Raw genomic sequence first — 288,358 nt, 5'->3', positions numbered from 1 at the left:
CTGTTGACACATTCTGGACTGTCTTGATGGATCTTTCAAATGAAAGCACTCTCTAAAGCAGGAATAAGGAGTATATTTGTTTCTAGGTATTATTGGATTGCAGTTGCCATCAGAGATATCCACAGAGTATAGTTAGAAAAGTCATAACAACATACATAAAAAACAGGTGGAGCTTCAATGGCACTGTTGTGGCTGCCATCTTGACCCCACTCTGTGATTGCCATTGTAGCCAATCAGCTTTTGATAATAGACAGGGATATGTGGATCAATGAAATTCTAATTAATTTTACTATTCATGTTAGTTGATCAGTACTTGGTTCATTTTGTTTTAGTTACTGGATATTTGGAAAAAAAAAGATTAAAAATAACTTTCCACAACATATTAACTCTCTACATATGTTTTCCTCAACTTAACCTATCTGAACATAAATTGTTCAAAACATGCTTTTAAGGTAAATGTTCTGATGTTCTTTATTTATTTTAAATGTTCTTTATTTATTTTATGCTTCTCTAGTTTTCCCCCCTGCCTATTTCCCTTTATAGATTAAGTGTATATTTTCAAGATAGGGGAAGGAAAAAACCCCCAAAACTCTGCAGTTGCGGCCAGAGGAACCACGTTGTGAATTCTTTTTTCTTTGGAAAAATATTTGTTAGTAAATTTATGTCAGATTGCTGCTCTTCCCTTAAAAATAACTATTTCTCTGTATTATGGTGTCTACTATAACAGGTACTAAGCTGATTCTTCTGCAACTGAGTTATTATAGTCTCCTTTTACTTTTATGTAGTACATTAGCTGGATCTTTTTTGGTTGTTTTACAGAACTGTTCCTTTGCACTTTCCTTAAACTTTTCTTAACCAGCCAGCAAGCCTATACTGTATAGCGCTTCCACACATACAACCTAAAGTATGGACCCGGTATGTAGATGACACCTTTGTCATAACAAAAAAAAGAACAACTAGAGAAGACACATGAAACTATCAACATCTTCAAAGGAATAAAATTCACTAGAGAAGAAGGAAACAGCAACACACTTTCCTTCCTGGATATCCACATTAGCAGAGGAAATGACTGCAAATTAGAAACACAAGTCTATTGGAAAACAACCCACACTAATCAAGTACTCCATTACCAAAGTAACAGCCCAACCTCCCACAAGAGGAGCTGTGCAAGAACATTATTCAAATGAGCACAAACGCATTGCAGCAACCCAGAACAGCAAAGAAGGAAACAGAACACCTATACAACATCTTCCAACAAAATGGATACCCATGCAACTTTATCAAAAAGTGTCTGACCACTCAACCTACTACAGCACAACCAACACAAGCTATGAAAAAGATAACACTGCCATATATCAGAAATGTCTCAGAAATAACTAACAGACTATTACAACCACATGGCATCTCTATAGCACACAAACCAACTAAAGCCCTCCAAAACACCTTAAGTAAACCAAAGGACCCTGTAGCCCAAGAAGAAAAAACAGGAGTCATCTACAACATACAGTGTAAGGACTGTAACAACCACTATGTAGAACAGACAGGCAATGGCTAGCAGAGTGCATCCATGAACACCAACTAGCAGTCAGAAGACATGATGAAAACTCCTTAATCTCACAACACATGGACAGACTCAACCATAGTTTCAACTGGGAAACTGTCAGCATCTTAGACCAAGTTCTATCCAAACATGGGAGGGAGTTCCTGGAAGCTTGGTATTCAGACAAGTCAGCCCTCAACAGGCACATAGAGATAAACAACATCTACACACTATTCAAAAGAGACAATAAAAAGGGAACAAAAAGATCAGAACAGACAAACAATCAAGGAGTAAACAATAACCCTAATCAAGGAACTACCAAGGAGAAAACCATATTCCCACCAACATTGACAGGGCAAGCTACTGTATATAAACAGGGAGCCAACCCCACTCCCTTCTAGCACTGAAGATGTTACCTAACTGGGTAATGAAACATCTGCAAGAAAGCAACCAAGTTCAGAGAATCCCAAGGACTTCACTCTATGGACCTTAAACATTTTTCTTTTCATCTTTCTCTCTTACTCCAGTCTTCTTTGAAATGAATTACTTAGCAATACAAAACAAAGAAACTGAAAAATGAAGAAAAAACAGGTGAAGGGGATTTGGAGAAAGATGAAGTTATATGATTGATTTCCTCGTAGGGAAGTGCTTGCTACCACATCTCACATCACTATCACTTGATGTTTCACAGCTGAGGGACGGAGCATGAATTACACCCAGTCTGGTGATGCCACTAAAAACACACTTGAGGGAACTGACTCCTCCCTCCACATAGTAATCTTTAGATGTACACCATGGGAATCACATTAATATCCCTTATTCTCCTGGCATGCCTGTCAGGAGTGCTGAGTTCCTCAATGTGATTAGAATTATAAATGTGTGGTGAACACTTCTAAATGGTGCAACTGAGGCTAGAGATGGGCTGCGTGGAGAGGTTGCTTTCTATGACATCTGGAACATGATGTTTAGCACATGCACCAAACCGGCATAGATACACTGCATTTATCAAATGGGGTTGCATCTGAGAGATGTCAAGTAAGCAGCATTTACTGAACTGTATTTAAAATAATGCAGTGTGGTTAACAAGACCTATATGAGCTTCGTCTACCACATTTTGCACATACAGAGAGCACAATTGACACACTGATGGTATGACAAACATAAAAACATAAGCCTGAAACTGACTCAATTAATTAAGGAAAATATTTCAATGGTCATTCCTATTAATTTATATCCAAGTTTGTTGATTCCTCAACACATTTATTTTGGGAGTAAACATACACTGATTGAGTGAGTGAGTAAACAATGCTTCTCATCTATCGCATAATCACTTCTTTAAGCATCTTACAGGGTTGCTTAAAAGATTAAAAGTTTCTAAAGTATCTTAAATCTCTAATTTCACAGCTTCCCCTGCAAATCAAAACAAATATACATATACAAAGCACTCTTTATTCTCAAATAAAGTATTTCTGGATTTGGAGAAGAGAAGGGAATAAGGCATTCATATATCTCTTCACGTTAAAGATGTATTCTCCAGTAGACTATATGAAACACCATGTTATCACTTTATATATTGATTTTTAATCATTCCCTTTCTTTGGAGAGATCATTAAAGTTGTAACTCCTGAATAAAATCAGCTGCTTGTAGAATGATCTACCCAGTAAAAATGTGTGTGTTTTGTAAGTCCTGAAGCACTATCCACTATAATGGCAACCCCAGTGAGCAGCAAAGGAGATCTTTGTTTATGATGGCAGCCATTTGGAATTTCCAGAACTTCAGAAATGGCCTATTTTGCAAAAATAAAATGGTTGTTATTTAGTGATCTTTCCCACAAAAAGGGTTTCATCTCACCCTTGAAATATAAAAACACCATACACAAATTTTGAGGCAATTTTGAGGTTGGGGATATAGTTGGGAAATGGTCTTTCCAGCTTAAATACTATTGTAGTATAAAAGGGAGCTTATACATTGATGGAGGGCCACAAGAGTTTCTGCTCAGTTGGAGGAGCCCTTTGTACATATTTCCTTCACATTGATGCCTAATGCATAGTTACCACAAACGTGTCCAGTGGTTACCTTGATGGCAGAATTTATGACTAGTGGGAACAATCTCACCCCATTCTCATGGGGTCACAGATGTGCATTGGAATACCCTCACACTAGAATTTTATTTTTATTCATTGAGAATACATTCTTTATGAAATAGGACTCTAGGGGTATCTAGTAGAAATACAAAAGCAATACTGTTTTTTTTTAGTTACATGCCATCAAGTCAGTGTTGACTCTTAGTGACCACATAGATAGGAAGAGAGAGTATGCACATATATTATCTCAGTCCTATCTGGATTAGCATCTATCTCCATCTCCATCTCCATCTCCATCTCTCTATCATCTATCTCTCTATCTCTCTATCTCTCTATCTCTCTATCTCTCTATCTCTCTATCTCTCTATCTATCTATCTATCTATCTATCTATCTATCTATCTATCTATCAATCAATCAATCAATCAATCAATCAATCAATCATCTATTTGGATTAGTCCTATCAGGATTAGCGTAAAAATACAGAGAAGTAGCGGGTGATGAGTGGGGGGGTATCTATTCAGATTTTTTTTTTCATTAGCAGCAGAAACTAAACAAAAACCTTTGAGGGAGCCATTTCACAATTTGGACAGAGAAAAAGATCCTCAACAACCTAGTATTAACTTTCATTGGAACACAGCACTCATACTATAATCATTGAAAAACCTTACCTACAAAAGGTTCTCAGCCGTACTGCAACATGCCAAGAATGAGGAACACCCCCCATCCCAACTGACTCTCCTTCAAGCAACCACATTTCTAAAAAGACAGGCTAAGAGCAATATAATTAAAGGGAGTCCCTACTGACAGGGAAGTGACATATTCAGTTCAAGGGAGCACCAGCATCAGAATGCATAGGCTTAGTTGGCTGTCAACTATATGTGCCCATCTGAAAAACTTTCGGTTACCAGATTTAGGCTGCAAAAACCCAGATGATTACCAGATGACAAGAAAGAGATTACTGAGTTTTCTAACTTTGTTTCCCTTCAGTGGCCATACAGATTTTTGCAGCTCAGATCGAATAGCTGCTCCCAAAGTAAGATTTGCCATGAGAAGAAGACTTATAAATTCTCCCTCCCATCTGGGATCAGCCTTGGGTTAGAATCTGAGAAAACGTAGCATCTGGATATTGTAGGGAGCCTGTTGCTCAGCATCTGTGGATTTTCTCTTGCTCTTTATTCTGTTACATTAATGCTCCAACTCAGACTGAACCTCCAGTATTTTTGTCTCTGTATGCTGGCTCATTGGGCACTCTAACGCAGACCATCAATGCCAAACCGAAATATATCTGAAGGAAGCAGAGTTGAAACAGCTATTTCCTTTACTTGATAGGCAACTATTGCTCCTAAAGCAGAGAACTTAAATGTAAGATCTGCAAATGGGTCTGAGAGTTATATCATTATGGCAATAACCATGTGTGTAAAAACATATTGAGATGTGTTCACTCATCCTTCCCTGTTTAACCGAGTTAAACCATTGCATATTAATCTGATATTTTTAAAAATCTATTTCAGTTATGTGTGTTTTTTAAAGTTATAATCACTTCTGAAAAGGAAAGAGATGTGGCAAGAAAAATCCAAAAATAATAACACCTTTTTCTGGCCAATCTACTGTGGCTAGGATCACAACGCTACTGATAAATCCTTCCATTTCCCTTCCTTCACTCCCATCTTCATGATAAGGACGTGTATCTAGGGACATGTGCTACAGGGAGGAAATCAATTACCTTAATGGCATCAGCAACACACAGGAACACATTACATTTTTCTTTCCTGATTAGCGGAAATCTAGAATCAGACCTGCAGAGTGGGTACTCAGGTTTAAGACTTGAAATACGTTTTATACAAGCTGTAACTATTAACCAATTAACACATAAGACTAATCACTTAACAAATTAATTCCCAAATATCTTATAGATTTTAAAATCTGATTTGAGTCCACTGTGTCTCTTGAGAAACAATAGATAGTAACAGGAAGATGCAAACTATTTTTATCAATATGTTGTTTCAAGCATCACACTTAACATGCTATTTGGCAGAAAGTAATGATATCTACTGCGTACGTTACAATTGTAATGCCTCATGTATTGATGTACTGCAATATTTTATTTTAAGAATACTTTGATCTTGTGTTATCTAAACAGTTTTCAGAAAACACCTTTCCCAACTTATTATAAACTTCCAAATTTGGAGCCTTTTATATGAGTTGGACTATAATTCTCCCTATTTAACCATGTTTGCTGAAAATTATGAAAGTTGTAGACTATTACATGTGGAGCCAAATTATGATTAGAGCTAAGCAAAGCATTTGGAAGAAGTGCTTTGTGAAGAATGTTAACACAAACCAAGATGTGTTAAAGCAGCCACATCTTTGGCCACCAGCATGCTAGGGATGCATACCCAGAAAATACTTCCACAGAGACCCACCAGCTAAGCATAGTGATCTTAATCGGTGTCTTTTCTTTAATCAAAGCGGTCAATTTAGCCATCTCAGCAAACTCTTATCATTTTCACGATCCAATCTTCCATTGTGGAAAATGTCAAATCTTTTCACTGTTGTGCATATAAAAGTTTCACTGCTCTTATCATAAAACAAAGTTCCATGAGTTTTTTTCAACTCTTTGTCAATCAGTCCCAAAAGAAATTTCTCTAGCTTCAGTTGCATATTTATCTTTAAAATCTTCTGAATTAATGTATATATTTGGATCCAATTTTTTTTAGCTTTTTTACATGTCCACCAAACATGATAAAAAGTCCCTTCTTGTTGTTCACATTCCCAACATAGATTCAAAGTACCTTTATACATTTTAGACAATTTTTCTGGTGACAAATACCAGTGATACATCATTTTATAAATATTTATTTATTTATTTATTTATTTATTACATTTGTATGCTGCTCATCTCCCCCAACGGGCGACTCTGGGTGGCTCACAATTAAAACCAAAAACCCATGAACAATTAAAAGTCATACCACATAAATAATTAAAATTAATTAATCAATTAAAAGTCAGACTGTAAAACAAACCCTATACATAAATACTAAAAACATTCAAGATGACTGGGGGGGGGGGGCAAAATCAATTGCCCCACAAGCCACTTCCACTGATGCGAGCCTCCATCCGGCTCCCAGGCCTTCTGGCATAGCCAGGATTTCATGCTTTTCCTGAAGGCCATGAGAGTGGGGGCACACCGTACCTTGGGAGGTAGGCTGTTCCACAGAGCAGTGGCCACCGCAGAAAAGGCCCTCTTCCTAGATCCCACCAGTCGAAATTCCTTGACTGGTGGGGTCTGCCACATGCCCCTTCTGCCAGACCAAGTGGGGCGAGCTGATATAACAGGGGTGAAACAGCTCTTCAGATAACCTGGTCCTGTGCCATGAAGGGCTTTAAAGGTAATAACCAACACCTTGAATTGGACCCAGAAGCAAACCAGCAACCAATGCAGCTCACGTAACAGCAGTGTTATATGTGCCCCCCTGGGGGCATTCAGAACTGTCCATGCCGCTGCATTCTGCACCAGCTGTAGCTTCCGGATACTCTTCAAGGGGAGCCCCATATAGAGCACATTGCAGTAATCCAACCGGGAGGTGACCAGGGCATGAGTGTCTGTGACTTAAAAATTCTCTTTAAGATTATAACATAATGTAAATTTCAATCCTTTCATCCACATATTCTCCCATTGTCCCATTTGTATGTTATAACCAAATTTTTTGGCCCATTTTATCATACATTCTTTCACTTGTTCTTCTATTTCATATCTCAATAAAAGTTTATACATTTTAGCAATAACATTTTTATGATTTGTACATAATTCTGTTTCAAATTCAGTCTTACAATATTCAGAACCAAAAGTCCTTTTATCTACTTTAAATCTTTCTAATAATTGTACATAGGAAAACCATTGACATGTGTATCTGTCTAACGTCAAATCATCTCTTGATTTCATTTTGAATTCTCCATGGGAAAATTCTAATATATCACCATAAATTAACCATTTATGTTTAGTTATCATTTATCTTCTATAATATGCTTTTTGTGGTGAAAGCTACAAAGGTATTTTCAGATACAATCTGGATTTATATTTATTCCATTTTCTCAATATGGCCCATCTAACAAACTGATTTTTAAATACATTAACTTTAGCTTTATCATACCATAAACAACCATGCCACCCAAACCTCAAAACATGTCCTTCTAAGCTCCAATAATCTGCTATTTCTCAGCATCACCCACTCTTTCATCCAAACTAAACAACAAGCTGCAAAGTATAGTTTCAAATCAGGTAAACCCAAGCCTCCTCTTTCTTTAGCATCTTGTTACACCTTATATTTGACTCATGATTTTTCCCTGCCACACAAATTTAGATACATCTTTCTGCCACTATTTAATTGGTACATCAGTTGTCAAAACAGGCATTGTCTGAAACAAAAATAACATTCTAGGCAAAACATTAATCTTAATCACAGAAATTCTCCCCAACAATGACAATTGTAATTTGTCCCATCTTAACATATCTTTTAAAAACTTAATTCCATGCCTTAACCTAATTATTTTGAAATAACATACAGTTCATATTTGTCAAAGTAACACCCACATATTTTACCTTTTTCTCAATCTTGAAACCCATTTTATTCTTCAATTCTGTTTGACCTTATGTCTTCATATTTTTTGTTAGCATCTTTGTCTTTTGTTTATTAATCTTAAAACCAGCTAATGCACCAAATTCTTTTCATTTTCTCATTAGCAATTCAATCCTCTTTAAAAGATCTTCCAAAATCAGCACCAGATCATCTGCAAAAGCTCTCAATTTAACCTTTTAATGTTTACACCCATTATCCTCTCATCTTGCCTTATATCTCTATTAAAAACTTCAAGAACCAACCTTGTTTTGGTCCTTTTTGTATCTCACAAGGTTTTGTTAGATCTCCATTAACAATAATTTGTGCTGTCTGTGAAGTATAATTTGATTTTACAGATTTTATAAAGTTCTCTCTAAAGTTCATAGCTTCCAAAACTGTAAATAAAAAAGGGCCAATTTACGTTATCAAAAGCTTTCTCTGCATCTAAAAAAATTAGTGTAGCTTGTTTTTCATTATGCCGTTCAAAGCATTCTATAATATCCATCAGCGTCAATATCCTGTCATTGTCTTTTAACTGTCTTTTAGGTAAAAATCCACATTTTTGTCTCCATTAATAATTTCTTGCAAAATAATTTTCAATCTGTCTGCTAAGTTTGTTGTAAACAACTTAAAATCATTATTCAATAATGATATTGGCCTATAATTTCTTGTTAAAGGTAGATCTTGCCCCTCTTTAGGTATTAATGCTATATTAGCCTCTTTCCAAGTCTCTGGCATTTTTCTGCCCTGTAGTATAGAATTAATCATATTTTGGAGGGGTTGTAGAAGTTCATCCTCAAAGTATTTCTAATGAGAACCTAGTAATCCATCTGGTCCTGGTACTTTTTCTGGTTTAATCTTTTTTATAGCTTTGGAAACTTCCCTTACTGTTTTATGTCCATTCATAATCTGTCTTTGATTCTCTGTAAGTCTTGGTAAGTGTTTTTAGGTATTCATCTATTTTTTCAAAAGAAATATCATGCATTCTATACAAGTTAGAATAATGCTGATAAAAAGTTTTTTTTATATAGCCACATTGTCTGTTAATACAGTATCTCCCTCTTGTACTTTCAAAATCAATTTCTTTTCTTTCTCTTTTCTTAATTTATATGCTAACCATTTCCCTGGTTTGTTCTCAAATTCAGACTTCTTTTGCTTTGCATAGTTCAACTTTATTTCCATTTCTCTTACTGTTAACATAGATAACTGTTGCTGTAAAAGTTTAATTTGATGGGAAATGCTTATTTTTTCTGGTGATTTCTTTAATTCTTCATCTTTTCTTTTTACCTCATCAAAAATAGCCTGCATTTTCTCTTGAGTCTTTTTAAAGTTCAGTATTATGTTGTATGAAGAAACCTCTAGTGAAAGCTTTACTTGTATCCCAAACCATTCTTAAGTCAGTTCCTTTATTTAAGTTATTTTCTATTAATTTCTTTTTCACAATCCTCCACTACTGATTCTTTCTGTAATAACATTTCATTTAATCTCCATCTAAAAGTGATAGGTTTCCTTTTAAAAATCAAACTCATGGGATTATGATCAGAGAAAGTCTTTGGTAGAATCTCAGCTTTAGAGATCTTAGTAGCCAAATTTTTTGAAGTCCAAATAATATCTATTCTTTAAAAAGATCTATGTCTTTCTGAAAAAAAAGTATATTCTCTAGCGTTGCCATTTTTCTGCCTCCATACATCCACTAGGGCTAAGTTATCCATCAAATCAAAAAGCCTCTGGCAATTTACCTTGAGTAATTTTAATATTCTTCTCTGATGTTCTATCTAACTGTGGAGAAATCATTCCATTCCAATCTCCCATCAAACACCAGTTTTCATAGGAAAAGCTTGTCAATTGCTCCATAAGTTGTTTATAAAAAGTTCTTTTACCCTTTATCCCTTTTTCCTAAATAATCCATATTTAGGCCAGTAATTTAGAAAAGTCAATGCATATATTACTTATATTACTTCTTATTTCTTTTGTCTTTATGGCAATCTTTCAGAAATGTGTGCACTTTTATATCACTTGGTTTTATTTATTCTAACTTTGCATGTAATGCTAAGATTCTTTAAGATGAAGGGCAACATATCCCCCATTGTTTCTCCCTGCCCCACCCGATCTAACAGGGAGGGCATGACCTGGGTCTCTTCCATCAGACAATGTCATCTTGTTGGACCCTTGAGTCATGCCTTCTCTGTGGCTGTGCCTGCCGTGTGAAACAGTATCCCCTCAAAGACAGCCCCAAACCTGTTAGCCTTCGGTAAGGCATTGAAGACCTGGTGGTTCCCCCAAGCATTTGGGCCAGAAAGTGAGCTCTGTTGGTGATGTGGCTTTTTGTCTGGGGATTAATAGTTTTAACTGGGGATCATGGGTTTACGTTATTATGATGGTCTTAATCTTTGTACGCCACCCAGAGTCAGTGCTGTGAGATGGGTGGCTCTATAAATGGTTTAAATAAATAAATATTAAATTCTAGTATCAGTCACAAAAACATCAAGAACAACAACAACAATTAACCCCTCTAGGCACGCCTGATAAGATACCTTGGGAATTTCCAGGGCTCAGCTTCCTAAAAGCACTACTTCAAGTGTTACATATGCAAAGACAAAGCAGCAGCTGCAAATCATACTCTTTTCTAGGTGTGGTGAATATTTTATCCCAGTCAGGGTATAGATGGGTAAAGATATGTCTAGCAGTGAGCTGTGAGAAAGAATATTATTTCATTATGGCTCCGTGTAAGATCATTCAGTACTTCCATTCCCTGGGAGGAAGATGGAAAGCAGAAGATAAATCCTCCTTGCTCAGGCTCTGAGAGGCATTTTTTCCACACTCAGATTAGAACTAAGCACAATATGGCTAGCCAAGGACCTCCAGTTCCTAATTTTGATCAACAGCAAAACATTTGCTCTGGAATCTAGAGACTTCAATCCCAGCTGGAACAGCAACCTTTCCCCTATAATTAATTTTTGTGTGCCGCAGTCCATTAGAGAAGAGAGTGACAGGCTCTAGATGCAGATTACTAGCTTGTGTATGGCCCAGAGGAACATTATGGTCTTAATTAAAGGTGGCACAATATGTCAATGGCAGTGGTGATTTCAGCATTTTTAATACAGCCAGCACCTCGCCACCTTAAGAGAATTCCAGTACCAGGTGACTGAATAATTGAAAGGCAGCTCGTGTTCTTGTGAGTTTTTCAGGACTGCTACTGGGAATACTTGATAATTTATGAAGGCTTACACCACCAAATTAATTACATTTTCCTCATCCCACATGTCTATTTTTTTTAATATGGGCTAGCTTTGAATTTTAAGTAACAATGTTGTACATGCCATCAGACCAGGCAGTGGTTCAGTAATAATGCCAACAAATCACTCATTGTTCCTCCAAAGTGTCATTTATCTTCACATCTCCATGCCTCACGGTGGTGTCAGCACTCTTCTTTTTTGGATGTTTCTGAAGTTTGGCATACCTAATTTTATGAGAAAATTATCTGGATGGGCATTTTATACATTTTTTGCAATAGTTTGTGAGAGTCCATTGTGATGTTACTATCAACATGGCCTTTCCTCTTTTTGAAACTTCCAGAGAACCGCCTTGAGAAACATGTTTGTTTCTCCAACTCATATTATAGTAATGGAGAGAAAATGTCAAAGGGCATTTAGTCCTCTGCAGGTCTTCATCCAATATATGTGAAGGCAAAAGTGTGTGTGTGGGGAATTGTGTTCAGAAGCCCCAGCTCCAATATATTCCACAAACATAAGGGGATGTAGAAGGATTTGTAAACACATTTGGCCAAATATGCTTACAAATCCTAGAGGTCAAGACCTCTGTCTGAATACTCAGTGAGAGAAGATCTGCAGAAGAGCCACACATGCAACAACTCTGAAAGCAGACCTTGCCACTGAAAAACATGCTAAACATAGGAAGATGTGCCCCAAGTTTCATTCATGTTGTTTCTGTGAACAGATACAATGACTGGACTGAACTATGCTAAGGTTGGAAAAATGAGAAATGGAGTGAATTTAAAGCTGACTGATCGGCCTCTCCATAGACCACTTGAAAAGTTATAGGAGAGGTGAAAATACTTTTTTTTTTAAATGATTTTTGCCTATTATTTAGCACAAACTTGCTGTAGTCAGGAGATTAACCCACTTCTTCCTCTAACTCAGTGTTTTTTAAACTTCGCAACTTTAGGATGTGTGGACTTCAATCCTTGGAATTCCCCAGCCAAAATGGTGGCTGGGGAATTCTAGGAGTTAATGTCTACACAACTTAAAGTTGCCAAGTTTGAAAAACACTGCTGTAACTCTACCAGGATTGTATTTCTTCCCAATCTAAACCCAGAGAAAAGAAATATTTGTAGGATGAGAGCTACCAGAACATAATAGAGACTGTGGTCTTTGAGGATCTTTTAAGGGAATAATATTATACTGCAATAGCAGTTTGATTAAAAGGGGTCACAAACACTACAATGAACAGAACAATAGAAGTCTTTCAAGGTTTATTTGCAAACCTATATGTTTTTAACATGTAAACAAGTCTACATTTGTTTGTATATATGAACGTTCAAATAGGAAAGCAACATAATTGATAGTAATCATGACTAATAAACTAATAGTTAACATTATGGCCAAAAGCTTCATCATTTGCACTTCCCTCCCTCTGATCCATGAGACAAGGTTCAAACTTCTAGTTCAAAGTGAGAAGTTTCAATGTTATGAAACTTCTTAATGTTTTTAACAATCTATCAACAAATTGATGGGTGTTGCTTTATTTGGAGGAATAGCCATTTTTCTAGCTTAATCATAGATAACTAAAAAATTCATTGCAAAGCAAAATGTTACTGTACAACATCTACTTGCAGATAAGTATAAAAAAATCACAGCAAGGCAAAAAATAGCATTACAATCTCTATTGGCACAAAGCTAGTTTTAAACTATCCATGTATTCGAAAAAGAAACCATTTTTAGCACTTATTCTCTTTAGCCTTTAGGGAAAAGGGAAAGTTAAGGTACATTTAAACATTTAGGGGTGGATAGCAAGAAAGGCAATGTTTCACCATGTGAAAAATCTTTCTTCTTTGTTAGCATCCTATCACATCATTACTTCCCATACATCGCTGTTTTTCTTTTCTGTACACAATAGATTCAAAAATATGAAAGTTGTGATATTAAATACAGACTTGCATGTTCTATACTGGCAATAAAACTGGATATACCAGTTTAGGATCTGTTTTTTTTTTTCTTTCTTTTTTTTAGAGTAACATAATATACTGGTGAAGCTCTCTGCTTTAAATCTCATTTCTACCATAAACCTAGGGTCAAATTACATTATATTATGCACATATTTTAGGTTAACAAATGTTAACAAATGTTTGTCATAAATAACAGACATCTGGAGGTCTTTTCCAAATTGGCATGATGTTGTGGGGAGTAGTTATTTGTTTCTTCTCTGTTCTGATTTCCTGAGGAAAATTCCCCTCAACAATGCTATTTGCTTCTAACTATACCATTTGTATGTTCAAGTGATAAAGTAACATGTAGTCCAGCCTGGGTGCTCTCCAGACATGTGGCCTTCAGTTCTTACAATAATCAGTTTCAGCCATGCTGGGTAAAGAATTCTGTGAGAAGAAATCTACAGAGCAGGAGGTTGTCCACAGTGGGAAAAACTGAAGTTGCTGGCAGACCTTGTGATGTTGCAGCTGTTAAGCTTCAGTTCTTGCACACTGTTGGATGCCGTAGTAAGATGAAGCTATTATAAAGGATTTCCTAGAAAAAATCTATGTGGTCACTATGAGTTGACACCAACTTGATGGCACATAATTTATGAAGGATTTTCCCAATGGTTATTTTATTAAATTATTTGATATGCTGTGAAAATGAAAAAAAATACTCATCATCATCATCATCATCATCCATCTGCTTTCTAGATTTGGAATATTTTATGTCAACTGATATCTTAAAGGTGGATGAACAGATGTTGCTGTTTTATTTACTCACAGGTTTCAAACAAGACACTCATGCACTTAATCCTAAATATGAAATGCCTGCCCAGGGGCCGAATGATACGGGGAGTCTTTTAATTGTATGTTACCCATAGGTAGAGCAATGGTGCCCAAGCTTCTTTTGGGGGATCCATCCAGTACTTGTGATTCAGGAGCTAGTGTGGGTCTGCAGTTGGTAGAAAGAGAATTGCCAGGTCCCCATCTGTTTGCCACAACAGCCCATAAAATATAGGACTCACTTAAATAATTTCCATATGCCTGGATATTTGTATGTTATCAACTTGCAATAGTACAGTTTTCATGTACTGAGGAATGGCTTAAATATGGTACTGATTAAACCCACCACACAGTGTACAACAGGAGGGGGGATTCACTTGCCCTCTCCATTATGATTCAGTTTTTCAGGCATGTAGCAGGAGAATGAAGTACTTCCCAAGTGGAATTCACAGTGTCCCAGAAACATGGAAAATGATGTCTGGTATTCTATAAGAGTCACCTATTCTGTAAGAATCACTGTCTTTGTATCTATATTTATACAAATATCTGTATAGAATATTAGCCGCTTTTGCCTAGCCAAAAAAAACACACAAGAAAATTGGATACTGCTCCCCGCCCCACACACACCAGGAGGTCAATTCTTACCCAAAATTTTGCACATGAATTAAATCCAAGGGCATCTGCAGGGATGGAGAGGTGTAAAAAAAGATCAGGATGTTGACACAGTTGAAACTCTTCCTCTTTTCTGTGAGTCACAGGAGTTTTGTGGTGGCCTGTATATAGCTTATCAGCATAACCATGCTTCTTATCCTGTGTACATTTCTGGCCACTGCACCTCAAAATAGTTAGTGCACATAAAAAGATAAACAAAACATAAAGCTGGAGAAACTCCTTTGCGAAGACATAATAGACCACTCTGATTTTTTTTAGAAGTACCAATACTGTTAAATAAAAATCCTGCAAGATAATTAAGTTCCATATATTTATCTTTTCTTAGGAGCATCTTAAATATCTCTAAGAAAGATTAGATATATTAAAAGATAATATATTATCAGCCTTAATTTGCATATGATGGTGAGTGACCAAGGTTATGGATACAATCAAACAGGTGGCATCTGTGAAAGATGAGAGATGTGAAAGCAGCAACTTTTATTTATTTATTTAGTTGTTAGTTGCTCTTCAGGGCAACAGTTTCTGAAAATCCAGAGATTAGTTATTGGCTGAAAATACGAAGCAGTCTGCTTGTTCCATATATGATGCTGGGAACATTTATATATAATTTCAATTTAAAGAATGCAGATTATTTTCTCTGGGACATCTGTCTACACACAGTGAAACTAAATGTATCTCTTATGTGCATATGACTGACATGAAGTAATGTGAAGTGACTGACATGATGTGAAGAAAAGAAGCATAAACTGGGAATCCTCAAGTTTAGTTGAAGACCCATTGTTCTAACCCAGCAGAGCAATGGAGACACTATCGCATATAATCATATATGTCCTTTATGCTGTGAAGAAATGGGGGAGGATTCAGACAAAGTTGAACCCTAGTCCCAATGTCCCTGAAGGCAGGGTTTTGTGGCTGGATTGGCAGCATCCTCTAAACATGGAAAATGTATGATCCAGAGAATGGATGTGTTGGAACAAGGACAAGACAGCCATCTATCTGGGATGCTATAATCTGGATTCCTACACTGAGTGGGGGTTGGCCCACATAACCTAAATGGCCCCTTCCAATTGTATTGTTTTAATTTCCTCTTTGAAATAGATCCAGGCTGGAAAAAGATTCAGTTAACAACAAACCATGATGGCATAAAAACGTTGTATGGTCCCCTTAGCATACGTCCCAAGTACCCAAAGAGCTACAGAACTCTGCTTGTTGAGACATAAATATTGCAGACTGTGCTTATGACTACTGAACACTTTAGACATACGTTTGTCCAGATGCAAGAAGCAACAAAGAGAAGAATCAAACTGAGTTAGTACAGTCATTTTCATGACCAAATAGGGTTGTCAGAAATTAAGAGAAGAAATATATCATAATTTAGCTAATAAAGATGGCGAGATGGAAGATTTTATTTAAATATAAGAAAATGTTCTCCAGATGAATTATGAGTAAGTTTCTCCAAAGAGAAAATGTCATTTGACTTCCGCCAAAACTTGTTATTTCATTTCTATTTTTTGCAATTGCTTAACAAATTGCTGAATGCATTGTAAATTGCACTTTATATGCAGCACGTGATTTATAATGGTCTCTGTATCTCCTTAATGATTACAAGGAGAACAACAGCCACACATAAAACCTTCTGCTATTGAGCATTTCTTCCAAATAAATCCAGCTCAGATGCTTGCTGCAGATAGGGAATTTAGTCTGAAAACTGACAATTTATAAATCACCCACTTTATTTAACAATGAGACAGAACATCTGCAATCCATATTTATTTCACATTAATAATCGTAAGGGTGCTGCTATATTAATTGCTGGTGGCATATGCACTTAATCTTGCTGAAAAAAACCCCACTCATACAGTCAAAGAGAGCATTTATCTCACATCCAGGAAATATTCCAGAAGGAAAGCTTCTTGAATGGCAGAAGGTATACAAAAACTAGTTGGGCTGTTCAAATAATCTTCACAAATGCATACTACTGCATTAAATACAATTGTGCTTAATGTTCTGATTTTTTTTTAAAAGTACGTTCAATGAACAACAGTACAGTAGTGTGCTTGTATGTTTATATTCTACAGAATAAATCCAGGTGTTTGCTAAAGAACAGAATAGGTATCTATATCTGTATTGATGTAATGCAGACAATAATAAGATTATTTAGATCAAAGATATATAAACTGTAGTCCCCACAAAGTTTTGGGTGCGGCCACAGGAGCCATAGCAAAAGTTGCCATTAAATTGCTACTTTTAACGTGGCAGAAGGGGAAATTATTAAAAACATTGAGAATAATACTGTTAACTGTATTTAATTTAACGCTAAATTTAGTTTACTTGTTAAGCTAATTAAATTTCCATTGAAATCAAATTTGGTTTTTGGGTTTGCTCCACCTACATTTAACTGTGTGGCCCTTGGGATACCCCTCAAAGCCAAGGGGGCTTCTCAGCCTTCCCAAAGTTGTATGCCCTAGGCTTCAAAGGACTTTCAAGATGTTTAATTAGTTTAATAGCAGGTGATCTAAGTAACCGAATAACTTGCAATCTAATGCAAAATAAACAATTTTAATGAAATTTGCAGAGTGATTTGGTGCGTGGGTGGGCTGCAGAAAATTAGAGTGTAGTTTATTGCTACTTTTCTTTTCCACATATGGAAAACACCAGGAGGGGGAGGGAGAAGCAAAAGAAGTTGAGTGACTGATAGTTCTAATCAGTGGAACTGTTTACCAGAGGCTCTCTAATTACTGTGTTTTGAGGGGAGGGATGTGGGTTTTGTATAATGCTTTGCTCCACAGTCTCTTTACTTCAACTGTGCAAGAACATTTGAAGAGTTTCCTGGAGCAAGTGATGATTTGTGTATGTGTGTGTGTGTGTGTGTGGGGGGCTTATACACTTAATTCTTCCTATCATCTCAATGAAGACTTCTTCAGGCACTCTGCACCTTTCGCTAAAACCCTTCATTCAAATCCCTTCAATCATACCTTTATTATCCTTTTAGGACAGAAGTGTGCAGTTCTGGGGGACAAAAACTCACTTGAATTTTGAGAAGAGTGGTGGGTGCTACTAGTTTAATTTAGATTTTGAGCAAAATTCTGTTCAAAGGTCTGCAGGGTCCGTCATAAAACAATGCCTAGAAATTACCAAGTCAAAAAGCTTTGAACAAAATTATTGGGAAAGAGGAACAAAATCCAAAGGGGAATAAAAAAGACTTCAGGGCAAATGCAGGCGTACTCTAACTGTTATGCTCCTACTTGCTTGCTTGCCTATTGAGTGACAGGATTATTTATTTAATGTTATTTTTATCCCACTCCTCCTCCCAAGGAAACTCAGATTGTTACACAAAGCAAAAACAATAAAGCAGGATTTTAAAGCTTAGACAAGCTTAACATAAAGAAAAAGCAGCATTCAAAGGTGTTCTAGTCTTAGAGCAATTATTACCTAGCAAAGGTAGTTGAACATGTTGGCGTTTGCATTTATCCCAACATGCATGGGGCTGAATGATTCCACCTGGGCAAGACAATCCCGAAGGTACCTAGGTGTAATGGTCTGTGGGAGTGACCTTAAGAGACAGGGGGAAGAGCCACGGCCAGGGGAACAGCTGGAGAAGGGGAACTTAGCCTGCAAACGGAATGTGGGCGTGGCAGATGTCTTAGGAGGGATCCTCCCTAGTTTCTTGGACTGTGAAGGCAAAGGGGGAAAAACACACTTTCAGACTTGCAAGATTCTGTTAATGTAACCTTACAGTAAAGGAGAACGAGTCCATCTGGTTGTGCTTCCTGTCTGCACTACCTTGCTAGGCTGACATCAGGAGACAAGCCATGTCACGGCTGGGGCAATTCTCGTTCACCCTAAGTCAGCTGCTGCATTCCAAACTAACTGCATTTTCCAAGGGATCTTCAAAGATAGACTGTGATGGAATGTATCTACGAGGAGGAGAGTGATGGGGGAGGTCAAGGCTATCAGGAGGGAGGGGGAGCATTCCAGGAGGGGAAAGAAGACAAGAGACAATATAGTCCGCAGGGAGAGTGTGGGAAGTGAAAGAGGTTCAGGAGAGCCACTCCCTAGAATCTCCCAGGGTATATCCACTAGTTGCTGTAGTATAGACTTAGTTTGGCAAGATTCTGTCTATAAGGTATAAGCAAATAATGGAACTTTACTTGACTGGACTGTTTCACCGTTGTTCTTGGGCTGGGCCTGACATAGACTCAGATAGAGTGCAATGCAGTGGTCTAGCCATGCAGTAATGAGAGCATGGCTTTCCCAGCTGAGATGGAACGTCTGCAGCCTGTGGCAAAAGAGATACCTCAGCCCAGGGAATGGGGGAAGCATGAGAAGAGACTCACAGCAACTCCTCCTTAATTATGCTAAGTATGAGTTGAATAGGAGAATCATTCTGAGAGCCTTTCAAGATTAGGTTAAACAACCCCACCAGCAATAAAGATCTTTCCAGAAACCTAAGTCACTCTTGTTTCCTGAGTTTGCAAGCCTCCCAGGGCTTGCCTCCTGCTGCTCTTCATGCATGGCTGGGGTAATCCTGGGACAAACCATGTTTTAAAGTGAAGCAGCAATATTCGGGGACTGGTATGCTTGAACAGGGCTGCCATCTAGGACAGGGTTCCTCAACTGTGGCAACTTTAAGACTTGCTGGCTGGGGAATTCTGGGAGTTGAAGTCCACCCGTCTTAAAGTTGCCACAGTTGAGGAACCCTGATCTAGGAGATGTAATAATCCAAGTGGCCACTCAAGGCAAAGAAGATTGAGAGTGTTTTTTCAGTGCTCCTATTGCAATGGGTAATCCTGGCTTGAATCTTCTGAAAGAGCTTTCTTTCTCTGCTGCCCCTCTGCCAGCCTCTTTCTACCTGTCTGTCATTTTTATGATGGGCTGAATAGGAGGTAGCTGAACTTTACTATCACTGCTTTCCTCCATTGCCATCGATAGAGCAGCTCTTGTAATATCCCACAGCTGCCACACAGATGGCTTTCCCAAGAGATGCTTGTTGAAAATATGTAATAGCAGGGTCTCAACTGAAGAATGAAACCTCACAGACATGGAGGCAACTATCCCCAGCTACCCAGCCTATTCTCTGGCCTCTGGAGATAGTTTGTTGCCAGGGAAGCCCCATTTGATTGTGAGCTTCCTCCTAAGCTCTAATTATTATTTTCAGTTGAGCCACTAAGAATGGCTCAAATCTGTGGGCAAATGGCAAGGCAGGTTTTGGTTCTCCTGACTCACTGGCTTGGAAGAAGATCTTTCATGGAAACTGTGGAAGAGAAAGCAGGGGATTACCTTTAGGCATTTTGGACAGAAGTCATGTCAGGAACACATGCTAAAGTATAACATCTTCAGAAAGATAATGGAACTGGGCCCACACAAAAAGAGGGGTACAAGTCCTTGCTTAACAATGGTAATTGGGACCGGGAACTCTGTCGCTAAGCAACATGGTCATAAAATGTGCCATCACATGATGGTGCTGACTTAACGACGGCAGTTCCGGCAGTCCCAGTTGCTGTTGTTAGGTGAATCCCATGTGGTTGCAGCATCCCATGGTCACGTGATTGCCTTTTGCAACCTCCTGCCAGTTTCTCCATTGACTTTGCGCATCAGAAACTTTCAGGGAAGGTTGCAAATTGCAGTTGCATGACCATGAGACATTGCAATGTCATAATTGCAAGCTAGTTGCCAAGCACCTGAAATGCAATCAGGACTCATCATGTAACGCTGAACAAGTGGTTGTTCAATGAGGACTACCTGTATCTGTATAGAAATCCATTGGTCTGCATGGAAAAGTAAATACTGCATGTCCAAAATTCTATCCTTTTTGAAAACAAACGCTGTTTTTCTCCATTATTTGGAGAAAATGATAATTATTGATCATTGCCTCAAGAAGACTGTTTTTATTTCTTGCTTTTTACCTAGACAGTTTTAAATCCTTCACAAGATATCAAAGGGCTTCTTTAAATAGCAACTGCAGCTCAATTGAGCAGGATGCTAAGAGAATTGTCTTTGATCTCTGTTTCAAATCAGGATCTGAACTTTATCCAGGATACAGTTGGATAAATGAAATCCATAATAGTAGACACTGTATACTGTATTCATAATTAAAGCTAGTCATATCTTATTGTTCCATTATCTGTAATATGTAGCTTGTGCCTCACCTTAAAATTTCTTTGTCCCTATGACTTCTTCCTAATATTATCATAAATCCAAATGCTGAAGACACGTCCATTGGTGCTGTCTCTTGAGCTTAGCATACAGAATAATTATTGCAAGCTCCTCTGGGTAGGTACACACTCAGTTCAGCTTCCGATAGTGTGAAGGTCAGAAGCTCAACATCATGTTGCATAATTGCACTCAAGTGGCAGTCATAGCGCATGAAAAGCCAAGGACAATGTAGCCTGGGTCACCTTATGTGTAAAAGAAACATTTCAGTAGGGCCAGAGTTCAGGTAGCTGATGCCTGACCTGTGAACAAACAATGAGGGGAATGCTTCCAGAAATGGAGCATTTAATCACCCTTAATAGGAATATAAAGGCATGCAAGCATTTTAACATTGTTTGTTTGAGTTTTTAATCACGCCTTCCCTCTAAAATGTGACTTTGGTTTTTCAAAGTAAAATAATTTATGGTATCGCATATTTGTAGATGTTTTAGATTTAAAGGCAGAAGAGCAAAATTTGTGGTTGCTCTTCCAGGCGCCTCAAGCCTCTTCAGGAAAAAGAAGCAAGAAGACATGGGGCTTGCCCGAGTCATTTTGCTGCTTTTGGGGGAGGACAAAATGGTGCCCCTCCCCTTCCATATAGAAAAGCCAAGAGGAGGACTAGCTGAATCTCAGGACTGGCACTGGGGCACATGGATCTGTTCTACAGAGGAGAACAGTGAAGGGTTTGGCTACTTCTTTCTGCCTAATAGTAGAGTTGGACACTGAACCATAGTAGCAGCAAAGCAGTTATGTGGCTCAGAGCACATATGAGTGGAAAGTTGAATGCATCTATAGCTATGTTTCAGATCAAATTGTGGTTCTTAAACCAACTCAGCAACTCCTCTAACAAGGTATGATAATTTCCCCTCTCCCCCTCCCCCCCTTTTTTAAAAAATATTTTGAAAGCAATTGTTAGGTAAAAATATGTTGGATGTGTCTTTCAGACAACCATTTTAGCAATGCAGGACTCTCTTTTCTCATCATTGTTAAAAAGAACTGTAAAAAGAATGTATCCTGAAATATTCACTTTCTGACGAATTACTGAACTTCTCTTCCACTTCTTCTATCTATATCTGGACGTTTTCCTCATATGTTTTTTCCCTTCTCTGTGAGAAGAGCCATTTTGGAGAATTGTGTTCATCTGTGTGTTTCTGGGAAATGTTAGCACAATGTAATTCTAATCCTAGATATGGGAATATTTAAAAAGGCCCTAAGGCCCAAACTATCAATATAGATTTAGATTATTAACATCAATTTATTTTCCCAAAAAGTTTATAGTAATTCAAAGAGAAGGCATGTGTTTGAATCAGGCCTATGGTGAATTAAAGAGGATTTTTTATGCCTTCCCTTCTATGTGAATTCTTAGCACAAAGTATACCTAGGGCATCTTTTAGGGTGGCACAAAATGTGCATATGTTCCCCTCTATAGCTAAAAACAGCTAGCAGGGCAAGATAATTTGCATCAGATGAGAAAAAAGGCTCTTTGAATCTCTCTTTTTCCAAGGAAAAAGTAACAGATTCTTGCATCTGTATAGCTTTGAATCTTGGCGGGATTTCCATAAAGGCTATCAAAAGATTGTTTTGTCATTAACCAACTACCGATTTGCATTCCATTGAACTGAAACAAATGTGTTCTCAGTTTTACATAGAGTAAGCTCCAGATATTCTTTGAACACTTGAGTATCTCTGAATCTGGTAGCTATATTTGACACTCAACAGTATTTGAAATCTGGCAGCTGAAACTAATAGGTCATAGGAAATAGGACACTGTCTATTCTGGTTTATTAATTATTATTAACTATTGGTTTGTCTAGGCCATGCTGTTTACTTGGATTGGATTGGCTGTCTGGCATTTCAGGCACATGTCTTCCAACTGTGTAATCATTTTAACTGCAGTTGTTTTAACTTTCTACCCCAGAATATACCAGACTCTCCTGCAGCTGAACATTATGGATAAAGATCAATAGTGATAGAAAAGCCACTTTGTAGAAACACTTCTCTCTGATTTAGTTATTTACAAAAGCATAATAAGCCTTTTCTTTTCTTTTCTTTTTTTTAAAGATTGATCCACACTGGTTCTTGTCAGTGCCATTCTACAAATATTTTGAACTGAAGAAAGAGCCGAAAGAGCCAAAAATATAGGCGAGCTTATAGGGAAGTTGGTGTTGAACAGAGGGAGGAAGATGCTGACTGAATTATGAGTGCTTATCTCAAACATATGGTTAACTAACTACCTCCAGGAATTTAAAATACAATCCTCTCATCTTTTTTAATTAATCAGATTTTACACTTGGGATTCTGTAACCATTTTCTTATCTTAGTCCCTTCGGACTTTTTAAGTAGAGGAAAAAGTCACATCTCTTTCTTCTCTTGATCCCCAGACATTGATCAGAAGGCAAAACAACAACACAAGGATATGTTTCCCTGAAAATATTGTTTACCCCCTTTGTGAATTCTTCTTTTTTTATGTTACTGATGTACTACAATAAAAACGGACTGCCATTTTTGCTCTAAGCCTTTTAGAGACATAAAGCGACTGCAACAATAGCTGCAAGAGCCCAGAGCGATATAAAATAAATTGTGGTTTAATTCAGTGGTTTTAAATTAACTGTAAGCTTGCTTTTATAATGCAAGGGGCATACACATAGTGTAACAATAAATGCACCAAAATCAACATGCAGAGACACATTATTTCGACCCTGGTGTATCACGTGACCAGAAACATTGAGAGAATAAGTTCTGCATCACACTGATAAGCTCCAGGTTCCACTGCTTGAGAAGTACTGTAAGGATATCTTTGTCTCCGATCCTTATTATCTGTATTGAACTATACCACAACTCTTATGTACAACGAAAAGCTCTCACGTCTATGGCTCTTTCTTTGCTCCGCCAACATGCAAGCACAATGCTTTCTGTTGCATTGTTTGAGCACAGAAGAGAAAGAGAGAGAAAATTGTTGGAGGTGATTAATGTTAGCACATGGTTACACAGAGGACATGCATCAATGAGGCGGTTTGCACAAGTTAATGCCAACAATATTCCTGCACCCTTTTTTCTTCTGCAATAGCAACCCCCCCCCCCAAAAATACAAAAAACAAAAACACCAGAGGAGGAAATATGTATCAAAACTGACTACAAGTTTTACAATGCCTCATTTTGTGAAAGTCCTGGGGAGGCAAAACATCCTGGGGTCAGTTGAAAGAGGCTTTCTGAAGGCATGGGGGGAAAAATAGCAGTACACATTCAGGAAGAAAGAATGACTCTCTGCAAAATTGAAGCCTTATTTTCCAAAATTGGGGAAATCTAGTTCAATCTAGTACAAGTATTTTCTACTGACGTTGTGTTTGAAACTTGCTTTTGGCAATCTCTTCTTTCACTCTGTTGCCGTTGAAGCTGAATCTGCTTCTTCTGCAGATCTATTTCCAGGTTCACTTCTGCTGGAAGGTCTCTCTGGAACCATATCGGATAAGAAGCATTGGGTAGTGTAATCTTTCACACCCTTTTTTGTTTGGCAACAGTCTTTATGTGCTGGAGCAACATTATAGTTCTTAAATGGGCAGGAAAATTCTGTTTTTCCTTCTTCTTGTTTGATTTTTATCCCACCTTAATTAAGATGCACACCGAAATACTAAAATAATAATGAAAAAGTTATGTTAGAAGATAAAACTCTTTCTTCCTATAGGCAAAGAGAAGACATGGGCGAAGAGCATAGGCTACAGGCACTGTCTTTCCTATCTGGCTGACAAAGAAGACTTGGAAAGTAAGTACTTGTACATCTTTAAGAAGCTACTCCTGCAAAGTGAGTGTTTATTTATTTCTGGGATTCCCATGCTCCTTCAGTCACAGGGCTCTAAGCACTTACAATCCATTGCAGTGCAATATTTTTGCAACACAGATAACAAGATACAATAAAAATATGAGAAGCAAATCAATATCTCAGTAAATATGCACTAGCCTAGCATTTATATCACAGCACTGTCCTCTCACTACTGAAGAGCAATGTCTTCTGTCCTTAATCCCAGAAGGGTTGGCAAAAAAGAATATCTTAACTGCTTTTTGGAATGCCTTCAGGAACAAGGCCATCTTGTTAACTAAGGGGGTTAAATGGTCTCTGAGTTATTCACCAATTCTCCATCATTCTTGGAATTTATTTATTATTAAGATTGTTTTTATATTGTATTTTAGTTGATTTTATCTCTTCTGTAAGCCGCCCAGAGTCACTTTCAATGAGATGGGTGGTGACAAATTTAATATATAAATAAATAAATAAATAAATAAACAGAGAAATCTTATTTCCAAGCCAGCCCCCCTCCACCCTCACACTTATGTTTCCTGGGAGTGTGCCTTTCCTGCTGGATCAGAGGCAAGCAAATTCTACTTGGAGTTACATGGAGATGATTTTAAGCCATAGAATACTTTATAACTGATAACCAGAACCTTGAATTGCACCCAGAAGCAAACCAGTAACCAATGCAGCTCCTGAGTCAAACATTGGATAAGTATACTTTGAATTAGTTGTAGCTTCTGAATAGACTTTAGGAACAGCCCCATATAGTGATAGTTGTTTCTGAGATGAGAACAGCACGAGTGATCGTTGTTAATGCTTCCTGTTCCAGGAAAGACCACAGCTGGTTTTCCTGGCCACAGTGTCCACCTTCTCTAACAAGAGTGAGAAGTCCAGAATAATGCCCAGAATGTGAACTTGCTCCTTTAGTGGAAGTGCAATCCTATCCAGATCCCAAATGGGAATTGTCCTGTAATCAGACAGCCTCTGACTCAGGAGCTCTTCTGTTTTGTTGGGATTAAGCATTAGCCTGTTTTTCCCCATTGAGACACTGAGAGCTTCCAAGCACCAGCTCAAGACTTTTACCACTTCTCCTGTTCAGACTGGTGTGGAATATTATACTGATCATACTTCACCCTATGCTTTCATCTTCCAGTGGCTATGTAAAGATGTTAAACAATATGGGAAAAGGATTGATCCTCAGAGACCCCATAATGAAATGCTCAAGAGCTTGTTCTTTTCTTCCTCACAGCCGCTGACTCAGGAAGGAAGAAAACCATTGCAAGACAGGACTTTCTACTTTGGCTTTCACACATGAACCCAGAGGACACCATGCTCAAGCAAATACTCCCCATATTTGAAGGCTGCAACAAATCATTGACAACAGCAATCTATGTGGTTTCCACCCCTTCTTCAGGTTTGAATCCTGATTGAAAAGAGTCCAGATAATCCATTTCACCCAGACCCCTCTGTTGCTGCCACCCTGCCACCTTCTCAATAATCTACCTAAGAAAGGGAGTCAAGTCTTCAGCAAGTGTCCAATGCCAAATGAATATGAGTTAATTTATTTGCAAAATGCTTCAGAAAAAGATCATAGTGGCCAACTATAGCTTCTTCCAGACCATCCTTCACAAAATGGTCTGGATCACTTTAAGATGTGTCTCTGAATGACATTCCATAGATACAATAAGGATAGAGAAGTACCAATCCTTTGCTGCCTTTACCACCATGGCATAGACTTGAATCTGGACTCATACCTGTGAATCACCTGAATCTGTGAATGCCTGCTTGAATTTGCACCTTGTTTTCTGCCAGCATCACTCTAGGCATCTCTTCTGTTGCATCATTTCCCAGAGCTCCTCAGTATACCCAGAACACCCCTGGATTGGCAAACAAGAATCAAGTCCTTGGGGTACTTCACAAGTCAATTTCTTCTCTTTTTGAGGCCCAGCGTGAAGCAGTGACAAACTACTAGCCTCTTTTCAACATTCTCCCCATAAAGAAGCAATATGAAGGGTGGTTTTGGAATGCAAAATGCTGGTTATCCCCTTTACAGTCCTTCATGGGGGTCAGGTTATTTGTGGAACTGCTGTGCTTCTCTGAAAAAATCCGATAATGTTGGCATGCTCCAGTTCCTCTCTCTTAAACAATGCCATCTTAGGGGATCCAGATGGTGTGGCTTCTCCGGCATTGTGTGTAAGAGTAAGGAGGACGATCTTGACAGAGAGAGGAAAGGTCCATTACCAGAGCAATGAGGAGCAAAACACGGCTTAAGTCCAAAACAAGAAGGTGTGTGTAAATGTCTGAGACAGATACTCCCTTAAGTCACATGGGTATCAGAAAGAGAGGAAGTAAAGCATCAGACTCGCAAGATTCTGTTACTATACTCCATCTTAATGAAAATAGTTTTAAAGTTCCATTGAGATGTTTCTTGGTCTGGTCTACATTGTGGGGACCTTGTGTCAACCTTGCCTGCTCTATGGAATAGTATTCTCCCTGAGATCTGGATAGCCCCAACCTTGCCTGCCTTTTATAAAGCCTTAGAGGCCTGGCTCTTCCTCCAGGCACAAGGTCAGGAGTATTTGGGTTCCCATCCAATGTAATTGTTTGTCTGTTGAGTAGACTTGGTGGAATGTTTGTATTGGTTTTACTATTTTTATATTTTATAATAGTTATTTTTGTTTTCTTGTTTTATTTGTATGCCACCCTGAGTTGTTTTGATAGGGCAGGTATAAAAATAATCTAAATAAATAAATGTTTGATAAGATTTTTTAAAAAATGCTTTAATCAAGGCTGTGCTAAAATCTGCCTTATAATTTCTCAAAGATTTTCTTCCCTTCCAAAAATCAAAGCATTCTGGTTTTGAAGGAAACCTGAGGATTTCTTTCAAATTTCTCTAGGTGTTTTTGAGCTTACTTTATCATTGGAAGTGGTGGAGGAACTGTTAATGCAGTTGTTTCCTGATATATTGTTTCTTCACACCCTAAAGGCCCCATGGTTGCCCATCCTGCCCTATCAAAAAAAAAAAAAAAAGCCCAGTGGAAGAATTTCTCCCCTGATGTTTTCCATTGGGATTTAATTTAAGTGGGAGAAGCCAGGAAGGCTGCAGATCACTGGAAGATAATTGAATAATGAAAGGAGAAACATTCACCCAGACATCTGGTCCAGCTTGTAACTAAGGATGTGCAAGGCACCACATTCCACCATAGAGAATGTCACCCCAGTTCTCTGATCCACCAAAAAAATGCAAAACCAAATTCTTTTTTGTCAAATGGAATGAGGAATGGTAGAAAATGAAGCAGGACATTTTTTTTCTGCAGAGAACTAAAAGTATATATGCTTCCCTGCTTCACTTGAAAGCTCTTTAAATGTGCAGGAATTCACATCTTTATTCTTGGCTTTGGCTTCTTTTGACATACAGGAACATAGGGAAATATCTTCTTTCAATCCAGACTACTTATCCATTTAGCCAATATTGTTAACACTGATTATCAGCAAATCTCAAGGGTTTCAACTGGATTCTGTCCCAGTTTTACATGGAGAAGTTAAAGATTAGAGGGCATCTTCTCCATGGATTCATAATGGCTCTACTGTTAAGCCATGGACCTACCAGTACATCAACCTATTAAAGTTACAAATCAGAAACATGATGTTTATCCATGTTCTTTGCAATATGGGTGACATCTGTCTCTGATTGTGATAGTTCCAAGTTGTCTTTCAGTGCTGATTGAAGATTGTTTTTTTCATCCAAGAATTTTAATGCCATCTTTCATCATATTTCTGATCCGGACTTGGGCATTTATTTTATCTGCGAATGTGTGGATGCCTCAACTTTTAAAACTTGCACTTAATTCTGTGTGTTTTATTTTCCTAGAATTGTTTTATTTTAAGGTGCAACAAAAACCTTTGGATCAATGGGTGATTAGTACCTGGCATGTGCTGAGAAGAGGCATTGTCAGACATCCTGAGGTCTCTTTTAATGAAGATTCAGGACTTCAAAACTTTGCAAACAGCATAGTGGAAATGACCTTTCCTAAACTAGCCATAATGCTACTGTGTAAAAAGAAAATACTGCTAAAGTAAATAAAGATATTTAGGATATTTTACCTAATATTTTACTAATATCCAGTTTAGATAGCATCATAACAGCTGAAGTTTCCTTTGTACAACCTTGTACAACTTTCTATGCACATATAGGAAATGGAGTGCTTGCACACCCACAAATTGAAGTCAAATTGTGTTCAGAAGCCTTCTTGATGTGGATTCCCATCAACCATAATTATAACATTATTTTGTACTTCCTCCCTTGCATGCAGGTTAAATCCCATTTTGTCAGTAGAGTATGAATCCTGGACTATTGGTTCATAGCCCCAGGCCATTCTAATTCTTGTGTCCTGAATCAATAAGTGGGTCTAACCTAAGACACTTTCACATTGTGATACCCAAGAAAACCAGACTTGTAGAATTAGGTTGGTGCTACAAAACTGGCCTATCATACTGTGATATGAAGACGGATCTTGAAAATTTAGTATTGTAAAAATTTGAACCTAGAAAGTTACTGTGACTGATATTTATTTAATATGGTTTTCCTATATTGTGAACTGATGAACCTACTCTCGCGAAGATCTTTTTCATGACAGTAATCCATAGAAGAAACCAGTTCTTGCTATAGTGATAGAAAAAGCCACTGGTATAATGTTTCATCCTAATTCTCTTTTCTCACCTCTGTGTTGGAGACTGGCTGGTGGAAAGGGTTGGGATAAAATTGGGATTCAAAGGCTGTCCTGATCATACTGTAAATCACTATGAACAAAAGCTCAAGACTTGGGAGATATCCCAAACAATGACTTTTGCCTAAAGATATTCATATTTTATTTTTCCTTTCTTTTTCAATCTTTCCTTGTCTCTTTGCTTCTGCTGTTGATATGCAAAACAATCATAAGCCAATCAATCTCTGTTTGAGTTTTTGCAAGTAAAATGAAATCTAAAGAAATCCAAAACTATATATAAAAAAAATTCCCCTCTCACCCCTATGGGTGGTACGTGTCCTCCTCAATCTCGGGTCCTCTACTAGAGGCCTGGGAGTTTGAGGGTTCTGCGCAGTATCTTAGCTGTTCCTAGCACTGCACTCTTCTGGACAGAGAGCTCTGATGTTGTTCCTGGGATCTGTTGGAGCCATTCTCCCAGCTTAGGGCTCACGGCCCCGAGTGCTCCTACCACCACTGGGACCACTTTGGCCTTGACTGCGCACATCCTCTCTAGTTCTTCCTTCAGGCCCTGGTCCTTCTCCAGCTTCTCATACTCCTTCTTCCTGAGGTTGACATCACTACCGCTGACTTCCTGACATCACTACCGCTGTCTTCTGGTCTTTGTCTACTACCACGATGTCTGGTTGATTGGCCAGTACCTGCTTGTCTGTCTGGACCTGGAAGTCCCACAGGATCTTAGCCCTGTTATTCTCCATGACCTTCTGTGGGGGGTCTAGCCCATACGCTGTGCAGATGTTCCGGTATACAATGCCAGCTACTTGGTTGTGCCGTTCAGTGTATGCTGTTCTTGCCTGCATCTTACACCCTGCCACTATGTGTTGGACTGTCTCTGAGGCCTCTTTGCACAATCTGCACCCTGGGTCCTGTCTAGTGTGGTAGACCCCTGGTTCTATGGATTTGGTGCATGTGTGTGTGTGTGTGTGTGTGTGTGTATCTCTATCTCTATCTCTATCTATCTCTATCTCTATCTCTATCTCTATCTCTATCTCTATCTCTATCTCTATCTCTATCTCTATCTCTATCTCTATCTCTATCTATCTCTATCTCTATCTCTATCTCTATCTCTAGGCTTATTTCATGCTCTTATTGACACATAATTTAGGAGCCACTGAATATTCTGTTGCCCAGCTGGTATAAAAGATTATTTATAAATGACATTTTTGCCCCATAGGTAAAACATGATTTCATACTATCTGAATTTTAAAAAAGAAATAGTCATTTTATATATTTAACAAAACTTTTCTCTCTGCAATAGCCCAAACATAATAATTACTATTTTCCTGTTCACTGTCAATTTGCCCTCCTGAGCCTTTTAAAAATCCTCTTTCTTTTAATCCAAGCCCATTGAGACATCTTGGCAGTGAATGTGAGCTACTGTGAGCAGACTTGCGGTAATTGATACAATTACAGCAAATTTCAGTTTCCTGAGGTGTGGGCTTTAGCCAGGGTAACCAGAAAATTATCTGTCTCAATGGCTATGGAAAATCCCCATCATGTGGTTGGAATAAAACAGGGCCAACTGGAATACATGTATTTTAATTTCAATGTTTTATTGTGTCCCCCCATCCCTTTGTGTGTGCATGACTACAGAATGTTTATTTCACTGGGGCTTTATTACTACCTAGTGATGGCTTTAGGTGTGGAAGTAGAATTAATAGATAATTGTGGAACAACAGATGGCAAGGGGTAATTCACCAAAATGAGGAACAAGCTACATCATTTGGGTAGTGCTGGACTGGGACCACCTTTATTTGGGAATTTTCCAACCTCACTTCCAAACTAGAGATTCTGAAATGTGCTCCAGATCATTGAAATATCTCTAGGTTGTTCAGAGCTTTCCACCAATAAGAATGTACTCTGGCTCTTATTATAAAGTGATCAAGTGATGCCCCCTTTCATTGTAGTTTCTGCCTCTAATCAGTTTTTATGTGCCTTGTGGCACATATTTGACAGACATGAGTTCCTAATTGTCCAGGGTGTTTGACTACAGATTGGCAGGCCTTTCTAGAATGCACTTGTATTTATGTATTGTTTGATTTCTGTTTATAGGATTTGTTTGCCTAGCAATGTCACCTCAAACAACTGGCTTAGAGATGGTGAAAAGAATTATTCCATTAAAAAAGGAGAGTGGTATTGAATAGGAATAATAGGAATAACTCAGAGTGCTTTTAGTAGCCACTTATTTTCATTAAGAATATAAACCTGGTTTCTCAAAAGGCACCCCCACTGACATAGGATATAGCATATGGAGAGAAGGTAAAAAAAGATAGAAGCGAAGGCAGAAAGCAGGGGGGTCTATAGGGTATGGTAAAGAAAAGTCAAGATGGCATGCAGAACAGTGGAATCAAAGCTCCGCCCATTTCTGTGTGGATTGCGTAATACCATTGTGGCTGCCATCTTAGACCTTTTTGATCATATCCTGCAGACACCCCCACAGAAATTTAAGATTGTCCTTAAAAACTTCCTCACTGGGATGTGGAAATAACTGTATTCTTGCTCCACTAGTATTTACACAACATGAAGCACGGAGATGCATTTTAGCCCTGGAATCAGCATTATTAGTACCCATCAGTACTACTGATACTTAAAATAATTAAAGAGGGCTCTTCTATGAAGTAGCCTCCCCCCTCATGCCACTAATTGCTTTTCTTTTCATGGGGGGGGGGTGTCTTTAAGGGCTTTTTTTTTTTTGAGCCCTCATTTGTTGATTCCCCCTCACACTTGAAACCTTCCCAGTTTGTCTACTGGTGCACTGGGGGGAGACAGTAGAATCCATGGTTTGCCTGTTACTTGGACTAGAAGGGGAAACTGCAGAACTCTTATAAAATTCACCTGCTTTTTTTTTTTTTTTTAAAGGAAGGAAAGTCCATCATTTTACTGGACCACTGGTTAACCTGATTTTGGTTTTTTAATAGATATCCAGCATTTCACTGATCCATCAGTGAAAGTGCCTCACTGGTCCTCTCTGACCATCTGTTTCTTGCCCTAACTGCTGGTTTACCTGTTGCAGTATGTATAGGTAAACTGGTGTTTCAGAGCACTTCTTATCAGAGATATAGAAGGAACCCACATAATGCCTGAGACCTACCTTGCAAAGCACAGCGTGGTTAAAGGTTTTTATGGCCACCTTCCCCACCTCAGACAGAAACATCTTGAACATACACATGGAGAGAAGCAACAAGACCAGAGGGAAGGAGTGTGCTTTTAGTTCCATGCAGTGAACTATTAAAACACAAAAGTTGCCTAGATCAAGTTTTTTCAGTACCCTAGGAGACAATTCATCTCACCATATAGATTTAAACTGAGTCAGAATAACCATGTTGTCAGACTCCTGCTCTTCACAATTGCCTGATGTAATACACATCCTCTTGTTCGAGAACACAGAGTCAAAATAGGAGCTGAAGTATTCTTTGATCTCTGTTAATAGTTTTGAATTTTTAAAATATCTTTGACACTTTTATTGAGCAGCTGGTATAATATTCTTTTCTCTTCCTTTTATTTTGAATATATCTGAAGGAACCCTTTTTGCTGTTCTCAGAATCCTTTTCCAAACTCAGCACATTCTGCGCTTTAGATATTCTGACACCCTCTCTACATTTCCAGACTGTACATGATTTCTTGGTCACCTGTTTTCCCCTTTCCCCCTACTATGTGTGTCCATTTTCTTTTCTGATCTTCACTGAGTTTTTTATGCAGCTTCTCCTTCTCCTTCTCCTTCTCCTTCTCCTTCTCCTTCTCCTTCTCCTTCTCCTTCTCCTTCCTTCCTTCCTTCCTTCCTTCCTTCCTTCCTTCCTTCCTTCCTTCCTTCCTTCCTTCCTTCCTTCCTTCCTTCCTTCCTTGTAGCTGTAATTAATCTCCCTTTTTGTTTGTAGGAATTCCCACCCAGCTAGAATCCCTTATTATCTTTGGCCATGCTAATCATTACTCTGGTTATAGTACATCACTTTCTTAAAGTCAAAAATAGACATTCAACTACACTCACTTTTAGCTTCTCTTAAAAATCAAGAATTCTGGTATTATTTAACCATAATCCCCCAGTGGCCCTGGTACTTCCACTCCATTGACCCACTCTCCTCTATTGATAGGTATCAATTTAGGGATAAGCAATCCTCTTGGGCTTCTTTGATTCTCTGAAGAACGAAGTTATAAGAATGAAGTCAAGAATTTTTGGATGGAGCATGTCTCCCAAAATATATGGCAATAATTAAATTGTAGAGTACAGAAGCAGCTTGGTTATACTGGTTGTGAAATGTGGGAGTACTGCTCCACCACATTTGGAGGTTAGAAAGTAGGGCTCTAAAGGCTATATAGATTAAAAACCTCCCGCAGTGTCTTCCGCACAAAGGGGCAGGACTTTTAACTGCTCAAGTACCTCACTTCACAAGGAGGAAGAAGCAAGAACCACTTGCTCAGGAATAGCCCTCTGTGTTACCCACAACTATTTATCACTGTTCTGTGTAGAAACTTTAAGGCATGATGTAGCTGTATAATATTTTTTTAAAATAAATATATTTGACAACCCTTTGACATAGAAAATACAATTTTCTCTGAGGTAAACAAAATGGAAGAATATGCAGAGCACCTAAGAACTTGAGATACCCATTAGAATAGCTTTAAAACTTTAGATGACATAAAGGTTAGCTATTTGTGCCCTGAAACATTTCCAGTTGGAATTAGTGCTCTGTATGTGAATATTTAGTATTCTGCTACTATTTCCCTGTCACCTGCCATCTTAGTCCCCTAAGCAACAAGTACAAAGAAGATAAATTGGGGGAAGATATTTCTTTGTTCCACTTCCAGGTGCAGAACAGCTGGCAAAGACCAAGGGATGCTGAAGCTGTGAGCTATAAATTTTGTTCATAAGAACTTTGGACACTTTTTCACATTCTGGCTCTTTCACATTAATAATCACCACTCTGAGGGCAATGGAAGCTCAGGTGTGTTCTGACACTTTGCATTCTGTCATCTTCCACATTCTCCCAGTTTGGAGTCATTACAGTGCTTTGAAAAATGATAGTTGAGAATCTCTCAGTCTCTAAAAACACTTGAGTATAAATGGAGCAGAACACTGTTGTGCTGATGCAGTTACAGTAATGCTACTGTTGCCTTCCCCCCCCCACCTCCAAATTCTTTCAGTCAAAGATATCCATATTATTGTAATAGCTAGCTGCAATTTTGACTCAGTCATACCTTTCGCTTGCAGCAGAAAAAAGGACAAGTTGTTTTTTTTTTTCATGGAGCAATTTGGAGACATGGAACTACGATTTCAGAAGAAGAAAATAAACAGTCATAATTGTTCCATTCCATCTAGGAACAATACACAAACCTAAGTGAGTATTCAAGAGTTCCTATCCTTTGAGAGCATTTTGAAAACTGATTTGCACATTGGTAGAATACAGTTTCCCTTACGTGCCCTTTATCGGGGCATTGAAATGCATAATGTGAGTCTTGGTGGGTGGCACCCTGCGGGCCAATTATGTCTGAGCTGAGAAGCTAAGCAGTGTTGCCTGGTTTGAATTGGATTCAAATCACCAGGGAGTTCCAGGGCTGTCGGCTTGCCTGGAAAGTTGAAAACAATATCTCAGAAGAAGGCAATGGCCAATCTTCTATACCAGTGTTTCTCAAACTTGGCAACTTTGCTGGCTGGGGAATTCTGGGAGTTGAAGTCCACACATCTTATAATTGCCAAGTTTGAGAAACACTGTCTATTGCATGGGAACTGTGTGTAAGTGTCCATGAAATAATAAGGAGCAAAGACTGACACAAAGGAGATTTGACCTTTCGCATACCCCAAAGCCCCAGCTTGCAGGGAGCTCTCAGAAACTTTTAAAAGTTTAGGTACAGCCTTGATGAACTCTCAAAGTTGTTCTCTAAAGATTGCAATTTTTAATCTGTCAGAAGGCGAAATGATTAACCTTGTGACTGGACAGTAGTCATGCTAACTATACTTAATATAAAAATAGAGTTACTGTAAATATAATGTTTAATAATAACGTAAAAATTAGTTTTGGCCTGGCCTCACCTGCTACTTTTTAAAAGATCAAATGCTGTCATTTAAGGAATCAAAGGACGCAAAGTTTTTGTTGCTCTTGATGAGGGCTAGAGACAAACCTGCCGGGTGCATGTTTGTTTATTTTTCTTGGCAATTTTCAGATTTATTCCAGGTTCAGCTACTTCTTGCTTTTATCCTTTCTTCATTGGGAGGCTGACTAAGAAACGTGGCTGAAATTACCCACTCTCACTTTACTGTTGAAGCGGCCTCAACGTCTTCAAAAGCTCTGTTCACATTTACATTTCTAATGTGGCAAAAGGGAGGATTTATTAAAACAGAATCATAGAAAGATAGAATTGGAAAGTCCATTTAGGCCATATTCCTCATTTAATGCAGAAGTTCTGATTAAAGTATCACTACAAATGTCTGTCCAACCATTAAAAAAGGGGGCTTTATCTTAGCACCTTCCTGTTTGGGGTGTATAATCCTCACTATCCAAAGTGCCCCATGGGTGTGTGTGTGTGTGTGTCAAAATGGTAGACACAACTCTATGATCCTGTCCCTTTTTTTACACATACAACACATGAAAAAGGAGGCAGGGCTTTGATTGCATAATCAGGGTCACTAGCTTGACTTTTTTGACTTTTGAATAGATGCCCCCTATTAATAGCTTAATAGTCATTGGGGTAAAATAAGATGCAGTAAGTTATTCTTATGCAGGAATCATCCAACAAGGACCAGTGCCAACAAGATCTTTTAATTAAAGACTGCTAAACACAGGTTTAAGAAGGTGGGCTCTGGTATATATTTGCCTGCCTGATTTGGATCTGCTTGGCCAGGCAAACCCAGATGGTTCTCCCAGGCTCCAAAGCCCTACTCAGTAGGAGCTGCCCTGGAACCTAGGAAGGCTGTGCTTCTGAGCTCTAAGGAGGCAGCCTGATAGAGGGGCTAAATTCAGCTAGTTATCAGCATGATTTGCCTACTGCTGCCAGCCATGGAAAGGATAGTTAGATGATTTTCAAGCAGATTCTTTAGTATCCCTGGCATTAAAAAAAAAAAAAAGATGGATAACATTCTTGGACATGCTGATCTAGTCTTCTAGTTGAGCAGCAGTGAAACAGGTAGCATGGATCTCCAAGATCAAATTTGAAGTGCTCTCAACACTATGCTGCTCTTCTGCCTTGGAAGAAGCAGGTTGTCTGTTGGTTCTTTTGGGTCATGATCAACAGCAGTATGAGAGTTAGTAGAGGGCAGCTACTCTATCTCCAGATCCCAGTTCCTGGATTGCTAACACAGCAGAGTGGGCAGATTGGGCCATCAATTAGTACTACCGCCTCTCACCTTTGTGCCAAGTCAAGAGCACTTTCCAGCACTGATTTCTGCCTCAGCTTCCCTATTATGCCACTGGTAGCTCCATGACCATCTCAAGAGAAATAGGGACTTTATAAAACTTTGGCTTCCGTGCACCTGTTACCTTATTCCTCTCTTGACCAGGAGACTGTCTTGAGCTGCCCATGTCCCCTTAACTCTCTCCCTTTTCCATCATGAGTCTTGGCAATGGAAGATTTTGGCAGAAGCAGGAGAGGTGGATGTGAATTGGGGGTTGAATTGATTTACCTATGATGTTCTAAAATGGGGTGCCATGCAAGGAAGCCTTGAATTTAAAATGAATGGGATCTCATTACAAAGGCATTACAACACCTTATTTGAGGAGCTAATTTTCTTGGTATAAGAAAATAGGCCTTATGGGGGAAACATTTTTGGGCAGTGGGGAGAAAGAAAAACAGCTGCAAATTGGAGAAGGTTGGGAGAAATTCTCTTTCTCTCCTCTTATTTTAAAATTAAAACTAAACATAGCACTGATAAAATGGGATGGGGAAATTCATTGAGGCAGGCAGCCTCTGTCTCCAAGCAGTAGAGCAAGTCCAAAACAGTTCTTTAAGCTGCAAGCTTAAGTAACTCTTGTTTTCTTCTCAGCACTACACCTCCAGATCACTATCCAGTTTAAACTAATAGCAGCTGGGATGTGCAACACTTCAAATTCAAAGGGATAGATAGCTTTGAAAAGTATGACAGTATGCATATTGATTATGTTGATTATGTGACACCAACTTGGTATTGACTCTTGATGACCACATAGCACTCTCTAAACCAAGCACACCTTTTCCAGAGATGCACTGTAGCTCTGGAGGGTAGCCACACTCCAGCCTGGGAAAAGATGCAGCTGCTTTAAGGAGCTGTCACAGAGAATACATGAGTTGGTCCCTCTTCAAAGCATGTCTTCTCCTCTGAATCTGAAGTTTAAAAAAGGCCTAATAAGGCTTCTCTTGTGCTAAACTGACTTGGTGGAAAAATCTTTTAAAATGGCATCTGAATCCCATTCCACTAAACAACAGGGCAATGAAAACACTGGAGCAGTCTATCAAAACAAGGCTGGTCAAAATGTTCTGAGAATGGAACAAAATCGGAGTCTTTTTTTGAGGTTGAAGCAAAATTCTTGGGTCACAGGTGTTTTGTTTCAAGCTCAAAATGTTTCAAGCTCAGAGTGTTTTGAACAACTCTAGCTATTACATATTCCTGTTTTTTTTACTTGTCATACGATATTGTTTAACTTGTTTGGCTACAACCCAAAATCAATGTATTTTCCTTAAAAATACCATATTTAAGGCAGTGGGATTATTACCGTCAGATCCCATACAGATGAATGCACTACAATGCACCGAGTTGAACTGTCTCCATGTACGTGTCTGAAGAATTCAACCTTTTCAAATTCTTATAAAAAAATGTCCTAACAGGCATTGTTTGGGCTACTTGGGAACTGGCATATGTCCAACACATTTTTTGCTTCTCGGAATTTTCGTCACAAAATTTTCAGGAGATTAAACGTATGAATAAACCTTTGAACAGCATTTTGAGAGAATATATGTATATACAGAGAGAAGAAGAAAAAGAGAGAGGGGACAGGTAGACAGATGGACAGAGGGGACAGGTAAATGTAGAAATAAAGTAATGCAGAGCTTCGAAGCAGCACTTCATTTCAATGAAAATTCCAGCAAAGCAAGGTCACAGAGTCAGTCACCCTTCCACAGCTTCTAAGAAGCAGAGCAGATCATCCGTGATCTTGATCAGGCAAAGTAGTATCTGTACTTATGCATTTAGAGAAGCCCCTTCTTTCTAAGCGATGCAGGGTATCCTTTTCACACATCCCCTGTGTGGAAATGGCACAATACTGTGAATATGAAATGCAGCACAGTTATGGGAAAAGTGCAAAGAAAGCTATTTGAATAATGTAGAAGTAAATCAGATGTGCACAAGCTGAAGTCCAGGGCCACGTGTGACCCCTGAATGCCTTCAGTGTGGTCCCCACTGATCATCCAAAAGATGTCACCAAATTGTAATGTTTAAGATATCAGAAGGAACCAGGATAGAATTATATCATACTTTAATTTAAATGTCAATCAAATCAAATTTTGCTGTCCTGGCCTTCATGGTTTTCAAATGCTGTGCCCAGCCTGCGTTTTATGGATTAAATGCATTCCTGGGCTTGAAAGAAGTTTCATAGTCCAGTTTTAATCTTTTAGGATTTTCAAAGGTGGCATTCAACATTTGAAAATATTCTCTGTAGCTAAATGGGACCTTCAGATTTAGTATCTGTATCACCAACTGAGATCTTGGGACATCTGGCAGCTTGGAATGCCCACTTGCTGGTTCCGTGAGCACCTTGTCAGAGACATGGTGGGAAATTTCAGTTGTAGCTCTCTGATACCTTCAGAGTGTTGCTGCTGTTACTAGGGAAGGGCAGGGGGCCTCCTCTGATGTTGGAGAAGACTTTCAGAAGGTTTCTGCCCAGGGCCCTTTTTAACCTCGAGCAACTCCTTTCAGATACTAAACATGCTCCTATAAATACACTTGGAGATTCATAGTATCAGCAACATTTAAGATCTTTGTTTTTCTACCAAAGAGATGGAGATGGAGATGGAGATGGAGATGAGGGGGAGAGAGAGAGAGAGAGAGAGAGAGAGAGAGAGAGAGAGAGAGAATGAGAGAGAGAGAGATCTGGCACTAGAAAGGGGGACAAAGGAATGTATGAATATCATAAGGGGGCAATTATCACATTTTGAAACTTCCTCAAATGTTGCTTGGTAAGAATCTTATTATAGTTGCCCCTCTTCATTTGTATCAACTTGCAAATATCCTATAATTATTCCATAATTTCCAACCTTTAGCTCCCATAATTACCTACCCTCCCTCCCAAATTCTTTCTCTCCACTGGTTGTTCTTCACCAGAAAAGAAAACTCTTCAGTGACAGAAGAAAGGGCACTGAGAGTAAGGAGGGAGCACAGTGGTGTAGAAGCCTGCAAAAAGAGGGCTGCTTTAATGAATATCAGAGAGGTACTGTGCTGGCACTCAGGCGAGGTCTAGAGCATTTCTTCAAAAGCACTTTTGAAGCATGCACAGTCCTACTAAATTTCACAAAGCCTATAATGTCAAGCCCTTCTTAGCTTTGGAAGCCAAGCTGCAACATTCTTACAAACTCTGCCAAAACTCAATCAAATTGTTGTAGGTATCCAATTTGATTCTACTCATCAAAGTGCTTCAGGAGTTCAATTTGTTAAGATGATGAAATGAAGCTTCATCAAATCAAGTCATCCCACTGAACAACTACATAGTCTTAGTATTAAGCTTCTTTTTAAAATAAGGTTTCTTCCTTGTTTTTCTGGTCCTTTTCCATCTGTATGACAGCTGTTCCAGAGACTGGGACTATATGTACCTCTCATATGTGCCAACTCTCTTCCTTTTATTCCTGCAGCTTAAATGTTTTTCCTGCTCCAGACAAAGGTGGTGAGCCTCAGCCTCTATTTGCTCACCTGCAGCCTTAGCAAAACTCCATTTCTTCCCACTTGTTGATGGGAACAAGACGCTCTTCAAAGCAGTGAGGTTAACAACAGGGTTTTTCACTGTGAACCTGTTTTAAGTCTGACAATATGCTAAGCTTAGCAGCTCAATCAAGATGCATTCAGAAAACTGGAACATGAATGTTACAAATTACTCTAGGCTTTTGTTTGAGATTCTTCATTTACATTTAAGGTATAAGGAAGCAACTGTGCACAAGCATGCACAGAAAAACAGAGCAATATAAATCAAAGTAATCATGATTAGCATAGTTAAAAAGGCTGCCTGAAGCTTCATGAATAGTTATAGCATTTCACTCACCCCATCCCCCTGAGAAGTTTTCAAACTTCTGATTCGAAAACAAAAGTTGGAGTCTTTTATGAAGTCTCACGTTGTGGGCAAATGTAGCCTAACCAAATATATGCTGGTGAAAGCAGAAATGTTCATGTCAACAAGTCCTGCAAAAGCTAAAGCGAAACTGTGTCAAACATTTTCAGTTAACAATGAGAAATTCATACCAGCATTTGCATCTCAACAAGGGCAAATTGCAACAAATATTCATAGCTATTAAGGCCAAATATGCCCTTACCAAATCTATTAAGCAAGAATATCCTCATATTTCAGCAATTCAAATCAAGTGGGTAAGCTGGCTCCTAACTGCCTATATACTATCACATAAAACACCAAAACACAATCAGGATTTGCGGTATTCTCCATTGTATCACATCACAACACAACACAACACAACAGGTAATATAGCATAACAAACGTAACGTGATAATGAAAGTCCCTTATAGTACTACTATATGTATTATACACACACACACACACACACACACACACGTATTATATGTAGTAATAACAACAAAATAATAAGAATAATAATTGATAAGAATAATAATTGATAAAAATGCCAAATGCAGTCTAAACATCTGGCTGGCTATTATGGTGACCAACCATAATAATAATAATGCTACTTAACCAGCTTCTTGAAATGCTTTTCCTGGTTGTTTGACACAGGAAAAATATCTTCCTGATAATATCATTTAAATTTGATAAAAATTAAATTTTATTTATTAATATTACCGACACTGAATATTGTTCATTCACATTTTTGATCAACCTAAACGATTGTAAACTTGAATCATAAATATTATGTGGTAACACAGAATTATCTTGGTTTAATTTAATTCAGTTATTTATCTGAAGTCTTTTTAATTCAGTCTTCAATTTAAAAAATAAAAGATTTTTAAAGCAGTTTGCAAAAATAGCCAATCCCCGTTTTCAGGCATGGAACCTAAAATACATAACTCTGTAGGGAAAGAATTGGATGGAAGGAAGGAAGAAAGGCAGAGTCCAATGAAGCCCAGGGCTGTGATAGGTTGGAATAGTCCTAAATTTGGGGGGGGGGGTCTGTTCAGATTTTATATGAATAAAGGCTTTGCATGCAACCCCCAGCCCACCAGGAAAACAGTATACCATTCATCTACTTATGAGAAAGGCAGAATTATTTTATAAAGGTTTCCTAATGCCTTGTCTTTGCATTTATATTCCAAATTACCTATTTCACTAGCCATATGTAGTCCAGTATCTTTTTAAGATTGCCTCTGAATCCATAAATGAGGTTTCCCAAGAGGAGTAAATAGGCTGTTTTACGTGCCAAGGGTTTGTATTGTTTTGTGGCAGGGTGAATTGCCCTGATGGACTGCAGTGGTTAAAGGTTTGTGGGTTTTTTCCCCCTGTGGACCAAAATCAGTCTCAGTCTCACGCAGACACCAAGAACCTTCATGCCTGATTAAAATTCCTGGATGCAGGCACTTCTGCCTTCTAGCTGTAAACATATAAAAGGGCAGAGACATGAGCTAATGGAGGAGAAGGAGGTTGTTGGTCACTGCTAGATTGTTTTGTGTGATGTGGACTGGTGATACCATGTGGGTCAAGGAGGAGGAAACTGCTGATGGAGAAGCAGCAGGAGCTGAGAGGGGTCCTGAGAGAGGGAGACTGCAGAGTGAAGTACATGGTGAAAGGGACTCTCGTTTTTGGACAACAGATTAGACATCAACTCAGACAGCTTGACCAAGATGTTGGAATCCAAGAAGCCCCCAAAAAATCATGTTTCCCTCTTCCTGTTCTCCCGAGGATAGAAGCAAGCCCAGAACCGAAAGTACAAAGGTGTGCAGACTGTGCAATCATAGCTGCCATCTTGACTGGTTTGACCCATGCTGCAGACATCCCTGTTGGCCATTGAGATTTAGCTCCAAGCATTCCAAGTTGCCCCATGGCAGCTACTTGGTTCTGGCAGCTTCTCACGTTCTCCATTTTTCCATGCCATGACCAGCATCTTTCTTTTTAATGGTGGCCTCAATTTTAAATGCTTGTGTTTGTTGAAACTCATAGAGTGAATGCTCTTTCGAGGGATGTTCTCAGCCCCATTGTTTTTGTTTTAATACTGTATCTCCTTTCAGGGACATGATCTTGGGGGTGGGGTTTGTGGGAAATTCTAGAGACCCTAAAAAATAAAGGCTTTGCATGCAAACCCCAACCCAGGGGATTATCTGTAGTAATAAAATTGAGTCAGAAATTTAAAACCTATTGTGCAATAATACAAAAAGAATTCTTACTGGACATTTCTACTTGAGATGGGATTAGACCCACATTTCTTGATTAAATGGTTAAAAGTTTTGTGAAATGTGGAGATAGAAAAAAGAAGGGTCTATGAGGGAAAAAAATGTTTGTTTTGTTTTTCAGAAGTAAACATCAGAAACAAAGAGCGGTGAGAGTAATGGACTTAGTGTTCAAGATATCTGGTTTGAATATGAACTTTTCGCAAAGGTGAACATTCTGCTGTTCAGAAAATAGTTTAAAAAATAAGGGCAATTATGGTAAATTATAAACAGGAGTGTAAATCTTTCATGGACATGGTCCATGGCTCAAACATCAGGAGCTTGGGAAAAGATTTAGCAAGTAAGATTTCTTTCCCAGGACATAAGGAAGTATCTGGTTTTGATTAAGAAAGTGACTGTCCAAAAGGGAGTGATTGGGATAATGTTAGTTTCTGAGTGAGGAAAGGTCTTCTGGAAAGAAAAAAAAAAACCCATTCTTTCTCTACTTTCCAGAAGGAAGGGAAAAAGTTGAAGCAAGAATTTGCGACCTCGCATATAAAATTGCTGTGTTATCAAGTGGTAATCGATGAGAGGGGCATAAAGGTTTTTTTATGCAAGGAAGGAAATCTTTTCCTGGAATTCTATTAACTTATAAAAAACAAAATACACTTAACAATGAAACGTAAAGCATATAAAAACCAACATCCCTGGAGTATGCTCAGACATTTCTTCTACTGATGTCCCATTTTTGCTGCAAGTTTATTACAACCTGAGAAGTAAACTTTGTTTCATTAGAGGAAGTCTCCATAGTAAAATTAGTGGGAAATTCATGCAATATTTTTAAAAGTACTTTGTCCTTTTAAAATTCACCAGTAGGCAACAATAATACCAACAACTTCATCAACAACAACAACCACAAAGCTGGCATCAGGGCATCTGCAGAAGGCTGTCAAATAAGTCACGATGGTGTCCAAGACCACACAAAGCCTAATCTCTTTTAACACGCATTGCACATGCATCAACATAAAGATGGGACGTGGCTTCAGTTGCTTGGTTGCAGCCGCCATCTTGATTTTTCTGCCTGTTGTGTAGACGCTCCTGGCTGACATGCTGCAAAGAAAGCACTAGTCTCTGTCACGAAGTTTATTTGTAGCAGTATCTTTGTGTGTGTGTATGTGTGTGTGTGGGAGTGCGCGCGTGCGCCTTCAAGTCAGTTTTGACTCCTGGCAACTACCTGGACAAGTCCCTGCAGTTTTCTTGGCAAAGGTTTTCAGAAGTGGTTTGCCATTGCCTCCTTCCTAGGGCTGAGAGAAAGTGACTGGCCCAAGGTCACCCAGCTGGCTTTGTGCCTAAAGAGGGACTAGAACTCACTGTTCTCCGCATTTCTAGCCTGATGCCTTGACCACTACCCAGACTGGCTCTTAGCAGTATCTTTAGGACCCACCAAGTCCTACCATTCTGGGGAAGGGGGCCATATGCTTCTTGGTAAATAGCTACTTTGTGATAAGCCATACTTACAATGACAGTCATTGCATGCCCTTAAAATTCTATTTTTTTTCCTCCAGCTACAAAAGTTTCTCACCCCTATCATAATCTTCCTATAACTAACAACTTGGATATCACAAACTGTAGTGATGGTCAACCATTCAGGAGATATGCTTGATATTGAATAATAGCATGTGTGTGTGTGTGTGTGTGTGTGTGTGTGTGTGTACATGTCTGTTGTGCCCATGAATCAGTCTTGACTCCTGGCAATTTTCTGAAAAACTCCACACTGTTTTCTTAGCAACATTTTTCAGAAGTGGCTTCCCATTGCCTGCTTCCTGGGGCTGAGAGAGAGTGACTGGCCCAAGGACACCCACCTGCTTTCATACCTAAGGTGGGACTAAATCTCTTGGTCTCCCAGTTTCTAGCCCAGTGCCCACTACTATACCAAACCGATTTTTAGTAGCAATGATAGCGAAATATAAAATATCAATATTTGATGCAACATACCTCTGGGTATCAGATGCGGAGGATAAACAGCAAGAGTTGTAGGGTTATTATGTAATTGCAACATCATTCCAGCACAGGGTTTGGCTTTTCTAAATGAAACATACTCCTTTTATAGCCTCCTTTTTGGTTTTCTATGTTATGCTTTATTTTTGTTCAATAAATCCTGACCTCTGCTGGCTTGAGTAAGATGCTGATATATACTAGAAAGAAAGGAAAACATAAGGTCGAATATCCCCACCTATTTATGTTAGCAGAGAGACTGTTGCTGTCTGCTCAAATGAGCTGAAAAACATCTTTCACCATTGGATTCTGTGTACTGTATAAAGTCTTCAGCAACCATCAAATATGTTATGGAAGAGAATTATTTGAATGATCTGATCTGGTCATGTGTGGTATCATTTCAGTGATGATACACAATTTCTCTTTCAGGAAAGTGGAATGGCTTTGAACTGTTTTATACCTCAGCTTCGTTCAGAGAATACTGTTCCACATAATCTGTAAAATTCTGCTTTGTACTAGGTGGGTGTATTTCCCCCTCAGGTCCTAAATCATGAGAAGGGGCCTTCTAATTTTCCTTCAGTATTTAATGTTCTTCTTCCAGTGAAATTCCCATAGTTGACTTCTCTTGCTGCATTCAAATTTTGCATCCATTTAATCATATGGTGCTTGACTTGTTTGGGTTTGGAGTCCTACTCCATCAGCAGTCTATAAATAAGACCCAGCATGGCACCCTGAAGCTGCTTCTCTCCTGGGTTCATGCTGCCTTGACTCTGTCCAGACTACCATATCCTCCCATTGGACAATGCCCTTCTGCTCTGCCTTCTCAACTTTCCATTCTGGAAGAGAAATTGCCAGTTTCTTTTCTGTGGTGGATTTTACTGGAGAGAGATAAACACACACACATCCATGTGAGAAGCAGATGTATTCCAGAATACAAGGGCAGAGGAATTGGCAGGGGAATATTAATTGGTCTAGCAAGGCTATCAGTGTGTGGAGGAGGGGAGGGCACCCACCAGCTTGACTGTTTTGACTCTCTATCTGCTGATACTTCTGTGGCCTTGGGAGTTCACATCGCTGCACATGCTTTAGCCTATTATTCCTTGAATGTTACATATTTTATAAATCCTTTAACTCATCTAATAAACCTTTATTATATACATCTTTCAATAAAATAAATAAAAATTAAAAATAATCCACAATGTAAACCTCTCTAGGATATCCTCTGTCACCTGTGGGCTGAATCCCAGCCCCTCCTGGAACTTTTGTGCAGCTGGGGGGTGGAGGTTGTTTCTGGAACTTAGAGACTGTTGACACTTCGTCTTGGGAATGGACACAGCTGAAAGCCTTGAAGGAAGCTGTGGTGTGCCTCCTCCGTAAGAGGCTCTCTCTGGGTCCAGCAGTATTAGACAACAGTTGCCCAGTCTTGAACCTTCCCTTTTGGGCAAAGTTATTGGGGAAAATCAACTCCAGAGCATTCTAGTGGAAATGGATTGTCTGGACCCTCTTCAGTCAGCGTTCAGGCCTGGACATGAACTGAGATTCCACTGATTGCACTTTATCAGGACCTGGATGGGGGAATTAGCCCTCTCAGCAACCTCTGTTACCACAATCATGGTATCCTTCTGGACCGTCTGCAAGGGTTGGGGATTGGGGCTTTAAGTTGCAATGGTTGTGCTCCTTCCTTAGTGGACAGTTCCAGTTAGTGGGCAACAGAGATTGGCCTGATGGCTACTCTCTTCTGGGATGCTGCAGAGGTCAGTTTCCTCCGTACTCCAATTTAACATTTGCATGAAGCCACTGGAGGAGGTCATCTGGAGATCAATATACTGATGATACCCAGCTTTATGTTGCTACTCCAGGCCAAACTGGTAATGCTGCTGAAGCCATGTCCCAGTGCCTGGAAGTTGTGAGGGTCTGGATGGGAGGGATAAAGTTACATTAAATCCTATCAGGACAGCATTACTGTTTGGCCACTGAGGTTCTATGTTCCACTTGGGTCTCTTGTTACAGTGGTAATACTTCAAAGGTGCTACCACTTGGGGTGTCCTTCTGGACTTGTGGCTCTTATCAGAAGAGCAAGTGAAGGTTCCAGCCATGAGGGTGTTTTCCAGGTTTGGCTGGTGCACCTGGTGTGGTCCTCCCTGGGGAGGGCGGATCTTGCTGCAGTGACTCATGCCCTCATCATCACCTGTTGTAATGTGGTCTACTGGTTACCAGTAGACTTCCAGGTGCAATTTAGCATGCTGGTGTTAACCTGTAAAACCCTACATGGCTTGGGAAACTGTTACCTGTAGAACAGCATTATTCCACTGGAATCAGTCCAACCAGTTCAACATATTTGGGAGAAAATACTAGTGGTGCCTCACTTTAGGGAGGTGAAGGGGGCCAAGGCCTGGTGGGCTGGCTTTTCAATGGCTGCACCAGGCCTTTGGAATGCCTTCTGGTGAACATCTGATTGGCTTCCACCCTGACTGCCTTTTGGTAGCTGTTCAAAGCAGAGTTCATTTGGGCCTTATTCCATCTTTTTTTTATTATAATTTGGCTTTGTTAACTTAATTTTATTCTAAGTTTTCATTGTTTTGTGGACTTTTTATTTGTGTACTTTTATTATAGATTGTTTCTTATGTATTTTAGCTTGTAAAGTACCAAGAATCCTTAGGGATTCAGCAGTCTGTTAGTGACATAAATAAATAAATGAAGTAAAAGAAACTTTGAGGTAGATTTTTTGGGCCTTTACTGAAATAAGCAACTGTAGTATTTTCTGTTATATTCTGTTTTTGGTTTCTGGATATGGCATTTTAAAAATCAATAAATATACCTGCATCAGGGAATCCGCTAGCATTGAATACATGGGGTTATTCCCACAATCATCAAATAAAGTAAGGGTTCATGTAAGATCTTGACTTATGTGCTTCTGACCGCCTCTGGGAGTCTCCTGAATAGGAGGTAATACGTGCTTTTCTCTCAACAACAGGATGGATTTTCATACACACACATACATGCACACACATTTGGAAAACATATCCCCAAACGTGTCAGAATCAGGAACAGGGGTGTGATTTGCAGGAAAAAAAACACGAACCATTTTGGCTCCTGCTTTTGCTGCACGCAAAACTGTGCATTTGGATTGCCCACCCCAGAATACAATCTGCTTCTCAAGCCCTAATGAGATTGCTCCAACAAGACATTAGTAACTGGTGCTGGAACTAAAACCTAGAAAAATAACTAAATAACGAGCAGAAATAATTAAGTCTGAAGCAGAAATTGACACTGAGTAATCCACCACTTAAAGTAGCTACCTCTCTTTAGCATTTCCCCACTAGTGACTTGTAGCATCTTAATACTATCACAGAGCCTCAACGGAAATGAGATAGCTCTCTTCCTCTGTGGCCCAAAGGTGCCTCACTAACCATTTTGGTAAGTCACATCCTTACAACCTCACCTTCCTCTCCTCTCCAGTTCATTGCAGAGGCAGTTTACATTCAAATTTGGAAGTTGTCCCTCTTCTCGTGGTAGGTTTTGCTGTATGAACAATGTATGGGGAACCTTCATGATGCTGCCGCTGCTGATGCAGTCAAAGCCCGGGTTCTGCTTAGCTACTATTGGCCAACTGAAACTGCTTCAAGGCGGTCTCCTCTTCTCCAGTCCCTCTCCTGGCCACTCCTTTGCAACACAATTCTGGTTTTGGCAGCAGAAAAGCCTGGCTCTTTCCAGGTGGGCTGCTCCCCACACCCAATAGTTGTGTCTCCCACTTTTCTTTCCAAGCCTGTGAGACCTTGCAACAGACTGTTAGGGCTTGGAGGGAAGGCAAGAGACATGAGGATGTGGGTGTGAGCATGGAGGAGCAGCTTCTTAACCACCAGGTCTCTGATCCTGCAGAAAAGTGGAAAAAGGGAAGTTGGGGAAGCACCCCCCCCCCCATGGTAAATCTCTCCCCCATGGATCAGGCATGCAATACCTGATCCACATGTGTGTATGCGCATTTTCTGACATATGCCCAGTAGGCCACTGTACTTCTGGAAGACCTTGGACACATGTCAAAAATGCCAACCCAGCACCTTCTAACCCATACCTCACTGCAGTTCCCAATCCACAGAGGAGGAGTGGATACATTCTGGGTGATAAAACAAGGGATTACCTAATCTGTGGGTGCTGGCGCTGGTAGGGTTGATGTGAAGAGAAGTTGGGGGGAGTGGGTCTTTAGCCAACAGTTTTCTACTCCCAGGTGGCAAGAGAAGCAGGGGAAAAGTCACATTTTAGCCAAAGCTACCCACACTCCCTGAGATTCATATGTTTTCCTTAAGTCAGGGATGCTGCAGATGGGGACAAAAAATCAAGATGGCAGCCTTAACCACATGATCAAAGCCCCACACCTTTTTAATGTGCACTGTGATGCACATAAGAAAGGGTAGAACTTTTGATTGTATAGTTGTGGCCACTATCTTGACTTTTTTTACCTTAAGTTATCCCACATTAAATGTGTGAGGACAGCACCACTAACTAGCCAAACTGCTCTGGAAGAATAAGAATCAGCAATGGGAACAAACAACATATTACCACATTTTTTGTGCTACTTTAACAACTGGAAGAAAGTACATTAACACTGCTGCCTGTCCTCATTACTGTTATTTTGTCACAACAATGGTTGGATGACTCTAAAAGTTGCCCTAAGTTGCTAATGACTTATCTAACCTTAGCATTGAGGGAGCTCAGAGTCTGCTTTCTAGGGGTAAGTGTGGGCCCAGTGTGTCTTTGAAACTTCATCTTGTTATCCCACTTCTCCCATTTCCATCTTCTCTCCTGGAGTCCTGCCCATCTCCTTTAAGTAAGAGAGGCTGTGTGTGATGCTCTCCAGTTGAGTTGTACCCACTAGGTGTTACTTCATGTAGTACTAACAGCAACCGCAGCAATAGTAGCAGTTTCCCACTGGCTCCTGCGCAGATTCAATCAGACCTCAAAAGATTCATGCATACTGCACCTGGCACCACTACTTGCCATGTGGTACCTACACACGTGTTCCTAGTCAGAACTTGCCTCACAGTTGAACTTTGTTCTCCTTGTCCTGCTCAGTTGGGATTGCTGCTCTTTTGCATTAGAAAGCAGTGCACCCAGGCAGATGTAAAATGCTCTCCAACACCTTTCACTCCCAGATGTTGGCCATGATTGTCTGCTGTTCAATCCCTGCTGGAAGCCTAGTGATTTTCCATAGTGGGATTTGTGGATGGGATAATTGTGTTCCAAACAGCCTGAATCACCTGGCCAGCTTGGAAAGTTGCAGGTGATCGCTTCCTCTTCCCACTGGATCTCAACATGACAGGAAAGAGCACCACATTCACCCACACTTCCCTCCTCCGTGCACCTTTAGAACACCCAAAACAGCCCAGTCCACTGTCATATATTTCATAGGGTTTGATTTTTTTCATAAGAATAAAAAGTTAACCTTGCTCCATGCCCATCTGACAAGCAGTACTTCAGTCAGGACTCTTCCATGAGATTCTGTTCTTGAAGAACAGGTTCACTTCAGGAGGAAGACTAAAGAGACAGTCATCCTATTTATCACCACTCAGCTTGTAAGATCAGAGGAACCGATAGTGAGGCAACCAGCAGCTTTATGCATATTTATTGACTGACTTGGGCATGTGGTAAACACTCTCCTGATAGTCCATGTTAAAGCCAATCAATCACCACTTAAATATATCTACTGTATATTCACCTTAGCCCTTCATTAGCATTCATTAGCAATTAATCAGCACAGCAGTAGCTCCTGAAAGTTCAACAATCCATAAGGTACATTTACATTAAAGATGAGCAAGTGAGCATGTTCTGTCTTGTCTTCCCTTTCAGGAATGAAAAACACTTACCGATAGACTGAGTAAATGCTGAAGTGATAACACTTTTTGGTTTATCTTCTGCTACACTGTAACTGTATGTTTCTAAGAAAGAAATAATTAAGATTCTTTCACAAAATATCCTTAAAAAGTCTTTTTTGGGACTACATGACAATCAGGGGTAACTGCAGGGTGTGGTAAAAAAAGTCACGATGGCTTCCACAATGGTGTGACAGAAGCTCCATCTCTTTTTCACACATAAAAAATAGGTAGAGCTTCAATCACATCACCATGATCGCCATATTGACTTTTTTTACCACATCCTGCAGACACCTCTGATAATAATTCTCCTTTGCTTTACATGACACTTAGGCATTGCTTCTGAGATCTCTTTGACAGATAATTTGTCCAAATACACATTCTACCAGGTCTTATGTCTACAAATCAGAACCATGCTGGCTGGGGAATTCTGGGAGTTGAAGGCCACACATCTTAAAGTTGCCGAGGTCGAGAAACACTGAACTAGATCACCTCTATCTACATACCTGTTCACATTCTCATTCTCTCCCCCTCCCATGCAGAAAGTGCTCTGTAACACTGAACAGCTGGTTTTGGGTGGCCTGAAGCTGAACCAAAATGCGTGTGTTTTGGAAGTTTTGGTGTGTAGCAAAATGTTCCAAGCAAAAGTGGCCGCATGAGGATGGGAAGGCATTGGGAAGACTGGGGTAGATAGGCTAGTGAGATCTGCCTCCCTGGAAGGCTCATCTTACTACTAAGACTGTTGCAATAAGGAACAAGTGCAAAGTTAGGTTTATGAATGACATCTGAGGAAAGCCTTGCGAAGACTGGGGGCAGGAAGGTCCATGGTATGCACTGTGCTGTGAGCTCCTGAGAGCAGAAGGGAAAGAGAGGGGGCAACAGCCACCAGCCTTGTCCCATTTGCTCCATAAAAATCACCCTGAGATCTCTCTGGAGTTTGTTCCATCAGAACCCTGACACAACCAAATTGTTCCTGATTTTGTTCCTGCCAAACTGATCAAAATCAGTTTGACAGAACTTCCAAAACATGATGCTTTCTCCTGGGTGCAAAGTAAGACATATTATCTGTTCTGTGCCCTCTTGCCCTCTGCCCCAACTTCTCAGTCCTCACATTGGAAAGGAGGAGATTGACATGTGCAGAGGGCAGTGACAGGACCACTTGATGTTGGCCTGGCCCTGATGGGACCCACATGGCGCAGAGCTGAAAAATAGAGTGTGTTTCTCTCTCATTCTCTCTCAGACTCTGCAGCAGGAGTGTTTACAGGGAGGGGTATCAGAAACCACAACCAAGTGATTGAAGCCCTGTCCTTTTTTTTTGGTGCATTAGGTAAAAAAGGGTGGGGCTTTGATTGCGTGGTTGTGGCACCGCCTTGATTTTTTTGACACTCCTGCTCAACAGCTCCCATTCCTGTCTCTCCAATGCCTTTTCCAGCATTCTGAGTGCTCAGGGAAGGAGAGAGCCAAGAGTGCACAGAGTCTGGGGCTCGGCCAGATGTAAGCGTGTAACAGTGACAACAGGCAGGGAACACCACAGTGGGCAGAGCACAAGGGGGGGGGCATCTGGAAAGGAGAAGGGCATCTGCTGAGGGGGATTCATTACTCTAGAGCCCAACGCAGCTGTCTACATTGCGACCCCTTAAAGTGGTCCTGACACCAAAGCTTCAGGTAAGAGTTCTGTAAAGCTTGAGAATTAGGCCCAACTTTCCATCTGACCTTGTATTGATAGCAAGAAACTAATTTGGAAGTCTTTCATTTCTTTATCTTAGTTACATCATTTTGGGTAAGGTTTTGATTTGTTGCAGGTCTAGCTTTCTGCAATGTATGGGACCAGGGATAATGACTCATCCTAGCTGGCTGCAGATTTGAAGAGATGACTGAAAAGCCTTGGAGAGTTTTGTCTTAGAATGGTAGAGCTCCTACATAATGTGCGCCTAGGTAAACTGAGGTTTGTAGTCTATGGATGCAATTAATTGCAGTCTGTTCTTTGGGAAATGTTGTGCCCTCTGAGTTAGATGCACTTTTTACTAGCTGTTACCCAATTTGCAACCCATCATGACTGAGTGGCAACAAATGCATGTGTGTGTGTGTGTGTGTGTGGCAATATTTTGTGTTCAGTTGCACTGTATTTGTGAATGTCTCTCCGTGTATGAACATAAAGATGAATGAAAATAACAGGCACTGCATCTTATATATGGTTCAGGAATGGTAATGGAGAATTAGTGCTACTAGGGCAGTTTAGAACTCTTAAAATCTGGAAAGCTTTTTACAGAGAGTATTTTTGCAGCATACACAAATAGGCAGATCTTTATAAGTACAAAAACAGTTACAAAACTGCCTTTGGGAGAGAAGTTGAGATGAGATGTAGACCAAATGAATTGTCATCTAAAACTGCAAAGTCACAAGTTCTGCCACAAAATCTTCTTAGTGATTCTTTCCAAGGTAGCTTCAGATCATAAAATGTTTCTTAGTTCAAATTCTATTTTTTAGTTAGAAATCTTGTACTTGAATGTGACAGATATAGCTACCTTTCACTTTGTCTTAATTAGCATTCACTAAAAATAACCAGTTTCATTTCAGACTGGACTGAAAACAATGGTTTTGAAGCCATTACAATTCCACAGAAATGCATTGCTTGAATTATTGTGTTTGTTTCAGAGGAATGGCTTACAAAAACACAAATGCGCTTTATTAAAAAACAGCCCCCTGGCCTTCAAAAGCATCCTTTGTAATAGACGAATGTCTTAAATTGAATTGCCTCCCTGGTGCTGATGGATCTGCAAGATGGATCTGTGAAAAAAGGTGTACTTATGTTGGGGAGGGGGAGGGACATTTTTGGAAGCAATTTCTCAAATAATTTAGTTTCTCTCAGAAATCTTGGCATTTTGACTTGCCTTGCCTTGCTGCTGCTGCTGCTTCTCCTTCTCCTTCTTCTATTTGAGTTTTATGCCACGTTTATTTTTGGCACACATAAACTAATGATCCTATTTTCCCCACAACAATGCTGTGAGGTGAGTTATGTGGAGAGAAAACAACTGGCCCAAAGTTACCAAGGCAGCTTGCACAACTCAGAGAGGACTAGAACTTCTGGTCTCCCAGATTCTAGCCCAGCACCTAAGCCACTGCACCAAAATGGCTTTTGGTTGATGGTAGCCATATGACCTACAGTTAAAAGGAGACCTGAAATAACAGAACAGAATTTGTCTGAACTGGGCTCAGGAATATGTTTGGTTGCTAGCAAATTCACAACCTAGCTGACTAGAATGAACATTTTCCTCTGTAAAATGAAGATCCCACTGCCTACTCTTTGCTCTGCAGCTTCATTTTGACAGGATGGCAGGCAATACTAAACACCCAGCCCATAAAATCTGTAACATCTGAGGGGAGCAATCTTAGGCTCCAGGGTTGTTCTCAGGAGTTTTCTCCTGATCCCTATTTATGGTATGGTATTGCATAGTCAATGTTCTCATCTCTTGCAAAAGAAATCCATCTTTTCTAATTTCCCCTTTTCATTTAAAAAGAAAGCCAAGATGGTAGATTTTGAAAAAACAAAAAACAGAACAAAAACACCCTACCACGACAAAGAGCCAACTCTTCACTATTTCTGGATTATTATTTTTTTTTAACAGAATGGCACCAGACAGGGTGGTGAAGGAAGCTCACTTCTATTGCCTGGGCAGACTCCACAAAAGACATACATGGGTTTTTCAACCCTATGGGCAGCCGTAACAGCAGAGCAGATTTTGGGGACATCTTAAACATTAGTACATAAAGGCATCTGTCAGAAAATCACACCCTTCTGATGCCTGTTTCTGACAGTCCCCCTGACATGGGGAAAATGATTTGCAAGGAAGATGCTCTGTTCAAGTCTTTATAGCCAAAGACTGTCAACACTTTACAAACCTGTGAATGTCAAAAGAACGGTATTGGGATCTGAAGCACTGTTATGGCACAAAGGTCTGTTCTACATTTTTGAAAAGAAGTCACCCTTTCCATTCTGTTCTGCCTCCGTTAGAAGAAATGGTCTTCTGGAAGAACAAAGGCAGTTAGGAAAGAGACTTCCCATATGCAGAGCAGAAACCTTATGAATTTGGATTCTGAGACCTTGTGAAAGGTGTTCCATTCATAGACTTCTGCTTGGAAAACAGGAGGGGAACAATTTTCACTCATTCTTCTTTCCCCCTGTAGTGTCCTAGAGCAGTGAATCCTGTTTTTTTTAATTTATGCAGACTATTACACTACCACCGAACTCTTTCAGAGATCACTATGTATGCCTGTGATGAGAAACGTGGTCCCCATGGATGCTCTGATGCATGCGATTCTTCTAGATTGCAGCTAGTAAAAATAGGTGAAACCTCTTGGATCACTAAACTTCACCAGACTTCAGTGTTTTTGCGTGGGTCCCATTGAATGCTGCTGCTTAATCAGTGGGCCCTGGAACATGACCACTCTATTCAGTTGTATATGTATTGGAACAGGATTGGGAAGAGCTAGATTCAACTCCACTCTCAGCACAATATCTTGGAAGGTTATAGTTGTATGAGACCTAGGTTCATGAAAAAAAATGCCTCTATAATAGAATGCATGGATTTAAAGGACAAAGACAGGCATATGTCTTGTTCAGAAGGGGGGTGATCTTGCTTCTGGTGAGGAGGGCAGGTTGTCCAGCATCAATAGGGCACTGAACCTCATATGTAGGGAATTGTAATCTAAAACATACAGATGGCCAACCCATGTGAAATAACCAAGCATGTATGTTGAATTGGCGGGTGCAGATACTAATGATGTTATATCAGCAGCTGGTTTGGGTTGGCTGATGGAACATTTAATATTTACTCACAAAGAATGGAAGAAGCCTAAACTGGCTTGTCCTTTGGCAAGCTCAGGACTCAGTTCTAGCACTTCACTGCAACCCAGCAAGACAGCAGAGGCTATACCTGTGATCAACTGAGCCCTTAAAAAGGTGGCTCAGTTATTGCTTTGGTCCATCCGTGATTGCTGCTGACCTGAGACTTAAAGAGCCTATGACTTTTCTTTTTAAGCCACATATTTCTGCTTGGCTGAGAAATGGCACAAGTGATGAAAAAGCCAGTCTCTGAGCTCCTTTATAATGGGGCTAGCATGACTTCTGAAAAGGAACTCAATAAAGGGAATGCTGAGATCCATTGCGCTCTGAGTCCTCTTCAAGGTCTTGCTGGCTCTTGACCCCAGGAGTTGGACAACAACTATACCATATGTGGAGATGCATTTGCATCTTTTATGTTAACTAAGTTTTTACATATTCAAATGCTGGATATAGGTTGCACCTCAGGGTGCTATTCATGAGTAATCCACTGGCACATTGTACTAACAGAGAACAAACCAAAGAGGCAAGCAGATGAAAAATGCTAGAGAAAAGGCAGAGGCTTAGAATGGACTGTACTACTATAACCAGGCCTTCTGGTTCCCTTGTAACTGGCTGCTTATCCTGCACTGTTAAATTCCGCCCCTCCCTGATTATTAATATTCTAACCAGCAAGTAGCTGCAGCCACAAACCTATAGTGGACTGAAAGATGGGGTAAAACAGTGCCTGAATTCCTCCTCTATGGCTTGAGCTGAGAGATATTGGCTCACCATACATCATATGAAAGGAATTGATTTGTAGATAAATGATAGCCCCCAGAGACATGGAATATCAGACTGGCACCTTGTAGTTCATTAAATTGATTACATTAAGAAATGCCCAAGAAAATAAAGTAAACTATAGTGTTTTTTTTTTAAATCCAATTAGTGCAGCAAAGCATAAGAAGCTAGGTCCTCTGGGGAGTGGGGGTGAAAGAAGTGAGGGGCTTACATTTGATGATTTGGACAGCTTGGAAAATAATTATAAGTATTAATATGGATGCTTAGAATGTAGATAACAGTTGACTAGGGAAAAAGAGATGCATAGACATGCCATTTATACCACTTTGAAAAACCATTGTTAGCCTCCTTTGAAAAATCTTAAGCTGTCAGGAATATTATTCATTGGGCTGGTTAATTGACTTAATCCCATGATTTGGACTCATGTATTTAATGCATCATTTTTGATTCTCTGTGCAGTCATGCTAAAGCGATTTATATTTGCCATCTCTAATTGTACAGACAATGTTCTCCTGGGCTTGTTCTCTGGGAAACATATTTCACTTTTTTAGATGATGCTGAACTGTGAGCCATGGTTTGAAGTTCTGACTTTTTCTTTCCTTGGTGGGTTTCCAAATAGTTCTTCTGATCCAGTAGGTCATTCTTCTAGCTCTCTACTTGCTGCTTCTGATAAACTGAAGCCAATGGTCTGTTGGCCTTTGATATTACTATGATCTGGAGGTTGAGTCATGGCAATTGGACTTCTTTTCTTTTGGTCTGATACGTTTCGCTGCTTGTCCAAGCAGCTTCTTCAGTCTAGAAAGTTGGTTTAATCATAAATGTCTTCCAGGGTGGCTGTGTTTCTCACTAACATGATGGACTGGATGAAGGGACAATAAGAGATGTGATTAGTAGAGTCTTTGGGATCACTCATCCCCAAGTGGGTTGTTAAGTGCTGCCTCCCTGGTGAACTTGTGAAGTGGTCTTGATCTTCCTGGGGACTGATGAAAGAGCAGCATGAAAAATGGGAGACAAGTTGTGTCGGAGGCCTCCACCTCTACTGAGGGAAGGATTTTCCACTTTGGCATAAATGGATTCCTTCACTCCTCTCTCAAACCACCTATCTTCTCTGTCCAAAATGTGAACATTATTGTCCTCAAATGAGTGCATATACCTTGGGTTAGTGAGTTTGAAAAACACAGGTATGTGGTGTTTTCCAAATATCCGTTTTATCTTCTCCGACACACCAGCTATGTATGGAATGACTAACACACTGAGACAGAGGCTTGTACGCCCTAAAGACTTAACACCAAAACATACGAAGAGCAATGTAGTATATGCAATCCAGTGCACTGAGGAGTGTTCAGAGCTCTACATTGGAGAAACCAAGCAGCTTTTACACAAGAGGATGGCCCAGCATAGGAGGAGCAACAACACAGGACCAGAATCAGCAGTTTACCTTCATCTAAAGGAAAAAGGACACTCATTTGAGGACAATAATGTTCACATTTTGGCCAGAGAAGATAGGTGGTTTGAGAGAGGAATGAAGGAATCCATTTATGCCAAAGTGGAAAATCCTTCCTTCAATAGAGGTGGAGGCCTCCGACACAACTTGTCTCCCATTTTTCATGCTGCTGTTTCATCAGTCCCCAGGAAGATCAAGACCACTTCACAAGTTCACCAGGGAGGCAGCACTTAACAACCCACTTGGGGATGAGTGAGGGATTAGGAGCAAGACATCCACATCCAAAGACTCTACTAATCACATCTCCTATTGTCCCTTCAACCAGCCCAGCATGTTAGTGAGAAACACAGCCACCCTGGAAGACATTTATGGGGTCCCCTCTAACCAACTTTCTAAACTGAAGAAGCTGCTTGGACAAGCAGCAAAACATATCAAACCAAAAGAAAAGAAGTCCAGTTGCCATGACTCAACCTCCAGATAATTCCACCTGGATGACTGAGAATCTTCATCAACATACTCTTCCCTATGACTTCTTGAACTCTTGGTCATATTTCTCTTTGCTATGCCAAACCCACTATCTACTGTAAAAGACTCACCACAGATGGAGAGGAACAGAAGAAGAAGAAGAAGAAGAAGAAGAAGAAGAAGAAGAAGAAGAAGAAGAAGAAGAAGAAGAAGAAGAAGAAGAAGAAGAAGAAGAAGAAGAAGAAGAAGAAGAAGAAGGAGGAGGAGGAGGAGGAGGAGGAGGAGGAGGAGGAGGAGGAGGAGGAGGAGGAGGAGGAGGAGAAGAAGAAGAAGAAGAAGAAGAAGAAGAAGAAGAAGAAGAAGAAGAAGAAGAAGAAGAAGAAGAAGAAGAAGAAGAAGAAGAATTTTTCTTCTTTTGCTAAGGAAAAAAAAAATGGAAAAATCAAACAAAAAAACCCACCCAGTTTTGTTTGCAAAATATTGAAACTTTTCTTTAAGCCTAAAAGTTCAGATGTAGAAAATCCTTGCAAGTCTCCAAAATGAGGGAGGGGGGAACAGAGCTGCCTACAGCTCTGTCAAATCAGCAACACTTTAAGATAAATATTTCTCCATTCAAATCTTTCTCTGTGGTTTGTACAACAATGAAGCTCCATCTCACTGTCCCCTAGAAGAGTCAGAAAGGCAATGAGGTCAAAGAGGAATATTTTTTGCCAGTGAAATATCACTGTAACTTTAGGTAACCACAACTGAATATTCAGAAAACACAAAGAGAAGCTTTCTGTTAAAAAAAAAAAAAAAAAACTCAACCAAAGAAAGCAGTTTGGTGAAGCTCAGTCTACATTTTAATAGAGATCAGTACCCAGGGATGAAATATAACATGTATGAAATTTAAGCACTTATTTCTGTTACTGGAAATGGCAGTGTAGGATGTACATTGTTTATCAAAGACTTATTTTCTATAAAACATTTTCTGTAAAATCTGGCCACACACCATCCTAAACCCATGAACCTAAACATGCATTCTTGTCCTTTTTTAAAAAAGGAAGGAAGAAAGGGGAAAACCTCAAGCTGCAAGGAGTTTAGGAAATGTCAGAAGTGACAGCAGAAAGGGCTTTGTGAGTCTAGCTGCCAGTACACTAGAAGAAAGCTTAGTTGGTACTTTATTTCCAGTGACAGTATTGATTGACCCTGAAAAAGACACTCTGCTTGTACTCAGAAACATTTTTTTCTTCAAACAAGAGAAGAAAAAAAACACACAACTGAAGGACATTAATAGGAACAAGAGAGGAACGGCTGTGAAGGTGTGGTGGTGAAGCAAGGAATCCCACAGATTTGTACAAAGAAAGTGAGAAAGAGAAGAAGACCAGAAAACTGTTGTGGGGCGGGGGGGGGGGGGGAGGAAAATGCCAGTATATTTGTTTATAAGATTTATATTCTGCCTTTCTTCCAAGAGCTCAAGGTGGCATGCAAATAAGTCTTCCTCCAATTCTTCCCAACACAACAAACTGTGAGGGAGGTTGGGCTGGGAGAGGGTGACTGGCCCCACATCACCCAACAATCTTCCATGGCTTGAACCTAGGTTCCCTGGTGCTAGTCCAACATTTTAACCATTATGCTATATTTGCTTAGTATATTGAATTCTCTGAAACTCTGGAAAAGAGAAAAAACTGCTCAAACATTATAAATCCTGGAACAGACTTCACCAAGTTGGAAGCCCTCAGAATGTCTAAACTTAAATTTCCCAGAATTCCCCAGCAAGCATGGGCATTATTAGGGCTATCAGATCTGGGCTGAAAATATCCAGATGACCACTAGATGGCAACAAAAAATACAAACAACTCTAAATGTTTCTTTCCATCCAATTCATCCACATTTTCAGATATCAGATTAGGTACAGTTAGTGTTATTGAGAATCTGGGGTTGAGGTTCACACACCAAAGGCACTCAGGTTGGCAAAGCTATAATAGAACATGACATCTGATGAAAAAAGAGGATGTCCTTCTAAGTATACATTGAGTATGGTTCCTTTATAACTGTAGCTATTCTGCAAGCATCTGAGATAAAGTTCACCAAGGAACCTCCTGAAATTGGGTGGAATACTAGCGTCCTATTAGATATAGATTATGGAAATAGTTTTTAAAAGGGAGGGGAGGGAATGTTAAAAGGAAAGAAAAAGGGAGAATCCTCTTGTTGCTCACTGCTCTCTTAAAAGTGTCCCGAAATACTTGGTTCATAGATTATGCTAAGTTCTGATTTCCTTAATTATGGTTTACTAAATTTAAACAAATAGGCTGGGCTCACATAATACGCTAAGGCATAAGCCACAGCTCGCATACCTCTGTGCCTGGGGAGGATCACACCACATATGAAGGTCAAACCTAAACCCTGTTGTGATTTAGAGCAGTGTGGAAGTCCAAGCAAAGTGGGGTGGCATTCCCAGAGGGACATAATTAAAGAGTTCAATTTTGGAAGGGAAGATTGGAAGGGCTTTAGATCCTATAGGCCTACAGTCTGTCCCAGCATATGTCCTATTCAACAAGACTCTTTTTTCTTTGTTGAAATTTCTGAGACACAGGTACAGATTTATTCTCTGAGACTGGTCTCTCTCTTTCTCTCTGATCCTGGAGGGAGGAATATGAAATATCATAAACTCCCCAAAGTCCAAAAAAACCCTTTGGATTGCAAATTAAATAGCCATGATTGGAATTTATAGGTCTGATTAGTAGGTGGTGGGGCCAATATTTTGCAGCAATAACATTCTGAATAATGTTGGAGGCAGAAGGAAAGATTAGGTGATTTGGATATGATCCCACAAAACTGCAGGGATGGAGTACAAACAAAACAAAACAAAACAAAACAAAACAAAACACCTCAGGATTAAAACAAATAAAATAAAAATAAATTGGATTGTGCCCAATGATATGTCATACTGAGGTAAGAAAGGCTGCCCCAACTGCAATACTGTTCCTTCATAACTCTTTGCATCTGGTCCGCCTAGGCAAGCAATTTTTGTGGGTTTTTAAAAGCAGTTCCTAACAGCAGAAGAACAATTGGAAATAGATTTAGGGGAACTTCTTCAATATTTCAGTATGGTTTATTGCTTTATTTATCTCCAGATTGATCAACTGATAAAATATTTTAGTACTGCCTCTGGGATGTGACAGATATAATTTCTAGTGACCCAAATGAATTAAGGGAAGTTTTAATTTGAGATTCTGAAGAGATATTTACAATATAACCATGGGCTGTTTTTTAACTATATTCATCTATCTATCTATCTATCTATCTATCTATCTATCTATCTATCTATCTATCTATCTATCTATCCATCCATCCATCCATCCATCCATCCATCCATCCATCCATCCATCCAACTCAGGACCTGAATACTGAATACAAACAGATTGGAAAGAGTCAGCATGAACTATAAATACCATCAATGATCCATTTTAAATAGTGGATCTCTTAGAAAGCAATAACAAATGTGAATGTACAAAGGATGCTTTACCTTTAATCTCTGAAGTTATTTCAGAAATAAAGAGCTAGATATTGTAATGAATTCTTAATAGTCTCATATTTCTAAATGTCAAGTTGTTCTTACAGAGATCTATTTCCAGATGGGCCCTTAATCTACTGATAAAACAATAAAATGAATCAAAGCATGGTTTCACTTATGTTTTAACATAGTCTTGGATGAAAGCCAACAACATCTGTTTGAAGCAAACATGCTTGGTGAATGGGCTCCCCTTTTCTCACAGTTATAGTCAGTGGTGTCTGCAGGTGTGGTCAAAAATGTCAAGATGGCAGCCATGACAGTGCAAAGTGCAAAGCTCTGCCTGCTTTTTATATTTGTTGCAAGTGACCATATCTTGCAGAAATACCTGGCCCTGGAAGATGAGGAATCTGAAGATTTGGGGACTCTTGGTGGGAGTGTGCAGCAGTTGAGATGAGAGGAAAGTCTTGCTAAGTGAAGTCCATTTGAAACATGAATGGAAAACTTTAGTAGTTGGAGCTTAGTTTTCTGCATATTTTATTGACATTTTCTTTCTAAAATGAGTGTTTGGCAGTAAGAGTGAATGTGATTTTATTTTAGAAAAAATAAAAAAGGGATGCTTCCACAGTTATTTGATCTTCAGGAGACCTTCAGGGGGTGGTTTGTGAGTCATCGGCCAATTTTAAATGGTTTGTCCATAGGAAAGAATCATAATTTTTCCCTGCCTGTTTAAATGTTTGCTGTTTTTTTTTAAAAGATGGAAGGGAAGCTTTACACATAAAGAGTGAGGAGAAGGAAGGAGCAGAAGAAGATTATGAAGGAGCATGAGGAAGTTAAAAGTCTGAAATCCTTTAAAAAAAGTCCCATGTAGCATCCAGGGCATGGATGTCCACAGGAGGATGGAAATTATGACATGTGCATCATGATAACATCACACGAGTGATGCAACCTAAAGATATCTATCAGACATCGTTACATCATTCTATAATAATGACATTTAACATACAAGAAAAAAAATGTAAAAGGGTATGGTGAAGCACTGTGATAAATTGAGGTACTTTTGAACTATAACTATATCCAATGAAACATTCAAAATGTAGTTTTGCCAGCTGTTGTAAGAACTTACACATTGTCTTGGTTTTGGAGTTATCTCATCCTCCCACTGAAAGGTGCCAAAGTTGGCCAATAGCAAGAATATAAATATCATAACACAATACAATAAAATATGATTGAAAACCACTAGACAAAGTCACTGAAAACTGATCCTGGGAGGCTTTTTCTAATCTTTCACTGTCTATGTCCATTTACTAATGTAAAAGGATGCGAAGTTAGCGGAAAATGTATGGGAATCTAGTATAAACCAAGCATCTAGAAAATGAATTGAAATAATTTGTGACCTTTACTCGTATATTTGTTTGTTCCTTATGATTTCTCTCTTAACATTTGGAGTACAAAACCGTAACACCTGAATAATAATATATATTACAATATTAAGAGAGGAACTCTACTTATTAAGTGTTCAATCTAAGTTGTATCTCATTAAAAAGTTTTGAGAGCAAATTAGGAGAGAAACTAAAATGAGGAGGACTTGGAGGGTTATTATCAGGAGGAGGGACACTGGGGATTTAATCACGAGAATTGGCTACTTTTTGTTGATTACTAAAAGCCACTTTTCTTTCAGTGGTAAATGGGAATAGTTGTGATACTGGATAAGGCTCTGCCGTGCTAATAACTGTTGGTAGGGTGAACTTTATGAACTTTAATTATTCTAAAGGGAAGGAAAAAAGTAATTCTTAAGGAAGTCATCCTTAAGGCAAGGAGGAGGGAAAAAATAGAATTTTAAGATAGAATGAAATGAAATGCCATTTACCCAGTGAGAACTGTGGAAGAATGATGCTTTTGCGAAAAACCATAATTGAAGTACTTAGTGATGACTGAAGTAGTTACACTCAAATAAATATGGAACAGCAATGACTTTGATGAGCTCCTCTCTCAGTAGTGACTATTTATATCCCATGAAATAAAAAGGGAGACCTGGAAGGAAGCAAAGGCAACTTGCTTTACAATGCAGCATTAATAATTAAGAATGACATTAGAACGAGAAAAGATTGCAGAGCATGGGAGCAGTGTATAATGATAATCTTGGCTCATCTTGAATGTCACTCAGATTTGTCACTGAAGTGCCGGTAACTTTCTTTGGGTTATTCTGAAGTTATTTAAATTGGCTAATCTATGCTAAACATTTTGTTATTTTTATTCATCCCAGTGCATGAATTTTTATAAGGCTGATAATAGGTCTCTATCTGTTTGGACAAAAGAATCATTCAAACAGTTGTCAGAAAACATTCATCGTGCTCCATTCAGCAACCTGGGAAGCAAAATCACTAAACAACTTGCCAGATATCAAGTTCCCTAGTGATAGGGAACTTCAGACCACAGAAAGTATTTCTTATAAAACTGGATTGTGTTTTTACAAAACTGGATCAGATACAGATTTGTGCTGGGTATGAGTCATAATTCTGACTTAAGTCCAAAGTAAATAGGATATGTACTCATCTTTCTCATCTCCTTTGTAATGGGGGGTGGGGGAGGGAGAATTTAATTTTCTTATTCTTCCCTTCTTGTTTTATTTCACAATGTAAATGATCTCCCTAAAGATGCTTGCATTCTATAGACTAGAGATGTGCTGAGACTATATAATCCACTTTGAGGGAACTCTAGAAATGACCATATCTGTCCTGGGAGGCTCTGGGGATAGTCCAGTGTGACTTGGTCCCCAGATTAGAAGATGATTAGAAAAAAATATTCTCCCACTAACATTTTGTAGTCTGAACCTAAAGTTAACAACATAGAGCACATAAATAACTATAATGGTGTGAAATATGCAGCACGTTAGACCATTATGAGGAAATTCAGCTCGGCTTACCTAAACTAAGTCTCCAGGATAAATGTCAATAGATTCCTTCAACTCATTCTAAGTCTTTTCATTTGTCTTTGTAGGCTGGCTTTGTATTAGAGAAACTTGCATTTAAAAACATATCAGGAATATCTGAAGTGCCTATCGTGGGAAATCTTATCTTAAAAACTATATACAGGAGGGAAAGTTTTGTAGTAAAGAACTATATAGTAGAGGGATTGTTTTTAATATATCTTGCTTTGAAATTAAACTCTAAAGTCAAACAAAATGCTACTTCCCATACATCCCTATGAATCATAACATTAGATAACATCAACTAGAAATCACCCACAATTTACCAAAGGAATTACTGCTGTAGCAAACCCTTGGATCACATTTGGCTAGGTTGGGCAATATGCAGCCATGAGAAATGGGATTTTTAGTCCTTTTTTTTAATATGGGGTAATTGGGGAGTTTTAGAGGTCCATAATGCTGAGAAAAGTGGAAGGAAAGAGAAAAGGAAGAAGCCAACGGCGAGTAGATGAATGTGGTTATGACAGTGATGGATGTCCCTTGGGAGACTTGAAAGACCAGGTTTGAAGACAAGCCATCCTCGAGAAGGTCTATCTCTAAGAGTTAACACCAGTGTGATGGCATGTGATGGTACTGGGGAGTTTCAGAGGCAAAATGGGTGCCGTAAGGTCTGCAGACATTTCATGCCCTATTAGCATGCCATTCAAACTCTGATACTCTGTCACCAAATCAGTATCTCCTTCTAGTATGTTCAGTTCTTAAAGTTGGAATGTTTTTATAAGAAAACTTTCTACAGTAACATAGGAGCAATGGGGAACATCTGTGGTGCAGATTATCAAGCAACAGGCATGGTTGGAAACATCAAAATACCTAACTTGAATTGACTAGGACTAAGCGGCATAAAATAAGCCTACTGTAAAATCTGTATATTAGAAATGAAAACATATGAGATGACTCCTTATCATACCAAACACTTGCATACTTGACATGATTTTGGCATGGATTACTTCAGTATGAAAAGTAGAATTGGCAATGTCATGTAGAGAGGCTTGTGATGGCAGTCCAGACTCTTAGAAGACTAACTAGATTTGCATTTTAGGATATTCTAGAAATGATGATGTACTTTGTAGTTGAGGATGGGACAGAATATTCTAATTTTACATGGCGTTTCAATAACTTTATGTGTTAAGCATTCAGAATGAGGCAGAGTAGAAATCTAAATAACTAACAGGCAGTTCTAATATTTCACTGGTGGATGGGGTGGGATAATTGCAAGATCCTTTATACCCAGGAAAATCGTATTTAGCTCTTAGAGTAATTTCAACTGTCTCTTGCAAATGAACAGTTCTGAATATTGCAAGGATGAATCTGTTCCTTCCCAGCTGCCTGCTGTGTGAGGTGAGATAGATAGAGGAAAGAGAAAAGAAAGATAAAGTGATGCTTAAAAAAAGGAAAGGGGGGTTGGGGTGGGGAGAAAGTGCTAGAAAGAAAATAAATGGGTGGCTTTGCTTCCTTCATCCTTGCCTACTAATGGCCCTCCATAAATTACTTCTGCAGGATTATGCCCTCAAAAGGAAAAAGTTTCTCCAGCCCTACTTTATTTTGACATATAATTATAACAATTTATCATCAAGAAGCATCACCAGGTTTATTTTCTGAATATAATGTAATATTCTCATTCTTGAGAAACTATGCTTGCCAACACAGAAGTAAGCAATCCACATTTAGATAAATGCATTTATAAATGGTTGCCCCTTGTAGATGGAATACTCCCCTCCTCAACTTTGATTCCTACATTCTATACTTACTAGTTAAAGCAAACTGATAGGAAAGCTGTACTTGCTTAACAACTGAATTTATTATGCTGAATTCCATTTCTTTCCTCAATGCACTCAAGGGGAAGTGATGCGTGTCCATCATACACATCCGTGAAATTCTGGTGCAAGTCCAGGCTGAAGAGTGAAATGATGCTAAAGGATGTTTCAGGTAAAGCCCCCTTCATGATTTTGCAAATCTGTACATATAAATATCGTGAGAGAAAATGGGTGAAATGATAATATTCAGAGAAGTTACTTTATTTAACAACATAAGAATAATATTACCCAAAACCTAGGAAATATATAGGACTGGGCAATAATTTTGTACAATTCCTGTGGAATAATTTTGTCATGAGCCAAATTTCCAAGAAACTCAATTGAAATTATTCATTTAAGGCCCCCCTTGGTTGCCCAAATAGAGGGGGTTGCATTTTTTTTTCAAGACAGGAAAATTACTTGGCCTTTGAATTGCATGTTGTTGGTGTTGATGATAAGGGGGTGCAGTTCAAAAGGGTGAGGCCAGGGCAAAGATAGATAGATAGATAGATAGATAGATAGATAGATAGATAGATAGATAGATAGATAGACAGACAGACAGACAGACAGACAGGCAGACAGAGAAATAAATACATAAATAACACATAGCTCATATATGAGTTCTATCCTCCTATTTAACAATTATCTTCCTTCGGTTACCTGAAACTTTATTTGGCTGTAGTTTAAACCAAGATTCACTTGTGAGTCAAGAAAAAGTGCATCCACGCTATCCAATTGACCCATTGCTGGAAAGGAGAGCCAACTGTTTCTGGAGGGCAGAAAAGGATGATGACGCCCTGAATTAATCTCCCGCTGTGTGGCTGTTTTGCTCAGTTCTACTTCCAAAGTACACATTTCCCTGTTATGTCGCCTCGAGCGCTCCTGTTGGTCTGAGATAGAACACTTCAGTTTATTGCAATCTGACTTCAGTGGTTCATTGTCTGCTTTGTAGAGGAAGAACCACTCCTTCAACTGAGCTTATCATGTACTCTAATAGTTTCTATATCTCTCTTTACCACCACTGCTGAAAGAGCACAGTGGTTAAGATCTTTACTTAACATAGAGAAGTTTGCCAGTTCAAAACCTAACAGATTTTTTAAAAATTGTGTGAGATAGGTGGCCACACAAGTTCTTTAAACAAACAAACAAACAAACAAACAAACAAACAGACAAACATCTTCCTTTTCTTAAGTAGCCCAGGGATTGACTGTTTTACCTTTTTCCAGTTACCCAAATGGCAAAATTGTAAATTCCTGGACATTTTTTTTAAAAAAAGCCCTAGGGGAATACTTGCTACTTGAGAAAGGAACAATCATAATAAAAGAAAAATGTTTCTCCTACTTTTCAAACTGGCAACCTTCTGTGTGCAAAGCAGAAATTTTATACACTATGTTATTTCAACAATGCTGGTAGAGGGAGGTATAGAAACTATTAGAATTGAACAAGGTGCAAAGAAGGGAATTTTATTTTAAGCTGCCTATTGTGCTCTCACGTATATGCATTCTGATGGTTTAACTTTGCATATATTATTTCAATTTCAAGCCTGCTATCTGGATTGAATACCTTGCAAGCCATAGCCAACATGTCTCAGTCCATTCAGGATTTTCTTAAATCAGCTTAGGATCAAGCCAACATAATCACAAGATAGGAGCAGCTTAAATGATAAATGCAGATATGCTTTTAGTAGAATGGAATAGTAATGGAAGAACATTTTCTTGAAGTTATACTAGAGGAGATAGAAGTGACAAATATGGTCTATTTCTATGCTCACACAAAATGCTGTGATGACCTGTCAGGTGCCTGCTTAGGGTTTCCTATTTTACTTTTCTCCTACCCAAGCATTCCAATCAGTTTTAGACACCTGGGTTTATCTGCCTTTTACATTTTCCAAAGTGTCCAATAAAGCATTGAAATGCCAGCTGCAATCCACCATCATCTTTGGGTAAGACCATTACGTAGTACTTTGTCCCCGCTCTTTCAAACCTGGAACCCCAATCTTCTTCTTCAGGATCTGTTTATTACATTTGACTATTTCTGGATTATATATTACATGTCTGCCCTTTGTTTACCTGATACAGTCTGGAATTTACACAGTGCACTAAGCCATAATTAGAGGAGACCATGGGGATGCAAAGTGGGGCATGAAATCACACAAATGCAGCTTGCTTGCCTGAGTCATACATAACTGTGTGGTTTGTGCAATGATGCCATGATAAACACATCAAAGGTGTTGGATTAAGATGGGAGAGTCCCATGTTCTTGTCCGCTCTCAGTGTTGGAAGCTCTCTGGACAGGTTTGAGCCAGTATTTCTCAGCTAAATCCAACTCACAGGGTTGTTATGGGGGAAAAATTGGGCGGATTACTATGTACACTGCATTTTGGTCCTGGAGGAGAGATGGGATATAAGCCTAATAAATAATAAATAATGTATGTTGTATATTATATTTTATAATAAATAATAAAGTTAATAAATTCATTTATAAATGATCATGGCTTTGTAACAGATATGTGGCTGACCATCATGAGGTTCATTTGGCTTAGTGCAGTGTTGTCCAAACTTGGCCACTTTAAGATGAGTGGACTTCAACTCCCAGAATTCCCCAGCCAGCCATGCTTGCTGGGGAATTCTGGGAGTTGAAGTCCACTCATGTTAAAGTGGCCAAGTTTGGACAACACTGGCTTAGTGTATTGCATATACCCCAAATAATGTTGAGGTATCAAGCATGTTTTATGGCTTTGTGTTTGCATGTGGCTTATTCATGAAACCATGGATAAGTGAATTGATTTGGCTTGAAGCATAAACACAGTGATTTTGTGTCCAGGTGCCCCACGGGTAAGTTTGCAAAATGAAGAACACAAATATACAAAAAGATGATGTTTTTTGATTTCCTTTCTCAAGTTTTTTGTGAAGGCTGGTCCCTGTTCTGTAAGGTATTGGTCCTGCATTGGATTTTAACAGCATAACGACTAACAGTTGCATCTCGGATGACAGAAGCTCAGCTTTATACATCATTCAGTTGGCAAAATCAGCAGAGCTTCCGTTCCTTAATGGTGTCATTTTGACTGAATGCTATTAACAGATTACCTCTGCCTAGGGCAATGGAGCATGTGCAAAAGAAAGATAACCTTGTGTTCATAATTTAATATTAACTGTTTTCTCCATAATACTTCTTTCCAGTACATTAACAATAAACCAATGTGGCCTTGTCCCCGCGGTCGTATTCTTGAATTAAAAAAAAAAAAAAGGGAGGGGGGACATTACACGATAGAAAATTCCTGAAGATTTTCCAGTGAAATATTACAAATCACTCAATGGTTCTTGTCAGTGGTGGGGGTAGGGAAATCAACTGGCTTAGATTCAATCAAATTTAATTCCTCCAATTTAGCTTTACCACACTTCAAAGGGTGCTCTTATGAATTGTCTTGGTGGAAAAAAAATTAACAGTAATTTCCTCTTATACCGAAAGCTCTCAGTTGTGTTTAACATAGTGAGATCAAGAAACGATTTTTTAAAGGCGAATACTCTGACACAGTTTGATATAAAAGTCTAAGCCATTTACACAAAACTCTTTATGGAATTTTCATCCTATTCCGTTCCCGGGAGCTAAATTTATATGGTGCCATAGCTATCATAGCACGAGAGTATTAGCTTTCTCACTCCGTGAGCAGTTCCGTGCAGTCGGAGGGCCCTATCGCTTGCTACCACTCACATACATGAGCATTACGGGTTTATCTCATCTTCTATAGTGAGTACTTGGCCCAATTCATTCCTGTAGGCTACTTTACTAATAACCTATTTCTTATCAGGGCCTCTCCACCTCAGCTTGTGATCAAAGAACCAATTAATGGAATGGAGAAAGGTGAAGCATTCAAATAATAGGGACAGCTGTTTTTCTCTGTTAGAGAAAATCCATTTGTATTGTTATCGCCTGCTCCAAGTTCCACAGCCCCTGCTTAATTCAGGGGCTGTCTCATTCTGCTGATGACTAAAAAAGAGAGGAAGTCACAATGAACTCCAACGAGAACTATGGAAAATATCACTGTATTTCAACTGGGCCCTGCTGCTATCACCTTGAAAGTGAAACAAAACAGCAACAACAAGAAGCAGATAAGAAGAAGGAATGTCCAATAAAGACTATGCCATTTTTTTGTCATTTTCAAACTTGCATTCTTTCATCACCTTTTCCTCAGTGCTTCCATCTGATGCCCATGCACTCTTCCGCTTAGCTGTCAAAATCAGAGAAACAGACACAGATGGCATCTTGAGTTCTACATCAATTGAAAAGTAATTATATGAGGGAAATAATCATAACTGGCCAGCATCAATAATGTTTGGGCATAGAGAGAAGCTTTTAAGTATTTGCTGCCACTCAGAACTAATTGACAAGTTGGCTTTTTCCACTGATCCATTTTAGGATCAAGTTAATAAAATAATAGTAATAATAACAACAACAACAACAATAATTTAAATATTTTATTTATTAAATGTATATGCCACCCAACTCTCAGGGACTCTGAGTGGTTTACAAATGGTTAAAAACATATCAAAGGAAGTAAAAGTATAAGGGGAAGAGAATGATCCTGAATATAGGTCCTTCCTAACATGTGCTTTCCTATTCACAGTTCCATAGACTGATGTAAAAACCTCTGTATTGTATAGATGGATGTGTGTGTGTGTGTGTGTGTGTGTGTGTGTGTGTGTGCCTTCGAGTCAGTGTTGACTCCTGGTGACTCCCTGGACAAGTCGCTGCAGTTTTCTTGGCCAAGTTTTTCAGAAGTGGTTTGCCATTGCCTTCTTCCTAGGGCTGAGAGAGAGTGACTGGCCCAAGGGCACCCAGCTGGCTTTGTACCTAAAGTAGGACTAGAACTCACAGTGCCCCTGTTTCTAGCCTGACGCCTTAACCACTACCCTAAACTGGCTCTAATGTATTAATTGCATTGTATGGATATATTAATAAAATTGAGAGGAGGGCTTCTGTAAACCCTAGCCTTTTAAATATTAAGAAATGGGGCTTGGCAAATGAGTCTTGTGAATTGGTTATTAATTCAGTAAGGCCAATGGTCTGGCTATCCGTAGTACATCTAGGCATTAATGCTTTCTGGGGTTACACTTCTTAGTAAGTGCATGGTTTTTACAGTTGTCTGACCACTGGGACCTATCCGTATATTTCCCTTGCCCTGCTGGTGCAGCCTTCTGCAGGTACCTTCTGTTGATCCTTTTGCTCTCCTTCTGAGATTGCTTGATCCACATCCTCCCTGGCCATAGAACTGAGCCCAAATGATCATTTGCTCTCAGGCTTCCCTTCATCCTGCCTTTTGCAAAAGACAATGGCCATTGCTTTGTGTGGGAAAAGAGAAGAAATCCCTCCTTTAAAATGGTGGCTGAATAAAAACAGTGTGCATCATAATGAAAGTGCACAAAGGAGCAGTGTATGTTGTGAACAGAACTCCCCTGCTGATTGCACACAGCGAGGCTACTGGTGGTGTGGAATCACGGAATCTGTATTAGATGGGAGAAGTCAAGATGCATAATTCATTTGCTTGTAAGAGCATACATAAGAGATAAAAAAGACCATATGGAAACAAAAGATAAGTCGTATTAAAATGTATTCAGAACACTCTCAGGCCTAAATTCACTTCTGAAGTATCAGATATGTACTGCCTACTTTTCAAATGTAGTACTTATTTTAATGAATATGCCTTGGGAATGCTTAGTAAAATTGAGTCCCCAGATATTCGCTAGCATTCCATGAGAAACATTTATTGTGCTTTCCTCTTGTTGAAGGATGCCAAGCAGTACAGTGAAAAAGAAGCTTGAACCTCAAGAATATACTTAGCTGTCCAGTTCTGCTTTCCATGAGGTATAGTAAAAAGTAGGGAAACAAGACACATTTTGAAAAACAAAATTAAGGGCTTTCTGCCTGCATTAAAGTTATATTTCTGCCTCACGTGTGCCGTAAATGCTATACAAATGAGATTGGAAGCAGGCAAGGTGGACCAAGAGAACGAGCAGTGTCCACTGAATGGATTGGGACAGGCAGAGCTGAAGAGGCAACAAGCAAGCAACCTGGATTGGATTGGGGCCATTAAAGAGGAGTTGCAAGGAATCAAGTGGAGACAAGACAAGGAGAGTGGAAATTGCTCTATGAGGCTTTTGCAAGGCAACTAAGTTGTTGAAGTGTGTGAATATGTTCAGATTTTAAAATGTGTCAGCTCTGTTTAAAGAGGTGCCTTTAAACTATTGGGAGAGAATGAGAAGGCATTTTCTGAGCAAGCCTCACAGGACTGATGGGTGGTGGTGCCCGAGAAGGATTCATTCCCATTGAGTTCCATAGCTACTCTGGGGTAAAATTATTGTTGGGGGTTTATGTAACTATGTGAATCTGCCGATAGATCTGTAAGGTTACTATCTGATGCACTAAAATAGAAATGTTCCAAACCAGTTCCAAATGCAAGAAACAAATTAGTTTCTCCATTCCTGGAGTATCTTTTGGGTCTTATTGGATATGTGGAGATGGGACAAATGCCCCTTAAGACCACCTGCTGACTAGAGAGCTATCAGCAGACTTGGCTGAAGGATTTCCATACAGGAATTAGAAAAGGAATCAGGAACAGTTTCCCAAATTTGGGAGTAGCCCCTGACTAATAAATGAAACCAGGCAAAAGGGCCTTATTGATAAGAGTACAGGAGGAGAAATAAGCATCTCTAGAGTCAGACACTCCTGTGATGTACTGGTGCACACCAGACACTCTCTGTATGATGAAGCCCATACATTCCTCTGTATCAGTATTCCCCAACAGGAAGCTATAATCCACATGTGTCAGATTTCATAATCCTGTAACCATAATGTATAACCTCTCCTATGGTCTAGGAGATTATGGAAATTCAGCACATTTGTAGGGCATCAGGATGGGGAAGATTGACCTATGTCATGCTTTATAATTGGGGTGTCTGCAGGGTGGGGTGGAGTGTCAAGAAAGTTAAGATGACCTAAATTTCTCCAGGAAACTGAGTTTTCCAATAATTCCCCCGAGAGTGGGATTTTCCTTTTAACTGTAACATCATTACTCAAATGGGATGAGTTCCCTCCTACTGTCTTTCTTTTGGATTCAGTGGAAGTATGGGAAGGCAGGGAGGTCACAAACTACTGGAGAGAGGATTGTATAATGAATGGCAGGATGTTCATCCTCCCATACCTTGGTCTCCTTAGAACTAAATAAGTGTAAAAAGACCATTCTCCTCCCATGATATTCTTCTGAATTTCTTTTCTTCTGTAAAAAGAATGAGAACTGAAAGAAAAAGTGCAGAATTTCTCTGCCCTGTAGTGACATCTCTTTCTAGGTATGTTTTTAGGATCTGTGGAAGTTACTTCTACAGACCAGCTGCACTAGGGATCCATTTAGCAAACAGTACAAGATTCCAGGCATCAGAGCTGGAAATGACTTCACTGAGAATCATTGCTTAACAGGAATAACTGCTTCTGGCAAACCATTTCACAGGAATCAAGCGTGAGAGAAGGAGACCTGACTTTACCCATTTTTGACTAGTCAATCTAAGTTTTAGTTATGGGCCAGCCAGGGACTGACTGCTTGGTCAAAAGTTGATCAAATCCAACCAAAAACCCAGACATTTGCTTTAACTGAAATGCATCTCAGGTTGAGCCATGGAATTGCTGCCAATAGGGAAAAGAGGGAGACCTGACAATTAGCAATATGGAAGATGATTAAGATGGGGTGGGGCGAGAATTTAAATCTTTCTGCTGTCAATTTGTAGTGCATCCTTGCTCTTCCTCAATGGTCCACCCTGAAATAAAAATAGGATATCCAATTAAAGTTCTTCCCCATAAGGTGTCATTTGCTAATATTTGTCCTCTGTCTCATTCTGAAAATGGGGAATTCCACCTAGGAATATGGGGGAAAAGAAAGAATAAAATCATAAAGCACATTAAAAGGTGCAAAAAATGATGAAGATTACAGTATGAAGCTCCTCTCCCTCTCTGGAAGGCAAAACACACATTAAGTAGGAAAGCAACTTAAACAATTTTGTCTGCACTTGTCACTGGCATATCTGTTTTAGAGAGGCTGTAGTAAATTTTGCTATAATCCTTTAAGTTAGTCTCACTGGGTTCCTTCTAGTTTCTGTTGGTTTCACCTGGGAGACCTGGGAATTAATAGACAGATTGCTTGACTCTTATCTTTTGGACTAGGAAAATTGGAAGTAAAGCTATTTCAGTGACATCACTGAAAGTATATTACTGGAGAACTTTAATGGCAAAGAACACAGTTTTTCCCTTTAGGAAGTTAACACATTTTTATTTGTAGATTTGCCATTTAAAAATATCACATACAGGCTGGGTTCACACAAACTATTAGGCTAGGCTAAATTGAGGTTGGGTAGCTTGTAGCTCATCATGTTTTGTGAGCAAGGCCATCAGTCAACCCTTAGTATGGTTTATGGAATCTGTTGTGGTTTAACAAAACAGCAGTACTTTTCATTAACCTGGGTTTAGAGCATTATGTGAAACCAGCCAGAGAGATCAAGAGGTTGCTGTGATGCAATTGCATGGAAGAAAAGACCTGGCTTTATGCAACCCCAATGATGCTTGCAATTTCTAAACAGATTCCCATATGTATAATGACTGGAAAATAATAAGGACGTGATTTCATCTCCCTATTAAGCAGCAGCTGTTACTTAGCAGTCTGCTGGATCTGACATAACTTAATCTCTTGCCCTTCATTTATTGAACTGATCTGGTGGGTGCAATTGGAGAAAAGTAAATGTGAACTAAAAATAAGTGAACATGAGGGATGAATCATAGGTGAGCGGAATTGGGTGAAACTGGATCATACCTTGATATGAATAAAAATAAACATGTCACGTTACAGAATGAAGATGGTGTACAATGTTGGTTGCTTCTAACACCAGTAGATTCACTGTGACTGCTATATGATGTGGGTTGTCCGTTGCTCAATGATAGATGTTTAATGCCACATTTTAAAGTCTATAGTGGAATGAAAATAGGAAGCCTTACTTTAAATTAGACCATTGGTCCATTTAATCCAGTATTGTCAACATTAATTGGTAAAGGTTATCCAAGGTTTTTGTAAGCTCTGTGGCCTTTTCCCCAAATGAATTCCTAAATATGATGTAGAAATGTTAATAAGGTATATGAAAATAGTTGTTGATGATGATGATGATGGTGATGATGATGAAGACTACAAACCATTGTTCTGGGAAAGAATAAGGAGGAAGATTTATTTGCCTTTGCTGGGTTACAATGGTTTAAAAATATGTTACTATCATGTTAGAAGCAATATTTAAGCATCATAGAGGGGTTATGACTTACACATTTTTCTTGTAACATCCCCATGCGACGTAGCTTTGTTTGTTCAAGCGGCAGTTAACATATACTTGGTTAGCTTGGCCACAGCTCTGCATCCTCCCCTCACATTAATGCTTAACATCTATGCTTTGTTCAAAGTGTTCTAGTCTTGTAAGGGAGTCAGTTTCCCAGCTAAGGTCACTAAATGCAATGCATTTTTAAGTGCAGCCAATCTGAGCCTTTCACTTAAGAGACTCAGAACATCAGTTCACGGTAGCATAGCTCAGAAATAATTTATACAATCAATTAAAGAACATTATCAAGGGATGATTTGACAACTGTTGCCATGCCAACCAGCATGGCAGATAGCATTTCAACGTTCAAAGGCTGCACCTGGTGATAGACGTAGCAGATTTTGAGGGCTCTGGCAGAATCACGGATGCCCAAAGGTGTGGCAGAGACGTGATTTAAAAGCCTGATGTGATGCCTTTTTCGTGGTGAAAGGGTGTTGATAACATGTTGTTCACTCCCTCATTCCAAATTCTGTCATTTTTCATTCCTAGATGAAATCTTGAAGTGAGAATGCACTTTGCAGGCTGAGAAAATATGATAGCAAAATGGTTGATGCTCATTTGCAGTCTGAGATAATTAAAAAAAAAAGTGTGTGCCAGTGTGTTTATGAAAAGCCTGTTAATCAGCCACAACTTCACCATCCTTAATGGGTGCATCTTCTACACTTCCAATTATTAGGAATTCCAGTGTGCAAAAGGCTTTGCCTGCATTTAAATGTGAGCTTAGGGACTACAATAAGAAGCCCAAGGAAAGGGTTAGCATAACTGGTATCTGAAGCCTGATTTACTGATCCATTTGGTTTCATCTCCCCATGTTTTTCCACCTGTAATTTAAAGTGCTGGTCTTTACCTGCAGACTCTAAGCATCTAAGCCAAGATACAGTAAAGGCTGCCTCATTCCATATCATTCTCCCACACACTGCATTTGCCAAGAGAAATGTGGAGTTTCATCCAATCAGCTTCTGAAGCATTAAGGTGGGTCCACATCAGGGCCTTTGACATAGCAGTACTCAGATGGCAAAACATATTTATCTATTTTTAAAAATCTCCCTTGTTTCTAACTGATGACCATATAACTGCTTTTTTAATGGTATTTGTTATGTCAATAAGTTTTAGTAGGTTTGAAAACAGCCTTGAATTTATCTGTAAAGAAACCAGGGTAGCTAAATATCCTAAATAAATAAACAAACAATATCATAATTTTTGGATTGGCATATAACTTTTTGCCTGCTTTTCTGCTCTTCTCCTCTGATATTGTTAAAGAAGTGTTATTATTTTAAATAGGAAATGTTGTCATGCTAAGTGTTTCCATATGATGAATAACCCATCTAATTTGAAAATGAAAAAAAGAAAGAAAAGAGCTGTTTAGTTAAGGAATAAGCAGATTTTTGTTAAGAAGGGTCCATATAATTCTTGCTTAGAAGGTTTGGATGTGATTGCTGAATCCAACTGCCTTTACTAGATAAATTGAAATGCTAGATGTAATTATCCTAAATAATGGATGCTAGTCAGTTTCACAGTGCTTGGAGTTGGGCCTGTGGCTCTTGCATCTGTGGGATATGGAGCCAAGTGGTTCTCCAACGACTGTGCAAAGCACACCGGAAACTTCTGCTCCTGAACTATTCTCCAAATGCTATAGGAAAGGACACATCTCTCATACCTGGTGAAGGAAGAGGCAGAGGAAGGCACCATCTGATCCTAAGGTCAGATTATTCCCATCTCCACTACTGGACCACTTCTGAACAACTGCCTTTTGAAAGAGAAGCAGGAAGGGCAGTACATAAGCAAGCGCTCCAGCCATTCCTGGATCCGTAGCATCCCCCAAGATTCACATAAGACCAGCTGCTTTGCGAGAATGAGGATCATTGGGAAAGTGAATGAAAATGTACCATCACACAACTGTTTGTAGGTCAGCTGGAGAAACCCATCAATGAACATGGAATATTAACTGGACTTGTAAAAAGCGCCTTGGAAGTGTAGTTGTCCACAAGTTGATTAGCAGTGTGACACAAATTAAAAAAGGCCAAACACATCAGTAGAAGATGAGTCATGGGTAGTTATTAATTGCATTCCATTCTGGTCATACCTCTTCTAGAGGACTGTGCCTAGTTTTAAGTGCCACATTTTAAGAACAATTCAGGCAAGTGTAGCACAGGCTCAAGAGAAGTGAAATGAAGATGGTCAGGAAACGTTATAAGGAAAGACTGAAGGAACTGAGTATGTTTAGCATAGAGAAAATATGACAGGGAAGGGATATAATAAGGTTCTTCAAATACCTGAAAGGATGGAAAAGGCCATGAATTGTTCATCTCAGAGTGCAGCACACAGAATAATGGATGTACAGTAATCTATAAGGAGACAGATTTCAGTTGAAAATTAGGAAAACTTCCTCAAGTAAGAGCATTTTGACAGTTGAATCAATTACCTTGGGTGGGCTTCCCATCAATAGAGGTGTTCAAGCAAAGACAGGCCACCTCTCTGTTGAGAATGCTGTAATTGGGATTCCTGGAATGAGTAATGTCAGGCAGTTGGGGATGATCGGACTTAGTGACCTAAAAGATCCTTTAGGGGTTTCAAGAAAAGTGAAAACTCACTAGGAGGGCACAGGGGCATTTGATGCCAACACTTAGGCCAGCTGAGGCTTTTTTGTTAGGCTGTATTTGACTGTTTTGACAGTCCCTGTCAATGATATTAAACACTGTATCATCTAATTGCCCAAATGCTCTTAATATATTTTTTGCTGTAATGGTTACTTTTAGCCAACACATAAAACAAAATATAGCACTCTTGCATTACATGAACAAATGAATCTTCTGTGCATCAGTGGGATCTGGAAGGGATGGATTTCTCTCAGACAACCAACTTTCCCTCAGTGTACTGTACCTTCCCCCCCTCCCCCAACAAAGGGCTTCCAAATCACTCCTGCAAAAGTCTGGAGTGGAAGTATTTTGCATCTCTTTGGATACAAGGAGATCTAGCCTATCTCCGGATTACTACAGCCCAGATCCGGTAGATCTATCATGCTGTCTTAAGAATACAGCTGGGAAGTTTCCTATAAACAATCCCATACAGCTGGAGGGCAGAATGTTTTTCAGCAAGCATATCATTTCTTCCCTGAACTCTCTACCCATTGTTGGACATCTTTGGCTTCTTGAAAGAAGAGTTTTTCACTGAAACTAGCTTTGGACAATACACTAAGTTATAGATAGATACAGAAGTAGAGGTGAAGGTAGAAGTAGAGCTGGAGATAGAGATAGAGATAGGGATATTCAGGATAAAAAAAAAATCATCATGACTTATTTTCCTAAGACGTTCTGGCATTGATATTTGAAATGCAAGTAGGAACAAGATCTGATTTTATGGTGTGTTTAAAAGTCAGCTGGAGATACCAGTCTATCATGGGTCAATGTAGTTTTAATGTGCAGTAGTAGCAAAAGCAAACCTCCATTTCCTATGTTATTACTTAGAGATACAAGAAAATTATTTTCAAATTACTATAACTTATTACCTTTGGGACTGTCTTCATGTAGAATCAGTCTGATCTACACAATCTAGGGGGGAGAAAATACTTTGAGTACACAACCTGAAAGTAATCTGGGCCTACAGACTGATTTTCTCAGTAGTAGAACATCCATCTTCCTCTGGAACAGCTTGTCCCAGGGTTGTCCTTAGGAGGGTCAAAAAAGTTAAGTTGTAATACATGTGAAAAAATGGCTGGGGCTTCAATCACATAGTCATGGCTGACATCTTGACCTTTCTGACCTCCCCTCACTGCAGACACCCCTAGCTTGTCCCCTGAAGTTAGGTGCACCCATACCCTGATGATGTTTTGGAAGATGACAAAAACACTCCCTTTTTAGAGACATACAGACTTGTTTATTGGCTCCTATGAAATAAAGTCCATTTTCTGATTGCTGTATAAACAATCTATTCTTTATATAGTATATAGGGATAAAAAGCAAATCTGAATTCTGATGAAATTCAAGCAATATGTGCAAAACAGTGCATACAAATAAAAACCTCAGGGAAAAATCATCTCTAAAATTCATTCAAGTTTAAAGAAAAACTGGGAACTGCCATAGTTTTGTGTTATAGAAAAAGGTATTCTGTTAATAACATTCATCCTGAAAATGGTGTGGGGGAAGGTTAGTTTTCTCAGTCCATCTTTTTTTACATCTGGTAACTTATATTTGAGGGGGACGCGGTGGTGCAGCGGCTTAATGATGCTGAAAGTTGCTGGCCAGAAATGGTCGATGCTTCAGTGGTTCGAGTCCAGCCTTCGTGCTAAACAGGGTGAGCTCCTGTTTCCTCCCCAGTTCCTGTCAACCCAACAGGTCAAAAACTCACGTGAGTAGATAAATGGGTACTCTCACTCCAGTGGGAGGAAAAATGCTGGCGGCGCCTTGCAAAAAGGAGTTGGGAGCAGTTGCCGGTAAGCGCAAAAAACCGCGCGTGCCCAAAAAGGGTGCGAAGCAACGGAAACCCCGCCTCCTGCACTCGCCAGCTGGGCTCTGCTCTAGGAAGGAGGCTCTGGCAAACCACTTCCGAAAAACACTTGCCTTGAAAACTGCAAGGACTCGTCCAAGCAGTCACTGCAGGGTCAGTAATGACTGAGCGCAGACAAAAAAAAACCAACAACAACAACTTATATTTGAAAGGTAGAAAAAGTGGAGGAGTATGACATTATCTGAGAAAAGAAGCTATCTGCTTGTTCAAAACAAAGCATCATTCTGCCTTCAAAAATTAAGTGAGCTTTCTCTACTAATATTGCTCAAACTTAAGGAAAATAGTACTGAGCTTCATTTGACAATAAAATACCATAACTAAGCCCAGGGAAAGGGTTTGCATATGGCCCAAAAGAAAGAGGCAAATCGTGTTTGGAATAAAAATGTTGGCAGGATGTCTAAAAGTTTTATAAAATTCTAAAAATAACACTTTTGCCATCACAACTTCAAGAAACAAAAAACAGATTATTGGAACTCTGGTTCCCTTGCTACATTATTTTGCAACTAGATAGGTTTCAGTTTTTTGATGAAATGAATCTGCATTGACATCCATGTAATTCCGATCATATATTTGGACATTTCAGATATTCTAATTTTATCAGTTTGGGTAAATATTGGCTAAATTAGTCAAAATACAAGGACCTATTTTGCCTATACTTAAGACCATAACTGTAGGAATGATCTTTTTAATGGATTCATTTTCTACCTGAATAGAAGCACTGATCAATCTGATCAATTCAAATACAAGCTGCATTTTGGATATTGTTTGAATGCATATAGAAAAGGGGAGGGGCTTGCATTGTGCGGTGCTCTCCACCATCTTGCTAATCCCCCCTCCGGATACAAGAAGCAGCCCCTAAGATGCAACTCAGCATGAAGCCCAGGCCCAGCCTGGCCCTGCAGCTTGGCACAAAGCCGCAGCTGCCCCAGCCCAGCCCAGCCCAGCCCAGCCCAGTTCTGCCTCAGCCCAGCCTCAGCCGCAGACTTCACCACCCTGCACTCCGAGGCCCCTGCTGACCTTCACTGTCTTCCTGCTCCCACGGCTGACGAGGAGTGCCCACCCTGGCCCTTCGTGAGGCAGCTGCTGGACACATGAGGCGATCTTCCCCAGGTCTTGGGAGGAAACTGCTGTGCACAACCTGGGAAAGAAACCTTATGTGGCCAGCAGCTGCCCCGCAAGGGGCCAGGCCGGGCATGCTTGGTCAGCAGTGGGAGCAAGAAGATGGTGAAGGTCAGCTGGGGCGGTGAAGCACAGGGTGGCAGGGGCCCAAAAGGGCATAGATGGGGGGGAGGAGAGATTGGTGGGTGGGGGGGAGTTGAAGCACCCCTGTAGTCATAAGTGTGGGCGGGTTGCCAAGTGCCTGATTTTGATCATGTGACCATGGGAGTGCTACAATGGCTATAAGTTTGGGGCATGGTTTAAGTCCCTTCATTCAGCACTGCCATAACTTCAAATGGTTGCTGAATGAAAGATCATAAGTTGAGGACTATCTGTACATAGATGACAACTGTCCTGGCTGTGTCACAACAGCCACAACTTTGGGTGGGTCTCTCACCTGGGGGAAAAAGAACAGAAAACCAATACAACTCTGGAAAAATTGGAAAAAATCAGAACCATGAGAAAAACCATGGATTTTTCTCATGGTTCTGATTCTGGTTACTATGTCTCTAAAGCCTGTGATTTCTTCTGTGTTTTCTGGAGATGTACACACATACATTCTGTATTGAATGTCAGTGACTATTATCCCAGTCCTGTAAAAATTTTCCAGTTAGCATTGTCTTTTTTTCCCCCAATTGCTTCTTCCCACATTAAAACAGTTTATCAAAGTGTAATTAACATTCTATGTGGGAAGATCAAGGATTAACATTAAATTTGTAAGCCCTAACTGCAAGCAAGGAGAAATATAGAAATATATAGCATATAAAAAAATAAGGTTTTTGATAGCCTGGAGATATTTATGATAATGAATTCAACCCATTCCTCTGGGAACAGACATCTTGAACATCTGAAAGGGAGGGGAAAAAAGAAAAAGAAAAGGATCAAATACTAAAGTGTTTTGCATTCTATTATGCCAGTGTTGTCCAAACTTGGCCACTTTAAGATGAGTGGACTTCAACTCCCAGAATTCCCCAGCCAGCATATGAGCAAGATGCATGATTATGAGAAAGATACTCAGAACTCAGAGTTCAGATAACACATTTTACAGGGTAAAGTACACTTGCTTGTCTCTGCCAACATAAGTTACATACAAGCAAGAAGACTCAGTAATGTAAAAATACAAGAAAGCATTCTGATGTTCAGCAAAATATTCCAGCCACACTATTTCAAAAGACAAGGCAACTTCCCAAGATCTCAAAAGATCCCTTTTGGCAAAGAAAGAAAATCAGGAGTCTAGTAGCACCTTTTCCCACTAACCAATGTTATTAAAAAGGATAAGCTTTCATGAACTGCAACTCATTTCATCAGATGTGTAAAGTGAAGATCTGATGAAGAGGGCTGCAGCTCATGAAAGTTTATGCCTTTTAATAATGTTTGCTAGTTAAGGAGGTTGCTACCAGGCTCCTAATTTTTTAGGAGACTAACAAGACTCTTCTCCTACAAGATCCCACTTGGAAACTCATGAAACGTTGGCATTCTTGCCTGAAACTGCTTGACTTGTAAACCACTCTATTTTTAGAAAAAATCTTGTGGTTCTACAGGCACCACCTAGGGAGCACCATGAATTCTAAGCCATCTTTGAGGTGACACATTGTCAACCCTCTCGTTAGCCAATTGCATCTAGTTTAGTCTTAATAAGCCTAGCCTTTAAAACATCCAACTGAGTAATGAAGAAACACATGGCTAAATGATAGCACTTCAGATCATAGGAGAAATGTGTTCAGATATTTGAAAAAGATGATCTGTGAAGAAGAAATCAAAACATAATAAAGAAGATACAGATGTCCAACAGGAAAGTGTTATCTGAACCTCACCTTCACTCTCAAGTGACATCATCCCTGAACAGCTTTATCACACATTTGGGCAGTAGAGAAAAAGACAACAAATTTAGAGACGATTTTCATCACCTTTTCTGTATGAGATCGGTACCTGATGCCCTCCTAAACCTAGTGCATAAAATGCTCTATGACTACTTTTATGCATATACAGTATATTAAGGATAGTCATTGGTACTTTTTTGTTTATTTTGAGACCTGCTACCTCAGTGTGATTTTATTTTTCTTTCCCCACATTGCATTTATTTTTATTTGATATTGCAGTCTTAATATGAGAAGTTCTTTGGAAACTTTTTTTGACTATAGAGCAGCATTTTGAAAAAGAAATAACTTTGATGCTTTGACTTCATTTATTTATTCATTTTATTTATTCAGTTTCTGTGGCTGCCTATCTCAAACAAGTGACTCTGGGTGGCAAACAATCATAAAATCAATTAAAGCCAAATACAAACACAACACAATATACACACACACACACACACACACACAATATATATATATATATCAGCCGAGAAAAATCATGACCATAGATGTTAATATAACCAGGAAACAGGGACTTTACTAATCATCTAATTTTTAATCAATGCTCCCACTTGCCTATTAATATATTTTTGCACACTGTGATGGAAAAAATGACTGAAAAACTTCAAGGCAGTCTATAGTGTACCTATTACATTATGAAAAAAGAAATGTTGTGGAATTATTTTCACATATTTTACTGGAGTTCACGGAATTTCCTTTCCTGAGTGGCAATAGAGGATTTTGTCATTATATTACTGAGGTATGGTAGTAGTATTGTTTTTATTTCATCATAAAGCATTTATGGACTGCCAGTACATGTTCATGTATTATATGATAAGGCTTTATTTTTATGAATGGAACTTCCAGCTACTCTAATAGGATACCCTATTGGTATTTTTAAAAATAAGATTAAGTCTTGTCCTTATGTAAGAAAACACACAGGTAAGGATAGCATTTCTGAATATGCAGCAACTTTTCATACAATTATGGTATTCTTGCTTTGTGATCTATCCACAGATGACTTTGCTTAAAAAAAAAAAAAGATTAAGCAGAGAGGATCTTCATATTCTCTCTCCCAGTATAATTCAACTGTAACTTGACTTTTCCTTTTAAGTTTAGAATAGTAAATATTTCTTATTGATATTCAATATAAACGGTATTTTAAGCCAAATGGACATGATTTTAAGTGTGGTGCAAGTTTTATTTGGGTCTTCCATTCTGAAAGAGAGAGAGGGGGGAGAGAGAGAGGGAGAGGGAGAGGGAGAGAGAGAGAGAGAAAGAAAGAGAATGTGTGTGTAAAATAACTATTTCCATATGTGAATTGACTGGTGCTTCAAGATAGGTTGGAAAATGGGTTTCCCCCTTTGTATCTCATCTTTTGCATGCTTTTCTTCTTCTCTTGTCCTTTCAGTTGACTTTAAGATTTGATGAGAGCAATAAGCCTTAAAGCAACATGGTCAGTAGTGACACATTCACCTATCTTGCCATCTCTTACTACAGAGTTTCATGAAAGAGTAGGATTAAAAAAAAAGTAGTCTGGAAGGTAGGAAAAATCCATTCAACATATGGGATTTATACATTAAAAACATTTAGATTAGAAGGCTTCTGAGACGGGTTCCATTTGTTAGCACTTCACATCTGTTGTCTTGAGATAGCATCTCTTTTGGTCAAATAAAATGGTTAGCACAAGAAAGGTAAATTATTAAAAAATTGTGTTCTTCAGAACAGAGTTTTATGTGGTTTCCCACTCCCCTAGAAAGTAAATCTATCATTCTGAGAGTTTTAGGGTTCCTTTAATCTTCAGGGCATTATTTCTGAGAATAATGGTCAAGGCCATTAATACCACAGCAACTCAAAGCCAAGTTGGTTGGAAAACCGCTAGATTGGATTTGCAAAACAAAAAATAAGAAAGGAGGCCTTTACTAAAAATACTTTAGCTATCTGCCTTGATGCTTTTGGGAAGAAAGATGAAATGACTCAGATAAATATCTTTTTGCAGAGGAGTGATTCCACTGAATAGACTTTGACTATCTCAGAGTTCTTCTGGTATGTGATGTTACAGTTTTGGAAATGTGAGCTAAACAAGGCCAAGGAATATCTGTGCATCATTTCTTGACACTTGTGAAGGTGTCAAATTTGCAATTAAGAGATAAACAAGACCTAGGAGGACCAGTATAATAATTGAACTAGGGAAGGAGGGGGGGGGAGAGAGAGAGCGAGAGCGAGAACAGTATACAATCAGGTTGGCTAGGTAGTAAGAAATCAGAAGCCTCAAAGAGTGGATAAACTTATGTGTTAGAACGATTTACATTTTTTATTCACTGCAATGTGTTTGAAAGGACTGAAGTCCATTTGAACCAATATGAAACCAGACTGCTGGTATTTAGTATCAAAAGACCCCTAAGAGAAAACATGTAGCATCAGTGTATTCAGTTTGAGATGAAATTCTTCCTACAAAATGAAGATTAAATTGATTTTAATTATCAAGCCACTGACAGGGTAAATTAGGCAATATTTGTATGATGAGACCTGATAGCCAAAGTAGGCCCGAAGGCCAATGTGCAAAACTGCAAAAGCTGGAGCTATTTGGAGAGGGGAACCACAGATAGATGTACCTGCATCTAAGGCTAGTAGCTACCAGACCAAGATGGGAGAGTTGAAGTGGTTGGAAACATTTATTGCATAAAAGAATCCTGGTAAATATAAGATAATCAGCATATTATCTTTACCTTTAGGTATATATTCTGTAAGAATTACAAGGAAGTGTAATTAAGAGGAACAAATTTCATAGCAGGGATTTTTATAAAGCATTAAATTATTAATTATAAAAATATTCCAAAATAAAAACAAAAAGGAATTAACCTTTGGCAAAGAAATGCAAACAGAAAAATAGTGATAAAAAAGAACAAGAATTAACTACCTCTTATGATCCTGTGGGCTTTGGTGATAGCCTGGGTGCTCTCCCTCAAAAAGCTAAAAACTCTTGCAAAACTTTGGATTTCAAGACATCCTGCAAGAGCTTGCTGCAATCTTGTGCTATCTGGATGCTGAGATATTGCCTCTTGGGGATTTGGTGGGTGCTGAATCCATCAACCCCTGCATCTGAAACAGAAAACTACTAAAGGAGAGCCAGAAAGGCTGAATGAATAACTTGCATCTATCTGACTTCACTGCAGAAAATGTTGATGTCTAAGCTTGAACTGTTAGGAAGGGACTCTACGAGAATAGAAGTGTAAAAGATGAGGTTCTGACCGTATCAACAAGTTAAAAATCAGTAAACTAACAATTCCCAATAATATCATTTAAAACATTTAGAGAACTCCAATGCTGAAATTGCTTCTAACAAGCAGGTTGAAGATTAAGCCTTGCTGAAGAACAATCAGTACAAATGAAAATCCCATAAACCTTTGAGATTGTTTAAGCATGTCAACAAACATCTGGATGGAAATGATGCAGCAGAGGGAGTGTGCTCCAATGTACAAAAGCTTTTGACAAATTTCTCCTTAGCAATGCCTTTGCAGTCTCAGGATAAGTGCACTGGGCCATCATCTTTCAAGGTCCAATGAACACTAGCTTGTTGGTGGATTATTTTAAAGGAAACACATACAAATACAATCTCTAATTTACACTGTGATAACATCCGGATACTCATTCATTTACACAGCCACTGTTTTAATTTTCTGATTTTAAGCAATCAAGTTTGAACATTTCTGAGGGCATCTGCTTGTGTATACTTGCTTATCTATTTTTATTCAGTTTAGCACATTTCTTACTGAGGAAAAAGGTTTAAGATGGGAATTGAGGACTATGACTCAGATGTCAACATCTCATGGAAGGAACTGTGCAACATTTCGTGCAACAAAATCTATGAAGTTTCTAGTTTTGTTATCAACATCCTTCCACACCCACAGGAACATATGGTCCTTCTGTTTGTGCAAATAAGCAACTATTGCTTAAAGTAGATGTTTCTACTAACACTGTGTCTAATTACAAAAAACAAACGCATGCATGTATGATCTCTGTTAACTGCCTTTCTCATCAAGCTTTTCTCTGCATTCTGGTTAATCCAAGGCAGCCTTTTTGCTGAAGATCAAGCAGCTGGATAATAGAGAGTACCCTCTCTAATCTAAACCTGGTTCAGGGTGCAAATGGAGAGTAATACTAGAGGCCAACGGTCTGTTCTATATGTGACTTGGCTGTATTGTGTTTGAGAATACATAGGCATTAGATTGAAAACTGTCCCATATTTAGATTTTCCTTGTAATTAGAATGGTCAGGAAAATACAGGTAGTCCTTGCTTAATGATCACAATGGACCAGCAACTCCATCGGTAAGCGACGTGGTCGTTAAGTGAGATATCACATGACCACAACTTGTGATTTTACTGCCAGCTTCTCCATTGTTTCTGCTTGTCGGAAGCTGGAAGTGAAGTGTGCAAATGGCAATCATGTGATCGCAGGAAGCTGAGACGGTCATAAACGCCTGCCAGTTGTGAAGTGTCCGAATTTTGATTACGTGACCGCGGGAATGCTGCGATGGTTGTAGGTATGAGGACTAGTCATACAGTTACTTTTTCAGCAGTCGTAACTTTGAATGGTTGCTAACTACCTGTAATGGCTGTGTATTTGATCTCAGAATAATACAGTTTCTTCAAACTACTGCAACCAGCCTGTGTTTGTTGGGATGGGTTTTCACCTTATGTTAAACCATGGTTTAACTATGATTTATTAAAGCCACAATTTATTGCGGTCCTATATGACACTAAGCTGTAGCTCAGGGGTTACAGTCTTCAATGGCTGTATTAATACAACACACTTAGGCAAAACCAAAACCCAATTCTATTTTGGTTTGATGTGTCAACTAGTTATGTGTGCATATTATATGTGTATATATCTTTGAATCTCCTTATCTAGATGTCTATTTCCTTTGGGTAAATAGGAATTCTTTAACTTTTTCCAGTCTTTAGCTATTTTTGTTTAACACTGTGTGTTACATTCAGAGATGGAAAATACAAACTCACTTTTGTGAAAATGCAACAAAACTGCATGAGTCATAGCTTCAAAACCTAACCTGACTTACTATGGACCTTGGATTCCTCCCCATCCCCACCCCATATGTACCTGCACAGGTATCTTGCTTTGTGGAATACAGTGCTCAATATTGTTACTCAAGATTAGGATACCAGCTGAATACTTCATATATTCATGCAGTTTCATAAGTTCCATGTCAGTAAAGAAGAACAAAACCCATTTGAACTGAAAAACTGGTGAGTGATTAAGGTTTTAGAATAAATTTACCTTGTTTGCCAGTGCAAAAGGATGAATTGTTTGCTTTTGCTGCTCTGCCTCTGAATCACACTATATGGTTTATTTACATAGATAAATTAGTTTAACTACAACAGTAGGCAATATTTAACAACTAATTGGCCTTTACTTATATTAGGAAAGTTGAAGGAATCCCTATTGGACTGTGCAAAAATCATTTGGTTTTGTATGTGAGCTTCTACAACTGCTTGCAGACAAATCTGGTATATCCTGAGTAAAAAGCCATTTGATATTTTTTTAAAAGAGTTATTTCCTTGCAAAGGAAGTACAACTCGTGTGTTTTTGTTTTTAAAGACAAAGACTGAAGGAACAGCAACATCCTCTACAGTTAATAACAATATTCTGAAAATCAGGAGAGGTCTAGGATCACCTTTTCTGACTCACCAATTTTATTAAAAGACATGAGCTTTTGTGAGCTAAACTAACCCAGCTCTTCACCTACAATCTCTAAGAGGTATTCTGGTGACTTATTTGGTATTAAATGTAATCATAAGGCACTTTTTAAACAGGCTCCCAAAGAGCAAATGTGCACATGCCTGCTGGGTTCATATTAGGAGTTCACTCAAATAGGGCCGTGGGGACCTATCTGGAAGAGAGTAACTTTCTGAACGCTTGTGATCTCAGTGTATGGCTGTTTCTTCTCCTAACTCCTTTCAGAGGAGCAAAGAAAAATCATGGAAAGAATGGAAAAGTATGGATTTTAACATTTTTTTATTACACAGTAAAGAATACAACAATACCTGAATCATACTTTAAAGATTCACAGGTTGACAGACCATACATTACAGTCCAACTAAAGGAAAAAAAAAAAGGATTAACAGGAAACCACAGTTCAGACATAGTAGACTTAAAAGCTCAAGAGAATGTTGACAAAAGCATGATGCCTATTCTCCCTCCCTCCACCCCCCACCCCAGTGTTAGTCTACCATTAACTTGTGGTACATGTCTGAATTAAGTATTGCACAACAACTTTTTTTTCTTTTTTCACAATAATGTCGCAGAACCCAAAACAAAAATTCAAAATAAACACAAAACAAAAAGAAAACCAAAGTACTTTAAAAAAACAAACAAACAAAAAAAAAACTGCATTTCAACAGTCTCCAATTTATTTATTTTGTCCTGTCCCTTGAGCAGTTCAGACAACATGGAGTCAACGTTTTCCCCCTAAATGTTTTCCAGACGTTGGCATGCTTTGCATATAATCCAGCCTTGTACATTTCAAATCCCCAAGACATGCACCTAGATACACACACGCGCGCACACACATACAAACAGGCATACGCACCCCCCACCCCGCACACAACTTTTTTTTAAAAAGTAAGGATAACAGAAGGTTTTTAAAAAGAAGAGACTGGCAGCCCCTGCCACACACACAAACACACAGTTCCGTGACGGAGAAAAAGAGGAAGAGGAGAGGAAGAGACAGAGATAAGAGGACGCCCTAGTTCTATTAGCGACCACCATTCAGATCTAACCCAATGAAGTTAACTTTGTTTTAAAATGTGTTAGTCCTACAAATTATACTCTCACATAGCCTGTATAATAAGTGACAAGCAAAAAAGGAAAGTAACAAAAGGTTTTTTTTCTTTCTCTTCTTTAGGTTTATGAGGTCTGCATTGTTACCAAGAAGTGATATGGTTTGCAGCTGTATGAGCTTTACTTTTGGTATCCTGGTTCTTCGGTGCCCATTTGGTTTGACTAGACTAGACCAGTTTTTGTTAGCTACTGGTGCAATATACATGCTGTCAGAGGTAGAGTGAAACTTTTTGCCACTGAGGAGACTGTAGCAAAACAGGAGGAGAGGAGGAAGAGGAGGAGATAGAGCTCAGAGTTAGGGGGTAATCTCTCTCTTTTTTTTGTATTTGTATTTTTTTTTTTCACTCCGGGTGCCCTGAATTATAAAGTAATGAGACATACTGTACTAATCCCTCTTTCACACACTTATGTTCAAGAGCAACAGTGCTGTTCACATACATCATAGCTTCTAGAGACATAGAGATTATTATGAGATAACACCATATATATACGTGTGTATATGTGTGTGCATGTATCGATATATACACCTCCATACATACACATACATATATGTTTTGGATTATTAAACCCTTCATTGCCTAGAGCACAGAATAGCTCCAGAGGTACGGACTGTCCAGTGTCGCAAGCAGAATATGAACCAAAAGGGATCTGAATGAATTTGGGAGCACCATGGTCAAACAGAACCTGTTTGAAAAATTAGTTATGTGCTTTTGATTTCCACGTAAGGCAAGACAGCTGGTAAGCATCCATTCTGCTGCTATGTAAGAGCCAGGTTTCTTAACAGTGAGGCAACATAGCTCCACGGCCCACCAACAAGGCATACGTTGTCTCTATGGATGCTTGATATTTGTAGCTTCTCCAGTTTCCAGCACTGTGCTTCAGCATAAATTTGGACATCTGGTAGAGGTTGCCCTCCTTGCTCCCAACAAAGGTAAAACAGAGAAATAGAAAACTCTACCTCAGCTTATATAGACATTGTGTCCCACACTGGTTACTAACTCTTGCTTATCTGCTGAATAATACTGGTAGGAAGAGATACCCTCGTCCAGAAAACTCAGAGCAAGATTTTAATACAGGTAGTCGTCACTTACCAACCGCAATTGGGACTGGCAATTCCATTGCTAAGTAATGAGGTCATGAAGTGAAAAATCACGTGACCACCCCCGACTTACAATGGCAGTTCGTCAGTTCTGGCTCTAGTTGTTAAGCAAATTGCCTGCGGTCATTAAGCAAGATATCACGTGACCACAACTTATGACTTCCTGCCGGGTTCCCCATTGACTTTGCTTGTTGGAAGCCAGCTGTGAAGGTTGCCAATGGTGATCTCGTGACTGTGGGATGCTGCAACCGTCGTAAATGTGTGCTGGTCCCCAAGTGAAGCACAATTATGTGTCTGTGGGGATGCTGCAATGGCTGTAACTTCGAGGACCAGTTGTAAGTTTCATTATTCAGTGCTGTCATAACTTTGAATGGTTGTTGAGTGGTCAGTAAATGAGGACTACCTGTAATAGAGATATTTAAACAAAATGTCTGTAGCCACTGAGCCAGCCCTATATCTGAGGGAGTTCTTTGCATTCAGGCCCATCCAATCCATTTTAGCTATATTGCACAGAATTGCCTTTTTTCTTGGAGAAAGCTTAAAATAAAAGTAGTTTGGAATGCCCTCTACAGGGGCATTCAGTGAAGATACTAAAACCAATTTATTGTGTCACTTACTTGGTAGAAAAGCACACAACCGTCTTTTGGGTTGTTTACATTTACAAGTATTTCTGGCCTAGACAGTGGACAATGAAGGGTTAAATGAGTGTACATTATGTCTTTGCTGAATATGTTTAACCTGCTGATAATTTGGAAAGTAGAAACGATGCTTTCAGAACTCAGATTTTGGTCCATCAAATCAGTCTTTGGCTGACTTCCCTTTTTTTTTTTTTTTTTGTAATAATACTGTAATATAAACCTGGCATTCAGCAGTGTTAAAGCTGTCAATCTACATCTCAGCATTTGGAGCTCTAATCATCATAATTTCTATTTTGTAAAATCAGAAATACCGTACAACCTTACAGTGATAATGCATGCACTGCTTTTTTATTAAAAAAGTATGATAGCCTGTTTTATTTTTATTTTTTTTATAAAATACATATTAATGAATTTTGCAAAAACAGAAAAGAAAAAAAACAAAAAAAGGAGGGGAGAGAAAAATTAAAAATAACCCACCACTATTCTAACCTACAGATAAATTCGGTGAAATGGCTCTAGCATCTTTAAAAAGAGTTTGCCCCAAAAAAGCATGCCTAGGAGTCATTATGACAGTGCAAAATACATTTATGTACATCCCTCTTAGAAAAACACCAATATGTTAGCATTCCAGGAAGCATGCTAGTTTTCAGAATGTTTTTCCCCCTATAAGAGAGTGAAATAGCAGCTCCGAAAGATAGCTTTATTCCTTTTCTTTTCTTCAGGAGAAATGAAAAAAGGAGGGGGATTTCTTTTTTTTTTCTTTTGACCTTCTAGAGAAATATTACTACTACAGACAGATATAAAAGCAGCATAGAAAGTTTCTCACCTACTAGTAATAAAGAAGACTTAAATGTGAGCATAGTTAACTACAATGCGTTTTCACATTTGCCCCAACACATTTACAAGGAAAAAAAAACACAATTGGGAAACCTCACAGGACAGAAGTGCTTTAACACCAAGAGAACTATTATATTTTTCCTTATTTTTAATTTTTTTTTTAAATTAAAAACCCAGACAGGTTGAGATGGAAAGAATTTGGATGGGATCTGGAGCTGGAGTCACTGCATTGTCATCATTGCTGATACAAAAATGAATGAGGTGGAACAGACCCGACGGTCTTCCTCCGTGGAAGCTTGTAAAAAAGTGAAGGAAATTTTGAAGCTTTTTTTTCCTTTTTGAGAGGGGGAAGGATAGAGGCAGCTGGTTGATATTATAGCTGCCAAAATGCTAATTAACTGCAGGCTGTGTTCTTATTTCTGTTCTAAAAAAAAATACAAAACCAAAACAAAACAGAAAAAAATCCCCACCAAACAAATGAAACAAAGGACAAAAAAGAAGAGGAGATCTTTGTATGATGGCATTTTTTTTCCTTTGCTGCTCTTTTAAGTCCTTCATCCCACTGCAATCATCTTCCATTTTTCATTCTGTTGACCTGGATATTATTATTTCATTCAGAAACAAGAAAAAAAAATGAACATCTGTGTCTCCTTCCAATCTGCTGCACATCTGCGTGTTTTTGATACGGGTCTTCAGAGTTCAAGTCAGTAACCCATGGACGCTATTCATCTTCTTATTAAAATGTCTGCTGCTTTATCCAATGCTTAAGCCCATGAGGGGGTTTGTTTTCTTTTTCTTTCTTTCTTTTTCTTTCTTTCTCTCTCTCTCTCTCTCATTCTCTCTCTCTTTCTCGCAGTTAAAAAAATCCATTATTGTTACAAAGAACATTGTGACTTTATATTATTAGCATTTTTGCTTTCAACAGCAATTAGCAATCTCTTGGTTTGCTGTTTGGTAAAGCATCGTGTTAATGAGGTCACCTAGTTTAAAATCCCAGCTACTGGAAAATAACAGGGAGGAGGTCAAATCTATCATTGTGTGTGTGTTCAATCTTCTCCATTTCCTAAAGAAAAGATATCTTTGTTATCCAGAAGAAGTCATTATGACCCGTTACTGGCCTTCTGGGTTTTACTTCTACCTCAAGATACAGTATAATTTCTTTTATAATATTGAAATGTGAAAGTTCAGTAGAAACTTTTGAGTATCTGAGGATGAGGATTTTGTTTTGTTTTGTATTTGTTTGTCTTTAAGTATTTTTAAGTTCAGTCTTAGCGAGGAGTTGACTCTATGGTGCTTGGAGTTCCAGGGGTATTTGACCTAGGAGTAGCTGCTGGTGGGGTGTCGATGGGGCTCCCGGCTCCACTATTCGGTGTTGCGGAGGAGCTAACTGCTGGTGTCTCCCCTTGTGGCTGGGCCTGCAGAGTCTGTCCACAGAGGTGGTGATGTTTCTCCCAGTCTTTATGTTGGCAAAATGAGCCACAGTAGCGTGCGGTGTTGCAACCACTGCAGGTTTCGCTGGCTTTACGGCCACAGTTCCAGCAACTCTGTATAGAGAGATGGGGTGAGAAAGGGTAAGAGAACAAAGGACGTAAAAAAATGGTCTTCGTTGATAAATTCTATAGGTAGAATGAGTAGGAAGCCATCAGTTTTGAGGGGCTATGCGGGGGAGGGAGAAATCTTCAAACCAGCTTTCGCAACAAAGAGGAATTTCCAAATCTCAGCCATTTGGCAGGCCAAAGCTAGGATCTCCTCTGGATCATTTGCCATAATACTACATAGGATTTGGCAATCTGCCACTAGCGTATTTTTATGACTTATAAATCAATTCCCCTATAACTGATCCAATTTAAAAATAATAGTCATAAAAGTTGTTAGAAACTACTTGACACCTAATGCTTAGAAAGGAAATGCATCAGTCCTAAGAACCTCTTCCTTTAAACCAACATTTTTGGATCTCACTAAGCACCCAAAGCAATACCCCAGCCATGGTCATTAAGCAAGGGGAGGATATAAGAGGGAATTAAAGTTTGAGGCGTGCTTGGCTCAAGATGTTAAGGGAAGCACTAAAACAAACAAACAATTCCATGCATTGATGCATTTTTGTGTCAAGGTGGATTTCTGGAAGATTCCTGGACACACCCATACTGTTTCCTTTCTCTTCTTCCAAGATCTTTTTCAACCTCCCCATATAACCTACAGCCCTCGGATTTCCTGGTGGTCTCTCATCCAAGGACTAACTAGGCCCAGCCCTGCTTAACTTTCTGAGATCAGAAAAAGTCAGCTACCTGCTGCTACCTGCTATGACCATAATCACATAATGACAGTGAGTTTTCTGGAGTTTTGTCATTATATTTATGCAGCATAGCAAAGATATCAAGACTCAGTTTGATTACAGCAATCCTCAATATTGGAAAAGAATTTGTGAGGTTGGTCAAGGGTCATCTTTCACAATTACATCACAATTTTATACAGTAAAACCTCTATATACCAGACTTTGATGCAATGGATTTTGCATGCAGTGGACCAAATTTCCACTGTAATTGATGCATTATTAGGTAACTCCCCCAAATGCCCTCATCTCCATTTCAATGGACATTCCGGAATACAGTACAATTAACCCATTAAAACAAAGTTTCACTATATTATGCTTTCCTGCAGCAGCCAGGAGACAGCACAATTAAGAAATAGATGCATGAAAGATTTCTCTCATGAGAAAGAACTGCAGAAGTTGCCTCAGCGGTGTGTACACAAATTTCCTTGGCTGAAAGAAGACCTCGGTGACTAGCTATCTGTTATGTAAAAGGGAGGGGAAATGGCATTTGCTAAAGATTAGCAGAGAAATTATGGTTTTCATAATTGAGTAAAATTGGCTTCTTATGACAGTCATAAGCTACATAAGCCAACTGACCAAAAGAAAGCCAAAAGCGCCTCATTGTTGGCCCCACAGAAGATGTTATTGGGGGGAGAGGGAGGGCGGTTTCCCTATAAATTAGCGTTTCCCTCATCTAGCTCACCAAAATTTAGACAAAAGTGGTGCTCATGATGATTGGATAAAAAAGTAATTCCTGCAGTTTAAAAGCCCAGCACACTGCTTGTGTGAAAGGAGAGATATTAAGGAAGACGAGACACTGCTAGCTGCTGCTGATTCGATAGCAGAATTTAGTCACAGTGACCTAATTGCTTATTCTAACCAGGAGCTAGACCCGCCTTCCTCAATCAGACATCCTTCAGGCATGTTGGGTCTGTAACTAACCAGTAATCCCAGCATCACTATTCTGAGACTTTTTTTTTAGATTTTTTTATCCCACCTTTATTATTTTTATAAATAACACAAGGTGGCAAACTTACCCAATACTCCTTCTGCCTATTTTTCCCACAACAACAACCCTGTGAGGTGAGATGGGCTGAGAGAGAGGGACTGACCCAAAGTCACCCAGCCGGCTTTCATGCTTAAGGAGCAACTAGAACTCATTGTCTCCTGCTTTCTAGCCTGGTGCTTTAACCACTAGACCAAACTGGTTCTCTGATCCCAATATATTTGGAAGGTGCCAAGATGGATACACATTTTTGGAACCCTGAGAAGTACATCTTAGCAACTGTACTATCATTCATCAAACATCTGAATTTTTTTTTGCACTACATTTTACTGGAGGAAAAACCCTGCAAATTTTAACTGTAGTTGTGTTAATGCTTTGTACACATTCCATATGCATTTAGAGACTGAAAGTTTGGGCAGTAGAAACTAGAACTGCATTTGTCACTCTTCCATCCATTAAAATCTTAACTTTATCACTTAAAGCCATTCTCCAAATACTCCATGCTCTGAAATTAAGTAGCTTTTGACCAAGAAAGAAAATCCAAAATTGGCACTGAAGGAATTTTCACAGGGATGTTTACTTGGTAGCAAATTTGGTGGGTACCAGGTTAAGTTTTTTTTCTTTCCCAGGATCAACTGGATGTCTTTTATTGCTTTTTTTATTATTAATGTAATTCTCCTAGTTTTTATGACACTAACTGCATAAACTGAATGTATTATTATTTAAAAGGTTTTTAACCCACGTATCAGGCATATTACACTCATAAGATAGCTTGTGATGCTCTAAAACATAACATTTTGCATTCTAAAAATACAAGTCCAGTTCTCTTTCCTGAAATGAAAATGAGTGAGAAAAATCACTCCAGAATTTCAGAAATTACACTAGTATGTTGGATTTCTCTAGCCTGCCCTTGAATTGATGGGATGTCAACTGATTTCCACTGTGGGATAAACAAACAAGGATATATTGCTAAAATTTCCTTTTTTTCCATTCAAAAAGTTGGTGCTTAAAATGCTGAAATTCTGTCCCTGTCTACATTTCATTCCAAAGTACAAGAATTCCTTGTTAAGCACATAGCCAGCTGATGGCATCTTACATTTCTGCTCCCTGCCAAATGGGAAGCCACCAAAAGGATGCCTGCTGCTCCTTTCCCTCCAGCTTTACTATGCCAGCTGGATTGCTGGAGCAGAGCCAGCCGATAAGTGAGATTCCTAAACTACAACAGAAATCCCAATTACCAGGAAGAACAAAGGCCTAAATCCAAAATACTGTTTTAAGGAAATTAAACGTTTAATCGGAGTCAAGTGGCTTCTTTAGAAAACAGTCCTAGTGTAAGATTTACTCTCTTTTGGCACAGGAATGTTTTGGCAGATGCAAGAATAGTTAAGTGTCCAGTACGCATGCCTCCTTCCCTTTCTCTTTTCTCCTTGTTAGATTGAATTCAGATGTATGCAGCATTTCCATCTAAACTCATATGAATTAAGCGTGCAGACTAAACCAGGTAATTACAAATGCATGAGCTAGGGGTTAGGTGCTTTTTTTTTCTGGTATTTGCAGAAATTGTTCCCATCTTTTAAAAACTCTTCTTAAAAGGTGGAATTACTAGCACAGAGAAACAGATGTTTTTTAGTGGTTAAATTGTAGGGAACACAGGCTCCTTGTCTGCCATCAGCTGGTTTTGATTCACTGTCCATGGTTTCAGGTTCATTCTGAGGATTGGGGGATAGTTCACTGTAGTTTTATAATTATTTATTTTAGGGCAGGGGGAAATAATCATGGCGAAAAATTGTAAAATCGCAAACAATGGGGTGTTTCCAGGAAATTTTGTTGAGTTTAGTATGAAGACCATTTTTGCAACCCATCAAATATTGCAACTGCACAGCTTCTATTCATTTCAATGGAGCCAAAGCAGAAACTTTATGGAAATCTCACTGAAAGAAAGAGACAGTGCTAATCATTACTAATCAGTTTTATGTCTCTGAGGAGACTTCCCACATCAACACTTCCACATCAACTCTGGAAACCAGCACTTGAGTGGATTTAGAATAACTACAATGTTGAAAGTTCTGCATCTAAAATTTCCAGGGTCTCCCTGTTTAGACAGACTCCTTGGCAACTTCAGTTAAAAGGGTCATGGACCAGGAATGGTAAACAACTTGGCTTGTGGAACTGAAGAGCTACTCCAAGGCAGTTTGTCAACACCGACCCGGAGAGACAATTGGGGCATAACCTCATGTCCCTCTAACAGTGGCACAAACATGCCTTGGTAACATTTTCTTCATTTCACCCCAGCCAACAGCTGAGGAAGCTTAAAGTCATATTTAGCTTTTCAATTTTAGTGTTTTCCCTCTTCTCCTGATATAATTTTAGCTGTGGATAAGATCTCACATCCATCATAAATGATGTGGTTGATGACACTGTCAAAGTGTCCAACTCTCATTGACCACTTGAGGTTCAGTAGACACACACCTCCCCTCCCATTCACTGGGCACTGCCTCCATAGCCATTTTGGGTTAGGTTGCAGGAGAGATCAGACACATGGCTTCCACAGAGGTATCTCCTTGTATAATGCTTGAATGACTTTTACCAAAGTGCTTGTCAGGACTTAGGTACGGGAGTACTCATTTAGCGACCACAATTGGGACTGGCAGCTCGGTTGTTAAGTGAAGCAGTTTTCAATATACTCCCTCCTCCTGGGCTTTTGGGGCACAGATTTATCATTCTTTAAGGATTGTTAAACCCATGTTCAAAGGACAGGACTTGTACTCTTTCAGAACAGCACTAGACTTGGATGAAAAAGAGCCCAACTGAGAGGTCGTAAGAGCAGAGAATCCCCATGTCTGTGACCTGTTAGCTGGGCAACTTGGCAGGTGGCTACACAGATGATTCCACGTACCTCCCTACATTCATCAATTTCTCTCCTTAAGTTGTCCTGAATTAAAATTGTAAGGACAACAACGATCACCACCCTACAGTAGTTACTAAGAAAAAATAGGGCTTGGCAATCAGGACAGTAAATTTTATTTTGGTATACCTTTCTACCGGCTCAAATACTGGTGGACTTGTGGCTGTCTGGCTGTACCCATAATATATCCTAATATAAAGGACCCTGAACCACTATGGTCTTCAGAAAACTCCCCCATATCTCACTACTAGACATATCAGGGATTCGACCTGGGGCCTTGCTTGTTGTTTGTTTTTATTTATTTTATTCAATTTGTATGGTGTCCAACTTGCCAAACAGCTCTGTGCAGCTAACAACATTAAAACAAATGAAAAATTAATAAATAAAATACAGCAAAGCAATAAAAACACAATATCGTATAACACCTATAGCACTGGGCACAATAATTCACAGGACACATGTGTATATATAGTGATGGCTCAGGGTGCCTGAGGGGAGACCCAGGTCTTTGGGGCCTTTCTAAGGCCAGCAGGGTTGGGGTTGTTGAGATCTTGGGGTGGGGAGGGATGCTGCTCAGTGATGGAGAAGGAATGCCTTCTGGGTTCTACAAGGTGGCTCTTTGAATACATGGGACACAGAGCACGCCACACTATCTGATCTTGTTTGGTAGACAGAGATAATTGGAGATAGGCGGTCCCTCAAATGTCCTGGCCCAGTGCCATGAAGAGCTTTATAAGTGACAAGCAGTGACAAAGAAGGCACGCTTGTCAGTGCAGCTTGCACAATAGTGGTGTTATATCAGTGTACTGAGGTGCACTTATAACTACCCATGCATTCTGGACCAGTAGCTTCTAAGTGGCCTTCAAAGGGAGCCTCACTAGAGTGCATTGCAGTAATCCAGAGGAGAGGCCACTGATACATAAGTGACTGTGAGCAAGGCTTCCCAATCCAGGAAATAGGTGTAATTGGTACACAAGATGGATTTGTGCAAAAGCTTTCCTAGCATAGCTGCCACCTATTCCTTAGGTAGGAGACACAAAACCAGGAGGACCCCTCAGATTCTGGGGCCCCATCCAGAGATGGAAAATCTCTGGGATTGGATGGTTCCAAAATCTACAGCCACTTGGTAAGGTTAAGCCTATTCTCCATACAGATTCCCACAGCCTCCAGACACTGAGACAGAACCTTGACAGCATCACTTGGGTGACCTGGGGCTGAGATGTATAACTGAGTATCTTCAGCATATTGATGATACCTAACCCCATGTCATCAAATGACTGCCCCTGGTGGCTTCAGGTAGATGATGATGATGATGATGATGATGATATTTATATCCTGCTCTTATTTTGTTCATATCAAACAAAATGTACATAATGCTCCCTCTTCCTATTTTCCCCACAGCTACCCCATGACGTCGATTGGTCTGAAGAGACTGACTGGCTTAAAGTCACTCAGTCAAATTCATTGCCTAAAGGAGGATTAGAACTCACGGTCATTCAGAATGTCAAACCCTACAGTAATTGTTTAGGGCTAGATCTCGCCCCTGCCCCAAACATGAATTTTCTATGTCGCCATCATTAGGACTATGCAGCACTTTGGACTCAAAGATAAAAAAAAGTTTGGAGTATGCAGGGGTGCTCATATAGTATCTGCCTGCAATTCCTTAAAGCAATAGAATCTTTTCCCAGGTTTAGACAGTTGTCCTACTCAGCTCTGGCATGATCCCTACCTCAGACATGTTTGGTTTAAGGAGTTGCAGACAGTTGCTAATGCACGTCTCTGTGAACTCCAAAGCACTTCCTGCCTTTGAATACAAAATGGCACCAGGCATCATATATGCTGCAGATTTGCTTATGCACTTAACCGTGAAATTCTCTGGTGCAACCCATAAAATGAGTGGCTTAGAGAATAAGAAATTCCCTTTGCCCAAGGAGCTACAGATATGCCTGGCTCTAAAGCTATATGTCAATCATGAGAATATGAACAAAAATATCCCAGACAAGTCTGTCTATTCTGTTAGATACATTTCTGAGGTCTTCAGAAAGCTAGCAACTAGAGAGGAAGCATTTTTGTAGAATATGAGTGGTTTTGAAACAGATTTCTTAGCCAGACTTATGAAAGTATATACTGTATTAGGAGCAGTGAATAAGGTTTTGATTCATTGTCTTATATTTCAAGGGAACTGGTACTGCTATCTGTTTCAGATTGTTTTTATTGAGTGTTGCTTTCCTAATTTTGTCTACGGTTTATTATTAATGTTATCCATCACATCAATCTTAATTGCTTTAATGTTATAGCATTTAATAACTAAATGATAAATAACAGGTTTCTCTGAATATTTACAATTTTGGGGGTCTTTAACTTAAAGCACTTCCATCTCTCTACATCTGACAAATGCTAAAAACAGTTTCATAGAAACTTCGCTGAAAAAAATCAATTCTTCATTCAGGCTTCTCTTTCTCCTCCCCACTCCCTGCCCCGCCCCCCTACATTATGTGCCTTTGTGTGTATAAAAGCATTTTTGTTACACTGTGTTTAAATTTATGTTTTGTGTGCCATGTATGAAAGAACTAAAGCAAAGTTGTATATTAGCATAACAAGTCTGTTTTATTGTATGTCTTCCATGCACAGCTACATTAATGTTTTCTATTTTGTTATAACCTATACTATACTGCATAACAAGAGCTTCTTTTGCAGTTGTAAAAAAACCACAAGATTGTTGCTATTAGTCAATTGATTTGAGGTCTTGGTGAAAACATATTGTGGCTATAAGCTAGCAAGACACAATTATTCCATATTTGGATAAAATTATTGATTGTAGCTTGAAGCAATATAGAAAGTAGCAGGAGGAGGAAGATATACTAGTCCTGTTCCCTTTATGACAAGAGGCGAGAAGAGAGGCCATTCTTGTTCCTTGTTAACTATTTCTCCTAAGGAAGTATAAGACTAATTTAGTGCCTCTAACAAAAGGTTCCCCAATTTTGACACAGTGGCCAATCAGGACATTGTGAAGGCAACTGTTCTCATCAACTTGCATTTCCTCCTTCTGCCTCTGGAATCATAGCTCTGCCCTACAGTGCACAGAGATGGTAAATCATATCTGCAATCATGCTCTCATCATGTACAGTCTCACAGCTGTCTAAAACAACTGAAATAATAAACATTTTCCTGTGCAAAGCCCTGCCTGTGCATTGAGGTCTGTGCTGTTGACTGCAGCCTGAACCTGCTTGGATGTGAATATAAGAAACAATACATAGTGAAGTGAAGTCCTACCTATAAATGTATAGATATGAAGTCCTATCTATAAATCAATCAATTTTAATGGCACTAAAATGTGCTTAACTTTTGCTGGATCTGATCTATGATTTCTAAAAGACTCTTCATAATCAACAATGTTTTGTCTCTCTTCCAAGATGCACTTGGAATAAATACAGGAAGGAAAAGCCTTAAGAACATGAATGCTTCCATTAAAACCTGTTCACAACATTATTTTGCTTTACTTGTAGTTGCAACTCTATAGTACTGAATCCAGTCTTTACAATCTTTATTTTCACATCATACATACATACCTAACACATTATTCACTTCTGTTGTAACCAATGTTATGCAAAGCACAGGAAAAGAGTAAGAATACTAAGCAAAAGAAATTAAAGCCATGAGATAAGAGAAATGATAAAGAAAACTAACTAGACTGACTTTATACCAATACTGGTCACTATAACTCTCCATAGCTTTCTATTACTTCAAACCATAATTGACTGCTCCTGGACTCAATCCTGAAGCAGAATGTCCCAGATTTAGTGGATGTTTGGGATAGATATATTTGCATAGCAGTCCCTATTGTACTGGCTTTGCTTGTGTTTGGACATATCCAGGCTCTGCTGAAACATATTTTTGTTCTATCATACTGTTACAACATAATCTTAGTTCTGAAAGTGTTTACAACTTCAGCTGGTTCTTTATTTCTTTACCATCTTTCTTTCTTTCTTTCTCTTTCTTTCTCTTTCTTTCTTTCTTTCTTTCTTTCTTTCTTTCTTTCTTTCTTTCTTTCTTTCTTTCTTTCTTTTCTTTCTTTCTTTCTTTCTTTCTTTCTTTCTCCTTCCTTCCTTCCTTCCTTCCTTCCTTCCTTCCTTCCTTCCTTCCTTCCTTTCCTTTCTTTTTTCTTTTCTTTTCTTTTCCTTCCTTCCTTCCTTCCTTCCTTCCTTCCTTCCTTCCTTCCTTCCTTCCTTCCTTCCTTCCTTCCTTCCTTCCTTCCTTCCTTCCTTCCTTCCTTCCTTCCTTAAATTTGTATGCCACCCATCTCCTCCAGAGGGTGACAACCATATTATTAACCACAAACAGTTTTAAGGATCATCTTTAGCTTCTTGCTAGAAAGGCTTAATTGGCTAATTGTCTGCTTTTGGTCACTGTTGTTACAGCTGTTTATGACTTACATGACTTGGTATGAGGCTATTTGAAATATCTCGTTCTCCCCAAAAGGCCTGACCGTTTAAAGACATCCAGAAAGTTGAATGCTTTTCAAAAAGACTGTAATATTGAAGCATCAAAGAATCCCTCTTTTTTGATAACAGCATAAAATAATTTATGAGATTTGTATCCCATTTTTCCTCCAAGAGCTCAAGTCAGTTTAGATTGGGGTTTATATTTTATCCTTGCAACAACATCCCTGTGAAGTGGATTGGGCTGAGAGAGAGTGACTGGTCCAAAGTTATTAAATAAATTCTTGTGGCTGAAGGTGAATTACAACTACAGGTATAGGGAGTCCAAACCTTAACCACTATATACCATGGCTTGTCTTTGGATAACAAAATACACATTTTATCTATATCTCCCCCTCTCTCTCCCTATCTCTATTGAGGTAGGATAGTAATTCAGCTTTCCCTGATCTCAAGCACTCTAGAACTATTTAGTCTGTGTTTCCTTGATGGCTCTACTGGCTGTAAATCCTGGAATTTGTACTTTCAACATACTGGAATGGTTGAACTGTTTAATGATCATAGTAGGCAGCATTCATAAACAAACTGCCTTGCAGAGCTGAAGCAGATTTTAATTGATACAAAATTTAATTCTGCAGGAGGTCTGTTAAGAATGACATTTCTCTTTCTGTGTGTGCACATATGTGTGTGTGTGTGTGTCTGTGTATATAATTCATATATCTCATTCATTCTTAGATTCTGTTTCTGAGAAATCTTTCAGATGTTGGAAATGAATTCTTTTTGTCTATTCTTCTTCATCTGCTACACATTAAGTTGAAACTCTGGGCATCTAGTCTTTTCCCAATAGCCTTTCATCTCTGGTGATGCCTGGGACCAATTAAAATCTTACTCTCCCTTAAATAATGGATGTGTATTGCCACATGCTGCAGATTTATCTGCCTGTGATTTTTGCTACTTCATTCATGATGGGGCAAGTGCTTAATTTGAATTTTTGCATCTAAATTACTCTAGAAGTTACCAATTTACTAAAGACATTAAATACCGTGCTTAGAATAATTAATAGCATGTAAATATTTCAAAATAGATAAATTGTGTAAAATATTTCTCTGCTACAGATCTCTCCTCACAAATATCTTAATTTAGTATTTAAAAATTATTTAAAACTACGCTGTCAAAAATTTTGGCACATGTAAAAAGATATGATAAAAAGAAAGATCATAAACAAAATCTCTCATCAATGTTAAGCTGAAAGAAATTATACTTAGCATCTGTTTATTGGGGCAGGTTTAATCAAGACTTCCCTTTCCGCATGGATTTTAACATTTCTTTTTTCTCTGAAAGACACAAGAATTCATTTTATCCAAAACACTTCAGGATTGGCAACAAAATATATGATTCTCCCTCTCCCTCCTTACTTCCTGTAATATATGGTGCCATATGTGCCCCACAAAAGCTTTCACTGACATTTTCCAGCCTGAGCTAAGGTTTACCATCTTTGTCCCTAATTTACTCTTTGTTGCTCTTTGAATCTGTTTTCTTCTGCCAGATGCTGTCTCCCCACCATTCCCTTTATAGAGAATCCTGTAGTTGAAGTAATACATTCTAATTAAAAAAACAATCTTGCAAATCTGATAACATCTTTTGTTTGCGCTCTAAGAACCTCATTCTTCATCGATCATATAAATATACTAAAACTCCTATTTGTTTTGAAAAACAAGGCAGTTTTAGAAAACAATTGTACAAAATGATTTATTTTCTGCTACAATATATGCCCCTTCTATTTGTTGAAAATATTTGAAATACAAACTAGTTTTGAAATTTTCACTATTATGTACAATATAATTATAAGCCTAGTTAGAAACCACCAATCTAAGAGTATGCTTCTAATAATATTTGTTTCTTAAGTGGGATATTTTTTTAATGTTATGGAAATGTTGCCACAAGGTGACATTCCCTCCCCATTCTTTTATTATTCATTATGCCTGTGAATATGTCCCTCCTACCGACATTATGGAGAAACCAGCATGCAATCACAAAATAAAATATGGAAAATTAGAGGAGCATTTGCTGTGACTGCATTTTAGCACACTGTGGAGTGTGTGAAATCAGAAGGAAAAAATGAGCTCAATAAATACGATCTAAGTATCTTTAAAACTATTTCAATTAAATATTTTCATTGGAGAATTCTAAATACGTTTACTTCAAAGTCTGTTCCATTGATTTTGTGGGATTACTCCATAGTAAGTGTGCTCACAATTGCAATCTCAAGCTGACATAATGGCATTGATGTCTTTATCTCAACGTACAATTTATATTTTGCATTATATAGATTCAAAGTTCACTCCAGTAAAAAGAATGTAAAGTACCAGAGCTAGGAGATACTTCGGTCTGAGACATGGGAAAGCTACTGTCAATCATAGCAAACAGAGGAATTATTTGGCTTGTTATACAACAACTCATATGAACCTAAGACATCTAAGGCTGTGTACATTTATTTGATTTTTAGAAATGGCTGGCCACTGCTGTCTTCCTGGGGCTGAGAGAAAATGACTGGCCCAAAATCACCAAATTGGCTTTTGTGCCGAAGACAGGACTACAGCAAAGATCTCCCAGTTCCTAGTCCAGTGCCTAAACCACTAGACAAACTGGCTCTCAGTTTTAACCATATTCAGAAATAAAATCAATGAGATTTATTTCTATGTTGATGTATTTGGGCAGCAACATTATGTAATCTATCAAGGAGGATAATATAAAAATAAACTTTCTATTTGGAAGTCCTGTAGCCATTGTGATCAGCACCAGCCCTGTCTTCTCTGCTTTCCTTTTTTTTCTGTACTAGCCAAGTTCAAAAGAGGGTGAAGAAGAGAACGAGGAAAACATAAGAATGGCTAAAGCTCTGCATTTTATTTCTGTACCCATGAATGCTGGTATGTGTAGTTTTTAAAGTTACTCAATGACCAGAACTCCTCCTCCTCCTCCTCCTCCTGCTCCTCCTCTTCTGCTGATTATTTATGAATTTGCTCAAAACTTCCACTGCCAATTCTGATAAATGTAATACAGCATTTTATACTTTTCAAGCACAGATATGGCCTTGTTTTTCACAATGAAATTCTCACCTCACTAGAATCCTCTTGCTGATTGATCACAGCTAGTGCATCTTCTGCAGCCTGTCGCTTGGCCTCTGCCACTGTGCGCTCCATTTTAGCTCTCTCTGAAGTAATCATATCATGGGCTTTCCGTTCTGCCTCTGACACTGCCTTCTGCAACTCAGTCATTGCTTGCCGTTTTACTTCATTGACTGCTTCCTCTGCAAACAAAGTAAGACATTTCCCTCAGTTCAGCAGGAACAAGATCAAAAGACGACTGATTTTATGTACAAATGTAGTTAGCTTGTGGAAGTTATAGATCTATATAATGTAAATATTCTATATTTGGGTAAATGTCCATAAATTCAATTTAATGGCACATCATATCAACCACTAAACAATACTTCCAGCTTTCTATTATACCTCTTTTGAGGTAATTCAAAAAGGTAAGTGTATAAGTGCCACAGCATCTCTGTGGAACTGTAGGAACCTCAGAATTGGGAAAACATTGCTTATTTTATTACCATATTAATATATACACTACATTAAAAAGCATGAAAAGCTTATGCACGAAATAGCAAGCAGAATTCACAAAGAAACAATGAAAAAGTATCTAAGCCATGTACACTATAGTATAGTCTATGTACTTGGTATTTTACCAAAATGTGATAGGCCCTTACAGTAAAAAAACTGATCTAAAAAAACATGAATTCAAAATTATAAACTGAAGGAAATGAACACTGTAACAAACAGGGGAAGAATTAGATCAGTTACATGTATGTTGGTTTAATTACAGGATGGTGCTGAAAATAAAAATAATGTAAAGGCTATTGTTGTTGTTGTTGTTTAGTCGTTAAGTCGTGTCCGACTCTTCGTGACCCCATGAACCATATTGTGCCAGGCCTTCCTGTCCTTCACTGCCTCCCTGAGTTTGCTCAGTTTCATGCTCATTGCTTCAGTGATGCTATCTAACCATCTCATCCTCTGCCGTCCTCTTCTCCTTTTGCCTTCAATCTTTCCCAACATCAGGGTCTTCTCCAAAGAGATCTCTCTTCGCATTAGGTGACCAAAGTATCTGAGCTTGAGCTTCATCATCGATCCTTCCAATGAGCAATCAGGGTTGATTTCTTTTAAGATTGACTGGTTTGACCTCCTAGCAGTCCAGGGGACTCTCAAGAGTCTTCTCCAGCACCACAGTTCAAAGGCATCAATTCTTCGGCACTCAGCCTTTTTTATAGTCCAGCTCTCACAGCCATACATTACTACTGGAAAAACCATAGCTTTGACTATGTGGATCTTTGTTGGCAAGGTGACGTCTCTGCTTTTTAATATGCTATCTAGGCTTGCCATAGCTTTCCTCCCAAGGAGCAAGCATCTTTTAATTTCATGGCTGCAGTCTCCATCTGTGGTGATCTTGGAGCCCAAATAAATGAAGTCTGTTACTGCTTCCATTTCTACCCCTTCTATTTGCAGGAATTGATGGGTCCAGATGCCATGATCTTAGTTTTTTTAATGTTGAGTTTCAAGCCAGCTTTTGCACTCTCCTCTTTCACCCTCATCAAGAGGCTCTTTAGTTCTTCTTCACTTTCTGCCATTAGGGTGGTATCGTCTACATATCTGAGGTTGTTGTTGATTCTCCCTGCAATCTTAATTCCGGCTTGTGATTCTTCCAGCCTGGCATTTCTCATGATGTACTCTGCATATAGGTTAAATAAGCAGGGTGACAGTATACAGCCTTGTCGTACACCTTTCCCTATTTTAAACCAATCGGTTGTTCCATGACCAGTTCTAACTGTTGCTTCTTGGCCCGCATACAGATTTCTCAGGAGACAGGTAAGGTGGTCTGGTACTCCCATCTCTTTAAGAATTTGCCACAGTTTGTTGTGATCCACACAATCAAAGGCTTTTGCATAGTCAATGAAGCAGAAGTAGATATTTTTCTGGAACTCTCGTGCTTTCTCCATGATCCAGCGAATGTTGGCGATTTGATCTCTAGTTCCTCTGCCTCTTCGAAACCCAGCTTGTACATCCGGTAGTTCTCGGTTCATGTATTGCTGAAGCCTAGGATTTTGAGCATAACCTTGCTAGCATGTGAAATGATTGTGCGATAGTTTGAGCATTCTTTGGCATTGCCCTTCTTTGGAATTGGAACATAAATTGACCTTTTCCAATCCCGTGGCCACTGTTGTGTTTTCCAAACTTGCTGGCATATTGAGTGCAGCACTTTAACACCATCGTCTTTTAGTATTTTAAATAACTCAGCTGGAATACTGTCATCTCCACTAGCTTTGTTGTTAGCAATGCTTCCTAAGGCCCACTTGACTTCACTCTCTAGGATGTCTGGCCCAAGGTCAGTGATCACACCAGTGTGGACATCAGGGACATTAAGATCTTTCTTGTATAGTTCTTCTGTGTATTCTTGCCACCTCTTCTTAATCTCTTCTGCTTCTGTTAGGTCCCTGCCTTTTTTGTCCTTTATCATGCCCATCTTTGCACTAAACGTTCCTTTCATATCTCCAATTTTCTTGTAGAGATCTCTAGTCTTCCCCATTCTATTGTTTTCCTCAATTTCTTTGCATTGTTCATTTAAGAAGGCCTTCTTATCTCTCCTTGCTATTCTCTGGAAATCTGCATTCAGTTGCTTATATCTTTCCCTTTCACCCTTGCTTTTCGCATTCCTTCTTTCCACAGCTATATGTAAAGTCTCATCAGACAGCCATTTTGCTTCCTTGCATTTCTTTTTCTTTGGGATGGTTTTAGTTGCTGCCTCCTGTACAATGTTACGGACCTCCGTCCATAGTTCTTCAGGCACTCTGTCTACCAAATCTAATCCTCTAAATCTATTCATCACCTTCACTGTGTACTCACAAGGAATATGATCTAAGTCATACCTGAGTGGTCTAGTGGTTTTCCCTATATTCTTCAATTTAAGCCTAAATTTTGCAGTAAGCAGCTCATGATCTGAGCCACAGTCAGCTCCTGGTCTTGTTTTTGCTGTCTGTATAGAGCTTCTCCATCTTTGGCTGCAAAGTATATAATCAATCTGGTTTCGGTATTGACCATCTGGTGATGTCCATGTGTAGAGTCGTCTCTTGTGTTGTTGGAAAAGAGTGTTTGCTATGACTAGCTTGTTCTCTTGACAGAACTCTATTAGCCTTTGCCCTGCTTCATTTTGTACTCCAAGGCCAAACTTGCCTGTTATTCCGATTACTCCTTGACTTCCTACTTTAGCATTCCAATCCCCTATGATGAAAAGGACATCTTTTTGGTGCTAGTTCTAGAAGGTGTTGTAGGTCTTCATAGAAGCGGTCAACTTCAGCTTCTTCAGCATCAGTGGTTGGGGCATAGACTTGGATGACTGTGATATTGAATGGTTTGCCTTGGATACGCACTGAGATCATTCTGTCGTTTTTGAGGTTGTACCCCATTACTGCCTTTCCCACTCTCTTATTGACTATGAGTGCAACTCCATTTCTTCTAAGGGTTTCTTGCCCACAGTAGTAGATATAATGGTCACCCGAATTAAATTCACCCATTCCCATCCATTTCAGTTCGCTGATTCCCAAGATGTCGAAGTTCAATCTTGTCATCTCATGTTTGACCACATCCAGCTTGCCTTGGTTCATAGATCTTACATTCCAGTTTAGCCTTTTAACATTGTCCATGGGGTTTTCTTGGCAAGGATACTGGAGTGGGTTGCCATTTCCTTCTCCAGTGGACCACATTTTGTCAGAACTCTCTGTCATGACCTGTCCGTCATGACCTGTCCGGCCCTGCACGGTATAGCTCATGGCTTCACTGAGTTACGCAAGGCAGTCATCCATGAAGGGGCTAAAGGCTATACAGCAGAGATTTTGATGAGGGATTTGAAGGAAGAAATGGGTGTAGACATATCAGGGTCATTATCCACATGGAGAATATAAATTGGATATACCTTCAGATATGTAATCTTTAAGTATATTCTGAAGTATTTGGGCACTGAAGAAGATATGCTCTAGATATATTCGAAACAATATGGACACCACGGCACACTGTTGTTTGTATGAGGTGACTCTGAACATAAGCTGCAGCAACTGTAAAGGAGGTTATTTTCTTTATAAATCCCAGTCTCAGTGCTGTACTAACTCATTGAAAGGGGTCAGAGTATGTATTTTAATTAATATATGTTATTTTATTTGTAATATGTGAAGCTCTTACAAAACAAACTTGGACCCTTCCACTTCCATTTTCACCAACAATGTACAACATGGAAAAATTCCACTGAAGGAGTGAAGACTAACTAACAATTCCAAGTTCACAATGAATAAAAGACCTGTATGACTCATGTGAAAAGGTAGAGGGAATCTTGTGGAAATATGAATTAAGGGATGGTTGTATACATCTGAATCCTAACATTAAGAATTATTCAATAAGATATGGCTTATATTCAGGGACTGATTGCATCTTTGAATTGGATTCTCTAACTGAACAGTTGCTATCCACAAGAGTCATGTGTAGAACTATATTAGACCATGTGTAGTTCTTAGTGAAAGTTAACTTAATAGAAAATAAATATATTAGAATTTGGAGATTCAATATAGCTTTATTAATTAGAGAGGAATCACTGTAAAAGGTTGCTAGAGCAAGATGAATTATCCATTAAAAAAATTATAGAAGTGCCAGTAAACATAACATGGGGTGCTTTGAAAGCTACAATAGAGGAATAGAATTGACCCTTAAAATGACCAATCTTAGGCAGCAAATAGAATGAAAAAAACAAGAAAATCAATATAAAATCACTAAATAAAAAAATATTAAAATTACCTAACATGCATGGCTGGCTGGCATATATCCATCCATCCATCCATCCATCCATCCATCCATCCATCCATCCAAGTCCCCCAGTCTCCAAGTTCAGATAAGCTATGGATTTATGGATTTATTTATTTATTAATTATATTTATATAGCCACCCATCTCACACGAAGTGACTCTGGGTGGTGTACAAGTGGTGCTGTTTACCAATAAAATAAAATAAAACAAATCTGTGAACATAAAAATAAAAACTCTAGATAATTAGCCAATGTTTTGAATAAGTAAAGGAATAAGGAGATTAATCTATCTTTTTAAACATGAATGTGGCAACTAAATATCTGATTATAATAAAATTAGTCAAATCTTCCAGAGATTCTATCAACATTTATATCCCACTGCTTCACAAACCCTAAAGAAATAGATAACTACTTAAAAGGAATTTTAAATCTACCCTATTACAGAGCAAGATAGGAATCAACTGCATAACGAAATATTACCAGTGGAACTGGTAATAATATAATCAAAAGGCTTACTTAAATACACTACCAGGTCTGGATGGATTTTTTTTTTTTAACATGGAATGTAAGAAACAGTTCATCTATGCCACTTTTATCATTCTAGTCTACTAGGGATTAATCTCACAGTCTTGGTTTAATCTAGAATAGTAAGTGCTCTCAAATGAAGGGAAAGATCATTACAATATTTCAAATTATGCACTTATTTCACCATTGAATTAAGAGATTCAAAATATTTACATTAATATTGACTAATTTAGTAAGTACATAAGTTTGGACCAATGCAGATTCATCAAGGGCAAACAGATTGGACAACTAGTTAGACAGCTTATTAACATTACACACAGAAATAATGTGTGTAACTTTTATTCATCTTAGTCTTATTCACTCTAGATGCAAACAGGCCTTTGATATGTTGAAGTGCCCATTTTTGCTCAAGACACTGAAAAAAATATAAATTAGGAGTTAACTTTATGGGTGTAGTGTGGAAGCTATACTTAAAATATGGTCATAAGGGTCAATGATTTGGATTCACAATCTATGATTATATCTAGATGACCAAAACAGGGTTGCCTACCCTCACTCTTCTGTGATAGAGCCCATCTTGCAGCAACTATAGAATAAGATAAATATTGGCAGCAGTAATAGCCCTGTGGTTAGACAGCTTGTGAGTGACTTTGCAGACAACACTACTTTGATGCTTCCTAAGTCAAACAAGGATTTCTCTTTAGTGAGGATATATTAAAAGGTGGAGAGGCAGTGGATTAAATATAAAATTTAAAAAGGCCAAGGCTGTGTATATCAACATCTGCCCAAAATAGGGATTACTCTTACTTTAAGATTTGTCATAAACCCATAAAATACCTAGGATTTTAATTCCCAGAAGTATTTCTAAATTGAGTATAATAAATTATAATTTGTTAATCCATAAAATTATCATCCAATTTAATTTATGGCATTAATTAAATCCATATATTTTAGGGAAAACAGTACCCCTAAAAAAGATTACATTCTTTAAATTATTACATCTTTTTCAAGCACTGCCAATTTCCCTAACTTAATTGCAAAAAATATTTATAAAATTTTATTGAAAAAGCAAAAACCATACATAAAATGTAAATAATTACACCTTAAAACCTCAGAATTAGAATAGGGATTTCTCCATATTGTTTATTGTTATACTTTTTAGCTTTCTAGCTGAAATATACTGTCCCCAATATATTGAAAGATATACCAATGGTAAAATTTTATATCGGTCTGTAATTCTACCAAGCTTGAGTAATATAACCCCAAGTTGAGGTAGCATTTCATTAGAGTCCGGAGAAAAGATAGAAAATGTGCAAATACCAAAACAAGCTTTACAATGCTGTTTCAAAATTATGGTAGGATAGAAATACTCTTCTGTTTCTAGTAGGATTGAAACTAATTCACTCAGAGCCAGGAATAGCTTTGTTCTGCATGAAATTTGATATAGTTTTAGGAAAAGTGGTTTTGTTTCTGTTGTTGTTTTGCTAATAATCACAAAGCAATGCTTAAAATGGGCTTTCACAACCAGGAAATAAAGATTTTTTGTTTTACAAATTAGGAGAGACTAATATTCCATAACTAAAAATAACTTCAACAGTAATCTAGTCTAGTATGTGTTGATGTGTGGGGAGAGGGGAAGATAAAAGTTCAATAAATAGTGGAAATAGTGCAAATTAATGATTGACAAATATTTATTCTTTCAAACAATAATTGAGAAGGGAAACAAAAACCCTTAGACCTAGTGCTAGGCCTCTCCCAGTTCAGGTTTTCCCAATTTAAAATTTTAGATTCTTAGAGCATGGGTAGATGCAAGAATTTCTTGGAGATGGGAAAAGCCCATCTTTTAAAACAAAGAATGAAATCTAAATATACCGAACAAAACTTTTTCTTGACTATAGAGAAAAGGCATTTATCATTAAGTCCCTTTGTTGTCACTACCAGGTAACTGTTCTTGCTATGCAGTAATATCCTTGTCTAAGGAAGTATATACGCAACTGAAAAGAATTCTGGAAGGTAGAGTGGGAACCCATTTGTAAACATAAGATTGCGGTGAATGTCTTAAGGAAGATTGTGGATGGATAAAACCCATGCTCTTCATTTCAATCAAGAGAAGCAACCTCTGGTTGAAAAAGATACCCAAACTATGTCAATTGTCATGAATTCTGTTTATGTTTTGCTAAGTAACTTAATGTGAAAAGAATGAAAAACTACCAAACAGAGGAAAAAGATCATGAGGATAGTGCATGGTGAGACAAGCAACTGTTAATATCAAGCCTTGTTACTTCCTTAAGGAGTTTCAAAGAGCTCCCATTATTTTTAATGGGTTATCTTGACCTTTAAAAGTACATTCGATGGGGAAAAAATCAGCAAGGTAATGTTCACAAAGCTATCATAATACATTTCAATGCACAAATTTTTGATCCAGCATGAAAAGAGGACAAATTAGTTACTGACTTCTGGAGCAAGGGAAATCAGTAGAAATCAGTAGAAAATGACTAATTTAAAGTGCTTATGTTTGCTTAAACATAGGTCTATAAGCTCCAGGGGACAAAATGATACAAAAATGGTACAAAATCTTGGTAGAGGTTTGGGTCAATATAGCAATTATTGTTTATATAATTGTTTAAACACAGTTTTATTAGAAATTTCCTCTAACTCTGATCTGAAATACCTGTACCACACAGGCTTGGTGGATCAAAATGGAATGAAATTGGTACAAGTCCATGTTTCACAGTTAAAACAGTTTTCGTGGGACTGTGGCCGTGGTAGTTGAACTCAATGATCTTAATGGTCTTTTCCAACTCTATCATTTTATAAATCAGTGCCTTAGAACAATACAAGGAGAGGTACCATGTCTGCCATATAAATTAGCTAGCAGAAATTACCATAATGCGTTGTTCTTTTTCACAGTGTATAACATGATTTGCCATCAATGGGCTGACTGGGTTTTGTTTGATGCAAAAGAAGTGGAAGATTTCATGTATTCAACTGACAACTAAAACAAGTTATTTAAAAAAATAACACCAACTACTCTAATTAACAAGGAAACTATCCTCCCTCTGATTTAGTGTATCTAATTTTCATCTTTATTCAAAGCAAAATGACAATGATTAATTGAAAATTTAATAAGCACTAATTATTAACTTGGCAAATGTAGTACCAATTAACACTCTATTAAAACTAATTATGACATGTTTCATTCAAGTATTTGCACTTAATTGTTTCACCCACTTAAGAAGCACCTTAATTAAATGTTCTGTTTAATTAAAAACATAAGATTTCTAATAAAAATGTTTTACTGTAAAATAAAAATATTTGAGTTACAAATGCTCAGTGGTTACAGTGAGATGTACATTATTTTCCAGTACCATAAATGTAGTTCTCTATATCTGATGCCATCACATTCTTAAATCTATCTGAATTAAAGGCTACAACCTCAGGAATTCTTATTAGAGATTAAATCCCAATGAATTCAATGAGACTTACTTTTAAGTAGATAAGCATATAATTGTACTGCTCATTAACTGCATAGACTGGGAACCTGGGACCTGCATCAGGTATGTTTAAACTTTTTATTTATTTATTTATATCTATTTATTATTTATTTTTCAAATTTATATAGGCTACCCATCTCACCATACAAGTGACTCTAGGCGGCGTCTTATTTTGGCTGAAAAACATTTTTTGGCTGAAGAACAACAAAACTCCCATCTCATAATCAATGTGATATAACAACTGCATTTGAAACTTGTCTTTGTATCAAAGGTAGTCTGACTTTATGTTTGTGTGTATACATCTGTGTGATGTTCCAAAAGCCTAAATTAAATTCTACTTGGATACATGACATGAGTTATGTAGGTCTTTTAAATCCTGCCTATATTCTTGATTCTAAAAGCATTTGTTTTATGAGAGCAACATCACTGGAAATCACATATATGCCTCAAATTTAAGAATTTGCCCTTTTGTTAACAATATCTTCTATACCTTGTTAATAAATTAATATATATTTAGGACAACTGAACCATCACCTCTTCTACTAGATAGCGGGAAATGTAAGACATTTCGGTCTTTTCTTTTTTTATTTTAAAAAAGGTGACCCAGTTTGGATAATTATTTCTCAGCTTAATAAACCAAAACATTAACATATCGTTTGCAGTAGCATGCAGACAGTTCTGCTATATTAGTGTGTCTGAAGGCAATACAATGTAATTAATCAAGTTGTCCATATTGTTCAAAGTAGGAAACTACCAGAAACAGAACCTTTATCTGGGAAGTCTAAGGGGCAGAATGATCATTTGATGCCCTCCCTTTCTCTATCTGTATCCTAGGTCAATGATGTTTTTCTCCACTGTTTGTCCATTGAAGTTGATAACCTAATATATAGGAATGTGTGGGGAAATTATACAAAAAAACTGGAATAAATGTTTTGAATTATAATTTTCTACTATGTTCAATGAAAAGTATTGATCCATCTGATAATTCTAAATACTGACCATGCATTGTATGTGGCACCCTCCGTGTCTGGAACACATGGTTATTAATATCTTTCTCTGTTTTAAAACATATTAAGGTAAATATTGATATTGTGCCAAGAGAGGAAAAATGCTAAGTTTATGAAACTTAAAAAATATGCCTTCACTTTACCTTCCCATAAATATTTGGAGGCTATGCAAGACAGGATTCATTTATTTTGAATATTCAAGGTGAATTACAATTCTGTGTAAGTGGCAACAGGACAATAATTTTTGCTTACGATCAAAGCTGCAGCTTGACTAATTGTATATGCAAATAAGGCAATTTATATTTAAATTATGCATTCCTATTCTAGTCCCACCGGCACACAAAGATCAGCGAAGAGAATTGGTAGGACATTTGCAAGATGTTTGAATATTTATTACCAACTGCAAACATTTTCAGATCCCTTGAAAAAGAAATATATGGAGACAAACCCACAAATGAAAATCATATTATTGTCTTTACAAATTTTTTTTTAAAAAGAAGAAATGAACTTGATTACAGGCTCTTTTATATTAGGATGTGTAATTACCAATCACATTTCTATTTTATAATATTTTGTATAACCTGAAAAAATTACAAATATTAGTGCTTACCCTCAGTTCCTAGAGTTTTATAAGCAGACAGTACTACAAAGCATTTCCAAAACAGTAATAATTAATATCAGCAAATATTTATCAAGAATCATCCAATGTTAAAAGTAAACTTAGGGTCTATTTAGTGAGGTTCTGAACCCAAATCTAATCTGAACACACTGGATATGTCTTAAAAATACAGAGCCCATCAAGTGGTTTGTCTGAAGGTATTGTTGTTGCCAGAGGGTGAGGGTGTGGTGGGTTTATATTCAGGGTTTTATTTTGTAAGCTGTCTGGAGTCACCATGAGAGAGTTGGGTGGCCATAAAAATTGCTTTAATAAAGAAATAATAAAAATAAATAAAAAGTAGGATAACACAAACAACGGGCATTTGTGGCAACTTTTCTGCTAGCATTTAGAAAGAGCACAGGAACTAGAAACGGGGAGATGCTCTAAGGTTTCCTTGGCCTGGCCCCAAAATGAACTCCTTTCGTTCACAAAAAATCAGAAACAAATAATTCCATTTCTTGATCCATTCAACAGTGAGGAAATGAGAAGTCTCTTCCTCCAAATCAATCCCACAAAACACCTTCCCAATCCTTGCCTTTGCTTATTGCAAAGTGGAGATATTCCCAGTAGTTCCAGTGCCAAAAAGGGAACTTCAGTGAGGAAAAAGGGACCCTCCCCCCTTTTTTCTTTTTTTTTTGTTGTGTACTAGGTTTTGTAAACTCCCAGTCCTGAAAGCCATTCCTCACCCCTGTAGAAAGAGACAGGAAAGAAAGAGAGAGGAAAGAAAGTAGGAAGATAAGGGGGAAAATCTCTCTTCCTACTCATTGCTATACTCATTCTTATGGGCTAGTAAATAATGGGAGGAGTAATATTGGGAAAATTTGGAAGGTGGGTGATCAGCAATAACTAGTAAAAAGATGGGAATTTAAAAAATGGACTTTAAAAAATGTCACCCCCCAAATTCACTTCTGATCTTGTTTCTCAACTTTATCGGCATCACTAAAACAGACAGTTTACCAGGCTGTATTTTCTTTGGGTTTAGCCAATGTATTTGACTGCAATCAGGCAAATGCAAATATTAATTTATAGATCAGGCTTCACCCAAAGTGTATAGGTGAAAAATGGTGGAGATCTCTCATACAGTGCAATGGCTTTATCAGCAGATATTGCCTGCTTGCCAACCATTGGAGTAAATGATTTATAAAAATCCTTGGATTCAGCCACAACTTCCCCAGAAGGAAATGTGATACAATCTGGGTTTCTTTCTTCTTTTAATGTTATATTGACACCCCCTTATCTTCTGACATAGTTGTATGCTGTAATTAAAATTATTTTGTGTTCTGATCCATTCCAGCCTAGCATTATGAACTGAAACTTTGGTTTATTAGTAATGCCTTTCTTTTTTCTTTTTTAAATTCCTTATATCAAAGCATTAACAAATGCACACAGCTGCCAAACTGCTATGCTCGTGTTTTTAAACAATTCTTACCAGCTTTCTTCCAGATCTCCTCTGGCACATATCCAGAAGCAGGCCTGTGAAGGAATTCCCGATGTGAGTCTATAAGAACCAGGGGGAGAATAAGAGAAAGAAAAAAGTATATTTTAAACACTGGTTAATCAGAGCTTTTTTTAAAAAGCTGTTCTTCATAATTCAGTCAAGGAACTGAAAATATAACCTTGATTAAAAATGAAGAGGGCAGTAATGTTTTTACTCCAAAATTCCTTATGAAACATTTCAATTGGCTCATACTAAATGAATTTGATATAATTCTGTTCTTCACTAATATCCAGATTTCTGGAGACCATTTAAGTGATATTCTTCATACTTCTTTCTTTATATTCATATATAGACACATTTTGGAGAAGTAAGAAAAAACAATACCAGTATAACTGAAAATCTATGTTGGGCAAAAGCTAGTATTAGCCATTGAAATCTACCCTCAGTCTTACAAAATAATTGCAGCAAATATTTTTCTTTAAGTTTGTAACAGATACTGTAACTGAGTCCCATTTTAAGATACAGAAAGACAAGAATTTGTGAACACAAACTAAAAATTGCAGTCAAGATTCCTAGTTTCAGAATTATGGGAAAGCTAATTATAATGGCAACCCTTTAGTTTATGATCACAGCAAACAAACTGGGATTGCCTCAACAGCTGTTCTCTACTAAAGAAATCACGGCTGCTGGCTAGGTATAAAAGGACTCTGCTCTGACTGGTGAACTTAGCACCTTGGGAGAACTGCTGTTGGTAATGTAGCAATTGTCCCTGCCAGTTCTGTTTGCAGGATCAGGACCACTGAAAACTTTCCTAGCCTCTCTGTATAAAGATTGCACCATCCAGTCTGTGGGTATGAAAGGATTATTGTTCTTCTTTAGAAGAACTGCTGTAAACAACTGCCCCGATGTTTGCAGGATCAGGAATACTGAAGACTTGTCCAGGTGGAACCTCTCTGTATAAAGATGGCATGACCAGCTCCCTGACTTTAGAAGGTTTATTGCCTGTTTTGGATTTCTTGACAAGAATTTGGGGAGGGTAGTTCTCAGGTGCTACTTTTGATACAGCTTGACTAAATTCTTAGGTTCAAACTCACTGAAGTCCCTTAGTTACACAGTATAGTAGGTAAGAATCTTTGTTGCATATGAGATGCAAATACTTAAAATGGTTAATTGCCTTTTGTCAGCATAAAGGGGTAGTTCCTTATTGTACCCATTGTACATAATTTGGAGGTGTCAGCCCTTCAAGGTGGACCAGACCAGGAAACTGGCTCCACAAGTCTGAGTGGAACTATGTTTTATTAGTAACAGAATCTTGAAAGCCTGACTGCATTTTTCCTTCCCTTTGTCTTATACTCCAAGGAGTTAGGGTGGAGCCAGTTTGAATTTCCTCCTAAAGTTTTAAGACTTGTTTCCCAGTCTTAAACATGTTTGTAACTGTCTCTGTGTAGTTTCTTCAAGGTTATTTTTGTGGTTCTCTACAGAAGGTTTCTTTTTCCTGTTCTTCCCAGTTGTTTTGCCCTGTTTTTTGATCTTAAATCTTAAATCTGGGTGAATTTAGATTGTTGATATAACTGATATGTCTGCTCTGAGAAATTCTGGCTCTCAACCTAAATTTTACTCCCTGAGGTGGTATTGCCATTAGTAGGGTTGCTGCTAAGGGAGTGACCCCTAAGGTGGCCCTTTTGAGGTCCCTTAAGGTGGACTACTCTATTTTCATGTGCAAGTATTGGGAAAGAGCTGGGACTATAATGGGGAGGAATTGCCAAATGCTGCTGGTCTTACTAAATTATGGTTTGATGTAATAAGATGATTAGGGATATGGAGGAGAGTGAGGAATGGAGCATTGTCAGAAAACAAATTCTGAAATACTAACTGGTAGGGAATTGCAAATTTGGCCATTAGTTGTTGGAAACTTTATGGCTTTAGAGATCTCAGTTATGATCCACTTTGTATGAGCTGTATTTGTTTTCTTTCAACTTTGGCATCTGCTTATGAGATATGCATATGCAATCTTATGTATCTAACCAGTAGTGGATTCTGTAGTAATAATTTCCCTACTGGGTAGGGAATTGGACTGCATGACCCAACTTTGGACTTCGATTTGTGCTTGGCTCTTTAGCTTAAAGACTTTATCTTGGCTCCTCTTTTGTTCAATGCTATCTTTACCTTTTGCCCTTATAGAAGATTATACTGTTTGCTCCTTGTAGTTTGGCTTATGCATGCTTTCTCTGGTTCTTTCGGGCTATTTTGATTTAGATTTGAAGATTTGTGGAAGTCTTGTTTTCTTTTATCCCTTGTGGTTGGCAGCCCTCAGGCCTAAAGGTTAAAGGACAAGAGGGCTGTAATCAGTGCTGACATGTTCTTGTGGTGAAAGCTCATATCCTGAGTATATCCTGGTTATTCTTGGGAGACACATCATTCTTTGCAGTCATTTTCAGTCTTCACTTGTATGTTAAGCTTGAAGCTCTAGTTCCATCTGGATTCTATCAAATATGCATTCAGGGCTATGCTCTATCTAGTTAAAGGCAATGTTAAAATTTTATTATTTTAATTCTTTAGTAACCTTTTCTATAACTTGCATGTTTAGAATATACTTCCCTTTTTTAGTTAGTAATGTCTTCTTTAGGTAAACCTGTTCTTCAACTGAAAGAAGAATCACTTTTCCTGTGTATGTTCAAGATTAATCATATCCATCATTATTTTTAGATCACAACTACTGCATCATACACAATCACTAATATGCACTGTTTTAGGGGGTGTATTTTGGAGAGATGTACTGTGCATACAGTTGGGGCTTATTTCCTCTGGTCTGTGGACTGAGTGGAGTCATCCCAGTGTGTATAGTCTGTACACCTGTTGTCTATAGCTATTTGTAACAAGATATCATAAGCACCCTGAATAGAACACAGCATAGGTTTTTCTATACTGTTAATTACTATACATTTAATAAAGTGACCTGTGTGTGTGTTGCTAAATATTCATGAACATTCTGCAACTGTGTTCAGCACTTGTGCCTCTTTCATAAAGGGAGGGTGGTGATTAAAACTGCAGCTGAAAGGCAGTTGGTAGCAACAATTAAGTTAATTCCTACTTAAAGAAAAGAGGGCCACACTAAGGTTGCCTAGTTAACAATGGCTCTGGATTTCATTTTGGCCATGACGTTCAAGGATCTCTCACTTGGCCTGGTTCACGCAGCAGGACATACACTGGATTTGGCATTCAGTTTGAGATGGTGATTGGAAAGTAGAGGAGCTGGTTGTAACTCTGTCGTGCACAGATACTCTTCAGTCAGTTTGACACTGGTGGCTGCTATCAGCCTTTACAGGGGTGAAAGATCAGTCATGACCGTCCAAAGTGCTGAATTCAGATGATTCTTTGAATGCACTTGTGGACTTATCTGTCTTATCTGTTAGCAATGCAGTTGGAGCCCTGGCAGATGTGTGCAACAAGGAGATATCCTGCATGTTTGATATTACTGCTTCTAAGCACTCTCTTCCCTGGATCAGAACTCAAGTAGCATCTTAGTTTCCAATGTCTACAAGTAATAGCAAGCTGGAAACACTGTTAGAAATTTCAATGAAGCCTAATGCCACTTAGAATGTAGGGCTTGAAAAATGTTTTTAAATGATCCAGGACACTGATCCTGTATGAAAAAATGAAACTAAATGATAGTTCAGAGCAAGGAAAGTAACACAAACTATAGAAACAACGCAAAGCCATAACAAAACATTTGAATGCTAACTATTTGCTACTATTATAAAATATAAAATCCATAAGTAGACCTTAAAATCAATGAAACTATGCTGAATGGGACCTTTGGATGCTACAAGAAAGATAACATTACTAGGAATTGTGGAATTCTAGAATACATATTTTCTGTTAGTTAGAAAAGAGCAGAAGCTATGCAATACAACCATGATTTTCACTATGGCTTTTTGGTATGATAAAAAACTGGGATAAAAATGCTGTATTGATTTGTTTAGGTATGTAACAGTCAAAGCTAAATGGAATTCAATGATATCATTCACCGGATTGCCAACTAATTGGTGCAATTTCCAGGCGCAAAGATCAATCAAGCTCATATTCCAACCATAATTCATATGGATAATGAAGCCAAGACACTGTTAGATTAAATCAAGATCTTATGAAAGACTTCCACATAGTTTTTAATTTTCTTTTCTGGAGAGAAGTATGGTATAATATATACTGAAAATAATAAGAAACATACTTCTGTGTTTTAAAAATAATTTTAAAAATGGATGTGATGAAGCTAGCCTGGGGGACTTTGTGTTTTCAGGGACAAATATCTCCATAATTCTAGAACAGAAAGTAAACAAAACTTCTAATTTTTTTTAATAACATATCTTCTTTCTAAGGAAAGAGTTATAGGATTTGAAAACAGAGGCAGAAAACAGTTCCAGACTTATTCTCTTGAGAATCTTGTCAATGTTTTGTAAAGTGAAGACCATTAGATCTTGTTTGCTGGCTGAAATAAACATTTTTTTTTAAAAAAAAAGTATCCTTGTTTGTTAAAAGAAACGATAATACACCATTCCTAAGAAACTCTGCTTTGCCTGGGATAAGACAGCTTGCTCTGGAACAATCTCAAATCTTTCACATGTGTGATGTCAATAGAGATGTGTCAGTATCTACATTTTTTTCAGATTTCAAAGTCCTCAATCATCACTTCATTCCATCACATTTCTTACTATTCTGTGGTTACTTATTTCCATGTTACATTCACCTTTTCTCCAAGAGCCCATGGTAGCATACATAGAACTGTTTCCTCCCTTTTTCCCCCCATAAAAACCTGTCAGGTAGGCTAGGCTGAGAGAAACTAATAAAAGGAATTTGTATTTGTTTCAATACATTATTTCTATGCATCTTTCTCTAATTTACTGCTTTGTACATCACATTCCCTAACATGCTTTTGTGTATAATTTTTGAGTTGGAACTGCATAGCTAGTTTCAGAGAAGTGTACAATCTAAATCACACATTAGTCCAGGATATGCAAATTAGGTCATACAATTTTAATCACACTTTTGCTTTCTTATGTGATTAAAACAGCTTAGCACCTCTGGTGGATGGTCTTTATGTCTTTGATACTTGACATAAATATTTTTCTCAATGTTTATGGTACTATTTCTAGCCATTCTTGAAGTGAAGAACATATAACTTTTTTGCAGCAAATTAAATAGAAGACATACAGCATCTGTGCCAAGTTATTCCTGTACTATCTGGTCAGTGCTGATGTTTGTTCTGTGACCTTGAAGTCAACATGGTATTTCAGAGAACTAAGTCTGATGTATTAACATGTATGTGAAACTGCTGGGATAGATCTTCTGAAGTTCCATATGCTGATGACAATAGATCTAACTTAACTAATTACCCAGCAGCAGCTATTCTAGTTTTAAATCAGCATACAGTGTAGAATATTTCCTGAATAGCAGACTCCTGATCAGCTACAAAGATTGCTTTTGAAGATGATCATAAATAATAGCACCAAGTCTTACAGGAAGATTTGGTGGAGATGTGAGAAGAGACTAATGTGTCTCTGATATCTCTGTATTTCTGTTTGTGTCTTCATGGGCTTCTGGAAACCCATTTTACTCCTAGATAGAGAGGTATAAGCAATGCCAAGCATGCATATTATCAATTTCATCTCCTATACAGGTTCTTTTCTGAAGAAGATGAATATTGTTAGTAATGACATTTATCTATGTTGAATTTCTTCTAGTTTCAAGTTCAGCGTTGCAGCCTGTCAACATGTTTGAATCCTGACTCTATCTTGTATGGTGTTCATGGTCCCTTCTAACCTCATGGCCTCTCTCCCTACACTCTCATTCACTTAATTCATAATAATAGAAATCATCCAGATTCTACAAAAAGGCATACATTAAGACATTTCTTGGAAACAGTTCTTTAACCAGATTGATATATCAAACAATAGTATCAGATAATCTACTTTTGTCACCTTGTCCAAAAGAATTTCATAGAGAATTCTGTCAGATGTTTTGCTGTAATCAACATACATTTTCAGCACTTCTGTGACTAAAAATTCTATCAAAAGGGATACAGTTGACTACTTCTTATAAACAATGCTTGTATCTCATAATGTTCTTTTTCTAGATGTGGACAGGCTAATTTTCTGTTTTAGAATTTTGTCCAATATTCATTGACTGGTGTTAAATTTCTTGGACCCATTCTTTTGAATTTTTTTAAAAATAAGTTTGCTTCTGTTCTATTTTCCAAGAATAGTCAGGTAGTGTCTTTGAAACAATACTGACAAAACCCTTCCATACCTGAGATGTAGCTTTTGACCAAAGAGGACAGTAAAAGTATTCCTTGGATATTAATGTATTACTTTGCAAGTGATAACAGGATCACAGTTTTTAGAGAATGGAAGGAACTCATTGAATTCTTTCTAACTATTAGACCAATATATATCTACGTTCAGAAGTGTAAGAAAACAGAAAATCACAACAGCAAAATGAACTATGCCCAAAATGGCAATAGATTTGGCATACCCTATGTAATGAATACCATTAACCAATTATTTTACTCAGTTCACAAGATCCTTACAAATTAAGATGACATGTCCTATTGTTAAAGTAATATAAAACAGATTAATTAACCATGAGAACAGGAAAGTCTATAATCCTGTTAGTAGAAAGCACTTTGGAATTTAGCAAATCATATGGGAATTTGATGCAAAAATTCCAGTGTTGTAAAGCATGGAAAGAGAAAATGCATATTGACAAAACAGACAGCTGGATAAAAGAAACTAACTCATTATATTTATACCAATTTAATAGTAAAAAATACAACTAGGACCTGGTGGACTTGGATTCTCATTTAAACCTTGCAGCCAAAGTCTACTTGACCTTGTAAAGTAAGAGGCAAGAATAATTCAGTGATCTGAATAATGTGGTCTGAAATTGGGGGGTTTTGGTGTTCCCCTTGTCATGGTCAGATCACAGACTTATTACCATGGGATTCTCTGGCCCCACCAGCCACTGTAGGGAGGCTGGACTCATTAGATTGGTCTGCCCCTGGTGACTGATGGGTTTCAGAGGGAGCTGGGGGTTGTTCCTGCTAGTCTGCTGCACTGTCCATCTGAAGCCTTGGTCGCCGTTTGGAATAAGAGGGTGACTGAGGCCTTGGATCGGATCATGTCTATGCAGCCTCTCCCATCTCACGGATCCTGCCACTCCCCGTAGTTTACGGAGGAGTTAAGGGAGATGAAATGAGAGAAGAGACATTTAGACCATTGCTGGTGTTTTACAGGGGATAAACTTGACTGGACATGGGTTTGAGCTGCTATTAAGGTCTACCTTGTGGTGGTAAGGGTGGCAGAGTATCATTCTCCGCCCTTATTGTGTTTGTGGATAGCGGCCCTATGGCCCTGTTTTGGGTGGCACGTGCCCTCTTGGGTAGAGGGGATGCAGAGAACTCCTTGCAGGCATGTGTGGGAGAATTTGTTTAGACAAAGTTGCTTGAATTCACTCACAGTTGGATGCTGGCCTTATTGCAGGTCCAGGGGAGATGCCTGGGGAGGAGTCTTGCCTGGTTATCTGGGAACAGTTTGAACCTGTTGGGCCTGATGAAGTGGACAAGGTCCTTAGGGCTGTGAGCTAGCCACCTGCTCTTTAGATCCATGGTCCTCCTGGCTGATTAAGGTGGCCTGGGGGCTGTTGTGTGAGTGGGTTCTAGTGGTGGTAAATTCCTTTTTGAGTGAGGGGGTTGTTGCATTATCTCTTAAGGAGATCTTGGTTTGCCCCCACTTGAAGAAGCTATCACTGAACCCCACTATTCATCCAGTATCTAACTTCCCCTTTCTGGGGAAGGTGGATGAAAAGATGGCTGCACAGCAGTTTCAGAAGACCTTGGATGAAGCAAATTATCTGGATCCTTTTCAGTCAGGGTTCAGACCCGGGTATGGGATGGAAACAGCATTGGCTGTGCTTTTAGATTATCTCTGGCGTGGGCAGGATGAGGGTTGTGCCTCCATTCTTGCCCTACTTAACCTCTCAGCAGCTTTTGATATCATCAACCTTTACATCCTTCTGGATCGTCTCAGAGGATTGGGAGTGGGTGGCATGGTGTTGTGCTGGTTTGCCTCCTTTCTCTGGGGTCAATTCCAGTCAGTGGTGATTGAGGGGGAGAGATCCAGCCCTTGGCCCCTACTTTGTGGGGTGCTGCAGGGGATGGTGTTCTCTGCTCCTCTTCATCATCTGCATGAGGCTACTGAGTGAGCTCATCCGTCACCATGGGGTGAGATATCAATATGCTGATGATACCCAACTATACATCTCTGTTCCTGGTGAATTAAATGATGCTGTGGACATCTTATCCTGGTGCCTGGAAGCTGTGAGGGTCTGGATGGGGAACAAAAGGCTTCAACTGAACCCTGGCAAGACTGAATGGCTTTTGGTTTTGGGGCCCACTGGTTCTAGGTCTATGCCATCTTTGGTGCTGGATGGGGTTATACTGCCCCAAACAGACCCTGTGCACAATCTGGGAGTCCTCCTAGATTCAAGACTCGTGCTCAAAGAGCAGATGGCAGTCATGGCTAGGAGGGCCTTTATTCAACTTCATATTGTGCACCAATTGCACTTGTTCCTAGACTGATAGGTTCTACTCACGGTCACTCATGGCCTAGTCACCTCCCGGTTGGACTACTGCGCTCTACATGGGGCTGCCCTTGAAGAGTATCTGGAGCTTCAGCTGGCACAGAATGCAGCAGTGCAAGCAGTTACGTGTGTTTCTAGAAGAACACATGTTACACCTCTGCTCCATGAGCTGCACTGATTGCCAACCTGTTTCTGGATCCAATTCAAGGTGCTGGTTTTGACCTTTAAAGCCCTACATGGCATTGGATCGGGTTATTTGAGGGACCGCCTCTCCCCGATCACATCTGTCCATCCCACCAGATCCAGCAGAGAGGGGATGCTGCGGGTCCTGTTGACAAGGGAGCTGCTACACTTGGCGGGTCCTAGGCAGTGGGCCTTTTCTGCTGTGGCACCTGCTCTATGGAACATTCTCCCCCCACCCCCCGAAGTAAGGCTGGCTTCATCCCTTCTGACTTTCCAAAAGTCCCTCAAGACCTGGTTGTGCCATCAGGCCTGGGGACCCCAGAGGACTGGTGAAATATTGAGGTGGCTCCATTATTATTAACACCTGCTCTTTGCCCATTATTTATTTTTCATTTTTGTTTTATGTTTTCTATAATTTTAAAGCTTTTAATAATTGTTTTGTAAATATTGTTTTTTTAGCTTTGTTGCACACCGCCCAGAGTCACTTGCTTGTGAGATAGGTGGCCATATAAATTTGATAAATAAATAAATAGTCTTGCAACATGCAAAATGGTATTTGGGGTAAGGTTAACTGAAAAGCTGCACTGCAGTTGTCTGTCCCTCTCCTATCCAATGATCTCCTTTCGGACACTGATGATGCTTGCTAGCTGCTCAACAGTTATTAAAAATGGCAACTATAACAGCTGAAAATGACACAGACCTGACATAGGAGTAAGCCACTCTACCATATTGGGTCTATTCCTGGATAACCTTTAATGAAATTGGGCCTAAAATACACCAATCTAGTGTTTATTTACAGGTGTAGGGGGAAAAAAATGAAGAACTTCCTTGACCACAGAAGATACCTTATACTTTTTAAAGAAGTATGGCACATCTTGTGAGCCTTCTCTGAGCAAGTGAATCTGCTTCTTGAACAAAAATTTATAGAAAAATCTGTTGCTGAAAGTTCCACATGGAACAAACTGGAATAGGGTAGAATTTTTTTTTTAACTTCTCCAAGAATTCTATACTGGTGACGGATATATGCATTTTAAGCATTTAAATAAATAATCAAGTTCTATCTTAAAATACTACCTGGAAACCAGCAAGATGAAGGAGGCATAGCTCATTTATACAGTATATGTCTGGAGGTTGAATCATGGCAACTGGACTTCTTTTCTTTTTGGTTAGAGACGTTTCACTACTTGTGGACAAGTAGCAAAATGTCTCTAACCAAAAAGAAAAGTCCAGTTGTCATGACTCAACCTCCAGACAATTCCACCTAGATAATCGAGAATCTTCATAAACATATTTATAGAGTATATCTTTCACAAGCAAAAGGTTTAAGATCAATCCATGGATCTCTAGATAAGGAAGGCAAAGATACCCATCTGAAACTCTGGAGAATTATTACCATTTCAACCTAGACCGTATTGAGTTAGATGACAATTGTTTTAGTGCAAAGTAGCACTGTTTGTTTCGGGCTTTCCAGAAACCTTAACTGGTAATGTATCTTATTGTATCTACTATATCATGGGATATATTAAATGGAATTCCTTGTTAAGAGGATGAAAATCAAATACTGCTCAAAATGTTATATATCCTCCTATAAAAGTGCCTGAATAAAATAGACTATTTACATGATTGCTCACTACTTCTATCAAGCAGATCGACAGTGAAACTTGTCTGGTATTTCTACACATATATGGATTATTCAGGACTAAAGCAATTTTACTCACTTATCTTCCAAACAAATATTTAAGTATTTATTATAAATGGTTTATACACTTATTAAATAAATAAATACACTTTATTTATTAAGTGTATATGCAAATATAAATAGTGTATAGAAATTTCAAGAATGTGGTTTAGATTATATAAACTTTTTAGAGAAGTTATTTTTTAAAAGTATGCAGAGTTATTGATTCTTATGATTGCAACAGTATAGAAATCTAATAAATCAATAAACAGCTTTTTTTGGGGGGGAAAGGGGAATATTTTAAACTGTAAGTCTATGCTTAATGCTATTTCTTTCAACAGCAGTTCTCCAAGGTCTCAGGCAGAGATATATCTCAACACTCATAAATTACTTTAACTGTAGATGCCTGAGAATGAACACAATTCGGCATGCATCTGCTACGGTGCCTTATCTCACACCATTTCTTCTTATTATTAGAAAGGTCATAAGCCAGAGTAGTGAATAGCATATGCGTGCTTGCTATTTCACCCAGTGCAAAGGTTGCACAGAATTCTGGATTATAGCCATTATTATAAACCTGAAAATGGATAGATTATAGCTATAATTGAAACTGATCTACAGAATGGGTACCAATATAAATCATAAAGGGGGGAGGGGGAGACACAAAGGCATAACAGATGGCCGTCCTCTCCTCCATCCATAGCTACTGGAGATGACAAGCTGGTAATTTTTACTGGGTGGTTTAGCTCATTAAAAATGACAAAGGGGAATTTGTGACATTTGCAACATACAGAAAAAAGCAGTATTTGTTCTTTGTGATAGAATATTTTTTAAAACATGCCATAAGTGTGAGATTGTACCTACACTGATACCGTAGTTCTCATCTATAGGGCAACTCATCAATTGTTGACTATCTTCCTTATGAACTAAAAACACACTGTCATGGAATTATTCCCCTTTTAGTAAATTCTATAATTTATAAGACAATCTAAGACACATTATTGTCATACAGTGTTTAAAAGAGAAACTACAAGTGAAAGGCATGTGCTTAAAATGGGTTTTAATATTCTGTACTTCCCAAGAGATTCCAGTGTAGGACCAGAACACCAGTTCTTTTGCCTATCAATTTATAATAATTTACTAGCTCTTTTCCTTTCTTACACTAATAAACAGGACCCATATAGCCCTAATTCAAGTGAATGCATAGAGCTAAATGTTGCATTTCAATACACTCTCTTTAATGTGTGATTTTAAATAGACAACCATTTCATAGCCACAAAAACTGCAAGTAAAAAAATGATCGAGATTAAAAAGGCAGACGCAAATTCAAAAACACAGCAACATAAAAGAGTTCCAAGATGTTTCTGAATGGTTTAAAGATACCATACCTAAAGGGACGGGATCTGGGTTCACTGGACTCTGCTGTCTGGAATGATTGCTACCATTGCCTTTTTTTAAGTCCTCTGCATCGCTGTACCGCCGTATCCAGTAATTAAGTTCCTCCCGGTCAGCTTCCTGACATCGCCGTAGCACAGTGAGAGATCGTCTTGTTTTTTCTACCATGTCCATGATGCAGTTTAAGAGCTAGATGTCAGAAAGGGAAAGTGAATGATATAGCTTAACGTTTATTGGATGTATATTCTGCCCATAAGGCTCAGCTTCAATAGGGCAGGGTCACACTTCAGTGGTCCTCAGTATGAAGGTACCAAATGGGTTCCCACCATCCACTATTGTCATGTTTTGCCAATATGACATGCTATTTGAATTTCCTGCCACTGACTTGGGCACAAACAGGTTGTATTTTCTAGGTGAACTGTGGCGCTGTTGAATGAAAACTAAGCTGGCTCTCAGTTCCACTCTGTCTGGGTGGCTGCCATGTTTGATTATCCAGAGCATAATATCCAACCTGATATTAACAAAGCAGTACAATGGATTTCAGCCTATTTAACATGGTGGTCAGCCAGCACACAGCATGTCCAAATGCTAGTCCAGGTCAGTTCCTATTCAAAAGGGCCACTAGCAATATTTACTGGGGGTGGAGGGAGGAGAGGTGAGACAAGTGGTGGCTGCTGCTATTGCAGCAGCAAACTGTAGCAGAGCTGCATCTGTTATAGCATCTACTATAGAGGCCTCAGTGATGAAGTTGACCAGGAATTCCAACCTTTTCTGCACTGGTGGCAATGTCTGAAATTTTGAGAACACATAAGAGAGACACTCACATAAAGGCAGTGATGAAGGACCAAGTCTGTCACCAGACAGCTATTTACTGCCATATGCTCTGAATCCCCCTTCCTCCTAATGCTGTCTTAGAGTTCTGTTTCCTATTTTCTTTTTTTTCCTAATCTGGTATGCACAGGAAACAAAGCACTCGCCTATAGACACCCAGCTTTTTTTATTTTCTAAGAATGAGTAGAAGGCCTGTATCTTATACATAAAGAGATGGCATTCTACTTTAAGCATACTAGTTACCCATTTATATTTAAATAAGAGAGTCTGGAGGAAAGCAAGGGAGGTCCTAGTGCCCAGATAATGCTTGGCTATTCTCCAGCCATGGCAGATTTTGATACCATGCTTACTGCTGATCTTCCAAGGAACTTACAACAATTTACATGGTTGTTGGTATACACTTTTGCTTTCACTGTGATCTTATAAAATCTGGGCTCATTTGATCATGGAGTGGCTCAGGGTAATAGTTTCATGGATAAGGGACAATTTGAATCCAGTTATTTCAGATCCAGTTGGACATCCTAATCAATGCTCCAGGAACTGGCAATGCAACATGCATGGAACTATAGCATTCATCTGATCTCCAAGCACAGCTCATTCCAAATAATGTAAATAATAATAATAATAATAATAATAATAATTGTGTGTGTGTAATCATGAACTTTCCAAATCTTGCAAAATTTCAGTGATAACTCATGTGAGAATGGCAAGCATCATAGGAATTCACTTCAATGAGTTCAAAACAGAACACATTTGAATTGGTACTTTCATACTTATAGCCATTATCTATATATGTCAGTTTGCACATAATGATGAATCCAGTTTCCTAACCTCATAGTTTTTGCTTGCCTCTGTGATAAGATAATAGAGATAAGGAACATCCTAATCTACAAGCATGTATAGGTCAGGCTGTAAATTTTCATAATCTATGGACAAAGATAATAAGCATTTTTCACTAATTTTAAAAGTTGTGATATATATGCTACTAAACAGAAATATAAAATATATGTCACATTCCTTACATGGTCAAGGTGTTTCCATTCTTCGGCCCATTCTCTATCTGTTAGCCTATGATCAATCATTTCTTCTTGACGTGTCCCATGCAACCCTGCCAGAAATAGTGTAAAGTGTTAAATATTAATAACATGAAGAAGTAATCTAATAATAGCTTCATCTTCTGCCCATGCCTATAAATTATATGCATTCATGGTATTGTTTGGTTAGGGCCATTACACAGTATTTTCATGGAATATCTAAGGGATCAAGTAAATCGACAGAATTAAAGATAGGAAAGAAGATTATAGGGCCTAGGTATAAAGATGCTTACAATCAGCAATAAGATTTTTAGAGAAGTAGAAAAAAAAGTCAAGGATCCTCTGCTAATTCCCCGACTGCCACATCAACAGCCAGAGTAGAGGAATGTTGTTAAACATAAACGCAAGGTGGCATACCTCCTGATCTAATGTAAATTAAAAAAGAAATAGGGAAGAGTGAGGATAGGAAGAATTATTTTGGTTAATAGATTTGAGTTTGTTTTTTCTATACCTGCTCAAAGTAGCTTACATGTATAATGAAATACATCCCATGAAGACAAACCAAAATAATTCATTGATAAGAACATAGCTTTCTACTGATCCATGACAGAGTCATTACAAAACAATGGGGGAAAAAACCTGACCAAAAGAAGAGAAAAACTCCTTTACTTCTATAAGCAAAGTATTCCATTGCTTAGTCCAGTGTTTCTCAGCCTTAGCAACGTTAAGATATGTGGACCAATTCCCAGAATTCCCTAGCCAGCATCCTGGCTGGGGAATTCTGGAAGTTGAAGTCCACACATCTTAAAGATGCTAAGGTTGAGAAACACTGGCCTAGGGAGTATGGTAGAAAGGGCCTGCTCCTGGCTAACACCATTCTGATCTAATATAGTGAGAACTCACAGGCTAAAGCTTCATTACTCACTCAATAACTAGCATACTGACTGATACAGGGAAAACTTGTACTGTCATGTAGGTCCCACACTTGACTGCGTTAAAAGAAGAAGCAATGCAATTCCTGGGTGGGTGTCTTCAGGCCAGGACTGGGATTGAAATAACAACTGAAGCGTGATATGCACTGCGACCCAATCCAGAGTTAAGGGAGAGATCTGCTTACCCATAGGTCTGTTTCTGTCCCTGAGGTCCCTGTGGTTGGGGTGTCTGTAGGAGTCCCTGTAGTGGTGGGCAATGGCCATATCATCCAAACGGTAATGCTGAGGTGGAGGCGGAGTGGGGTGAGGCAGACCATTGGGCTGGTAAGACAAGCTGTTATTTGGACTGTACCGCTGGCCTGGGCTAATAGTGCACGGCCGCTTGCTTGGATGCTCTGAGTGCAAAGGCTCTCTGTCAAAGCCATTTTCTTTGGTTCTAAAAAAGGAAAAGTACAGATACGTTTGGTTGAGAGTTTTTCCAAGCCACCAGGAAGTGCTGCACAACTCTTATAACTTTGCCTTCCCTAATCCCCCCAAGTAATAGGGAGCTGCTGTCCCAACATATCTGGAGGATGTCAGTTTGGGGAAAACTGCAGTAGCTTCAACTGAAATAAGTATTCATTTCATTCATTCAGATTCAACTGAAATAAGTGTTCATTCCAGGTTGAGTGCCCTGTGGGAAGAAAGGCGAATATAAATTGTACATATGAATAAATGAATGAATGGTTTTTGTAACAGACACAACTCATAGTGGTAGCAGTCTTCTCTTCCTATATTTGTAAATTTACCCAAATGTCTTATTTTTTTTTCCCTTCTGTTGCTCAGTATAATGTACCTTTTGACTTTACTTCTTGCTAATACTGCAATAATTGCCCAAAAAGGAATGAGACAAAATTCATTGTAATTGTTACATTAATCTCTGTTGGAGTGAATTGTTTAACAGAAGTCACAAAGGATAGCTAATTTGTGATACTGGCCTGGTCTATACACTCTTTAATATGCTAAGATAAAATGACGGACAGCTTGGTTATTTGGCTGGGGTTGGCTCTGCATTTTGTGAAACAAAGAAAAGAAAATGTGGGAAAATAAGAAAGCAAGAAAGAAACTTATAATTGCCCTGCCTTGATTCTCTCTGGTATATGAAGAGGAGGGAAATGCAATTGGGCTTTCAAGATTCTGTTATTACAGCCTTTTCAATAGAGTTGTAATATTTCTTGTGTCTGTTTCCTGACCTGGCCCACCTCGTAAGGCTGACAACATGACGTAAGTGGAAGCATGACAGAAGCACACAGTAGAAAGGAGGACCCACTAGGTCATTGTCCATCAAGATGAGCAGATATGCCTTAACTTTACTGGTTATCTTTACAGGTAATTAATGCAGTACAGCACCATGATACATTCTTGGACGGTCTACTTATTAGTTAAATAGACCCAGTCTGCCTATTGTGTACCTTCAGAAGCAGCAGGTACATGTACTGATTATATGCTTTACTCTGCAATCTGGGGTGATGCTAGGCTACAAACCTGAAGTCCCATCACCCAAGTCTCATGGATACCACCACATCCTGAACTGCTGGCAGCATAACATATGCTTCCCTGACATGGATCTGGCCTAATGTGACAAACACCAACCCCCAAATTGTGAAATATTGTTCTAAGTATGCATAAGCAAATACCATTACAAGCATATAAATGGAAGGAGAAAGAGTATGCATTAACAACAGCCAAAGCGGAAGATGTGGGTGTGGAAGTCTGCTACCTAACTGACTTGGCACACACAGAGGTCTTGTATTTAAAGGGTAGAAGTGGTTCCAGAGGGATCACCTACTCAAATTGGAACTTCTGCTATTATCTACTGGGTCACTGTTGTTACAGACTGGTCTTCCTTACTAGACTATTCATGCACCTTTGGAGTTGGTACATAGAAGTTTACCCCCAGTTAATCAGAGAGGGGACTTGTTTAACAAAAAAGAGAACAAGAATAAAGAAGTACAATATTATTTCAAATAAAAGTTTTAAATTAGAAATACAGTGTACACGTTTAAAACATTAATCATATATTCTTTGAATTCAGTCACCAATTAAAGACATTATCCAAACATGCATAGTTGGAGATGGAGGGGAAGGCAGATGTATGTAGGCTTGGCTAGATAATGCTCCCAGCACCATTCCCCTCTGTGTTCTGCTTTAGGGAGAGGGTGTAGCTACATGGCCAGAGGGGTACTCAATACACTACATGCTCTCTTCAGGATGTCAGGGCCAAGCCCCTTACCCATGTCAGAGAAACAGGGTAGAGTTTCTGGTCATATCACATATTTCATTATCCAGTAAAAGCCAGTCAAAATCACAAATATAACCATTTTTAATATAAAAACTTGGCAAATCAGGAAAAGTTTGTTTATTTCTATATCTATAATGTACATCATAAGAACCAGAACTTTGCATATTCATGCGTTTACATTTCAAATATTTTACAGATGCATTTTAGAAGCTCCATGCTCAAAGACCACTCTTAAATATCTATGCTTGTATAGTAGCAATTAAAGCAGAGGTTGAAATGAATACAGTTTCCTCAATATGGATGGACAGACAAAGCAAAAGTACAGAGTTGAAAGAAAAGTGTCATAACATGTTTACAAAACTGTACTTTTTAGACGATCATGCTGGTTTTTCAAATTAGATCCTTTCAAACAAAATGCTGAGAACCTACTGCAAACACATATGCAGCTAGGCTAAATTGACAACTTTCTGTACTTTTTTTCAACTTATTGCATGAGATTGCTATTATACAAAAAATGATGAACCTTTCTTCCTTGATAAGCCTATCAACCATAATAGAAATGTTAAAAGAAAGAACACTTATCTCCTTAGAAAGAAAGTAAAATCTTACAGTTTTATGACAGAAGATACCAAAGGTTAAAATTGTGTATTTTATTGGACTGATTTGGACCGGTAAAGCAACTGACTGAAAAATTGGCATTGGTTTACAAAGCTGCAATGCAGGTATTTTTGACAAGAGGTTACAAGTGGGGAAACATATCTGAATCTTAACTTTTATGTGAATGTTTTGGGCTATGCATTCCTATTCCAATTTAAACTGGTTCAATAAAATAACAGAATCATGAAGTTGGAAGGTCATATATTCCAACATCCTGCTTGATGCAGGATTTGCTCAAGCATTTCAGACAGATGGCTATCCAGCCTCTGTTTGAAGACCACCAGTGAAGGAAACATATCACTTCATGAGGCAATCCAGTCAATTGGTTGACCGCTTTTACCAACATAAAATTTCTCCTAATATCTAGAGAAATTTACTTCTCTGCATTTTCAACTATTGATTCTAGTCCTGTTTTTTGGGGCAACGGAGAACACATAACAAGACATGTTCCCTCTTTATATGACAACCCTTTAGATAACTAAAACCCAAAAATAGTCAGTTCCTCCTAGGATTCAGTTTCCAGCCTCCTCACCATTTTGGTAGCTCTCCTCTGAATTTGTCCAGTTTGTTGATGTCATAAACTGTGATGCCCAGAATCAAACACAGTATTCCAAGTGGGGTCTAACCAAATCAGAGTAGATTGCTTTCCATGATCTGGACTCTGTGCTTCTATTAATACATCCCAAAATAGTATTTGCTTTTTTAGCAGCTGCATCACAATTGGTTTAGGCCCTTTTCCCATTTGTTACTGCCAATCCAGGTCTTCCCCATCCTATACAATAATTATGGCTTCCTCTCCTTCCGCCCCCCATACTTTATATTTTTCCCTGTTAAATTTCATCCTACTGATGGTGGCCCACTGTTCAAACCTGCGTTGATCTTTTTAAATCTTCTCTCTTCCATCTAAAATGTTAGCTGTTCCTCCTAGTTTTGTGTCATCCACAAATTTGCTATATATCCTCTCAACCCCTTCATCCAGGTCATTAATAAAAATGTTGAACAGCAACAGGGCCCAGAACAAAGCCCTGTAATATTCCACTTCATACTAATCTCAGTCTGATGTTAAGAGTACCCTTTATGAGTACTCTCTGGGTGTGGTCATTCAGTCAACTATGAATCAATTTAATTACTGTATCATCTAGCCCATATTTTACCATGATGTTGTGAGAAACTTTGCTGAAGTCAAGGTTCATTGTGCCCATGGCATTTCTCCAATTTATTCAGCTGGTAACTCTTTAAAAAGGAGAAAGGAATGGCCTGGCATGACTTGAGATGAACTAATGATGTCTCTTGATAAGTGTTGTAATTAAGTTTACAAATACCTCCTTCAGTAATTTGCTCAAAGACGTTGCCAGTATAGACATCAAGCTGAGAAGTCCAAAGTTGTCCAGGTCCTCCTCTTTCCCTTTTTTAAGGTAAGGATAACCTTGCTTTTCCCCAGTCTTCTGGGACCTCACCAGTTCTTCAAGAATCCTCAGAGATGGCAATTATTGTTTCCAATAACCAATTTCTTTGGTACCCTAGGATATAATTCATCTCATCCTGGAGTCTTGCATTTATTTAAGTATATAACTTAATTTAAAATTTTATTTAATTCTTTATTCATCTAGCCTGAACTGCAGTTCCCTTCTTCTATTGGTGGCACAATGATCACCAGCCAGGCCTTTGTTTTCTTTCTGAGAGATGATGGATGTAAATATGAATTAAGATATTTTGCTTTCTTTTTTCATTGTTCTCCCCATATGTCGATTGTATTTTACACTATGTTGTGTATTATTTTACATATGTTATTGTGTTTTTAATTTTGTGATGCCAACCACAATCATTTGAAGTTGGGTGGCCAATAAACAAACAAATAAATAAATAAGGGAGGCACCTTATTATTAATTATATTCTGGGGGAGGGGAATAACTCATTATTAGTTGCATTTCCAGGCTTAGGTGTGCCTATTATGGATGAGAGCAGTTCTCAATAGTTTTACCTGTTCAGATGTCAGGGACTGAACCTAGGAATGTCTGCAAACAGTACAAGTTTTCTACTACAAAGCCCTACAGTTTCCAGGGCACATGCTAGTTGAAGATCAAAAGCAAGACTTGCACAATTTCCATTACAAAGAACAAAAATATAAAATTGCAAGGGAAAAGAGGATAATAGTTACTGGCTGGGCTTTGAGACAGGGGTGATGAAATGGATGGGAGAAAAAAAGATTCCTTTCACAAGTCAGCTGCAACTGCTGCTCGCTACAAGATGAGTAGAACATAAGTGTCATTCATGATTTTGGAGGTTATATAAAACAGAATGCTGAACGGTGGTCCACAGTGCCAAAGCAACTGCTCCAGTCTATTCATTTCTAACTAAGGAATTAAGTCTGAAGATAGTTTACCTCAACTGTATTAGCTCAAAAACTCAAAACCAAAATAATCCCTCCTAATCAGACCTAGAGGGGCCAGGGTCCCCTTTAGTATAAAAACATATGACATTTATTGAAACACAGATATATAAATGAATACAGATTTTTAAAAATGTGCAAGTATGGGTTCTTTTTGAAAGCATACACATTTCCTTTACAGAAGTCTAAACCATAATTGTATGTATACATGTACAGATATATATGCACACATACACCTATCTATATTTCTCACTTTGTTTCTAATATACCATGCAAAATGATTAAAAATGTGTTGTCTCCTCAGGTGTCATTCTCTTTTCTCGTTCAGTGACTGATGGCTTCCAGTGTTATTACAGAAACAGATTGATCTTTTTAATGAGCTCGTTTAATAGACTCCAAAATCTCACCGTGGCTGCTCATCCATGTCGGACCATATGCACCAAGAAAACATTCACTGAGAGCTCTGCTGTCAGGCTGTTCCATAAAACTTTGCATACAGCAGAACTGGGCATATAGATAAACAGCAAGAGGCAGAAAATGAATATGCAAACAAGATGCTGAAAGTGCAAAAGAAAAAAAAAGAAAAAGTGGAAGTTTTATATATTTTTCAAGCAATTCTGAATCAATTTAAGTAAGAGGGGGCATAAACGAAAATTCAGAAAAGACATGCTGTATTTCTTTTCCATCTTCACTGAACAGGTAGCATGTAATGTGGCAAATACCATGGAAATGTGAATGGAGGTAATTATTAATTATAATTTTCTTTCCTGACAATCTATTAAACATGGATCCACCTTAAAATACTTTGCACTTATAATGTATTAATCTGCCAAAAAACAAAGCAAAGCAAAACCAAATCCAGCCCCAGCCAAAAGACGTATAAAAAGTTGAATTAAATGCATTCCTTAAAATGCGCTTACACTGTTTTCAAAAGAACAGCAGCATTCATGAAAGCAAGTAACTGTTAAAAGCTTGCTTCAGGATGCCAAATTTACTCCCAGTCATGAAGGCAATCACAGTAGGGCTCTATGAAAAAACTTTAATATAGGACAAACCGCTCTCCAAAATAGCCTGGAACCAGAACCAATAGCACATAAAAGAATGTTTCAGCAATTTCAAGAAGATAATATGATGCAGATATTTTTATCTTCAGTACCCATTCTATTATTTTTTTTATTCTTCTCTATTTGACCATACGGCTGAGATATAGAAGGCATGTGTAATGCTAATGATGGTGACTGTATCAAGCTCTAAGTTTTATTATCTGTACATTCTTCTCCTTGGAGAATGTAAAAATAGACTTGGCTCTAATATCTGTTTTTTGCAATTTGAAATCCTTTACTACCTACATTATATCCAGCATATTGTGAGAAAAGCGATTTCAAATCTATAGACGTCTGTTTGTGCAAACCACCATGTTAGAGTTTTCAGCAGCTTTTTTCAAAACCTACAATACACTACAGTTGATTATACGCTATATAAGCTATTTCTTTGGTTTATTAAAACATTTCTGGTGGTATGGAGAACTGAAAGAAATAGCAGTGCATTTATGTGCAGCTTATTAAAAATGAAATCAAAATTTGTATTGGCTGCCAATGAAATGAAAAGCAAATTGAAAACAAAAAGTTGAACATGTGGCACCATGGGGTAGGATTAGCATTGTTACTGAAAAGTCAGTAACCATTTTGACACCATAATTACAGCCACCTCTATACAAAACCTCATGAAGATGGTTTAATATGTTTACTGGTCTGTATCCTCAAATTTCAACATAGCCTTGAATATTCGGACTTCCACAAAATTATCTTCTGTTGTATGTCTGGGGTATAAACATTGTTGTTTCTTTGACTATTATTCAATCTATGATTCTAGACCCAGTTGAATGAAAATGTTGAAATGTCTATTATTTAACTGGATCACCTGTAACTATTATGTTGTCTAAATAAAATCAGTTGTTCTTCTAGCTACAGTACTTCAATGTGCTTGTTGCAACCAGTTCTCACATATCTTGGCTTCATGTCATGCACCAAAGGAGTCAAATTAAGGAAGCACCTTCACTGAATAGTGTTTTAAAATAACGATGTACAGAAAGCTTCAGTCAACAAAAATAAGCAAGAAACTAGTGACAAAGTATTTGTCCTAAGAGCCATAGAAATTAGAACCACTAGGGAAAGCAACAGGGTTCATGCTGGCAGATGGATTAAGCCTGAGAGTCAAATGAACAATTAAGAAATACAGCTTTGAAAACATTCTTATGGCATGTTCTAGTTCAGGGGTCCCAAACTCAGACTGTTATGAGCGCTGCTGTTTAGAGTTTGAGAGGCTTTTCAGACATTTCATGAATCAAAAGTGAAGAATATGGTAGTATGCCACTAATGTTTAATAGCAATGATGCCAAGGCATCTACAGGACTGCCTGCTCCAATCTATGCTGACCTATCTGAGGTGACCCTCCTGGGAAAATTGCTAGTGGTTCCCCATTTTTATGAGGTGAGAGAGGTGAAGCCAGATAAAATGTTTTTTAGTTATTCTACTTATTTTATGGAACAGCCTCCACTAGAAGTTGGACTTGCACCCATGACTGGGACACTCAGGAAATAACTGAATTCTTTCACGGGGCCTTTGAGAACTGAGTATATTTAAACTTTTATACTGTACAGCATATTTATATTGCATTATTATTATTATTATTATTATTACTGATTTTGTTAGTATGCTCTACATTATATATGGGTTTCGTTCAGGTTACCATGGTAATTTATTACTTTGCATGTTTTGCACTACTGTAAGCCACTGGAAGTCTACAAGGATTTAGAAGCACGCAACTCTAATAATCAATCAATCAATCAAACACACACATAAAACTTTACTGTGAAACAGAGCTTCTTGCAACACAAAGCCACTTAAATGGCATCTCACTTACAGCTGCCCACAACTTTGTTTTCTTTTTCTTCTCCTCTTGCTGAGTAGATAGATATTTCCTTCCTTCCTTCCTTCCTTCCTTCCTTCCTTCCTTCCTTCCTTCCTTCCTTCCTTCCTTCCTTCCTTCCTGACTTCCTTCCTCCCTCCCTCCCTCCCTCCCTTGCTCCCTCCCTCTTTGTCTTTCCCACACTTGCCCAGCGAAGAGACTTTGGGGGCAGGGAGGCCAGAACATCCTTCCTCTTGGATTAGTTCCTCCTGGCCTGTCTTCCCTAGCCAAGTCTTGATTCCCTACCACCCTGCTCAAAAAGTATGGCCCTGACCCAGAAGCACTACCTATCATAGAATGGAGAAGTAGGTGAGAATTTCTGAAGAGCAGCACAGTGTAGCCCGGCCAACCAGGCCTTACTGTGGCCAGGAAACATGCTGGAATGAACCAAAGCAAGCCACCAGGTGATCTCTGCTTGCTGCTCTTCTTCTTGGAGTGCTATCTATGACCCAGCCAACAGGTGGTCATTCAATATATTTTATATGAGGCTGCAACTTTGAGACTCCTGATTTAGTTTATTACATGTACAAGATTTGGGATTTCAATATGTTCAGCACATTTATCCAAATGAGTCATATACAATCATCATGTGCAGGCCAATATGAAATCAAGTATAGAAATCTGAGTAATAAATAAATAAATACAGCACTGTGAGACATTTTGACAAAAGGTGATTCTGTACACCTTCCCCATGTTCTGGGTAGTTCAAGTTGCATATGCTCTAATGCAGGGTTCCTCAACCTTGGCAACTTTGAGATGGGTGGACTTCAACTCCCAGAATTCCCCAGCCAGCAAGGGGGGGCTGCAAACTAGATTGTGCCCTTTGTGTTCACATAATTTGCAAAATAAAATTTAACCTACAGTTGGATTCAATAATAATCCTACATATCACTGTTAGAGTATCTCCAATGCATAAACTGTGGGGTAATAATGACAACTGTGCCATAACAATAAACTTCTCCATAATCTATATAAATTGTTAAATCCACCTCCTTTTGGGCTACAAATTTTTCTGTTGACTTTGTCTAATAAAATGGATATAATATAAAAATATTATATCACAGAATCTCATTTTTTCCTTTACAGATCCTCTTTAAATATTTTAAAACAGCAGTCAAAGTGACTCAATGCACTGAAATTCCTTCTGTCACTTAAAGGCAGGATGGATAATTTCACTCCAAAGGCCACATTTTCTGACTAGCGTTTTTACCATATGCCAGTGTTATGTTAGGCCAAAGCTAAAGTAACACGCTCCGTTCACATCCACCCATCATTATACTCTGCGTATGCTCAGTCACCCATACTTACACACATAAACACACACAAAGATGTTCCATGCCTGCACAACTTGGCATGAAAAAGCCAAAGGGAGGCTTTTTGCTCTGTGATGGGGATTTGTGCATTTGTGCAGAGAGAAGGCATACTGTCGAGACAAAATGAACATTGCAAAGGCATTTTACGGAGCACGAAAGAAGTGCTTAGAGATGCTTACCTGTCTGGAGTTCGCCTCTTCCCGTTTTCGTTCACATCGAGAAGCAGCTCTGAGGAGTCAACAGGTGAGGTGGTGCTGGCATCCAGAAGCAGCTGTTCATGCTGAGCGAGGTACTGGGCGGGATTCTGCTTGGCCAGCCTTGCACAATGCAGGAGCTCCCGCTGTAGCAGGGGCAGATTGGCCTGGAAGATCAGAGAAGGAGCAGCGTGATATACACCAGTTAGCAATTAGCCTTGTTACAAATCTAAAGATACAAAAGTGGAATATAAGCCAGTTTTTCTCCATTATGAAAAGGTGGGACATTATTTCTCAGGATTCCAAGCCAATATGACTGTTGGCTATGTAGACTAGGAATTCTGCAATGTCTCATCCCAACACTTCTGGAGGGAACTAAGTTGGTGAAGGCTGTAGTCATCATCTTTGCCCCAGTGTTAAATATTTATAGCATTGGTGTTTTTTTTTTAATCGTATCCTTAAAACTGTACCATAGTTGTAAACAATGATTTGGTAACTGGACAGAATTTGCCAACACTGCAAAGTTTTGAATGGGGCCTTTCTAGAAAGGATAGTGTAAAACAGTACCATGGAAAACAAAACTCCCCTGGCTAAGGAAAACTATCATATGCTTTGCAATACTGAATAACAAAAATCTCCTCTGTGACCATCTGGTCCTTCTCCAGCTGCTATGTACAGCCTCAGGCATAAATAGGGAAAAGAACTTCACTGTGCTTGGGGGACATGAAGGTCTCTCTTTGAGAGAACAGGATGGAAGGAGAGGAAAGGAAAGGAAGGTACATACACAGACACACACGCAAAACCTTTAAGGCAAATAAAACTTTCCCTGTGATCTTAAAAGACTCACAGAGCTTCTGTAATTTACTGCCTGCTATGAAAATTCATCTGCACACACTTCCAGTCCTATTTTTACAACACACAGCTGCAAACTTCCACTAGAAACTAAATCAAGAATTGTCTCGTGAAACTTGGATTTTTCAAGAGAATTTAGATAACTCTTTTTTTTCTTAACACTCATGTTTTACAGTTTTATATGATATGATGTGTGTTGTCTGCAATCGTTACCATGTGATGAGTTCAAACAAGCATGTTTTGCAGCTTGTTGAAAGGGTGATTGCTTGCGGAAGAATCCATTATATGTCGTGTTCTCCTTACACTATCTCATTCTAGAGATCTAATTTTATCAGTGACTTTTTAAAAAAAATGTGTTACTCTGAGACAAAGAGGCTGAGTATGTATGTGTACACACACGCACACACAAACACAAATGTGAACAAAGAATCTTCTGTGTAGCTTTTCCATCAGGGCATAGTTTTCAATGCACATTCCCTATTTGTGCCCATACTGGAAGCGTTCACATTTCTCTTCTCACAAGCATTAAAAGTTCTACCGGATATATGAAAAAGGATTTTAAGTCAATATTAATTAAATGAATTTTTCTTAAGGTTTCATTTTTAAAGAATAGCACAGGTAGGACCCACATGAATATATGGTCAGCTTTTGGAAGCCCACCCATCTCTACTTGCTATTTTTTATGTGTTCACTTCCCATTTGTAACAAAGCTTTCTTCCTAGCTTTAAGTAGGTAGTGTTTTCAACCTTTCATACAGATGCAACTATGCAGTCTTTAAGACAGTCAAATTCCCAAATGATATTTAGGAAAATGATATCACGTGCTAGACATCTTGCACGCAGATGTCTTTTGACCAAGCGTTTTTTGGCTCATCCCCAGAAAGGGGCTTAATATGTGTTTGAAAAAGAAATCCTGGTGAGAAAAATATAAACAAGCTTTGCAATGGAGTGATGCAATCTGTAAGTTTCTAATATTTTATTAAAATTGAATTAAATCAAGTACATTCACAAGGAATTGCTGAAAACTTGTTTTAAATTAATATTTGTTAATAGGAAAAAAGAATCCATAATTAGAGAAATTTGTACTGAAAATACCTATTGGGACTGGAGAACATATTAAAATATGTTCTAATTGATAGATCAAACATGCATAGTTACATAAGCAAATAAGTAATGAGAGACATATACATGGCCATTAACCAATGTATACATACAAATGACACAATACATGCGCTCTTTCACTTAGTACTCTGTTTAATTTACTGACTCCATAAACATCTTCTGCCAATTTTTTTTTTTAAATATGGTAATGCAAAGCAATTTTGCTTGCTCTAATTCTGGTGCCAGATTAGGTAATTAGAATGGTGTCTACTATCCTTCCAGTAAATGTTTCTCCATAAATGCAAAATGGAACTGAGGGTCTGTGAGTTACATTAGCTTAATGAAAACAAGACTTTAATGCATATTGTTACAGCAGCATTTCAATGCACTTATTAAGGCCCGTGTTGCCACAACCATATGGTTTTTGTCATTAATGTCTCCTTTGAGGAAAAGCACTAAAATTAGAAGAAGAAAAGAGAAGTTGCATCTTTGATTCTAGTGATCCCAAATAAATGATATGACAACCATATGGTGGGAAGCAATGATGGAAAGGTCTAGAAGTGTCCTTGTAGTTTTTCCCTTATTTTCTTTTATGTTCCTTTTTTAAACTTTTTTTTTATATTCAGATATGATTTTTTTTTTAGGTTTTTATCCCAGTTTTTTTTCATATACAACTCAAGGTGGCGAACGTATCTAATACTCTTTCCTCCTATTTTCCCCACAACAACAACTCTGTGAGGTGAGTTGGGCTGAGAGAGGGGGACTGGCCCAAAGTCACCCAGCCAACCACCCAATGATGACAAGCAACATTGAAATTACTTCCTCTTCTTAAAGGCATACAGATAAATCAAACCTCATTTGAGATCAGAACTACATCTGAATGTTTCTCCCTCCCCACTTGTCCTGTTAAACAACTGAATAAAACACTGTACAGCAAGTGGACAATAACAAAAGAATAACAAGTATTTGTCCTGTGGATATTTAAAATGATAGAAGCTGCTTATGAACTGAAATCAAAACTTTCTGTTTCATGAATGATTTTTTTTATTTGTAGAAGATTTGTTCTGATTAAAGCATATTCTAGATTCATCCCAGCATGATATGCATTACTGTATAAATCTGCAAACTATAAGATAATTAATAAGTTCTACCATACAAAAATCATTAGTAACAAATTCATAATCTCTTTTATATTCTGCCATCTCATAATTTATATACAAAGTACTTGTAACAAACAATGAATTGGGACTGGGGGGCAGGACTGTTGTTCTGGTTTTAGCTAGGAGCTACAAAGCCTATGGGGGATTACTTATTTATATGATTTAAATGGATGCCCATCTCAACGTAGTGACTATGTTGAAAAACAAGCCAACAACTGATAACACAAAAGTAAAAACAATAGCTTAAATATCTATAAGCCAAAACCCCATAATAATTAAATGCATATAAACAATACAATGTGACTGACCAATTGGTATGTTCCTAATGCCTTATTTGAAAAAAGCAAAAAAAGCAAAAAAACCCTCAAACCCACCTTATACATTAGGCTCAGTTACCATCCTGACCCAACACCTGAGGGAAAAGCCAGGTTTTCAAACTTCAGGAAATTTCTACAGCAAACAGGGTTGCCCCCCCCCCCCTTTTAGGGATATGGAGATATTTGCTTTTTTTTTAACAGGACTTTACATTTTCTCCCCCACCCACCGGAAAAAAAAATCCACTAAATCATCATTGCTCACTTCATGGAACTGAGGGAATACATCTCCATAGTCTGCATGTTGTTTTCCTCTGTGGTACTCAATTTTTAAAAAAAGTTTGGTATAGCCAGTGGTTTCCTTTTTTTTGACACCATATGAAGGTAACTGAATTTTTAGATGAGATAGTGAACCTTTTGCAAATGGCATGTTCAGTAAAGCAACATATGAGGATAGTCTAAAAATGTTTCCTGTAGATATTTATTGAAAAGTTTTTCCTCACAAAAATCTTGATCAAGTTTGCTTGAAAGAAGTGGAAAGCAATGAGGCTTTCACTCTGCTGAATGACTTTGTTTCAGATCACTAGTTTCTTGCTGTAGGAAGCTAGTGATTCTGAAAAGGATACCTAAGGAGGAAGGGAGAGCTCAAGACATTTGGTTTCCTAATGCAAGAACTTGAAAAAGGGTTTTCTGTTGTCCAGAAAAACCTGATCAGGTTTATCTGCTGATTATGGGCCAAATCACCAGGTCTTACCTAGCTGCCTGGTTTATTTATTTATATATCACATTTATATAGCTACCCATCTCACACAAAGCCACTCTGGGTGGCATACAACAACTGAATAAATAACAAATGGATAAAGGCAATCATTATAAAAGATAAAACTGATTATTACAATGCAAACATTATCAACAATTTAAAACATTTTAAATTTTAAGATATATAAACCCCACGGAGAGAGCAGAATATCAATCACAGTGGAGCCATCTAAGAATGTCTCTGGTTCCCAATGACCCCCAGGCCTGATGACATAACCAGGTCTTGAAGGTCTTCCTAAATGACAGCAGGGAAGGGCCGAGCCTCACTTCAGGAGGGAGAATTTTCCACAAGGAGGGAGCCACGGCAGAGAAGGCCCGCCTCCTGGGACCCACCAAATCCAAGTTCCTGGCCAATGGAACACAAAGCATACCTTCCTGCCAGATCTAATGGTTTAAAGGTTTAAAGATATTGCTGGTTCCAGTGGAAAACCAATGATCTCTGCTAGCTAGTAAATAATGTTGATCAGCTGACTGGCAAAAAAAAAAGCAAAGCTCTTCAAGGGTCAATGGATCACACTTTTTACAGCTAAGGGTTGCGTACCCTATGAAGCCAGTAGGTGAGCTCATCAGGGGATCGGAAGTAGTGTCGTTAACATAACTCTCACAGAGCTATTTCCACCTGCCTTTTGAATATAATGGAGCAAATAGGGTCTGCTAAGTAAAGCAGAATCTTGTTGTGATAAAATCTCTACAAATAGATGGTGTTTGTGCTTAGCAATTGGATACGTAGTTGCTCTAAATGGGGTTTCATTCTTTCTAAAACTATGGTAATGGGAATTCTTGATCCAACTCTGTCTCTAAGTCATAGCTAGCATTCAGTAAATTGACCAGTATGTCTGAGCTAGGATAAGAAGAGTCTAACCACTTCATATATGGTCTGATAAGTTCTCAACTGGATTCCTGCAATAAATACATAGGGCTGCCACAGAAGATGAACTGTATGATTTATATTATAGCAGTCCTGAGGGAGCTTTATTGATTATTTGTTTTCAGACCAAATTCAAGTGCTAGTTTAGAGCATCCAAATCCTATTCAGGTTGGGATCCAAATGACTGAAAAAGTATCTGTTTCAAAGATGTCTGCATGTGTATGTGTGAAATGATGAAAAGAAGCATCACGTTGTCACAATGCAAGCTTCACCCCTTTTGTTTGTGTGCTGTGATGTTGCAGACATGTGTATACAAGGTGGGGCTTGCACTGTCATAGCACAACACTGTTTTCATTATTTTGATGAAAGCACTGGATCTGCAGATGCCTCTGATCCGGCCTTATAATGTCCAGCTGTATACGTTTTGGAGAAGAGTCTTCTCAAAGTACATATGATCTTCCTGACAATTGTGTTTTCACATGTGTGAAATGAACTGAATCTATTTACTGTATATGTACTACTAAAACACTCATGTCTGTAACCTCCAAGTGGGTGAAATGGTGTGTTATAGGGCAATAATTTTTGAATCAAGGTACCTCAAATGGGCTAACTTCCAAAATCTGGGACCTATTATTCTGGTGGGATTGGAATTTGTGAAATTTGTGGCAGCTTCAGCATCGCTGCGCAGCTGCAGTCAGCCCAGATCACGCAATCACCATGGGTGTATCCCCAATCTCTTTCCCACCTCTCTCTGTTCCCTGTGCCCAACTGGCTGGCAGCAAGGCCCAACAGGCAAGCAGCAATTTGCTGCTTTGGAAACGAGGCAGAAATCTGAAATCTCTTAACAGCGGTGGGCGTTGAGGGAAGGATGAGGGAGTGACTTGGATGCCTGCTGGTAAGGGAGGGCGCCGGTGGTTGATGGGTGAGTCCTTTTCCTCTGTCGAGGAAGGGGGACTTGGGAACACGTTGGAATGGGGAGTGGGGGTGCAGTTTTCCTCATGGTCTGCGGCTCCCTTTGTTCCACCTTCCCCCAGCAAAGTGGCAGGCAGTTCCATGGGTCAGCTAAGGAGGAGGAAGAGGAGGCTTCACTGGGGCTCTCCTGAGGGTTGTGAGGGGAGGGCAAATGGCACAAGCCTATATCATATGTGGAAAGGAAGGGAGGGAGAAAGGAAGGGAGGAAAGAAGGGGAAAAAAGGGAGGGAGGAAGGGAGGGAGGAAGAAAGAAAGAAAGAAAGGGAAGGAAGGAAGGAAGGAAGGAAGGAAGGAAGGAAGGAAGGAAGGAAGGAAGGAAGGAAGGAAGGAAGGAAGGAAGGAAGGAAATGGAAGGAAGGAAGGAAGGAAATGGAAGGAAAAGGGAGGAAGAAAGGAAAGAAGGAAAGAGGGAGGAAGATTTCTGATGTTCCCTGCCAGCTTCCCACAAGCAAAATCAATAGGGAAGCCAGCAGCAAGTTGTAAGTTGCTCACACTCCCACTGCTTTTTTGCCCTTGGTCATTCGGTTTTTCTATTTAGGTAAAGAAATATCTCTGAAACGATGACCCAACGGTCATGGGTTGTCTAGTGAGCTCTACACAGGGCTGCTCTTGAAGACCACTCAGAAGCTGCAGCTGGTCCAGAATGCAATGATATAGGCAGGAATTGGTATGCCCATGTAACACCTTTGCTTCATGAGCTGCACCAGTTGCCAGTTAGCTTCTGGTGCAATTCAAGGCTGTGGTTGCCACCAATGAAATCATTCATGGCATAGAACTTAGCTATCTGAGGGGCTATCTTCAGCAGTTTCTGTCCCTCCTGTATTATCAGACAGACTTGGCATGCTCCAGGTCCCATTAATTAAACAATGTCACCTGATAGGACCTAGGAAGCAATCCTTCTCTGCTTGATCTGTCCTCTGGAACAGCATCCCCCCTGGGATCCATATGGCCCCTACTCTGGCCTTGTTTAATTGGTTTTTAAAAACATGGCTTTTCCTTCAGGCAGGCCTCTTTTGGAACTTTAGGTTGGATATTATAGTGCTCTCCTGGTTGTGCACTGTTCCTTCTCTTTGGTTGCTTTAAGATGGTTTTTATTGTTGTAAGCTGTCCAGACACTTATGGAATAGGGCAGCATTATAAATCTGATAAAAAATGAATAAATGTTCAACTTCTGTATTATAGGTACCTATTTGTTGAACTTCATCCCTATGGTGTTGACTTTACTATATTTTTCAACACCTTACCTTACTTCATCTACCTTACCAAATAAGCGGGGAAATACTTTGGGTAAAGTTTTTAAAAATATCATTCACAACACTGTCTTAATTGTACACATTTTCTTCTACTCCAAGTTTTTAATTTACAAGCATTTCAAATATGTATCATATTTTTTGATCAGTGAGTGGTGCACTGGAAAAAAGACATTCAAGCTCTAGCAAATTTTATGAGAATTGTTATTTGTAACCATTTATCATTTACTGCCCTATAAAGCATTAAGATTAAAAAGTTAAATAATGGCACAGTTTTAAATAAATGTACCAAAAAAAAATATATCCCATTTTCATATGATTATCATATGATCCAGGGGAGGGAGGACCATATCTCAAAACTTAACTGCCCAAATACCTCCCATACACTTCCTGTATCAACAGATAAATAAGCTGCAAAGGCCCCTACCTTTTTACAAGAGAAAAATGACTGAAGCACATGCAGTTAATCCTAAGAGAGAATTAAATTGACAGAGATGACCAATATGGCTACCCAAGTTTTGTATAGGCAGTGGTAGCTCCTTGGCTTTATATATATTTTTTTAATGCAAGCTCCACCCCTCTCCATTATTCCCTACAGCTGTCTTAAGGACAGAGAATACAGGATGTGGTGAAGCTGGTATTTTCCACCTTATTAATTATGAGGGTCAGAAATTTAGCTTGGACCCTGCTACTAAACAGCAGGAGCATTATTAGGTGAATTCATTTTTTACTGCTAGTGATAATAAACCAAGTTGTGCAAGACGTTGGATCAGTGGAGCTAGACCTGACAAGGAATGCCAGGAGGCACTGTCAATCAACCCAACATATGTAAGAGAAAATGGGTTGAAAAAGATGATGAAATGGCACAACTGAACACATTATATATTAACATTACAAAGCATTGAAAATACATGTTGCAGAGCTGGCAAATTCTCTGTCTAGTTAGCAATGAATGTATAGAAAATAATTGTTCCAAGAGAGTTTAACCCACTTACACTGAGAATGGGGGCTTAACGATGAGAATCATTCTCCTCACTCTCTTAAAAAGCAGAACTATAATACACACCTGTGACCTAGCAATGATATGGTTTAAAATAGTTTCCAGATCAATGATCTGTGCAATACCTTCAAAAATGGGATGACAAAAGGTCGCAGTGGGAAGTTAGTGGCTTCTTGCAGTTTGGAATGAAATTCTTCAATTGTCAAAGTGGAGTTCTGTTGAATGAAAAAAAAAATCTGACTCTGTAAAATGAATAATAGAAATGTTTTGGCAATATAGATTAGGCTTACAGTATTCTACACAGAGAAAAGTTCTTAACTGTTTTGTATTAATAGCTATATAGTGTTCACTTTATATCACCAAAACCATTACATTAACGTAGCATAAAAAGTGCCATCATTATTTCTCTCATAATATATAGTTATTTTGTTGTTGCATTTCTGTCAAATAACCGTTAAGATTGTATTAGTTCTGGGAAAAAAATGGTTTAATTTAAATCCATGTCTTTATGCAGTCATGTTTGGTACCTCATGTATAAGAAACAGAACAGGAGTAATATATTTGGGGAAAGGACAAAACTAGCAGAATGTCTTAAGCTCACATCTTTTTAACAGTCAACGGTCTCTGCAGGGCAGCGACTGCTCACACTGCCATTTCACCATTGGTACAAAGATTTATGGCAGTAAGTAGCAGCATACACAAAACTCAGAATGCGTTGACTTTTTTACGTTGGTCTCCATAAACATTTTTGGAGATTAAGAAATCAACTTCATACAGTGTAGTGTGTGTCAGTCTTCGGCCTATGTATGGGTATCTTAAAGCTAATCAGCGGTAGGCTCACTATGAGTTGCAGCTGCCATGCTGAAGGCTGTTGTCAGAATCACTTCTGAGTACCTCATGATTCTCCACTGTTTCTACACAGTCTAGGTCAGGGAATATCTAAAGGCTCTGTTGAGACTTCTTATGTTCAGTTTGGGCCCCTGAGACATAAAAGCACCAACAAACCCACATTCTTCATTTAAGTAGAGATTGTCCCACCTGATCACACAGAGAGGGCGTGCTTCGGACCCCCTCAGTGAAAGAACTTCGACTGGCGGGGTCCAGAAGGCAGGCCTTCTCTGCGGTAGCCCCTGCTTTTTGGAACATTCTGCCCCTGGAGATGCGATTGGCCCCCACACTCCTGGCCTTCTGTAAGGCTTTGAAGACCTGGTTCTGCCACCTGGCCTGGCGTGGGGAGGGAATACCTCAAGCATGGGGATGGCTAGCCCCACAGAGGCCTTCTGCCTCAGATTTTTCATCCTCTTGGACTCTCCTTCTCCTTTTTAGTAATGTTTTTAATTAAGGTTTTATGTATTTATATATTTTATGTTTTTAATGTTTGTTGTGAATCGCCCAGAGTTCCCCCATTGGGGGGAGATGGGCGGTTGAAAAATTAAATAAATAAATAAATAAATAAATAAATAAGACTCAATAGCTAGTACACAATAGCTGGAGTGTAAAAACATAAGAGTTCTGCTGAATTAGACCATAACATCCATTATTTTTCTTTCATGGTGGCACAGTCATATACAGTATTCTGGGGGGAAAAAACATGTATGGTTGGAAGTCTAACAGAAATGGTTGCAAATCCTACAGTGTTTTTAATAGCTACTGAGAGATCTAAAATCCATAAAGTTGCCTGATCCCCTTTTATAATTTTTAATGGCCATTGCCTTATCTTGTGCTAGCGAAGCCCATAAATTAAATGCATGCTGTGATAAAGTACTTTCCTTCTCTGACCTGAAATTGCAACCAAGCAATGCACAGGACAGTCCTTAGTTCTAATACTACGAAACAGGAAGATTTTTTAGAGTATTATGGAAATCCAGGTTCAAACAAGTTCAAGGATTGGGCAAATCATTATGATTAAGACTTACTTGCCTCAACAGGATAGCTCAGGCTAAAAACACTTCTTTGAGCCCCTTGGAAGAATGCTGGGGTATAAATGAAATAAATAAAATGTAAGTACCACTTATCTTCTTTTCAGGTATATAAATAAAAGAGGGGTTTCAAGGAAAGGCTGAAGAGAGAGAAAGAAATCCACAGTCATTACATAGTTTTAATTTACTTACCACAAGTCCTAGCACAAGGGTACGCACTCTCTCCCCAATCTCTGGTGAAATGTCATTGCCAAACTGCTGTAAGGTTGTAAGGAATCTCTTCAGTTTGCTAAGCTGCCTAGCTCCACAAGCTGGTGGTAGCTGCTGATTAGCCAAAGACGATGATGAGGAGGAGGATGGGCCGTTGCTAAAGCCATTTGGTGGAGAAGGAGCCCCATTCAAAGCTGTTGGCGAATGGCTTGTGCCATTAGTTACTAAAAAAGGAAAGAATACAGAGAAAGACATACTTTCAGAGCTTTTTCAGCTTAAAATTTCCCTATTTTAGAACATTTTTGAAGGCAGTACCTAGTACAAATAAATGATGATGAAATGCAATGGTTTAAAGCAATTCAGTAACTTCTTGTTTTCTTAAATAGTAAAGAGAGTGTAGCTAAATTGCAGTAAATGTTTTAGATTTCAAGGAAGCATTGGGCAATAGCTCTCTTTTATTAGATTCTCAGAAGCAGGCCTGTGGATTCTTTGTAATGATTACTAGAAAGTTCTCTATCCTGCTTGACTTTAATTTAAAAGGATTAGATGCAAAACCACATCCATCATAGTCGACATTTTGCAAATGATCAATCCCAGCTATTTTTTGAGAGTTCCTCCAACATGCTTTCAAAATTCCAAAGGAATCTGTTGCTCTTTCTCTGGCCTAACATTATTCTAACCATAAAAAAGAGAACAATATATTGAATGACTGTATGTGTGTATGTATATATGTGTGTGTGTGTGTGTGTGTGTGTGTATGTGTATATCACATTTTAAACAGGATGTAAATATACAGCTTCCCATTGTCTTTCAGAATGAACTTCTAAAACCTTGCATGTACATAATTTTGCATTTACAATTGTTGGCTTCGATGTGATACATTTTATGGAATGAAAACCTGATTATCAGAGTAAGCATTGTGTTGAAATGTACACATATATCTATGTATTCATTAGATTTAGATCTGAACTTTCTTCAAGGAGATCAAGATGGCATACCTAGGACACCCTTCCCAATTTTTCTCAAAACAACATCCTTATGGAGTTTATCCAAAAGGACTTTTAGTACCAATAATTACTGTTTGCATAATGTTGCAATCTTGTGGGTTTAAAATAAGGAACCCAGCACATTCCCCTAAAATTGTGACTCAAAACTTGTATGTTTTTCATTTCCTCTCTCGGCTTCTGTGAGAAAGAGTAAAAGAGAAAGGCTGTCTTTCTTTGAACTGCATTGGCTCCTTCAATTCCCAATTGTGTTGATTGTATGGCTCTAAGCATAAAAGCCTTGCTCCTGTACATGTTACATTATGTAAAGCATGCAAGTTTTCAAAAATCTGCTTCATTCCTTAGCATGACTTGACTGGGCAATTTTTAGAGGATGACTCTTTTTTATAACGACTTCTTTCTTATAATGAAATATTCCAGACTGAGAGGGTGAAGGGGATTTGAGGAACTCAAACCCAGGTGAACAAGACTGTAAAGGTTGGGCTCTTTATAGAGCAACAATATCATGAAGCAAAATTCTGTGATTATAAGTTCATTTCAGGAAGTACCTGAAAAAAGAAAAAGTATCCATCACAAGCCCAGTCTTATCATAACCACACCGGACTTTTGGAAGGTTACAAAAAGGTAAAACAGATTCATTGGTGACCTTACACTTTTTTTTTTTTAAGCACCTTCACAGATGAGACACTGGATTACCTGGACTTGGCTTGTGGCTAGCAATTTTATTTTTTCCAATAGATTGTGTGTGTGTGTGTGTGCGCGCGCGCGTGTGTGCATGCGCAACCCCCCCATCTAATCTGAAAGGACTCATGCTGCATATTTTTTTTTAATATCTCTACTTTTCTGTGGTGATAACAATACCTTTCAGTCTTTAAATAATCTCTTCTTAATATAGGGAAATGTAAGGAAGTACAGCTTGATTTTTTTTTTTTTCTGGCAGTGGTCCTATCTGAGCAAGCATACAGATGTTACTTATCACAATATACTCTAAGAATAGGGATAAAACCAGACAGCTGCTGACAGTGCAGAAACAATGCTCCTAAGAATAGAACAAGAAAAACAGAAATATATAATAGCATCTCTGTCATTATGTGGTTATAGAAGATGAGTTACAATTATTATGAACTGAGGCGCTACTTCCCAATATAAATAGCTGTCAAGGTGCCTTTAAAATTGGGTGAGCTTTAAATCTACCACAATCAGCTGGATAGACATACCAATGTAGTAAATTGGAAATGGCCCATTTGGTTGTCAAAAAAGTTCATTTTTGTCTCTATCAGTGTCAACTCTTATTCAGAATGTTACAACACAAACAAACAATAGTCTTCATTATTGAGCTAGAAAGCAGGGATAAGCAATGCTTTGAATAGGGTAGTGGAGAATTAGTAATTTAAATAATGTTATGAAACTTGATTTTAGAAAGACAGATTTGTGTCTCGTTATCCAAAATGATAGCATGAAGAAAAATCAAGAAGTCTGAACTTGGACCACAGGAAGAAGAAAGTGAGAATTGTTTCAAAGCAGATTAATATTATTACATGTGAATGAGTCTCTGAGCTGAAGAATTATTAATATATTTAAAACTATTATTAATCTTTCCTCTTCTGAATTTTGCTGCAGTTTAACTTTTTCTATCACAAGCATGTATAGCACAAAAGTATAATTACATGTCGTGGGTGTGAAAGAACTGGTTCTTGGGGCTCCTTGGGTAGTTGGGGGAGGAGGCATTGTTGGAGGTGTCAGCCTGGATTGCGTCTTCACATCCACAGGTGAATCTGGCATTGTGGAATGCTTCTCAATGCGATCTGTAATAGATAAAAAGTTTATTTTGTCAAATATGTAATGGAAAAAAAAAACTGCAGCAAAAATATCAACTATACAAATATAGCATTTTTCAGTTCTTAAATGTACAAACGTAATTTAGGATTGGGTAACCTTTTTAAATTTAAGAATCTTTTTATTATTATTATTATTATTGAAAGCAAACTAGAATGTGTGATAGCATTATTCTTGGCTCTTCTTTAATTGAGTTCAGGGGGTGCTGGAGCTGGACACATGATGGCTAGTATAAAGAGATTATAGCATTAACAAGAAGACTATCAATAACAAAGTGATAGTGAGAAATTCTGGTATTATGATTATTTGATGAAGATCAGCTCATAACACCTTAATACTTGATGTTTGCTCTATTTTATTTTTCTGGCACTGCCATTCTATGCCCAAATACTGTAAATAATCCCATGGAAATTAGAATGATCTAGTTCTTGGTAAGTAGAATTTGGATTGTACACACAGGGGTATATCCCAGAAAATGTGGCCTAGCAAAAACCAGTTTTCCCTATGGATTGCATTTAACAAAAAGTTTGTGATTTGGCTTGATACAACTATCCTCACCCTTGCTTGAGCAGAAGGGTCTTCCAATACCAAAAACCCACCACTGAATACCATCAATACAGTTTAACTATGTCCCTTTACTCAAACGTATTTCCTAACAAAGCAGCAGCAATACTGTCAAGTTAATAAATTTAAGATACATCCTGATTAAATACTCCTGGTCATATATCTCGTAAGCTGGTCATGAAGACATTTTATATGACATATAAGGATGTACTTTAAGGTACAACATAAATTAATTTTAAAAGTCACTTACAAAACTGGAAACTTCTCTGATTCCTGAATATAGCTCACAATTTTTCTCATGATATTACTAGGTTAAGTGACCTAACAAGATTGTTTTTTCCTATACCTTTTTTCCTTATACACTTAGTCCATGTGCACTGCAAGAGACCTAGTAGCTGTAAGACCCGAGTAAGATGAAAGCATTTAAAAATCACCACATATAACTTTAATAACATGATTAATATTCCAGATAAAGTCTGGAAATTAACTGTGTGATTTACTCTTAAATATGGTGGATTGTATGGATGTCTTGTAGTTTCTGAATTGTCAAAGATGTGATTTGACATTTGAAACTGTCTGAGAAGGTTGTCTAGTCAGGGATGATGTTACATGCTTTGCAATCTTACTGGTATAAAAGTGCTACGTTTTGTGAGGTATGGTTGGGGAAATACTATATCAGGTTATCTCTGTTGATAGAGAAAAATTAGTAAACATAATTTGCCATTTAGACTTTAAAGATCAAACTATTAAAGCAGTTTATTAGAAATGTCTATGGAAGTAAAAAAGTAAAATTGTTATTGTTGCATATTTTTCTCCTTCACACCCCAATAAATGGCTATATTTATGGTTCCTTAGCCACTTCCTTGGCAGAAGATACAATATTAAGATGATGCTGAATTTAATAGCATTGAATTATAAGCCTATGTAAGAAGTCGAATCATTAAACGACATTGACTGAAATACAAACACTTAAATAAATATAGCCAAATTCAGTTTGATTTCCTGTATGGTTTACTTCACAGTTCACAATGGGTAAAACAAATTAAAAAAAAAACCCTTCTTTAAACATTTGTTTTTAAAAAATCAAAGGCTTGAGAAGACAAGATTGGTGAGAAAAACATTAAACATTTCTGGATGGCATCCAAAACAATTAATTCCAATGCAGACCCCACAGAAATGAGTGGGAACTACATGAAAACGTCCTCATGTCTGAATTTGTCACTTGCAAGAAAGAAACTGCAATCTGTAGAAAACTCTGCCTCCTCCATGTTGTAATTTCAATTCAATATGTTCTACAAAGATAATCAAGCATTTTTAAAAAATTTCTTTTAAGGAAAATAGAGATTTATAATGGAAAGTAAAGAGTGGGAACCATCATTTCATTATCAGAACTTAACAGTTGTTATAAAATTAAAACTAAAAAGTAAACCACTTGCAAATTGTGGGACTAAATATTAAGACATCTACAAATATGGGTGAAGATGAGTGTTGTAAACAAAGCGATGTTCCCTAGAAAAATCACTTGGCTTATACTGAGATCAAATATTTAACAGGCAAGATAAGTAAACTTAAAAGAAAGGGAGCAAGTTTGAAAATGTTAATTGTTTGTTGCACTCACCTACAGCCTCAGCAGCGAGGAAATAAATAGTATTTAGCTTACAATGCAACAGAGGAAAAGAGGCATGGAAGGGAATACAGGCTGTCCTAAATAAAGGCAGATATTTCTGCCATGCCAAGAAAGGAGAGAGAAGAGAGACTTGCCAGAGCTGGCCAGAAGATAACATTGGCAACTGCTGGCCCATCTGTTTTGCATTCTGCTAACACTCATGCTGAAGTGTTGGAGAATGTATTCCAGGTACACAGATCTGAAAACATGTGTGAGCCTGGACGTGAACAGAGAGGGAGCAATATACGGAGGAAGGAAAGTAAGTTATATTCCAGTTGTGAAAAAGGTAATCACAAGGTATCCCTCCAATTCAATTCCTGAGAGCTGAAAAAGTAATTTCTCTCTCCCTACAACACAATGACAATATATTGCTTCCCATTTTAGAGTTCAGTTGAAAAAATGGGTTGACATCAGGGGAGGGAGGGAGGGAGGGAGGAAGGAAGGAAGGAAGGAAGGAAGGAGTGGGTGGCTTGAATGACTGTACAATCCTCAAGGCAAAGACCCCATTTATTATTCAAGTAGACACTACAGTACACTATTCTGATACATTATTTGCTTCATAAGGCTATATCCAATATTATAGAAGCAGTCTTCTATTAATATAATGAGAGTTGTATTTTCCAACTCCCTGCAATTACCTTCCACTTACCATGTTATCTCCATGCAACTTAACCCTTCAGAGAAGATTGGGCAAGGGATAGGACTGTAAATCAGTTGGTTAGCAGTCTGTTGTGTTGGTGAACACAACACTATTTCATACAACCCATATGATGCTACTTCATACAACCCATTATTTTTTAAGCTGTAAACTACTTTCCGATATTTTTGAAATTAATTTAAATTAATTTGAAATAATTATTGTGTATGCATTAATAATACAACTTTATAACCTATTTCCATAATTAGTTTTATTTGAGAATCACAAGAATTTTTAGCAGATTTGGTATAAACTTCTGTTCCCATGGTTTCAAAGAAATCCTTCAGCTGTTGGAGTGGGGTTGGGGAATCATACAAAAGAAGACTTCATAATTTGGATACTGTATCTCTGATTCCTTGTAAATGTGTAAAACTGGCAGAATTAAGTAAATGCCATTCTAAAATCTTAAGCACTATAACTATATACTGCATTGGATGTTTAAAAAGAGTACTTTTTGAAATCTTCATCATTCATTGGCCATGATTATATGAATTATTTTTGAACAGAGAACTAGATGTGCAATGTATCATAATGGAATTTTATGTATAATATCAAAAGCAACCACAGAAACTGAGAGTTATGTTAGATAGTGTTATTAATTTTTTAAATCTAACTTTGATTTTGAAACAAAGCAGGAGGAGAAAGGATTATAAATTTGCAAAAGGTAGCCTTATGTTTTCCAAACATATCATTAATAACAGAAAAAAACAACAACTCTGAAGAAGTAGAACCTAGCTGGCAAAGGTGGTCAGAATGTCCATATTTTGATCTAGTAATTAGAGCATCTAGTTATATCTGGATATGAAAGAATAAGCTTACTACCACTAAATAAATTCAGCTTTAGTTCACCCGAGAGGTCAATGGGGCAGAGAAAAGGAGTGGGGTGAAGCAGGAGTCAGCTCACATAGCTCCATCCCACTTTATCCCAAACCTGTCCTCTACCTCACCTGTCAATTGGGCTACTTTTCAACACAGATTTATCTTTCCCTCATCACTTAGACCAGAAAGGAAAACTGGTAGAAATCAACAATTTCATTCCAATACAACAAATAGCTCGAATTGGTTAAGTCCTGCAAGGGAATGGCAATGAGTAGCCAGAGCACTTGGGAGGATCCCATACCAAATAGTGCCACTTCTCAAAATAACAAAAGCAGGAGTAACAGGTGGCCATACTAAACTTTTTGTTTGTAGAAGCAGCAGAAACCCCATAATCCATTCATTTGGAACAGAATAAGCAGAATGTTTCTTTCTTGGTTTAAATGGCTTGGCAGCCTTCCCCCACCCCCCAGATAGGTCTACCAATCTTCTGAAATAAGCTGAACAAGTTTGTAAGAACAGGTTATCAAACGGAATAAGAACAGGTGCTGCTACTTTAAAATGGATGAATTTAGGCTTCCTCCCTAGGGGTGAGAATAAGGTTGGGTTATGAGTACATCTCCTCTAAAAAGTATTAGTGGGAAATCTTCATGATACGTTAGTGGGATTAAGGATGAGCCTCATGTGATCTTACTGTTGTTTATTTCATAAGACTTCTGAAACGTTCTGTCCTTTTAAGGTTTTACTTTCTGTAATATTATTTGCATGGACATAGTTTTTCATTATTGCTCAGGAGCTGTAGCATGAAGAAAGGAAAAAGCTGCATATTGCCAAGTCAACAACACTCTAATTTCACCTGTGTAATGACAGATGATCCAATTAATCGTATGAACTTTTCAGGCTGAGTCACAGCTTCCCCATAGCTTTATTGATCTTCCATAAATGTCTTCTTCTCCCACTACTGAAGCACACTACTCAGGCACAAAAGAATCTACCCACCAATGACATACATGAGTGAAATCACCACAGACCCAGCCTAGGTAAACAGTCCTCATAAAGATGCCTTTAAAAGAATTCAGTATTTACAAAAAAATAGCTTAGAATGTGATTTTAGTTTGCCTCTTCATTCTCAACTGGTCTGGGATCCAGTTGTGGATCAGAGCCTGCCAGATGGCTATACTGATTGAACCATGACTTTCATTTGCCTGCTTTTTATGTTTTTTTGGTTTTAATTTTGGTTTTTAATTGGGTTTTAAAAGGGGGTATTGTGCTTGCTATTGATTTCTGTATTTTGTTTACTGGTTGTATTATTTGGTTGTTTTTAATTATGTGAGCCCCCCAGAGTCACAAATGTGAGATGGGTGTCTATACAAATTGAATGAATGAATGAATGAATGAATGAATGAATGAATGAATGAATGAATGAACAAATAAAGCCTATATCTTATATGTCCCAAGTGTCTGGAGTTGCTTTCGTAGCTGTTCCACGTTTATATGACACAGGTGCACATGAGACACCTTTTACTTTTTTAGTCTTCTTTGTGACTACAAAAGGGCCAGATTATTCTGTTATTAATTGCAATCACAATGCCAGGTTGACTATGTGTTGCATAGACACAAAAGTGGGCAAGCAAACCAAAAAAACCTTACAATCACATCTAGAGTGTGTGCAAGTTAGTCATTATTTTTATTTTGTGTTGACTTTACAAAAAATGAAGATCAGGTGCATATCTTGTACAGAGACTAACCAGATGTAATGGTGGCTATTTCAAATCTGTGAAGAGAATTCAAGCTCAGGGCACCACAATTACAATTTTCTCCCCCTCCCCCACAACACATATTCTCTCCCAGGAGTAAATCAGCATACTGTTAAGGACAACACTGTGCCTAACATATGTGACACATTTTTTTCTTTTACTCAAAACTAAGGGCTGACTGAAATAAGGACCAGAATATAGGGGAGGATCAATAATTTCCTCCCCAATCTCATGCTCTTAAATTCCCCATAGGGAGGAATGGGGAAAAAGAGATCTGCAATCTTTAATTTATTCTATTCTTAACTCTGGAATTAATGGTTCAGCAAAGGTCTCATCTTCAAACTAAAGAAAAGTATTAAATATGTAACATTTGAGATAGGATTCACTTACCAATTTTATAATTGAGAAATACTGAGAATGCAAAGTCGTTTTTGCAGACAAGCCCAAGGCAAATCAATTCCAAAATTCAGAGATGCAGGTAATGGAAAGAAACCATTACATATTCTGTCTCTTGTCTGCTTCCTTTTTTCTTTTTCTTTCTTACTGATGGAGAGCTTAAAGACTAATTCACTGTCATTACTCTAGGTAAGTATGGCTAGTATGGTTAGTATGACTAGCTACTTTCATTAAGGCTGTAGCTCCACTGCTACAGCATATGAGAAATCTCCACGCAGATACCCTTAGCATGTCACTGTATGCTATACTACATGCTATACACCTGTATAATCAGTCAAACAAGCAAGGGTTTGGAAGGTACTGTGGATGAGCCCACTTCTTGGCTGTATTGACAGTGATTGTTATGTGTTGTTCTCCAGCTGCTATTTTATATTAGTTATAGTATTACCTGATTGTTTTTATTTTGTTTTTAATTGTTAGCCACCCAGAATCATGCAATTAATTAATTAATTAATTAATTAATGGAACTAGTATTACAGAAGAACTATTTTTTAAAAAGTCAGTCTGTACATTCTTAATTTTTCCTATTTGAAATAACCATTTTTAACTATTAAACTCAACGTGGCTCTGAAGAAATGCACTTTAGAAGTCAAGATGAATTTCTTAAAGATAATTCTTTTGATGTTACAACATATCTCAATGGCCTTCTATGATATGTAGCGTGCACTCTCTCTTTCTTTCTAACACACCCAAACATGCACACACACACACAGACTATATTGCTATATACTGCAATAAGGAGATGTTCTGTTGTAGATGGCTTCATTTTTGTCTGAAGTGAAATATCTGCATTAGCAGAGTTGTGTGTGAATTTACCACTGAGGAAGCCAATTTCAGAATAAGGGGTTGAGAGCCTAGAGCGGTGTTTCTCAACCTTGACAGCTTTAACATGTGTGGACTTCAATTCCCAGAATTCCCGAGCCAGAATTCTGGCTGGGGAATTCTGGGAGTTGAAGTCCACGCATCTTAAAGCTGCCAAGGCTGAGAAACACTGGCCTAGATTTATAGTTACGTGAAACCGAAGTGTGATACCAGGTGGCACAATGATTAATCTCTCATCAGCATAATGAACACACAAACCTCTGCACCTTCTTCTGAGCAATCCAGCACCTCAATAAAATTCTGTGGACATCAAGCGCTCAACTGTAGTCCAACAATGAGCATTCTAAACACCATGATGGAACAATAATTATCTTGAGATTGGGTGGATAGAGCAATGAACTCAAGCTGAAAAAACTTTCATACTGATTGTGACTGCCATTCTATCCATTAAAGAGTAGAAATATAAAACTTTTTTCTTCAGATGTTCACCAACAATATTTCTTGCCTTTTCTGTAACAAGAATTTATGGACTGGTTATTTCCTCCTTTCCTTCTGATATTAACAACCTGGTATCTTACCTACAAGAGTCTGGCATACTTCTCCATGTGTCAAGAGTTCTCTGGATTCTATCTTATCAACAACAACTCAGGACAGGTAGGTAACCAAGACACTAGGATTTAATTATGGTAGGATCTAACAGAGGTCATTGCAATAGCCTGACCTATTAAGGGCACAAACCAAAATGTCTGTAACTATTGGCACCCATGGGTCAAGGGTCCTTCCTTGTGAACTTCTAACAAAAAACAGACTCAGCAAATCTTATGTAGGTAACACAGTAATTTAGTTCTCCTTGCTGCAAAGTTCAACCACTGTATATTGTTTTATATAAGTTCTTCATGAACTGTAAAGAAATGCATGCTGCATTTTAAAGACTGAGAAATAGCCAACTTTTCTAACACAGCTTAAAACCCATAACCCCTCCAAATCTGAGGAGGAAACAGATCTGGTTGAAAGTCGTTGGCTTTTGTTCCTGCAATAAATTCACGATGAGAGTAGATGGTGAAATAACAAGCCAAATCCAAGCTATGCACTCACAACCCTCTGGTAACAGGAGAGTCTTAAGATAAATCCATAAAATATGTTTTAAATCTGCACACATCTCCTCCATTTGTTTTGCATTATATTTTAAAAATGAAATATACATTCTTGAATCTCTTCTAGCAGCAAAGAGCAGGAAGCTGTGATTTAATCACAGAAGCATTTTGCCCCACTCTAAATTAAAGAATGCTGTAAAACCAACTTTAAATTATGACGTCTCTTCTGTGGATTGTTTTGGTTTCTGACACTGAGCTGTTCTTTGTCATACATTCGGTTCTTATTATGGAAATTATTTTTAACTCTGTAGCTAGCTTTTAGATGAACTGCTATATGTACTGCAAGTGTTTCCAGCTTTATAATATTTATTTATTTACATATATATATTATATATATATATATATATGGAAGAAAATCACTAAGAAAATGTGTCCATGGCACAAGAAAAAAAGGCTTTTATAGTCAGCAGTATTTAGTTCATTTCCTGTATCTTAACAGTTCAAGCCCATTTTTAAAAACAAGATGGCCTTTCATATATTTTAGCTTATATGGAAAACATCCAATTCAAGTGCATCGGGGAAGGGTGATGTATGGAACAAAATATGGAATATGTAAATACACAACTGATGCTTTTTCAATAGCCAATTTAATGTCAGGCAGTTCTGCAAGTGGTGTGGTTTCAATTTCCTTTTTAAAATAAAAAAGTAGGATATAATAAGCAGTGGCATTTACTTTACTGTTAGCTAGTGTAAGGAGTTCCAGATGTATGTCCAGGCATAAAAGATTCTTTAAAAATACTCCTCACTGATTCATTGTGAGAGTGTATTTCTGCTAACCTGTAGAAAATCAGTGTAATAATTATAAAGCTTGATGAATGTATCCATTTTTGTTTTTCTGCCATCTCATTACTTCAGAATGTACTTCATCAACCAATTATGAACTTTTAATTCTTCACATATGCAAAACTGATCTGACACCCAAGAAGGCATAAAGTGATCTGGAACTCCAGAAATAATTGTGTCTGTAGGTCATATGACTGTACTAAGCATACTATTTGTTTTATCTAGTGTTATTAACTAAATTTTGTGCTACATCAGTTATGCTAGGTGGTACATCATGTTCCACGATTAAAGGAAAAATTATGATTATATAGATAGCAATGGGAAACAAGGGTTTAAATGCACCAAAATGTATGTACAGATGAATGCTCTACCTACGATCACTGAATAAGTTAGAATAAATAATACACATGCACAGATTTTGAAGCATTTTAAGGAAAGATAGTCAGATCCAATTTTTGGCATACTATAGGCCAGCCTAGTGTCTTCTTGATAAATAAGACTGCATGCTGAATTGGTGTGTGTTAATTTTTCCATTTATCCATGCAAACTAAAATGAATTCAAAGACAGAATATAAGCCAAGACATTCAAAAGGAACTAGGTTGGGGAACTTGCTTTAGCAAAACCACACCAAACACTCCAATCTTGCTGTTCTTAGTTTACCAATCTATTTAGTGGGTAAGGAATAGAAGATTAATTTGATTTAGTTATAGTGATAGTGTTTTCAACTAAGTGTTGTTCCATTTTTTAAAAAGGAAATAATGTAAATCAACCTATTAATGGCTAAATACGTATTACTTAATGCACTTGAAATAATTATAATAAACTTCAATTTTTCAACATTTTTAATCTGTATGGACTGCTTAATTTAAATTATGAGAACAAAATAAAAGGAGCTTCAGAATGACTTAGTATGTTTTATTTATAATTTCCTTAAACAAACATTTAAAAGTAATTTCCAATGCTATTTTGTCAGCTAGCTAGCGAAGAAAGGGAATCCTCACTTTTCTACAATATGGTTTCTCTTTAAGGTCTTATTTGACACAGCTTTTAGACAAAGAAGTAATAATTATGAAACTAAAATAATAACATATTCAAAGCAAACAGAAAGGTGGATGAAGGGAAGGCAGTGGAAAATGAAGCAAGAAGTATAGTTAACCCCAATCCCCTTATGTGTTCAGCTAAGCTCATAAAGTCAAACAATACAGTGAAATTCGATTTAATGGACCATTTGGGCACAGAAAGCGTCTGTTGCTCCTAAATTACTACTAAATCTGAAAGTATGCCATTCATGGTGATTTACATCATCTGCTTAACGATGTCATATAAATGACATAAATTGGTGTTAATATAAAGTAACTTAATATTAATTTATATGAATTGTCCCGACGATTACAGATACAATGCACTTGCCTATTATTTCAGAATGATGTCTGATCAGATAATGTGTCCTCTACAACCTGAAGTTTGCTAAATGGGAATCTATTAAATCTGGGTTTTACTATGAAATGGCAGCACAGATATTGGAACACTAGTCTGAATTTTGAAGTTGATTAAGTTATGCTTGTAAAAGTGTGTGATGATGTAGAAAATCTAGAAAAAGAGTCAAAGCATTCACAAACCATCTGATATCCAGTATCTGATAAATCACATCAACAGGATTGGGAATGATGACTGCCAATTTTTAACCTATTTTTCAACTATAGTCTGCTCTCTTTCCAAGCTATTTTGGCATTTAAAATTAGTATGGAAGAGAAAGTCTGCTGCTCAAGAAACACTGGTTGAAAGTTCTCCAGGGCATGTGAAACTCATTGCATAGTTATTTAGATTGCATCCCATTTATTTGCATTTCTGCAATAGTTTTACTTGCTATTAATTCAACTTAGTCCCAATCGCCACCTAGTTTGAATAATTAATTAAAATTGAATTGAAATCCAAAGATAATATGCTACATGTATCAGAGTTTACATTACAATTTGAATCATTAACATATTTAACAGAAGCTTTTTTAAAACCTCAAACAAAAAACCCCTCAAGCCAGTATATTCCCAGAATATACTAAAACAAGAATGGATTAGACAGAATCCAAGATTAATATTTCTCACTTAGCTATTTGCTTATATATCTATTTTTTGGATTTTGAGGCTACCTATCTCCAAAAAGACTCTGGGCGACTTACAATATTTAAAAGAACACACGTAATCTTCACTTACTGACCACAATTGGGACCGGCAACTTCATCACTAAGCAACATGGTTGTTAAGTGAAACATCATGTGACCACATCAGGCTTACGACATCAGTTCTGCTGTGGCTGTTAAGCAAATCACTGCAGGTCATTAAGCAGGTCGTTAAGCATGACATCACATGATTGTGACTTGAAGCTGGCTTCCCCATTAACTTTGCTTGTCGGAAGCCAGCTGTGTCGGTTGTAAATGGAGATCATTTGACCATGGGATGCTGAGACTGCTGTAAATGCCTGCCGGTTGCAAAGTGCTTGAATCACAATCACATGACCATGGGGACGCTGCAACAGCCACAAGTTCAAGGACCAGTCATAAACCTTTTTCAGCGCTGTCGTAACTTTGAACAGTTGCTGAACTAGGCAGTCAATAAGTGAGGACTACCTGTACATAATTAAAAAAAAACATGACTGCTTAGAAAAAACTACATAAACAACACCCCCCCCCCCCAGAAATCTACAGGGACTCCACAAATATCCTAAACATATCTCCGGGGGATGCTGTTCCAGAGGGCAGGAGCTAGAACAGAGAAGGCAGACTTCCAAGGCCCACACGATGACAACATTTAATTGAAGGAAACCTGAGCTTCTCTGCCTGATCATACTGGACCGGCAGAAACAACTGGAAACAGGGGGTCCCTCAAATAACTGGGCCTATGCCATGAAGGGCTCTATAGGTGACAACCAGCAATTTGAATTGCACGTGGAAGCTGACCAATGCAGCTTGTGAAGTAGTGATGACACGTGGGCATAATTACTACCCACAGCATTGGATTTTGTACCAGCTGTAACTTCTGGATAGTCTTTAAGGGCAATCAAATGTAGAGCACATTGCAGCAGTTGAATTGTGAGATGTCTAGGGAATGAGTGACTATCTGAAAGGCCTCCCAATCAAGGAAAGGCTGCAATTGGCACAAGGTAGACTTGTGCAAGGGCCCCCTGGCCACATCTGCTCTTTGAGCAGTAGCTGAAAGTCCAAGAGGACACCCAAAATGTGCACTAGTCTTGAATGGGGAAGTGTAACCCCATCCAAGACCAAAAGTGAAAATGTCTCTGTTTCATGTTAGATGTTAAATAAGAAGAGTGAGAGCATCAAGATCTGAGGCACCCAGAAGAGAGGGGCTGCAGGCACAAACTGTTCCCCTGTCAATACTGTTTGCTAAGGAAGGATGAGAACTGCTAAAGCAGTGTCCCGGAACCCACAACCTCAGTAGCCAATTCAGAAGGGTACCATCGTTGACAATATTGAAGGCCACTGTGATATCAAGGACCACAAGGATGGATGCACCATACCCATCCCAGCTCTGACAAAGATCATCAAGTGCAACCAGTCTCAATACTGTACCCAGCGAAACGGGTCTAGATAATCCACTTCCTCAAAGATGCTCTGCAACTGCTGTCCAACCACCTTCTCAACCACCTCCCCAAAAAGGGAAGTTTGGAGACTGGACAATAACTGTCCAGAGCAGAAGAGTCCAGCAATGGCCTCTTGAGAAGATGGCAAATCACCACCTCTTTCAGGGCTGGTGGGACCACCTGCTCCCTCAAAGAGGCTGATACTACTCAGGCCCTGTAGATATTCTCGAACCACATCCCTTCCCAGCAGGGAACCGGGCCACCAGGCTATTGACCGATGCAGTAATGGTAGAGCAATAGCGACATTTTGCTCACTTATTGCCACAACATAGGTCCAAATATGGGCTCTTTGTCTTCCTGCAAAAGACCTCTAGGAGTATCTTCTTGCACTTCATCTCCCAGAGCTCCTCAGAAAACCAATGTGTTCCTGGGATCAGTGCACACAGATGCCTCATAGGAGCAATCATGTCCTATAACAATATTATTATCAATATTATTGTCAATAATGCATCCTAAAACAGAACAAGAACCAGAACAACCCTACTGCCTTTCATCAAACATAAGCAAATATCATTAAGAACATGATGTGACAAACCTGACAATGATCTCCTTTACAAATGTACAAAACTGAAATATGCAGCATTTTGCAAAGCAAGGATTCACATTTATTCACTGAGACTTAACATATTAATGTTACATATAGGATTTCAGGAAAAGCATTAGCATTGTTTACTTATTCTTTTCTTCACTATCAATTTATTCTAGAGTAACAATCTTATTATAATCCCATCTAATGTAAGGAAAAGCATACTGAAGGTCAGGACCAGGAGAATTAGATACATAAGTATTTCCTAATTCACATAAACCATCGTCTGATGTTTCAAGCACTGAGTAAGAAATATTAAATTCTGGGTTGTTTTCTAAAATAGTCTTACTAATGGATAAAGAGCATGGAGTAAGGAAAAGAAAGAAGAAAATTGGGATGGTGTTTATAAGAATGTTATAGTTCAGTAATACTGTTTGGGAGAAAAAAAACCCTTAAGGATAAAAAGAATATAATTACTGGCACAGCTGAGTAAGCATTCCCTAAGTATTTAAGAGAAAAAAGTAAAAAAAAAGTAATTAAGGTGTTAAAGTGATTACAGCATTGAAAATTGTACAGAAAGGTAACTGTACAAAAGTATTAAAAGATTCAAGGTCTGAGCAAAGGACAAAGGGAAGTCTAAATTAAATACTCTTTTCTATTCTACTATCAAAGTGACTTGGATCCAGTGGAGCTTTCATGAATGATAAGGATAGGTGATTTTCACTAATTCCATTTCAGAGATTCCCACAGCCCCAAGGTTCCAGAAAGTCCCTTAATGTTCCAAAACACATTATAGGAGATGCAACAGAGACCCAAATGGAGACTCTTGCTCCATTTTGCAAGAAGGTATCTTTTTATGAAACCCCAGTCCATCAAAACATCCTTATTTTTGGTTTCAATGAAAACTGTTTTGGAGGACCTGTGAATTTGGTGGAGATCTTCTGACACTTGAAGTATAAAGCAGAAGGGGAACCAAAAAAGACTGTGCTTGATAGATGACTACTGATGGGTGAAGACAGCTTTAATGCATAGTCTCAAATAATACTCACTGAGCATTTAATAAAACAATATTTCATAAAACAATAGTATTACGAAGCTTCAGTTGGTTCAAAATGCAGCGGCCCACATAGTTCTGTGCAAGTCCAGATTTGCGGATGTGTTACCTCTTTTGCGGGAGCTACATTGGTTGCCAATTTGCTTCTGGGTCCAATTCAAGATGCTGGTTATCATCTTTAAAACCTTACATGGCTTGGGGCCTGGTTATTTGCAGGACTGCCTTTCCCCAGTTGCATCTACCCAGCCCACCAGAGCAGGGAGGTTGGGTATGTTGGGCCCCATTGTTGAGGAAAGTACATCTGATGGGACCACGAAGAAGGGCTTTTCCATGGTGGCCCACTTTAATGTTGCTCTGGAAGGCCCTGAAGACGTTGTTTTTCCAGGGGGCCTGGGGACCCCAAACTGAAAAGGAGCCAATCAAGTGGTTGTATTGATTGTGGTTTTGGCCACCACAGGGGGTTGGGTGTTGATGGGTTTTTGTAGTGGGGATTTTACTTTGCAAGCTGTCCAGAGTCACTGTGTGTGAGTTGGGTGGCCATATAAATTTGTTAAATAAAATAAATAAATAAATATTCAGAAAAGTAATTTCTGTCTTCTGACAGTGGGTAGCCTATGGGTTTTCACACAATTAATGACTAATTTTGTCTCTGCCTTCCCACAGAAGATCAGGGAGCCATCATAAGAAAGGCACCTGAATGTATGAAGAGGGCACAGAATGAAATACGACTGTTCCCATTAAAAGGTACACCAAAGATACCACCTCAACCCATTTGTTTCATCTTGAAGACAGACAGACAGTTTTTGGCTCATCATTTGTGAGCCAACCTGACCCCAGAACTTCAAATTCTGAAAGTGGCATAAGTGGAGGGCACTGATGTTACCTAGTCAGGTAATGAAACGTCTGCAAGCAAACAACCAAGCTCAGAGAGCACCAAGGAATCCACAGTTCAACCCTGAGCTACATATATTCTCTTCTATTGGAAGTGGCATAAGTATATCCAAAGTGGGTTTTTTTTTTTTTTTTTGGTAGCTTGAGATACATGGAAGAATTATGGAACTACTTAATAGCTGAACGGCTATACATTTGATGGGGTTAGGTAGATTGATTGATTGATTGATTGATTGATTTAACAAAGATGGCCATGGTAACTTAAACACAAGGGATGATTATGATATTTTTATACTGTTCCTGTACAAAAGTATGTCAAAACAATTTTTAAAATATACAATAAATTAAAAACAAAAGATGCTAAAAAGGTGGGGGAGGGGGAACAAAGCAGAAACAAACAAAAATATTCATCTAACATGTATACAGAAAAGGCCTACATGACAAACGGGCTTAAAAATGTTAACTGTAGGTACTTACAAAATATCAAGGGGCAGTTTAGTCCAGAATGTAGGATCAAATGGTAGCCCCACTTCAAATGCAATAGGGTAATATAAGCAAGAGGTTACCAGTGGATGATGGACAATAAGATAGGCTATCACAGCCTGGGAAAGGGCATAGTTATACTAACTGAAATGTAGAAAAAAAGCTGTGTTAGTCTGAGTCTACAGTGGTCAAAAATCAGGTAGCATCTTTTTTGACTAATAAATTTTATTAAAAAGCATAAGTTTTCATGAGCTGTAACTCACTTCACCATTACTATAATAATAGCAATGAGTCTAGGAGCATTCCAAGATACATATCTAATCTTTCTGAGGAAATGCAACCAAACTGAAAACAGCAAAATGGCAGTTCCCATACTCTGTAACCCCCTATCCTCAAGGTTTTTGATTTGTCAAGATTCAGTCTCTGTTTACTGGCCCTAATCTATCAAATCACTGCATCCAGATACTAGGCCAGAACACGCATAGCCTTGCTACTTCAGATGTTATAGAAAACTAGATCTGAATGTCACCAGGACTTTGATGAGACTAGTGCCAGATGCCTGATACCTGCCTCCAAAAGCTTCATGTGGTTAGCAAATACTCCTGGGGACAAATTAGTGTTCTGTGAAACTCCACAACATAAATGCCAGGGCTTAGAGGCACAGTCACTCAATACTCTTTGAGACCTTTCCTTCCACCATAATGTAGTCCCTCCAAAGGGAGTCCAGGAGCATACAGTGATCAACAATTACCAAAAGTTGTTGAGAGATGTACGACACATAAACACACAGACACATCCACAAACACATGTAAACAGTACGTCTGAAGAATGGCTTGGTCTACAATGTAATCTGCATAACAGTTTGTGCTGTATGACTTTCTCCCCCATTCTTTAATGGCTTTGCAGACTTTTTATCCTAATCTTTTTTTCAGTGCATGTAATTTATTTTACAGTGCAGTTTACTTGTTTTTTCAACTGCTGCTTAAAGTAGTATTCAAGACCTAACCAAGCCTTCTTATTAAGCATATTATTTAAAACCAGACACTGAAAATACAGCAAGGACATTTACTCAAATGAGAGATATATAAATAATGTGCTGTTGATCCCTCACAAAATACACTGCCCATGGAATCAACTGGATTATAATCAGAAAAAGAAGCTGGGTGGCCTATGTTATTATCCACGTGAATCAAAACAAAGAGATAAGAAACTGCTTTTACAGAAGAAGTGTGACTGCTAAACACCAGGAAACATATCTGGCTCATATCTGGAGTCTTTTATAGAGTTTCTGACCCCGTTGTATTCTGTTTGTGCAAGGAAGCCTCCTTAGCTCATCTACCTTCCATATCCTCATTTATGCATTACAATTATATCCCACTTTTCTGTTAAGGAGTTCAAGATGGCGTGTGTGCATAGCATTCCCCTCCCTTAATTTTTCCACAGCAAAAACCCTATGAGGTAGGTTGTGCTGAGACATAGCAACTTGCCCAAAATCATCCAGTGAGTTTCTGGGGCTGAGGAAAGACTAAGACCTGGGTCTCCCCAGTGCCAGTCCAACATCTTATCCACTACTCATACTGTCTCTCTCTCTTTTGACCAAGACCCCAGCAGAGAGGAAGCAAGGAAGTAGATTGTACTCAACTTGCTAAAGTCCAAACTGCTACCAGCTGTAGGCAGAGAGGGACATTGCTCTCTCCTTGCATATTTTTACTTCTATGATGAAACCTTATGCTTTGATAGGTAATGTCAATAAGAAGCGCAGTTGTGTGTAATCCTGTTCATGACTCTTTTTAGGTTCTTCTAGGAAGCTTGTAGTACACGTTGACATTTGTGGTCCTGGAGGAAGAGATATAGAATAATTCCCTCTGCCTCCTTACTTTATTCATTAATATATCTGCAAGTGAGCCACTTGCAAAATGTATATTAACTGTGGTGAAACAAAGGAAACAAAATGGTAGAGAGGTAGCTTTAAGTAGATGCATCTATTACCTATAGTCCATAAAGCACTTTGAATATACAGGTGTATATACAAAAGCAAAATAAGCACAAGATGAATTAAAGTGCTTGATCACAAAGCTTTCCCTGATGATTCCCATCACACCTTTTATAACGTATACTCAAACATGCTAACTTATGTGAATAGAGCTTCAATTTGCGTGAAATGTCTTGAAAATGTCATTTAACTTTATCTACGCCTGTATAATGTACCAAAAACTAATAGTATAAAAATTCCTAGCAGAAATGTGTTTGAACAAGCAGGTTCTTCCTTTTCCAGCTGCCTCTGCCCAGCCTTCCCAATCTTTGTGGGGAAAAATTTGGAGGATCTGGATTTGTCTAATCTAGATGTTCCATTAACTGTTACTTGGTATTTTTAATACAAATCAGAAGTGATACACTTGGAAGGATTTATAACCAAAAACTTTTTTTTCCCCTCAAAGAAACTGATCAGAATTAAAGGATATAAATGCAAGGTTTAGAAGAAACCACAAAAGAATTCACAAATGCAAACATTATTAATAGAATCTACTCAGTAATGCTCATCTATTAGAATCTAAACTTTTAGATTGCCTTGTCTTTATTTTTATTTCCATCTAGGACCAAGCTATTAAATTAGCATAGCAGTAGAAATTAAATATCTATCAATCCAGGAAAAAACATTTGCGTTTTATACAGGATTGTAAGGTGAACAGAATTTATTAAGAACAGTAACAGTAGTGATGGGGAAAGTGCAATGATGGATACAGAGAAAGAAAATGGATTGATATCTAAGAGGAATATTGATATCAGTGTCTGAGCTTTCTCACATAAAGAACATTTACAAGCCACAGAATAGCATCATCATGAACAGTGTTACATGGGGAGTCAATTCTGTGGAAAGTAAAATGTGAAAATACATAAACAATGACAATATTGCTGGGTGGTCTAAATTTTTCAGAAAGGATTATCTTGTAGGGAATACAAATTAGGAGTATTGTATTCCTATTTTTAATGTTAACAAACCATGTTTTTATTCCTCACTATACCTTTTAGTGAAAATATCTGAAACAGTTTATGGGCACCAAACTGTATGTGCTGTTTTATGACTATGTGATATTTTGCTATATCATTTGGTTACTAAGATGTATTAAGTTTGTTTTGTTTTCATATTGGTAAGATACTAATTTGCTGTAAATGGTTTTTGGGTTTGCAGAAAAGGTGGTTTACACATGTTAGGAAACAAATAGTATTTAGTAGTACTTAATTTTAAACATTCTTCTATCCACATAAAACTGTAATAAAGTTTTTGTTCATTTTTCTGTTCATCTTTCCTAATCATTTTAGCTTTTTTTTAAAGTCCTGAATAACTTTAAAAGTCTGGCTTTGTGTGAAAATATTGTTTACATAATGCTTCAACAGTAATTTTGAAAGTCACTTTTTGTCCTCTTTTTAATTCATAGCTTTGTCAAATGATTGAGAAAAGATTTTCGAATTATGTTATTAACATTCATTTCTCTTACCACCTATCAGTTTACAGAGTAACAAAAAACACAGAGTGAAGCAACTTAGAAATGAAAAAAAAATGGCACTGGGGAAGGCAATAGAGAGATGGAAGGAAGTTGGGATTAATTAGACTTAGTTATGATAAGGGACTGAAGTGTTAAACCAAAGGTTTCACAGAAAATGTGGCTTATAAGGAGGAAGAGATACACAGTAATGGAAGCATAAGGGTTAGTAAGGCAAACACAGAATCATTTATGGAAGTAAGAAGCATTTAGATAGCTTGAGGGTAATAGAAGTAGAGGACTGACGTTCACACTTAAGAACTTAAGAGTGTAGAGAAGAAGAGCAAAGCCACTGAGGACTCTGAAATGTGGAATGCAGCTTTATATTTCAAGTTGAATCCTCTGTCTTCAGCTGCAATGCAGGTAGACAAAGTATTAATATTAATTCCAAATACTCTAAATGAACAAGTTGCCTGCAAGTGCTTTGGAACCATTAATTCATTGGCCCTGATAATAAATGCAACCAATGTTCTCCAGTTTGTATTTGTATTTGTATTTCTGAAGGTATCATATTGAATTTGGATTGGTGAAATTGAAGTTCAAATTTTCAGCTGTCAGTGAGGCTGTGAGAGTAATTCAATATCTCCAAGTGGTTAATCAGCAGATAATGAAGATGACAGTCTTCCTGGTGTTTATACCTGACACTTCATTTTGAGAAGGATATATACATCTGAACAGCATACATACAACTGAACAAGTCCCATTTGGGGTGGATTATTAAGTATTAACAGTGCAATTCTATGAACCTTTAATAAAAAATATAGCCCTATTTGCTTAGCAGTATTCACTTTCTGCATAAATATGCTGAAGAATCAGCTGAATGCTTTAGAACAGAGTTCCTCAACCTTGACAACTTTAAGATGGGTGGACTTCAACTTCCAGAATTCTGGGAGTTGAAGTCCACCCGTCTTAAAGTTGCCAAGGTTGAGGAACTCTGCTTTAGAAGAATGTTGGAAACTTTCTTATGAAACCATTCTGTAATCAATGGATCAAAGTCATGACATTTTGAACACAATTATTAATTTTTCCCAATTCTAGGGTATGCATTTAAGTTTATGGATCTTTAAAAGATGGCTAAAAGAAAATCTATCATGGAACTTGCTTCCATTGGATACAACCACATTTTTGAAACAGAAGTGCCTGCTGTCTTTATTAAGGTAAGATGAGTAGCATACATCAATCTATTAACTTCCTGATGACCACTGTTAACCAGTTATAAGGAACAACCTGTGCAACCATGACTATACAGTTTAGAAGTACAAGTCCCAGAATCATATGCATCTGCTGAGAACCTTGGAGGAGCATCTGCTGAGAAGCTCCTCCAAAAATGATGAGAGAAGGGGGAAATAGTTAAATATATTTAAATATTAATATTAACTTATTATTATTATTAGGGGAGCAATCCAGATTAGAAGGGCATGTAGCACCTTTTAAGGACAACTTAAAGTAAACATTTTTTTCCTGGCAATGTGTGGGCAGTTGTGGAAGATGATTGAAAATGTTGCTGCTGCTCTATGGCATTCCCAACAGGTGCTACATTTGTAAACATGCATGCTCAGAATCACACTTTGGCTTTAAAATCCAATTCTGTGCATAGTTCTAGTAGTAACCATATTTACTACTTTAATTTCATTTGTAGACCATGAGCTGCTTTCAGTCCAGAAAATATTGCGTGCCACTTTTTTTCCTTAAAAAAAGGAAAAATCCTATATACATATATACTCCTTTCATTTATTGCATATGCAGTTAAACAACTGTACACTTTTCAAACAAAATGACATATTGCACATTTGTAGAGAAATGTGTTATCAATATAACAAACAGTAAGCTTAAACAAACCCTGTCAAAACTGATCAACATACCTTGAAAGTAACAATACCATCTGGTGACAAAATAAACAGAACTTTTCTTGACTACTTGAGTATGATCGGCTACGTAGTCTTTTCTGCCAGTAATAGTGCATTTTTCCCTTTAAAACCCTTCATGTTTCTCTGAATTGTCAATTACATTATCATCCGGGAGTGAAAAAATATTAACACCCCTTGGGTGATATGTTGAATCCTGACTTATAAAGTCACTCCCTTTCCAATGGAAACATGGAAAACAGGGTCCTTTGGAAGGAGAAAACAATCCACATCATACTCATAGCCCATCACAAGGAGTTTTAAAAGTAACACATTCATATCTCTAGCTCAACATAGTAAAAAAGAAAAAAGAAACACATCTGCAGTTTGATCAACGTATCAGATATGCTTTACTCAGCCATTTCAGTGTATTAAAAGAAGAGAGAGCTAATTGTTCTATTTTTTTTTTAATAATTTTAAAAACAGTATAATCTAACAATGCTCTACAAGTGTGGTATAAATACTGGTACTAGTAGTTTAAGTTTCTTCAGTAAAACTGCTGAAGAGGGAAGCTCCACGGTTCACTGTAAAGCCGCTTGCTTTGGGGCAGTTTTAGCAGTAACGTCCAACAAATTGTTAGCTCTACACATCCTCTTCTATTTTGTTGGATCATGTCCACAACTTGAAAGCTGTTTGACAGCTGCAAAAAACATTCAGTATGCAAGAATTTCTTCAAATTACTACAGTATCTTTCAATCTCTTTTCAAATAGATTTTTCTATCATTCTTACCCTAGACATAAACAGAGTAACTTCATTAATTTTTTTATTCTCATGATTAGTGAACTGTAACAAGGGATTATCATATCATGAAAACACTTTTCTGTCTTTCTGTTATTGAAAACACCATTTCAAACCATAAAGACAGCTCCATTGGGGTTGGGGGTGAGGGGTAGGAGAGAGCCAAAAACTTTCTAAGCAAGGAAACACAGGAGGCTATTTACTTAACAACGCTTGTATTTAGGTGACGGTAAGCAGGTTTAAAATTCTATTGTAATTATAAAGGTCATTTTCTTTATCTTCTGAATATCAATTTCTTTTAACGTCCTTTGTCTAACTGCAATAAGCAAGCACTCTCTTGATCATTAAATCTCAGTAAACCATTGATCAACATACCAGAACATGATGAAGTTTTATAAACAGAATAGCTTCTAAAATGTGTAAGCAATGCTGCTCTTACTTTATAAAACGTTATGCAGTTGCATGTTCAAAAGGAATTAGAACACAGTAATTTTAAATAATAAAACTGTCTGTTACTGCAATGTAGAAAAAATAGGGAAAGTTGTTTTGTCAACAGAGAATGAAACTATATATTAATTTAAATATGGAGCTGTAACTGATCTCAATTTCCCCTTTCTCATATCTTCATGTGTATTTGTCTCCCTCTCTCGTCACATATGCAAAAGCTAGATATAGGACCTCAACATGTCCAATTTAATGGATTTTAATCAGAGGGTTAATTAGAAAACAAAATTTTAATTCGTTTTTTTAAAAAAAAACTCATTTCCAAATAATTTACTTAAGAAAATCAAAGGTCACAATTCAGCACTAGCCAAATATCTTGAATCGTCTGATTCCCAATTAATTCAAGGAAACATGTAAAGTCTAAGTGGTTTGACCTTTATCTATTTCCTGCCACTTCTACTATAATTTACCATATCTCCCAGCCTGCCTCTTGACTAAGGCAACTCTTTATCAAATATGGAGATATTTTCAATGGCTGCTTCCCATCGAAGATAGCCCAATACCACTAATAGACTGCTAGAAGATGGTGTATAGGGCTTTTATGTAGTCACATGCTTTTGCTTTCAAACTGATGTGAACAGGATTATTTTAATCCTATTTCAATTTCTAAATCATTTCACATGTTTCACATACACTTCAGATATCCAGATTTTATACTGTTATAAATGGTTGCAATTAGGTATGTATCAAAAGCATCTGGTGGTAGTTCATGCAAGAAAGTAAGAACACTTATAAGAATATCGATAAACCATGACAGAGGCCTGATAAGCTATGATGAAAGCTAGAAAAGAAGTATCTCACAAAGGCCATACTGTCCCACTAAAATGCTGCTGGAATGGTTCCTGTTTCTAGGCTAATCTACTAGTATCTATGATCAAATGAAAAATAACAACTGCGTATCTAAAGTGAACTTCTGAATTTGAAACACTCTAGAGTTCATTGCAGTTTTTCCATTCCATTTCAAATGAAGCAACTCTTCTTTTCAGCCTAATATCATATTTCAAGTTTCAACATGCATATAATGTTGCTAAACTGACAACATCAACTATTTACACTGATATCAAATACTTATATTGCTTCTATAGAAGTTCAGGGCAAATGATATGCTATTAAAATCTTGCCCCTGAATTTGTCAGCACTGGTTGTATAACTCTCACATAAGTTCTTTGACAGAAACAAGAAATAATGCTAGTTTGGAAGACAAAAGCAGTAAAAAATTTACAGTTTGAGGAGTACATACTTTGTTATTTTATTTATTTATTTTTATTTATTTATTGGATTTCTCCACCGCCCGTCTCCCCCACAATAGGGGACTCTGGGCGGCTTACAAAGACATTAAAAACTATAAATATATATAAAATGCATAATATATATAGAATTAAAACAATACTAAAATACTGTATGTATCTGAAAAATAGGGATGGATAATTCCATCAGTTTCTTCTTATCCTGCATTTGGATTTTTTTAAATCTTAAAGAAAAAAGAAAAGAAAGGAAAAGAACAACTCATTGAAAGCCCTCTGCCTGGACAGATCTGTCAGTTTCACTTTTCCCACGTTTTAAAGTCTCAGTAAGTTCTTGACAAAGAAATAAACAATATTCCCAGGCTACTAAAATGTACAGAAAACAATAGGGAAATAAAAAGTAACTGAGATGAATAGTTTGCTAACCACTCCTTGGAGTAACTTTTCACTCAAGCCAACTTTTGCTTTTTAGTAGGGAAGGTCTAAAATGAATGCATATACATGCTATAAGTTGTGAATATATAAAGACATGTGATTCTAGGTGACACATCCATATAGTTTTCTTGGCAGCAATATGGTGTTTGCCACTGTCTTCTTCCAAGATGTTACTTCTCAGTCTGACTTACATCCCTGAAATTCCCTGATGGTCTTCCATCTAAATACTTTCAACCATTACATCTCAAATAGTTTTTTGTTCCCAAGCTATTCCTTAGCACACAAGTTGCTGATTTGGCTATAACAGAAACTAAACATCCATATGTAATATAACATATGTTTCTTCCTAATAAGAACTTCTCCCAATTTTACTTCACTTGTAGTTGCAATGATGACTTTACTTCAGTTTATCACTATTAAAAAAAAAAAAAAGTTGCTGTAAACAGCCCTACTAGCATTTGAGTCTACTGCAATGAGAAAAAATGATCAGTCTTTTTTGTGAAAGACAGCTGCATCATTCTTAAATTTATTTTTTCTTTTTTCTTACATTCAGGCTCAAGTACAGCTGCAATAAATATGACTCTTCACAAAATGTGCAGATGTTAACAATATTGTAAGATGCCATTCAAGGTTATTGAAATGCTGACTAAAGTTGCTGCTTTGCAAATACTATTTCCTCTATTATCCTATTTGGCAATATACCTTAATGGAGAAAGTGGGATTAATAATCAATCACCTGTTAGTGTAAAGGACTAAGACTAAATGAATTCCTAATAAATATAGATTTTATAGCAGTCAATAGACAATAGACATGAGCCAGTTTGGTGTAGTGGTTAAGGCACCAGGCTAGAAACTGGGAGATTGTGAGTTCTAGTCCTGCCTTAGGCACAAAGTGAGTGGGTGAGTCCCTCTCTCTCAGCCCCAGGAAGCAGGCAATGGCAAACCACTTTTGAAATCTTGCCAAGAAAAGTGCAGGGATTGTCCAGGCAGTCACCAGGAGTCAAAACTGACTTGAAGGTACCAAAAAAAAAAAAAAAGACAAAAGGAGTCAGAATTTTAAACCAAAGCTAATTTTAATATTATCACAATGTCCGAATGCATTAAGAATTATAGTTATTTTAAAATAAATCTCCTCCTAATAACAATATAAAAAGCAATATAAGAAAACAAGCATAACATCTTTACTAAAATCACAATTAAGTAATGATATAAAATCTGTTTACAAATTTACTCAGGGATTGGGTATAAAAAATAAATTAAAAATACGACAGAAAAACAGTACCGCTTTCACATACTTAGAGGCAGACCCAGCTATTTTAATTTATTTTATACAAGAACAATGTTTTATTTTAAATATCTTATAGAAGGTGCCAAATTCTAAAATATCTGATTATGAGTGATGAAGGGTCAGTATGTCAGAAAAATAATTTTAAAAATATCCCAATATTTAAAATATGCAGATTCTAAAAATCTGTTTGGTATAATGGTCAGAGTATTGATCTAGGCTTGTAAAGACTCTTCTCACCCATGAAGTTTATTGTGTAAACTAGTCCAATAGGGTTAGGGTCACATTGACTATTGGGTAGTGAGGTAAAATTATCAGGGAAGAAGAGAACATGTTATACCATTTCTTAATCATTGCAGGAAGAGTGAAGAAAAATGCAATAAATAATCATTATGACTCTCTTCCACATTTTCTACAAAATCATCCTCATTTTAGGGCAGAAATGAACATATGTAAGACTGAAGACTCAGCTCTCTAAACAAAGGTAGGGGAAGAAATGATTTTGTGAAACTTCTAGTGGCTACACATTAAAGATAGCAATAGTTGAATCAGTAATTCAATCTGTAGTTGAATTCAGTAGTAACTGCATGTTCTATTTACTCAAAAGTAAGTGTGGTATTTTGGAACAGGATCTTAGGATAAGGGTTACAGGGATAAACTCTTTGTTCCCACTTTTCTGATTCCATGGAGGGATCATGTCTGCCAAAGATAAAGGACCCAATTCAGATAATTTAAAATTAAAAATCCTGTTATGTCTACTACTTGAGTCCTGATCCTAATATGTTCCCCACATTTATTTTTGTGTAAAGGTTTTTTTAAAAAAAGATATAGCTACCAGCTCTTCAAGTCGTGCCACTAAGATGCTTTCAGCATAGCAACAGTTATCAAGAACACCAGAAATAAATGGCACCACTTTCCATTTCTCATTATACAGACATAGATTTTTTTTTTCCCCTTGGAAGTATGAAGTGTGAGGCAGTCAACTCACGCAACTGATTTGGGTTCCATGAATTTGTTTTTTAATTGATTACACTCTCTTTCTCTTTCTCCCTCTCTCTGTGTATCTGCTTAAGAACTCCAAATAACTTGGCCAGTCTTCAGTACTGTGTATTTTTATTTGAAGAAGAGGAACATTTGCCATCTCCATAGGCAGCATAATGTCTTGGGCTGATTGCCCTCTGTTGTTTTTTTTTAAAGTTGCTAATCACGTTACCACACAGCCATTGTTAATTCTCAGTATCTTCTGCATCCTCCTGTGCAACATATGATCCACAGCCTCAGTACATTCACAGATAATTGCTAAAACAATATTTAAAAAGAAGTAAGGTGGGAGAGTCATTTCACACCGCTTGAAATCTCTATTTGTAAAATGATTCACTAGGTTGATTTCAATCCCTGCTATGTTCCTCAAGGAAGGGAAGGGGACAGGGAAAAGAACAGGAAAAGACACAGAAGGTAAGATGGGTGGAAGAAATACTATTTTCCAGTTTTGTCATTGGCCCACCTTATTCATGTGACCCCACAGAAAAGAAGTGAAAACTGCAGAGAGATTAGCTTTTCCCATCGGTTTTGCCTCCCAATAGGGTCAACTGAGGAACCACTATTGGCAAGTAGGGAATCTTGAAGTAAACCATGCTAAGCAAAAACCACATTTTCTAAGACGTCCTTAATAAATCATGTGACATCCAGTATGACTTCCTGGAACCTGCAGAATAATTCAAAATAGATTTTCAAAATCTAGAAGGCAATTGGAAGTTGCAAAATCTGTATAAGGCTAAAACTCACCAGGACCACACAGAATAATCTGAAGTCTGCTTTTATGTTGGAACTCAAATGGCAAGGATATTGCAGTCACATCCATTTCATACGTGGAGTGAGAGGCAGACACAGAAGCATGAAGGGTCCAGTTTCTGATAATGTTTTATAATATTTAATTCAACAGACTTTGATCTAAAAGACCTAACTCAGTTTGTTAAACGGGTTGCACTCTTTGTTGTTCCTCTGTATTTAAATATACATCTTAATATGAATCTATTTTTAATGGCAGTTATTATTTGACTTTTTATCTGATTTGTTTTTTGGGTTGCATTTAGATTTAGAATAGGTCCATTTGAATCATTTATGAAGGCATTTCCATGAGTTTCTATTCTAACTAAGTATGGCTCAAGCTGTTGTCTTTGCAGTGTTACTGCTATTCCTATTTACTGATTATTCCAACAGAAGTATTTTTGGGTGTCCACAAACATGCCCAGAAGACCTCAGAAGTGCCTCGAAGCAGCTGCTCCAAAACCTCAAGTGGATGCATCAAGCCCCTGAGAAACAGATTCCCAAGGGCGCACCACTCACTTGCATAGGGCCCCATCAAATGATTCGCACAGCTCTAGAAATTACATTTTGAGTCAGTTGCAAGTCTTTAGCTGTATATTTTGCATGTCATTTGCTCTGTGTTATAGTAATCAGAGTCAAAAAATTCCAGGAGCTGTTTAGGAGGGCAGTGACAGTATAAAATTCCTAGGAATACTTTTCCTACTAAAAAAATACAAAAGAGCTAAGAGAGAAAAAGAATGACTGCAGCATCTGCTGCTCCACTTAGCAAAATAGCTTGGCAGAAATAGTTCCTCTTCAAGCATTGGGGGAGCCAAATGAGCTTTACCCTGAGAGAGCGGATACTGGATATTTTCTGTACCAATTTATTTCATTTCTATTTCAAAAATATTCAAAAATAGAACTGTGTTACTTATACCTCAAATATGCTTGCATTGTGGAATTTCATAGATGGTTGTTTAATAACTTTATTAAAAAACTTTATTAAAAGTTTTTTTTAATATCCATAATGGCATATAGTAGATGATTCAATGCTATTCAGCTGGACAAGCTCTCACATTTGGCCTCCATCAGCATTTATATATGAACATATTTAAAGTTTCCAAGATCAAAGATTTTTTGGGAGGTATGTTGGAGAAATCCATCACTAATTCCTCTGCTAGAAAACTGATGTGATCTCCCAAAATTGACTCTGTGGTAACACAAACAAGCATCAACTGGATTCTAAGACTCCATACATTACATCATAAAAGGAAATTGTGTACAAAAGTAGTATATATTTGAGAAAATTACATACAAAAGCAATAATATATATATATATATATATATATATATATATATATATATATATATATTTGGCAAGCCACTCTCAGTTTTATTTCTCTCTTCTGCAATATATGGGATCAATAATGTTTAACTTCCTTACAGGATTGCTGTTGTAACAGTTTCAGTAAGATTATGTATAAATAACACTTCGAAAATTTGAAAAGCACTTCATAAATACTGCTACTACTACTATTTACCCAATGAATATCACAGGTTTTAGACTGAGCATTTTCTAATGATTGAGGTTCTAACCAACAGCCTAGGAATCATGAAGATAACATTGTAATATGTAGGAAGTTGCAAGCAAGGTTCTTTTTTTCCAGTCAATAGTGTCAAGTCTGATAAATTCTGGTAAAACTTCCAGATGATTGCCTTTAGTATAGCTTCAAGAGCTCCAATTACTACTAGTATTATAGTTGACTTTTTCTTCCAAAGACTTGCAACTTCAATTGGCAAATACTAATATTTTGTTACTCTTTCCTTTCTGGGGGGAGTTAATTCAACTAGTTCTTGATATTGCTACATCTATGAACCATGCTTTTTTTCTTTTCAATAACAGTAATGTCTGGTTTGTTGTGTTTCATGTATGCTTGTTGATCTGCATTCTAAATCCCGCAATATCCTGACCTCATTTGTAAGGCTTTTTCATGTGTGTAGTCCCAGTAGGTTTTGTTAACAGTAAACCCATATGATTATTATAGGCTATGTTTTTATAGTTTAAATTATTGTTTTATATGTTTTTATGGGTTTTTAATTGAGTGTTTTGTGCTGCCCAGAGTCACTTTTTTGTGAGATGGGCAGCTATATAAATATGATCAACCAATCAATCACTTTTGATGATGATGATGATGATGATAGTGCTTTCTGTTATCTAAACAACATAGTGTATAGTCATTTCAGTAAAGTAAGAAACTGTATTAATAATTCAGTTTCAGCCAGCAGTATATACTTATGCAAAAATGACAGACTAATCTCCAGTCTCTACCCATCAATTTCCAACTTTACCCCTTGATTTGAAACAGTGGGGTCACTCTAATAGCACATGGCTGTACAAATTATGAGCATAAGCCATCCAAAGGAAGCAAGGGTGTTGTTTATGACAACACCTCTGGATCCTGCTCCTTCTGCACTGTCCTCCTGCTCATTTTGCCAACCTGTACGTTCTGTTCTGCTACAGTAAATCTAATACCACCTCTTCCTCTTTGATTTCATCAACATATAGGAAGAGTGAGCTCTTCTTACTTTTCTAAAGAAAAAACAAATATCAACCAACCATAAAGTCAAAGGTCATCTAATCTTTTCATGGCTGGATCACAGAAAGTAGCACTGAGTCATAATCACCAGTGCTTTTCAAGCTGTCCAGTAGGTAGTTCAGATGTTCATTTCCAGAAGTTCTTCAGTAGACTTCTTTCCACTGGGAGAAGGCTTTCTGGGTGTGTATACATGGATGGATGTATCTATTGTTTTATTTTAAAGGTGAATTCAAAGAAAAAATAAATATTAAAGAGAAAATGTAAAAGGAGATGGAGGTGATTTTAAATGTGGATAGCAATTCAAATGTGCATGCACGTATGTAAGCAATTATATTCAAAACCCTCATTATTCTACTTATTTTTCTGATCCTCCCTTGTCCTATTTTATACATGTGACCTTCTTCCTACCAGCACACAAAAGGCCAAGAAAAGCTGTTAGCTCCCTTTAAGTATTTCTGATTTTAAAGATTTTAAAAATCATTACCTGAGAAGAATAACCCTGAATCAGATAAATCTGTTCACTTAAAACTTGGGACACTATGTTCTATGTCAGAGGCTACTCTATAATTATAGATTATAATTTACAGAGTATTTCCTTACTCACTATATTCCCTGTATGATTCTCTGTTCTGAATTATGATGTCGCACTGTGAGACACCTAGCAACAATTCAGAAAGACTTTATGGCATATCTCTCCCTTCAAAAAAAAGTTAATAGAACAGAATGAATGTATTTTCTGTTTCTGATTATAGCTCTTTGGGCCCAAACTGATATATATAGATAGATCAGAAAGCCCTAAATGTCATGTGCTTGTTGAACTTTCAGATAATCTAATGCCAGAAAATAAATTATGCATTACTTGAGAAAACCAGTGAACAAGTAACAGCTGTTTATCATATGAATTCAAATATGGTACCACAGACTAGCCCCACAATAATTAGCAGCTCCTGCTTTCAGAGGATTTTAAACACAGTGCTTGGTGGGTCAGGTCACTGTAATTAACCATTAATTCAATCCTCCAATTAGCACCAATGGCAACTTGTCTCCCAGGGCAAATAGGAGCCTCATTCTGATTAGGATTTAGGCAGTACCAAACACTTAAATGTTCTCTCCCCACACTTCCAAATTTCAGATGGCTACTATTTTGTAAAAGAAGGGAAAAATCAAGAATACAAGAACCATGGTTGAATAAATATTATAATATGAAGCTGTCTCTTTTGATCATATAAACATGCATATGCAATAATTATTGAAAGTATTTAACACAGTTTGTATAAGTTTTTATAGCATTTATTTATTAGGGTTAGGTTAACTCCTGATAAGTTACAAGAAAGTAAATACGTATTTCAAAATAATACATTTCAGCAAATCCAGCTTTAAGCTTATTTATGAAAGCCATTTTACACTGTTAAAATATTATCATAGGGTTAATACCCAGGAAAAATAGACTAAGCATTAAACAACACTGATTACTAGTATATTCAATGTTTCTTTAAAAAATGTTGCTTCAAGAAGAAAAATGAAACTGCATGGGTGTTCAGAGGCTATTTGGATATTGAACACAGATAAACATAGGAAAGGAAATACTCCTTATTTTGAGCAGCCTCTCATAATTCATTCTAAATCTGAGTATAAATACTGGATTATAAAATATTCAAATCTATCATCAACCATAAAATAATCTATGTAATTCATTTTAATATTTCAGATATAGGGTCTTCAATTTCTCCAACTACCATTATGAAATATTTTAAAGGGCATTGCATATACACATGTCTTAATACTGAATTATGGGTCTGTGGCTATTTTATAAGGGTAAACCTTTTTCTACCCAACTGCAAATTGTAAAGTGATACATTGGAAGACAGGATGCAAAGAATTCGCAATTTGGCCACCAGCAACCATAGCGGTTGCCCTAAGCAAGAATTTGCTCTCAGGTATTAGTTGTACATGGCACTTGTACCATTCCAAAAGAGAAGAAAAATTTTAAAAAAAACAAAACCTCTGTGTGCTCAGGGCTTAAATGAAATGAACATAATTGAAATGCAAAAGAAAGCTCCCAAATAGAAGATGTGTCAATTAATATGCAAGTGATGCCTTCTTGCTTTGAATACATTATGAACTTGCAGCAAGTTAATATGCCACGGTATCATAAGCACCAGATGGAATGGTAGGCAGAGATGTCTCATCAAACCTTAGGAAGATGTATTAATGCTCCTTGCTTTTTTTTTTCTTTATATAAACAGGAAATCCTCAGCTTTGCCTACTCTTACATATTTCTTACTGTTTATCATCTGCTCCCAAATCAGAATTCTCCAAGGTTACTTCACCAAATGATGCCAAAGCATCCTTTTCAGTCTATTTTATCTCATAAGGTAAAGGCAAGAAAAAGTGCCAGGCTATGCCTACTGACAAGTACCAAATCTGAAAGATAGTAACAAAAAATGATCAACAAACAAATGTGTAAAGAAGCTTCCACCCTAGGCACAAATTGTCTTGAGTTATTCACAAATAGTATGTAATGCCTTCCCCGTCCCATCATTCATATCTCAAAAATTAATTTCATATTCACACTAGCTTAGGGATACAAGGACTTTATAACTTTAGTTTCCAAAACCTCTCAGCATTCTACTCTTTCCAGAGAACTCCTAGATTTTTAATTTTCTGAATTAAAGCAGCAAGTTCCAGAAAACTTGGGGGAAGAACAGGAAGTTCTTACTCCCTTTGGGGAGATCTCTCAACCAGGTCTGCTCCCTTAGGGTGGAGAAAAGGTCCCTTCTAATGAAGTACTACAGCTGAACTACTGACTAATCCTATGAAGGTTATGTAGCAGAGCAAATGAGCTCAACTGAATGCCTTCTTACAGAATTATCTTAAGTCAAACTCTAATTATCTTCTTATGAGTAGAAAGTCTGCAAAGAACGTTCTTGTGACCAACTGATGGACTTTGGGCAGGTCTCCTAGTGATCAGGCTTAAAAATCTTTAATTGAAGGTGACTCTGGTTGTTGAAACAATGTTCAATCACCAGCCTTATTTTACTTTGCTGATTTTGCCCAAACAGCTGCTTGCTATTCTGCTGGACCATAGATTTCATTTGTCCTAAGAAGATGCATTAGCATTCACTGCTAAATATTATTCATGTATGTGTATGTCTGGGTGGGTGGACTTATATATGTATGGCTTTTGTCTTTCTCTTTCAGACAACCAGCCCAGTGCTGTGATGTGGGAAAATCTGACCTTAAACCTTTGCTCCTGCCACTGTCTGAAATTTAGATCAAGACACATGGAAGGGTATCAACCCATCTACTTTGGGAGGTCACTATACTCTGCCTAATGGTAACAATTGAGTTCAATATTCTAGAAGGATATAGCATTATACAAAATTAATCCCAATATTTCAAATTAATTTGAAAAACAAGTTGATCAAGATCATTTGTAGTACAGATTAGTAAATCTTCTTGCCCATTTTAAATGTATTATATACTACATATTTAATGTATATATTGATGAGCTCAGTATGGCCTACCTAATGAGGTTCTTTCATTTTATTCCTACAACAACAATCCTATGGGACGAGTTTGTCTAAGAGAGAATGACAGGCCATGGTCACCAGTGGGTGAGGGTGGAGTTGAACATGTTCTCCCTAGTCTTGTTTAAGCACTTTATCCATTATACTACATTGGCTTTCTAATTGTTAAAGACTATTTAATTGCACTAGAGTTTTAATAACTCTTCTGTGCAGCAGTTCAAATTTTAAATGAATAAAAAATAACAAAGAATACAATTGCCCAGATTTTTAAACAAATCTGAATATTCCTTCACAAAGAAATTAAATCAACACTAGTATAAAGCCCAACTAGCAAACTCACAGGAATAAAAGGCAAATGCCACAAATACTTTTTTAAAATAATTTTCATTCAATTCTATTAAAATTGCTTTGAAATATTTCTTAAATAAAAAGGAGTTTCTGTGAAATCCTTAGACATGGGGCATAGGATGTTTGCATTGTGTTTGCATACATGGTAGCAGAGGGAGCAGTGAGGAGAACCTGACCTTAACTAAACAATCACCTTTCTAAAGATCTGCAGTCTTCCTGGTTTCCCGTATTTCAGTGTCAAGGAGGATTTTAGTATCAAGGGAGGAGTTCATGATGGAATTCTTTCCCATGTGCAGAATAACAGAAGCTTCTTTCTGTGTTAATAATGGAGGGCAGATTTCATAATAATATTAATGAAAAACGTTTAAAAAACGATATGGCATTACGTTATGTTTTATTACATTCAAATATATTAAAATATTACTCAATTTGGATCTGTAAGATTGCCACCTGGCCATCTGGAGATTGTTCATGCAAGGAAAAAAAAAAATGCAGGCAACTTTTTCAAACTACAGCACTGAGGGCAATTGCTCATCTGTGGTAGTAAGGAATAGAACAAAATGAAATAAAGAGCCATATATATCTATCTCACTTGCAAGAATATATTTAAAACTTAGTTTCTTATCATAATTGCAACAGGCTACTTTGATTTTGATGGAGGAAGCTTGGGTTACTAAAGAAGTATCTCCATTGAGTTATCCATCAGCGCTATTTGATATCTAGAATGAAATGCCCCCCCCCCAAAAAAACCTAAACACTTTTTACAAACTATTAGACATGTTTGGAGATCTAAGAAGTGACCACTTCTTCTGCCTCAGATGCATGTCAGAAACAGTCCCCTAAATGAATAAATAATTGCTGTTCTAAATATTGTGTTGTTAGTGGCCCAGCTACCTTAGAGTTGGAGGCATAAATGGGAATAATCTGTAAATGACAATCTTATCCAAAACATGGAGATGAGGACAGAGTGAACTGTGGATGAAAGACACAGGTCAATCATATTTGGTAACTCACAGTGGTTGTTAACAGAATTTGCTATTTTCCTATATTAGTGATGAGAACTAAAAGATAAAGGAGACTTGAGTCATTTTAATTTCTTGCTTATGCCATCTACATTGTTTTTTTTCTACAGTGCCATCTTTTGAATTATTATACAACATGGTGTCCTGAACCAGTAGTATTTTCAGGCAAACCAACCAGCTATTGATATGCACACTTCAATCGGACTTCTGGGGAAGAAATGGCAGACTGAAGGCAGCTCTGCAAAAAACAGAGCCAATGATTGTGGCTAAGAACAAGGAGCTGACTAGTAGATCAGCCCCGTCGACTCACTCTGGAGAAAGGGAGGACACAAGATTGCCCATGTTGTGCTCCATATGGTTGCTCCTCATGAGGAGACTGCAAGGCAGTGATCTCCAGAGGGTGGGAGAACCGGGAGACGAGGGAATATGCCATTCTTGCTCCAGCTGCAGTTGGAGCCTTCAAAGGATATTAAGTTCACGCTTCCTTTGCTAACCACCTTTGGAAATTGCCTATTAACTACTTTAAAGAAGTTAGACACCTTCAAAATGACAAAGCTGGAAACACCGGGTGAGTGCCTTGAATCTTTAATATAAGAAAATGAAAATGTATCTTTATAAGCTTTAAGAATTCAAAATAAACAGCAAAAAGCAAGACAAGGTTTTGGCTACAGAAAGTTTTATATGGATTAAAGGCTCAGAAAATGTTGGAATATTTGATTTTGAATATTAAGACTTTGAAATTAATTTTAAAGAATAAATGCATTTTCGTGGGAAAGAAAAATTATTTTCAGTTTTGGAGGCATAACATGAGAAACTTATAATGGCGTTCAGAGATATTGTTGAGGAATGGCAACAGGACTTTGAATCAACAATGTCAGCTATGTTGTGTGTTTTTATGAACATCCTGTTCCAAGAAGAAGCTGTTACACCAGAAGATGCTGTTACAGAAAAACATTTGGAACAAAACCTATCTGACACGATTACGGAGAACAACATGAACAAGAATTTATCACTGGATATACAAAAAAATCTGGATGAGGTTCTAAAAATTAAGAAGGAAATAAAAATGCCAATTCAAGAGAGTAATTGGAATAATTTCTTTCTGCTGGACTTATAAAAGAGGCTTGTTAAAGTTTTGAAAAAATTTGAGACAAGGGTCAACAATAATTCATAAGGATTAAACAGCAAGACTGTTTTATGTAAAAGGAAAGAACATAAAGTTGGCTAATTTGATCAAGGTTAAAATGGGATATGTTGTTATTTTGGGGTTTTCTTTCTGCACTTGCTGACATCTGGACTGGAAAATACATTATGTATTGGATTTGCTTACAGTTAAGAGTTGAGATATGGAATGATGAGTTTTATATTTGTTAACTAATGTGATTATTTTAGGGCACTGTTTGGACTTTTTGCTAATACCTGGATTGGAAAAGACATTGTTTACTGGAGTTGCCTATAGTTAAGAGCTGAGTTACAGGATGAAGAGTTTTATATCTGTTAACTGAGAGGAGGTGAAGAGATAGTGAAACTATATTTGTGATGAGGGTGAAAAGTTGCTTTCTTAGTTTTTCTATTTTTTTCTTTCTTTTTGCTTTCATGCACCTTTTATTTCTCTATTTTTCTTTTTCTTTTTAGTTTGCATTATCTTTTACTACTGTAGTTAACCCTTTTAATAAAAATATGATTAAAAAAAGATATGCATACTTCAATCATACTAAACTTACTACAAATTCATGAGTAGATTAAGAAGGAAGGGGTATTCCATCACTTAAATCTCAAAAGTATGATTCATCTCATTTCTCATCTTTTCATATGATCTACATTGTTTCTGCTAGCTTACTGGGATTTTTCAGGCTTAAAAAAAGGTAATGGATTAGATGCAGTTGTTATATTAAAACTGATATGTGAGAAGACATAATCAGGTAACCAACTCAAATATTGGAAGTAAAGAATGAACTCTCATCCTTGTCACTGTGACCCAGTTCCATAGCTCCTTTTTTATTTCTTTTTTAATGGCAATTTCCTTTGAGTTGAGAGCTATGACTGCTGGGCTGAAAAACAGCAGCTTGCCTCACTCAGTTTAGGGACTGGATGGAGTCAAAGAGTGACAATGGAAATGTTTTCCCTTGGAGGCTTTAAACTTATTTTCATAGCTCTCAACTCCCAACACTATCTCCAATCCTCAAGTTGAGTGAAAACTGCACACTAATAACAACAGCAACAATCATTTGGCTATTGAAATTGAAAGAACCAAATTAGGGGGTGTGCTAGGGGATCACATGTGGCCTGCATGCCATAGGTTTTTAACCTCTAATGAATTAGAAGGAAACATGCTTGAAGCAAGGAGCCAGATCTAGACATGTAAATTCCACTCTGCAACATTAATGCCCCCTGCAACATTATCAAAACACAGGCAGCTAAAATTACAATAAATTAAAACATTCACTATACATTATGTATATATAACATAGTCTCTTAGCTCAAGGAAGCTCTAGGTGAAGATAGTTGGCTTGGCAACAGGGACATGATGCAATGGAAGGGACCAGCAAGTGAAGTGCTATTCACTTTCATTCCTCTAAAACAAAGATTGCCTGCATAGTTCTACAAAAATTAGTTGTCCTGTCCACCATGCAGCCCACTTGTGTGCCTTCTTCCGTGTCTTTCTGTGTTTTGCTTGCAGCCACAACAAGAAGGATTGTGAGGTGGGGAGGAAGTACTACCAAATTCTTTTCCTACCTTTCTCTGGAAAGGAACTTAACAAGCTCCAGGACCTGCCCATGTTCAGGTAAAATAGAGGAGGATCACTCTGCAATTGCCTGCCCATTAAAGTTCACGAAGCATACCATTGTAAATGTTAGAATAGCAATGAGAAGTCATCTCTAAACTAACCTGATTGTCTTTAGCTATGTTCACAAGGCTTAGATAATGTTATGTCTTTATGATCTGGAAATACTTACATACTTTAAGCTGCTGATGCAAAAGATGGATTGCTTGCTCTAAATGCATTACAGAGGAGGGCAAGGTTAGATTCTTGTACCCAAAAGATCCTGGTTAATAGTTTTAAATTTGTCTACCTGATTGTACTACATCAATGGCTATGGAAAGAGAATGTTAAAAACATCTAGCTTGCTAAATTCAAGTTGCCCATTCCTTTCTTCTATCATGACCATCACCTCTTATTTTTATCTTATACTTCCTGAATTAGCTATTATAATGCACTTATATATGTTTATATTCTACATAAGTGATCAGAGGGTTTTGAGAAGCTTGATGATAAATCACAAACGGGAGCAAAACCCAAGTTGAGGTCTTAAAATCTCTGGTTAAAGATTCAGGAATCAAGTGATGGGAAAAATCTCTGTTTGATATTCTAAAGAGTTGCTTCCAGTAGAACAGATAACATGGAGACAGATAATAATGTACAAAGGTGTCAAATCTGTCTGGTTTCAAAGCAAAATGACTTATTTCATTCTAATAAGTCTAGGCCGCATGAAGGATATTAGATCTGGATGTTTCCTCCTGATTCTACTGACTATCTAGGCAGTTGATGGTGTTAATCTTTGAAGCCCAGAACAATTTATACCTTCTTAACTAGAATTGCTATACTGATTGCTGTTACTGTGACTACTCTGGACAGAATTTTGTGGCAAAATAACATTTAAATCTGTTGACAATGGTGATAGCTAACTCATTTGGATTGAGCAGTGGGACCCAGATTACTGAAGTCAGTGCTATGATATTTTAAAGTCTAGAACTACAGCTTATTTGCAGAAGTGGGCTTGGAGCAACATTGGTGAAGAGTGAAAAAGAAATGACTTTATTATTTGGTTTTCAATGAACTGATCTAAAAACAAAAATATAATGTTAAGAAGAGTTCCATCCTGCTCACCACAACTAGTGGCCACCTGCATTGTATGATTTACCATTGTTGATATCATTCTAGAAGGATGGTGGAACAATATTTTATTTATTTATTTATCATATTTATATAGCTGCCCATCTCACACAAGGTGACTCACACAAATATTGATAATTGCCAAGATGTACAAAAATCCTGTTCCTTGATATGCTTATTTTATAAATCTAAAGAATCCTAATATGAAGTACTCATTCATAAATAATATTTCTCTTTCCAGAACATGAAGTGGAACATTCCATTTCAATTGCATCATGCCCTTTTTCTATTTCAATTTGCTCAAAGGATGGCTGCGAGACAACAGGTGCGCCATAAGAAGATGCCAACAGAGCAAATAACTTCAGATGACTGAAAAACATCTCAAGCCACATGAGGGAAGGCAAAGAAACAAGAACACAATGCATTATTAAAACATTTGATCCTAATAACAATTTCTCTCCTTTGCTAGTTATATACATGTTTAACCACTGCAATAGTGATGTGTTTGTTCCTCTTTCTACTTTGTGTGTGCAGACACTCTTTTTTTTCCTCTTGGATATATGGATCCCCTATTTCCCCATTTGTTTTAAAAATATGCATCAGTGGTGCCAATTGTGGTACTATAGAGGAGAAAGGATAATGGAAGATGGGTAACCTTGACATACAGCTAAGTTGTATATAGAGTTGATAACTGCTGGAAATACATGTGTTGTTATAAAAGAGAGGGCACAGATGTAATTGAAAGATCATTACCTTTGTGTATTGATTTATTTAATGTTCCTTATTTGTACTAGAGACTAATAACAATTATTAAGAGCAAAATTATTCCTGGCTCATAGTCTAAGCAGGGGAAGCTTGCCAGGAATGAAAGTTCTAATTAGAGAAAGGTGGCCAATTAAAAAAAAAAAAAAAATCTTAAGGGACCTTAGAACTACCACTCAGAGGTAGTTCATTGGGTGCCACTAATTCTCCCTCTGACGCCCTTCTTTTTTTTAACACTATCTTCTCCCTCTCTCTCCCTTAAGCCATAAGCTATAGAGAATCATATTTATTACCAACTATAAACCTATCTCTTACAGAATGGTTTTGAAAATAATCCAAGCAGTATATGAAATCCAGGCCAGAAGTTGTCCAGTAGGTCCAGAAGAAAGTTACTGGATAAATGAAGGTATGTACCTGAACTCTACTTAACAAAAGTGGTTCCTCAAAAACAATATTGTGGAACTGGAAATGGTACAGGAAAGAACATCTAAAATGATTATAGGTGAAAAGTGATTCCCCTTGAAGAAAAGTTATACATTACATATTCTAAATATTATAGCTTAAAAAAAACCCCATGAAATTAGACCTGATAAATTATAGACAGTGTAGCTAAACAATAGGAAATTCAAAGCATACAAAAGAAATACGTTTTCACAAACTATGTGGTTAATCTGTGGAATGTGCTCCCATATGATTGCTTTATATGTTGGTATATTGGTTTTTAATTCTTTTTATTGGATTGTTGTTTTTAACTTTGTGAGCCACTCAGAGACGCTTTGGTGAGATGGGCAGCCATACAAATCAAATCAAATCAATAAATCAATAATAAATAATATCAGTAGTCATTAGGATATTGGGAACATAAGCAGGGTGGTGCTACTACATAGCTTGTGCACTTCTCAATAGCATGTGACATATAATAATTGACACCACTGTATTTCTATTTTATAAATAAAGTTCTTTGGATAGATTACAAAAATAGTTGAAACATTAAAAAGAGCTAAAATATTTTAAGAGCTTAAGAAACCAATAAAATAATTTAAAATGCAGTAAAAAACAAGATTTTATAGTCTTTTGGTTTAATCTTTTATTGAAGGAGTAGTTTAAGAACAGAACTAATTAATTAAAGGAGCAGATGGCTCCCTCTCTGTGTTTCTCCGAAGATCTTTAAAGGGAATGGATAGCAATCTCTTGGGGATATACTAGATCTGGATTTCCTACCTCCAGATGGTGGGATGATGAACTAGATGTGAACTGAGTGGCCTATAAGGCTTCCTTCAGTTCAGTGGTTCTAGAATCTTTTTGCTTAATATCAGTTTCAAAAGGAATATGGGGATTTTTTTTTCCACAGATGAAACAACTGAAGGAAGCTATGAGTTTTTAAATAACATTTGTGAGGTGAAAAGGAGTTTTGCCATGTGCCTGACTACCAAATTATATACTTCTTGTCATTTTGATAGAGTAAGTATTCTATGTGTTGATGGGAGCAGAAGTTGCATTTTTTCTTTTAAATTCCAGTATGAACTAAACCTCCTGAAATAGATGTTTCCATAGACATTTTTTTAAAAAATGCAATAATGCACAAACTGGATGCTGATATAACACAGAAACCAGAAATAGGCAATGTTAGCATACTAAATGCTTTTGTTGTGCTGACTGGAAATTCCATGAATTATAGTTTGAACACATATAGGTCATCAGGTTGCAGAAGGTTGGCCGTGTCATCCATTCCTAGATAAGTCTGAACTGAAGCAAACATCAGTAAAGCACTGGTATGCTGTGAAGCAAAGACAGTCTTGCTCTGCAGCCAAAAATATTACTATCTGGATTGCAAAGTGATGTAACTGACAGGACATATCTTTCTCTGCTCTCATTCAATACACTGTAAGTAGTTCTAAGGATTACCCCCTCTTTCTTCTCTACCATCTCCCTATCATAAATGATGAAATATGTCAATTTCTCATATTTGGGACAGAATAACTGTTGAATGAGATGAATTCATAGTGCAGAAGATTGCTTGTGTTCTTGCAACTGTAGTAGTAACTAGTGTGTAGGGCTCGTCTTTGTTTCAATGATTAAGAATATATAATGATGGATATATTTGGCAGTTTCATTTTCTCCATAGCTGTTTTTTAAATTCTAGATTCTTTCCAACAATTATAAAAAAAAATGGTATATTTTATCTGAATGAAATCCCTAGCAAGTGTGCACTTTCAAATCCAACTTGTCCTTGAAACACTGTGAATGAAAACACTAACTACAGAGCTGAAAGTGAAATGAGCTAAATGAAGAAGAGGAACAAAAATCAAATGAGCATTCATAACTATGTGCATAATAATATTTCTTGCCCAAGTGTTAAATAAAACAATATTACACAGTGCCAAACTACTTGACAACATCATCATCATCCTGCATGGGTACAGAAACAAAGGTAAAAATCTCAATATATAAGAAGTTGTAATGTGTAGAGGGCAGAAGGAATGGTCCTGAAGAACCGGAGGAAGAGCTGCTACCAAGACAATGGTCAGATAAAAGAGGATTGAGTCTGGGGCAGGAATGTAACCTGAGTACATATCTTGAGAAGACCCTTCCTAGTTCTCATGAAGATAAAGGGAGGGAGGGGGGAAGTACATTCAGACATGCAAGGTTTTGTTACTATAGCCTTACAATAAAAGTAGTACTGGCCTACATAACATTGGATTCCTAAACCTGAAGGGCTGGCATAATGAAATAATCATTAAAACAACAACTAGATCTTTTTAATAATAATATAATTCTAAAATCTTCACATGCCATTGAAAGTCTGAGTCTCTTAATTTCCTATACCTATTACATATGTGGATATCAAAACAGAAAACATGTAGCACTAGTAATAATCAGATATGACCTTTGATGATTATTTACTAAAGTTTTCCTGAATAAGAGAAATATTCATATATAGTTTTCATTCATCTTAATGGGGATTGCAAGGAACAACTTTCAGCTTTGTGAATCTTGTTCAATTGTTTGTGCCTCACCTTTTTCACAATGCATAAGCAAGTATTTTCTTCTAAGCAAAGGAAGAACAGATTGCATATACATTAGATCTCTCATATATGGACTGCAAAAATCCAGATGACCATACGTGGCAGCAAAGAAAATCAGAAAACAGATAGCCTGCCATCTAACATCATCTACAGCTTTGCAACCTAGACCTGGCAACCCTAACATATGTTCACATAAGATGAAAGAGTGGCTACATTTGTTCCTTGCCAAGTTTATTTTAGGAAATGAAGAATGAATTGGTCTAGGCTCCTAAAATGTTAAAGTCTGGGAATTTTATGGGTCTGGTCACACCCAACTGAGGTATGGTAAAGGCAGGTGGTTTAAGTTAATTTAATGAAGACCACCTTGTAGTAATTTACATTATCATATGAGAAAAGAGTATAAAATGTAATGGAGGAAGTGCAGTGTGGGAAGTTTTTTTTTTTTTGTACATTGGTTCTGATTTTTTCCTGTCCTTTTGCACTACCTCAATCTTAATGCTCTTCAGTGGAGCCAGTTCAAAAATTCAGGTATAGGTCATGAAATTTCTGTTTGTGTACAGAGTACACAGATTACCCTACATGGTGAATAGAGGAAAAGGCTTTGGCTGTGACAACATTAGTAAGTTCAATGAAGAACAGCAGAGGAAGCTAAAGGCTGACATGTTTTCATTTTCTCACGCTTCATCCTTGCTAAGCCAATCATGAGAAAAGAGCTATAATTTAGTACAATCAAGTGAAGCAAAAGTTGTAAATATGCACTTGGCATACTTCAGTACAATCCTATATAAAATTTTTCAAAGTTGCATTGAGTTCCTCAATAAGAATAAAAACGTGGTTCAAAAAACTGGGAGCTAATGTCCAAAATATCTGAAGGACACCAGGTTGGGAAAACAGCTGCAGAGTATTGAGGTTATATTTGCTTTCATCAAGAGCCAGTGGTTAAAATGTTGGATTTGGACTGGCTCAACCCAATCTCAAAGTACATTCTCAGCTGTAGAACTGTACTGGGTGACTTTGGGTTAGTCACCCTGGCTCACAGTTATCTCACCGGGTTGTTGTAGTGAGGATAAAATCAAAGAGAAATCCTATGTGAGCCACTTTGAAGTCCAGGAGAAAAGGTACGTCCATATCTAACAAATATATGTATACATATATGCTATCATAAGATGTGTTTACATATAAATTCAGTCACCATTCAAGTTTTGTTTTAGGTAGCGTGGACTGATTTGCGACAGAAACTCATTCATCATTTTCTTTACAAAAATGCCACAAGGTTCTGGTCAAAATTGGGACTTAAAACCGTGAGTTCAAATCAATAAACAGATTCCTATAGGACATGACTTAGTATAACAAAGAATATCAATAGTATACCTATTGGAATCTTTTGCCTGAAATAAATTTCAGGCAGGTAAACTGAATATATGGACAGGAACCTGTCTGTTTAGGAAGATTAAGTACTATTATTGAAAAATAACAGCTCTATTTAGATTATATTGTATACATGCCAGACAGGAAGTCCCCCTCTCAAAAATCACCAAAAATGGATTTATTCAGAATAACTTCAGAAACTGTTGCTAACATGAAAGATGACAGAGAGAACAAAATCATGCCTCTCACTCTTTAGATAGCTTTCTCCAACTGTCAATATGCTTTCCTGGAATCCAGGAGGCAAAAGGGTTTTACTCACTGGCTGAACCCCTCGGTTAGGCAAAGGCATTAGGTATGATGACTGAAACAGTGATACAGCATTAACTGCTGAAGCCCTTTAAATATTTCCAGACATACTTTCTACAATTGGCAGAACACTTGTTTTGTAAAGCATTGTCCTGAAGTAATAGCATAGCAACAGCAAGTTAAAACAGAATTGAGCCAAGTTAATGGTGTTTAAGCAGTTTGCTGCATAATAGTATTCACATGTACATTCAATCAGAAAGAAGCAAACAAAAAGCTTAATATAGGTGGATCCTCCTAAGGTGAAGCTACTAGGACACCAGCAATTGTGCTCCCTTTCTTTAAACATATCATCAGTGGCTTGCACTAATTTTAAATCCAGAAAGCCTTTCTCTCGTACACAGTGGCTATAAATGCCAAATCAATTTTCAACAGATAATAAAGTCCATGTTTTACAATCAGCAATGCAATGTTTTACTACCCAGAATGTAAGCTAATAATATATAGCTCTGCTAAATGGAAATCGCAGATATACTGTTTAAAGAAGGGCTGGCTGTGAGATGATGGATCATTTCGGCTGGGACCTTATAGCTATGTGTACAAATGTTTTGAAAATATCACATGATGTAACCATGTGTTTAAAATTATAGCCAGTTAAGTTCTCTGCTAAGAAAAATATGTGGGCAATTTATGAAATGCACTCCAGGATGGAGATGTCTTAAGTAAAACCAGATTCTGAAAACACTCCCCCCTTTTTTTTCCTGGAAACATGAACTTAAAAAGTTCTGCAGCCACATCTGGAGAGCAGAAGTAAAGAAGGGGTGGTCTGACCTAATACCAGCCATCTTCTGAAAGAACAGCATTATTTCTGGGCTGCAATGACTGTGATCAGTTGTTGTCCTTTTAAGGCAACTATCCTGAAGATTGCCATGGGCAACAATAAAGCATTCTGTAGGCCAACATCTGCTATTTGAAAGGATGATAAAATGACTAGTAGATTTGTAATTTTACAAAAACAAAACAAAACCAATCCTAATAACAAAACAGAGCAAATTCATATGAATAAACTGTTGCTGACATTTTGTTTAAAAAGTGAACAGTACAAAATTATTGACTTCCTGTACAATTTTAGTTATGTTACTCAGAAGTAATTCCTGCTAAATTCAAGAGAATATAAAGCTCCAACCTTAAAGACACATATACTTTATATGCTTTAATAAGTACATTTACTGAAAATTAAGGCCTAGTTTCATAGTACTGTAGAGCTGTGTACTATGGGCTTAATGTCATGTACTGCTACCATTCATTCATTCATTCATTCATTCATATATGAATTTTATTTGAAATATCCATTCTACTGTACTGTAATTCTTCCTCTCCCTTCCCAACAGCAGTAGCATCCTTAGCAGAGGTGTCCACATAACAGCAAGTATTTATAGCCAATCACACTCAACAGCACTCACAAGTTTTCAGCTAATTCTAAGGACAGTATTATTACTATACTTAAAACTATATAATCGTATATTATCCCTCATGTTTTTTCTCACAATGCGAGAATCCTGAATACCTGAATTTCTTCAAAGAATGCTTCCCCAAAACTCAGTGCACATACATACAACAGCAATGACATAATATTGATTTCATAAAATTTAAACATCTTTTTCCTCTCCTGAGCATTATATCTTTATTTTAAAAATACAAAATCTTTCCCAGATGGCTAATAATGCCGATTTGGAGAAAAAAATACCAACAATATAATAATAAAAGGCTGAAATATGCTATGAACAGATTGAGAGGCAGGGCATCCTAAAGGAAGGGGGGTGGGGAGTACAGATGGGTGTCAAAAATAGCCAAGTGTCAGATCTGCTCAAGTATCTCCATTCTGGCACATGCTCCCCGTCACAGCTGTTAGGGTATTCTCTGTATCCAAGTGCAAGGTTTTCTAACACTCAGAGCTAACATTAAGACTCTCTCCTTCCCAGGCCTCGCTGTACATCATTTTTGTTTCCAGTTAAAAAGCCTGCTGGCAATTAAAAATTTATGTAATTATTACATTCTACAGCACTGATAAGTGTCTATACAAACAAGTAGAGCTCAACCCCTTTTTATTAAAGATGCATGGTGATTTAACTAGTAGGTAGATTAAGTAATTTGAGAGCCAATGACTTAATAAATTCATATATCTATATCTATATCTGTGTGTGTGTGTGTGTGTGTGTGTGTGTATGCATGCTTTAGACACTGTGGCAGCTTAAGTGTCACAAAACTGTTTATTTCTGAGACTCTGTATAAATGCTATAACAAACATAAAATTCCAAAGAAGCATTTACAGTTTATACACCCTTACAAATGCAACACTCCTGTATAAAACATTGCAGCATTTCAATGTGAAGGATCACTGCAGTCATAGCTGTGTACCAATTAGGATTACTTCTCTCAGAATACAAGATCTGCAAATTATCATTTCCCGATGAAGAGTTAAAACTGGTCTTTCCTAGTCTTTGGTTGACATCTATTCAAATTAAGTTGCCTATATCTCCATTGCACCAATTCTCAGCCTTGTTCTATGAGCACATATATTCTTACTTTGTTGATTCTGGGATTGCAATTGTGACCAAAAAAATGCCAGTGTTGGAAATGACCGTGTATCCACATCCTAGAGGAAAATACATTCTTCAAACACCGGCAATACCTACATACAACTGTGGTCAAAGCAAACTGGCAGATACTATTTCAAAACACCATCTGTGATGGGTACACACTCTTCAGCAAAGACAGCATCTTTTCTTCCCCCCTCCACCCAAAATAACCATTTAGTCAGTTGTAGGATCATTCACTGTTATTTAAAGATATGTATGTATGTATGTATGTAATTTAATTTAATTTTCATGACATGTATATGTTGTTGCAAATATACATGTATGTTGCAGAATATCTTGCCCACTCAAGAGAAAGATTCCATTCTTCCTTGGTTTACAAAAGATTCTCTCTTTCCCTCTCTCACACACATACTTTCTCCCCCCACCCCCCAAAAAAAGCCCTTCACATAATTTACTCGACACCGATGAAATATTTCCACTGGCAGTACCATTTATCAATTAGGCAAGAGGTCAAGGTCCAAGGATAATATTTTCAGGAGGAAACTGACATGCTAAAAATTTCCACTCCCATAACAGTTTCACTCATTCAGCAGATATGCAGTTTTAAGGAGATTTTAAGGAGAAATACAGTTCAAATATTCAGCTGCCGCTTGTGAAACAGGTTTTAAGTGCAAAATCAGAAACAATTTGTTGTATTCCCTCTCATTTCATGTCTCTAACCCAAACAGCTTTTCCAAGAGCTCATTGTGGGGACTTTCCTCACGATTACACAAGTCCTCCCTCCTTGATGTAAGGTTTACAGATACAAGAATATACTCAAACATAATAAAACCCTTTTTCTCCTCACAAACTCCCAGAAACGTGCATCTACAGGCAGACGGACTGGCTACTGCCTTTCCTTCATTTAATATTCAGCACTGCTATTTATTATACACTAAATAATCTGTCTCTCTCTCACACACACACACGCTCACACACTTTACACAGACCTCTAAAAAATACGATGCAATTCACATTTCAAACTATTCTTTGCATATGCCAGCCTCAAAAAGTCTTCGGTTTACCAGTAGAAAAATCTGTCCATAAAATGATTAGTGCTTAGTAGAAAAATCAAGGGAGGAAGAAAGAGGGAGAAGGGGGGGGGGTCACTTACCAGGCATTATGAATAAAACAGAGTCACAGTAACCGAGTCTCTCCTAAACGCGAGGTTATTTGGGTCTCAGTGCCTCCTGTTCTGGAATGAACACGGAGAAGCAAGGAGGGCCATCCTAACTGACTGTGCCACTGAGCTGGAAGCAGGATGCTGGGCTCATACATTTGCAAAGACAGATGGAGAGCTGACACTCTGTATTGCACTTGGAGCAGAAATGTGAATGATGACAGGAGCACATGTGGCCTTGAACCCAACCCCGTCTCTTCAGGCAGAACAATGACAGGGATGGGTGTGCAAATTATCACAGCCCCCCCCCCAGCTGACTTCTTGTACTGTACCTTTCACAGCAAGTTCCAGAGGACTAAAAGAATAGATAGCAAAATGCAGAGTGATAAAGCTGAACACTGAATTATTCATTTTCTCCCTCTTTAAAAGTTAACCCTTTCTTCCGGAGAAAGGATCTATTAAAAACCTGCACTTCCTTCTCTCTTTCCCTTCCCAATTAACGGCTATAAATGTTAAATGGGGGAGGGGGAGCTGAACCTAGGTTGCTAATTTTAAAGTGCAGAATCAATGCGCTTAAGCATGTAAGTTTATTTTTAAGGAAAAGGGAAATAATTTTGCTGTTGAGATATGGTTTTTATCACAGTGAACAGAGTATCAAAATCATTCCTTTTGTCAGATTCTCAATGGTATGTATAAAATAGAGCACACTTAAAGCAGTCCACTTTCATTTTACCACAATGCGTTTAACCCCCCTGGGATTCTGGCATTGATATGCTCCAAACATTTGCTGCTTACTCTCCTTCTACCTTGCATAGCAAACTGTGGGAGATGAAAACAAAAATCTTCCCCACAAAGCTTTTTTCAAAAGCTAAACAATCATGTTCTTCCCATTTTTGATTTCTGCACTCCTCTTAAATGTTTATTCTTCCCATGAATAACGTATGCCTGACTAGGTTCAATGCACTCTTCCTTATTAAGCTTTAATGGACACCATGATACATAAAACTACAAGTCTTTGTTACAGTGCTTTATCTAAAGCTGCCTATTTTCTTCTCAGCAGTCTGTCTTCTGTCCTTTGTAAAGCATCCTCTGCTTCATAGGCGAAACAGAAGCCTGATCCTCATTTACCTTCCACAATACATTTAGGCTTACGCAAAATTCCAAGCGAGAGGAAAAGCCAGCTCTATTCACTCATTCCACTAGCCCCTCCCTTAAAAAAAGCCCTCACCTTGTTTCCAGTTTAAGCCCCATTCAAACAAAACCATATTACTGCTTTCTTTCTGAACCTTTCCCCACGAATAGCATTTCAAATCTATCTGTTCACGTCAATTTACCAGGGAAGAAAAGCCCTTTAAATACGTCACTGTATAAAGGAATTATTTTTGACCTTACCTCAAATTTCAACCTGTTCAGTATGTTTTATGCTCACTCTCTTCCATATGACAAAAAGAAAGAAAGAAAGAAAGAAAGAAAGGAAGGAAGGAAGGAAGGAAGGAAGGAAGGAAGGAAGGAAGGAAGGAAGGAAGGAAGGAAGGAAGGAAGGAAGAAGCTAGCTCATAGTAGGAATTGTCTCTGATAAACTACTTGGCACTTTGAAGCAAACTGGTTATGCCTGCTATTGATCATGTATAAAATGATGTGCTACATTTTCAAGCGAGCAGCAGAGAGAGAGAGATGGAAAGAGAGAGAAGCCCACTGCTGAATTTGTGGTACTCTTTTTAAAGAAAAAAAAAAGTACAATGTTTTCTCAATGTCAGCCTTAACAACATAATGGTATCTATTAGGAAGACAACAGCAGTCAGATGTCTAATGTATATTATATAATACAATTCTGATGGATGTGGAAAATGAGGAAAAAAAAGTCTTATAAAGCAAAAAGTGTTACAGAAATCACCGGCTAACTCAAAAAAAAAAAAAAAAAGGAAGAAAAAGAAACATGATGAGAATAGTTATGCAATGTAGTGTTTAAGAGAGACCACTACTTCGTTATTTATGATTTAAAAGCAAACACATAAGGCTATGCTTCAGATGTAAGTAGGTAGGGGGCACTTTTGCTAATGGAAAAGCAGTGTTTCATCAGCGTACAAGCAAGCAGATGTAGCTTTAGAAACAGAGGAGGAAAAGAATGGATCTGAAGATACCACACATTTAAATAAAATGGAATTGTATTCAATCTTAAAAGTGGGTCAATATCAACACATTGTAAATCCTTAAACTATGGCTCAGAAAATTGAATGCTACCATATGCCGTGTGATTATGCATCTTTTCTATGTGTAAAAGGGCTTTTTAAGCTGTTATCTGACTATAGTAATTGCCATTTAAATTGATCCACGTCAACAAAAACTGGATCCCTGGAGATTCTCACCTAGAAGGGGATTACTTACGGAAGGGGCCTTACAGAATGCCTGTACATCTGAGGGCTACTTCAGCATTTTCTCAAGCAGCCAGATCAGGATCATCTACCTTGCCCTCCCTTACCCCCTCCCATATTTAATACTCAGCGACAAGCAACCCATTTGCCAGTTCTCCTTAAATAAATATTTCTGGATTTTTCTTTTCTTTTTAATACATTCACTTAAGAAGTACTTAATCATTTTTACTCTATTTACTTCTTGCTTTGTTTTAAATGAAATGAGCCCAAAATATGCAACAGCGATTAAGAACATCTGAATAGTGATTAATGGTTCTGAAAAATATCAGCTTTCCCTACCAGATTTGCACAGAGTCCCCTCATCAATACAAGACACTAAACATTATTTTTTTCTTGCATGCAAAGAAACGTAGTGTTATAAGGATACCTAGAAAACTATAATGCCATGAAATTATCCATCGGAGGGAAAATTCTCACATGCTAGAGCCTGAAGCCTGTAACCCTTTGAGCAATCATGTGCACTGAAATGAATGCAGGCAAAACAAACAATATACAGGTTGGGGATAGTGGCCTGTAGCTTGAAAACAGACCTGTCCCCCCCTTTTGCTTATACCTGATTTACTGCAGTAGATTAAAGTCCCTTGAATTGCACATACAGTTGATGAAAGTTCTTTGTTAGCAGTAGCTATGGAAGAAAATGCCCCAATGCTTTTCTGTGGATCTTTCCAATGTCCCCTCTCTTCTCCTCACAGACTGTTGTGATACACTGTGACTTCACACAGCCAGTATTAAGTGAGTTAATTCAAAGGCATTGAAACCTCATTGATCCTAATTGAAAGCAATACACCCAACCAAATAGTTTTCTATCCCATCTGTTCTGGCCTGCCACCAGCTATTCAGTTCAAGACAATTAATAGTTTCAGATAGTCTAACTGACCCAATAAAGGCACTCATTTAAGCAGGACTGCATTAACAAAGTGAAAAACCTAGGGCAAAATGGGTTCAAATGGAGCATTTTACTCCTACTTGGCATTAACAAAGCTGAATAATGCTTATTCTGACTTTTTATGTGCAAGGCTTGATAAACTGAATGAGAAGGCACTCAATGATCAGGCAACGAGCACTGATGAATGGTCATTAGGACACCCCCTCATCTAGAGGCAAGGCTACTCCATGAAGTAGCATGCCAGTTGAAAAGAACAGACTCACTAATGTCCACTCACTTGTTCCATTTTCCCTCTCAGGCCACTGGCCACCAAATGAGGCTGACATATTGGAAAATAATATTTTATGGGTGACCGACGAGTAAAAATAGAAGCATTCACTGGGCTTTTGAATTTTGATCTGCTAGGTTTTGTCAGATCCCAAAGATTGGATTTTCCACTCAGCTGGAAGTCATCAGTGTTTTCACCAGAAATTTTACTGACAAGGCAAACCCACCTAACAGATGAAGTGTTGAGTTTTTTGTGGAGAAATTCCTTTTGGACGCTTTCCTAACTTTATTCATTAGACTGTCAATGTGATGTACAGTAAACACAATATCAAATGAAGTCATCTATTAATGTCTTGCACTGGGTGACAGTGTTCCCTATTATATTTCTCTAGCACATTTCTATATTACTTTCCTTTCGTTAAAAAACATTCAAAACAGTTTCCCAGTAATGCATTTTGTCTTAGTTCATATTAAGATGAAAATTAGATGTGTCACACCTTCTACCAAAGATAAATCTGTGTGCAAAGACCTGCATTTAGATATCATAACTGTACTCAAGTTAGAGCACAAATGTTCCAACAGAGATCAGAGACTCAAATAATTGATTTTTCTTCTTAGTCCTGCCACGACACAGTATCTACACTAAACCTTTAACAAGGACAATTTTCTTTCCACTCAAAAAATCATTAAAATAATTCATGGTGACATGTGACTTCTGTTTTCAATACATATCTTGAAAAAAAAACAATAGAACAAATAATGCAACAGTTTCCCCTATACACTTTATTTCTTTAAAAAATGGCTATGTTTGGAAACCACTGTGTGTGTATGTGTTTTTGTATGGGGGGGAAGCAGGGAGTCAACTTTTTTGTATTCTCAGTATGCTTTGGGATAGGATCAGGGCATCCTCACCTATTATAATTTTTAAGTGAGGGCTTAAGTATGAAATGTACACTACAGAAGTATACAGATGTCTTAGAAGGAAGCCAAGATTGGCCATGATGCTGACAAATGCAACATAAAAGCAACTTGGCTACATGTTGAATGCAATATATGAAATCTGAATCTAATCTAGTGAAATTAAGTTAAATTACCACACAGCCTAAAATTATATTCATAATTTAAGCCATTTCAAACTGGAAATAATATACTACCCAGAGTCTTGTAAACCGGACAGTATACAAGTAACATAATATAAATAATATAAACAATATTCAATTACAATCTTGTAATTCACTTTGCAAATTGAAAGGGACTAGACAGATCATAAATGTCTCTTGTGCAGAACAAATGCTATACCTTCAATTTATATTATATCATAAATATATAATATAAATATCTGTAACATATCATACAGAGTTTTCCACATAACCAATGAAGCTAGTTAATATCCAGAAGTCCTATTTTGGAGCACAAACATAACCTCCCCAATGATTTGAATCTCATATATATTAACTTTATCTGACATTAAAATTGATCCATTGTTGTTTCATTGTATCAGATGCCCACGCATAGAAAGGCTTTCGGTATAACCAATGCATTATAGGCTCCAATTAGGGAATACAGCAATTTCTTTCTATGAATAATACACTTTTTCTCTTTTTGCTTCAAAAAAGGAACGTTTCGATATTTCTGATATGTTTTCAGTCTTTGGAGAGGGGATTGCAATAGAACACTGGGAACTTTTTTTTTGTCCCAGTGTCACCACCTCCCCACTTTGACAGAGAGCGAGTTAGTTTTGTTAAAATGCAAAGGGTGATAGCGTATGCTCCAGTGAACTTTCCCTTCTCTCAGCACCAGAGACAAAAACCTGCAGCCCTGGCAGCCATCTGGACAGATTTCTCTGAATACTTGCTCCACACCACACCGCAAGCAACATTTCAGAGCTCCAGAGCTCTGTGGAACTATTCATGACATACCAATTCCATGTTTCCCCCTATACTTGCAGCAATAAATGCTAAAGGGGATTGTGGGTAGCCTGTTTAAAGAGAACAAAAAGATTTCAAAATTCTCTGCATATGGCAGCCTGGCTTTCTAACCTTCATTTATGTTAAAGGATCATTTAGAATTTAAAATTAGTTGTGTATATATGGGGGGAATAACTTCAGGAAGGCAGTGATATCATCCACATATTAACATATCCTATTGGATTCCAAAGAAAATAACCTATGTCAGCTAGGCTAATAACATGCAATTCCTTATGCCAAATGTATATATCTCTGTAGCGCAGTCACCCCTTTGGACAGCACTGCTATTGTCTCATCAACTGTTGTCTGTTTGCAAGGGAGAGAGAGACAACTTTCAACTATTATATCTAACCTCAAAAAGTCACACATGTAGATGAAATGGAGGCAGGGGACCCATCATTAATTGGTTTGAAATAGTGTGCTTGCTTAAAAAAATCACTAAAGTGACTGAATGCAGGGAAGCGAACCCTGCTCTTTTTTAATATATTGCCGTTTACAATGATTTTATTATTATAAACTTGAAAAATTGCCTTACTCTGGGTAGGATCTTGTGCTTCAGTTGTGTACAGCTCCTTATGGACAGGGATTAAGACATTCTTCATAAGATCCACCAGGTGGAGCAAATATGCAGCACTACAGAGTTCTCTACATAAATTCAGATTACTATGCTATAAGGGGGAAGGGGAGGCCGCTACTTAAGGACCACTTTCTTTTTCATTTTCCACTTTCTCTTCTATTTAATATATCCATTTGCTACACTCTAGGGCTGCTAACTTATACACCAATGTTATCTAAATGTCTTGGTTAGTGGAATTTGCCTCACTGGAATAACATTTCTCATCACTTGTCTTTAAATTACATCAGCTATAGTCCCAGGCTTTGGGAAGAAGTTATGGTTGAGTTACTAGCCCACACTGCAGAAGAGAGAGAAAAAATAAATGCCATCCTCTCCCCACAATCAAAGGAGGAAAGGATAGCTTTCCAGCAGCTGTTGAGGACTGGGATCAAGTGCAGGGCCACTTAATGTGGGGTGCTTCTTTAAGGTTTCTTATACAGGTAGGTCTTCATTAATGCAGTTTGTGAATCCCACAAAATGGTCCCATTATTCGAATCTGCACTATTTAAAGTGATATTTCTATGGAAAATACGGTAGATGGTTCCAGCTTGACGGAAAAAGGCAATGAAAAATTTTAAACATAATTTTTACATGTACATTGATGAAATATTACAATAAAGGATAAAAAGAATATACTTATTTAAATTTATGGTTAACAAAGTCACAGAGTAGTTATAGAAAGCAAAATTTATTTATTTATTTATTTATTTATATTTGTTTATTTATTAAATTTGTATGCTGCCCATCTCCCCCAATGGGTGAGTGTGGGCAGCTCAAATAACAGAAAAAAAAAAATATTACCATAGATTCAGGCATTCCAACATCTTTCCTATTTTGGCGTTGTTATGACATTCATGTCGTTCAATTACATCAAATTTTTGCTGTCATGTAATAACAAGACTCTTTTTAAAATTTGTCCTGTGTTCCTCTAATTCCCTCCTCCATTTTGCATGCAAGATTAGCAGCATCTAAAACCGCAACCGCAACTGCACGTGCGCAAGCCTCAATTGTGCATATACTAGCCTTGCATTAACTGAGTTTTGGGTCACGTTAAACACCACCTGGTATCAATTTACAATCCACACTAAAATGAAAATCACATTATTCAAACCCGCACTAATTGGGACCTACCTGTATACATATCAACCTGACTGATGCAGCATTGTCATTCTTTCCTGTACTTTTGAGTAATATGAAAATATTACATGGTAGACCTCATTTTATAGTAAACTCAATTTCCAAAGAATGGTACTTAGCTTTGGCTCCTTTCTTTAGTATGAGTTCCTCTACTGCAATCAGGGCTTCTCAAATTACCCCAGTGGTGTCACAAAAGCTTCTCAACTCAAGTCTATAACCCAGTGTTGTCCAAACTTGGCCACTTTAAGATGAGTGGACTTCAACTCTCAGAATTCCCCAGCCACTCATCTTAAAGTGGCCAAATTTGGACAACACTGCTATAACCCATCCTCATTTAAGAAATATATAGCTATTCTCAGGGATTTATTTATTTATTTTTCAAATTTATATAGTAGATTTCCTCTACCGATGGCAAGTATTGCAGACACTTTGATGGAAAAATACTTGATGAAATCAGATTTGGCCTAAGTTAGCAGAGCAGCATCAAGTAGTATAATAAAATAGGTGAGAAGAAAGTCACAATAGGTTAAACTGGTCAGGCACATCTAGGCTCCTCCCAGATAATCCCTTCCAGAATTAATCTGTCTACAGACAGAACATTGTTTTTGAGGTTTTGTTGGGTGTCCCACAATCAAATCTATTTGATTTGTTTCCTAAGAATGCATGGACCATTTCAGTGGCAACATCTCAGTGATGGAATGCTTTCTCAAAGGTGTTAGTCTAGTTTATCCTTTGTGAGTTTAGGTAGCCTATGAAAGAAGAGTTATTTTACTTGGCCCTTGGTAATGTTTAACTTGAGACTTTTTTCTACTTTTCTTGGTTTTAATACTTTGTTTTAATTCTATTATTATTTGAGGCATTTTGTTTTGTAAAATATATTTGGGGCCCTCAAAAGAAGTCTTGAAATGTTTTTATAAATAAAATAAATAGCCTGAAAATATACAAAAACTTTTTTGCTTAGCAATCAGACTTATTACCTTCTGGAGCCTTTTAGAACTCTATAGTCATAATTTTTTTAAAAATTAACATCCATCACATTCTCACAGTCCAGTTTTATATAAATTAGGAATAGACAACCTTTGTCATACATTGTCCTCCAAAGTCTTTGGCACAGTCTGTAATGTATGTGAATAATCCTGTCCATTCTTCACTTGTCTTCCCCATCCTAACAGCTGTTCTAAGTGCCACCACTGTAAATTCCCTATAATAAAGTCCTCCTAGTGAAGAAGTTAGAGGGGAGTCTACAATAGTTTATGACATGGAACATGTTCTACATTCATCTTCTCCACAACACACCCACAGCTTTTTCTCTGTCATCTGCTAACATTTCTCCATTTGAAGTAAGCCAATGGTTGTTTTATTGCTGCTGACATATTTGAAGAAACCCTTATTGCTGGATTTTGCCTCTTTTGCTAGTCTTAGCTAATTTTCTGTCTTTGCCTTTCTGACCCCATTCCTACATTTCTAGTCTGAAGCTCTGCAGACGTCTTTGGTCATAAGACCTTCCTTCTATTTTTACTAAGCATCCTTCTTTAGTCCCAACTCCTTTGTGAGTTGATAATAGGCAGAGGGAGGTATGATGGGAGGCTCTGGGCTGGCTACTGCAGGAGAAGAAGGATCAGCAATTCAGTGTATATCTTCATTTATAGCCCATCTCATCTGCTTCTTCTTTGGGTCTGAGCAGCTAGATTGCTGAAGGCCTTGACCTCAGGTGCTGTTGGTGAATGCTAGGTCCATGGACAATTAGATGACATTCTTTCATGATTTAGTGATGGATTTGCCCAGGCTTGGACATGGAGTGTGGTGACAATATTGCCATGCCCAGGCTTGGACATGGAGTGTGGTGACAATATTCTGAGAAAATTTAACAGTGACTATATATATTATCCTCCACAGATGGATGATCATAAGTGCTGGCATATGAAGTTTAGCTGTAGGGGCAGATTCGGGCTGCTGCTGCTGCTGCACTAACCATCTTTTTGCCCAGCAGCAACCATTTCTGTGCTCCTAGAACTCGGAGATGGGCTGGTTTTGGAATTGCCCAGACTACTAGGGCTGAAGAATTTTGATCTCCATAATTTGAGCATGGGATTCAGATAAGCTGAAGATTTCATAGCACCTATGGCTAGCATGGGCTTGTCCCAAGTGATCTTAGGCCCAACACAGTTTACACAATCACATGTTAGACTGGTCTTCATCTCAAAGCAGATAATTTGTGTCTGAAGTTGCAGGACACTGTGATCAGTTCTTTAGCATGGACAAATCACATTCTGGTCAACATGTGGATTGCTGGCATATGACCTCGGCAGGGGTGGGGACTGATTAGGATGATCTGTCCCAGACACCTGAGGAACCTTGTGGGTTTTTTAGAGTGCTTGGGAATCTTTTCAGTGATCTGGCAGGCAGTTCTACTGTGCACCTTGTCAAACTCTGGAACTTGGAAACAACAACATTGGAAGAAAATGCTCCTGAGTAGCATCTTTTAGGCCTCAGTCTTAGATAATAGAGAGATGCCTAAAATGATGGTAGTAGAAGATGAGTCGAATGTGATCCAACATGGCTGTATACCCATATATGAGTGAGTACTGTGGTAATAAGATCACCAAAGTGTACATACTTCTTCACTTCTATTGCAGCTGCAAATTCTTGTTCAACAGCTCCTTTCAAGGTTACATACACCCTTTGGGAGGTGGGGAGATTCTTTTACAGGCCACTGTGACAATTTCAGTAGATTTTTTTAATAAAATCATAAGCAGGTTGAACACCACTTGGGCAGAGTCTAGTATGGTGACTGAAGCAATGTCTTGTGAGGTCATCTGATCTTCTTTTGAGTTTACAGAATTTGAAGAAGAAGATACAGTTCTCTGTAACACAAGCTCTGCCATTTGTGGGCTACACCAATGCCCCACCTGGCTCCTTCAGGTAGCCTATGTGTCTGTGTGCAGCTTGGATTCAGGAAATGATAAATATCGTGTGAAATACTATGGAATACTGTGCACACCTGAAATTCTGTGTCCAGTTTTTGTCACCACAATACAAGAAAGATGCTGAACAACTGGAAAAGGGGCAGAGAAAAGCAACGAAGATGACAACAAGCTTGGAGACTAAATCCTATGAAGAATGGTTAAAGGAACTTGGTATATTTAGCTTAAAGAACAGAAAGCTAAGGGGAGACATGATAGCAGTCTTCAAATACTTGAAGGGCTGTCACAGGCAGAAGAAGGTGGATTTATTCTCTGTAGTCCCTGAGAGTAGGACAAGAACCAATGAGTGGAAGCTTTATAGAGAAATATCCAAACTTGAATTTTCTGGCTGTGAGAATTATTAAGCCGTGGCATAGCCTGCCTTCTAGAATCGTGGATGTTCCATCAATGGAGGTTTTCAAACAAAGGTTGGGCAGACATTTGTCTGAGGATTCCTCCCCTGAGCAAGGTCCCTTGCAACTCTATGATTCTATGAATGCCTCTTTAGTGGAGGAGGTAATTACATTATACAATTTTCATACTGTTTCCATTTTTTTCTTCTGGAGAAGGTTTTCGAGACAATGGTAGGGCTTCAACTACAGAGGATCCTACATGAAGCAAATTATCTGGACCCCTTCCAGTCAGGATTCACATTTGGGCACTGGACACTGACATGAATCATATCAAAACCTGAATGGTACACTTCCTTGTCCTATTAGAACTCTCAGAGGCACTCAGTATCATCAACTATGGTAACTTTCTGGTCTGCTTGCAAAGCTGGGGCCACCATTTTACAGTTGTTCCACTCCTTCCTGAGTGGAATGGTCCAGTCAGTGGTTATGAGGAAGAACAGCTGTCCTCATGGTTGCTCCAGTGTGTTGTACCCCAGGGCTCATTTTTTTTCTCCATGTTATTTAACATCCATATGAAACTGCCAGGAAAGGTAATTTAGTGGCTTGAAGTAAATATCATCTGGCTGGGCCAGAGATGCAGTGAAGTCCTTAGTGTCTGGAGACTGCATGGAACAAAACAAACTTAAACTTCCTAAAGTTGATTTGGTTCCTCCCATCCCAACATGAGTTCAGGTACTAGTGATGCTGTTGGACTCCTTTTTTTGTCTGGGCTATTTTAATGATGATTATAGTTTGAAAATTACAAGATGATGATTTTTATTAGGGATTTGTAGGATATCTTCTTTTTTGTGTTTGTGTATACATTATATTGTAGTAAAATATCTAGAGCCTCTGAGCAGTATAAGGAAGGAAGAATAGAGAATTTTCTTGTTGGCCTTTATTATTTTATATCTTCGTGAACAAATCTACAGCCAAGAGTAAGCCTACTGAATAAATATCATGGCATGGCATGATATTCCTTGGAGTGGCACTCCTTGGAGTGCTCCAAGTCTGGAACTGCTGAGGAATCCAGCAGCCTGTGAAGGCAAAACACCACAATGGAACTGAGGCTCATATATGTTGGCATCCCTTCTGCCATTTCCAGATAGGTTTTCTTGAAAAAGATGGTTAATTTAAATCCACTCAAGGACTGCTCTAAACGTGGAAGGCTGGGAAACCTCTGGAATGTTTGGATCCAAACACTCCCCCATCCTGCTAATGACACACATTCCATTCTTCCCCCTTTTTTTGCTTCCTGATATCAGAGCCCCAGAGCTGTGGGTTGCAAGACTGCTCCAGATATTTCTTCAAGGGTCAGGAGGGTAGAACTGATGTCAGTTTTTTCCCTTCAGTCTTGGAGGGAGAAATCCAATCTCTCATTTGATCCCTAGAACACTTTCCATATGACACAGTAGTTCAGCCTTAGCCTTACATAATACTCATATATACCATACATGATGATTATGTTTCACTTTCCCTCTTGCACATATATATAGCTCAATAGTTCCACTGTAACAAATATTTTGAAAATGCACAAAAACTTCTTCTCCTCTTCCTCCTCCTCCTCCTCCCATAAACTGCAATTCTACAGTACTGTACCCTCTTTTATACAAAAGTTTGTGTCATCCCTAAATTAAGGTAAACATGGCAAAGATAATGAAATAATATTCAGTTTTAGATATGGGGGTTAATTTTAATTTTCCAGTGGGGCATCTATGCTTGTCTATGGCCAAAACAGAGCATCTTAAAGTTAATAAATGTAATACTTATAAGCTTTAATGGATTTACAGCCCATTTTTAAGATACAATGAAGTGAGAATCTAACAAAGATCTACAGCACCTCAATACGGATTTGTTGTACTTATTTAATAGCAGGAGGAAAAGTCCTTTGCAAATTACTATAGTTTTGTCCAACAAATATTTTTTGTGCAGAATTACAAGAATGATTAAACTAGCATAAACTAAACTAAGAAGGAATACTTCAGATTGAGAACCAAACTAGACATGTTGGGATGTTGTAGTAGAAGTCAGCAATACACCAATGCCAGGAATTATAAAAAGAAAGTATAACCAGAGCCAATTTTTTTTCCCTTTTTGAAAGAGAAAACATTCGGCCTTTCTGCCAAAGTTGTCAGGACTGAGAGAACAGCACCGGCAGGAACCTCACATTCCTGACCAAACCCTCTTGTATACAATACCTCCTGAATGAAAGGAACTGAAGCCCAACAGAGATAGCCAACTGTCAGGAACCTGGCCTGACGTTAGCACATTGACAGGGTTGCCTTTCCAGGATGTCAGAGCAACAAACTGCAGCGAGAGATACTGGATTTTCACATACTTCCAGATTGGATGTTTTGCTGTTCAGGTAATTAAACAAGGAAGCAGAGGCTTGAAAGTACAAGACTGAGCCAGTGCTGTGGCTCCAAACTTCTACATATCAACTTCCGCAAGAACTGCCTGAAGCGTCAGCATAATCTTCCAGATATCATATTCTCTTTCACATACTGACATATACACACCACTCCTCCTTCGCGTGAAACAAATTTGTTAAAGTCTTTTTTAGAATTGTACTGGGTAAGCGGCTTTATCATCTTTAAAAAAAAAAAAAGATGTCGAGAAACACTGCACAACTGGAAGTAAACTAGCTATTTTAAATCTAATTAAACAAATAATATGCAAAGAGTAAACAGAGTGACCTCTCCTGGGCTGCAAAAGTCTGGATGATCATGAGCTGATGTAGAAGAATTAGAGTTCTCAGTATCTCTTTGCTGCCACCTGGTGGTCATCCATATTTTGAACCCAGATATGGTTGCCTCCAGATTATGTTAAAATTAATGGATGCCATTATGGCTTTTTACAAAACATCTGCCTCCTTAATTATTGTGATATTATAAACCCTATTACAACCAGAGGTGCATCATAGAAACAATGATTTAAACAATGAGAGTTAGCAATGAACAGACTATAAATACAGAGTTATCCTTTCTTTTTTGTTTCAGCTCCCTTTCCTGCTCAATATTTTTTCATACCAGATTTACTCTTACCCATAAAGCAAAGATGTTTGAATTGTTTGATGCAGAACACATGGCTGGCAAGCAACACAGAAGCAAAGACCGGGAAGGCTTTGAAATTGATCTAATTTCCTACTGTTTAAAATGCCATTTGAAATAAAACATTTTTTAAAATTAAAAAGTAAGTAACATTCTGCTTCGTCTCAAGAATTTGTTGTATGGAACATGGGCTGAGAGACAAGAGAGAAGCAGTACAAAAGCAAGCTCGCTTGTCCATGTTCAACACAAAGAACATTAAATGAAAACAACTGACATACTGCCAAATTCCTATAGAGGCAAAGAGATTCAAATAAATTGATTTCATGCCTCACACTGGCCTGGGATCAGTGAGCAGTGGTACAATATACTCAGAACTCTGTGTGAGGCAAAGCCTATTAATGGTATCAGACTCTTACTATATTACCAAGAAAACGCTTGCTCTCTCATGCACATACACACACATACACCCAAGTCTGTCTCCAAAGAGAAGTAGAATGAATTAAAAAATCTATATTCATTTTAAAGCTCTTTGTCCCCTCCTCCATCTACGTAACATCATTTTATTGGTTAACGTATTTCTTTCAAAATGTGTAAATGCTTTAAAGGCAGTTTCTAACTGTTCTGAAGATACCTTATGTTACATTTGTTCTAAGTAGCATGAAGCTCCAGGGCTACTGCTATGGGATTTTGCTTCCTTTTGATGGAAAAGCACCTGAGATTGATGGCACCCTACTTATATCTGCTTTATTTACAAAAGAAACAAATCAAACACAAGTGGAAGCAAACAGTTTTCTAAACCAGAGATTTTTCCCATGCAGCACTCAAATCAGTGAACATGAGACTGAAAACTCACTCTCTCCTCTCATCCTCCAAAAGCTTTCAGGTATTGGTTCTGAAGTTTTCACTTCTACCTTTTCTAATATATGGAGCAGTTTTCCCCTTCTCAACCGTTAGACCTGTTAATAAAATAGTCTAGCCATTACAAATAATGAACAAATAACAAGTTAGCAATCTGTCCAAAAAAAGAAATAATTGGACAGCAAACCTAGCAATATTCACTCGTAACCATCAAAAGGCAATATGTATGTGGTACTAAGGTAACACCATCATAAGACTCTGGAATCCCAATCTGGATCCAAATTTTGACTCACAAGCCCCTGGAACTGACCACATACTTACAAGATCAAGGGAACCAGTCCTTCCATATTCAGAGAGAAAATCAAGCTGTCTTACGTTCAAGAACTATATGAAACAGATCCTGATTTTTGTGGTCTCCATGTGGAGGGCATGGATTCCATATTATCTTGGGTATACTGTGGAAGAGTAACATGAAGGCCCACACTTCCAAACCAGCTTTCCTTCACTTTATCACAGGACAAGAAGCCATTTAAAAAATAGGACTTCACTATAGTGTAGAATTTTCAACAGATAGGTTGTTACAGAGGCACTCAGATGTGCTAGCTCTCTGTTCGCTTATAGTTGTGTCATTTTTTTAAAAAAATGCTACTTTGGCTCCTTGGCTCAACACAGTCCATTTTATTCTAGAAAAAGCAACAAAGCAAAACTGGTAGAATCAGGGTGGGACATAACCTCTCTTATGGAGATTCCTAGGATCACCCCAAGATTTCTTCTCATTGCTCAAGTGAAAACAATTGATTTCTTTGTTAGGTTCCACACTGACTACAGCCACAAAACTATGGCGATTTCAGTACTGTTTCACTCAAAACACCAGCTGTCTTCTTTATTTCTTTTTCCTGGGCATCAAACAGACTTATGGCTCTAAAATTAACCCTGAGTTCACTTAATCTCCAAGACTATTCCTCATGAGTCTTGCTAACAATGTTTCTGTCCTATTCTGATGTCCAATCCCTTTTATAGAATTTCCCACATTTCTTCCTGAGCCACGTTATTAGCTCACAGATAAAGAATCAGATGAATGTAAAGTCTTATTCCATATGTAACATGGTTTCAGCTCCCAACTTCTTTAAAATCCTTTTGGAACTATATTTTCTGTGTGAGTTGCTAGAGTTGCAGTTAACAACTATCACAATCTACCAGGATATTTAATGCAATTAAGATGTTGCTACATGAATACTTGAGCCCAACTCAACCATTATGTTCCTTTTAAATCTATTTAATAACAGTAAAGGGAGCAAAAAGCACTAAACTTTTCCCAAGTTCACTGACTACTTTTTTGTCAATTGTCCCTGTGTATTTTCTTCTCTCCTGCTCCAGGACCAGAACAGAAAAAAGTAGACGACAGAAAGGGATGAAAAGAGATGAGGTAGATAATGCTTAATATACTTGTCCCATGCTTTCCTTTTATTTTAAAAACAAGCTCTGCATTGCTCATCTCCATATTACGGACATTAAAAAAAAAAAAAGGAACATTCACCAACCCCCCCCCCCAAATGTCAGACTTAATTTGGCTCACAAACTTTTGCCAATTATTGTAGTTTATTTATGTCATATTGCTTATTTGTGCAGTTTGACAAGTCAGCAATGAATAAGGCTATTGTATTTATATAGTTAGAAAACCAGTTTAGTGTAGTAGTTAAAGGCACCAGGCTAGAAACTGAGAAACCATAAGTTCTACTCCTGCCTTAGACATGGAGCCAGCTGGGTGACTTTGGGCCCATTTCTCTCTCTCAACCCTAGGAAAAAGGGAATGGCAAACCACTTCTAAAAGTGTTGCCAAGAAAACTGCTTAGACTTGTCCAGGCAGTTGCCAGAGTCAAGGTTATTTTATGTACTCCAGGTTCGGCTCCCAGGAGTGTCAGGGAGCGTGGTTAGAAGCAAGGGACTACAATCAAAAACCTTTCAGAACATGAGGTTATCCTACACTCTGAAGCCATCTTCACGGTAATACCAACTATATAACCACCACCAAGAAGCATAGCCCAACAGATCCTTGCTCTACCTGTGGAAAGATTCAAGTCAACCCCTCATAATGAAAGATTAACATTTAAAAACATTACTGAATCTAATTCTGCTTCAGAATTTAATTTAAATTCTGAAGCAAGCAATTCAGAGTTTGTTATAGCAGAATAACAAAGTGAAAAAACAGTCCTAATTTTTAATTGGTTCTTCACCTTTCTCTTTTCTTTAAATACTGTTTTCCAGCTGAATTCCTCTTATTTTTTAATATATGTTTTATATAATGTGTTTATTCTATTTTGTTTGTACTTCTGAATTTGGACACTAGCCCAGCATTTTCTTATAGCCAGAGAGAGGAAGTTGAATAGAATAGTCACCTATCTAATCGTTCCATGTCAACCTGACTTACACAAACAAATGGACTGTTTCTGAGCCAGAAATCTGTTGTGCTGAGAAGCCCTGATTTTATGTACACTCCTGTAGTATGGGAATATCCAGTGCCTTGCAAATACTCCACACTATAACTGTACTTTAACTTCAACCAGCATGGTCAGTATTTCATTAACTGTCTGCCTGTGCTTTCTAAAGGATAGAATATATTTAAAACAAAGAATGCACCACAGGCCAGGGCACATATATTATGGTTTGTTTAGAGATAACAGCAAACTATGGTTTGGCATTAAACAAGTCTTGGGCTTAGCTTGGCCATAAAATGAAGAGAAATCAAAGACATGACAAGAGAGGACAAGAGAACATACAGCTCACTTCAGTTACTCCAAAGAAAGGTTTGATATTATAATCTGGACTCCTAGTTTTGTACAGAAATATAATTTTTAAATTAACAAATCACAGAGTCACTATAGGGGCATTTTCCTTCTTACATTTATTTTCCCTGGAGAGGAAAACAGAAATTGCACTTGCTAATCACACTGATAATTTGGATCAGTTTGGGTGCCCTATTCTTTTGTCTTGTACGATATTGATAAAGGGGAATGCACAACTGGTTATCCCTATGTTATTGTTCATTACTGACATTTTAGAGAACTAGGACCACATCTAACTGACATAGCATGGACATAATTCACTCTTGTTTCTTCATGTATTTGTGTTTCTTCACAAATAAATATGTGAAGAGAGGTGCCTCAATATAATTATACCACTAATCACTTAAATTGTAAGTTACATTATTATACAAAATGTGGGCCTCAGACATAATACTAAAGGATGACTAAACATAAGAAAGAAATGGTTTAATAGGATGATTATCAGTAGTAATTTCTGTTTAGTACTAGATTGGAAATATTTCTGTCTATATGTAAATGCAATGAGCCCAGAGGGGAATTGTAGTGAAAATGACAAAGAGTCCTATGAGACACGTTTACAGCAGCACAACTTTCATGAACTAGGTATCTAGTTTTTTGCAAGACATATTATGCTTTGTAGGAAGGTGTATGAAATTCAAAGCTTATAATTTTATACATAAAAAGGAACAATTATATGATAGCCTTAATTCCAATGAAACCTAAATTCAGCTGAAATGAATTTGCAGATTACTTTTAATTCAGCAGTATAATGTTATAATAAGGAAAAGCAAGCCTACAGTGCTTGGGGGCCACTTTTTCTAACTGACAGTCCAGAACTATGGTGAGCAAGTCCAAAAACACAACAACATACAAGTGGGAGGCGGTGGGGTTCTGAGGCCCATTAAGTCACGTATGTGTGCGTGTTTACTTTTAGGTGTTTTATTTATTTATTTAATTTATATGGCCACCCATCTCAGGTTTTAGGCGTTTTAAAGCCATCAGACTTGCACAGCTTCTTTTCTTTAGTTTCCTTTTTGTATTAGTAGCAAATCATGCTTTTGCATTTTGGCAGGTTGCCTCTCATTTTTAGCAGCATAATCTCTGGGTGTTTCTGAAGCCCAGAATAAGAGATTGTGAGAAGGCATGAAGCTACCAACTTGCTCATCCCTGTGTTGGAGTCTTAGCTCAATGATTTTCAGATCAAGTATAAGTGGGAGAAAAAATCCTTGGTCTGCCTGTTATGAAAACCAACCTACATGACATTTCCCCGATTCATATTGTATACAAATTGGAATACAGTTGCCCTTGGTTTGAGCAGAGGTAGCTGGTTCAGGCCAAGGACTTTATAGTTCATCATCCCCCTCCCACAAGTACTCAATTAGATCCCCTGTGGGAAGCCCCCAAGCAGGCCATAAATATAATCATGTTCTGCAGCCAGTGGTGGCTTCTGCATGCTGGGACTATGGGCCTGAAGTCCATGGAGACAAAGGTAGGACCAAGGATAACTTTATCTATTCTGCTAATAGACAAAGCAGAAAGAACCATGGAAATGATCTAAGCCTCAAAATATTACTCCACTCATATTACCAAAGGAAACGTAGCGGACAATTCAAAACATGTTGAGGAGTTTATGTATATTATTTTAAAAGAGGCTGCAAATTTTAGTTTCTCTTTCCTTCTGACTAGAGATTCTCCCATTGTCTCAAGGAAAATTTCGAAATTCATTTCACAGAAAAGCAAACCAGCAAAATCACAGGCAACCTGACCAAAATCCTCAGCACAGGACAAAAATGGGATCTGAACTTTAAAACGTGACTCTGAAACCACAGCGTTCTGCCCCATCAGAAATCTATCTGTCATAGAAATTGATAACTCATTTCTCTTTACTTCTGAGACGCTTTATAAACCATGAGTACAGTGCATTTCTTAGCAACTTTTGAACACTAGTTTTTCCAAAGTACCTTACAATATTGTTAGTTATCGATTTTGGATATCTAACAAGTTAAAAAAAAACATAAATCAGTTTTAAACAAATATAAGCATAAACAAATTAAGAAATTGAAACAATAAATGAAGCTTATATAAAAAATGCCATTCCTACAGCCAGAGGAACCTTTTTTAAAACTTCCCAGCAACCCTGTGAAGTAGGTTGGCCCTAGACAGTCCAGTCCTGCTCAAGTTTAGACTAGAATGGAGTCCAGGCTAAAATCTCAACAGAGTGCACTAAGCCATAAAGGTTGCTTTCCATGATTTTTTCAAAAACATTTGCTGTATCTTATGCTAGGTGTGCTATATGTCTAAGTGAAGCTAACCAGAGAATGTTCCCATACAGGTAGTTCTTGACTTATGACCATTTGTTTAGCGACTGTTCAAAGTTTTGATGGTGCTGAAAAGTGACTACCAGTCCTGCACTTACAACCGTTGCAGCGTTCCTACGGTCACAGTTCGGGTGCTTGGCAACCGGCATGTATTTACAATGGTTGCAGCGTCCTGGGGTCATGTGATCGCCATTTGCGACCTTTCCAGCTGGCTTCCGACAAGCAAAGTCAATGGGGAACTGTGTAATTCACTTAATGACCATGTGATTTGCTTAACAACCATGGCAAAAAATGTCATAAAATCAGGTATGGTCACATGATGCCTTGCTTAACGACCATACCACTTAATGATGAATTTTCCAGTCTATATTGTGGTCAAAAGTTGAGGACTACCTGTAGTTTGTTATAGGTTTGGTTATGAAAAAACTGTCTGGTTAATTGTAACTAGAGGTACTCTGCAAAATTGATTACATTTCTATCCCAAGCATCCCTTGAAGGAAAGTGGGATAGAAATGTAATAATTAACCTAAGGTTCTTCTATGTGCTAATTCTACTGTGCTAATGTGTGAGAAGTAAATTAAACTTTTAAATTGAAATAGTAATAATAACTATTAGTATTGATATAATGTTCTTCTTCCTGAATGAGCTCAGGGATACATAATTAAAATTATAAGATAATAATAAATAGCCAATTTGATGTAGTGGTTATGGCACCAGACTAGAAACCGGGAGACCGTGAATTCTAGTTCTACCTTAGGTACGAAGCCAGCTGGGTGACTCTCTCTCAGCCCTAGGAAGAAGGCAATGGCAAACCACTTCTGAAAAACCTTGCCAAGAAAACTGTAGGGACTAGTCCAGGCAGTTGCCAGGAGTTGACACTGACTTGCAGGCACACAATAAATAAAATTCCTATGTTAGGATTTTAATTCCCATTATTCTCCAAATTACTTATTATTATGTCCATATGTTGTGTGTCTCCAGGCATACATCTGAGTTTTACTCTTATTTGATTGTTGCCACATCCCTGTGATGTGGCTTGGCTGAGAATGCAAGAGCTTTATAGTTCAGTAGGAATGTGAACCTGTCTCTCTCTGATCCTAAACACAGTGTCTTTCTTGTTATTTTTAAAGAAGCAAGATAGAAATGGAAACCCTTCCAAGAACAGCACTGGATAATAGGGACAAGTACTTCAATAGTGTAATCTTTTTATTTCACCACTGATAGCCTAAATAGCAAGTAAGAAATAAAGCAGTCTATGGGCCACCTTACTTAACCGTTTTACAGGTCTCTGGAGGAAGGAATGCTGATATTTCAGCCTTGTCTCATCTCTGTTTTTCATTAGCAAGCAGATGAAATCTGATACTTAATCACACTATTGAAAGGGCAACTTCTTTAAAAATGTAAAGGAAATACATCCATTAAGCTAAACTTGGAAGAAGGTTGCTGTATGCATTGTTCCTTCCTGACATCGTTTCAAAGGCAGTATTGCCTCTCAATTTGTTTGACAAAATTTTAGTTCAGTTTAAGATCAGTGGCCAAATTTCCAATCTCATAAGTGCCTCCTAATGAGTAGATGCTTTTAGATAGGGACAAGCAACCTTTTTGCAGCCTAGAGATGGGGGAGGGAAGGGTTCTAAGTTTTAGCCTTCAAGAGTGGAGGAAGTGGGGCTATGACATAGGCCAAGGGTCTTCAAACCTTTTCAGACAGCATGACTTATTTTTTTTAAAAAAATCCTGGAAGCCCTGATCAAGAGGCAAAGCTCTAGAGTCAGAAAACTGAACTCTTTGAGTGACCTCTTTTTTATTTTGCTGTTCGTGTTTCATGGAACACCATCAACATTTTGCAGAACCCTAGAGTTTCATGGAACACAGTTTGAAAAACCATGACATAAACAATGGGAATAGAAAAAAACATTTTTATCTTTTTTAAAAATGTCTTTAAGACACGAAAGGATATATAGAAGGCAATTTAATTCTTATATGGCATGATGCATAAACCACCCAATCTCAATAGTTCAAGGTTGCCTACAAAAATATAACCACAAACTGTAATAAACTCAAATTAAAACTACAAAAATCATTAACAGCAGCAAAACAAAACTCTAAAAAAATCTCAGGAACATGATACATTTAGGTCCCCTGCCTAACCAGTGACAAAAAATTGGTCAGAGGCAAATTGTTCCACAATCAGCTAGGGTGTGCAAAGGGCAGAGTAAAAAATGTAAGATGGCGCCTGCAATTCTGTGATGAAGCACCATCCTTTCTATGTGTGGAAAAAAGGGTTGGGATTTCAATCATGTGGTGATTAATGCCCCTCCCCGCGTATGGCCCTTGATAACGTTAAATGTTATTTATGGTGGGACCTTTGTGGAATAATTTTTGAGAAATAAAACTAAAAATTGCACCACAGGTAATCAGCAATTTGCTGCTGAATTTTAGTGGTATGACTGTGGGAAATCTAGGCATATCTATGATCTGAAGGCTGACAAAATTTATGTTTAAAATGGATGTTTCATTGACCTTTCATTCAAATCTTTCTGAAATCTATTACTATAATTCAAATTAACTTGATTTTCAAACATACTGATTCACTAGAAGAGAAATAAGGATGCATTTTATTTTGCCCTGAAATAAATGGAATTAAAAGTGTTCGAATAAAAAAGTTTAAAAAAATAACAGCAGCAATATTTTACAAAAAGTTTCATGAGATGGCAGAAGGCCAATATTCCCCAAAGAGTCAGGCATTTGAAGAAAAGAAGACAGCAATAGTTGCTGGAGAAGATTCTAGCTAGGAATCCTGGCAGTGGTAGTCTCAACATTTCTGTCAGACTCTGGTTAGGGAAGGATACCCAAGATGTTTTGTAAATACTTTGAGGCGAAGTGGCAAATTATGAACATGCATCATTTGAAAAGAAAAACATTTGTAGGATGATCAACGAAAGTGAAAAGATGGTGAAATCTGTCCTAACTTGGAGGTTTAATAAGAGCTTCTCTGACTGAAATGAACATATGTAGGATTTCACGAAAATAAATGATTCATGCCCTCCCTTATTTGCAGAGCCATGGGCAAATGAAGTGTTTGTAGCCTGAATGGCAGGAAATAGCTACAGTTTAATGTGGATTGCTTCCAAAATCCAAGACTGTCATTTGTAATGGATGTACCCTTTGTACTTTATCTACCCATATAGATCAAACTGTACATTCAAAATATTGTTACCCTTTTAACTCACTTAGAATTATTCAGTAACTCAAAGACATATTTATAAGAATGTCAAGAATATCATCTAAATCATAAAATGAATCCAGCTTTAAAAACAATGTTGATGCTACCTTAAAGCACTTTGTCTACAATTCCTTCATTAGTGCCACTGGTTCTATTTCTGAACAAATGGGTAGACATGTATAGTTTTAAAGAGCCATTCATATATACTGAAAACCTACAGCATATATGTTCCATAAGATGGAATTATGCCATCTCAACCATCCCACAAGTATACCTGCCACTCAAAGTACTCCTGTTCATTTTGTGGGCACATATTGAATCTAATACTGATATATTAAACATAAAGATCTCTTGCTCTATCAAAAACCTTTATGCTTTCTTCACTGCTATGCCATATACTAGAACTACCTCTGAGAACAGATCTGTGGCATCATCTGCTAAACTCTTTCTTCAATTGCTCCTTAAGACCCATCTTTTCAGTGAAGTTTTCTTATTTCCTATTGCAACGCAGCCTATAATTAAGCCTAAGAATAGCTTAAATAATCATGATCAGCCTTTTCTCCTATGGTCTCTCCTTCTTTTTTAAGTTCCTTGGGGAAAGGACCTAACATCCCAGATTTAAACTTTGATTGCATCTGGATGTCACACTTAGCTATAGTTTGGCTTAAAAGCAAATCCACATGCTAATATATACTGCTCAGAATATGCCTGATGGTTCTTCCCGCAAGTAAGTGTGGTTAAAGCACTGTTTATGCCTTTATTTTTCTTTTAGCAGTCTTGCAAACCAAGGATTCTGGCTTTTGGAACAAACCAGAGAAGGAAGCCATAGTGAGACTGTCTGACTGTATATAGATACTGTTGAAGTTTAAACCCAAAATTGTAGAGGAACAAATTGCAGTCAAGGGCAAGGTGTATGTGTTCATTACATATATGTCTTCTTCCCCTCAATTAGGCATTTCACTCATCTGAGATAAAAGCAAATGGGGCATTTTCTTTTATAGATTCTGAAAGCTTGCCATCTAAAATCCAAAAGCCTTATAATGTTAGATACCAAATAATTTAGGAGTGGGAAACATATAAGATAGCAAGGCGATTTAAACACACAGTTAAGAAACAAGACAAAATATATCATTTTTTTCTTCTCAAAAACAGCATGTTTAATTACAAATCTGTTCCTTACCTTGGCAAAATTCAAAGTTCCCCTTTTTCCGGCAGTCACCTATTACTAAACTCAGTGCTCTCCAAGTGTTTCTTTTGACAGATATCATTCTCCACCAATCTTCCTGCTAATTTCCTCTCTCCTTTTCTGACTGGGACAGCTATTACGTTCACCAGCCCAGTGATCAATCTTTTCTATTGACAACAACAAAAGGAAAAAAAAACAAAAATGCACATATCACAGCCAGTCTGAAGCACAAAGGCCTTCTGTTTACATGATAATACTAGATTCTTTAAAAAAAAATGAAAAAGCATAATCCTAAAGGCAATATTTTGCATTGTATTACAACCCGAATCCAATACATTAGTCATTGTTCAATTCTCTAGGAAAAATGCAAAAAAATCTGAATGAGGAATAATAAAGTCAATTATATATAGCTTTGTAACTATGAGCTCTTCCAGGTTAGTAATTTATAGCCTCATCCAGCCACTGCTGTAACAATATATTACTAATGAGACATGTTTTATATCGCCACAGTGATGGCTGGATTACGCTTCAAATTACTAGTCTGGATGACCTCCAAGACTTAAGTGAAATCAACTGTTTATAGAAACTAAGGAAACTGCTTTATCCTGGGTCAGGCTATAAGGCTCAATTATCTACTCAGCCTTCCAAAAGTTCAGGTAGATGAAATGTTCTCATCAGCAGTTACCTGATCGTTTTTAATAACAGATAGCAGGGAATAAATTTGAAGCTTTTGGAATGCATGCCATGGGCTCTGTTGTTGACAACATCTCCTGCAAAACTATATATGGGATTAGGATTTCAAAATCAAATCTACAGTTCTCCAACCACTACAAAATAGTACATTCGTTCCTTCAGCTGACATATTTCCATTGGCTTCAATAAATCATGTTGGGTACCATTGTAAAGATATTCTTCAGCCCAGCAACCTGCCATTCTAGCATCTCATTGATTAAAAAAAAATGCATACCATAGTCCAGTAATTCCAATTAGTGCAGAATCAAGCGAGGAGGCTGCCCACTGGATAACTGCCTGTTCTTACCTGGCCTCTTTGCAATCAGGATCTGCTAGATCTCAATATGACACTTGAGATTATTGATGAATCTCAGGTGCCCATGCAGTGACACAGCAGAATTATGTGTCTTCAGAAGAGGATTTCTACTGCATCTCTGCATGAAGCTTCCTTCTTTCCCTCCAAACAGTAAGCAGATATAAAGGGATTGGGTATTTCTTAATATGAGTAATTCTCACTCCACTTGTGTGGAGGCTTTTAGCAAGCTGTCTTCTAGATTATGCTCTTACCTTATTTGCACCTTTCAGGCTTGCCTGGAAGGGACAATGGAAGATAGCAACAACAGTGCTCTAAGTCATTGTCAATCTGCTGGAAGGCACCACTTGATTTCCCCATTGTTGGAAATGAAATGGCACTTTATAACAAGGAAACCTAGGGCAAGTATCAATGGTGGCCCTAACAGCTGCCTGTCTACATTTAGACCTGGGCAATGCCATATTTTAAAAGTAAGCAGTTGAGGTCTAAAAATGAAGTTCTGTCTCCGTTTTCAGAAAGTAATGTGTATCTGAATTATTGGTTTGGTGAATACAGGCTAAAGGCAAGCAGTACAAGATTACTTGGGTTTATTTGATAGAAGCATTAAATGAGTTCATGCATGTACGTACACTAGATCTACTCCCAAGCTTCTTTTTTTTTTTTGCTTTTTTTTGTTCTCAGTTTATTTTGTTTAACTTTGTTTTAGGCATTTTTTTAGTTTGTTCAATAACGAAACAAAAAAGTGGGTTACTAAGTTTTTAAAAACTGCCTCTCTTGCTTATAATCTTTAAATATAGCTCTTCCCTTTCTGATATCACACTTGCTAGTACTATTCAAAGGATGCCTATCTTGTCTTAAAGTGAAATCTAGAGTGGGCTATAAACATACGCTTTTTATCCACAGGGTCTCAGATACTATCCCTCCCATCTCCAGCTAGGAAAAATGCTTACTAGGAACTTCAGTGAATCATTGCCAGTTATTGAGGACAATGCAAAGCTAGAGAGATCAATTTCGGCAGCTTCCTAGGATCCTACATATTCCTTCAAATCTACAAGCCTTTACACTTTGCTTTCGAAAACTCTGTAATGAGGCTTACATGTTCAGAAGTAAATGGAATTACCTACAGAATGTCTTAATGAGTAAAGCGCACTAACAAAAGAGGGAGAGGAAACTCTTCAAGGGCAACTAAGCAAAAAAGGAAAACCATATTAAACTAAGCAGATACAACAGGTTTGTTCAAAGTGCTTCAAGTGAATTATCTCAGGGACAATTACAATCATCTTAGACTGGGAATAGGGCTGCCAAGAACGCTCCATGGATTGCCAATGAAGTCAACAGGATTCAACCAGACCGTGAAGGAGACCTCTTTTTTATATATATAGAATGGAAATCTAAAGCCTGCACCTATTCTCTGTTTTATCTGCTTACTTCTGTATTTTCCTGTAATGTGATTTATTAATTAAATATCGCCTTATTCTGTAAAACACCAAGCTAACATGATGTTATGGAAAGTGTGTGTGTGTGTGTGTGATAAATGTATGTAATGCATCATAAAGCCAGTTTGGTGCAGCGGTTAAGGCAATAGGCTAGAAACTAGGAGAGTGGGCATTCTAGGCACAAAGCCAACCGGGTGACCCTGGGCCAGTCTCTCAGCCCTAGGAAGAGGGCAATAGCAAATCACTTCTGAAAATATTGCCAAGAAAGCTACATGGACTTGTCCAGGTAGTCTCCAGGAGTCAAGACTGATTCAAAGGCGCGCGCACACACACACAAACAAAGTATAAGCAAGGAACTCCTAAATGTGATAACTTCCAGTTGTATTTCATCAGATTTCAATGTAGTGCTGCTGTCTGATAAATTAGAAGTGACAATTAGTAAAAACTAAAAAGAGCACAATTATAATCATATATTGCCATTGTTGTTAGCAGTAGTACCTATAAACGTTAGATGATTTCTTCTTCCCTCAGAGAGATTTGAAGGAATTATCCACCACTTCCTCTCTACTTTATTTATTTATTTAATTATATCTCACCTTTCATTCAGGAGCACAAATATTATGGAGAATTTGATAAGGCAATTGGTGCTGGCTCTATAGAAAACGGAGGAAGAGAAAAAAGTAATACCAGAAAAGGAAGGAAGGAAGGAAGGAAGGAAGGAAGGAAGGAAGGAAGGAAGGAAGGAAGGAAGGAAGGAAGGAAGGAAGGAAGGAAGTTAGTTCAACAGCAGTGATTTCCTTGTCCCTCCACCCTCCACTTTCAAGGGATTGGACAAAATAGGTGTCCTGTTGAAAAAGGGGTGGGAAAAAAAGGAGAATTCCAATTCTCCATCAGATTCTATTATCACAAGTTTTCCTTAGTGAGGGATAAAGATTGTACCTTAGATAAAGGTGGAAAAGCTGGAATCAGGAAGCAAGCCCCCAGCCTTGCATGCATGTGTTTGTGTGTATTTATTTGTGTGTATTTATAAATCTTGGCAAGTGAATGGAAAAATCAATCCATTCAGTTTCATAGAAATCACTTGGTGCACATTATACTCTGGCTTAGTAGTCACAGTTGTGCTCATGGATACCATATTTGAGATGTCAGAGCTACATTACAAATCAATGCTAACTTTGCAGGCAAATCACTAACAGTTTTAATGGAAGTTAAATATTTATAAAAAATCAAGCCACAAATGAGATTTTTTTTCACGTTTTTAGTAAAAAAAATAATAGCCTTTTATACTGTTTTATAATATCTTCAAAATCCTCTTATTAAACTTGGAAGCAGCACTGTTTTGGCCAATTAATATTTATCAATTGCAAAACTTCCTTCTGAAACCATGCAAGCCTATAAAAATAATGTTCATACTTTGAGACATCTTATTAGACTGTTTCATGATTTATTTTGTAGAATTAAAAGGTAAATTAATTTAAGAAGTTTTTATATAATACTTTTGATAACAATTATCATTTGACATATAGGTTCCGCAGATCTTTCAATAGAAGAAAAAGGGAATTGGTAGATGACATAAAAATTATGCAAAATCACTATTAGAATAGTGTTCTGAGGTCCAAAGCAGAATATAAAGACTATATTTTTAATTATATGATGATTTCATGCAAATTACAGAAGAAATAAATCTTACAGATATTTACAGATATTTGAAAATAGACACTTTTAAAGGAATAGAATTTCTCTATGATTTTGCACGCGTACTAAGCAAAACATTATTTAACATTTTATATATCTCTATTTATTCAAAATATATCCCATTTTTTCCATTTCCTGAATACCTAAGGATTTAAAAAATACAAAGTAAAACAATTAATTAAATACGGGACATGCCAAACTACAAGTACTAAAATTGTTTATATTTAAATGATGCACAGCAGCTATTTGCAAAGAATGGCATATGACTAAACTCATGTTTGATTCTCTCTATATACCTACACGCACATTCTTATTGCACAACCACAGTGCGGGTCCACTATTTTATTATTTATTGGATTTGCCTCCTGTCTTTTTATCCAGAAAACTATATATATATATATATATATATATATATATATATATATGCAGAATATACTGACAGTTCAGTGGCACTGATCTTTCACATCTGTGTAAGATTGAGGTGCACATCATTCAAGTACTGTGTAAGTGTATCTAGAGTAAGTTCCATTAAATTCAACTGGTCTTACTCCCAGACAAATGGATATGATGCAACCTAAGTATTCTTTTTATTATATGTATGTGCACTTGCTCTGTCTAAAATATCATTTTAAACAGTAGTCATAGTAGCAGCAGCAATAATAATAATTTTTAAAATATACTTCGAAAGTCTATATACTTTCACCTGTATTTCTTTCCATTACATCTAAAAATGAAATAGGCAAAGAGGCAATATACAATTTATTTTTACTTAATGTGCAACTTCTTGAAACTAAAAAGTCTGGACCAATTTAAAATCCACCTGAGTGGATTTTAACCTTTAACAATGTGTATTTCTACCTAAGAATGGTATTTAAAAAGCTCATCATGTTGTATAACCATGGAAATGGTGAAAAACATACATTTCCAAACAAATATTACTTTTTCTCAATGGTATGAAGTAATTAAAGCCATATGTGTATATCTGTGATCCATGCAGTAGTTCAAGCTGCAGTTAATAGAAAATACAGAGAATGAACTCTGCCATATAAAAGATTCTTGTTACAGAAATATAATGTGAAAACCAGATGCAGACAGAAACCCTTAATCACAGATGGGAATGTAATCACTGGCATGCAGAATATTTTTTGATCAATCTTAACCATATGCGAAATGTATTTATTTTGCGCAGAACGCAATAACTTGAGAGAGCCTTCTATTTGAAATCAGTTAACCTTAGAGTTAGAATACTTTTATCTTATTCCCTCCACTCCCTTCCAAGATATTCAGCTGAGCTAAGGTTTTAAGAAGAGGGCTGCTGGGCCTGGCCAATCATTCTTACATCAGTTTATCTTTCAAAATATTTAATAGGATGTAAAGACTACACATATTGAAATCAACATAAAAGAAAATCAAATGCAGTTACCAATTCCTGTATTGCTTAGTTACTGTCAGGAATCCCCTTCATCACCTAAACACACACAGGATTATATTACCATTGGAAAAGAGAAAGCAATTTGTTCAGCAACAGTGAATCACATGAGAAATACATCAGCAGCCAGACAGATTGCTCTCGAGCCAATGCTGCTGGCACATAATTAGCAAAATTTTCATATCCCCTTTTTTAACCTGACAAGGACCAAATGACACGAGCAGCACGGCCGACACTTACTTATTCCCCAGTGTAATCAGATCAACTCAAGATGGGAAAAATAAAAACAGTCTTTGAATATTGCAGTAAACTCTTGCCCCATGAATGAGCAACCCAGAGCCTGTGGACGCCTGTGACTGCAATGCCCTCTTGTACATGTAACAGTCTTTGAGATGTACATGTAATGCCCTGTTTGGTTAAAACAGAGCAGGTAGGAATTACTTCCTCTCATCTGTTGGTGGCTCTGGAAAGGACTGCCCAGTTTTGTTCTACTTCTTTCATGGTACAACAATGATTGTTTACAGCACTGTAGTGGTATTCCTAAATAAATCTTAAATCAAAATCAAACTCATTATTTAGGAATACCACTACAGTGCTGTAAACAGTCATTGTTGTACCATGAAAGAAGCAGAACAAAACTGGGCAGTCCTTTCCAGAGCCACCAAAAAATGAGAGGAAGTAATTCCTACCTGCTCTGTTTTAACTAAACAGGGCATTACATGTTACATGTTTGTTACATGTACTTTTTATTTGTATTCTGATCTGAGTCTGGTAAACTATGATGTTTATAAATGTTAATTTTATTTCCTTTTGGTATAGCTATTAGGAAACTTCAAGATTTCACTTTAATCATCTACAGCTTGTTATTTTGCCCAAGTCTTGGAAATTGGGTTAACTACAGGTAGTCCTCATTTAATGACCACATCATTTAGCGACCATTTGCAGTTACAACAGTGATGAAAAAGTAACTTTGCAACCAATCCTCGCATTTATGATCTTCAGTTGTAAAGCAAAGGCAAGCTTAAGTAAGATCGTAAGCACAGTCATGGTTTCACTTAGTGACCACTTCACTTCACAACTGAGTTGCTAGTCCCAGGTGTGGTCGCTAAATAAGGACTATCTGTTACAATTCAGTTGAAACAAGCCAATGTTCATCCAAACCTTAACGAAAGTGGTTTATTAAGTATACCATATTAACTTTAAGGTTTCAGGTTCTCTACTTGGCTGCTGGACTATACATGATCCTCTTTTTGTCCACTAGAGGTGGAGGGAAATATGCAAACTCATGAACATGCAATATATGCGGAATGCTAGGACAAAACTATTAATTAGAATGTACAACTGACTATCAATATCTGCTTGTACAGCATTACTCAAGGAATGATTCTCCCCATTCAATACTAATGCAGCTCACCATGTCTACCATTATGTTACTAGAGCTGGATCAGGACAAAACCTCATGTCCAAAGCAAAGGAGAAACAACCCAACAATATAATTGGAAGTAAAATTTCCCTGGATGGTCTGTGCATGTGCATACTGTATGCACATTCAACTTTACTGTTTTCCTGTTTTTAGACTATGCTTATGTACAGCAAAATTAAATAGAATTTGTGGCATATGCAGCATACCATGCATACCTGTAAAATGTCAGCAAGCGTGTGCCAGCTGACACTCAAATGTGAATCTTCTGAACAAATATTATTAGAAGCAAATACAACCCCACATACAGAGACATTGTTAGGAACCATAAGGATATTCAGTGGGCATTCCTACTTGAGATACATGTACTTGGTCTTCATCTTATTTGTTCTCTTGATTTTGCTGCATTTTCAACTTCTTGTCAAGAAGACTAGATCTTTACCCCCTTAAAGCAGACTGTTTCTTATTTTTATTGCTTCAGTATACTATTGTGTATTTCTATAGCATTTCAACCTCAAAAGCAAAAGCTTTACCAAAAAGAATCCTTCCTGGCCTTTCTTATCAACACATTAAAAACAAAACCTATATTCAATGTGATTTTCTAAAACAGAAATTCCAGATCTAAAGTCTGGTTGGAAGCCATGGGCTCTAGTCTGGAGAACCACAGTACCCCATATTTCAAGAAACTGCAATAGATTACAAAACATTAACAGCATATTCTTTCATGACAGGCAATTCAAGTATAAAGACTTTACATCAGAAGGTTTGCACTGTTTTTTCCAGAACTACCTACAGTAATTTATTTCTCACCATATGAATGAATGGAAGCCATCTATGCAGAGAGAAGAAAGTAAGGAATTCACAAATATCAACAATTATTAATTTAATTCTAATTACCAGCAAATGTGGAGCAGGAATGGCACATTTTTAAAAGGAAGAAGATCCCTTTTTTAAAATAGTACCATGCCATCACATGCACTTGCACATAATGAGAGATGGACGAGAGGAGCTACTATAATCCCATCACAGAGAGCCTTTTATTCCTTCCTTTTAAAATGGTATCACAAAGCAGAGATTACAAAAGTGGTGCAGGAAGTGAAAAAACAAAGCACAATGCCTGCTATAAAATTAAAATGTTTGCATGCCAAGCTCAGCCCAAATCTGTGGAACCTTGGGAAAAAATTAAGGAATGGACCAACTTTGTTTTATCTATATAGCTGTGCCCTGGGAGGGAAGGGGGTTGTTTGTTTTCTTAGTCATTTGAGAGTGCAACAGATCTGGTGGGGAGAATGAAACATAATGTAGAAAACTTGTATTTAACAAAGAGAGACAGATGATCTGACTTTAAAAATGCTTGTTTCAAAGAGATCTGTCTCATGGGGGGAAAGGAAGAGAATCCAGCACCACAAAGACTTTGGCTGTTGCTTATTTTTCTATTTATGAAATAAATGTTTATCCCCTCTTTCTTCTGAGGAATCCAAGCCAGTGTATATGGTTCTTCCTCATCCTCTTCTACTTCATTTTATTTTCACAACAGCCATGTGAATAGCCTTCAGTGAAAGATTTAGACTGGCCCAAGGTCACCCAGTTAGCTTCACAGCAGGAATAAGAATCTGGGTCTAGGTTGCTCAGCCTAGCTTGTCATTCTACCCATTTAGCACACAATCCTATGCAAATATCCTCAGAAGTAATCCCCACTGAGTTAACTGTATCTTACCCACCCCCACTATAATTATTGTACTAAGTTTCAAGGTTAGTCCTTCAACTCCTGTTCTGCTGTACTGTACTATGGTATAATAGAAAGTGTAGCTCTGAAATTATTAATAGATAATGATCAGAACACACTGAATGTAGGTAATACAGATTACACCAGCACCTTAAGATTCTGATACTGTATTCCATATTTGAAAATAAAAGATAGATTTGAATCTGCGAACACCTCCAGTCAGAGACACTGGAGATATTGCTAAGTTTGCTATGAACAATGATTCAGCATCCATGAGCAATTAGAACATGAACCATCACACTTCCAGTTGATCATCTGGTTTGGAGAACAGCCAACTTCACTCAACCACTACCAGTGGTAATTTAAAGAACAAAACTGAGAATAAACTATATATAACAACACAAGGGGATTATAACATTTCAAATGGGTTAGGGATACTTCTAAAAGAAAAAAGGGTCTCTCTTGCCTCTAGGTATGAATTAATATTTATAAGTACAAAGAAAAAGCCAAACTTACAAAGAACAGCTACTGCAAAACTTAGCAAATCATTCCACAGCTTGGAGAGTCTGCAAAAAAAATTATCCTCAAGTTCATACAAAGAGACAGTTTTTCAATGGCTTGTATCCAAAGTTAAAGTAGCAGAATCAGTACAGAAGATGAGATTCTACCTCTAGCACTTGTACAAACCGTACTAGAACAATTTGCTCATCTAATTAAGCCAAATGAGTTGAGAAATCTGTGAAATAACTTGAGCAAATAAAATCAAAGTACTGATAAAGAAGAGCCTCAACTTCTGTACTATTCTAGACAGATGAAAATGGGATTCCAAAAAGCAAAACAAACAAGATAAAAACACTAGATGCACTTAGTTATTCAACTAAGTTAGTTGAATTTTGGTCCCACTGAAAGATATGGCTAACCAAAGGTCAGGTTAATCATGCTGTAAATCTCAATCCAAATCAATATATTGTAGTTATTACAATTAATTGGTTAAACTAGTCTATTTTTCATTAAAGAAGGCCCATTTTGTTATGTGTTTCTTCATAATTATTATGGTGGAAGGAAGGGAGGAAAGATGGATGGATGGATGGATGGATGGATGGATGGATGGATGGATGGATGGATGGATGCTTTTAGCAAAACTGCCAATGTAGCACAAAGGAAAAGCTGTGGATTTTTAAACTTTGGACAACATCTCCCAGCTAGGTCTGCCACTTTTAAGAGATGGAAAAAAATAATCAACATAGGTATTTTGCACGTAATCATTTTGTATTTGCTTACATATCTAAAATTGCTCATTGCCTGGTACTTATACCCTAAGCAGTCAGGCAGTTGACAAACCATCATGTTCCAATCATGCTGATTTAATACTTGCCAAGAAGAAACTCTAATAAAAAAAACCTCTTTACACAATGAACTAAAATAAGTGATTCATCTTTAAACGTAAAAAGGAAAATAAATTACATGTTACAAATAGATCAGAATTGTGTATCACACTATGAAAACTCTCTATAAACACTTCTTTTCACTTTTTTCTTTCATCTCTCTTATCTAATGTCATAGATGAGGGACAGTCCCTAGAGAACAAAGAGAAGACAGAATCAATTATATCCAGAGTCCGGTTTCTTCAGAATGAAGGCATCTGTTCCATGCCAGTGACTTCCACATAGAAGAAAAACATAACTTTGAAGGCATCTGTGTTCATGGTTGACGGTCACAGATCTTAGGGACTTCTGTAACTGCCCAGCTGCAAACATTATTTGCCTATTGCTACCACCACTGCAGCTGATCTCATTCTCTCTCTCTCTCTGTCTCTCTCTCTGTCTCTCTGTCTCTCTCTCTCTCTCACACACACACACACACAGAATTTAGAAAAGAAAGTGTAGCTATGCAGAATTGTCATCAGCTGCCTAAACTCTTATTCCTCTTACTTGGGATTCTACAATCACACTAATGACATGGATGAATTAGGATTTCTCCTTATTCATCCAAGTCTCTCACCCACCTCTCAGTGAGTAACCCACAAACAGAATCCATAAGCATCACTGTTGTTGTCGTCGTCGTCATCATCATCATCATCATCATCAGTAATAGAAGTATTATTACTATTACCCCAAGTATTTTGCTTGTGTTGCTCCTCTCCTTCAGATTCCACAGGGTTCTCAACTTCAAAAAGCCCACAGACGTACACATAAATAATGTGTATAGGAACAGAAGGTGTACAGATAAAACATAACCTCCAAGACCGACGAACTTATGTATGCATAATACCCTATTCTCACATAAAAGTTCATCACTTGAGAACAGCCCCTATATAGGAAGCCAACCTATACAAAGCCAGACTGTCTAACTAATCTTATTTATTCTCCTTGGCAGTGGGCCTCCAGGATCATAAACTCCCCAAGGTTTCCTATTCCAATCCCATTTTATCCTGGGCCATCCTGTAAAGTGATAATGATTTTAAATGTATATTCTTCTTTTATGTTTGTATAAACACTCATGCTTATTACAAGTGCAATATGCCCCAATTCTGTTTATTATAGAATAGGAGCACCTCAAAACACACAAAGGAGCATTGATTGTCCCAAGGGGAAGGAAAGTTATTGAACCTTAGCTCATAAATGCAATGGTGAAACTATGACAACTAACATCTGCCAATATGTATGCAATATCTGCTTCCCCTTATAATTAGGAAAACATATTGGAGAAGAAAACTTTAGAAACATTGTTCATTGACAGGTGATAAATAATTCCAAACAGGCTGATTTTGCTACCTTGAATACTGCTTTAAGATCCATGTTACATTTTCACACAAAGAAAACAAAATTAAGAGAATGACAATCTCTTAACAATAGTTTTGAAATATATGTTGTGGGAACAGTATTAGGGATGAGGAAGAAATTACTTTGATTCATATGTTAATACAAACCATACTCATTCATGCTTCCACAAACTAATATGCAAATCTGAATGAAATTATTCTATGGTTTTCATACTTTGTGATGGAGTTCCCCATCAAAAAAGTATATAAATGCATATGCTAGGGTAAACAGCACAAAAATGTGTAACATAAGAGAACTGCATGTGAATATTGTACATATTTTCAAGTGCCTTTTTATAGTAAAAATCAGAACTGTTGTACAAAGGGAATGGGAAAAAAGTTAGATGAAAAATGCAAACATTATAGAAATAGATCTGTTCAGCCCTAAATGCTACTGCCATAGGTAATGCTGTACTGTTTAGTTCATGGGTTAATCTACTAACAATGCCATTGTATGTATATTTAATCTATAATAAGTCCCACTTACTCCTAAATTACTGTATATGTTATTACTGTCCTCTACTCATTATACAACTACTGTTTCACTAGTCAATTTTAATGAATGCAATATATTTAAGAGATTATGGAAGAGGGAAGAACAGAGAAATAGACTAGCCTTTTAATTGGACATATGCTTTTTGACCTGACAACTGTGTGTATCTGATAAGTACTTATGTCACTCACTGATTTTTCAAGTCGGCTTTGTACGGTATACTTAAAAACCTGATAAAATCAGGCTGGAGTGATAGACACCAGGTGATAGTTAAGCATCTTTTCAGTCATGAACTAGTCTTCCCTCAAAGAATACAAGCCTGCAGTCCAAAGGTAGAATCCTTACTCTATTATTGAATCTGCAGATGCATTTGCCTTTTAAGTTTTTCTGCAATATTTTTGCACTTTCCCCCCCAGCAACAGCACTAATTTATGTTTAAAGAACAAATCCACAATCTGGCACCATTGTTCGTAAATGTCTGGCAATGTTATCAAATTTCTGGCAGCGGAGAGACTTAATCGCTTTAACAAACAATCCTACCTGGAAGTCCCTTTAAGAATGCTTTCTTAATCTACTATAGCATTCTTCCCAAATTTCCTTTGCAGAAGTATTGTTAAATGCTTCTCCTGTAACATTCTAATTATCTCATATAGGAACAAACATTTTATCTCTTGCTGTACATTGGTCCATATAGTAATTCTATCGTCTCAGTTCTTTGGAATGGCATCATTCCACAGCCAGTACAGTCTTCAGTCAAAGCCTGTCTGAGAAGATGCTTTTAATCAGTTCATTAAATTGCATTTTCTCAGGCCCTCAAGCAAAGATCTTTCTTGCTATGCTACTTTGTGTTTTTAACTGGTTTATTTTAAACGTATCATCTGTGCTTTCCATGTATACCACGGTGTACCCCTCTTGGACACAGACCTTTCACCATGTAGGATATCTAACAATATTTAATTTGTTATTAAATTATTGTTCTGGGGAAAAACCGATACTTAGTTGGTGTATTAAAGCAGATATACAAGATATGGGTTTTTAAAAAAATGTTGAACTATTGAGGAAAAGAAGCATGGCAAGTGTCAAAATGAAAATCTTGATGCAACCTTAAGTTGTATGTATTAACACAACATGTCGTGATGAAATGATGAAAGAGTAGTTTGCTTCCTGCTGCTCTTAGGCCAATCAGGAAATGTTACACCGAAAACAGAACATCAGCCAGACAGTCCATTGTGGAAAGTCTTTTGACCCAGCGAATTGAAACATGACATTTGAACTACCACCTAGGGAGGTGACTGTGCGGTCATCATCAGTCAGGCAAGCAATGTAGCCTATAGCTCTTCAGATAAAGTGAATCACAAAGGGAAACTGGTTGGTGGTAATGACTGGTACTTATGCAAATTGCATATTAACATCCAGCCAGGCAGATATTGAAGCTTCCTATAGCCATCGAGGTAACTATAGGTTCTTGTATAACTGATGTGGGCTGTGAAACTACTTTCTCAGATGGTGGTTAACATTCCTGTTTCTAAAATGTGATGAAGAATGACCTGTGCTAACCGATGCTAACCAATAATTTAAAATTACAACAACAGTCCAGTCTCCTTGTTACTACTGGAGGAACAAACTCACTCCACTAGGTGGAGTCTTGCCTATAATGGCAATTAGTTCAAGAACTGCTTTGTAAGGTACGCATCTTTTCTTTCAGATGTTCTCTTTTATTTTATAACAATCCATCCACATTACTGAGGAGGTCCTAAGAAAAGTAAAGGCTCTCCCAGACTTTCCCTTCACTGGTGGATTATTCCACTAAAATAATTAACCCAGTTATTTATTCAACTGAGCTTCCGATTTTATATTATTTTTAGCAGGTCAGTGGTTGCATTTATAATATTACCATAAATCCGAAGAAAAATGTGTATTTAAAATTACTTCAAAACATGGGTATACATTTCAATTATGAAAATCTCCTGGCATACTAACCTCTTTTTTCATGACTAATTACCTGATCTTGAATATCACTTAGCATTTTTTCCTTCATCGGTTTAAAATAAAAATAAAACATCTGATTTCACAAATGCCTAGCTCTTTCCCTTGCCTATTCTACACTTTTTATCACCCACTTGCTTTTTAAAATTTGTGTCCTGTGCATTCCATAAAACTTGATTAACAACATTACTGAAGAGGATTTTTAATGAATACACTCAAGCATAATTTAACCATTTTATTTAAATATGGAAAAAGTTGCTCTGAAAGCCCTATTAACTAAAATACCCTTGATTACCTTAAAATTTTGATTTGCTGGTATAATAAGAAACAGACTACACTGTATTACTCTGCAGAGTGGGAAAATAGTAGAAAATGAATAAAGGTCACATTATAATAAATACTAGATTTTAACCTAAGATATTATTGTAAGGCTCATTTCAAAACTACTTTTTTCCAAAATTAACATCTGCTAAACAATGTACTAATGTTTACTTATGAAAACACATTTTTTATTTCTCATCACCATGATAAATTCCTAGCTGCATAACACTATTTTTCCTGCTCCTGATAAAAGTGCTAATAAACAAAAATGCACATTAAGCTAGAATCAGTTTTTCAGAACCAATTTTTCCCCCAAATAACCCACTCACATTAACAAAAGATTGCAGTGGCTTGCAAATTATAGGGTGTTATTTTTAGTGGAAGTAGTTCAATATTCATATTGGAACAGATGTAGCAGTTTAACAAAACAGCTCTTCAAATCCTACACAAATTGAAAGCAGGAAAACTGATTGCATTTTCTCTTATCACTTTCCTTTTCTGAATTGACACTTATGGCCTTCTGAAAATTTACACGTGGCTTTCATCTCAGCAGCACCTGCTGATCAAACGGAAACCTAAAATTTTCATGAAAATAGTATGAAGGATTCATTTTCTCTACACCATTTCAGAGGAACATCAGGAGTTCACTTCATGGCCACAACTGTTGTATTATTACAATACTATCTGAATTCATGCTATATTTTCATTGAGGTTTTTTTAAAAAATGAGTTAAATCATTGGTGATTCTTGTCATATTAGCTCTTTGTCTGCTTTAAATTAATTTCCATCTCCATGCTTACCTAGCATTGATGAGTTTTATTGTACTACCAGTTCCATTTTATAAAGTATCTCAAAGAATTTGAGATAATAAAGGTTTTAATATGTTTCACATCTAATATGTCTTCAAAATACATCAGTACATGCAGACAATCACTTGATCCAAGGTGACAGCAAAAAAAAAGACAATTGTATCAGAAACTGATCCAGTGCACATTCCCAGAGAAAGAAATGGTATTTAAATTGTACCATTTACTTCTCATACAACCTATGAATCCAGTGGAATTCTGGATTCTGAAGGATTAATAGATTTGGACACAGTTGCCAACCAATTCTCACAGAAAAATTTTAAGCATCTGCTCCCCAACATAACATGAGAAATGCAAAGACAAAGATACTATAATTTCCTGCGCTAATTAAAGAAGTTCCTAAGATCTGCTCTATGTAATGGATAGAGATCTAAACCTTTCCAAGTGTCCTGCACTTAGCCATTACTATTCTGCTTCAATGATAAGGTGACTTGAAGGCAGACACAACATACAGTAATATATGTGGCACTCCTGCCTTCTGGTTTGTGAACTTGTGTTCCATCATGCTTACTGAGGCAGTCGTAAACCTGAAATGTCAATATATTCAGTCAATGCAAGTAAAGTAATGGGACTCTATTGTCTCATCCTATTGATCTTCTGTTGTCAACATGGATACATGACTTCCCGCCCCTTTCACTTTAAACAGATTTTAATTAGGCTTGCAGCTATTGGATGTTTCTTTAGCTAGCTATGCATACACCTGACCAAGCACTGTAGCAAAAGGGTTAATCCCTCCAAGTTAAGACATATTTATTTGATTTCTAAGGAGCTTATTTACAAACAACCGTTCTCTGGGCTGACTTATGGTTCATTTCGTTTTTTAGTTTAATTGTTTTAACAGAAAGTTTTAAAAATATTAATTAAAAATTCATCATGTTTTTCTCAGTTAATAGATTTCTCTTGTTTTTTCCAGTTTTGAAGAATTCTGAGCACTGTATCATTAAAAAAAAATCTTACACAGGAAGATCTGTGTCATCCCAACTAAAACCAGACCAAGATTGTAACATTAAACACAAATATTCTTTCTTTAAATTGCATGATCAGTCTTTTGACAGAAATTATTCACACATCCAGGTATAAAATATAAATCAGAAATCCTATGAGGCCGCAATAGTTAAGAATTGTTACAAAAGAGTAAACCCTCTTGAGCTGTCTAAACATTGGGTCTGCCTTCTTATTTTGCACGCTTATTCATTCTGAAGCCCGTTATAGCAGACCTTGCATGGAGGAACTTTAGTAAAGATGAGGAGAGTTCAGCAGAAGTAGACCACCTCAAACTCTTGAAAAGAATCTACCAAAATTATCAGAACCCCCTTCCTGCCAAATTTAGCACAGAAAGCAGCTTCTTTTCCCCATTCTCACTTAATAAAAGGGTGAAACATGTTATTATGGCATTCATTTTTAATTCCCATCTCAGGCTTTAAAATCCAGTCAATCTACCGGTCCTCACCCACCCACCCACCCACCCACCCACCCACCCAAAAAGCCAGAGTTTCTTTATCATGTTCTTTAAAAAAAAAAAAAATCCTAAATCCAATCAGGCTGACCAATTAAACAAAACAGAGTGGAGTGAGGAAAGGTAGGGAGAATAATCCCACCTTTGCAAGTCCAGTTGAATAACTGAGCTGGGGGGGTGAGCAGGGCCAGCAGGGTCTCCATCACACCTCTCCCCAACGCACACACATACACAGGTAGATAGATCCCTCTTCTCCTCTCACTCCAGGCTAATCTTTAAATGTAAATTCTCCACCAGCTAAGAGGAGAGGCAAGATAAGAGGTTACATCTTCACTTGGAGCCTGTTATCGACTTTAGCATCATTTAGAGAAAAAGGAGAGGGCTGTTGCAGAAGAGCGAGAAGCAGAAGCGGTGCTCCCTCCCTCCCTCCCTCCCTCCCTCTGCTTGAAGATTACCTTCTGGCTGAGGAGCACACGGGCAGGAACCGAGACAGCAGCGCAGCGAGGGCTTTGTATTCATTAAACACACATTGCAGCTTATCTGAAGTAAAAGCCTTGTCAGGATGGCACATTGTGTGTGAGAGAAAGGGGGGGTGCAGGGGGGGAGAGAGAGAGGCAATGTGCATCAGGGTGATTACAATATCAGCCTGATCCAGATGGAGGCAGGAAAAATAAACAGAGGGGGAGAGAAAGGCATTGGCCTATGACTGAGAGGGGCAACTCCGCCTGGAAGTAGAAAGACCAACTTTGATACACACACACACACACACACACACACCTGCTAAGAAAGCAGACCTGCAAGCAGTTTCCAGGTCTCCATATTTTTCCCCCTTAAGTTAACATTTACTTCATAAGCATCTATCTTTTTTTCCCCTTTCTCTCTCTGAGAGAGGCAATGCTTTTTCTCAGCTAGGTGTCATGCCCCAGAAGATATGAAGTAAAAAATGGATGCAAAGGCAAATTGATTTACTATATTTATAGTCTGAGTTTCCTCAAGGGAATTTAGGGTGGTGTGCATCACTCTTCTATGGACTGTGTTTTATCCTCACAACAATTCTGTGATGCTGCATTGGCTCAAGGCGGTGAGTGGTCCAAGGCAACCCTATTTTTCATAACGGCATGGGGAATTGAACCTGGTATCAAACACCCAACAGTGGACAATCCAGGCTCTTCCAGAGTTTTGGACGATAAAACCATCTAATTTGAAAGCATTATGGTCATTGTAGTCCAATCTTATGAACCACATCAAGTTATCTGCCCCAGGGTTAGAAATTAAGTTTAGGAAAGTTGACATTCAAATCTTCATTCACTTCCCCATAGCATATTAACTCTGTTTCTCTTACCACTGAATAACAATTTAATTTTCCTTTTCCAGATATTAACATTAATTTGTGTCAGTCACCTGCCTGTTTCATGGAGTACTTGCTCTTTCCCCGCTATGTTTAATTTTTCAAAATGCACAATATCACACTATAATGGGCCACCAATCAAGGCTGAGTGAAATATACTTGCAATCTGGAAGTTTTAGTTGCCTTCCTTCAGTGTACAGCTAGCAAAAATGTGTTCTTGTTTGATGAAGAAATCTGACAAAATGGAGTTCTTTACTAGAATATGCTATGCTGAAAAATCCAATCAAGGTAATAAATTTTATGTACTGGGTTCATTTTAATTTGCCCATAAAAAACTTACCTTAGAATCAAAGATGATGTTTATTATTTATCATCATTATTTGAAAACATTTGCTACAACACAGTTAATTATGCCAGCAATTTCTTTCGGATCTGAGAATCACCTTTGGTCCCAGATAACATGACTTCTATTTTTTTTATACTGTGCATTCATTTTTTTTTCTTTTGCATCTTTCCTCCCCCACCACTCTCTCTCCAATCTCTTCCCCCTAAAAACAATTACAGAAGGAGGAACAAAAAAGGTGGTGATGCCATCAGTATGACCTACCTTAAATTAGGATCTGAACAATGTGTCCTAATCTGCTAAACTGACAGCCCAATGAGCCATGCATTCCATCTAAAAGTAATTAATTGGCTTCAACATGTTAATAAATGAAATACACAATCTATAATCTCTTCCCTGAGCTGCGAACTAAGAAGGTTTCCCTTTCTTTTAATTTATGTGACATATGCAACAGAGTAATCTAATCTGATAAATTAGGAAGTCATATTGAATTCAGTCTTTGACCATTTGTGGATTTCTTCTTTCAGTATCTAATATGCTTATGAAACATAAGAGAGACATATTTCTAATCCACTGCTTTCCAATGGCAAACCCAATGTTTATTTTTTTAAAAAAATCTGTACTGTGCAAGTTGTTATTCTTTCTCCACACAGGAGTACTGAAGTGACAAATTAGATGGTTGGAGATTGAGACCTCTCCTGACTGATTTAAAAAACTGAAATAGAGTTTCTGGATGAAATTAGAATAAACTCAAGTAGAAAGAAAATACTGTATATCAGATAGACTAATGAACCAACAAGATCAAGTGCTTTTAATTATTTGTCATAATAACTAAGTGGTGCATCTCTATTCTGAAGAAGCATACTTCTGGATACCAAATGTAGTCAAATAGAAGCAAATGTCTTTCCCCAATTTTTTGTCCCAGCTTGCATCTGTTTGCCATAACCAAGCAGGGCATGTAAGCCTAGAATGATGTTTGACCTGATCCACAAGGCACTTCTCAACAAGTAGAAATGAACTATCATTGCCATAATGTGATGGTTAATTTATTTTGGAATAACTGCAGGTCAACAGCAAAGGAAAAGACAGATACTCTATTATCCCATCCAAAATCATTTTTAGCACAGGGACCTCTTTTCCACCAAAGTATAAGTGGAAGATAAAAGGCCAAGCCAAAATCTAACTTGACAGGAGAAATTTATTTATGTGGAAACTGTATCACTATAATGAAATAATATGCAAAGGAGATTTATCATAAACCCTCGACTAAAATAAGAATAAGAATAATAAGAATAATAAGAATAATAAGAATCAACACTGACTTGATGGCACATAATCGATCAAACTAATAATGTAAATTTTTCATGATATCATTGAGACACAGCACATGGTATTCTTCTTTCCTATAAGGTTTACACTTACAACATTTACTTCTATATAAACATTCTTAAGAAACAATTCTATCAGCTTGATCATCAATATAATTTATTAGAACCAAGTGCCAGTGATTGCAACAAAATATTATTTTAACAAATCAGATTAATATAGGAAAAGGAAAAACTGGACAATTGTTTCTGATATTTCTAAATGTACACTGTGAAAAAATAACAAATTATATTGGTTTAAATTGGCATGCAGTTTTTTTTCACATATTTGAAAGATACAACATTTTCACATCTTGTTACCCCTTTCTCTTAATACTCATGTTTTGGGCTACCAGATTCAAGAAAAATCAGATACGCATTCAAATAAAATCAGAAGCGTACTCAGCGCAAATAGATCATTTCTGGTAATAGCAATTTTATATGTAGGATCATATAAGGTGAAATCCATAGATGGTTAGTCTGCAATCCTATGGAGTAAGCTCTATGAAATGCCATGGCTGGGTTCACATACTCCATATGTGGGTTTGATTTTGGTTTAGCATATTATGATTTGTAAACCCTGGCTTAGTGAATTATGTATATCCAGATACTTGCAATTTATTCAAGAAATCAGATTAAGCTGATCATGGCTTAACAAAATTGCCTGAATCCAGTCAGTCAGACTTAATTTCAAGTCAATATTCATAGCACTGGTCTGCTGGTTTGAAAGCAATCTGAACTTTACTCTATACTACACTATAGAAAAAATAAGCACTGGTTGTACAGTCGTTATGTGGAAAACAGTAGATTTGGCCCCAGGTCTGTAGCACATCTTCCAACAAAGGATTCTATCCAACTATTTAGTTCAAAATTCCTTGTATTTATTTTCCAGATCTGCTCACACATTGTCCTTATAAGGTATCTCATTTTTTGTTTAAAAAAAATTATCACTTTCCATTACTTTTCTTTAAAAAGGAAGCAATATATGTGATACACTTGATGGCCAGAGTGAAAATGTGCAAGAGATGAACCATTCATAATCAAAGCTGTCTAAAAGTCCAAGCTTGGGGCTACAAATCTTAATTTCAACTGATTCTCTCTTAATAATGGGTTACTTTCTTATAAATCAAAAAGGTCTATCCGCCTTAGGCAGAGAGGCTTTTTTAGCTGTTTAATGCTTCAAAAATCTAACATATCTTTTCTTGCATTGAATATGTGAATTCTAGTGTGCAATAATGTGAGAATACCGACATATGACCATTATGCCATAATACCTCATTGCTCAGCTCGTCATTACCTCACTTGTAATTCTTATGTTAATTATGGCCATAATTACTATAAGCAGATGTGGTAGAAATTCCTAAGATCTTTTTATGGCACAATATATATTTTTATTCCTCTAAGGTTAGTGGTCATGTGCATCAACATAAGGTCAAACAGAATGCATAGAAAATACATACTTGGAAGAGGAATTGTAATATTTTATTCCATTTTAGTGAAGAATTCTTGTCGGCTATCCTGAATATCTTGCATTAAAATAAGCAATGTTATTATTTGCTCCTAAGATGCATACTTAATGTAAATCTAGCATCCCCTTCTCATCCACCTCTGATGCCTGGTACAAGTCCATGGCAACCACACAGCATTTAGCTTCTTTCAAAATTAGTGCTGTCCTCTGTATAATATAATTAAATTTCACTGCAAGGAAGCATCTCAAGTTTCATTTCTTTGCTTTACCACTTCTCAGTCTTTAATTAGCGTGAACATGCAGGTGACCCTTCTCTTACACAAATGGGTTCTAGAAATAGGGCAAAAGTAGCTCTTTCTGTTTAGACAACATACACAACCCTGCTCGGTTCTTATCACTCACAATTACCTCCATTATACTGAGGCAATGCTTACTTTAATAAAACATTCACTGCTCTTCAAACATCATCTGAGAACTTTCTTATCAGAGGAAGGTGAAAAAAAATAATGAAGATGGTAGTTGATGCATTTCAGATTAAGCTAATAAATTCTAAATCAAAATCTCTCTTTACATAATCATTAATCTTTTAACCATTCATACTTGTAAATACTGGCCTTATTCACTGCTACTTTTATTCCCCTATAAACTCAAACAAAAGCAAGCTTGAATTAGAATATAATCATTCTATTAAAAAAAAAAACAAATGCTGTATTTAACAATGTATGAATTCATGTGAAAAAGTAATTATGCCATGTATTTGAACGCTTTTGTCTACCCAGATCATTCAGTGCTCAGCATGTTAAAAGGAATGCGGAGATTTAAAAAATTTCACACTGGAGCCCATTCTTCCATGAAAGATGGGCCATTTACATTCTAATAATAATATTCCTTTTTATGTGATAGTAAAACTCCTATAACTATCATTTTCCAACTCAGGGCTCAGAGAAAAAGACCATTTTTAAAACTTATTCTAGGCAGAGCCAATTCATAAGAAATCACCTTTGCCCAACCACAGATGATTATTTTATTTCTGTTGAGTAGTTCCAAATTTAACTTGATGGGGGCACTGGAAAATATTTGTTTGGGGGGAAAAAAGAGAGATTCATACGGCCACAGTGATTACCCATCATCAATCCTTTGGAATTATCTAATATTTTAATAGCAACGGGACTGCAGCAAACAAAGTTGAAGTATGAACAAACACCCATTGCAAGAGTGCTTCCCTCTCTGTCTTCAATGGAAGCTGCTCTCAGAATGCCTGCTAAGAAATGCTCCACAGAACCTCAGTGGTTTTTCTTTCAGTGACTGTCAGCTGAACTCCATTTCAAAACAGTGAGAAATAGGAGTTGACAGAGAAGAATTCCTTAAGCTTGCTGGCCATTGACCACTGCTTCAGGTGCCGTGAGCTTCCTACTCCCCCTTTCTATGCAACAAGCAGTACTTTTCAGCATAAGATATGATGTGTAGCAGAAGCATTCGGGATGACACACTGATGCAAACAAAGGTATACATGTGGTCCTTTACTGGAGGGTCACCAGCACTAGCTTAACAATGGGAATGGGTAAAATGCTATTTCAAAAACAAAACAGGGATCCCTGAAATGATGGGTGTCTTTGAAGAAAAGCAAGTTGAACAGCAGCAGATACTAGAATGAAATATCATTAACTACATTCCACTGCAAAACAGAATGTTACTTGTCTATTAGTTCATTCATGAGATTTTGAAACGAAAGTATTTCTCATTACTATGTGAATGAAGGTTGGATTTCCCATTCAGCTGATGCTATGGGCTTTCTAAACGATAAACTATATTTACAGTATTACATTGTTCTATACTGGAGAGTTAGAAAGGGAGATGTAGAATCAACCAAGCTGATTCAACATGCACAATGAAATTTGATATACCGTCTTGAAAAGTTTCATAGCAATACTTTAAAGAAAGTACTCGTGAATACAATGACATTTAATCATTGGTGAGACTTGAAGAAGCCACCCATCTCCTGTCACTAATTTAATGACTGGATATTGACATATGCTTCTGAGTAAATAATATTCAGATTGGGTTTCTAGAAAGATTCTTTAGAAAGCAATTCTTTCTTTAAAAAATTTGTAGTTATAGAATATCATGTCAGTCAGCTTTATTTAGGAAGTAATCCCAGAATTATTTGAATTAGTCTTTCCAGCTTCTCTCAAAAAAGCAACATCATTATCAATTATGATATAGCCATTATAAACTAGTACCATAAGAGCATCATCCATGCCATACCTATTTATTCTCTACAATCTATCTAGTCAGTAATTAACTGAAATAAAAACTAAGTAGAAGTCCATCAGATCAGCATGAGGAGCACCTTTCTCAGAAAACAATGTCATCTGATTTTTAAAAAGGTGCCAATTTATGGAGCTTTTGAAGTACATTATGCTATCAACACAAATATTCAAGTGATGAAATTCTGAAATTGCTATTAAGGTATTTTGTCAACACTAAGAAGGCTAGTTTTTTGTTTATTTAAAAACTATGCACTCATTAAACAATCAAAACAGATTAAAATTTATCTAGAACTGAAAGAAAAAAAACTGATTTGGTCAGCAACTCAGACCACCATCAGGGGATAAATCAATTTTCAGCAGCTGCAGACAGCCATTTAAGTCTGGGACCTGAACAGATTAATTAAGAGAAGCAATGTTAAAAGTTAAAGGGGTCAGAGTTACATTAAGTACATGAATTTTTGCATTCCAAGACTCAGAAGTCATCCATCAAAGAGGTGGGCCAGATTATAATGCTTCTTAGGAATGCCCCCTTTTGTGTAAAATGCAGTGTAAAATCTATAGTGAATCTAAGGCTGCATCTTTATGCATTTACCTAGAAGTAAGCCCTGCTCAGTGCAATGGGACTTGTTTCCAAGTAACATACATACAACTGCACTACCCCACCACCATTTCCACATGTGCTGTCAAAGAAAAAGAAGTTCAGAGATATAATTCAACTTGTGATAGTCACATATTTAAGTGCATATTTGGTCCAAGGATAAATAATACTCTACTTTCCTATCTAAATAATACAACGAGAACTTGGCTCATATGTGCTAATTTAAATCCAAAATAGTTTGACAGAGGAGATTCCCTGACCAACCTCTCCTAACAGTGAAACAGTAAAGTGAATAAAACTTCAGACCAGTGAAAATGGTTAGTGATCAGTTGTATGTCCTCTGTGACTTTTGAATTGTGTTGATTTGAAGAAAACATATCAGTGATTCCTAAGCTAAGGCTATAATTCTATCCTAAACACACTTACCTGGAAGAACCACTGAACTCAGTGACTCTTACTTCTAAGTAAACAAGCTTATTGAGGAGCATGTAATACATTTACAAAACTGCATCCTGTTTTAGACTCCTTCATAAATCCAATCCCTCTGAAAGGAATTTAATTAGAACTTTCAATTTCCAGGGTTTTTTTTTAAGTTAATACACAGTTTTGTGCATTTCTCCTTACATATATCGATACCTACTGCAGCAACACGTATAAAAGTTAGGAAGATTTAGGATTTTTCGGATTTGAAAAAGCAATGCCTAGCGTGTCTTACCTGAAATGCATTTCTGCAAAAAAGCAAGTCAGGGATGCCTTTTCATATCACTTCTACATTGTTTTCGCTGTAGAAAGTGCCTGACATGTATCTATCCTGATGTTTGCCTATATGAAAGCCACCACTACGGGTGTTTAAATATTACAAGCACTTTTGCATCGTACGAAGTCGTACTCAGCAAGGAACAACTTCCCACGGGGAGACCACATTTATAGGGAAGAGATCAGTTTTATGGCTTTGAAGTTGACCCTCCCCCCTCTCCTAACTGCACGGCTATGATTATTCGGCGTTCAACGAAATCATTCCGTACATGCTCAGAGGCGCTGCTGTACTTCTTCCCCGGGAAAAGAGAAGGGGGGGGGGGAACCGGGTCTACTTCCTACTAGCTCTAATTTTGGACGAGGCACGCCGCGCGCCGCCTCGGATCTAGAGGACAGGCGGAACCTAGGAGGGCTAAAACTTTTCGCTCCTGCGCTGGGGCGCTTTGAGAAACGCGTCGATCGGGCCAAAAAGCAGAACCGACGCTGCTGCGACCCAACCCTCTGCGGGCTCAGGAAAGCCTCCATCCGAGAGGCGTCGAGGCTGCCGCTAGAGCCCGCCTAGCTGAGACTGCAGCGCGGGGGAGAGAATCAGGATTCCCTGCCTGCCCCCACAAGCCAGTCCTCAGCGCGGCTCCAGGATCCAGCAGCGCGGCTCCCTCCTATCGCCACATGTTTTGCCGGGGATGGGGCGGCGGCGGCGGCGATACTTACACCGAAAAGGACTGGAGACTCCAACCATTCGCCACAGGCCGAGAGCTGAAAATAAAAAGTTCCCGTCCTTCTTGGCGGAGGTCCGACAGCCCCAGGCCGGCTGGCGGAGAAAGGCGAGCCAGGAAGAGGGGAGCGCAACCTCGCTTCCTTTCTTCTTTTCCCCCCCACCAAGCCGGAGGAGCCCCGTTCACACGACCGCGCACTCAAGTCCAAACGCCGGGAAGGGGGGCGGGAAACAAACACAAAGCCAAAAGTCCAGCTGTCCTTCCTCCGGCGCGCGCAGGTTTGGCTTGGCTGCGGGAGCTTTACTGGAGGGGCCGCGCCGAGAGCCAGGAGCGATCGCACCTGGTTTGCAGAATCATCCCCGGCGCAAGAAGGGGGGAAGCGCGCCACGAGTCGGCAGGGACCGCCCGGAGATCCTCTTTGCGGGCCAAGGCGAGCTGAAGTCCCAGCCGCAGTCGCTCGTCCGGCTGTCAGTGGTGAGGCGCCCGTTGCTGCCTCTCTCGAAGGCGGCGAGTCATAGATCGGCGGGCTCCCCTCGCGCCCGACCGCCTTGGGCAAGCCGCTCCATGCAATGGCTGCGCAGACCCGCCCTGCAGGAGCGTCTCCGCCGCTTGTTTGTTTGTCTCCGCGTGTGCGCGCGTGTACGGGTGGGTGGGTGGCTGGGTGGGTGCGCCTGGGTCTCTCCCCCCTCCTCCTCCTCCTCTTCTACAGCCACCTCTAAAGTCAAGCAGCCGACTGCAAGCAGCTGGCCTGGCTCAGCTACCCAGGTGCAGAAGGGAGGGCTTAAAGCAGTGGGAGGTGATAGAGTTAGAAGACATCTGTGTCGGGAGGAAAGAGAAAAACCGGGGCGGGGGGGGGGGTCAAGTATATGTTAACTATCCTCGGGTCCTTTTCCTCTTGGGCGGCAGGGCTGCCTTCGTTTTCCTGTCTTTTCCCGCCTCCTCCCCCCCTCCCTTTTATATAGTGGACGTGCCACTTGCTCCCAAGCGAAGCCGCTCCCCGCGGCTGCTTCCTTTAAAACTCCAGACCGCCCTCGAGTAACCCAAGACAAACACTTTCTCCAGCCATCTGGAGAGCTGTTAGCTTCCCCTGCCTGTATCTCGTCACTTTCGGAAGAGACAGCCGGGCTAGAAAGCAAGCCACTCGGAGATCTCTTCTCGCCAACTCTCTGATGGGGAGCCTGACTGTTCACGTTCAAGGCTAGCTGGGAGAAAACCACCCTCGGTTTCTTTCGGGCGTGCTCTCCTTTCCTCCTTTCCTTCCTTTTTTCCGTTTTGCAATTTGTCTGTTTTCTGGATTACTCTTATTTTAAAAAAAAAAAGTTAAAAAAACATAAAAACATAATTTCCCCCCGACGGGGTAAGGGAGCTTTTCTTAGTTTCACACTTGCTAGATGAGATGATTGCTCAAACATTCAGAGGCCCTCTCTTTAGCAAATGTGAATGAACTTGGTTAAAGAATTCCAAACTGGAAATAAACCGTGTGATGCAAAATGCTGCTTTACCATTCCAGCTTTATTTGATTAACACTTGTTGCAATTAGCCAGTTCATTCATTGCTTCTTGAAATATGGTTGTTTAATTAGATTTTAATTGTAACTGCCTCTTTAAAAAGGGGCTCCCTGGTTTTGTGATTTGGGCAGTGGGCTTAAAATCACCCACACACTGTGTATAAAAGGATTTTTTGTTAGGTAAATTGTAGCATTAGCAGCCCAATCTGTTATGGCTAAATTGCAGCATTGGGTGTTGGTTAGAGCAGTGTTTCTCAACCTCAGCAACTTTTAAAATGTGTGGACTTCAACTCCCAGAATTCCCCAGCCAGCATGCTGGCTGGGGAATTCTGGGAATTGAAGTCCACATATCTTAAAGTAGCTGAGGTTGAGAAACAGTGGGTTAGAGAGAGCTGAGTGAGGACAAGGACTTGGGTTCAAGTTACCACTCAGCCATATAACTCAGTGAGTGATCTTCAGCTAGTCACAATATCTCACCCTACTAGGTTGTTAGGAGAGAAATGGGGAGACAAAGTAATATCCGTACTCCCTGGGTGAAGGAGGGAAATGAATGGTTTGAGTTACAGAATAATACTGTATGCATTTTGTTCATCTCCAAATGTTCACTGTCATGAAATCTGAACTTTGTCATCTGTATGACATATGGTTGTGCTCTTCACTGTGAAATCATATTCCAGCCACTTTACCAATGGGTGCTTGAACATTATACTGCTTTGAATCATAGCTATCCCCCATCTAAACTCTCTAGTTGTATTAGACTACAAATCCCATCACCCCAAGCCAAATCATCTGGAGGTTGACCATTGGCTGCCTAGAGAAGAGGTGATGCTTCACTTATTATTTTGCTGTTTGTATTCAGCCCAGTCCCCTATACAGTAGTGTTTAGACATGGAGTTTTTATGTTCCAAAATAACTTTGTCACTGTTATTATTATTATTAGTTACTGAACAGTTTTTAGGGTTAGGGTTAGGGTATAGGGATGTGTGTGTGTGTGTATATATATACATATATAAATATATGGCAGTGGCATAAAATATAGATAGAAGCAATAGCATTGCAATAACACTAGCAGCAAATATTGTTCAATAACTTTTTAATTTACTTTATATTCAAAAAGAAAATGGTGCCATTATGAGGATAAGTGTACTGTCTTAATCACCTTGTCTCATTTGGTAGGGCAACCAGAGAATGTCAGACAAGTATTATTAGTGCAGCAAGGTAAACAGGAATTGGTCCTTACGCAAAAGATACAGTGCAGCAATTTCATCTCTCCATCAATGTATTTTCTGTTAAGAGAAATAATGGAAGAAGGCCTATGGAAGTGATTGCACCCTAAAAAGCCTCTTCTGGAAATATCTGCAGACAGACTGGGAGGAACAATTTGAAGCTACTCAGTGTAATGGCTGAATGGTTCTTTTAGGCTCTTATAGCAAGGAAAAATTGATGAAGCTGGTTAGGGACCACATTCTGGAATCTGCCAAGATTATTATCAATTGAGCATTGTTTTGCAAAGAAGGTTAGATCTGATAGAAAGGGGCTCTGCCACTGAACATAAGAGAAGAGGGCAACCATTTAAGACTATATCTGTATCCTATTGTGTCTTGAGTTTATAGCATATTTTAAAGCAATCATCAATGTTTGAAATCCATTTGTGTATAGTGTGGAAGTTTGTTGTTTGTTATTGAGCAATAAGATTGAATTGGTGAAAAATATGGAGTCTCTAATGGGCAGGATATGAATCTATGACTTGTGTGCAATTACATGCTTCAGAGAGACATTATCAGTTTCCTCTGCTCTGGGGAAATCAAATGTCAGAGTTGCAGGAATATGCATATAAGATAAAAACATTTGACCAAACCAGAAATCCTAAGGAAACAGTCTTCTTCAAGGAGACAGAATCGAAACAGTTGAAGAAGCAACTGATGGGAATATGGTACATCTGAGCATTGAAGGTGAAGGTGATGAAGAAGGATGTAATGCACAGGAAAATGTATAGATAGGGCCCACTTTCACTGATAATTTTTCTGATAATCCAGGTACAGAAGGAATGGTTTGGGCAGGTCATATATAGTTGCTATTATCAGTTAAGAAAAATGGAGGGTATCTTATTTTCTTTTATCCTTAACATTTGGAGGGAGAAAAAGTATCAAGGAATCTCTACAGGATTGTGAAATAATTATAAATGTGGTCAATGGTCTCATTCTTCCTATTAGTGGAATAAGTTAAATAACTGTAGACTTAGATGATTTGAAACTGTCTCATGAATTCTTAGTGACTATGAAAATTATGTTCAGATGTTCCACTTGGAACTGATTTCTTAAAATAAATATGGTGAAATAAGTTGGAATACTCATATCTGAATGTTGATCAGACATAAATTTTCACTGAGAGAAGGCAGTTTAAATTCCAGGATGCATAATAAGGTAGTGGAAGAACTAGTTATTAGTAAAGTAACTGCTAATCATCATTGAAAAACTGGATTGGAGGGATGTGGGAAATATTGTTAGAAGCAATATACACTTTATGGACCAATGTGTTAATGCAGTGAATCTTAAACTTTGCAGTACTACAGTACCTAACATGATAAATGAATCTGTGCAACTCCCAAAATAGAAATAAGTATACCATTAAATTAAAATTTAATCTCTATATAATACAAGTCCTCAAACGTGACAGTACTGAAACCATTGGTTACGAATTTACCTAGACAAAGCCAGAGTGACTTTTGCCAGTGTTCCTGTTCTGCCTGTACAAGCTTTTCTGCCTGATCAGCTTTTTAAAAAAATGTGGCAGCCCATTTATGTCCTGCTTATGGCTCCCCAGAATTATGGCCCATTGTTTGAGAAGGCCTTGTCGTCTTAGCTATAATCATAATCCAGCCAAATTACAGTACAAGTGGTTAGTTATATAAACTGCACTAAGATACTAAGAAATTGTATTAAAAGGCATAAGCTTTTGAGATGTTTGTCCAAGCAGAACATAACACGAACCCTAACACTAACCCAAAGCTTATGCCTTTTAATAATTTTTTTTAGTCAGAAAAGGTGCTACCAGACTCCTCCTGATTTATGGTCCAACTATAAAGGTTCCATGCACCACTATTTGGAACAAAAAGGGAGTAATCATGTTTTGTGTTAACTAATCTATCTACCTTCCCCTTAGAATTGACAATACCTTTGATATGTTGGTCAATGCCTAGTAAATTTCTATTTTAGATCTAGCCAGTAGATACTGGCAAATGGGCATATATACAAACTGCATCACTGGGCAATTAATATTTGACTTCAATATGCTGCCATTTAGGTTATGCAATACCTTCAGGATATTCTGAAGGTTAATGGAAGATCTTTAGCAGAAGTTCAGATTATTTCTGCTAAAGAGCATTTTATTTTACATCTAGGTGACATTGTGATTATTGGAACAATTTCTGGGGAACATCTTGCAGAACTGCTGTATTTTAAGGTCTCAGAGCTGCACATTTAAACACCTTCAAAGTATTTTTTGGAAACAATGTATATAGGGATGGCAATTTAGCCTAGTGAATGTGAAATATATTTGTTAAGAAAGCAGCAACTAATCCTGAAAAGATTTAACATATTATAACATCTCTGATTTGAGACATTGGATGGAACTGACATACAGTGTTGAAGATCTGTTACAAAGTATTGCCTCAAATGTTAGTTCCTGATTTCAGCTAATGGAGAAAGGAGCTAATTTAGTTTCCTGCAGTGTCAAAGTGTAGGAAACACTTTGCTGTGGAGGTTCCTGGAGGCTAAATGTACAGTAATAACTGCCATAATGCAGACAAAGACACACACAGGGAGAGGACACCTTCCTTATCAAGTGTGGGAAGGGGCAGAGAATTTTCCTGGGTCACACATTCTTACGGTTCTTTCAATTTCTCACCTGCTGGGCAGACACCTGTATTAACCAATGGTGGCCTATTACTGGTCAGTAATGAAATAAACAGTCACAAGCTGTTTACCTAAACAGGACCATAAACCCCTCCAAAGCTGAATTGCAAAAGCCGGAGAATTACTGCTTGATACTTGTGACTACCTCCAAGGAGAAGTCTATCCCAAGCATTTTTGTTCCAGATCTGTCTCATGTTTGCCCAAATATGCCATCATCTAAAGAGAAAGTTTTCCTTGTTGTAGTGAATCCAAGCTGTTTTGAGTTTTCTCTGCTTTTTATTATGTCATTCAAATTCTCAGTGGAAGAACAAGGCCACCCCCCTCTCAACTCCCCCAAACCTCTGTCTGACATTCTGACTTCAGTTCAGTCCAGCAAAAGTTACGCATCATGTCTAAATTCCATAAAAAGCAATGAGATTTGGAATGGGACTGATTAACATGCAGGAGAAAGTAAGTTTAAATGGCTGCACTACATACTAATATGTGTGCATACCCCAACTTGGCTATTTCAGCTGTGATTTAAGGCTTCAGATCTGAAGGCTACCATATCTGGGCTACAAAAATTAGACAACCTCTTGCGGGCAATGAAGAGATACTTCAGATAGTTAATAGTTATGAAAATCTATTAACATTTGGGCAAGTTATATTTTTTTAAAAAGTGACATTATTTTCTTAATAATATACAGTACTTGCAAGGAGGGTTTTTTTTTTTGTAATGGCAGAACATTCACTGATGACATTGGTAATTTTAGGTTATATTATCCATTTTACCATAGTACATAGTAAAATGGTAAATTGGTGATCTGTGGGAACCAGTAATTCACCAGAGGAAATGTAGCTTCTTTGCTTTCTACACCAATATTGTTTGTAGATGGGGTGCACGGTCTGAGGCTCAAGACTGCATGTGACCTGCTCCATAATTACTTGATATAGCCCAGAGTCCCTCAAAAATTGTCATTGACTTGTATATGTGAGAATGACAGAATGAGTCAGAAAAGGAAAATTAAGCAAGCTGAATTTAATTTTAAGGAAATGTAGATTTTATCCTGCCTCCATTTACTTCTTGGCCCAATATTACCTACTTTTGGAAGTTTTTTCCTGACACGTTATTCAAAGTCATTCAAAGTGCAGACTTTGTCCTGAAAAATGTTATGCCTCTCTGGTCTGCATTAATGGGAGCAGCTGAAATGTTGGTTTCTGTTAAAAAGTCTGTCCATATTTCATTTTTGGCTACAAGATGCTACCCCAGTTAAAATGTGCATTTTAATTGAACAGCTATGTTGAGAACACTCAGGTTGCAGATTTCTCAAAGCAGCTATCTATGATCAGGTCCATTTTTAGCATCTCAAAACTCCATATTTCCAGCTGTGAAGACAGAAAAAAAAATCAAACTGGGATGTCTGGTCTCTGATGCAACTGAAAGCTCACTTTGCATCCAGCCCTGTCTACTGTTTTAAACCATAAAGCAGATGTGTGTAGGGTTTTATTTCTTCTCCCTGTACAGTTTTGAACAGAAATTTTCTTAAAGCTGGTATCCACCCAGATGATGACTTTTCCAGTACTAAATCCAGCTGCATTTCAGTTTTCCTTAGATATTTCCATAAATGTTTCAATAACTGCCGTGGGGATTTTGGCATTTCTGTTTTTCTATAATTATTCTTACATTTTCACAACATCATAATAATGATTCGGTGGCCTGTTGGATTGAGCATCAAGATATCCACTATTATACTGTTGTCCTAAAGAACCATTTTTGCCTAAGTTAATGAACTGTGTTACCAAGAAATATACTGTCTCTGATTTAAAAAAAAAAAAAATTAGATCAAGCATGGAAAACATTAACAGTAACTTTTCTACAACTCATGCATTCTACATCTATATCTATATATACCTACACCTACATACATACAGGACATACATCATGAAATATAATGTGCCAGAGAATAAATACACGAAGATTTTTGCTATCGCATTAGATGTGTCCAGTATTATATTTCTAAATGCCATCCTTAGTTTAGACCACTGATGCTGATTTTTACCAATGTTTTTCAAAACTGTGTAGTTTTTTGTGTAAATTACCAGCATTTACAGTAATGTTCAGTAGTAAATGCCTTATCTTGCTTTTTATTTTAATAAACAAAAATAAAATAACAACATAATGGTGAAAACAAAAATATATCAATGTAAACTTGATCTTACACCAATATAAAGAAACAATACAGTTTGAATTAACAATGAACAGTACAGATAATATATATATAATAAATTTAGAAAAGAGAAAATGCCTGCAGATTTGTATAATACATAATTTAAGGAAATTCAAAGTGTTTGAAAATCTTCTGTTCAGCAGCCCCTCTGTTGAAAAACAAATAACTCAAATGTGGTTAAATAGCACACTTTGACAAGCCACTGCTGCAAATGAATTGCAGGCTTATCTTTCCAAAGTTGTACAATAGTTGTTTTGGATACTTCCCAGTGCATGAAGTCTCAGTACTTCTTGATGCCTTGATACATTTGAAATAAAAGGAATGTAGGTAAGGAGGACATACATGTATTTGACAAGGACACCTTAAAGTTATTCTGAAATCCTATGAACTTCAGACTAAAGTACAACCATAATAGTACAAATCCAAAGCCATAAGATTTAATGTTCCAACTCCTGAATCACATCTCCTGATTCTTACCTAAAACACATAAATACGCACACGCACGCGCACGCACACACACACACACACACACAGAGTTAATGTCTATGTTTGTTATACAAAACAGAAAAACAGGTCATTAAACGAAGAGTAGCTTCATTTTATCCTGTCCTTGATGTGCTACAAAGTTTAGAATGCTGGATGGAAGAACCCAGTAGGAAGAACCCAGTTCAAATCCTTTCAAGAACTTCATTCTGCCAACCTATTGGCCACATTCAGATGTTACATAAACACAAAAAAACTCATCTCCTAAGCAGCAGAGAGAAGCCCCATCTGCCTAGGATGCTGGTAATGTAATTTAAGGACAGTTGGCTGCATGAACAATTTGTACTGAGGAAGCTTTCAAGCCTACAGCTATATTCATATTGATTTCTATGTGATCTCAATCCTAAAAGCAGTTAGCAGGATTTTAATTTAGTATGTTATGTGAAGCCAGCCTTTGTGGCTTATAGAATGTGTGAACTAGCCAACAGTGGCTTCTTCAACAAACCATTGTTAAAACAAATTAGCATAGTGTGAATTTGGCTTCTCCCTAGAGCTTTATGTTGGCCCTAAATTAAACTTGGCTGATGTGGCAGTTATTTTCTGTCTCTAATGTGGATTTTGTCTTCTAAAAGTATTTTCTAAAATTTCCTCAGGTGTTTGCACATATCTCTTCAGTCCCTTCAGAGTGACAATCTGCTTAAAATTGTATCTTTGCTCAAAATCTTGGCTCTGAGAACTGGCAAGTACCTCATTTATTATTTCTTAAAGACGCTAAATCCTGATATTTCTTTGCCACTCTGAAACAAATGATGGTGGTAAAATCAAGGCTGCCTCATACATGTTGATTCTAACTCAGGAATCTCATAACCCCCTGTATGAGAATTTTGATTTCATTATTATTAATGGGTTTTATGAAATGATGAAGGTATCATTTTTTAAAAAATGCCCAATCAAGATTGAGAAAGTATTGACTCAGTAACTTAAATGCTCGTGCATTTGGAAATTTCAGTATACTTTGGAATTACATCTTCTATAATCTATGAAATTTTACACCATAATAAATCTGTTTCAAATTTTATTTTAAACACAAACCAGAATATTTGACTCATGCTCACTTACTATCAGAACTTATGAATTCTTACCAAGCATTTTCCTTTTCCATCAGGTGTAGAAGTATTTTGGACCTGGCCTATTTTTGGATTGCAACTGCAGTTGGACTCAGTATGATCGGTCATTAGGATTGATTGATTTATAACCCAAAATAAAGACCCTGGATGGCTTACAAATCAAACAAACAAACAAAAACCACACATAATACATATAAAAGAGAGAACACTGATGACCAGAAAAACACCCAGCCTTAAACCAGTCAAAATGAAACGAAACTAAAAGGAACTCCACAACCATCCTATCTGAAGGCCTGGGAGAACAGCCAGATTTTTGGTAGTTTCCAAAACATGATAAGGGCGGGAGCTGCAGATATCATTCCAGAGGGCAAATGCTGCCACAGAGTAGGTGTGCCTGCTGGGTCCCATAAGGTGGCACTGCTTGATGGAATTCTACAGAATGTAGTCACCTGGTATATATAGTATAAACCATCTATCGCATGTCCCAAGAACAGAAGGATGAATTCAGAAGGCTGCACTTCGAACATATGAACCCTTTTTAGGTTGTATGATTTCTAGAGCTCACAATCTCCATTCAGTTGAACTCTATAAATGCAATTTGCAGTAATCGGAAAGCAAGTCACTGTTCAGTTTCTTCCTTCTGCCTTACCCTAGCAAGGAATATTAGAAAAAATTGCCTCCAGTGAGGCTGGGAGCTTCAGAAGTGGTACCATTTTCCAGTTTCTGTATAGAAGTCATTGATGCTTCCTCACTTTCAGCATCTTTTTAAACGTAGTATGTATCTGTTATGATTTGGCAAGACAAAGAAAGGATATGAAAAATGCTCATCAAAGGACTATAGGAAACTTGTAGAAGCTAACAAGAACATGCTAGTGATGAGTACATACTTTTAATTTGTAGTCACTGTTTACTGCACAAAAGCATGGATTCATGTTTGAGTGAACTAGTCATTATCCTCTCTCTTTCAATAGGTGAACAGCACCTATTAAACTGATGCTTGTTTATATTTTTAAGATGCATATTTTAGCTCACTTTTAATCCTTGCTTATTTCCTCCCTCTGCTGCCAATGCCGCCTACTTTCTTGATGGGTTTTCTTCCCTGCAGTTCCTTTTTATGGCAATGTTTTGAAGCAGATGCTCTGGCTGCTTCTGCAGTCTATCCTGCCAGCTTCATGATTCCTTCTTGCTGTTCAAGATCATAACTCTTCATATGCCAAGGCCCAATTATAAGGACTACATTAAAAAAAAACAAAAAAATCCACCATAGAGGAAATGCTTAACACAGAGACATAGAAAGAGAGAGTTGGTGAGTCATAGATTCCCCCCACCCACCCCCCCGTTCCAACTATGCATATTCTCTACGATCTCATTTGTTTGTTTGTTTCCAGAATTGAAGATGTTCCAGCACTTTAAATAAACATTTTAAGAACTTAGTGCAATTTATTTCTTTTACTAAGTTCTTATGGGAAACTGTCTTGGAAAGAAAAATAATTTTGAGACATGGACTTGGTTGCTAGTTCCACAGCTGTAGCAATTTTGAGAAAACATCAGCTCAGAAAAGCTGCATGGTCATCTTTCTGCAAAAAAAAAAAAAAAAAGTTGAAATAAAAGTTGTTTGTCAAAAAAATGGGACAGTGGTGCTGGAATCTGGCCTTCTCAGCTGTTAAGTTCAGACAAATACCTGAACAGGCTTCAATTTTTATTCCTAATTCATTCTGTCCCATTTCTGGATTAAGCTATAATTTTTCAAAAACAAAATCATCACAAAAATGTATCTTTTAATGTATTTTCAAGTACTTTCTCTCCAAAGACTCCTTCTAATCACAGATTCTAAGTCCATAATTTTAATATATTTATTCTGAAATATGCAGTTGTACATGCATAACGACACTTTTTAAACTAAGAACTTTCTTGCAAAATTCAGACAATTACTTTCTAAGAAGTAAGCCCTTCTGTGGCCCTTACCAGGGTTTGCTCCCATCTGGGATTCTCACACTATCCCCTGCTCTTCTGCAGTGTAGCCCATTAACCTCTGGTTCAGCTGCGGCCCAGGAAGAAACACTGCAAAGATAGTTTTCCAGTGTTAATGCAGAAACTGTGGCAGCAGATGGCTTTCCATGGGTAGAAACTCTTGTTTCTTGCCCCCTCCTTGCTGAAGTCAAGGTACCATTCTCTTTAAATTGATCAGAGAGGTAGTTTTGCTGTATACCCACTGAGTGGTTGATCCTGCTTTCTAAAACTGACGGAGGAAACAAGTTCAGGATGAGCCAAGAATGTGAATAAAGCATCTAGGCACACTTTTTAATATGCTCTCTATATCTTGAAGTCTTAGTGTTTTGAGAACAGTGGTAGAAAAGCAACCAGTGGGTCAGTGTGATTAGATTTCTGAGGATCTACAGAGCATGAATGGCAGCTGGATGTAAGTGCCTCATTTTCCAATCTTTTCTCATGTATCTTGTTCAGCCTTTGCAAATTGCTTCTGATGGAAGTTATATATTATGGTCCTTGTTTATAACTGTTCTTATGGGATAGTTTAGGGAAGTTAAAGCAAAACAACCCTATAAATTGCTTTGCAAAGCAACATAGCACCCTGCTTCTAAAAAAGTTATTTGATCCTAAGAGTATAATGAAGGGGATGAGTCATGATCCTGAACCCTGTCAGGACTAATAAGTTAAAGATATCCTGGGAAAGGTATTGAAGTACTTTAGGGAGATCAATTATCTAACTCACTGTTTCTCAACCTTGGCAACTTTAAGATGGGTGGACTTCAACTCCCAGAATTCCCTAGCCAGCCTTGCTGGAAGTCCACCCATCTTCAAGTTGCCAAGGTTGAGAAACACTGATCTAACTGATTATTCTGCTGGAGGATAAAACTAGACTATTTACATCATATGAATTCCTTAAAGTTGTATAGAGATGGTTCAAAAGTAGTTTTGACTGTACATCTTTTTGAAGAGGTTTTGTCTATAAGAGATTTGCCCACTGGAGAGATGAATTGAGTTTAGATCCAGCCCTTTCCACTCCATACCCCTAACCATTAGAAACTTGCTTCAACATTCTGAAGGCATAGTCTCCAGCCAATCAGGAAAAACTAACCTGGATATCCACTCAATTCTCCTGAGATCATTTACCAATCATCTTGGTACTCTATAGAAAAATATCCTGACAATAGAGTGGGAAGTACAGATCATGCTCTCTTTGGGGTTTATAACATCCTTTGTATTGCTTCTGAAGCCTTCTTTGGCACATCAGTTAGCTCGCTGGAAGAAGAGCTTTCTATGAAGAATCTTCAACTTACTAGGTGTGCTGAAGAAACCTCAGCATAGAGTACCACAGTAGGTAATTCATGTCATTCTGCACTGAGCTGTAGAAAATTGTATCACAATATGTGTCTATGAGGCAAAGCACAGGCCTAATCTGAATACAGTTACCATCCACATAATATAGAAACAAGGCATCTGTTCTCTTAGAACCAATTGATATGAATCATTGCACACCAAAACTAGTGAAATCACCAGTACTGTAGTTTGGCAAGACAGGAAGTGGCGGCCTGATTTCCTCCACAGTGTTAGAATGCAAATTATGAAAGGTCATTATTTATTTTCAGTGACATCATCATGCAATGAATCTTGATGAGGTGAGGCTATATCCTAGTTTGTTTGTTTTTATTGAAAAAGGCAATCAAACAAGCAACCCTGGAGCCAAACAAGTAGATAGGGGTCTTTTTACATGAAATACATACATGTAGGGGTGTCTGGCTTCAAAGCGGTAGGCACAACCAGGCAATCAAAGCCCTTTCTAATGTGCGCTTCACATACTGCATACCTGTGAAAAGAGGCAGCAGTTTGCTCAGCTGGAGGAACCTGCCATTTTGAAGACAGTGACCATCACTGCAGATACCCCTGCAGACATGCATACAATCGCATGGATTTCATATTTCCTGAATGTCTGAATATTTGTTATATCAATTTAACTTTCAGTTATATGTAAGCCAGGGAGTTTCACAGGAGGAGGAGGAGGAGGAGGAGGAGGAGGAGGAGGTTGCTTGTATATTTCTGGGTACATATTCTATAATACATCTTTGATTGATTTGGATCATATGTATTACTATAAACTGAATATATATCCTAGAAGATATAAGTTTGGTAGGGTTTTTTGGTAGATTTGTACCTATGATTCCACTTATAATTCAACACAATCCATTATCCCATCTTGTTCCTCCTTTAGCTGGAAATTCAAGGAGTTGCAGTCTTAGCATATCTAAGAGGATGGGCTGGCTGGGGAATTCTGGGAGTTGCTTACCCATCCCACCCATCTTAAAGTTGCTGAGGTTGAGCAACCCTGTTTTAGGCCATGAAAGATCAATGGGCATGGTTTCCAGGCAAATTAGATCCCCAAAATTATCCATGGCCTTTTCAGAAATACAGTAAACAAGCCCCTGAACCAGTTCTTCACTCATGCTTCTCACAACATATGTAATATTTTCTATGAAGTTACAACAAAGGGTTAAGGCAGAGCTTTGTGGATTGATATCACATCTAGTGGTATAATGAGCTTTTTACCAAAGTAATTAAAATGTGTTTATAATTAATACAGATGAATTGGTTCCTGCACAATAGTAGTTAGGAGATTAACAAAGGCCACATTTTGGCAACAGGACTACATTCCTTTCCAAGAACTATGGGACTTTATCCAAGGAATGTCTGTCCAACCCAGCTGATTCTTCAGAGGTGCCATATGGTACTGTTATCCATTACATTTTTTTCCATAAAAGGCAGCCATATGACATAACTGATCTTCAAAATGTTGTCAGAAGGCATTACCTGGGCATGCTGTGAACTGTTTTCCACCCCCTCCCCAAACTGAGCAGGGACATGGGCTATTAATTATGAGCAGACGAAATAAGCCCACACGTGCTGGGAACTTGGCCTCCTTTCCTGTCAACTGAGCATCTCAAACTGCTCAAGCTAACAATGAGAACAAATTATCTCCTACCCCTAAAACATTATATCCTTCTCTAATATGTATAATATAATACATATGCATACATGAATATTACAATTTAACAGGTTTCACATACAAATTTCCCAACTAGCTAACTCAAAAAGTCTACACATTTGATCTTCAGGGTTCTAAAATTCAAGTCTGTGTATGCTTACTCATATATTCAACAAGATTTACTGGATTGCAACTGCAGAACCTAACTTTCCCACTGCCCCAATAGTTCAGTAGGTACTTGTATGCAATATTACACTAGTGAAAAAGGACAAAAAAGGGCAGTTGCCCTAGCAGTTGCACAATAGCTCACAGAATAACAATAAAAGCAAAATTAATCTCAATGAGTTTTGCAAGTCAAATCAGCAAATTGTGCAATTGTGACTGCATGGTTTACAAAAGATAGAAACTTCACATTAATGGAATGGCTCCATTGGATAATAACTAACAGGAATGTAATAGGGCTGTGCAGATATTTAAAGACCTGGTTTGTCTTGACAAAGTAAGCTTTCAAAGGTGCTTTGCAAAGCAACACAACCCCTTTGTTTCTCAACAAAGCAGCCATGTTGCTTTATTTTGCCTCTCTACTGAGGCCTGCTTGAATAGCTTGCACAAAATCTTCTTCTATGCGTTGGGACTGCTGGTGAGGCTAATGATTTCATTTCTTTACCTTGATGAGGAAATTCAAATTATCTCCAAAGTGTGAAGCTCTTCACTGAGGTGAATCCAAGTCACCACACAGAGGTTTAGGGTGTAATGGCAGAGATCTTTCCCCACACAATATAATGATTAATAATAACAACAGCAACAACATAAGCTTTCTAGAGCACTCAAGCATTTTGAAAATATTATTTCAGGATATCAAAAACGATATCAAGGAAATAACAACTTCCATATTATTAGCCCTAAAATTACATGGGTGTACCTTGTAGTCTTCAGGAGTCAAGCTAAACTAGAGGACAATTTTACTTTATTTCTAACTATGACTCTGCCAAATCAATATTAGCATCTCTCTCTGTACATATAGCTATATAATACAGTAAAGCATTTTTCTTAAAATGTGTTGGGTACTTTCCTATCCTCCAAAAGAGTCCACACTTCAATGTACAAAACACAATAGCAATGCTATTTGGCACAGACCTATTCAGCAAAAAAAAAAAAAAAGGTAAATTGATGACTCTGCTAAAGAATGGTAGAATTTAAATACAAAAAATGATAACACACACGCACACACATCTGTAACAAATCTTATGCATTATGTAGGAGAATTTTAAAGACAGAAAGCAAAACTACTCATTAACAATCAGTCAGAATGATTCCAGATGGAAGGGAGAACTACTCATTGGTAATTTTAAAGACATGTCCGGAGCAGGATGGCCTTCTCTTAGCATCAAAGCTCAACAGAGGTACTTCAGTACTCAGACTTAGAGGTGCCTCAAGCGTGTGTTATAGCAGCATAATGTATGCAGTTTTGCCACGTGAGATAAAAGACAACACAGAGAAGTTAACTGGAATAGCAGTGCCATATTCCAGCTTTGTCCTTTCCTCAAAAAGGCAGATTTACTTAGTGTACATAGCTGGCCCTGCCCTAAGGCAAAGTGGGGCAACCATCATCTGTGGCAAAGACTAGGAAAAGGCCACCAGCTCATTCCCATTAGCATCTCCTGCAACCATTCAGCTGGGCTACTGGATGGGACTATTTTTTTCATGCTCCAAAGACAGCAAAACTTCTTGCTGCTGATTCTCTCTTATATCGAGTTATCTCCTAATGTATCACTGGTGACTGAACAAACAGCAAAGATGCAGGCAGTTCAGCCACATTCTCTAAGCATCATTGTGCAAGAGCTCTGCTCATCTGGAATGTAGAGGGGGGTTGTCCACTGGGGTTTCTCTCTGTCTCTCACTGTTGCAAATCTGACAGTTTTGCCTCTTCTGCCTTCTCAAATGTTCATTTTTATACTGTCCCGTTTTTATATTCATTTCTCCTTCGTCCACACTAGAAAATTTATACACATGCATGCAGGTTTGTGCACATTTCTTTTCACTAGCCATTTTTGTTTGCAATTTTGTTTAATATACACCACCTTGTCAACAAAATTTCCCTGATATCATTCATTCAGGATTATTGAAGTTTTGGTTGGGTATCAGTTCAAGAATTTAAATGAAATGAATTTCTCCATTCCTTCTACTCATCTAATTTATACTTATGCCTACTTATTCAACCATTCTTTAACTGAGTCTATTGGTCTATTAAGTGGCTGATCATGAGTGAGAGCAAAGCGTAGCAGGACAAAATGATGTGTTCCAAGAATTCTCCCTAAATTATTCTGCCATTGCCACACTGCTGTGGATATTGTCCTATTATCAGTATTGAATCTCTGAGCAATCTGGACAAATGCCACAGCCCAGTGATATCTCCTTCTCGGATCTTTCCGTCAATAAAACTGGTGCTAAGACAAAACAAATACTTATTGTGTTCAGATAACTGAGAAAGGTAACAGCTGATTTTCTGCATCTAGCATTAGGAAGTGTATGAATTAACATATATGAGCCCAGATACATGCACACACATACATGCATACATGCATACTTGACAAGGCTCCTTGCATTATTGGTGGAATACCACTAATGTACTAAAAGGTTAGAATTTGTTCTCCGATCTGTATTAAAGATAACAGATTTAAAATTTATTATTTGTAAAATATTATCCAGGCCAGTTCTACTTTATTTTTCATCCTTCCTGCTCTGAAATAGGTGCCCTTTACAAAGGGCAAGAACAATAAACAAATCTGACAGAACCAACTGTGAGAAATTTTCCTAAACGTTTCCATTTAGTTTTGATCTTTGGTTTTGGTGTAGAATTTTTACATGAAGAAAAATAATGTTGCTGTTAAAAACAACACATTTTTTTCCTTGTAGGTATTTTGGACATGTCTGCATGACAGATTAGATTGCTTTCTTCTTTTTTTTTTTTTAATGCTATAGCTTCTTTTAATAGGGCCTTAGGAATATTCGTCCCATTTCTGAAAGCTCACTAGTAAATTCTCTGGCATTGTTTTATTCATGTGATAAGAACTTGACTTTGGCAATCAGGTTTTGGTATATTCAACGAATACAACTATCTACAAAGAGAGAAATATTGATACAACTGAAGGCTGCAAAGCTTCTGTCAAGCAGACTCCCTGAATGCCTCTGCAGGTAAAGACTTACAGACAAAAAACAGAATAACACAGAGCACTTTTTGCCCAATCTCTTTTCAATGCCGTTATGAAGTTCTCTTTTTATCTAGTTTCATCATAACAACTGCTATTAAGCTACTGTACAGTATAAGGTAACTTAATAATATGTGGAATGAATTTTCGGTATGAAAATGTAACAGCGTGTCATACTTGGAAGATGCTTAACACTCTAAAAGTATTGGCCAACAAGGTGTATAGAAGCTATTTCCAATTGTACTTTCAAATAATCTTAGCTTTGCCAGCAAATTTGCTTGGCAAATACAGTGGTTTATCAGGTGCTTATGGTGCAGCATGCAGTTAGAAAAGAGCAATTCCCCACCCCCAATACCTTCGGTGATACTACATAAGAATGCTCAAGGAATGTACCCTTTGCACATCCCTATATGGGATGACTGAATAAAAGTGCAGACTGGCACACAGTTCTCTGCCATAATTTGAACTTCTCTAAACATTGCAGTGTAGTTCTTGGCAATTTAGATGTATCAAAAATGTATGCATATCATTATACATTAGAATATATATATTTAATCTTATGGGAAAATATGTTTGACTAAGTCATTACATGTAAAGCTAGATAGCACAATGATTTGACAAATCACAGGATATTTGGAGAGTGCCAGTCTGAGAAAGATGGCAAGATGAAGCTCCCATTGTGTTAATAAGAATAGTTTAAAGTTCAGTTACAGTAGATTTGGGAAGCAAGCGATTCATGGCCTGGTTTCTTGTAGCTTTAACTTTCTAATAACTGCAGAGATTGAGTAGCCAAAAGGAGAGAAAGAGTGCCCAGAAACAAGTGGGGGGAGAGGATTTAGGAGAAGATTGTTACATAATCTTGCAATGTACTTTTGACTTGGAGTTCATCCACTGATGTCACATAACTGTTGAGGGAAAAAGGTTCCCACTGTTGCATGAGAAGATCATAGATGAACAATTAAATCAGAAGGTGCGCCTTTAATGAAGAAAACTGTTTTGCTACAGATACAAAAATTCAGCTGGTTAATTCGCTGCTGGCATAATTGGCAAAGATCTGTGAATGAGATCACTTGAGAAAATATTCCCAATGAAGTTCAGTCTCAAAAGGGAATTCATTCCTTACCCTTTCCCTTGTCTGCACCAACCAAATATAGCCACATTCCATCCAGTCCTTAAGAATGACAAACATAAGAAAAACAAAGTGGTCCTCACAGGATAAAATTAGATGTTCAGCAACAAACACAGGTCTGGGAACCTGGCTGCTGCCTTTCTACCACACAAAATGTGGGTGGCATTGTTAGTTATGGCATTTTAACAGGAAAGAAGAAAGGGCAATGAGAAATGGGGGATATTTAAGTGACTGCCTCTGCCTCTCTCTCTCTCTCTCTCTCTCATCTGAAACAGAGGGAAGGGGAAAGGCAAAAGGGGCTAAATTAAATGTCAGGCTGCCAGGGAACTCTGGGAGTTGTGGTCCAATACCTCTAGGCATATCATCTTGGATAAGGTTTGATTAAAGCATCCCTATCTACTGTTTTTTCCTTTAAGACACTCTCCCATTTTATTTTTCAGCAGGGGTTGCAACCCTGCATCCGATCTACAGTAGATGTCAAAAAGTAAGTTGGCAGCTTCAGTGAGTAAGTTTGATTTTGTTCTGATACAAGAATAAACCTCATGGTTTTTCTTAACTACACCACTATCTAGCAGGCCTTACTCTCCAGTTTCCTATAGCTCATTTCCTAGAATTATTATTTCAAATATAGTTCTTTTTTTTAAAAAGCTGCTGTGCTCTGATCACATCTTCCTTTATGGAAGAAACCAGAGAAATATGTGTATCACAGATAGGCAATTAGCCATCTAACAGGACAAGAGCCATTACTAAGTTAATTACCTGTGATTATCTTATGAAAGGAAGAGATTATATACCAAAATAACAAAGGAAAAGTCCCCTTAGAAAGATAAAAAGATGCAGTGTTATAAACCAATAAAAACAAGGCCACCCATTGTTAAGTTAGAAATGCCTTGTTTCAGTTTGTTTTCCTACAGTACTATAATGCATCTCCCACTTGTTCCATCCCCATTGCTTAGTTATTTAAGGCTGTGCCTTTCTCTTTCAGAATTGGGGAGTAGAAGTGCTGTTGCTGTGCCGTTGAGCCCAGAGTAGCAAGGATCATCCAGTTGTAAACACCTGGCTGAAACACAGGGATGCAAACAACAAACCATTCTAATGAAACCAAGACCAACTTGCATTGTCCAGAATCTCTGTTTCCTACATATTGAGCTTTGAAGTATTTCCACTACATGTCTTTTTTTTTTTTTTAATCCATTCGATCGTGTCTGATTCTCAGAGACTGCCAGGACAACTCCCTGCAGTTTTCTTGGCAAGGTTTTTCAGAAGTAGTTTGCCATTGCCTACTTCCTAGGGCTGAGAGAAAGTGACTGGCCCAAGGTCACCTGGCTTTGTGCCTAGGCGGGACTAGAACTCATGGTCTCTAGTGTGATGCCTGAACACTACTGTACACCAAACTGGGTCTCTAAAACTGATACTAATACTGTGAAGACCTGGCTTTTCCCACAACCTTCCCACAAGTATGAAGCTGGAGCCCAATAAAGTTCTAACGTTCTTTTTGGATGTCTGGTGATGCATTTGGAGGACCCTAGAGGTTCTTTGTTGGCTTTTATTTTTTACTGTTTTATTGTTTTTACTATTGTTTGTGAGCCACTCACGGTTATGCTGTATAAGATGGGTGGCTATGCAAATCGCTTAAATAAATAAATAAAATAATGAAAAATAAATTTTAAACAAATAAAGAGACCTTACCATTAGTAAGCTACTGTGCCAAATGACACAGCGAAGCCAAGCCAGCTACATTTTGCTAGCTTACATTTATTTGTTAGATCCCACTTTTCCTCCAGGAGCTTAAGTTGGTATGCTTAGTACTCCTTCCTCAATCTTATTCTATCACCACCACCATCACCATGTGGAGTAGGTTGGCCTCAGAGAGAACTGGCCCAGAGTCACCCGGTGAGTTTCCACAACTGCGGAACCTACTTTCCCAAGTCTTAGTCCACCAACTTGACTACCCCCAGTGGTGCTCGTTTAGGCAAGAATCTTACGTAGAATCAAGGCTCTTGTTTTGCTTGGAGGCTAGATGGGTCTGGAGGGGGAAGAACAGGCTTAGGCTCAACAATGATAAGAATGAGTGGCTGTAGAGGTCTGTACCCCCAAGTCTTTGCTCCTGAATGGGATTGCACTCCCCTCTTCAAGATTGGTGTATAAATTAAGGATCTTCTTGGACTCACAATTCCTGCTTGAGGAGCAGGTGGCAGCTGTTGCTAGAAAGGCTTCTGCATCTAGCATGCTAGTTGCCCCCATACCTAGAGGCCCTTAAGACAGTCACTATGATGTAGTCATTGCACAATTGGACTATTGGAATGCACTGTACATGGGGCTGCCCTTGAAGACCACTTGGAAGCAGTTGGCCAGAATGCAGCTAGCAAGGCATGTCATACTGTGTCCATGTAACATCTGTATTGCATGAGCTGCACTGGTTGCCAGTAGGTTTCAAGGTGCAATTAACAGTGCTGATTATCACATCTAAAGCCCTTCATGGCATTGTGCTTAATTATTTGAAGGATGCCAACCACTTATAATTTCTGCCCTTTTCACAAGATCTGACAGAGTCAGCATGCTCTGGGTCTATAGATTAAACAATGTCACCAGGTGGGACTCAGGAAGTAGGCCTTGCCTTTTGTGGTGCCCAGCTTCTGGAACATGATCCCCACTCTGGCCCTAATTAAACTTGTGCTTAAAACCTGACTCTACCCTCAGGCTCTGGGTTAGAGTGGGTGATGGACCCCTTGGGTGATATTTTGATCCTTTGAAGTGTTTTTGCTTTTTTTCCAGATGTTCTCATTTTGATGACACAATTCCTTGCTTTTACTTTTCTTTTTTATTGTTGTATTCTGTTAGCTCCCAGAGTCATAACAGATTGGGGTAGCCTATAAATCCTATAAATAATTGAATAAAGAAATAAAGAAATTCAGTCTTCTTGCGTGTGAGTTCAATAGGCTACAAAATGTGACAGATCATCTTACTGAGTTAGGAGAAATTCCATGACTACCATATTTCCAGTTCTTTACCAGGATTCTCCTGCTTGATGTACTCCTGTTGTTAAAACTTAAGTAGGGCAGTGAGAACAATGATGGCCGTGCTCTTCTGAGAGAATTGGAGATAGGAGGGAGGGCAGGCTGGCCTACAGTGATACCAGCTGCTCTGCTCCTCAGTTCCTTTGGTTATATTCATCTGTTTCTTCATTTTTGCCTAGATGATGGGATGTGGTTTCAGGTTGTGTGCCTGCTTAGAGTGGTTTGTGGAGGGCAGACTCCTAGTAACCCAGGCAGCTGGAAAATGAAGTTATGTAAACTCAGAAATAAGATGCAATATCGGCAACCCTTAAAAAGTACCATACCTACATAATCTAAAAGCATCTTCCCCATGATTTATTGATTCACATCAAGGCATCGTGACTTTTGAAAGTGTGAAAAATGATCGCATATTTATGACCTGCCGACTGAAGCTGTTTGGAGAATTAGCAAAAGCTCTGGAGAGGAGCAGCCTAATTGCATTATTACAGAATCAGAAATGGTTGTCAGTTTGGCCCCATTTAACTTTTCTCCTTTTGTTTGTTAAAATGGAGATGCCATACCTTGGTTGAATTCACTAATTCCCTGATGAATTAGCATGCTGTTCCTTTTTGTTTTTGTTTTTTTACTCTAGTAGGTTCACTATCAATATAAAGAGTGAATTAGGGATGATAGGGATCATATCTCCTTCAAACCGACTCAGCCTTCTGCCCTCAAATTGGTGATTATGATTACGTGCCATCAAATCAGTGAAAACTCTTAGCGACATAGTTTTTTCCAGGAGGATCTGATCCTTCAGATCTTCTAACATTATACCCATCTGATTGAGTCCCTCCACCTTGCTGCTGATCATCCTCTTCTTGTTGTTCCTTTCACCTTTCCCAGCATATAGATTTTTCCAGAAAGCTAGGTCTTCACATAATGTGTCCAAAGTATGATCAGTTGCACCTGGTCATTTGTGCCTTGATGAGAATTGTACATTGATTTGTCAAATGATCGATTTGTTTGGTTTCTTGACTACCCATGGTATTCTCAAGTGTCTTCTCCAACACCAAGGTTCAAAAGCATCCATACTCTTTCTATTCTGCTTTTTGAAAGTTCAACTTCCACTTCCATACATTGCCAAGGTGAAAAACATTGCCTGTACCAGTCTGATCTTTGACACATTTTGGCATCTGAATATCTTATACCTTATATCACTGCCACTAGATTTGGCCTGCAGATGTCTGACCTACCACTAGATAGCAGCAAAGAGATACAGAAAACCTCTTGCTGCCATCTAGTGGTCAGTACAGATTTGGTAGCCCTAGTTACATGTTAAAGGTGTCAAAAATGTCCAGGAAAGAGAAGAGCTAGTCTGGCAGTAATGCACACTTTTATGCTGCAGCAATCCAAGAGGGACAACCCTTGAATAAGGGAAGGATCAGAAGTATGATATTGGAATAGAATCAGAATCAAATAACTTTATTACAGCCATGAGACCAGAAAATAGTGATATAAAACCTAAAAAGTAGGTGAATATAAATATGCATAGATGTCAATTTACAAAGAGTAAGTCTAAATATAAGATATATAACAAGGAATAAGAATGAAATATAGAATATAAAAGTACAGGGATAAAAATTCAATAGTAGTAGAATGCAATAATATAAAATACAAGTAAGTAAATAAATCAAAATCTTCAACTACAAGTAAGATGAATGGCACATATAGAGTAGCAAAGCTGGACAATCTAGGAGGATATATTTGAGTTCTTATTAGAAAAGAAAAGTGACAAATAGAAGTTGTGCTCTCTGCCCAGAAATGTCTTCAGGATTGGGTAGATGAGAGTCATTTTTTTTTTTTTTTGGTGCCTTCAAGTCAGTTGTTGACTCCTGGCAAGTGCCTTGGCTAGTCCCTGCTGTTTTCTTGGCAAGGTTTTTCAGAAGTGGTTTGCCATTGCCTCCTTCCTAGGTCTGAGAGAAAGGGACTGGCCCAAGATCACCTGGTTGGTTTTGTGCTTAAGGGGGGACTAGAACTCACGGTCTCCCAGTTTCTAGCCTGGTGCCTTAACCACTACCCCAAACTGGCTCTCAGAGTCATCTGAGATTCCCTGTAAAGGGAACAACAGAAGAGCACATAGCTCAAAGTCAATACTGAACCATCCCCATGTGGGCATAGGTGCTAGTGCACCTATATCATATCAGAAGTATATTTTTGTTATTCTCATTATCAGTATTTTTTATCTGTCAAATGACATATTCAGTATATCTTTTATTTAATATTTCTCTGCCACCCTATGAGTTTTGATATATGCCTTAGAAACGTTTGAGCCAATATGCTTCTGAAATATTCAACAGCTCAAAATTGCTTATAAATTCAGATTTCTTTATTCACTTGGCCATGATATAATATGTATATATAACCATGCACACATACATTCAGTGTAAAAGGCATAATATAATATATCTGAATAAAATAAATTATCCTTAATAAAAGATTTGAGTATATTACAAAGTGGAGAAGACACTGAGATTTGTAATTAGGCGATTATTAAAATACATATGTAAATTGTTAGCCCTCAATTAATAGTTCAAATTGAAAACTAATCACCATTTTGAAAATAAATGGGAATAATTTTCCTGATATCCCAAAGCCAAGAAATTAGGAAATCAGTTTCTCTCCTCAATTAAAATCTTCTTGATGGGCATAATTTGGAAGTGAAAAATATGTCAAAGTATCAGAGTAAACATTTCGGTTCTGATGATTATTGTCATGATTCTTACATACAATGCAATCTTGTATTTTCTATTCAGAAAGCTGGTAATGAAGCAAGCCTTAGTTATGGTAAAGAATACTTGGAAACTGCGACTGGTCCAAAATGCAGTGTGACTGCTAACAGATCAAACCAGGTTTAGAAGAATTATATTGATCTTATGCGAGCTGCATTGTCTACCAGGAAGTTTCCAACGGTCGTTCAAAGTGCTCTCCAATTCCTCTAGAGCCCTTTCTGGCCTGGGGTTTCAAGTTCAGGGAGCACTTCCAGTAGAATCTTCTTGGCCTATGCATTCTCTTTGCGAAGGTATGCTGATGATTCCTTTCCCTGGATGGTTTGGGGATGGTAGCAGAGATGGGCTTTCTCTGTGGCTGCCCCAATGTTAGAACCACTTTTTCCCTAACTGTATTCTGAAAACAGGTTAAGCCTTTCACCAGCCATTGGAAAATAGGTGATAAAAAATGCTGGGTGCTCTATCACCTCTAGTTATTTTTTTAATGCTTAGTGGAATTGCATTCCTGTGACTTCAGGATGATGATGATGATGATGATGATGATGATGATGATGATATCTAAAGTCCATTACGTTTCAATCAGTGGTCAAACCTCATCAACAAAGAATGATTTTATAGTCATGAGTTTTTGATGATGTTTTTACTGTTGCAAGCTGCCCAGTGGCATGAATAATCCAAAGAAATAAATAAAAGATCCTTCAGGTTGAACTCAACTCCTGGTGACTTCATGGACACATTAACTTTATTTCCTTGGCAGCCATCCTGAAGTAGCTTGCCACTGACTTCTTCCAGGATTTTATTTCAACTTTGGTACCTTAGTAAATACCTTCAGTGCCATTATTATGGATAACCGGGATGACAAAATGGGTGAGAAGGAGTTGGTAAAAGTAGGCTGCTCCAGCTATGGGACACCTCTAAGCTATGTTCTCTCCACTTTATTTTTTTAAAACAAATATAGCTAGCAAGCCCAATTCCTAATTCTGGAATTAAGCTTAGCTGCTAATGGAAGACAGGTGCATGCCCTTCACACCACCACGAGATAGCAGCAAACAGATTCAGATAATGTATTGCTGCATCTAATGGCCCTCCAGATTTTTGCAGCTCTAATATGATAGCTCTACTGTTAAGCTTTGAGACATATTGGGCTATTTGGTACAACAAATTAATGTTTGACATATCCTTTGGGACCAGCTTCCTCACATTCAAATCTTGAAAAGAGATTAATGGAATGGATCTTCTAAGGCACAGACCCAACTTTTCCTCCAATGATAGACTTGTCACAGACACTCTGCTTCAGAGGTTTTCCAGAGATGGGACCATTTTCATCTGGGGAGGTTCCCTGCACTGCATCTCTTCTGTCTAAGGGGCTTAATCAAAAGGGATACAGTAGTTTCCTATAAGTGCAATATGGGGCCAGGAAGTATGTCTGAGGGGGAATGTCAGGTGGCCAATTATGCATTGCTATAAAGGTAATAAAAAGTGTAATGAAAAGTATAATAGCAAATAAGATGAAAGAGGACACCAGCTTATGCTTGCTAATATATACTATGTAACCATATTTGGAAATTTATTTATTTTTATTTATTTATATTTCAAATTTAGCCACCGCCCATGAGGAAGTGACTCTGGGTGGTTTACAATAAAAAACAAACAAGCAAGCAAAAAAAGAAATAATGTAATTGAAAGAGGAATTCAGTACATGTCAGTGTAGAGGGGAAGACCGTACTTATGTTCTTATTAGACTGTCCTGGTGTTGTATATTGGTGCCCCACGTAACACTGTATATATCTCCTTGCTGTCATTGACTAGTCTTCCACACTGATGCAGCCCAGATATGGTAGCCCTATTTTGTCCTGGTTTCACAAAAAAAAAAAAAAAAGATATTCAGTTAAAGATGTGATGTTGAATTGTACTCCATAAATGTGGATTTTTTTCATCTGATGAAGAACTTTGGGTTTATCAGAGGCTCAGCCAAGACAATTATTCTACATAGGCAGAAAGAAATCTACACCCCTGACGTTAAAGAGAGAATTCAAGGGATGTATTCTTTATTACCCCTTCATGGATCACTGCCTTGTCGTGGCGAAGGGGCTTGCGTAACTCAGTGAAGCCATGAGCTATACCGTGCAGGGCCACCCAAGACGGACAGGTCATGACAGAGAGTTCTGACAAAATGTGGTCCACTGGAGAAGGAAATGGCAACCCACTCCAGTATCCTTGCCAAGAAAACCCCATGGACAATGTTAAAAGGCTAAAAGATATGACGCCGGAAGATGAGCCCCTCAGGTCGGAAGGTGTCCAATATGCTACTGGGGAAGAGCGGAGGGCATTTCCAAGTAGCTCCAGAAAGAGTGAAGCGGCTGGGCCAAAGCCGAAAGGACGTTCAGCTGTGGATGTATCTGGAAGCGAAAAGAAGGTCCGATGCTGTAAAGAACAAGATTGTATAGGTACCTGGAATGTAAGATCTATGAACCAAGGCAAGCTGGATGTGGTCAAACATGAGATGACAAGATTGAACGTCGACATCTTGGGAATCAGCGAACTGAAATGGACGGGAATGGGTGAATTTAATTCGGGTGACCATTATATCTACTACTGTGGGCAAGAAACCCTTAGAAGAAATGGAGTTGCACTCATAGTGAATAAGAGAGTGGGAAAGGCAGTAATGGGGTACAACCTCAAAAACGACAGAATGATCTCAGTGCGTATCCAAGGCAAACCATTCAATATCACAGTCATCCAAGTCTATGCCCCAACCACTGATGCTGAAGAAGCTGAAGTTGACCGCTTCTATGAAGACCTACAACACCTTCTAGAACTAGCACCAAAAAGATGTCCTTTTCATCATAGGGGATTGGAATGCTAAAGTAGGAAGTCAAGGAGTAATCGGAATAACAGGCAAGTTTGGCCTTGGAGTACAAAATGAAGCAGGGCAAAGGCTAATAGAGTTCTGTCAAGAGAACAAGCTAGTCATAGCAAACACTCTTTTCCAACAACACAAGAGATGACTCTACACATGGACATCACCAGATGGTCAATACCGAAACCAGATTGATTATATACTTTGCAGCCAAAGATGGAGAAGCTCTATACAGACAGCAAAAACAAGACCAGGAGCTGACTGTGGCTCAGATCATGAGCTTCTTACTGCAAAATTTAGGCTTAAATTGAAGAATGTAGGGAAAACCACTAGACCACTCAGGTATGACTTAGATCATATTCCTTGTGAGTACACAGTGAAGGTGATGAATAGATTTAGAGGATTAGATTTGGTAGACAGAGTGCCTGAAGAACTATGGACGGAGGTCCGTAACATTGTACAGGAGGCAGCAACTAAAACTATCCCAAAGAAAAAGAAATGCAAGAAAGCAAAATGGCTGTCTGATGAGGCTTTACAAATAGCTGTGGAAAGAAGGAATGCGAAAAGCAAGGGTGAAAGGGAAAGATATAAGCAACTGAATGCAGATTTCCAGAGAATAGCCAGGAGAGATAAGAAGGCCTTCTTAAATGAACAATGCAAAGAAATCGAGGAAAACAATAGAATGGGGAAGACCAGAGATCTCTACAAGAAAATTGGAGATATGAAAGGAACGTTTAGTGCAAAGATGGGCATGATAAAGGACAAAAAAGGCAGGGACCTAACAGAAGCAGAAGAGATTAAGAAGAGGTGGCAAGAATACACAGAAGAACTATACAAGAAAGATCTTAATGTCCCTGATGTCCACGCTGGTGTGATCACTGACCTTGAGCCAGACATCCTAGAGAGTGAAGTCAAGTGGGCCTTAGGAAGCATTGCTAACAACAAAGCTAGTGGAGATGACAGTATTCCAGCTGAGTTATTTAAAATACTAAAAGATGATGGTGTTAAAGTGCTGCACTCAATATGCCAGCAAGTTTGGAAAACGCAACAGTGGCCACGGGATTGGAAAAGGTCAGTTTACGTTCCAATTCCAAAGAAGGGCAACGCCAAAGAATGCTCAAACTATCGCACAATTGCACTCATTTCACATGCTAGCAAGGTTATGCTCAAAATCCTACAAGCTAGGCTTCAGCAATACATGAACCGAGAACTACCGGATGTACAAGCTGGGTTTCGAAGAGGCAGAGGAACTAGAGATCAAATCGCCAACATTCGCTGGATCATGGAGAAAGCACGAGAGTTCCAGAAAAATATCTACTTCTGCTTCATTGACTATGCAAAAGCCTTTGATTGTGTGGATCACAACAAACTGTGGCAAATTCTTAAAGAGATGGGAGTACCAGACCACCTTACCTGTCTCCTGAGAAATCTGTATGCGGGCCAAGAAGCAACAGTTAGAACCGGTCATGGAACAACCGATTGGTTCAAAATAGGGAAAGGTGTACGACAAGGCTGTATACTGTCACCCTGCTTATTTAACCTATATGCAGAGTACATCATGAGAAATGCCAGGCTGGAAGAATCACAAGCCGGAATTAAGATTGCAGGGAGAATCATCAACAACCTCAGATATGCGGACGATACCACCCTAATGGCAGAAAGTGAAGAAGAACTAAAGAGCCTCTTGATGAGGGTGAAAGAGGAGAGTGCAAAAGCTGGCTTGAAACTCAACATTAAAAAAACTAAGATCATGGCATCTGGACCCATCAATTCCTGGCAAATAGAAGGGGTAGAAATGGAAGCAGTAACAGACTTCATTTATTTGGGCTCCAAGATCACCGCAGACGGAGACAGCAGCCATGAAATTAAAAGACGCTTGCTCCTTGGGAGGAAAGCTATGGCAAGCCTAGATAGCATATTAAAAAGCAGAGACGTCACCTTGCCGACAAAGATCCGCATAGTCAAAGCTATGGTTTTTCCAGTAGTAATGTATGGCTGTGAGAGCTGGACCATAAAAAGGCCGAGCGCCGAAGAATTGATGCCTTTGAACTGTGGTGCTGGAGAAGACTCTTGAGAGTCCCCTGGACTGCTAGGAGGTCAAACCAGTCAATCTTAAAGGAAATCAACCCTGATTGCTCATTGGAAGGATCGATAATGAAGCTCAAGCTCAGATATTTTGGTCACCTAATGCGAAGAGAGATCTCTTTGGAGAAGACCCTGATGCTGGGAAAGATTGAAGGCAAAAGGAGAAGAGGACGGCAGAGGAGGAGATGGTTAGATAGCATCACTGAAGCAATGAGCATGAAACTGAGCAAACTCAGGGAGGCAGTGAAGGACAGGAAGGCCTGGCGCAATATGGTTCATGGGGTCACGAAGAGTCGGACACGACTTAACGACTAAACAACAATTCTTTATTGGTTTTTTAAATGTCCTTATATCATAAGCATGAGAAAATGGAGCAATATGTTTTCATATAGTCTAGATTTAATTATATGTTAAAAGATTGAACTAGTTCTCTATTAATATTACTGTAAAGGGATTTTTTTTTTCTTCTCTTCATTTCAGTTCATTTTAATCACTATAAGGTCTAATTGTTTTATCTTCTGATTGTATTATCATACTTGTTTTGGTTTGGTTATTATATTTTGGGTGTTATAGTTCAACCATAATAGATTTAACAATCAGAAGGGGGATTTGTAGGACAAATGTCATAATGAAATATCAGTCTGAGCTCATATGAGCCAGAGTGTTTAGCAGCAATGAAGGTTTAGATCATGCAACATGGGACATAGTATCAGGTGGAGAACAAAACCTCCAAGCTTCTCATGGTTGAAGGTAAAACACAGAGAACCCAAAGTTACACCGCCAGAGAGTTGTTCCAACACCACAATATACTCAGATGGGTCATTAAGTACAGGAACTTCCAGACATCCAAATGGGCAAAATCGCACCAGTCCACCCTGATTTCCAAGTCTGCTCAAAGAACCAGCTTACTCCTAAATTTACTTCACCATACCACTGTGCCCTCCTCTTTCTGCCTTCCAACTTTTTACTCCGAAAGCACCAGAGTTCATGTGAGCTTGAGGGTGGGGACTTTGGATTGAGGTTTTGGGGGGGGGGCGTAGAGTCAGAAGCAGTGGGGTTCAATTCTGTTTTTCTTATGGTGCTTAAACTTGGGCTTCCTACACCTGAAGATTCAGGACTCTGTCTTTTTCTCTTTGGAGGATGAGGCCGGGGCATGCATTTCTTATGGCTCTTTATCTCTAAAGTAGACTTAGGTTAGATGGTCTCTTACAGCAGCATGTAATGGCATGTGCGAATGACCTTGGGAGACAGAAGAGAGAGCTGCAGACTAGACAACAGTCAGACAAATGGCGGCTGAGTCCGCGGAAAGAAGGGGAGCATGGCAAATGTTTCAGAATGGACCCTCCCTAGTTTCTTGGACTGTAAAGGTGAGGGGGACAGATGTACTTTAAGGCTTGCAAGATTCTGTTAATGTAACCTTACAATAAAGTAGAGCTAGTACTTCTGAGTGTGCTTCTTGTCTGGACTAACTCACAAGGCTGACACAGTGATAGCTAATTCTTTCGCGGACCCTTGTTTTTCTGAATGTTCTGATTTCAAAGGATTACAAAGAGTTTGTCTGGTGACCTTGTGACATCACCAGAGTGGACAGGATCAAATTGTTGTGTTTTGGGGAACTGGGGCTTAGGGAGATTTAAAACACATTTTGCCCATTGCTCCCCCCCCCCGCAATCTCAGGGGGACTCTGGAGGCTGCAGAAGGGTGAGAGGCTGCATGTTTAAATGCTGGACTATGTTCTGTGAAGGAAAGCACACAACCATCTTGGTGGAGGTGCAGAACTGCCTCTTTACCATGTTCCTCTGTGAAAATTTCATCTGCCTTCATCTTTTATTATGAAAACACTTGCATGTTGTATGAAGTCTTTTCTCCCAATTAGGTAAAGGTTGTTGCCAAGCAAGTGTATTGTGCTTCTGTATTATAGGCTGAAATGTTAAATGTGTTCAGTTAAAAACAGGTTCTGTTGACATCAGCAGGATTTGCTTCTTCTTAGCAAAAGTGACTGCCAGGACATAAAGAACAATCAAAATGTTAGAAGAGAAAAAGAAAACAATTATCAAGGAAATATACTAGAGAGAATCCAAGAAACATGCAGTGAGTATATAAATAAAATTTATAAAAAACAGATAACTCAGCCAGACATATCTCTGAAAGAACAGAAATTTTTGGCAGATTAAAAAAAAAGTGAATCAGCACCTCTTGAAATTCTGTTTAGCACCCAGCTGCTTCTGTAGGTAATTCTTTTACCTCCAAATATTTGCTATAAAAAATTATGATATAACACGGTCCTTTATGATATGTGGTGGGGCTTAGACACTGAACTTAACCATGGTTTGCTGAATGAATCATAATAGCTGCATTCACACAATACAGTAAAACAAAACTAAATACACCACTTTACAGGTGGGCGCCATGTGGGCATGGATGTGTGCATAAATTGCTTTTAAAAAGGAAATGAATCAATGTTTCTTATTTTAGGGTCAGGATAAGGGAGAGGTCACTGAGTGTAGAGGAGTACGGAGATAGCCTCAAAAGAATATGTGACAACCGTTAGGAAAATATGAACTTAGCCAGGGAAAAGAGGAAGGGAGGAGAAAAAAACTCAAGATTGCCCTGCCTTGACTTTCTTTGTTATAAAAAGAAGGGGAAGAGAAATGTTATCAAGCTTTCAAGATTCTGTTATTATAGTCTATACCAGTGTTTCTCAGTCATGCTGGCTAGGGAATCCTGGGAGTTGAAATCCACACATCTTAAAGCTGTCTGGGAAATTCTGGGAGTTGAAGTCCAAACATCTCAAGGCTGGCTGGGAATTCTGTGAATTGAAGTCCACACATCTTAAAGTTGCTGAGGTTGAGAAACACTGGTCTATGTCAATAAAGTTCAAGTATTTCTTATGGCATCTGTTTTCTGACCTGGCCTGCCTTGATGGGCTCACATCAGGACACAAGAAAGCAAAATGGTAGATGGCAAATGGAGAACACATTGAAGGAAACTGCCTGTGGTCACAAGTATAATCCTTATGGCAAATTTTCCCATTTGGATGCCAATCAAACAAGTTGGAACGACAACTAAAATTCCCATCCTTCTCAGCCTGTATAGCTGGACAGGTTGGGGACAGCTCCCTAAGTAGCACATGTGGCCAGAGTGTTCTGCTTAAGATCTCTTACACATAATTAAATTACTTCTTCTATGTCATACATTCAACATACTGTCAAATAATAAATTGAAGTGATCTGTGCTCCATCTAGTCTTCCCGATTTATTAGCCAGCTCATTTACCCAAGAAAAACACAACTCAAGAAAACATGAATAGCTAACACTCTAATGAGGAGATGAAGGGTGTGTGCATGCATGTTCAATAATGTATTGTAACCCGTCCTGGCATATACACACTTTAGCAAACTATGTGCTACTGATCAGAACTTTATTTTTTTAATGAGGGATACAAATCACAAACCAGTGGATGAATATCATGGCAGAAGATCTTCCCTCACATTTGGAATGATTTCCAAATACTTATCAACAGTCAATTTATGGTGCATTCAGTCATATGTGGTTTATTAGGTTTTATTTTATGTTATATGATATTAGGTTATTATATAATTAACCTATATTTAAGTTATCTCTGAAATGCTTCAACAGTTTTATAGTATGTGAAATGAACGTTTGTAAAATTGGAAACACACCTATGTTTCTAGTATTCTCGGACTGTCTCTTTTGTTTGAAAGTATTCCATGTGCTTCGCTGTTGCTGCTGTAGTTTTGTTTATTTGGGGAGCTGTTTTGTAATTAGGATAAGAATAAATGTAAAAAGAATAAATAATTTGGAATTGCACTAGTGTTCAACTGTGAATTTTGCCTCTCTGTATCTGTAATCCTCTCTGTATTATTTGGAAATCATTCCAAATAATAGTTCATACCAAAATAGTAAATGCACACTGGAAACTTTATCGTAATTTTCCTTGATTATTCAGATTTAAAAATATTTTTGTACAGGGGCATCTGCAGAGGGCTAAAAAAGTTAAGATTCAGCTGTGACTATGTGAGTGAAGCCCTGCATAAAAAGGAGGGCAGACTTTGATCAGCTGACATTTTGACTTTTTTGACCCCTGTGTCTGTGATATTTTTCATACGTATTTATATTTAATAATATTTAGGATTAAACATTTGTTTCTTTATTTCTAGTACAGATAACAATATAAAACGATTATAGTAGAACTCGGTGTAATATCAATATTGTATTACTGACTAAACCAATAATATCAGTAGCAGGGGAAAAAAAACCTATAACAGACAGTTAGCATTTTGGAGATAATTATTTTCAATGGGCAACACCTTCACCCTGCTGACATGTGACTCTTTAAATTCTAGTCTGAATTAAATGTGTAGGTGTTAGGCTGGTCCCTCAGGGTATCATGTGTGTCTGATATCAGTGAAATTAGACCAAAATCTGTATTTGTGAAGCACTTTAAAAAGGTGTGACATCTGATCAAGTTTGATCATTTACAATGGAAAATGTTGAGTGTGCTAAGGTAGGAAATACTCTGTCACTATTACTTCATCTACTCCTAAATGTTGTTTGGCCTCTACTATGTTTGTCCTACCAATGTTGTTGGGACCAAGGAACTTCATTCTAGTAAAAACTTTCCCTCAAGTTTTGTAACAAGGAAGAAGGAAGAAGTGCTTGCAGAGACTAAAAGAGTGCATCATGGTCTTAGGCATAACTTATTCTCTTGTCTGCCTATTCATTCCCCTGGAGTGGTGGTACATGCCATCATGTGAACTGTGGATGGAAAACAACAATCATTGCTGATGCAGAAGCCACCTCACAAAAACCTGAGGGAATTAAGTGCTGAAGCTCATCAACTCCAGCAAATGTACTTCTGTTTTAGGTCTTTCAACTTAAATGGATTATTGCTGCTCACATAAAAATGGGCCAGAAGGGAAGTAAAACAGAGCCTGTTCACTATACAAAGATAGCATCATCTGGAGGCTCCATAAAAATGGTTGCAATTAACTATCTATATTACACATTAAAAGACCCATTTGCACATAGCCTCTGTTTTTCTACCTCATTATCAGAGTGCTTCCAAATTTCATCTGAGTTTCTTTTAGTGATTTTTTTTTTTTAACTTATTTTGTTGTTGCAAGATGGCTTGATAGCCTTCCAGGTAGGCTCTGTTTCTGTTTTTCAGCCCCATCAACCCATACGGTTGTTGTATGGGGAAAAAATGAATAAGTCCATGTGCACTGTCTTGAGTTTCTGGAAGAAATACAGGATATAAATTAAACAAATGAAGAAGCAACCAGGCAAGACTCATGAGGTCATCTTACTGCACACTTACTGAAGTGTGAGAAAGCCAGGGACATG

At 37.9% G+C, this 288,358-nt stretch overlaps 1 protein-coding gene across 4 annotated transcripts; it reads right to left on the bottom strand.

Annotated features, from left to right (window-relative positions):
- Positions 1-89,739: 89,739 nt before the first annotated feature.
- Positions 89,740-254,407, bottom strand: RUNX1T1 (RUNX1 partner transcriptional co-repressor 1). 4 transcript variants are annotated; one of them, XM_088149140.1, is made up of 12 exons: positions 253,686-254,398; positions 228,128-228,300; positions 156,455-156,592; positions 153,766-154,007; positions 151,780-151,869; positions 143,305-143,486; positions 133,704-133,954; positions 132,575-132,660; positions 130,715-130,910; positions 118,823-118,891; positions 106,930-107,120; positions 89,740-94,699 (listed from the first exon to the last, which is right to left on the bottom strand). In XM_088149140.1, exons 2-12 carry the CDS (start codon positions 228,213-228,215, stop codon positions 94,424-94,426), a joined length of 1,809 nt encoding a protein of 602 aa, XP_088005266.1. In that variant the 5' UTR covers positions 228,216-228,300; positions 253,686-254,398; the 3' UTR covers positions 89,740-94,423. The 4 variants fall into 4 exon arrangements, with proteins under 4 accessions (XP_088005266.1, XP_088005267.1, XP_088005268.1 ...); XM_088149143.1 differs by lacking the exon at positions 89,740-94,699 and adding an exon at positions 103,569-105,147 and having other exon boundaries at positions 253,686-254,407; XM_088149141.1 differs by lacking the exon at positions 228,128-228,300 and having other exon boundaries at positions 253,686-254,393.
- Between the last annotated feature and the right edge of the window lie 33,951 nt (positions 254,408-288,358).

The sequence above is a fragment of the Python bivittatus genome, unplaced genomic scaffold (genome assembly GCF_059951505.1).
Source record: "Python bivittatus isolate LINGU-HERP-01145 unplaced genomic scaffold, Pbiv_v1 ctg000590_np1212, whole genome shotgun sequence".
NCBI classification, from domain to species: domain Eukaryota; kingdom Metazoa; phylum Chordata; class Lepidosauria; order Squamata; family Pythonidae; genus Python; species Python bivittatus.
The sequence above is the reverse complement of the archived record's forward strand: the minus strand, read 5'-3'. Positions and strand labels throughout refer to the sequence as shown.

Bases quoted from the DNA above. Each gene is read 5' to 3' on its own strand.
- RUNX1T1 (XM_088149140.1), bottom strand. From the start codon at position 228,215: ATGATATCTGTCAAAAGAAACACTTGGAGAGCACTGAGTTTAGTAATA. The intron at 132,661-133,703 runs GTAAGCAGATCT...TATTTCTGGCAG, and splicing joins GGACAGAAACAGACCTATGG to GGTTGCATGGGACACGTCAA. The intron at 94,700-106,929 runs GTGAGAATTTCA...CTCTCTATACAG, and splicing joins AGCAAGAGGATTCTAGTGAG to AGTTGCTGGAACTGTGGCCG.